The sequence below is a fragment of the Schistocerca cancellata genome, chromosome 9, assembly GCF_023864275.1.
Source record: "Schistocerca cancellata isolate TAMUIC-IGC-003103 chromosome 9, iqSchCanc2.1, whole genome shotgun sequence".
Taxonomy (NCBI): Eukaryota; Metazoa; Arthropoda; class Insecta; order Orthoptera; family Acrididae; genus Schistocerca; species Schistocerca cancellata.
In genome coordinates this window covers 167,868,693-168,157,050 of record NC_064634.1, presented here as the reverse complement: position 1 = coordinate 168,157,050, position 288,358 = coordinate 167,868,693, and the positions used below count along the sequence as shown (strand labels likewise).

Sequence of the window (288,358 nt, the reverse complement as noted above, 5' to 3'; positions counted from 1 at the left end):
CGGCATCCGGCGAACGGTCTGCCCGACGGCGGGCCCTAGCCATACGATTAAATAAATAAATAAATAAAAATGACAGACAAATCTGTAAGCTTTTAAAGCAAATAAAGCATTGTACTTCACAGATAGGTCACTTGGTAAAAATAAGTCCAATATATGATTGGTGCCATTCTGCAATGCGACGGATGTCCAGCGACTACAGCTAGGACCTACCATCAGATGGGGACAAGTTACGGCAACTTGAAAACGAGAGACAGGGAGAGAGAGTCAGATATACGTGCGTATTATAAATCCTATCTCTCGAAAATTTTTCTCCTTCATACCTCCTGTCACTGATCTCATATGTACTAACACTGCAGTACATGCGAGGTGCCTATTTCTTTCTACCGCCCAGAGTGGAATGCATAGGTTCTAATAAATGTTCACCAACCTGCAGCTTCTACAGTCGTTGTCCCCTGCGCAGAATACATCACATAGATCGTGAATCCGTTATCTTGAGGCTGTAAGAAACTCTTAGCGAGGAATTGATATTATGTGAATAATTAAACCTCCTAGTAGTTTCTTTATATGGGATGCCCTCGCTTTTTGTTGACAGAATACGAGAAACTGCACGATTACATTCCGCTTTAGAGTCACTTCTTCAACAAAATAATGAACTGCGTATTTTCGTAATAACTGTCACACTGTTCTCAACTATATCTCCACATAACCATACTTTACTAATAAAGTCTTAACTGATACAGACCGTGGCAGACAACATGTCTGTCCTCCAGCACTGCCAATTAGGCGCTATCCGAAGATCTCCGAAGTGCTTCGTCTACCTTTTCGTTTATCAGTTGTTTATTATTCTAAAAACTAAAACCAAACTGCTTCCGAACAGACCATGAAGGCCCAACGGTACCGACCGGCCATCGTGTCATCCTCAGGTCATAGGCGTCACTGGATGCGGATTTGGAGGGGCATGCGGTCAGCACACCGCTCACCCAGCCGTATGTCGATGTCCTATATATGCTGATTATTAATATTTGTCAAACAGTGAAATGATAGCACGCTATTGAGAGATGCTGTAACTTGAACTGCAAGTAAATACGTAATTTAGTTTGTCTAGTATTAATAACAGAAAACTATCACTTTGGTGAACATCTTCCGAATGCAGCAGCCAAACGCGGAGAAGGGCCTCAATTTAGGCTCTCTTGGCCACGATACCCGTACCGTACAAACCATCTGTCACCGGCACCTCACGCCACATTACTTCATCTTGCCGCTTCTGCCTTCTCAAATGGTCTAAGAAGAGCTTCTTGTACCTCAATATGATTGGTGCAGAGCCAGAAATATTACAAAGTCTTACATAATACACGTACTCGCTTTTCCCATATTCTATTATAACGCAGTATTTCAAACCAACGCACATTTCACGAATAAAAATTACTCTTTTTTAAAAAAGATTTTTTTAGAAACGAAAAGTGTAAGCACTGCTGTTAAGGTTAGTTGATATTTCTGTTTTTTACTCGGTTATTTGTGTAAAATAAAAAAACTGTTTTGAATAATACCGGTCACTCAGAACTAAAATACCGGTATCGGTTTTAACCGGTCGGTTTTTCCCATCCCTAATTTCAGCTTGGCGCCTCAAGTGCCGCTTCTGTCGTTTGGGCCATAACTGACCCTGGTCCTACACAATATGGAATCCACACGCTCAAGCAGTATTCCAGCACGTAATACAAATGTCCTATTAGAAGGTATTTCATGTACATATTTCAGGCCCCTGGAGTAGACAACATTCCATTTGAACTACTGATGGCCTCGGGAGAGCCAGTCATGACAAAACTCTACCATCTGGTGAGCACGATGTATGAGACAGGCGAAATACCCTCAGACTTCAAGAAGAATATAATAATTCCAATCCCAAAGAAAGCAGGTGTTGACAGATGTGAAAATTACCGAACTATCAGTTTAATAAGTCACAGCTGCAAAATACTAACGCGAATTCTTTACAGATGAATGGAAAAACTGGTAGAAGCCGACCTCGGGGAAGATCAGTTTGGATTCCGTAGAAATGTTGGAACACGTGAGGCAATACTGACCTTACGACTTATCTTAGAAGAAAGATTAAGAAAAGGCAAACCTACGTTTCTAGCATTTGTAGACTTAGAGAAAGCTTTTGACAATGTTGACTGGAATACTCTCTTTCAAATTCTAAAGGTGGCAGGGGTAAAATACAGGGAGCGAAAGGATATTTACAATTTGTACAGAAACCAGATGGCAGTTATAAGAGTCGAGGGACATGAAAGGGAAGCAGCGGTGGGGAAGGGAGTAAGACAGGGTTGTAGCCTCTCCCCGATGTTATTCAATCTGTATATTGAGCAAGCAGTAAAGGGAACAAAAGAAAAATTCGGAGTAGGTATTAAAATTCATGGAGAAGAAGTAAAAACTTTGAGGTTCGCCGATGACATTGTAATTCTGTCAGAGACAGCACAGGACTTGGAAGAGCAGTTGAACGGAATGGACAGTGTCTTGAAAGGAGGATATAAGATGAACATCAACAAAAGCAAAACGAGGATAATGGAATGTAGTCAAATTAAGTCGGGTGATGCTGAGGGAATTAGATTAGGAAATGAGACACTTAAAGTAGTAAAGGAGTTTTGCTATTTAGGGAGCAAAATAACCGATGATGGTCGAAGTAGAGAGGATATAAAATGTAGACTGGCAATGGCAAGGAAAGCGTTTCTCAAGAAGAGGAATTTGTTAACATCGAGTATAGATTTAAGTGTCAGGAAGTCGTTTCTGAAAGTATTTGTATGGAGTGTAGCCATGTATGGAAGTGAAACATGGACGATAACTAGTTTGGACAAGAAGAGAATAGAAGCTTTCGAAATGTGGTGCTACAGAAGAATGCTGAAGATAAGGTGGGTAGATCACGTAACTAATGAGGAGGTATTGAATAGGATTGGGGAGAAGAGAAGTTTGTGGCACAACTTGACTAGAAGAAGGGATCGGTTGGTAGGACATGTTTTGAGGCATCAAGGGATCACAAATTTAGCATTGGAGGGCAGTGTGGAGGGTAAAAATCGTAGAGGGAGACCAAGAGATGAATACACTAAGCAGATTCAAAAGGATGTAGGTTGCAGTAGATACTGGGAGATGAAGAAGCTTGCACAGGATAGAGTAGCATGGAGAGCTGCATCAAACCAGTCTCAGGACTGAAGACCACAACAACATTTCAGTTCTGTACAAGCAACCAAAGAAGGGAAGCGCCATTTGTTTTCCCACAGACGTACCGTTTCATTTCGTATTGGTTCGGACTACTGTTCGAGACATTTTCATGACAGGCAGTGGCGTAACTAAGGAATGGCTGCCGGAGCGCGTGCCCTGGGAGCCATAACTGTTTGGGAGCATTTTTCGTGCAGCGAAACAAATGAGGAAGGGCAAGGGAAAAGGAAAAGAGGGAAGTAGGCGGGGGAGAAAGAAGAAGAGGAAAAACTGAAGAAGGAAAAGAATTTTTGGGGAATCAAATGGGAAGGTGGGCTGTGTGTAAGAAAATCATGAGGAGATTAGGACCGGGTCCTGTCGAATAACGGTTCCATCAGGGCTACCTCTCTTTGCTAGGAGACGCTTGTTTCTTAGTTTTAGCTGCTAGGTGGAGCTAGAGAGCCACTCTTGTTCGTGGTAAGCATGCTAACGAAACGAAAGTGTGAAGAGCGTATTTAGGAAATATTGTTTTATTTGTTGCGGGTATCCATTTATAGACAATGAAACAATGGAAAAGGAATCGCGTTACTATTGCAAGCAAGGCGACTTAGGACTTAAGTGTTTTCCATGTTTTGATTTATGTAAGACAGTACAAGAGTTGTATTGTGAACCCTTTACCGCATCGTTACGTGGTATTGAACCAAAAAGGCTATGTAGTGACGAAGATCAAACAAAGAGAGTTATTTGACCAGGTTACCAGATGACACGGTCATCTCCAGGTAGGAATCGTTGGAAAGCTGGCAAAACTATTACTTCGATAGGAGAGTGTAAGTAAACAGCTTCCCATAACTACAGCCAGTTGCCAGTCTTTACATGACGCAGAAATCTTGTCAAGATCAGTTTCTCTGGAAAACACGCTGTCACAGATAACTGTGTCATCTGCAAAAGGTCTGAAGTACATATCTAAACATATATTTTACAGCAATAGTCGGTTCTGACACGTTCCTCTGAAGTACGCACGAACTAATTATTACTCACCATCCAGCCCAACGTGTTGCGTGAACTGAGTGTTGACACTGTAAATGCATGCGTCACCAGCATGCTAAGTTTCAAGAAACAGAAAAACGAACATTAGCTGTTGGCTAGTATACACACTGTCCTCCTCTTCTCCCCCCCCCCCCCCCTCCACTCCCCTCCTTCGGGCCAAGGACGTTACGCGGAAGCTGAGTGACCTAATACATACATAGAAGACTGGAGGTGACATAGACCCACTTGCGACAAGTCTGTCACGACATTATTCATCTACATCTACATCTACATTTATACTCCGCAAGCCACCCAACGGTATGTGGCGGAGGGCACTTTATGTGCCACTGTCATTACCTCCCTTTCCTGTTCCAGTCGCGTATGGTTCGTGGGAAGGACGACTGCCGGAAAGACTCCGTGCGCGCTCGAATCTCTCTAATTTTACATTCGTGATCTCCTCGGGAGGTATAAGTAGGGTGAAGCAATATATTCGATACCTCATCCAGAAACGCACCCTCTCGAAACCTGGGCAGCAAGCGACACCGCGATGCAGAGCGCCTCTCTTGCAGCCACTTGAGTTTGCTAAACATTTCCGTACCGCTATCACGCTTACCAAATAACCCTGTCACGAAACGCGCCGCTCTTCTTTGGATCTTCTCTATCTCCTCCGTCAACCCGATCTGGTACGGATCCCACACTGATGACCAATACTCAAGTATAGGTCGAACGAGTGTTTTGTAAGCCACCTCCTTTGTTGATGGACTACATTTTCTAAGGACTCTCCCAATGAATCTCAACCTGGTACCCGCCTTACCAACAATTAATTTTATATGATCATTCCACTTTAAATCGTTCCGCACGCATACTCCCAGATATTTTACAGAAGTAACTGCTACCAGTGTTTGTTCCGCTATCATATAATCATACAATAAAGGATCCTTCTTTCTACGTATTCGCAATACATTACATTTGTCTATGTTAAGGGTCAGTTGCCACTCCCTGCACCAAGTGCTATCCGCTGCAGATCTTCCTGCATTTCGCTACAATTTTCTAATGCTGCAACTTCTCTGTATACTACAGCATCACCCGCGAAAAGCCGCATGGAACTTCCGACACTATCTACTAGGTCATTTATATATATTGTGAAAAGTAATGGTCCCATAACACTCCCCTGTGGCACGCCAGAGGTTACTTTAACGTCTGTAGAAAAAGGAAGCTAGTTTACGCAGTTACGTTTTCAGACGGAATATAAATTCGGTAGGACAAACGTGAAGGAAATGGGTTGCGTTCTTTAAATTGCAGCCACCCTGGTATTGACGTCAAGTACACTATGTGATCCAAAGTATCCGGACACCTGGCTGAAAATGGCTTACAAGTTACTGGCGCCCTTCATCGGTAACACTGGAATTCAATATGGCGTTGACCCACCCTTAGCCTTGATGACAGCTTCCACTCTTGTAGGCATACGTTTAATCAGGTGCTGGAAGGTTTCTTGGGAAATGGCAGACCATTATTCAGGGAGTGCTGCACTTAGGAGAGGTATCGATGTTGGTCGGTGAGGCTGGCACGAAGTCGGCGTTCCAAACATCCCAAAGCTGTTCTATACGATTCAGGTCAGGACTCTGTGCAGGCCAGTCCATTACAGGGATGTTATTGTCGTGTAAACACTCCGCCACAGGCCGTGCTTTATGAACAGCTGCTCGATCGTCTTGAAAGATGCAATCGCCATCCTCGAATTGCTCTTCAGTAGTGGGGAGCAAGAAGGTGCTTAAAACATCAATGTAGGTCTGTGCGTGATAGTGCCACGCAAAACAAGGGGTGCAAGCCCCCTCCATGAAAAACACGACCACACCATAACACTACCGCCTCCGAATTTTACTGTTGTGGCACTACACACGCTGGCAGATGACGTTCACCGGGCATTCGCCATACCCATACCCTCCCATCGGATCACCGTATTGTGTACTGTGATTCGTCACTCCACACAACGTTTTTACACTGTTCAATCGTCCAATGTTTACGCTCCTTACACCAAGCGAGGCATCGTTTGGCATTTACCGGGGTGATATGTGGCTTATGAGCAGCCGCTCGACCATGATATCCAAGTTTTCTCACCTCCCGCCTGTCATACTACTTGCAGTGGATCCTGATTCAGTTTGGAACTTCTGTGTGATGGCCTGGATAGATGTCTGCCTATTACACATTACGACCCTCTTCAATTGTCGGCGGTCTCTGTCACTCAACAGAAGGGGTCAGCCTGCACGCTTTTGTGCTGCACGTGTCCCTTTACGTTTCCACTTCACTATTACATCGGAAACAGTGGGCCTATGGATGTATAGGAGTGTGGAAATCCCGTGTACAGACATATGATACAAGTGACGCCCAATCACCTGACCGCGTTCGAAATCCGTGAGTTCCGCAGAGCCCCCCATTCTGCTCTATCACGATGTCTAATGACTACTGAGGTCGCTGATGTGGAGTACCTGGCAGTAGGTGGCGCCACAATGCACCTAATATGAAAAACGTATGTTTTTTGGGTTTCCGGATACTTTTGATCACATAGTGTAATTATCTCAAACCTAAATCAGAATAGTTATAGTTGAGTCGACGATAAGTCGTTCCCTCACAGTTGCTGTCGACTGGGCGTGAGAGCTTCGCGGGCCTACCTCAACCAACAATACAACGCGGTTTTGTAAACGCCTCTACGGCAACACATCTGTGTTGTCACAGCTCTGGAGACGGCTACTGTTTTCGTCTGCAGCCGTTAGTGCTTCGCTGTTGAAAGCTGACAAAGGCGCTGCGAGTTGTCAGGTATCTTCTTACTCTGTCTCGACTGTAGACAGAGAATGGACACGTGCTCATTTCGAATACGACTGCGGAGTCCCGACGACTGGGCAACCTCACCCGTCATTAAACCCCTACCGCCGATTCTTTAAAGAATCGTACTCTCGTCTATAAAACAGCTTCAGACGTCTGAGTTAAATATCTGACGTTATACAAGGTTTGGAATTATATTTAACGTATGTTGGAAGTCGCTAAGTGCTCTCACTGCCAAACACAGAACGAGTGTAATTCATGTAAAAGCTGGTTTTCCGTGTGTCTCAAAGTTTATGATGTCACAGCTCCTGAACTATGACAGTACAATGATATAATTTCACAGGTATATACCGTGGTATACGTGGAAACTCTCTGCAAAATGTATTGCCGAATAGAGTTGGTAGGAAAGAAGTAATCAGTTGAAACGTCGTGCCTGATGTGACCGTTTTATTGCACGAGCAGGGAAAATGTAGTAATCGATAAACTTTTTTTCTTTCATCATTTTGAGGGGGAAGTGGGCCGGGTGTCAGCGCGAAAAAGTCTCATAAAGATTTGAAATTATGCGGCGTAAAGTTTATTGGAAGTCGCTAACTACTGTCATTCTCAAACAAGGGCTGAATATTGTTTGGATAATTTTCAGTTCCTACTGTCCTCCATTTCCTCCTTTCCTCCATCTTAACAAGCATTGTCTTTCTTATGCGGTCTTTCTTTTTGCTTTCGAACTTCCTCACCCCTACAACTTCTACTGCAGACTCCTTAAGGTTTTGTTCTACCCTCATCCATTTCTCATTTGCACTGTCTTCATTGGACCGTCTATCCCATTTTGGGATAGATGTGTTTTTCAACACAGCATCCTTACCTTCTTCCTTCAGTTTTTCTAGGTCGAATTTCTCTTTTGGTTTTTCTCTTCTCTCCCTTCAACCTTATTTGCTAGCCCACTACCACCAAATTGTGGTCTGAATCTATATCTGCACCAGAGTATGCTCTGGCAGTTTTTGTACCTATTCCAAATCATGATATAATCAGTTTGGTATCTGTCGCAACTCAACCTAGATATCCACGTAATATCATTGTCTTCTGTTATGTTCAAACAATGTGTTTCAAATCACAAGAGAATTTTCTCTGCAGAAATTAATCAGCGTTTCTCACCTGTCGTCCCTATTTCCCAATCCAAATCTGCCAACCACTTCCCCTTCTTTTCTCCCTCCTGCCACTGCATTCAAATATTCCACGTTGCTTTTAGTCAAATTTCGTTGTGCCCAGGTTCCAGCGCAGTATGTTAGTATCTGATTCACTAAAATTTTGTACATCATCGTTTTAGCTTTCCTGACGCGGCACTGGGATTTCAGATGTTTTCTGAGGCCATGGTGGCACTTGTTGGCAGATAATATGCATTTTTGGACTTCAAAGCTGACATTGTTCTTACAGTTTACTTCTGATCAAGTTAAGTGAAATCACGCACGACACAAAATTATGTAAACCAATTTCTCTGAATTAGGAGTCATTGAGATAATCTTTCCTAATTACAGTCATTTAGTTATCTCTTAATTTATCTACAGTTTATTCTTCTTGTAGCTCTTCAAACCCAGTAAAGCTTCTTTCATTGCTCTTGGCATGCTTGCTGTTATGTCAGTATCATCTGTATACACCAGCACTGTAACTGATTTGTACAGGATATTCCTCCTTGTATTGATGCTCATATCTCTTATAACCTTTTCGAAGGCTATATTAAACATAAGGCAGAATAACGAATCTCCCTTTCTTACTCCGTTTTTATGGTCACATAACTTGAAAACATATTATGTATCTTAATTTGACTCCTATTTTTTTTATAGTAGCTTTCACTAAGGCAGTCAATTTATTTGGAATCTCTAACTCTTCCATATGGCTCTGATCATACGCTGATCTAAATAGGTGATGTAAACGAATCCCAAATTCTTCACATTTTTCTAGAATTTGCTGTAGTGTGAAGATCTGATCATTCCATCTTCCTTGGCGAAATCCACATTGATAGTCACCAATAGTGTTTTCAACTTAATGTGCAAGTGTAGTAAAGATGATTGGTGGTTTACTTCGTTTCTTCAGCCAAAGTACATCATCAGTCAGTTACGCCGAGAAAGCCAGAGGGATCACAAAACTAAAGAGGATGCTGGGTAATATTTTATATGTGGTAGGTAACAGGCAGATTCCTCTTATATGGCTCAGTATATTCTTCCTAGACTTTCGTGAGCCACTTTTGTTAGCAGTGAACACACAGTGCATAGTGGGGCGATCACTCTGTTGTAGAAATAATTCAGAAACCAAGATCGCTTAAATACTGTTTACTGAATAACCGGTTTCAACACATTGAAAGTGCCATGATCGGATCTGAATGTAGATTAACATTTATAATCCATATGGATAAAACGATACATGAGGCAGACCAGCTGATGTAAAATTATTGTCTCAAAAAATAAAAAAAACTGTTCTCATGGTCATTCTTTTCCATAAAATATGTAAAACCGAAGTCTCAAGATAAAAGTATTTGGTACATGACCGCTACTCGACTAACAACGGTCGGCAATATACCCTGCTGTTGATGTAACAAACTAAACAGAACATTATATCTGAGTTATTGTAGTCTGCACAAAGCACAACATTACTACGCTGCAGTTGAAACATTTATAAGGCGAAAAAATGGCTTGATTAATTTTATAAGACAACGCTGGTGCAAATCCCAATGAAAAATAACATAGAAAATGCTGTGAATAGGAGAGAACCTACTTTTTGGATACAAATTGACCATTAACCTTAATGTTGCCACATAGAAAGGCAGGGGCAAATTCATGTCATCATGTCCTTCTTCTCTCTCCCTACTCCATCCACACTGCCCCCTCCTCTTTCCCCACTACCCTCTACATCCCCCCCCCCCTCCCGTCAGCCAGTCATAGTCCAGTATTTTATCAACCATTAAAACGAAACACCTGATCAGTATCCACCCCAGAGTCGCCAACTTACAATCATTTACAGAACCTACACAGCTTTGTCAGCAGAACACACACACACACACACAGAGCTTTGTCAGCACTTACATAACCCACACAGCTTCATCAGCATTTGCAGAGCCCACATAGCTTCATCAGCATTTGCAGAACTGACACAACTCCGTCAGAAGAACACACACACACATTTAGATTTCTCAAACACACCCTTGTATTTCACTGACCACTAAAACGAAACAGCCAATCACAACCCAGTATTTTACCAACCATCAAAACGTACCCCAGTGTTAGGCATCTTGTTCTCTATAACCCGCTTAGGAAAAACGAAAGTTTCATCTGCCTCTGACATTAAATGTCACAGTATTATTTTCACATCTAAACTGCCTGTAATATTTATCAAATTTTGTAATGGTATTGACAATATCGATGTAACTCAAAGTTTAAGATACACTTGACACCAAAAACACAACAGTTTGTAATGGTATTGACAATATCGATGTAACTCAAAGTTTAAGATACACTTGACACCAAAAACACAACAGTGGACTCTAAAATCAAGTGTCACAATGTTCTTTCCATGTCTAAATTGCATGTAATGTTTATCAAAATACGTAAAGATATGGGCATTTAGATCTTGGGGTTACTTGAGGCTGTGTTCCACTGGTGGTGCAAAAACGAATTTTCATTTGACCCACCATTATTTTATGGGGGATGAAGACGATGTATCATATTTTAGTATAACTGACATTGTTGAATGGCTTCCTAAAGTCTTGCAATCTGATGTTATGTTGCACTAGCGGTATGGAAACGAACTTTTGGAGGAGGCTGCGACGTTTAGCGATCGAAACTATGGTGGCTCGGCACTCTAAAACGTTTACATTATCAACCACTAAATAATACCAAGACCTATAGCGCATTTAGGTACCCATGTTACATTTTCTGTCAATTCAGCAGCGCAACCAACTGCAGTAAAAATTTCGTATGTTGGAGAGATGTTTAATGCAGTGCATCACTTAAAGTACATACACAAGCAGAGCTACGAAAAGCACCAAACACGATATGCCAGCAACATTTAACACTTGGGTCAACATAGTGGGAGCGCGGTTTGCTTCTGCCAAGACATCCTATATCCTCTTGGGAGTACTCAACGACTTAAATAATTATATACATTCTTGAGTGTACTGCTTTGGGTCCCAGAAATAGTAATATATTTGGACAAAGTTCCACACGAGTCATGTCTATACTACCTGAATGTTGAACTTCAGCTGTCTGATCATGCCAGCCATAGATACTCATATGTCTTTTCTTGCATAGCTACAATGTGCTGGTAGGAAAGCCACTAGAACACGAAAAGAAAATACTTTTCGATTCTGCTCCCACATCAGCCAATTACATCACATGTTGCATAAAGTTCAAAACAAGAAATCAGTTTGCAGTTCTTTGTCACGTACAGACGGATGGAAATTGGCAAACTACAAGATGGTAGACGATGCAAAGCAGTGAATCTGCAGACACGCCACAGTTCTGTACTCAGAGACAACACATGTCTAAGTCGTCTGTATTATTTATAAAAAATACATATAGATTTGTTCTGTGTCAAAACATGTCAACTGTGGTTCTGTGTTTGTATACAACTGATACAAAACGGAATGGACCCACAAATTACAAGTAACAATCTTATTTCCACATCTAAATTGTATTATTTGTCAGAAACTCGTCTTAGTTTTCAGGGCACATCATTTGTGGCGATTGGAGCCTCTCTTCTGCAGTAGTGGGATATGTACAGTGTTATTCACATCATTTGTGTGCCCCCAGTATAGCATTTGCATTGAGAGTCTAATGATGTGTTGTTTAGAGCTTGCCTTTACAGTGCTGTAATCTGCATGACACCAAGCACTGCACTTGTCTGTACCTAGTACTACAATTCTCCTAGCCAAGAACATTCGGGAATTTTAGTTTTGACTGTTATTTCTGTAAAGTAATGTTAGAATGGCATTCCTGGGTGGAAGATGGCAATTATTAACCCCATGATCTAGCGCAGTTTGCATATAGAACTTCAGGTTTACCACTTTAACAAACGAATAGTCGTTAAATGTAGTTATTTCATAAGACCTAAACTCCATAAATAGCTCTTCTTTTGCTAGGTGCACGGTGTCAAGACCATTACATTTAGATGCAATGTAACCATCCCTTTAAGCAGATCCAAATGGGAATGGAAGTTAGAAACAGATTTTTTCATGCGTCTTCTACGAGACAGTGTACATTCTTGGTTACATCATTTTCTGTTAGTACTCAATTGTATGGCGACTTTCTAGTGTTATTTACAGTACTTCCTGATGTCTTTTATCCCTCCCAGTTGTATCCAGAATTTGTCATATATTATGTTTAAATGAGTAAAGTGATCTGAAAGTCATGTTTGTACATCTGCAATGGATTGTTTGTTTCCCAATAGCAGATTATATTCTTCCCTCATGGCTAGTATTCTTGCCAAATAATCCAGTCTTTATTTTTTTACTTCGATCACTTCCATTTCTAATTTCTTTTTGGATATGTATAGTACATTAACTGTACTTAAAGGAATAATTTACGTAACAGAGAATGGTTTAAATTTGTTCAAAATATTTGTTTTCTTTTCCTTAAGATCTGCAGAACAACATTATTCATGGCAACCAGTCCCAATTTGGCAATATCTGTATTTGACAGTATAGTGGAGAACAGTGTCCTGGACTGAGAAAACGTTTCTCCATCTTTAAGACAAAACTTAACGTTGTCTTTGTTGGACTCTGTGTTAGCAATTTACACATAATTTACACGTAAATAATTAAAACTGTCTTAATGTTGCCTGTTATTTTTGTACAACAACATAGTCCTGATTGCCTGGAAGGTTTATATGTAAATCAGTCACCTTTCATATATTTATATCAGCAGTCTACAAGCTGCAGAAAACTGTTAAACACAACACAGTGACTATTCTGTAAGCTACCTGCTAGTTTACACCACAGAAGTAATTGGTGCAGAGTAAAGCAGAGCACATTGTAAATATTCTCTGTTGGCATTTAATACACTTATTTTTCCACAAGGTCGAACACATCAGTCATTCTTTAGTTTTATATCCTACCTTTCAGTATGGTTACACCATGGTCTTTAACCAAGGAAGACGTGAAAGTTTCTCATAGGCACATATCAGAGACACACTATAAAATCGATAAGATGGTTACCGATATCATTGTTCACTCCTGGACTTGTGATTTGACAAATAATTTCATTATACATCTTTATTCTACTATTGAAGCTCATTCATGTTAAGCTGTCTATTCCAAGTATATTGTTTTCACAATCACACTCTTATTTCCTTGGTAGTCCTCTTGAACACAGAAGTTACGGTTTGATGTTAGGTAATCACACATCTCAATTTTTTTTAAAAAATCCCAACAAAATCTTACGTTATATCCAGATACATAAGGAAATTGTTATCTACACAGAGTTGCTGCAGTATCCTCGCCAGCTCATCCTAAAGAATTTACACGTGGATGCTTGTTAAATACGACACACATTATAAGCCGTCCTTTCTCTAAATGTTTTTGAAGGTGCAATAGTGATTAGCTAATCCATCTGGAAGCAACCTGATGTATGTGCAGCTCACATCTTTGTATAATATGACAAATAAGACACTTGAAATACTTGAAGCCGGCCGGAGATGGCCGAGCGGTTCTAGGCGCTACAGTCTGGAACCGCGCCACCGCTACGGTCGCATGTTCGAATCCTGCCTCGGGCATGCATGTGTGCGATGTCCTTACGTTAGTTAGGTTTAAGTAGTTCCAAGTTCTAGGGGACTGATGACCTCAGAAGTTAAGTCCCATAGTGCTCAGAGCCATTTGAACCATTTTGAGCAATACTTGAAGTTTTCCTGGTGTACTGAATATTCTCTGAGGTTTCGGGATTGCAGCCGGATCATGTTGATTTCTTGCCACAATATTTCGGCTGGCCACTTTCCAGCCATTTTTTTTCCAGCCATTTTCAGGTGAGTGCCCCCATTGGACACTGCAAGGTCCCTGCGCCGGCTATACAACAAAAATTGGCGCTGAATCGCTGGGACCACAATTAACGCTGACAGATATTGTGAGGCTCTGAAAAAACTCAAACGGGCAATTCAGAACCGCAGAAGAGGAATGTTGAGCAAGGGCGTACACATTCTCCATGACAACGCTCATCCACACATCGCTCGGCAAACCGTTGCTCTCCTGCAATAGTTTCAATGGAACATAATCATCCACCCACCCTATAGTCCTGACTTGGCGCCCAGTGACTATCACCTGTTCCCTAGGTCAAAAGAACATTTGGCCGGAAAGCGATTCAGCTCCGACGACGAGGTGAAAGGAGAGGTTCATAACTTTCTGAACAGCATGGCAGCGAGCTGGTATGATATGGGCATACAAAAGCTGCCACAGCGTCTACAAAAATGCATCGACAGAAATGGTTATTATGTCGAAAAACAGCTAAATGTTCAAGCTGTAAACTGATGTAAACCATTGTAGAAATAAAAGGAGCTATGTGCTTATTAAAAAAATAGAAGACCTTACTTTTGGGATTACCCTCGTATCTGCGGCGCGCAGGCGAATGCGTAAAGGAGAAACTACATGTCCGCCTTCTGTCGGAATGCGCGCTCGCGCCACTAAAACCAGACGTTATATATTGCCAGACGTCTCATTATGAATAAACTGTTTCTCTCAGAAGAAATTAGATAGATCACCAGGTCCCAAGCCTTGTCCAATTGGAAGCCGCTGTCACGATTTATAAGACTTCGTGCTAGACATACACTCCTGGAAATTGAAATAAGAACACCGTGAATTCATTGTCCCAGGAAGGGGAAACTTTGTTGACACATTCCTGGGGTCAGATAAATCACATGATCACACTGACAGAACCACAGGCACATAGACACAGGCAACAGAGCATGCACAATGTCGGCACTAGTACAGTGTATATCCACCTTTCGCAGCAATGCAAGCTGCTATTCTCCCATGGAGACAATCGTAGAGATGCTGGATGTAGTCCTGTGGAACGGCTTGCCATGCCATTTCCACCTGGCGCCTCAGTTGGACCAGCGTTCGTGCTGGACGTGCAGACCGCGTGAGACGACGCTTCATCCAGTCCCAAACATGCTCAATGGGGGACAGATCCGGAGATCTTGCTGGCCAGGGTAGTTGACCTACACCTTCTAGAGCACGTTGGGTGGCACGGGATACATGCGGACGTGCATTGTCCTGTTGGAACAGCAAGTTCCCTTGCCGGTCTAGGAATGGTAGAACGATGGGTTCGATGACGGTTTGGATGTACCGTGCACTATTCAGTGTCCCCTCGACGATCACCAGTGGTGTACGGCCAGTGTAGGAGATCGCTCCCCACACCATGATGCCGGGTGTTGGCCCTGTGTGCCTCGGTCGTATGCAGTCCTGATTGTGGCGCTCACCTGCACGGCGCCAAACACGCATACGACCATCATTGGCACCAAGGCAGAAGCGACTCGCATCGCTGAAGACGACACGTCTCCATTCGTCCCTCCATTCACGCCTGTCGCGACACCACTGGAGGCGGGCTGCACGATGTTGGGGCGTGAGCGGAAGACGGCCTAACGGTGTGCGGGACCGTATCCCAGCTTCATGGAGACGGTTGCGAATGGTCCTCGCCGATACCCCAGGAGCAACAGTGTCCCTAATTTGCTGGGAAGTGGCGGTGCGGTCCCCTACGGCACTGCGTAGGATCCTACGGTCTTGGCGTGCATCCGTGCGTCGCTGCGGTCCGGTCCCAGGTCGACGGGCACGTGCACCTTTCGCCGACCACTGGCGACAACATCGATGTACTGTGGAGACCTCACGCCCCACGTGTTGAGCAATTCGGCGGTACGTCCACCCGGCCTCCCGCATGCCCACTATACGCCCTCGCTCAAAGTCCGTCAACTGCACATACGGTTCACGTCCACGCTGTCGCGGCATGCTACCAGTGTTAAAGACTGCGATGGAGCTCCGTATGCCACGGCAAACTGGCTGACACTGACGGCGGCGGTGCACAAATGCTGCGCAGCTAGCGCCATTCGATGGCCAACACCGCGGTTCCTGGTGTGTCCGCTGTGCCGTGCGTGTGATCATTGCTTGTACAGCCCTCTCGCAGTGTCCGGAGCAAGTATGGTGGGTCTGACACACCGGTGTCAATGTGTTCTTTTTTCCATTTCCAGGAGTGTATTTCCAAGATTCTTTCATTACTATCCCAGGAAGTTCTCGCTGAGGCCAAGATTTTTGTAGCAGAATAATTCATCGAGTGTCCTCTGGTAACACAACGCTTGGCTACTACCGACTTAGTGGACTGCGAAAGGCGAGTATGGCGCTCATGTTCAACTTACCTTTCATGTAGCGTGCGACTGGATGTTCCCTTAGGATCTTGCTTACTTTAGACGATAGGTTGCCGACATATGGAAGGAACGCCCTGGACTTGAACAGTTCCTTATCTTCTTGATGTTGTGGGTGGTCGCGTTTCTTCCTCCTTAGCGCTGTGCTGATCTGATTTGGAGAGTAACCATTATCTTTGAACATCAACTTTAGATGTTCTAGTTCCTTTGTAAGACTGTCTCCATCAGAAAGGACACGAGCCCGATGCACCAACGTATCCTCAATCACACTTCCCACATCAGTTGTGCTTATTATTAGTAGTAGTAGCGGTTTTGATGGATGCGGCTATGCCTAACTAGGAAATAGAGCGAGGAAAAAACGACATGAATATTTTCGAAAGTTGATACATAGAGTTACCATCCACGCCCTGCTGCACAAAAATGCACACGAAGAAACAGCAGCTTCTTACTAGGGAGTAAGCACCACAATGAGTATTCACAGGAGATATAACAGTCTTATTGCTGTTTACGGAAGCATCAGCATGCATCTGGCAGCATTCCTCTTGCACACAGAAGGCCTGGTCTGATGTTACGTAGTTTTGTTCAGCTGTAGGATAATGTGGCAATTTCGTCCTAACACCACATCTGTAGAGTACATCATCCTCACATTCTTAAAGCTGATATATGTGGCATCAGTCCACTCTCCTACAGAACACTACTGGAAATGGATTAAGTTTGACATTCCTTAATATTTAAGGAATAACATTGCTTGTGAGAACCAACCGTAATTCGGCCTATATTTGACTGAATGTGTGAGAACACAGCTCTAGGTTGGGATCTATATGTTTAATGTAGCGCCTGTATGTAATACTTAATCGCCGTTGTTGAAGTATGTGTTGCGAAAACCCACGTAGCCTATAGAGGGAGGGGTAGGGTTAAAACTGAATGCAGACAGAACATAATTTTTAAGCTTTTCTCGGTCTTGAGTGTGTGGGTCACCCAACCCACTTCCATTCCCCCCATTTCATGGCATTTTTTCTATAATTTATGTATTCTCAGTCAGTTTACGTAATTTTTCAAAGTTTTTGCGATTTTACGTATTTCGTCGTGTTTTTCTCAATTTCACGTATTCCCCATTAATTATTCGTAAGTATATCAGGTTTCCATCGAGTTTTATTGAATTTATATCATTTTTCATATTTTTTTCGATAGTTTTCCAATGTATATGGTCATATTGCTGGCATACCCATGCTCTGTTTAATTTTATACGATGGATATTTGCATGTCCCATATACAAGCCTACTAAAATTCCTAAGAATTCCTCTCTTCCCGATAATCTACATGCGTGCATTTTGGATAGGAAGATTATGAAAAGTATAGTAACACTCGTCTTGTAACTAGATGAGGCTCAACGAGTGGTGGAGATTGTAAACTCGGAAGTCTGGACACAATTCCGCATATTGCTGTGGCACATGAGAGAGCTTGTCTGCAGACTCATGTAGCGATGCACTTGATGGAAACTCAAAATTCTGGCACAGTTCTACATGTTCATTTGACTTCCACACTACTGTGTATGGATCTGCAACAGGGAGTTGATATGTGTACAGAGTTGCTTTATGCTGCTGCTCTGATATTTTCCCATATGTTCTTATTGCTTACCAAATGAGCTTCGCTACTTTTGTTTATACCTGCCTACTCTGATACGTACCCACAATCCTATCAGGACATCTACAAACTGTAGATTTCGGCTATTTTTTTATCCTAGTAATAAGTTATTCTTTAGTAGATAGTGTGCCACTGCCCTTAGGATCCTGGAATGAGAGAGTTTCCATTCTACATAGCTACATAGTGCGCATCCCTGATAGCATGATTTGTAGGCGAGCAGTTACGTTAGTTATGCATTCGAACCGCAAACGTCTGCCGCTGGCAGTTCTACACAATACATATAGAGACTATGCATGCATATTAGCAGTCGCAAAGTCTCGGTTTCAACCACTTGTACGTTATTTTCGACAGTGCTACAGCCCTGCAAATAGCGAAAAAATCTTTGCAAAACTATACCGAAGGGGATGCAAGCACATTTAAATTCATCCTGCTAAAGAGCATAACATCCTCGACACAAGTTATATTACTGATATTTCGTAACAATATTGTCTAGATTCTTAAGTAATAACAACAAACCAAAGCATCCTGCTGCGCCTATACACCTCCTTTTGTACTCTCTGAAGATCCACAATGACGGCACATTATCATCCCAATGCCACTATTTTGTGTGCTACATATCCGTTGGAAGGAGAGAGATAGTGTTTCGAGTGTTTCGTGAGTATTAGTCTTATGCACAAGATAGAACAGCACATTAGTCGGATGGTGTAGTATAGCACTGTACTCAAATGCACCCAGTCACACACAACCAAATATTCTACAGATGCAGTGCAATTGCTCTATTTTCTGTATGTCTGTGTCTGTGCGTGTGTCGTGGACAGTTCCAATAAAATCGACCCAGTCCTCTCGCTGGTGGTTCTACCTGTCCCAGTCGTACCCCACTGCAGACCATCCTCTAGACACTGTTCCGAATATAATGCATCTTAGATCCATCTTTGAATCCTGTCCCAGACATAGTGGATTGTGGACACACATCTAGACATCGTTCCACATATAATGCAGGATGGATCCACATCCTAACACCAACTCAGGTCTACCCTGGCTCATGGGATCTACCAGCAATACACGTATAGACATAGGCATACAGAAAATAGAGCAAATACACTGCAGCTATAGAATTTTTTGGTTATGGGTGACCAGGTTCATTCGAATATATGTATCTAACACTGCTGTGTTAAGCATTCTGCTCTTGACATAAGTTGAAAATGGAGTACTTAATTAACTTTTGTCAACACATTGTTGCATTGTTATTAACTGAAACTGCCTTTAGTTTTTTTGTCATCTTACCCCACCTAATCTTTCTACTGGAGTGTTGCCACTTAATTACCTGCAAAACCGGAATTTGCCTCTCCCGACAACGGTTTATTCTTTGAGGACACCATTATACCTGTATTCCTGAATGACTTTCTCGTAAGCCATTAATTTTCTGTCCTCTTTGGCTGCTTTAAGGCCATCACACTTCGAAGTTTCGTCTCTCTGTTAACTGTAGAGCTTTCAATGCCGTATATCTGCTCCCAGCAGAGTCTGCATTTCTATAACTTAAAACACTCATTATTCGTGGTGCATTCATGTTTGGAAAAAATAGAACACCTTGAACGAGTAGAGATAGGACGTTCATATTCACAGCAAGTGTACTTTGGTATGTTCTGCAGAAACGATTAACATTTGAACCATGTCAACATCGAAGTCGCGACGCAAAGGTACCTACCGGTAAAATGTGCCTGCACCTCTTGTCACTATAAACCGAAGATAATGGATCAGTGTGACTTTAGCAGACGTGCAGGATGCCTCGCAGAGGTATTCACGAAACATACTGTCAAATTTATCGAGTTTGAAAGAGGCCTCGTGATTGGCATGAGAGAAAGTGATGCATCCATCTGGACAACTGCTGCTCATGTGGGCCTAAATGTTTCGACAATGCAATGGGTTTGTGCAGAATGGTTCACGGAAGGCCGAAGAACACTGTGACATGGGACACGTCGCACCACCCAAACCACTCACCGAAAGATGGACAGAGTTGCGTCCTCCTCAGCTCTGGCAACCCGGTGGAACAGTGTAACACATTGTACACTATCAGTGTTGACAGTCCATCGCCATTTGTTACGGCATGGATTACATGTGCGTCGTCCACTTCTCCACCTACCTTTGACGATTGTGCAGAAACATGCGTTTATGGAACGTCATCACTGGGGACAGGAATGGTATCAGATAGCGTTTTTGGAGGAATACAGGTTCTGTTTGTTTGAAAATGATGGCCGCAGTTTCATTCGCCGCATAAAGGGGGAGCTGCATTGTACTGACTGTATTCACACGAGGCATACAGTGCCAAGTCAAGGCCTTATGGTGTGTTGGGTACAACCACAAATCACAGTTGGTTCGTGTCCAAGGCAATTTGATCAGTGTGACCTATGTGAATGACATCTTGTGACCTGTAGCCATACCCTTTCTCAGTGTGCAATTTGTGCTTTTACCAGTGGGAGGGATGTCTTAGGGGGTTAGTATAATTATATATGTTACTAGCTTGGACCGTGGCGTTACCCATGGTTAAACACTTATTTATAAATAGATGTTAATGTCGAAACTCACTATTCACGCATATGCACTATCAGAAAAGCCATCCCTTGTTATGTCTTTAAAAGTACATTATAGGTAAAACTTATTTACAAAATCATCTACATACAGGTATACGACGGGAATTCAAAAAGTAAAGGCACATTTGTGAAAAGCTGTACTTATTCTGATGATAGAAAACTGAAACATGCGTTATTTTTCTACGTAACGTCCCTGGACTTCAATGCAGTTTTCCCGACGTTTTACGAGTTATTTTTTTTATTTTCATCAGAAAATACGTTTTTCGATTGTATCTGTAATCAATTTTGCACCGCAGCAATGACGTCTTCTTCCCTGTAGTGCTTCCGTTAATGGTCCAAACATGTGAAAATTTGGAGCCAGGTATGTACTGTATGGTGGATGTTCCAGCACCTCGAATCTCAACTCCTTTATTGCGTCGGCTGTCCGTTTGGCAGAATGGGGGCGAGCGTTATCTTGCTGCAGGATGACACCTCTTCACAGTTTTCCACGACGTTTGGATCTGATTGCAGGTTTTAGTTTCGTATGCAACACATCACATCCACCATACAATACAGACCTGGCTCTAAAGCCTCTACGCTGGGGCGACGTCTTGCAACATTGTGGCATGCTACGGAAATGTGGTGTGCGTCGTCTTGTAGCATGCTACTACAACAGGCAACATCTTAAGGCGTATGTTGCATGCGGCAGGTTAATTTATACCAAAGCAACAGAGTTTGTGCCACACGTGTGTCGGTCTTGCAGTATAAAGGATGATAAAGTATCGCAGCGGCGGCCTACTTGGTACTTGCACATGCAGCTAACAACGGAAATGAAAACCAAAGGAAAAGAAAACGATGGTGGAAGAGAAGAGTATTTGAAGAAGGTCCACGAAATAGTATCCCAGGAACTAGAAGCAGACGATGGTGCGTTATTTAGTAATGTGTGCTTTCGTCCCAGGCGAGCTAGTCCGTGCCATACCGTCGCCAAAAGGTGGCCTAACGGTAAATGTTCGCACATGTACCTGGCCGGTCACCACCCTGTGTCAGGGCCCGGGGTGGGACTTTCAGCCCCCAGCTCACCCAACTCTGCTGTAAGACTGCTGCGGTATGACTGCCAGATTACTTCCCTCGCAAGCTCGCAAGTAAACGGATGACGCACCTTAGACGAAAGCAACAATGACAACATGAGAATGATGATTTAGTTCTAAATGTTTTGAAATGCTTAACTACTACATAACACTTTTTCAAAATTAATAAGCAAACATATTAATAGTATGAATAGTAAGACTGTATTAAAAACTTTCAGTGTTTGGCTCCACAAATTTAAATTATATGTAAAGTTTTACTTCAGTGCATGGGAAATAAACATCCCAGGTTGGGATGCATAAACTAAAACCAGAGGAGGGGATGGTCTGATGCAGAGGGGGGGGGGGAATCCCCCATCCCCCCCTGCAAATCGCACACTGCCCTTTCTACACAACATCCCAGACGCCACTTTTCAGAAAGACAATACATGACCACATGTTGATACGAGGGCTGTACAGAAAGTAAGTTACGATTGATCGCGAAATGAAAATCACAGTGAAAATCAGAAATATTTCATTTGTAACAGTTAGCTACACATTTCAGCTACTTCTCTACGTAGTCGCCGTTCTGACTCAGACATTCGTCGTAGCGTTGTACCAACTTTCCATTACCCTCATCATAGAAGGCAGCCGCCAGTGCTTTCCGCCAATTCTCTACCCTGGCCTAAAGCTCGTTGTCTATGCCAAAATGTTGTCTTCATAGCCAGCGGTTCGTTTGAGCAGAGATGAAACTCTGTGGGAGACAATTACGGGCTGTATTGTGGTTAACCAAACATTTTCAATTGAAACGATGCAGGAACATCTTCATTGCCCCTGCAGAATGAGGCTGAGAATTGTCTTGAAGAAGAAACCGCACGACAGTTATGTAATGTTGGTTGCATAGCTTCAGGGAAAAATTCTCACCAGGCCCTCGTACTTGGCGGGAGACACTATTTTCTATAACATCTTTACGCGCTCACTAAGAGCTCAGGAATGAATAGAGCGACATAATTCTACCTAGAGTCATACTAGAGACACTGCCCAACACATCTTTCCAAAGCTTTATCGGATTTTCATAGTTGTTTCCATTTCGCGGCCGATCGTAACTTACTTTCTGGACAGCCCTCGTACATGAACACATTCCTTCTTGGTGCCATAGGCTGTCAGACTTTTGGTCTGGCCCGCCAGATCACCAAACGAAAATTTATGGGGTATGGTGAAATGTCGGGTGCAGTGCTGTGACCCAATGCTAAACATCATAGATGAACTTCAGGACCAGGTAAATTCAGTGTGTATGGCTATACTGCAGGACGCCATTCTGGCGACAGGACACATGCTAAACCGAGGTGACTGAAATGCTAACCATTTCTGCAGAACATGTGCTGTGAAAATGAACGTCCTATCTCTAGTAGTTCAAGGTGTTCTGTTTTTTTTTTTTTCTAAACATGAGCGTAGTGGAAGTTTCATCGGTGAAACTGACGATCTCTCAGCATCTGTGTTTTGCAGCAGTGTAAGTCTCAGTTGTCTTCCACGATATTTTGACAATTTCTGTAGCTATTTTCGGCATGTGAGGTGTGCAGATTTCGTCGCTTTCTGTTTCAGCTCCAACAAAACTGTCTACTGGACACGCTGCATATCGCTCTCGCTGTTGTTTCCTTGCTGGCAACTTCTCTTCCTGCTTGTCGTAGGCCATCAGATTGACACAGGTATATGTAAGACCTTTCATTTCTTTGAAGTTTTAGTCTTAGAACATATTCCGAGCCCAAACATTACGAGGTATCTTGAACAGAATGACTACCACCGTGCCAGTCAGTGCGGATTCCGAAAATAGCGGTCATGCAAAAAAACCAGCTCGAACTCTTCACATATGACGTCCTGGAACACATGAATCCAGGAATCACACGGATTCAGTAACTATCGACAATCGAAAAGCATTTGACGCAGTACCACACCTATGCTTGTTAATGAAAGTACTATCACATGGTGTATCAAACGAGATATGCAACTGGATTGTGGATTTCTTGAAGGAGGTCGCAGCATTTTATATTAGCTTGAGAATTATCGACAGATGTAGGAGTAACTTCGTGTGTTCCTCAAGGAAGTGTATTTGGAAACTTGTTGTTCGTATTGTATATTAATAACCTGGCAGACAACAGTAAACTCAGACTTTTTACAGATGATGCAGTTATTGATAATGAAGTACCACTTGAAATGAAGCAGCACAAGTGCTTCGATCTTGATAAGATTGAAACTAGTGCACAGACTGGCAGCTTCCTTTTAAAAGTTCATAAATATAAAAGCGTGCACTTCATCGAACGCAAAAATATAACCAAGACGCAAGTGGAATCAGTCAACTGATACAAACATCTGGGTATAAAAGTTGGTTGGAAATCTTTTGATTTGACGCCACTTCGGAGACTTGCACGTCGATGGGGATGAAATGATGATGATTAGGACAACACAACACCCAGTCCCTGAGCGGAGAAAATCTCCGACCAAGCTGGGAATCGAACCCAGGCCTTAGGATTGACATTCTGTCTGCTCGGGGCGGACGTCGTAAGACATCCATTTAAGTTCGTTGTTGATCGGTTAACTCATTTTTTTTTATTACAGAGGGCACATGACCCTCTGACCAAACACGCTGAGCTACCGTGTCGGCTTCTGAGCTACCGCGCCGGCACCACTCAGTTACCGGGGGCGGACAGACTTCTACTGGGAAAATGAAAGCAATCTACAAAGGAGATGAAATGATAATTAAATGGACACCCTAGCTGCAAACAGGCGTTGATGTACTTCATTGGGGACATGTTGAAAATGTGTGCCCCGACCGGGACTCGAACCCGGGATCTCCTGCTTACATGCCAGAAGCTCTATCCATCTGAGCCACCGCGGGCACAGAGGATAGTGCGTCTACGCCTAATAGATGTTTGCCCATCAAACCGGGTTCGAGTCCCGGTCGGGGCACACATTTTCAACATGTCCCCAATGAAGTACATCAACGCCTGTTTGCAGCTAGGGTGTCCATTTAATAATCATTTCATTTCTAGCAAAGCTGCATGGTCATCCACGGTAACTGTTCTTTCGGGAACAGGTACTACCGTAATATATACAAAGGAGATTCTTTACGTAACACTCTTGCGGCCCATCCTGGAATATTTCTCAGGGATGTGGGATTTAAACCAAATAGATCTATTTGAATATTTAACTTTGACAAAGAAGGCGAGCACGAATGAACACAGGTTGTTCGACCTACGAATCCTGTTCAATTCGCGCGTAAGAGCGTGAAAATCCCGAGCTGGTTGGAGGGGCATGCCCATCGTGCTCCACACGTTCTCAGTTGGGGAGACATCGGGCGACCTTGCTGGCCAAGACAGGGTTCGGCAAGCTCTCGCCATGTGCGCGCTGGTATTATCTTGTTGAAATTCATGCCCAGGGTGGCTTGGCAGGAAGGGTAACAAAACGTGACGCAGAATATGGTCGACGTACCGCTATACTGTAAGGGTGTCGCTGCTGACAAGCAAAGGCGTCATGATATGAAAAGAAATGGCACCCCAGACTATCTCTCTTGGTTGTCGAGCCCTATAGCGGATGATAGGCTGATATCCCACCACTATCCGAGACTTCTGCATACACGTCTTCGGTCTCGAATCTCATTGCCTGGAGTAGAATTGTCTTCAACGAAGAGTCCCGCTTCGAAATGAGCCCCAGTAACCAGCGAAGACGTTTCTAGAAACACTCTGGACAGCAATGGGATACCAACCTGAATGTCGCCCGCCTTAGGGGCCACCAGCCAGGAGTGATGGTCTGGAGTGCCATTTCTTTTCATAGCAGGATCACTTTGGTTGTCATCCACGGCACCCTTACAGTACAGCAGTATGTCGACGATATTCCATGTCCGTTTTGTTTCCCTCCACGGTAAACTATACTGGACTCACAGTTTAATTAAATTTCGTCACCCCTACAGAGTGAAGCACTGCATTCGCTGCCGAGTCAAAGACAAGTTCTGGAAACAAATCCTAGGCTATAGTTAAACCGTTCTTTGTTATGTCTCTTCAGTCGAGACTGATAGTTCAAACAAGGTACAGCTTAAATAGCGTGAGAGATATAATGGAAGAACTGAAGCTGTGGGAACAACTAGTCAGTCATGCCTGAGTAATGAAAACGACAAATGCATTGTTTTTAAAAGCTATGCGTCGGGTTCAAAATTTTGTCTGTCACCTAGTTTTGATACATTAAGAAACAAAGGCATTTGATAATTCCAGTAAATATTGCATGATAATGCAGGCTTTGTCCATGAATTTCTCTGGTGAAATCGTATAGGATTTTTAACTGCGAAAGAGTGTCGTCCTGAAGCAACTTTTCGTCTACTTCCCATCATAGTCAGTGATGTTATAAAACCTTGTAAACATTGATATCATCCTCTTAACGTAACTATTCTCTTGTTAGTTACTAGTTTTAACACTTTGCCCTCACAAGGAAGTACTCCAAGTGATAAAGGTAATTACAAAGGCGATTATACACTCCTGGAAATGGAAAAAAGAACACATTGACACCGGTGTGCCAGACCCACCATACTTGCTCCGGACACTGCGAGAGGGCTGTACAAGCAATGATCACACGCACGGCACAGCGGACACACCAGGAACCGCGGTGTTGGCCGTCGAATGGCGCTAGCTGCGCAGCATTTGTGCACCGCCGCCGTCAGTGTCAGCCAGTTTGCCGTGGCATACGGAGCTCCATCGCAGTCTTTAACACTGGTAGCATGCCGCGACAGCGTGGACGTGAACCGTATGTGCAGTTGACGGACTTTGAGCGAGGGCGTATTGTGGGCATGCGGGAGGCCGGGTGGACGTACCGCCGAATTGCTCAACAAGTGGGGCGTGAGGTCTCCACAGTACATCGATGTTGTCGCCAGTGGTCGGCGGCAGATGCAAGTGCCCGTCGACCTGGGACCGGACCGCAGCGACGCACGGATGCACGCCAAGACCGTAGGATCCTACGCAGTGCCGTAGGGGACCGCACCGCCACTTCCCAGCAAATTAGGGACACTGTTGCTCCTGGGGTATCGGCGAGGACCATTCGCAACCGTCTCCATGAAGCTGGGCTACGGTCCCGCACACCGTTAGGCCGTCTTCCGCTCACGCCCAAACATCGTGCAGTCCGCCTCCAGTGGTGTCGCGACAGGCGTGAATGGAGGGACGAATGGAGACGTGTCGTCTTCAGCGATGAGAGTCGCTTCTGCCTTGGTGCCAATGATGGTCGTATGCGTGTTTGGCGCCGTGCAGGTGAGCGCCACAATCAGGACTGCATACGACCGAGGCACACAGGGCCAACACCCGGCATCATGGTGTGGGGAGCGATCTCCTACACTGGCCGTACACCACTGGTGATCGTCGAGGGGACACTGAATAGTGCACGGTACATCCAAACCGTCATCGAACCCATCGTTCTACCATTCCTAGACCGGCAAGGGAACTTGCTGTTCCAACAGGACAATGCACGTCCGCATGTATCCCGTGCCACCCAACGTGCTCTAGAAGGTGTAAGTCAACTACCCTGGCCAGCAAGATCTCCGGATCTGTCCCCCATTGAGCATGTTTGGGACTGGATGAAGCGTCGTCTCACGCGGTCTGCACGTCCAGCACGAACGCTGGTCCAACTGAGGCGCCAGGTGGAAATGGCATGGCAAGCCGTTCCACAGGACTACATCCAGCATCTCTACGATCGTCTCCATGGGAGAATAGCAGCCTGCATTGCCGCGAAAGGTGGATATACACTGTACTAGTGCCGACATTGTGCATGCTCTGTTGCCTGTGTCTATGTCCCTGTGGTTCTGTCAGTGTGATCATGTGATGTATCTGACCCCAGGAATGTGTCAATAAAGTTTCCCCTTCCTGGGACAATGAATTCACGGTGTTCTTATTTCAATTTCCAGGAGTGTATTAGCGCTATCATGAAATTTACCAGCGATACTCTTCAGGTTTCCTCTGATGCGTTCTGTCATTAGTCGTCCTCTCACGGGAAGGGAAAACACACGTGGACGCGGAGCTGGTGGCGTTATAGCGCGGAATTCCACGTTTCACTACAATGCGTAGCGTGATATAAAGAACCTGGCATTTCAGATTTTTTGCCTCGTGGAGAGGAATGTGGCCCCTAAGATGCAAAACCGTTTTACATCACAAGCAGAAAATAGTAACCCCCCCGGTGTATGGCGTTACACACCGAATTCGGTGGGTTTTCTTTCTCATAGAGTACTTAATATAAATATAAGCTGTTTCAAAGCATCAGCAGAGTGAGGATCTATCTTCGAAAATGCGTCGTTTTAGCTACGATTGGTTATAATAAAATGATAGGAATCTACGTATCGGTAAGTAAAGACTTTCTGTAGTTGATTTTTTAGTGTTATAACTTGACGTGCTACGAAAGTATGTTTTAATGCTATTGCCCAGTGATGATGGATCAAAAGCGCATCGTTTGGTACAATTAGTATATTAAATATCTAGTAATGACATTTGTAGACATAGTCTTTAGATAGTGTACGCTGCTTATGGAGATATGGTTATAATGTCATAGTTGTAGCGCAGTTGATACGTCGTGAGGTCGTACTGCAGGGAGAGGTAGCAGGTTTGCGTCCACCTCCTTACCATTTTTTTCACGTTTTGTCTTCTAAATGACTCTGAGTCTTTCTTATTCATTTAATAGACTATTATGTCAAAAGTCGGCTTTATTTATTATAAGTAATATAGTTGCTGCAGTTCTTGTTACAAAGGCCAATAACTAGCATGTTCGCCTAGTGCCCGGAAATCTTAAAGTGACTGTCTTTCTATATACGAGGGTTGATTGAAAAGTAATGCCTCCACATTCGTAACTCTTCAGCAGTTGGCAGCATTGGCATGTGGCAGGTACTGGCTTGTACCGTAGCTAGCCCCTTCTCTATAGCTCCAGTTGGCGGGAAGCCTTAGCATTGAATGGTTGTGTTGTTGCAGTGTTAAGTATGAAACCCTGTGCAGACGGTCGGTCAATGCGATTTAAGCAACATGCAGTCATTGAATTCTTGACAGCAGAAGATGTCGCCCCAAAGGAGATTCATCAGAGAACGAAAGCAGTTTATGGCGATTGTGTTGATGTGAGTACTGTGCGTCGCCGGGCAAGTAAGTTTAAAGATGTTGAGGCGGAAACATCTGACCTGTATGACAAACGATGTCCAGTGACAGCAGCCACCGAGTTTCACAAGCAAAATGTTGAGAGATTGATTCAGGACGATCGTAGTATCACTTAGAGAGAAATTACAAGCACAATCGGCATTTCACAAGAACATGTAGGTGACACTATTGCATTGCATGACATGTCACCTCAGAAGAACTTCAGAGACTGAATCTCACCACTGTATGGCATCCTCCATACAGTCCAGATTTAGCACCGTCTGACTTCCCTCTGTTCTCGTTAACGAAAGACGATCTGCGGGGACATCATTATGCTTATGATGAAGACGTTGAGAGAACTGTGAGACTGTTGTTGCGGAAATGTATCCAATTGGCTGGTGATTATGTGGGAAAGTGAATATTCGTTATTAAAGATCACATTCTAAGAATTATTTCTGCATTTGATGTATTAAAATATTCCCATCCAAACCCAGTTAACGAAGGTGGAGACATTACTTTTGATTCAGTCCTCGGATAGCTGGGTTTATGGTCTGGCTCAAGCTTATGTCTCGCCAGTAAATATCTTTTCCAATGATGGTGAGCAGCTTAGAAAAAAAATCCTCTCTTCCATTCGAATGAAATTACAAAATTAATCTCGATCTTTAAATCTACGTGATGAAGCACTTTATTTCAGAGTGTATGTGGTCAATGAAACAGCGAGAATAGTGATGTGTATTATGCATGTGCAGTCTGACATTAGAAACTATACCTTAATTATATTCAATTTAAAAACGAAAATGAAATTAAAATTCCACTGAGTTAATTAATGACTCCTACTAGGATGTATCTCAGATCGCTGTACAGCATTATGTAGTGTCCCTCACCAGCAGTAGCCACCAACGAGTCCAGAATTTTCTTTGCGATTTTCTCCACTCGTCTTCGACGGTTGCTGACAAGGTTAACGCACCTGTTTTACGTGCATGGTTTGCAAGCCAAATAAAGCCGACAACGGCCGCCAGAGACCGCTATGAGCGCAAATCACATTAACCAGCCCATCCCGTGTGGCGACGACGCTGCCTCTCGTGGGATCGTACGTCCCATCCGCGCCCATGTCAACGTTAACTGTCTCGTTTCGTACGAGGACGGCTTAACGCTCCTGGCGTTGGTTGTCTATAAACACAACCGATTACCATGTGTGTCCCTAGTTTTGACGCTTTCATTCCCGTAATAAATTTCGCATTCGTAATCTTTAATAACATAGCGGTATATTATCAAATATGGTTTCAGCCAGCTTTCTTTTCCTAACAGTATGTAAGTGTTATTACCATTCTTAATAGGATTAATTCCAGGACCTTGTCATGTAGTTAACAAATACCACATCAGCATGTTCACTTTCTGATTTACAAGGATGAACGTTATTATCTTTCTGTAATATGGTTGATCTGATCTCTCCTCTGATTAAGAATTCCTACGCAACCAAACAGGTCCTACAATTTTCTCCAAAAAGCAGCAGTCAAGAAATACGGAATTATTCTTCATCTTGAATGTATATTTTCTGCCATAATCTTTCCGTAGTTGCTATTAATTAAGGTTGTGTACCTCCCCACTATATTTGTTTCTGTATGAAATTTAGCCCAACTTTACCTCCCATTGTATAAAATTCTTCATTAGCGTGGCCATATTGTCCCTAGTTGCTTTATAATTCTTGAGGGTATTTTTTTCTGTCGTTGCAACTGAAGTAAAACAATTATCTGGCCATAATCAAAATATCCACCTACCTTGCATCTTGACAACATTGTTGCAGATTTCTCGAATGCACAACAGCAAATAGCAAGCAGGCAGCAGCTAAACTAGATTTCTGTTTCATATTCAAACCGTTCGATGTGGTAATGCGTAATGATAAGAGTGGGGTGAGGAGAGTAACTATTCCTATGAAATGATATTCCAAGACAACGATTTTAGAATGAAATATTTATTAAAAACGACAGTAATACCTCTCATATTCATCACACATAACATACGTCTGAATAGTACTATTCTTAACCAAGTGAATAATGATTTTAAAAGGGTACAATATTAACAGGGAATTTCTATAAAAATCAAACAGCTTAATTAATTAATATGTGGAAGTGGGGTTGCCTTTCTTTTAGCTTTGAGCAAGTTAACTAGCTGACAATAAACTCCTAGCTGCGCAATGCTGTAGTCTTACCTCAGACTGCTTCTCTTCAAAAGTAATGACATTATTTAAAATTTCGCCTTCCAGTGTATACTTCATATTCATCATGGCTGCCCCTTACAATAAATCTTCCTTCAACTAACAGATACAATAACAAGTCCACACAGCATTACTAAATACATCCATCACCTACCACACTTCAGCTAAGAATATGTCAGACTGCACAGATGCAAAGACTGTGCCATGACAGAACCAAAGATTGTTTAACAGTAACGTAATTTACTCTCTCTCTGACGAGTGCATCGATGACATACAAAAATCAAAATGACATTACCACCTTACAATTGTAAACACAAATAAAACTTGAACCTCAGATAGGTTCAAGAATTAAAAAACCTTTAAGTAAAATATTTATCTTCTGTAGGTATGTTTGTTTTCTACTGCTTGTAATTGATAGGTAGTTTTGGATGCAATGTGTATGCCGTATTATTTCTCCTATACCTGTATCAGCATTGAGGGTCATGCAGAGTGAATGTGGAGCAAGGGGATAGTGTAAGGTTGATCTGCATCTTTTTCAGTTACAGGGGTTGCATCCTTTGTAAACTAAATGCAAGAGGAAATAATGCAGAAATATTCTGATAGGTGTTTGGAAAATTCTCTAAAAGGCACAACTGCTATAACTTACGCTGCATGGGCTCTTTCCTTAGTCGTTGTGGTCTTCATTCTAAAGACTGGTTTAATACAGCTCTCTCCACTAGTCTGTCCTGCGTAAGTCTCTTCATCTTTGGACAGCTGCTGCAATCTACATCCATTTGAACTTGTTTACATCTAAATCTATTTGCAGTTTTTTGCAGTATTTATCCCTCTGCAGCCCCGCTTTCCTTCCCTTTCACCACTACTCACAGACAGGCACACACACACACACACACACACACACACACACACACACAATTCCCTGTTTAATCAAACGGACTATACCCTGATGCCTCAGTATGTGTTCCATCAATTGATCCCTTCTTTAACATTATATTGTCTTTTAATTAGACAAGAAATCAAAATACAGTCATTTTAGGTTAAATCGAATGAAGGAGCCTCAATCAGCTACACTGCCTGACAAAATAAATAAAGCACAATGAAGATGAGCAAGAAACAAAATGAAAAATCTTGGATTGAGAGGTATGTGCTTCAGTGATTACAAAATCAAGTCACATTTACAAAGAAATTAGTGCAACGAGCCAACTTATTAGTATGGCATTGCACCCTCTCTGACTAGAACCGTGTAGCATGGCTTCCGAAATGCTTACGGAATAACCTTCGAAACCAAGGCCGCTCGCTACTCTCGCCTAACGATCTGATCGGCAGAGTGGCCTAAAGATACAGAATAGGGCCCATGTCCTCGATACATGCACCGATTCCATTAGGAAGTGTCATGAAGCCGTTGTATGCTCTTCTATTCATATATTCACTCAGTTCTTAGCTATGGAATTCTTCCATGGGGAACAAACGCACAAAATATAAACACAGTTTTCAAGCTATGGAAAAGGTCCTTATGAATAATAACCAGAACAGTAGTAGAGTTCATTGTAAAGAATGTTCAGAGCCCTGGGGAATTGAAGCAGACGATGTGGGTACCTTTGCCAATCCATTGTATGTATTGAAAATAACATTGATTATTACTTCACAGATAGCTCTAGCCATGACCATGGACCAAAAACGTGACTGAACTTACATTTGCCAAGAAAGAGCAAATATAAAACTCAAATTTCTCAATGAGGTTAAAGGGATTATTAAAACAAACTTACATAAAAAGTCAGTTAAGAATACCTGTCAAGTAATACATTCTATACACTGAAGGATTACTTAGATAACACAAAGTATGGGTTTAGTAAAGAATATAGTACATATAAACAATAATAACAACGATAATAAAACACACAATATTTCACCTTAACACCTCGTACTATATATTTCCTTCTTTTTCTTTTTTCTGGAAAAATGTACAGAGCATCTTACTTGTTATAGGATGATGCTAACTCAGTTTTTCAGGCTAGCAAACTGGGGGTTACTGTACTCAAAATCGAAACCAGGCATCGTCGTTATGGTACTGACATTAGCTGGTTGAGTGTGTAATGTCATGAAACACTGTCTGCAGAGTGTGAAGTGACTGGGAGTGAGAAATGACTGAACAGTGCAGCACTAGCAATTTACATTATTAAATAACTTCTATGTGCAATAAACCAAATCAGATAGATGTAGATGTAGTACTATTTCAGGCAGACTGGCCTTGTATACGGAATCTTGATTCAGATTTTTTGTGGATTCCCTAGGTTACATTAGGCAAATATTGGTATGGTTCGTACTACAAAGCCACGTCAGAGTGCTTGTCCAATCCTTCTCAAACTAGACTAGACTAGACTATGTAGGTGCCTGAATACATGAATTACACAGTTTTTGTTGTTATTTTCGTAGTAATATAAAGTCATGTCCATTATCCTTGTAAAAGTGATTTATATATGAATGAAGCTACTATAGTACTGCTATTGCTATTACTATTACTACTACTAATGAGATGAAGTGGCTCACAGCTGCTGTAACTGTTCCTTGAAATCCCGGATTTTGGCACTGAGATGGAATTGACATCTCAGCTGGTCCGACACCAACCTCACTGGGGACAGAGGACAGATTTGTGGATGTTGCTAGCAATGGGAGTGCCTCAGTATTACACAGAGAGTTCATAGACACACGTGCCATGTGTGTACGAGCACACTCCTTTTGAAAAATGTCCCTGCGATACCGTCGCACGAGAGGTAGCTAATGAAGACCCAGGATGTCTGGGACGTACTGTTGTATCACCAGAGTTCCATCAGTAACTACCAGCTGTGATCTGATGTCATGCCCGATGGCTCTCCAGTGGCACGAGGGGTAACACTGCTGTGCTTTTCCAAAACATTGGAGGAATGGGCCTTCTCCCCAAGTCGCCATCATGCACCTCTGACGTTGATCGACTAGGGTAGTGCAGAACTGCGATTCATAGCTGAACAATGCGACGCTGTTCATCAGCAGTTCATGCTTTCCAGTCACAGCAGCACTTCAGATGCAGCCGTTTGTATTATGTTGTTAACTGCCACCTGTGTATGAGACATTAATTCCTTAGTCCGGCTCTTGCTAATCTCCCACCATTGGTGTCGGATGTAGGGCTGTTGATCTTTAAAAATAACGCGAATCCGATATATTGATATTTATAAAATGTCCTTACTAGACATGGATATATCGATACAGCATATCGATATGTCACCGGAAAAGATATCAACGCACCGGCCTATAAAAATATCGGCTGCACATAGTAAAAACACAGCCGGTTTTAGAGCTATATAATGGTTTAGTATAATAGTATTGGTTTTTGATTAGATTTTCTGTACATCAACAAGCTAGCAGCATGCTTATCCACCTTAGAGCAATAACTGAAAGGAAAATGAAGCAAGTTCACGCTTGACGATAACCACTTTGTAACAGTGGTAACTGCATGTAAGAAGCAGAATAAAAGGTGTCTGATGGGTCCGTCTTTCGGTTCCGTCACACATCTAAGTTGTCCACAACACTTCATGTCAACTACCTTTTTTTTTTTTTTTTTTTTTTTTTTTTTTTTTTTTTTTTTTTTTTTTTTTTTTTTTCCAGCAAACGCCAGTGACCCAGCAGTTGTAGTGTCAAGATTGCGTGGTGAAGTGAAACATTGCGGTTTCTGTTGGTAGCGTCGACCGCCGATTATGTCAGCATTTACCCTCACACGTTCCCGCTCACTGCACAGACCAAGCTTGTCATTTAGATTTTTGTTCATCATTTTCAGCAACAGTTTTTTTTTTTTTTTTTTTTTTTTTTTTTTTTTTTTTTTTTTTGTAACGCAACTGGTGTTCTGTATTTTCACATTGGAAAACTTGTTATACCATTCACACTTCCACCCCTCAGTGCAATCGGACTTCTTCTTTGTGCCATGTACACTTGCTTCACACAGTGAAAGAGAAGGACTAGACGTGACGAAAGCTCAAAAAGTAGTGAATCTCTTTCACACAGTGAAAATAAAGTAATATTCTATTACTAAGTTTCAATTGAACAATTTAAAATATTAACTGGAAATTACGAAAAAAATATAATATAAAATAAAAATATCGGCACTCGATCTTGACATTCCGATATCGATATACCGGCGAAAAAGATATCGCCGATAAATAACTATGTTTCCTGGAAAAATTATGTATCGATGTATCAGTATTTAATCAACAGCCCCAGTGGGATGATACCGAATGTTACAGGAAGTCCATTACTTGTTCTTGGGTAGCAGGCGCAGATGCAAAGTGGTTACAGTGTGCACAATGCAGCGATCATCCCGTGTCGTGATCAGACATGGTCGACTGGAATCCTGTTGACAAGAATGTCTGCTCTCACATTCCCGTGCAGCCCAACATTGAGTCACTGTCACTTCAGAATACCCCACAAATCTGGATATTGCACGATTCGACCAGCCGATAAAATGGATATCCACAATGAGGCCCCTTTCAAACTCTGTCTGGTGCTGATAATACTGTCTCACACGAGTTCACAGCATCCCCGTGCACTACACAGTGATCACTCAACATCTGACGCTGTTCTTGCTCCATATATACCCTACCAGGCTTGGTAACAACGCTTAACGCGAACAACACTAATGCACTGTCGTCGCCGGTCTACCTGTTACAGAGAATTGCAGCTCTTAATCAGTTACATATTCGCCGATGATATGTGCGTCACATATCTTGTGGGTTCTTCAGTTTATGTCATGAAGTATATTTTAAGAAGTGACGAGCAATTTTCTTATGCTTTTGTGAGTTTGTAGAGCACAAGAAAAATGATGTATTCCTACTAGGTAAACGAGGGAGAACGTTATGATGTCACCGAGCCCTTTTACAAGGAGTTTGCGGCTGTCCTTGTACGATGCGGAGCGAAACAGTTCACAGCAATTCGGTTGTAATTTGCGAGGACGCCTACTCAAAATCCCACGATTTGCAGCTTTCGTAGAGGTTCTAATACAACGAAGTGGAAAGGCATCACTGTTAACTTTCCAACATGCCAGTTTCTATGAAAAAATAGTTGAAGGTAAATTATTTCCATGATGCCTGAGAAATTAAACACAAATAAAGCACGGAACTCACTCTGCCGAACCATGTAACACTTACCTTTCGTTTCACTTCCACTAACAATTACAGTTAGTTTTACAGAGAGTACTCTTCAACTTTGGTCCCATACTTTACTTTCATTTGACGTTAATCTCATGCCTCAGCCATACAGAACTAATCTATAATGCAGATTGCTTACAGGACGTTTTGTGCGACCCATTCTTGAGTTCCGCGCGAGCATTTGGGATCTCCAACAGATCGAATTAAAGGAAGCCATTGAAGAAATTCAGAGATGTGCTGGTAATTTGTAACCGGTACGTTCGATCAACATGTGACTATTTCAGACATGCTATGTGAAATCAAATGGGAATTCCTGGAGGAAAAAAGACGTTCTTTTCGCAAGACAGTATTGAGAAAATTTAGAGTACCGACATTTGCCAACGATTTTGCTGCCATCGACTCACATCTCGCATAAAGACCGCGAAGACAAGACACAAAGAGTCAGGACTCTTAAGAAAGCATATAGACAGCCGTTTCACTTCCGCTCCATTTACGAGTGACAGGAAAGAGAATGATTAGTAGTAGTACGAGGTACCCTCCGCCATGCACCACATAGGGACTTGCAGAGTGTACATATAGATGTGGATGACCTACACCTTACCAGGAAAAAAATGATGGATTCTCTCTATTATCAAGAAAATAATAGCTTCCTCAGATACTTATAAGGTTTGTTGTGAGCTTTGATGGCTGTAGGAATAAGATTACAAACTGAAAAGTACTGGATTCTATTACCAATCCGTACTACGATTTATGTTCTGGCAGTTAACACAGCGTTCATCTCTGGCAATGTTTTATGTGTGTGAAAAACCCAAGCTCCACTGCATCTCTGACAATAATTTCCCTCTTATTGGCCGAGTGAACTGATTGTCAGGTCGTAGCACGCCAAATGTAGACCACTTCCAATGCAGTCAAACCAATCCTTTGACTTGCTTTGCCTTTGTTCAATACTAATTCGAGTCGGAAGGACAGATTTTTTTCTGGTAAGAAGTCGACATGGGGATTATGAAACCTTCGAATTTTAATTTCGTAAAATTTGCATCGTACAATCATCAGTCTTACTTAAAACTGTTACAATAATCACCTAGTCGTCTACATTGACCTGAATTTAAGAAATAATATCAATACAAAGCAATCTAGATTACTGCCCAAAAGTTATACTTCAGATACATTTAATATTGTGGATCAGCAGACTTCTTTAGACAGTATCAGCAGATCCTGACACATTGCTGTATCATAAATAACATAATTCCTTTGTCCCATCTTGCCATTTACAGATTTTCAGACCTTCCGATGCTTTCGGCGTTCCTTTCTAAATTACGCATTACGCTGGACCAAAACTCAGATCCGAATCTGTTGTCTCTTACGAGCATAGCGCAACCAATTGCACCATCCCAGCATGAACCACGGAAAGACTCAAACATCCATCTTTCAAACTCTGCAGATGTTCTCGCGCAAATCACTCCCTTTAGTAACCCCAAAACAGTCGTCTTGGATAATCGCCCCTAATCTTAGAGGATCATGCGAGAGCATATTCGCTTTTTGGTAAGACACTGGAGAGTGTCAGAATGTTGTTGGTAATGTAAATTTGACTCTAGGTTACAGTCTTTCCTCTGAATTAGATAGAGCTCTCTCCTTCTGGCACAATATACTTAAATTTCTGGTTGTTTTACACACCCCGCAGAACCAATGACGACAAAACTGTCCCGCCAGATATGCAGGATATTTGCGACATACCAAATGCTCTCAGACTTCAAGAAAAATGTAAAAATATCCCAACACCGAATTAGGCATGTGCTGGTAGGTATGAACATTACCAAACCATCGAATCAGTAGTCATGGTTGCAGAACGATAGCACAGGTTGGCTACAGAAGAATGGAGTGACTGTTAGAGTGTGACCTAGGAGAACATCTGTTAGGAATTTAGGGGCTCCTGAGAAATGTAGGAACACCCAAAGCAAGAGTGACCTGAGAGACCATCAGTTTAGAGGTTCCCGAGAAATGTAGGAACATCCAAAGCAAATGTGACTTACTTCATGTTGGATTAGAAGTACATTCTGTTCCAATGGAGATCCTCTAGAATGTAGAACATGTCAGAAAAACTAGAATACACAATAAATGTGTACCCAAAAAAACAAATGTGCTACTGCACTTTCCACATATCCCATGTAAAAAGGTCGTCATGGATGTGCGATAAATAAATAAATCTTAAACATCGTTTTATTTAAAAGATACATATTTCTTCACAAAATATGTAAATGTTCAATACACTGAGATGCATACAGATATGGTAATTCTTACGCTATTGTAGCCACGCTTCATCGAGTAGAATAATCATTTTACATAATTTATTTACAATGATCCCTTTACTGCACTGGATTTGTACAGAAATCAGATTAACCACTATTTGATGTTAGTAATAATATATCCATATCGATTGGTTCTACAAAAAACTTCATCAGTGGAGTACAAGTAGTTGGCCACCAATAAATTCCTTAGGCTTCTCTTAAACTGAATTTTATTAGTAGTTAAAGTTTATAAGGCCGCTGGTGAGTTATTGAAAATGTGTGTTCCTAAATAATGGACACCTTTCTGGACCAAATTAAGTGCAGAACGATAGCACAGGTTGGCTACAGAAGAATGGAGTGACTGTTAGAGTGTGACCTAGGAGAACATCTGTTAGGAATTTAGGGGCTCCTGAGAAATGTAGGAACACCCAAAGCAAGAGTGACCTGAGAGACCATCAGTTTAGAGGTTCCCGAGAAATGTAGGAACATCCAAAGCAAATGTGACTTACTTCATGTTGGATTAGAAGTACATTCTGTTCCAATGGAGATCCTCTAGAATGTAGAACATGTCAGAAAAACTAGAATACACAATAAATGTGTACCCAAAAAAACAAATGTGCTACTGCACTTTCCACATATCCCATGTAAAAAGGTCGTCATGGATGTGCGATAAATAAATAAATCTTAAACATCGTTTTATTTAAAAGATACATATTTCTTCACAAAATATGTAAATGTTCAATACACTGAGATGCATACAGATATGGTAATTCTTACGCTATTGTAGCCACGCTTCATCGAGTAGAATAATCATTTTACATAATTTATTTACAATGATCCCTTTACTGCACTGGATTTGTACAGAAATCAGATTAACCACTATTTGATGTTAGTAATAATATATCCATATCGATTGGTTCTACAAAAAACTTCATCAGTGGAGTACAAGTAGTTGGCCACCAATAAATTCCTTAGGCTTCTCTTAAACTGAATTTTATTAGTAGTTAAAGTTTATAAGGCCGCTGGTGAGTTATTGAAAATGTGTGTTCCTAAATAATGGACACCTTTCTGGACCAAATTAAGTGACTAAATATTTGTGAAGATTATTTTATTTCAAGTACTGATCCCATGAACTGAGTAGCTGGTTTGAAAAATAGGTATATTTTTAATGACAAATTTCGTTAAGGAAGTAATATATTTTGAAGTAGTGTGTACTGTAATTAGTATCTGTAGTTCCCAGAACACACCTCTCCTGGACGCTCTTGAGTTCATACCACAAATCATTTTTATTACACGCTTTTGCACCCAGAAAATTTTAACATGGCTCAATGAGTTATCCCAAAAAATAGTCCCATATGTCATGGAATGAAAGGAATCATATATCCCAGCTTTTTTTTGTATCACCTATATTTGATAAAATTCACACTGCAAACAGAAATATGTTAAGGCACTTCAGCAGTTATGTGATACACCTCTCCCAAATATATTTATTATCAAACTGTAACCGCAAGAATTTATTCTCGAGTCAGAAACAAACAGATTTACTCGTTTGTTCTTGTCTACAATCATTGGACGTATCTTCTGTTATGAAGCCCCATCTCTTCAGGTTGTCTCTGGATCGTCCAACTCCTGAACGTAATCTGTTTAAAGATTTCCACAGCAACCAGCTTTCATTGTATCCAGCTGGTAGTTCCTCAGCTTCTGGTATCCATCTGTGCAGGTGAAGCGTCGACCTCTTTCATAACTCCAGCCTTGCCTTCTCTGGTGAAATGGTGACTTTTCGGATGTCCTCAGGAAGCTATCACGCGAGCTCAGCCGTTGCTGTGGTGGATTATGTCCATGCAGTGAATGGGCATTGTTCTGTTCCACTTTCAGTCTCTCCTTGTTGGCAGCCACTGCTGTGCGTACCCATGGTGGCGCTATTCCAGCTAAGTAGTAGAGCTTTTCAGCTGGGGTAGGTCTTGAGCAACCTGTGCCCAACCTGCAGGTTTTGTTGAGAGCAATGTCTACCTTTCTAGAATGAGATGATTGTACCAGACTGGGGAAACATATTCGGCAGTAGAAAAGCACAGTGCAATTGCAGAAGAGCGAATAGTTTGTGGATATGAACCCCACTAAGCCCCCACTAGTTTGTGAATTAGGTTGTGCGTGGTGGAGGTTTTCATTTTGGTGTTCTTGCAGTGAGTTTTGAATGTCAAAGTTCTGTCAAGAGTGACTCCCAAGTACGTAGGGGCGCGATGATGCTGGAGTTGGATGCCTGACCATTCAATATATACCTCACTATTAGCTTCTCTGTTCCTTAAATGAAAGGCACACACTTGTGTCTTTGAAGGGTTTGGTCTGAGTTGGTTCTGATTGTAGTAGCTTGACAGTGTTCTAAGTGCAGTTCTCAGATTTCTTTCCACTGTTTCAAAGCATGAGCTCTGTGTAGCAAGGGCTAGGTCACATTTGACCATCATACTGGCGAATCCCAAGAGTTAAACACTGTCAACGTCTTCAAACTTTTTGCCATCATAATTTACACATATACTGGTGCAAAACCTGTTACAAGTTCCAAACTCCATGTAATTTATTCTAGTGCATGGTTTTGCAGTGATAAATAATGATAAAATTCTCTCACAGACCCAGATCAGCATGCCACCCATCTGGTCTGAGGGCCGAGCAGAAGCCGTCTCAGATGCTGAAAACCTACCGAAGGAACTGAGCACTTAGAGAAAATATTCAAGGAAGACAGCTACAGCAACCACCAGGTTTCGCAAGTCAGCTTTCCAAAGATTAGTAATTAGAACAACACTGAGGAGGACACAAAGAATCTTGAGATTTTGCCATTCTGTGGCTCAGTAACAGGAAAGATTAGCTAGCTTCTAAGAAGGCATAATATCGATTCTGTCTTCAGGGGCTCCACAAAAATTCGACAACTCATGAAGTCTGTGAAAGATGATGCAGGGCTCAGAACGACAGCAGTAGGTAAAATGTCGTGTGGGTATGGACACTTTTGTGTCAAACTGTGCATACTATTGAAGAGCACTGTGTAGAATACGAGAGAGGTTTTCACCTTCGGTACCATGAGAAATCAACAATAGCAGAGCAAGCTCTAGAAAATGGACATCATACTGCATTACACAAGACATATATTATTACAGGGATCACTAGTTTCTGGGAGAGCGTGATAAAAGAGACGATAGAAATAGAAATTCGTGACATCACCCTCAATAAAGACGGCAGTCTACAGCTAGGTAGAGCTTGGGACCTGGCCATTGGAAGTCTGAAATACGTGTACTGAGCTTGCAACAAAAACATTACCATGTATTGTGCTGTGGTGAGCCCCAGACACCACAGAAGCCAACACAGCTGTAGAAGGACTGCAGCAGCAATTATAAGATAATGGCCAAGGACTACTCAGCTAGTAGATTTCAAAGAACTTGATACAGCTGGAAGCTTGAGAGAATTTTATCTGTATGGATCACTGCCAAACCATGCATTTGTACACTTAGACACTGATTAGAAGTTGAAACGAGTTTTCCACTAGTATGTACATAAATTATGATGTTTAGTTCTTTGACTTACTGCTGGAAAGTCAATTCAACTGAGCAGAATGTACCACAGAATTGCTGAAGTGCCTTAACAAATCTCTGTCTCCTATGCGAATGTCATCAGACATTTACAAAAAAAGCTGGAATACTATGCTTCCTTTCATTCTACAATGTCATATGGGATTATTTTTGGTGTAACTCATTGAGTCAAGCTAAAGTTTTCTGGGTCCAAAAATGTCTAATAAAAATTATTTGTGATATGAACTCAAGAACATCCTACAGAGACCTGTTCAGGGAACTACAGATACTAACTACATACTACTTCCATATACATTTATTCCTCAACAAAATTTGTCATTAAAAATATATCTGTTTTTCAAACCAACAGCTCAGTTCATGGAATCAATACTAGAAATAAGAATAATATTCTCAAAGATTTAATGTCACTCCTTTGTTCAAGAAAGATGTCCATTATTCAGGAGTACACATTTTCAATAACTTGCTAGTAGCCTTAAAAAGTTTAACTACTAATAAAGCCCAGTTTAACAGGAGCCTAAAGAATTTATCAGTGCCCAACTTCTACTCCACTGATGAATTTTTGAGTAGAACCAATCTATCTGTACGAGTTACTAATAACATCAAATAATGCACTTTTTACAATAATCTGGACAGCCGGGGTGGTCGAGCAGTTTTAGGCGCTACAGTCTGGAACTGTGCGACAGCTACAGTCGCAGGTTTGAATCCTGCCTCGGGCATGGATGTGTGTGATGTCCTTGGGTTAGTTACATTTAAGTAGTTCTAAGTTCTAGGGGACTGATGACCTCAGAAGTTAAGTCCCATAGTGCTCAGAGCCATTTGAACCACAATAATCTGACTTCTTTACAAATTGAGAGCACTAATGTGATCATTGGGAATAAATGCTGTAAAATGATTGTTCTATTTGATGACGCTTGGCTACAATAGCCTAAGAATTATCATACCTGTATGGCTCTCAGGGTATTGAATGTTTAATGTTTTGTGACAAGTAATAATAGTCACACAAAACTATAAGGCTTACAAAGGCTTGCATTCTAATTCAGCAATGCTTAAAATTACCCACAGTTCACAAAGTATTACACACACAATATTGTTGTGAATGAGAGAAAGAATGATCCAAAGGATAAAATATTAGCAGTTTTTTAATCTAATCAGATTCCCATTGGCCAACCTGATGTGAACTGAAAGTTTATTGCATACCTTTATGCTTGAATAATGTACTCCTTTCTGTGCCCTGGTGAGAGTTTTATGCCTTTGTGAAGATAACCTTTGCTGCATGTATCATGATCATGAGGTGCTCTATTTATTTTGTAAATTGTATGATTCTTTTTATCAAAGTACATAAGTGCAAAAAATCCCAAGCAGTTTGAATAAATTTCTGGAAGATCGTCTTGGGCATACTCTACTCATAGTTCTGATGACTGGCTTGTGTTCCATAAAGACTTTATTTGCTTGCCACTGTTTTCCTTTGAATATGACACCATATGTTGTAAGTGAATGGAAATTCCAAGGCATGCAGCATCGGTTGTTTCCAAATCACTAGCAGATACAGTCAAGCAAGTGCAAAAACTGCCATATTCAGTCTTTTACTTAAATCAAGGATGTGAACTGGCCAGTTTTGGTTGTTATTAATAATTTGCATATTTGTGTCTACTTGTGACAGTACCCTCATCTAGGGACTCGTTAAGTATGTGATTGAGAACTTTAAATCTGCAGCAGTGCCTCAGTGCTCTGATATATTGCCCACTCCAGAGATTGGTTGATAGAACATATACTGACTGAGCAAGGATTTGTTAATGTGGCAATGAAATAAGGTGTGTATTGGGAGCATGAGGGAGGAGACAAAAATTGCAAAGGGAGACTAAGGGTTTACTACAGCAATGGAGTCAAGTAAATGTTGGTTGCATTAGTGACACAGAGATAAAGAGTCTTAGACAAGATAAACAAGCATGTATATAGTTATATGGTGTTTTGAACTGATGAATACAAATGATCATACTCATACATTGTGTGTCAAAAATTTAGTAAATTTTAAATAATTAAGACATGGAAAAATTACAACTTTTGCCAAGTATTGGAAGAACGCAGTTAATGTGTGACGACTACAATGCGTGATTGTGAAATCTCAGATTAACTGCCGCAGTGCCAATTCTCCTTATAAATTGTTCTGTACCTCTATAAAACATATGTAGCTGCTAAGCAGGCAGGTGACATTTCATCCTAGACCTGCATGAGGACTGGAACAAAAACAAACCTGTACAAGCACCCTTTTAAGGGAGGGGGGGGGGGAGGGTAGGAAGAAGATAGCACACAATGTTTGTGTCAAGTGTCACCATGCTATTTTCATGTTTAAAATGTCCATAAAAATATATAAAGGTTGTAACTTACAGTACTTTCAAGTCTAAAATATATGCCCAAGTGTAGGTCAAGTGTTATAGTGGTATCTGTATCACTAAGATATCTTTCAAAACACGTAAAGAGTGTTGGCATTTCGATCATAGGTTTACTCGTAATACAAAGATTGTACTATGAGCACCTGATGTTTCAGAAGTTTTTCATTAATGCTTCCCTTTACCATGTCTCATTTAGGGGCGGGGGGGGGGGTATAGAAGATAACGCATCAATCAATCAATCAATCAATATACTAGAAAAATATAGTTGATGTTATCCACTAGATCATATTGTTTTTTATTGCATTTGATCTATGCCTACTACAGGTTATCCATAAAAACGAACTTGTGAGGAAGACTGTGACATTTGCTGATTGTAACTAGGGTGTCAAGGCACTCTAAAAAGTTCACAGGATTTATTTCCTTTCCTCTACATAATAAACTGCTCAGTAATATCAGGATCTAATTGTAATGCTCCGAATATCACATGTAAACACAGAAAAAAGCTAAAGACTAATAAAATAACCAAGCACCATTTCAGGGAGAAAGTAAGTGTTTTTGAGGTGATCTTTATTGAGTTGTATCATATAATTACCTGTTTTCATTATATGCGAGGAGACTCTAATCTAAACAAGGCCACAATGATGGATAAGGTTCCATACACAGAGAAGAAAGTTTGATATGTTAGTAATATGATCTTTGCATCAAAATAGTATTATTTATCAAATAATTAAAGATTTCATGGAAGGCTGCAACATTTACAGCACATAGGTTGTTTATCATAATAGACAAGTGCAATTACAGATCTATGATTAAGCAATGAAATTCCATATTGCACCAAAGTATAATTCTTTCTCAAAATACATAAAATTACGAGTGCAAAACGCATGTTATGCAACTCTCGTAATTTAATTGTTGTATAAGACTTTTAAATAATACACACAGTTTGTTCACTGGCTCTACTGATGTAACTTACAGGTTAAAGTATGCATGCTGTAAAAATGATCCAATTATTGTCCTACACAGTACAGGACACATTAAAGTCTCAGTGTATCCAAATCTAAATTCTGTGTATTACTTATCAAAAACATGTAGCTTTCTTACTAGCATTACTAATATAATCTGCAGATTAATCAGCGAGCTTAGTTCAATCTTTGTATCTCCCATGAAATTTATCAAAGTATGTGAAGATTTGTTCTATAACATTACAAAACACACAAAAACTTTATTGCTGAACTAACCTATAGCTTAATATGAATCTACTGTCGAGAACAGTCTGATCTTTGTACAAAGTAAACGCAGTTATTCCCATGCCTGAATCTAACAAAAACTAGTCTTAGTTTAGTTAAAACCGATATCAAAGTCAGCCAAGCATTACAGTGTCCCCTTGCTATGATATTAACTTCATCTTGCAGTGTAAAAAGCTTTTCAGCTTCTGTTAAAACATTCTGTCATGCATTGGAAACTACATGCCACTTCGATGAAATAGCACATTGGAAAGTGGTAACACACGATCCTGAAGGTAAGAAACAAAGGTTGCTATGCCTTCAGCTATCCACTTTCAACTAATTTCCAAAGTCAGACAAATACACTCCTGGAAATTGAAATAAGAACACCGTGAATTCATTGTCCCAGGAAGGGGAAACTTTACTGACACATTCCTGGGGTCAGATACATCACATGATCACACTAACAGAACCACAGGCACATAGACACAGGCAACAGAGCATGCACAATGTCGGCACTAGTACAGTGTATATCCACCTTTCGCAGCAATGCAGGCTGCTATTCTCCCATGGAGACGATCGTAGAGATGCTGGATGTAGTCCTGTGGAACGGCTTGCCATGCCATTTCCACCTGGCGCCTCAGTTGGACCAGCGTTCGTGCTGGACGTGCAGACCGCGTAAGACGACGCTTCATCCAACCCAAACATGCTCAATGGGGGACAGATCCGGAGATCTTGCTGGCCAGGGTAGTTGACTTACACCTTCTAGAGCACGTTGGGTGGCACGGGATACATGCGGACGTGCATTGTCCTTTTGGAACAGCAAGTTTCCTTGCCGGTCTAGGAATGGTAGAACGATGGGTTTGATGACAGTTTGGATGTACCGTGCACTATTCAGTGTCCCCTCGACGATCACCAGTGGTGTACGGCCAGTGTAGGAGATCGCTCCCCACACCATGATGCTGGGTGTTGGCCCTGTGTGCCTCAGTCGTATGCAGTCCTGATTGTGGCGCTCACCTGCACGGCGCCAAACACGCATACGACCATCATTGGCACCAAGGCAGAAGCGACTCTCATCGCTGAAGACGACACGTCTCCATTCGTCCCTCCATTCACGCCTGTCGCGACACCACTGGAGGCGGGCTGCACGATGTTGGGGCGTGAGCGGAAGACGGCCTAACGGTGTGCGGGACCATAGCCCAGCTTCATGGAGACGGTTGCGAATGGTCCTCGCCGATACCCCAGGAGCAACAGTGTCCCTAATTTGCTGGGAAGTGGCGGTGCGGTCCCCTACGGCACTGCGTAGGATCCTACGGTCTTGGCGTGCATCCGTGCGTCGCTGCGGTCCGGTCCCAGGTCGACGGGCACGTGCACCTTCCGCCGACCACTGGCGACAACATCGATGTACTGTGGAGACCTCACGCCCCACGTGTTGAGCAATTCGGCGGTACGTCCACCCGGCCTCCCGCATGCCCACTATACGCCCTCGCTCAAAGTCCGTCAACTGCACATACGGTTCACGTCCACGCTGTCGCGGCATGCTACCAGTGTTAAAGACTGCGATGGAGCTCCGTATGCCACGGCAAACTGGCTGACACTGACGGCGGCGGTGCACAAATGCTGCGCAGCTAGCGCCATTCGACGGCCAACACCGCGGTTCCTGGTGTGTCAGCTGTGCCGTGCGTGTGATCATTGCTTGTACAGCCCTCTCGCAGTGTCCGGAGCAAGTATGGTGGGTCTGACACACCGGTGTCAATGTGTTCTTTTTTCCATTTCCAGGAGTGTAGTTGGATCTCATCATAATGTTCACATATTTGTGTTGCTATGGAAGTTGGAAACCATTGAATTCCCACCACATATGATTTATGGATGCAGAAAAAACCTCGCCGAGGGACACATATGGGTTCAGTTCCGAAATAAATGGATTGGACTACGTCATCTTATACACATCTTCCACATGGAACTATCGTCAGCTCCATACTCTTTGCACTACATAGTAACAAGCAGTAGAGAATTATTATTTTTCCCATTAAAATACTCCAGTACACAGATGATATTTGTATGTGTCGACCACTGGGATGGATCAGGTTGTGTGTGAGCTATCAAAGACGATGGCTGCACTGAATCAAACATTACATTGCTGTGGGTTACAGATTTCGCCAGAAAAATCGGTACTTGCCCTTTCATGGGCCAAACGATACTAAGATTCTTGAACAGTGTAAGGGTCTCTGGTCATAAAATACCACTAAAATTCAGGCTAGGTTTCTTGGTGTTCTCTTTGATTCTAGAATGAGTTTGGTTCCTCATATACAAACTGTCGTTAGTACATGCGAAAAAGCATTGAATCTTATCAGATTAGTGACAAGTGTACAGTGGGGGACTCACCCCAGCACTCTGTTCACTCTGTACCACACTTTGATACACTCCTATACAGACTACAGATGCACTGTCTTTCACAATGCTGCTGCCATGTACCTAGCATTGCCGGACAAACTACATTACAGAAGCATATGCATCTGCCTCCGAGCTATGCATTCTTCCCTCACTAATGCTCTTCTCCTGGAAGCATCAGAAACGCCTTTACATATTCACAGAACAATGCTGTGTGATCGCTATATCTTAGAGCAAATGGCAGACACTAAACATCCAATGATAATGAAGTGTGAATTGCTCTCTCTAATCGGGAATAACAGAAATGTGAGTAAACAGCAGTTTTATATCTACAGTCGCTATGAGCACTGGAAATATCTACAAAATAAAATAAACCGAAGTGAGGTCCTCCCAATTTTGCTATATGACTACCACAGCTCTCATCACAATATCCCTGTAGCAAACGTCGACCATTCCAGCAAAGTAAAAGGATACAGGCAGTTTTCACCTACATTATACCTGTCAGAGAAATGGGCAGGATGTCTTCAACTCTACACAGGTGGCTCAAAAATGAGGACAGATAATTACACTAGATGCGTTTTCTTCTGCCCAGAATCTGCAGAAGAAAGAAAGTTTCAAATACCAGGCGACGCTTCCATACTTCTACATGAAACTTCCGCTATTATAGAGGCAATCAAATATGCAAGATCCCTCAAAATACCCAAGGTAGTAATAATCACCTATTGCCAAAGGGTTCTGAAAGCAGTAACTTACAGGAACTGGAACAAAAGAACCAGTAAATACACACTTGACATAGTGGATCATTATCACCAATCTGAGAAGACTGGATAAATCATAGAATTTGTATGGGTCAGACATTCTGGTAATCAATACAATGATAAAGCCGATCGACTAGCGAGAGATGCGATTAGCAGTGAAAGACCTATTGACTTTAAACTCCCACACACAGAATATCTCCTAAAAGAAGAACAAGCGCTTCTCTTGTGGCAGGAAGAATGAATTGAAAGTTAACGAACGAGAGGTAAAAGCTATGCACATTTACAGGCATTCATATAAAGGCAGCCATGGTTTGCTTAATCCAAACATTCCAGGAAAATTATAACATCCATTGTGAGAAAGCGTCTAAATAATATCTTATTTCAGTGTAGACATTGTGAGAAAGGTAGAGTCAGCCTTTTAAAGGAGCCCTTAAGACTTGATCACTGCCAACCAGTTTGCACGATCCCAATTCTCAGAGGCACAACCAGTGAGACCTACGACACGATATCCAGATTTATAGCTAAAGAAGACATAAAAATTTAAACGGAATTTTGACCACTGAACTTAACTAAAGAAAAGAATTAACAACTAAGTGGCTAGATATCTATTGTGCTTTGTATTAAAAGTACAACAATCTCGATCTGAGGACATACTATATGAATGAATAAGACCATTTGTTACCTTGCAGCGTGTATGTTTATCAATACATTTAAATTGTGATGAATAAAAAATTTGTATGCTAAAAGCCAGTAAAATAAAATAAAAATATAAAAGATGTTGGCTTCTCTGGATAAAGATCGCTTACTAAAAAGTACACTAGTTCCTGTGGAATATTTACAGTGTGGCGTCAAAACATAACAAAATAATAAAATAAAGAATAATAAGGACCAAAAATACAATATCCACTCGCATAACACAAATGAAAGCGGCTAAAATAGGTTAACTTCCTATGCTAGCAACAGCGCGATAACTGTGCAACCTTGACCTTCACGTTTCCTTGCGCTCCGTTTACGGCCGGTATGTAATGAAACTCATTGTGGAATATTTTGTTATTTGTATTGTTCCGTGAGCGTGGATCGACCTTCTTTCTCTTACCTTCGCAGCCACATAACCGCACAGCTTAAGATTTATAATGAGTTTAAAATGACAAAAATTTTCTATCACATAATGTCTCTTAATTAAACTTGTCATCAATGTTGGCAGACCTGCAAATAGTTGCAGACGAAGTAGTGCGTGCGCGTGGGGTTGTGGCAACGTGTATTCACTGCACCACAACGACTGATTTGAGATTTGCATCCGCCGTACTTTCAGGATTTCTGCACTTTTGTAATTGTTGGTGTAAGATGGTTTATACAGAAGAATATATTAAATCGAAATTAATTAAAGAACTTGAAGCATCACATGTTGTAAGTAACATTCTTGTTCAAGAACACCAGTGTTAAAGCGTCCTGCCGGTGGAAGCTTCACGATTGAGACTCAAACACCTACAGAAATTTTCCAGCTTTGAAAATGACAGACAGAGTTAGTAGACGTGTTTGTTTGATTTTGGTCGTCTCTGTGGCGATCTTTTTACGATGGTGCGTCTCATTGTTTTCTTACTCAGGACAAAATAAACCCCCTATGTTCGGCGACTATGAAGCTCAAAGACATTGGATGGAAATCACTTTGAATCTGCCTACGAAAGAGTGGTACTTTAACACTTCCAACAATGACTTACAGTACTGGGGGCTTGACTATCCCCCACTGACAGCTTACCACAGCTTAATTTGCGGCTATGTAGCTCGATACATAAATCCGGAATTTGTGGCCCTGAAGGTCTCACGTGGTTACGAAAGCTATGAACACAAATTATTTATGAGAGCAACTGTAGTTGTAGCAGATCTCCTTGTGTATATACCTGCGCTGTGCTGTTATTTTTCAGACAAAAGCAGAGGCCAGATAAACAAATTTAACAAACCGAGCAGCCAGAAGGCAAGGCATGACACATATGTTGCTGAACTGTTTCTAGCACTAATTTATCCTGGTATTATACTTATTGACCATGGACACTTTCAATACAATGGAGTCTCTTTGGGATTTATGGTTGCAGCTGTTGCTGCATTGCTTCAAAGTAAACTGTTGGTTGCGGCAATGGCATTCTGTTTGGCATTGAATTACAAGCAAATGGAATTATACCATTCATTGCCTTTCTTCTGCTATATGTTAGGAGTTTGTTTATCGACAAAGAAAAAACTGCTAGCAGTAAAAAAATTACTGTGTATTGCAAGTGTTGTAATCCCAACTTTTATTTTGGTTTGGGTTCCATTTCTTAGTAATGTAGATGTGATCTTGCAAGTTCTTCGCCGTCTTTTCCCATTGTATCGTGGTGTTTTTGAAGACAAAGTAGCAAATGTGTGGTGTGCTTTAAACATTGTATACAAACTCCGGAATGTGGACCACCTAATTATGGCAAAAATTTGCCTCGTTTCCACTCTACTTGCTGTAACGCCTAGCTGCCTTGATCTTTTGCTACACCCAGAAAAAAATAAATTTTTGCTGGCACTAATTAATTCTTCACTTGCATTTTTCCTCTTTTCTTTCCATGTCCATGAAAAAAGCATCCTCCTCGCAGCCATTCCTGCTGTTCTGTATTTTCCAATTGAACCATTCCCAGTATTTTGGTTTCTTTTAGTGTCAAATTTCAGTATGTTGCCATTAATATTGAAAGATAATGTTCTTATACCATTTGTAGCATTAACAATATTCTATTTCATGTCCGTAATAGTTATTGTTGACATAGAATTTGGTTGTGATGGGATGAGGTTGAAATCTGACAGTGGACCTGTAGTATCAAAGAGTAATGTGAATCAGAAATCACAGACGAAAGTGAAATTGAAGAAACAGTTGTCAAATGAAAAATGGCTTAGTTATGCATTTATGGCTTCAATAATCGGTTGTGTTGTATTAACTGTCTGTAGCATATTTATAAAGCCACCCCAGAAGTACCCTGATTTATTTCCCCTTATTGTGTCTGTGTATTCATGTGCTCACTTCTTGCTCTTCTTTTTGTATTTCATGTATCGCCAAATATCACCAGACACCCATGTTTGTTTGAAATGTGATTAATCATTGAATTTTGTGATACCTATTCTAAAAAAATTACTTTACTGTTCACTGTTAAGGTTTTAGTAAAACTTGTTACACGGAATTTCTCGATTACGGTACATTCTGTGAGGGCAAAACAATCACCAATTCTTATTTGATCAGTTATTTAGTTTTTTTTAATCACAGTAATAAATTTTGAATATTGTAATAATTGATGGGTTTAACGTTTATGAACAGATAGGTGAAGCCCTGTGGAAAAAGACTATGAGAAACTTGCATTTGTTATTTCATGTGGATTGCTGGTAATAATTTACTTTTCTAAAGGACTTTTTCAGGAATAGAAAGTTGTCTGTAGTTTTATATTGATGTACAGTGTTCTGCAATTTGCCACTAGTGCAAATCACATGTTACCTTCTAGTTTGTAAGAGTAGTACATAAAAATCTTGTTTTATTTTGTCTTTTAATTTGAAACACCATTGAAGTGTGTTGATCTCAGTAGTTTAGGGCACTTTTGTAGCTGATGGGCAGATTTGTGTGTCAAAGTTAATTTTTGATATATATGCTGGACCAAAGCATTCTGTAACTAAAATTATTTTTATACTGCATTATTGTTGTGTACATACATAAAAGGCTGTACAATTATGTAAATAAGCCAAATGAATTAAATATTATTGTTATGGAAATTATGCAGTGTGACATTTTATTATAGCCTTTGCTTTTCCCCCTTTTAGTTAAGATATTAAGTGTTCAAAAAGTAACTCACTTCATTATATCTGACCTAAATGAGTAAAAAATTTTAAGTTTCTAGCTGCATAGTATATGGGGAGAGTAATCTGGCTTTGCAACAACCTCTGTGTACTAACTTAAAAACAAGAAAGGAAAGTAACAACTTTGAAGATTTCAGTGTAGGCTACAATAAATTTAACATGGCAGGAATTTATTGTGACCAAGGTACTGTACAGAGGACAGTCTTTGTGTACGTGGTAGCAAGAGTACGATATTTGTATCCAGCAATCAATTTAAAGCATGCATTAGTTTCTGGAAACTAAGGCAACCAGCTCAATATTTCGGAAAAATACGTTCATACATTATCTGATGCACTTTGTTAATTTCAAAGGCTGTCATTTATAACACAAATGTGAAACAATAGAAAGATTTCAAAGAATTAGTAGAAAGGCAAAATATTTGAGAATCAGAATGCATATATTTTTCATAATACATCAGTGATGTGTTTAAACTGTGAAAAGTTTCTGGCTTACAGAATTTTTAATTTCTGTGTCATAAATAATTTGTAGTTTTTATTTATTATTAGTGTGATTTTAACACTCCCATTAAGCAATCTAACATTTTGTTGTAATGGGTGAAACTTAAATTTAATTAACGTGCTGCATAGTCACCATGGGTTAGTTATAAAATGCAGAAACTATAACTAATCATGTTGTTGCAACTTACAGTGTGAAGTGTTGTCTGAAAGAATTCCAGGTATTGGGACTTTGTGAGTGCAAAAATTAAATTGGTGTGTGCCGTGAAGTAATCATTAAACATTTATAAACCTTTAGAAAGTTGTTACCACTACAATTATTTACTAGTAGTGTACTTACAAGAGGGTGGATGGGTGGAGGGGAAGTGTACAGTAGGAAGAGCTAATATGGCTTGTCACAGTTCAGCCAACAATCATTCTAGTGTTTAGTGCATACAGTTTGGAGCACATATTGATGATCGAGCAGTGATTATGTTGTTATGCATGTGATTTGATGCAAACAAACAATTGTATAGTATTCCACAAATATGATTTTTTGTGGAGTATCAGTAGTAAAAACACTTTCCCATGTGGAGCATATACCAACTTGTCATTTACCCAGAGATCAGCTGATCCATTTGATGTAGATTAAAGGGAAAGAAACGGGTTGCAGACTGATGACTTTATACTGTATTATGTGTCTGTGCTTTGGGAGTGCATGCTACTATTGCTTCTTAATGTGTTGCATGTAATTTAACAATTTGTGTCGGATTTAAGCTATGTTGCTTGGGAACTTCATCCCAGAATGTTAGATTTTGTAGGTAGTGCTCTTACTGACTGAGCTAATGAGACACAATTTACAACCCTTTCTCACTGCTGTTAAGTGCCTCTCCTACTTTTCAAGCTTCACAGAAGATCTCTTACATTGTTTCCTGAACTAACACTGGTGGAAGGAAGTATAATGCCTAGAAATGGCTGAGCTATGAGCCCGGGGGATTACTTCCAGAACTGAAAAGGAGTATTATTTGCCTTCTCACCAAATGAAACAGCCATGCATGTAGCTGATGCTTGCATTGGTTAAGCTATTGGAAAGCTCATATCACATTTAAGTGGAATTCCTTTTTTATTTTTTAGTAGTATAAAAATTTGAACTTTCCTATCTTGTTAATGTATAGCATTTGACAAGTGCTAAGTATTATTTATTTTATGTTATTAGCATTATATTCTTTCTTTCAAGGTATTAATTATTGTTGTTTCAGGAAGTTCATGATGAATCTGATGGTTGTGGTGCCAAATTTAGTGTTCTAATAGTGTCAGATAAATTTGAAGGGAAGCCTCTTCTTCAAAGGCACAGGTGTGTTTAAGTAAAAGGCTACCTGCTATCTGTTGTGCTGGATAGAAATTACTTGTACTAAATTATGTGTTGATCTAACTATCCTAAGCTCTTGTCTCTTTAATTTGCCCAGATGTTTGTACAAGATACAGTCTATGGGAATAAAAGACTATTAATATAATAACTCTGTTTGAAAAGTCTACTACTTGCGAGCAGTTTGTCAAAACTAAGTGAATTGCAAATTCATTAAGGAAGATACAAACTATTGCTTTGTTTTCTTTGTTGTTTGCATCTTATCGTTGTTGGGAAGTAGATGATTATAATGTTTGGCTTTTTCTTCAGGTTGGTCAATTCAGTACTTGAAGAGGAACTGAAAACAATACATGCTTTCTCACAGAAGACATTAACAGCAAAGCAGTGGCAGGAACAGAAATCTACATAATCTTTTTGTTCAATAGGTGTCATTATTGAACAATGTTGTAATTTACGTTTGTATTTAATGTAGGCTTATTTAAATAAATGGCGAGTTCATAGGTCATGCCCTGGTAGTTATCTGCCCAGCAACATCAGTCCTACTTTACATACCTTTGTCAAGCAGATGTAAAGGTTACCTGAGTGGAGCAGCTTTGTTGTGCACTTCAGTCGGGCAGTAATGGAGAATTCTACTCACAGACAGTTCAGTTATTCTGTCTCGGCTCCAGGGAAAGTGATTCTCTTTGGAGAACACTCAGTTGTATATGGGAAACCAGCTGTGGCAGCCACTTTAGGTGTGCGGACAAGAGCCTGTGTGCAAGAAATTTCTGAGTCGAAAGGCACTGTCAGACTGGAATTGCCACAGTTGGACGTCAATGTGACTTTTGATGGCCTGTTTGAAAAGATTGAGAGTATGGCTAGCCATCCAAACAGCATACTTCAAATTCCACCATATGAATTTTCCTGGCGATGTCCTGAAGGTGTTAATTTGAATCTCCTGAAGGAAACCATATCTTCACTTACTTCAGAATATAACTTGGTGCATTCAAATGAAGAGCAAGAGTACTCTGTAACAGCATTCCTAATGCTGTTTGTTGGGATGCTTCTGGGAGTAGACTTGGAGGGTCAGTTGACACGGTTTGGCGGCCTCCTCATCCGTGTGGAGTCTGATGTGCCGATGCGTGCAGGGCTTGGTAGTTCTGCAGCCTATGGTGTTTCTCTTTCTGGAGCATTGGTGGAATTCTTGCGAAACAGGTATTTTGCTATTGCAGCGTATTGTCTTTGCTTTCACATATTATTGTAGACATTCAAACTTTAGATTTTAATCTGCAACTGGATTTGTATATTGACAGTCTAGTTTGTTGCACAGAAAAGATATTTTTTATTCTTTATTTACAGAAAGTTAAAGTAAATGTTTTGCATGTGCAACTCTGTAAAACTTTTACAGATTTAACTATATTTTGAGTGTTTATAGTTTTTTTTACTGCTGTGCTGTAAAAGGAAAGTTTCTCTTAGCACTGATAAATGTATAATTTTCTCCCTAGCTTGTGTACTGAGTGGAAGTGATTCAGTCAGAGTTTACTTTTGCATTTTTCAAGCAGTGAGAGTAATGAAGATACTTAATAGTTTGAAACTTTGTGCTGGACTGACACACAGACATAGACTCTTGCCATTTTAATTTGCAGCAGCATAGAGTATTTTCTCTCTCTCTCTCCCTCCCTCTCCCCCTCTCTCCCTCTCCCCTTTCCCTCTCCCTCTCCCTCCCCCCCTCACCTCCCCCACTCCCCCACACGTGTGTGTGTGTGTGTGTGTGTGTGTGTGTGTGTGTGTGTGAGAGAGAGAGAGAGAGAGAGAGAGAGAGAGAGAGAGAGAGAGAGAGAGTGCGCACGTGTGTTTTATGTGTTTTCTTTTAGATTGTATAATTTAAATGATGACATTTAAGAACCAGCAATTTTGTTGTAAAAACTAGATATTTGCATTGTATATCGTGTTTGATAAACATCAACATCTAGAAACCTGATATTTCACTCTGTCAGCATTTTATTAGTCACTAGCACCCTAGTCTCATTAATAATAAAATGATAGATCAAACTTTTTAACTAATAAATGAACCAAATATTACTCTGTTGATGTAAATTAAACAAGAAGATCCAATCAAATTAGTTGCACACATATTTGGAGAAAACCGTTAAACAATACATGTGTCTGATAGGAATGATCGAAGCTTTGAGCTATGAGAGAAATTACAAGATGGAAAAAAATACTCTGATGCAGAAACACAGTAGTAACACAGAATCAAAAGGAAAACTACAGAGACTGGAGAAATGAAAATGTGGCCAACTTACATTAAGATAAGACTGATAGCCCATGTATATGCTGGGGAGACATTTCCCATCTTTGGAATTCTGAAACACCTGTTTCTTAAAAGTACACAAAGGAGCTGGATGTGAAATGGTTATTCCATTGAGGGGTATTGGCAGTGCAAGCAGTTTTACTGCAGCCACTCATTCTCAGGGAAGGCTTGTTAGCAATTGCACAGAGATACATATATGCCCTTATTCATGACTTTTGCGTTTTGCATCTAATTACTTATCTTTATAGTTTATTTCTAATCACCAATCTAATCAAAATACTTTTGGTTATTATAGTGTTAATTGTGAATCCCTCCTCTGCATTTGCAGATGGGGTGTTGAGCACCAATGAAATAGACATGCCTATAATACATTTTGTTAATGTTCATTTCAGTAAGTTTTACACTTCAGCCGATATACTTCTTAATATGTGGTTCCATTTAAGTGCAGTGCAGACAGCAAGATGACTGCTCCTGAAATTAATACTGCTGACAGCAGTTATTTGGGTCACAGTGCCTCACAACATATATTGGATGTAAATCTGTTCCCTTTCTGAAAAATAGTGTGTTAGTACTAGTATATATTTCTTGTTTTTATCACACAGGACCCAACAACTAGGTCGTACCAGTGGTAATATATCAAGACATGGCTACTGTCCATCGCAAGCTCCCCGTTCTCTTTCTGAAGAAATGAGTGTGGTGTCACAATGGGCTTTCATCAGTGAGGTAGTCATGCATGGAAAACCATCTGGATTGGATAATAGTGTCTGCACTTATGGCTCTGCTGTCCAGTTTTGCAAAGGAAAGAAGCCAGTATCAATTTTAATGCCCTCTGACTTGAAGGTATGGATTCTGATGACCCTATTTTAAATCACTGCTTTGTGATGTAAATTTTGTTGTGTATTATGATAATAAAAAATATTGGATCCTATATAGATAAGATAGTAAAGGGTTAATTGACAACAGATTACCTTTAAGAGAGATGAGCTGGTATAGAGTGGGACTATTCAAGTGGCAGCAAGTGTAAACCTACTATTGAAAATGCTGTACTCTAATTGGCAGTGTGTTCTGCTATGGACAGTTTATTTTACCTTTCATCACAATGGCTGCAGGTTTGTTGCTCCTGTTCTTCTGAGTACGTATCTGAACACAGTCATTTTGCCATGTAAGACTGCATAGCCATTGTGGTTGAATTCCTTGTAACTACTGTAGATTTAAATTTCCTTCACTGAGAAAGACCAAAAAATCAAACATTTAGCAATTAACCACTCATAACTTGATCTAAATTACGAAAGGTGATCTGTTCAGTCAGTCATTGCAGTATAGTCTAGTAATGATAGGCTAAAATAGTGACATTAATGAGTAACATAAGTTTCACGCAGTATCACATGCTTTCCAAAATTTTACAAAATCTTAAGGTCTGTGTACAAATGATTGATTATGAGTAAATTTGTTTCTCATTCAAGAGTGATATATGGGGAGGCATATGGTAGTTGCAGTTCAGTATATTTGTTAACATTTATGCCCAAAATTCAGTTTGCAGAATGTAGTCCCAATGTTCATTGTGAACATATTTCTACTGTTGTGTGTCAAGAGTTTATGGTTTGAGAATCATTGTCTTGCTAAAGAGGCAAGTCTGTAATAAGTTTTATTGATACTAATAATAAAACTGTAACACTATCATGTCTGCCTGTTTGAACATGCTAATCTCGAAAAACTACTAGACAAATTTGCATAGAGTTTTTACATGTAACTTATGTGAAGCTTGGGGAATCAAATAGGCTTTATTTTATCAAAATTAAATCATGGAAAAAATACCACATTTAAAGTTTTAGGATTCTGCTCAGCTTAGTAGTTCGGATGTTTAGTTTCGTGACATGAAATAAAAGTGTAGTACACCATAGAACTAATAGATGGCACTGTTAGTTTTGTAGTACACCAAAATACCATAGATGACACTATTAGTTTTTTCTTTACTTCAGTGGCAGAAGGTTTGACAGAATTTTATGTCAGTGACTGAATTGAGCACCACAATGTTACTTTTATGAATAAAAATTAACATTGAATTTACTTGGCTAAGCTATACGGATTTACTGATTCTGCTGTGTGCATTAAAAACTCAACGATACTGCTTTGCTTCTTTTGGTACAATTTATTTATGCACACAACAAAGAAAGTTTTGCATCACCTCAGTTGTGAGAGTTGTGGAACCTATACAGAAAATTGGAAGAGAGATCAACATAAACATCATTTCCACCCTTTTCACTGCTCATGAAAACCACTCATTGCATACCTCTAATACCCAGTAGCACGTCCTCTTGCATTGATGCGTGCCTGTATTCGTCATGGCACACTATCCACAAGTTCAAGGCATTGTTGGTCCATATTGTCCCGCTCGTCAATGGCGATGTGGCGTAGATCCCTCAGAATGGTTGGTGGGTCATGTCATCCATAATCAGCCCTTTTCAATCTATTCCAGGCCTGTTCGACAGGGCTCATGTCTGGAGAACATGCTGGCCACTGTAGTCAAGTGATGTTGTTATCTTGAAGGAAGTCGTTCACAAGATGTGCATGATGGGGGTCCGAATTGTCATCCATGAAGACAAATGCCTCACCAATATGCTGCCGATATGATTGCACTATCGATCGGATGATGGCATTCACGTATTGTACAGCCATTATGGCACCTTCCATGACTACCAGTAGCACATGTCGGCCCCACATAATGTCACCCCAAAACAGCAGGGAATTTCCACCTTGCTGCACTCACTGCCCAGTGAGTGTCTCTAAGCCGTTCAGCCTGACCGGGTTGCCTCCAAATACGTCTCCGACAATTGTCTGGTTTAATGCATATGCTATGCTCATTTGTGAAGAGAACGTGATGCCAATCCTGAGCGGTCCATTTGACATGTTTTTGTGCCCATATGTACCGCACTGCATGGTGTTGTGGTTGCAAAGATGGACCTCACCATGGACATGGGAGTGAAGTTGTGCATCATGCAGCCTATTGCGCACAGTTTGAGTTGTAACACAACATCCTGTGGCTGCAGGAAAAACATTATTCAACATGTCTCTCTGTGTCTCCTCCATGTCCGAACAACATCGCTTTGTTTCACTCTGAGACACATGGACATTTCCCTTGTTGAGAGCCCTCCCTGACACAAAGTAACAATGCAGACGCGATCGATCCATGGTATTGACTGTCTAGGTGTGGTTGAACAACAGATAACATGAGCCATGTACCTCCTTCCTGGTGGAATGACTGGAACTGATTGGCTGTCTAATAGGCGCTGCTCATCATGGATGTTTACATCTTTGGGCGGGTTTAGTGACATCTCCGAATAGTGAAAGGGACTGTGTCTGTGATGCAGTATCCACAGTCAGTGTCTATCTTCAGGAGTTCTGGGAACCGGGGTAATGCAAAACTTTTTTTTGATATGTGTATTTGACTTCTTGGCTGGGAAAAAAGACTTAATTGACAAAGTGATTCTATAAGGATGCCATTTTTACCAACTGAGGCACAGAACCCTAAAAAGTGACAGTATGCAAAGGCTCTTCTGTATAGCTCATTTTAAACTACAGAGAAAGAATTAAAAAAAAAAAAAAGAAAGAAAAAGAAAGGACATGAGCTTTTGGCGTGCATTCACACAGTATTTAAGACTGGTGTAGCCTTATCACAAACAGCTGAACACTGATTGTTGATAGTCATTGTTTGGGATAACCTTCAATTGGTATCATACCTGTAATTGTTGCATAAAATGGGGGATATGATTCTGAAACATACACTATCCAAGACATTTTTAAAATGCAGACATGGATTCTATCAAAACAGCAGAATGATAGAGGACTACAGTGGAGTTTGTATGTACTTCAACAACTGATTGCTTAGCAGAAGCAGTGTCACTTGGAGATCTGCAGAGAATTCCAGTAACAAGTTCAAAAAAATATAGCCTTCTATGATTGCCACTGATAATACACGTTGGTTTTATGCCTATGATCAGAAAGTATCTAGCATTTATTGTTATTTGTAGAACCCTGCTTCAGCTTGAGAAGAAAAAAAGAAAACTTGGGCAGATGACAAGCCACATTGAGTCCATGCTGATGTTGATCATCATGTCTTAGGTGTTTGAGGCAAGACTTGAGAATATATCGAGAGAAGAGCATATTTATACCTGGGCATTCTATATGACAATTTACATCTTCATGTAGTGGTCTTCGTGCAAGATATTTTGGCTGAAAACTGTTAATAGCTTTTTCCCAGCCATTATCTAACTACGCATAGCTTCCTGAAATGTCTTTCTCATCTCGCAGATGAAGATCAGGAAGAGCAGTTGAAGGTTTGATACAGTTCATCAGAAGAATGCTGAAGATTAGATGGATAGATCATGTAACTAATGAGGAGGTACTGAATAGAATTGGGGGAAGAGAAATTTGTGGCACAACTTGACTAAAAGAAGTGATTGATTGATGGGACATGTTCTTAGGCATCATGGGATCACTATGTTAGTATTGGAGGGTAAAAATTGTGGAGGGAGACCAAGAGATGAATACACTACGCAGATTTAGAAGGATTTAGGGTGCAGTAGTTACTTGGATGTGAAGCTTACACAGGATAGAATAGCATGGAGAGCTGCATCAAACCAGCCTCTAGACTGAAGACCACCACCACAACAACAACATAATTATGACATCAAAATGAACTAAAAGAGTGTTATATTATGTGTTATATCTTGTTTGATTGTCTGTCATCTGTTTCTTTTGACAGCGTAATTTGTTAAGCAAGGTGACACTCCTAGAAACTGTACATCTGGAAATTAATTTAATACGGTATCATTGCTGTTTGTTTCCAGTCCTTTCATGTGTTTACAGCTGCACAATATGTGACTAAATTGTAGACTAAAATTGTTTGTTGTGATCCAGTTGTAAATAAACGTATTCACTTATTTTCATTCCTTTGTGTAGTGCACTCTATTGGGGTTTGGGGCTAGAAAAGGGCCTCATATTTAATCGTGTTACAAATGCTAGCTAAACTATACCAGTGCATCATCATATCTGAGGTTATCCTGTATAAGTTAAGAAAGCCTGTATAAGTTAACGAGTTATTGATGCTAATTGATAAGTGTAACACACAAAAGCTTAGAATTTAACACAAGATACTGTCACAGTTTTGATGAGCAGGATGCGTACTCAGTTTCAAAAAGTGACTGCAAGTAGTGTTTGCCTAATTAAATAAATTGCAGTTCCATTTAATTTTGCATTCTTATGGTCACTATGCTCTTCTTACTAAGAGAATTAGATATACTGCATCAAAGACAAGCGATGAAATGGGTGAAGCTGTGCAAATTAGATGTGACAAAACACCTGCATTTTGTAAGAGTGTGTTCATTAGCTTGTAATGTTGATACAACAAGTCTACTAAACTGTTTCAGTTGTATGTTAATCATATACGTATTATGAGCATATTGTTGCAGCTTAGTTTTGAAGTTTATCATCTTACATTTTTAGGTTCTTCTCATTGATACTGGTGTTCCAAGAAATACTTTGCAACTTGTTGCTAGTGTTGCTGAAAAGCACAAGCGCCTAAACAGTGTTATCTCTTCAATTCTTGATGCTATGGGATCTGTTGCTGTTGAAGTTGTAGCAGTACTGAATGACATGTGCGCTGCTGGAGATATATTTTCTACTAGCATGTCATTATTGGAGGTAAGTATTTTTCCTTACATATGCAGGTAAAGAGCAGTTTGCAAGAATATCAAGAAATATTTTTCTGTTATTTTGTAGAATATAAAGACATGTTTTGTGCAACATAGCATTATTGACTTCTCCAGCAGAAGCACATATAGCAAGTTCAACTTTAACCAGGTTGTTGCACATCATAATAATTGTAAGCTTGTTGTACATTTACACTGAAGAAGTTAGCAACCAATGTACTTTCACATTTCATTGTCAAATTTGTATGTCAGTGTTAGCATCTAAAATAACCTTTACACTGTGATTTGGTGTGACTGCTGTATTTACCTTACATATATAATTTCTCTACTTATGGCCATTTGGCCTCTGTCTTTTTGAATTAATTTTTGGGACTGCATTTTGGTCTGTCATGCAGTCGATATAATTTTTATGTAGAGCAAAATGTATTGCAGTCTCTGACATAAGACGTGTCAGCTCATCGAATTTAGCAAGAGTAAAAACCCTCACCATAAATGAACCACTATTATGAGCCTGAAAAACTGTGATGGTTAAAACTCGGGCTTCTCTTTACAGACTGAAATTGCCAAGTAGTTATGTGGGTTTAGATTATGCATGATTTCCTTAACTCAGTGCAGACAGTCGTCAGGCGAGCCCCTTAAATGTACCGTGGCTGGTGCTTCACACATCCTTTTCTAAGAAACTGTCGTGTTGACAAGCCATAAAACTCAATATGTTGTTCTTTCCTGTAGCAGTAAGGCGACATCATGATGCACTGTAGAATTCTGAAGTGTAACGTGTTCTCTGTAGATGCTTTAAAACTCTTTGACTTGCTCAGTCTTAAATACTGCACATTTCAAAAAGATTCATCTGACTTCACAGAATTTTAATTTACATATGAGTGAAGAAATGAACTTGCAGTAAATTTTAGTTTATGTGTAGGACCATATGGAGTTTTTATTCTTGTAAGAACTGTCCAATTTTACAAGAGTATATCTTTTACGTCCATGCCATACAGCGTTGGGTATAGTTTACAATTACATTGTTAGATTTGTATGGGTTTTCCTGCTGACGAGACAGGTGGCACACTGGATAAGCCAAGTATTGGAGAGTGGTTTTGTGTGTTCTCTGAGAAACAATGTTCATGAAGAGAGAGAGAGAGAGAGAGAGAGAGAGAGAGAGAGAGAGAGAGAGAGTTTGATAGTTTTGGTTATGTGACTGTTCACTATTAGTTTGTAACCCAGAGAATAATTAACAGTTCTATGTGCAAGTTGGAAACATTTTTCCTACAAATTTTGGCAAGTCTGTCCTGGTCAACTGGAAGAATGATGATACCTCTTGCTGCCATATCTGTGACTTTTATGATGGAACATTTCTGAGGGCTGTTTTGCCTGCAGTGATGTAGTGATGTGTAATTGTGTTGATTTTAGGTCTGCAAGGAGGATCAACATTTTAATGACAATTAGCAGTAGCAGAGTTACACAAGGAGAAATTTTAAACATTGCAATGAAAGGAAAAATAACCGACAAAGAAGGGGAGAAACTCTAGAAATAGCAATATTAAGTGAAATTGAACAAGTTACGCTTGAAACCATTAAATCTCTAAATAAGTTAATTTTGGGAACAGTTCCAGCTGACAGAAGGAACTGGAAATGATTGAGAGAATTTCCTTATTTTACTTCCCAGTCGGTAGCTGGTGAACTTGAAGGTAAGACATCATTTATTGAAGCATCATTTTCAGAAGTGGAGTTGGGAGCAATCTGCTACATACAAAGGTCATCAGAAGTAGGTTCCACAGAGCTCCAAGATTTGCAACGATCGGGGAGACCATCCACAGCTGTCACACCTGACATTTTGCGGTGAGATGATGTAGTCATTTGCGAGGACAGATGCATTACGTTTTGGTAGTGGGCACTGCATCTGTCAACAAAGCAAGTGTAGCTGGAATTATCCGCCCTCTTGGATATTCAAAAGAGTGTGCAGGATGGGTCCCGCGGTGTCTAACGGTGGATCACAAATCATACAGAAAAAAACATTTGTCTTGATATGCTGCAACGTTTTGAAGCTGAGAGGAAGGCCTTCTTGGCCTGGATTGTACAGATGATGAAACCAGGATTCACCATTTTGAGCCCGAAACAAAATTACAGTCGATGGAATGGCACCATTCCAACTCCCCACAGAAGAAAAAATTCAAAGCAACTGCTTCTGCCGGTAAGGTGTGATTCTCATGGATGTGATGCCAAGAGGCAGTACCATTAATTTAGAAGCGTGTGCAACATATTGACAAAACTCGAACGCCTGCAACCCAGGAGATGTTTTGCTGCAACACGATATTGCTTAACCCCACACAAATTGAGGATTGCTGAACACATCGCAAAACAGGGTTGGACAGTGTTACCCCATCCATCCTGCAGCCCTGACCTGGCCCCTCAGACTTCCACTTCTTTGGGCTATTAAAGGATGCCATTCATATTTTGAGGATGATGATGATGATGGGGTGATTCACACAGTGAAGCACTGGCTCTGCCACCAGGATGAGGATTGGTACTGACAGGGCATACACGCCCTTTTTTCACACTGGAGGAAGGCCATAGAATGGGATGGATATTATGTAGAAAAATAGGGTGTGTACATAAAACACCATTCTTTTGTGTGTGTATTCTCATTATTTTCAGTGAAAAATAGTTGAAGAAAAAAAATGGGGTGCATTAATGTCTAGGCAACCCTCGTATTTTGTATAGATAGCAGGACAAAAAATGAAATGACTATCGAAATTTGTTATTATTTATCCAACATTGACAAACATGCGGTGAAAATTGATGATGACATAGAATGTGAAGAGAATGCTAATGATTATGAAGAGAGGATGCAATCTCTCAAAAAAAAGACGGAAGAAATTCCAATTTAGGAACAGGTGATAAAAGCAAAACAATTCTTACCACATTCACAAGATCAATGTAAATTTTCTCTGTCATTTTGTGATGTTGAGTGTTCTCTTACATCATTTATCAGTAGCGACAGATATACATGTAAAAAGTGGTTCATTGATTTCGAGGAAACAGCATTTTTAATGGGCTGGAGTCAACTGCAATAGCTTGTTTTAGCAAAAAAATCACTTGACAATATGGCTAATCCTTTTATTCAATGTGAGTAAGGCTTTACATTGTGGGCTGCACTGAAGAAAGCTTTGCAAGAACAAGTCGTCGTGAAAAATGGCGTGGAGATCCAACAACTGCTGTTTCAGTGATAGGAAAAATGGGAAGTCTTTCTTTAAAAATATTTTGTCATAATGAAAGAAATTGCCAGCCATGCTGATATTGATAATGACTTGCTGTTGCAGTATGTGATTGACAGAATAGATGATGATTGAGGTACGAAACTTCCAGATTCAGGCACAAAATTTCTACTTTGTAGTGCTAGAAGTGTGGAAGAGTTTAAGGAAAAAATGAAGCATTGCTAAAGAATTGTGAAATCATTGCCAAATAGAAATAACCAAAGTTACAGCAATGAAAATTTTGGAAATTCCAGTAAGAAAGATGCTAACGACTCTGGTAACAAGAACACTAAAAGCTCAGCTTGTGATCCAAACAGAAAAGTATTTCATTTGTGGTGCCAGTGCCCACAGGTCAACTGATTGCAACCACAAGAGCAAGGGAAATAGATGCTTCAATTGCAACAAGTTTGGTCAATCTCGTCTGAATGCATGAAGGAGAAGAATGATCAACAATTTACAGTATTTAACAAGCATTTTCTGAGCATTGCTGGTGGATTAAATAAAAATTTAGTTTCTACAGGGAATCATATAACTCTCTTGGCAAATGCCTTTTCGAGATTGATGTCTGAAATACTCCTCTGTGATACAGACAAGGGGGAGATTGAGTCAATAATTAAATCACTGAAGACTAAGGACTCTCATGGTTATGATGGAGTACCTATCAGAATATTAATGTACTGTACTGCACATGTTAGCCCTATATTTAGCCATATTTGTAATTTTTCCTTTAGGAATGGTCAGTTTTCTGAATGATTAAAGTACTCAGTAGTAAATCCACCTTATAAAAAGGGAGAAAGGGATAATGTAGATAATTTTAGACCTATTTCTATGCCATCAGTGTTTGCTAAAGTTATTGAAAAGGCTATGTATGTAAGGATAATTGATCATTTTATATGATTTGCTATCACATGTACAGTTTGGCTTTAGAAGTTGTTTAACAACTGAAAACGCTATATTCTCTTTTCTCTGTGAGGTACTGGATGGGTTAAACAAAAGGTTTCGAACGCTAGGCTATCTTTTGATTTAACTAAGGCATTTGTGTTGATCACAAAATATTGCTCCAGAAGTTGGACCATTACAGAATACAGGGAGTAGCTCACAATTGGTTCACCTCTTACTTTCGCAACAGACAGCAAAAGGTCATTAGGCAGTGCTGGGGCCAGTCTTGTTACTTATTTGTTTCAAATAGTGCAGTTCATGACATAAGTTCATGGCTTGTAGAAAATAAACTAATGCTAAATCACAGTAAGACTCAGTTTTTACAGTTTATAACACAGTTCAATAAAACCTGACATTTTAATTTCACGGATTGGGCATGTAATCTCGTGAAACTAAACAGTTCAAATTTGTAGGTGTTCAGATAGGTGGTAAACTGTTGTGGAAAGCCCAAGTTCAGGATTTTGTTCAAAGACTTAATGCTGCTATTTTTACTATTCGAATGATATCTGAAGTAAGTGATCGTTCAACATGAAAATTAATCTACTTTTCTTATTTTCATTCGCTTATGTCATATGGCACTGTATTTTGGGGTAATTCTTCCCATATTTTGGCTCAGAAACAGGCGGTTCGAGCAATAAGTGGTGTAAGTTCACGAACCTCTTGTCGTCCACTGTTCATGAGTCTACGTATTTTGACATTGGCCTCTCAGTATATATATTCCTTACTGTCATTTCTTGTTAACAGTATTAGCTTATTCCTAAGAATAAGCAGCTTCAACTCAGTTAATACTTGGCAGAAATCAAACCTGTATTTGGATCGGACTTCCTTAACTCTTGTGCAGAAAGGTGTGCAGTATACAGCTGCATCCATTTTCAATAAGCTACCCCAAGAATTCAAAAATCTTAGCAGTAATCCAAGAGCTTTCAAATCAAAACTGAAGAGTTTCCTCATGGGTCACTCCTATTCTGTCGAGGAGTTCCTAGGAAAATGAAGCTGATTCTTGTTGTATTGTTGATTGTGTTTACTTAAACTCATGGCTTGACTTTTTCGGGTTCATAAACATTTTCTTTTTATCTGTTATTGCTTTGATGTTGTAATTTCATGTACTGACACTTCCATGACCTTGGAGATTTGCTCCTCAATTTGGTCCTGTGGAACTTGACGTGTAAATAAAATAAATAAATAAACAAAATCAAAAGGTGACAATGAATGCAAACTGTGTTAAAAATAGTATTGACAATTGTAAACTTAAAAATGTACAAATAAGTAACTGAGAGATGAAGATGTTAATTGATTGTGGCCAGTCAACGTAGTTTGTTATGACAAGAGGTTTATGAGATTGAGTGTTCCAAGTTTCCAAGGTACAGGTGTAATATGATTTGGGCAAAACTTCATCTATCTGCAAGGGTGTTTTATGGGAATTGTTGAGATTGATGATATGAAAATTCAATCAGATGTTTAAGTTGTTTCTAGAGAGTAGGAATTTAGAAATGGTAATTGGGATGGAGTTACTATTAGAAAGCCATGGAAGTTGGGATGGAGTATTAGGAAGCCAGAAAGGGAAACTCATCTTATATCAATCCATATAGCAGACAAACCAGATTTAGATACTGAAAGCTGTGGTAGTAGTGAAACAAAGGAACATATAACTGATTTAGTAACTGATTACACCCCAACAGACAAAGCTTGTCACAATGAAGGTTATTGTGAGAAAAGAGCAACCAACATATACTAGGCCCAGAAGATTGTCACCAGAATGGAAAGAAATTGTTGACAACGAAGTCCACATGAGGCTTGATCAAGGAATAATATAACAAAGTTCATATGAATATACAAGGCCTGTCTAAAAAGTATCCAACCTTTGGCCAGAAAAAATTTTTCCAGTACCTGACTGGGTTGGGACCCTAATCCCCTTCAAAGTAGGCCCCTTGTGCTTTCACACACTTAACCCACTGATCCTTCCACAGCTGGAAACATCTGTGGAAGTCATCTTTTGGCAAGGTGCTCAGCTCTGTCATTCTGTTCCACTTTCTCTCTTCTCTACTCTCAAAATGGGACCCTTTCAGTGGCGTCTTCAATTTTGGAAACAACCAGAAGTTGCAAGGAGCCATGTCTGGAGAGTAGGGAGGTTGGCGAACAGCTGTAATTCCATGTTTGACCAAGAAATTTTGGGTCAACTGGGACGAATGTGCGGGGGCTTTGTCGCAATGCAGTTGCCAGTTTTTCGCCATCCACATGTCTGGTCTTTTGCACCAAACTGCATCACGGAGTTGCCGGAGAACATCTTGATAGTACTCCTTTGTCACTGTTTGTCCTTCCTGTGTGATTCGTGATGCACAATACCATGGACATCAAAGAAAACAGTCAGCATCACCTTTATTTTGCTTCGCACCTGCTGCACTTTCTTCTGCCTTGGAGACTCTGGGTGCTTCCATTGCGATGACTGTCTTTTTGTTTCTGGGTCTTATCCATACATCCATGACTCATCTCCAATTATCAAAGTGTTCAGAAACCCAGGATCAGTATTGGTGGTGCCCAGAAGGTCCTGTGCAACATTAGAATGGAGGTCTTTTTTTCCAGTGACAACAACTTAGGCACAAATTTTGCAGCTACTCAGTGCATGTTCAAATCATCATGCAAAATTGCATGTGCAGAATATTTACTCACTCCAACCTCTTGGGCCATCTCCTGCACGGTCAGACAACGATCTGCCATCACCAAATTTTGCACTCTCTCAACAACAGCTGCACTCCCAGCAGCCTGGAGCCTACCAGAATGATGGTCACTCTCCGCTGATGTGCGGCCATTTTTGAATTGGTTGAAACTCTCCTTAATTCATGTTACCCATCGTTTCTTCTCCAAACACCTGCTGAATCTTATGAATTGTTTCACTTTGAGAATTGCCAAGTTTTTGACAAAATTTGATGCTGTATCTTTACTCAACAAGTTCAGTCACCTTGAGAGAATCGGTAATCCGACAAACGCATTTTGTAGCATCTCACTCAGTGACCGACAGGCAGTGACTGATGCGCTGGAAGGCGGGGACCAAATTCACACATGCTCATAAAGGTCTCTTCCTTTACTGTGTACAGTTTACACCGCACTATCGTCTCTGCTTTGCACGGAAAATCAAAGGTCGGATACTTTTTAAACAGACCTTGTACTAGCTAGGTTGTAATTGTAAAAAAGAAAAATGAAGAGTGCAGTGACTACAGAAAATTAAACAAAATCACAGTGGAAGATCATTACCCATTGCCTCTCATAGATGATGCATTTGATTATCAAATCCACATGCAGTGTTTCACCATTTTATAAATACTTTTTTTGGATTGGCTCTAAGAGAACATTATGTTTGTTTGCATGGGCAGTGTTACAAGACCAACAAAGAGTGATGATGAGGCAAGCCAGTGAGGCTTAGTTTACTGTTAAAAAACTAAAGCAGAATACAACTTGGAAATTAATTTTTCAAAAAGCCAGTTCTTGAAAAGCACTGTAGAGTTTCTTTGATATGTTGCACAGTGTGGAAAAATCCGGCCTTCTGAAAAGACAGTAGCTGTTCAAAACTGTCGAGAACGAAAATCTGTTTCAGGAATTCAAAATTTTCCTAGGACTAACAGGATACTTTAGGAAGTTTATCTTAAATTACTCTACAATTGCCAAGCCTATGAGTGATATACTGAAGCATAATCAAAAATAGGTGTGAGAGGAAAGCAGAGGCAAGAATTTAAGACACTACGTGATGTCGTTTCATCAGATTCAGTTTTAAAAATCAACAACCCAAAATGCAAAACTGAACTACATCAAGATGCAGGCAAAGAATGTTTCAGAGCCATGTTATTAGAAAAATCTCCAGATGATGACAAGTTCCATCCAGTCTCATATATGAGTGAAAAAAAACACCACCGCCACAAGAGGAAAAATACAGAAGTTACAAGCTTGGAGTTGTGCCTATTGTCCATGCCACTCTGGGTGTATTTACTAGGAATATGTTTCAAAATTGAATGGACTGTGCTGGATTCCAAAAGATTATGTATGAGAAGGACCTGTCACCAAGAAGAGCAAAATAGGCTTTAGTCTTGGTAGAGCATACCTACACCATCAAACACAAATATGGCACTAGGATGAAGCATGTAGATGTATTATGTCATTGTGTAAATGTACTGTTTGGTTTTGCAGATAGTTTAATTGCTAGAATCAGGAAAGCTCAAGGAAGGATCATAATTTGGCAGCAATCAAGAGCATTGTCAAAGAACTTTCTTATGAAAAATTTTAAATGAGAGTTATAATTCTTTTAAAGTTCTGTGATGGAAGAGTTTTAGTATTATATGCATTGTTGTTGTTGTGGTGGTCTTCAGTCCAGAGACTGGTTTGATGCAGCTCTCCATGCTACTCTATCCTGTGGAAGCTTCTTCATCTCCCAGTAACAACTGCAACCTACATTCTTCTGAATCTACTTAGTGTATTCATCTCTTGGTCTCCCTCTACGATTTTTACCCTCCATGCTGCCCTCCAATACTAAACCGGTGATCCCTTGATGTCTCAGAATACGTCCTACCAACCGATCCTTTCTTCTGGTCAAGTTGTGCCACAAACTCCTCTTCTCCCCAATTCTATTCAATACCTCCTCATCAGTTATGTGATCTACCCATCTAATCTTCAGCATTCTTCTGTAGCACCACATTTCGAAAGCTTCTATTCTCTTCTTGTCTAAACTATTTATCGTCCACGTTTCACTTACATACATGGCTACACTCCATACAAATACTTTCAGAAACAACTTCCTGACACTTAAATCTATATTCTATGTTAACAAATTTCTCAACTTCAGAAACGCTTTCCTTGCCTTTGCCAGTCTACATTTTATATCCTCTCTACTTCGACCATCATCAGTTACTTTGCACCCCAAATAGCAAAACTCCTTTACTACTTTAAGTGTCTCATTTCCTAATCTAATACCCTCAGCATCACCCGACTTAATTAGACTACATTCCATTATCCTCGTTTTGCTTTTGTTGATGTTCATCTTATATCCTCCTTTCAAGACACTGTCCATTCCGTTCAACTGCTCTTCCAAGTCCTTTGCTGTCTCTGACAGAATTACAATGTCATCGGCGAACCTCAAAGTTTTTATTTCTTCTCCATGGATTTTAATTCCTACTCCAAATTTTCCTTTTGTTTCCTTTACTGCTTGCTCAATATACAGATTGAATAACATCGTGGAGAGGCTACAACCCTGTCTCACTCCCTTTCCAACCACTGCTTCCCTTTCGTGCCCCTCGACTCTTATAACTGCCATCTGGTTTCTGTACAAATTGTAAATAGCCGTTTGCTCCCTGTATTTTACCCCTGCCACCTTTAGAATTTGGAAGAGAGTATTCCAGTCAACATTGTCAAAAGCTTTCTCTAAGTCTACAAATGCTAGAAACTTAGGTTTGCCTTTCCTTAATCTTTCTTCTAAGATAAGTCGTAGGGTCAGTATTGCCTCACGTGTTCCAATATTTCTACAGAATCCAAACTGATCTTCCCCGAGGTCGGCTTCTACTAGTTTTTCCATTCGTCTGTAAAGAATTCGCGTTAGTATTTTGCAGCTGTGACTTATTAAACTGATAGTTCAGTAATTTTCACATCTGTCAACACCTGCTTTCTTTGGGATTGGAATTATTATATTCTTCTTGAAGTCTGAGGGTATTTCGCCTGTTTCATACATCTTGCTCACCAGATGGTAGAGTTTTGTCAGGACTGGCTCTCCCAAGGCCGTCAGTAGTTCTAATGGAATGTTGTCTACTCCTGGGGCCTTGTTTCGACTCAAGTCTTTCAGTGCTCTGTCAAACTCTTCACGCAGTATCATATCTCCCATTTCATCTTCATCTACATCCTCTTCCATTTCCATAATATTGTCCTGAAGTACACCACCCTTGTATAGGCCCTCTGTATACTCCTTCCACCTTTCTGCTTTCCCTTCTTTGCTTAGAACTGGGTTTCCATCTGAGCTCTTAATATTCATACAAGTGGTTCTCTTTTCTCCAAAGGTCTCTTCAATTTTCCTGTAGGCAGTATCTATCTTACCCGTAGTGAGATAAGCCTCTACATCCTTACATTTATCCTCTAGCCATCCCTGCTTAGCCATTTTGCACTTCCTGTCGATCTCATTTTTGAAATGTTTGTATTCCTTTTTGCCTGCTTCATTTACTCCATTTTTATATTTTCTCCTTTCATCAATTAAATTCAATATTTTGTCTGCATCCAAGGATTTCTACTAGCCCTCGTCTTTTTACCTACTTGATCCTCTGCTGCCTTCACTACTTCATCCCTCAAAGCTACCCATTCTTCTTCTACTGTATTTCTTTCCCCCATTCCTGCCAATTGTTCCCTTACGCTCTCCCTGAAACTCTGTACAACTTCTGGTTTAGTCAGTTTATCCAGATCCCATCTCCTTAAATTCCCACCTTTTTGCAGTTTCTTCAGTTTTAATCTACAGTTCATAAGCAACAGATTGTGGTCAGAGTCCACATCTGCCCCTGGAAAGTCTTACAATTTAAAACCTGGTTCCTAAATCTCTGTCTTACCGTTATATAATCTATCTGAAATCTGTCAGTATCTCCAGGCTTCTTCCATGTATACAACCTTCTTTTATGATTCTTTAACCAAGTGATAGCTATGATTAAGTTGTGCTCTGTGCAAAATTCTACCAGGCGGCTTCCTCTTTCATTTCTTACCCCCAATCCATATTCACTTACTATGTTTCCTTATCTCCCTTTTCGTACTACCGAATTCCAGTCACCCATGACTATTAAATTTTCTTCTCCCTTCACTATCTGAATAATTTCTTTTATGTTGTCATACATTTCTTCAATTTCTTCGTCATCTGCAGAGCTAGTTGGCATATAAACTTGTACTACTGTAGTAGGCATGGGCTTCGTGTCTATCTTGGCCACAATAATCCGTTCACTATGCTGTTTGTAGTAGCTTACCCGCATTCCTATTTTTTTATTCATTATTAAACCTACTCCTGCATTACCCCTATTTGACTTTGTATTTATAACCCTGACCAAAAGTCTTGTTCCTCCTGCCACCGAACTTCACTAATTCCCACTATATCTAACTTTAACCTATCCATTTCCCTTTTTAAATTTTCTAACCTACCTGTCCGATTAAGGGATCTGACATTCCACGCTCCGATCCGTAGAACGCCAGTTTTCTTTCTCCTGATAACGACATCCTCCTGAGTAGTCCCCGCCCGGAGATCCGAATGGGGGACTATTTTACCTCCGGAATATTTTACCCAAGATGACACTATCATCATTAACCATACAGTAAAGCTGCATGCCCTCGGGAAAAATTACTGCTGTAGTTTCCCCTTGCTTTCAACCGTTCGCAGTACCAGCACAGCAAGGCTGCTTTGGTTAGTGTTGCAAGGCCAGATCAGTCAATCATCCAGACTGTTGCACCTGCAACTACTGAAAAGGCTGCTGCCCATTTTCAGGAACCATACGTTTGTCTGGCCTCTCATCAGATACCCCTCCGTTGTGGTTGCACCTACGGTACGGCTATCTGTATCACTGAGGCATGCAAGCCTCCCCACCAACGGCAAGGTTCATGGTTCATTGGGGGGGCATATGCATTATGCAGTGTGAAATGGTTAAGCTTGCACATAACAAAGGACATACACAGTTAAAGGAACTGAAGAGGAAGTAAAATAAGATTATTATATACCAGATGTGACTGACAAGGTGAAAAAGAGTGATCTCCAGTTGTGTAAAATGTTTAATTGTGAATTAAAAATCAGGTAACAAGGAAAATTTATTTCATTCCTTATTCAAAGAAAGTGCACTATTATATATTTATCACATGGATTGTATTGGACCACTTCAGTCAATTCACATTCTGAGCATTATGGACACATACCAAGTTTGCTCGGTTATATACTGTAAACACTAAAAAATCAACAGATGCAATTAGTAAGATGGAATTACAGCAAGGTAATTTTTGGAATCTAAGTAATTACCGATAGAGGGCTTCCTTTACTTCTCAAAGATACAAGGAGTACTACTTTACAGAAGTAATTGAGCACATTTTAATAATGGCAGGGCTCCTTAGGACCAATGGACAGATTGAGAGAATTAGTTCTACTTAGGCTCTGATAATTGATAAGCTTAATGGGGATAATGCCAATGACTGGCATAAGGTGGTACATCTACATCTACATCCATACTCCGCAAGCCACCTGACGGTGTGTGGCGGAGGGTACCCTGAGTACCTCTATCAGTTCTCCCTTCTATTCCAGTCTCGTATTGTTCGTGGAAAGAAGGATTGTCGGTATGCTTCTGTGTGGGCTCTAATCTCTGTGATTTTATCCTCATGGTCTCTTCGCGAGATATACGTAGGAGGCAGCAATATACTGCTTGACTCTTCGGTGAAGGTATGTTCTTGAAACTTTAACAAAAACCCATGCCGAGCAACTGAGTGTCTTTCCTGCAGAGTCTTCCACTGGAGTTTATCTATCATCTCCATAATGCTTTCGCGATTACTAAATGATCCTGTAACAAAGCGCGCTGCTCTCCGTTGGATCTTCTCTATCTCTTCTATAACCCTATCTGGTACGGATCCCACACTGCTGAGCAGTATTCAAGCAGTAGGCGAACAAGCGTACTGTAACCTACTTCCTTTGTTTTCGGATTGCATTTCCTTAGGATTCTTCCAACGAATCTCAGTCTGGCATCTGCTTTACCGACGATCAACATTATATGATCATTCCATTTTAAATCACTCCTAATGCGTACTCCCAGATAATTTATGGTATTAACTGCTTCCAGTTGCTGACCTGCTATTTTGTAGCTAAATGATAAAGGATCTATCTTTCTGTGTATTCGCAGCACATTACACTTGTCTACATTGAGATTCAATTGCCATTCCCTGCACCTTGCGTCAATTCGCTGCAGACCCTCCTGCATTTCAGTACAATTTTCCATTGTTACAACCTCTCGATACACCACAGCATCATCTGCAAAAAGCCTCAGTGAACTTCCGATGTCATCCACAAGGTCATTTATGTATATTGTGAATAGCAACGGTCCTATGACACTCCCCTGCGGCACACCTGAAATCACTCTTACTTCGGAAGACTTCTCTCCATTGAGAATGACATGCTGCATTCTGTTATCTAGGAACTCTTCAATCCAATCACACAATTTGTCTGATAGTCCATATGCTCTTACTTTGTTCATTAAACGACTGTGGGGAACTGTATTGAACGCCTTGCGGAGGTCAAGAAACACGGCATCTACCTGTGAACCCGTGTCTATGGCCCTCTGAGTCTCGTGGACGAATAGCGAGAGCTGGGTTTCACACGACTGTCTTTTTTGAAACCCATGCTGATTCCTACAGAGTAGATTTCTAGTCTCCAGAAAAGTCATTATACTCGAACATAATACGTGTTCCAAAATTCTACAACTGATCGACGTTAGAGATATAGGTCTATAGTTCTGCACATCTATTCGACGTCCCTTCTTGAAAACGGGGTACCGTCAGTCCAAAGGGCCACAAATTCAACGTGCCACAGAAGCTTTGGGAAAACGCCATTTCAATTTTGATAGGAGTTAAGATGCACTCACAGACTGATCTTTACATCACAATATTATTTGAAGCGAAAATTATTAATTCATTTGAAGAAAGATGCAAAAAACTAAAGGAAACTGTAAGCTACAAATCAGCAAGTTGCGAGAAGAACACCACGCTATCTTCTACAGAGGCTGGAAGAAAGCCTTCAGGTACAAAGCTGATGACCTAGTGATAATAAAACGACCTGATGGCAATAAAACGAGCACACACTGGGCCAAAATTAAAGCTGAAGGTTAAAAATCTAGGTCCCTATTGAGTAACAAACATTAAAACAAATGATACCTATGGTGTGTGCTGAGAAGGTTGTAACCATTGAGGGTCTCAGGACTCCCTCCCTGTTCAATATTAGAGTTTGTAACTGTGAGAATAGTAAGTAGTTCTGCATGAAAGTCAAATGATCGAGGCATATACGATCAAAGTTTTCATTTACCTTTGACAAATCTCCAGTGTGTCCTTCACCAAAAGTGCAACAAACATCCAGGCGATAACTCACCCCACACTTTTACAAGCATGTCTGTGTTCAGCACTGATGCTGTGCTGCACTGGATTCAATCTTCTAACAGTTAAGTGTTGTCTTGGCCATTGAATGTTTATATAGTGTAAACAGTTGCCATATGTATTTTTTGGTCAGGTATATGAAACAATTTTGCTGTTGTAACTGATGGGGATAATGGTGGTGGTGGTGGTGGTGGTGGTGGTGGTGGTGGTGGTAACGGTAACCTGGAGTTGTTGTAGGGTGAGGCACATACACAGGGTCGTAAGAATTCTGAAAGACACATTTGGTGAGATCAGGTGACCTTGGAGGCCACTGTAGTGTGAAATCTGTGCACTCCGTATGGCTGCTTTGAGCTGTAGGAGGCACAGTGCTGTATTCTCAATGAAAATTGTGCCACACCTGTTGAAACAGACAATTCAAAATGTCTGTTATTGCTATGTTATTTCCTTGTTGATAGAGAGAGCTGCTCAGAATGACATCAAATTTAAACGGAATGTTATTGAAGAAGAACAAATTTTTAAGGGAACAAAAAATATTTAACGAAAATTTTCCCACTAAATTGTGCTGTAAGAGTCATAATGTAAATGGGTTCGGCTGTAAATGACAGATGAATCGCAATACAATGTCTATGTTGAAAGTTGTACATTAAACCAACCATGCTGTGTAATTTGCACTCGTGCACAAGTTTGGCATTCAACAGTTATGACACTGTTAGCCCACACACCTTGGCAAGGTTGTACCACATCGGATGGGAAAAATTGGGTTTAGATTGTCCTGAGACCAATAACCACAAAAAAGCTACAAATGAAATGGGCTTTTAATTGTTGTGAAACTGGCACAAGACGTGTTCGGTACTGCCACAAGTCAAAATTGAGAAACAAAATGTTATACAACAGATTGGAGTGTCTCAGGGGTCAAGTTCAGAATGTGTGCCTTCAAATCATCAGTAAACAGAGCACTGAACACAGCATCTTCCAGATAGCCCCGCAGCCAGAAGTCACAGAGATTAAGTTCAGTTTATCTGAAGAGTGAGGCTGTAGGGAAATGATGATTGATAATTCTAGCATTTTGAAAATGCCTCTGCAGTAGTTGCTTTGTTAACTGTGCAATATGTGGAGGAGTGCCATCTTTCAGAAAAATGATTCTACCCACACATCCAAGCTGTTGAGGGGTTGGAATGATGTTGGTAATGCAAAATACTCACATAGCAATTATGAGTGACATTGTAAGTAACAGGATCGCAGGATCTATCTCCTCAAAAAAATATTGTCGTACGATAAATAATGCCATCAACCTACACCAAATAATTACCATTGCAGAATGAAGCTGTAACGATTGATGTGGCACATATTATGCAGTTTTGTTGGTTACCATATCCTTGGAGATAGAAATAGGCTTCATCTGTCCACAGAATGTTCTGTTGCTGTTCATTGTCCACTTCCAAGAGAGCAATAAATTCTAGAGCAGACATTTGTCTTACTGGCAGGTCAGCATGAAGCAACTCCTGGACATGGGTAATTTTGTACGGATAACAATGCAGAATGTTTTGTAAAATTTTATTCGCTATTCTCATAGGCATGTTCATAGTTCCGGCAATTCTCTGTGCACTGCATGTTTGCACATCACCGCTTGATCCCTAATGACATCGAATCAAGTGCTTTCCTCCCTCTGCTACATTGCACTTCAAAAGAACATGTCTTCTTTAATTTTGTGGTTGTTTTCTCCAGACCCTTAGCAGACATCTGACCAACACCCTGTTTCATACCCTTGAATATCCAGAACTTCTGTAGGGCTACTGGTGCATGGTCACTCCTCTTGTGAAAAGAGCATTACCAGCAGTGCATTTTAAAAGGTGAAGAAGCTAGATAGATTAAGATGTACAGATATTCACCAGCAAAGTCAGGAAATAGAAAGCAGAGTATTTCTTTGGTAATTACTTTAATTAGACCTTGTTTCTGTGAAGTTCAGTGAAATTGACAATGACCCTAAGAATCTGAGTTCTGACTATTGGGATGTTACCCTGCATTCCACTGTTTCACATGGGATCAACAGGCATTGTTGTGCACTAGGGTATGTCCTGTACTGCTACTTTTCATGACGTTATCCTGTTCAACAAGTTTCCTCTGTTCTGCCCTCTCCAGCACAATTCATCATCATCATCTAACTCTGAGAGATTCTATATCTTCTTCCACATTGTCTGTCCACCACTTTCATGACCTTCCTCTCTGCCTTCTTCCAGTTGGTCTTCATGCAGAACCATTTTAGGTGTTTGTCCAGTATCCATTGTAGGGATCTACATCTACATCTACATTTACATCCATACTCCGCAAGCCACCTGACGGTGTGTGGCGGAGGGTACCTTCAGTACCTCTATCGGTTCTCCCTTCTATTCCAGTCTCGTATTGTTCGTGGAAAGAAGGATTGTCGGTATGCCTCTGTGTGGGCTCTAATCTCTCTGATTTTATCCTCGTGGTCTCTTCGCGAGATATACGTAGGAGGGAGCAATATACTGCTTGACTCTTCGGTGAAGGTATGTTCTCGAAACTTTGACAAAAGCCCGTACCGAGCTACTGAGCGTCTCTCCTGCAGAGTCTTCCACTGGAGTTTATCTATCATCTCCGTAATGCTTTCGCGATTACTAAATGATCCTGTAACAAAGCGCGCTGCTCTCTGTTGGATCTTCTCTATGTCTTGTATCAACCCTATCTGGTACGGATCCCACACTGCTGAGCAGTATTCAAGCAGTGGGCGAACAAGCGTACTGTAACCTACTTCCTTTGTTTTCGGATTGCATTTCCTTAGGATTCTTCCAATGAATCTGTCTGGCATCTGCTTTACCGACAATCAACATTATATGATCATTCCATTTTAAATCACTCCTAATGCGTACTCCCAGATAATTTATGGTATTAACTGCTTCCAGTTGCTGACCTGCTATTTTGTAGCTAAATGATAAAGGATCTATCTTTCTGTGTATTCGCAGCACATTACACTTGTCTACATTGAGATTCAGTTGCCATTCCCTGCACCATGCGTCAATTCGCTGCAGATCCTCCTGCATTTCAGTACAATTTTCCATTGTTACAACCTCTCGATACACCACAGCATCATCTGCAAAAAGCCTCAGTGAACTTCCGATGTCATCCACCAGGTCATTTATGTATATTGTGAATAGCAACGGTCCTATGACACTCCCCTGCGGTACACCTGAAATTACTCTTACTTCGGAAGACTTCTCTCCATTGAGAATAACATGCTGCGTCCTGTTATCTAGGAACTCCTCTATCCAATCACACAATTGGTCTGATAGTCCATATGCTCTTACTTTGTTCATTAAACGACTGTGGGGAACTGTATCGAACGCCTTGCGGAAGTCAAGAAACACGGCATCTACCTGTGAACCCGTGTCTATGGCCCTCTGAGTCTCGTGGACGAATAGCGCGAGCTGGGTTTCACATGACCGTCTTTTTCGAAACCCATGCTGATTCCTACAGAGTAGATTTCTAGTCTCCAGAAAAGTCATTATACTCGAACACAATACGTGTTCCAAAATTCTACAACTGATCGACGTTAGAGATATAGGTCTATAGTTCTGCACATCTGTTCGACGTCCCTTCTTGAAAACGGGGATGACCTGTGCCCTTTTCCAATCCTTTGGAACGCTACGCTCTTCTAGAGACCTACGGTACACCGCTGCAAGAAGGGGGGCAAGTTCCTTCGCGTACTCTGTGATGTGGTCAAGCCAGACTGTTCTCCTACTTTTTATTGTTCTTACAGTTTCAGCTCCTTGCATGAGGTGATCTAGCTCAGTGTTCATTCTAGATCTCCAAAAACCATTGTTATATTCGACTGTGCCATAGATCTTGCACAGAACACTGCATTCAAATATCCTGAGCTGCTTCTCATCAGTAGTCGTTATTGTCCATGTTTCAGATCCATGGGTTACAACTGGCCTGATCTTGATCTTATAAATTTGAAGTTTCAGTTGTGTATTTAATAACCTAGAGGCCAACAATTTCTTAAAAGTATGAAAGCATCTATAAGCACTTAGGGTGGTTAATGTTCTGCTAATGTTCAGAATTGAAACCAGCTGCGGGTAGTGTATTAAAGTTATTATTTTCCTTCCTGGTGAAGCTCACGTACTTGGTCTTCATTTCATTACGACTAAGGCCTCTAGGTAATGTGGCTTCTTTCAGCTCATATTATTCTCTCTACTGGAGCTCTTCTACTAATAATTGTTACATCAGGAACATATGCACATATCTAGGTTGATTTTATGCATATGTAACCATGTATTTGAAGATTTTTAATGCTTGCTCCGAGAGTCAGCTTAAAAAGCACTGTAGAGAGGGCATCCCCTTGCCTGACTCCTTTACTAATGCCAAACCATTTACTGAGTTCTCCATCCACTCACACTGCAGCCTTGTACCAGCCATTGTTTCTTGGATAAGTGTAACATATGTGATATACCAAGCAGTTGCAAATCATTGAGCATTTCTGTCCTATCAAGACTATCAAAGGCGTGCTTGGGTCTACATAGAGGTTATGAAGTTCAATATAATACTCAAATGCGTTTTCATGTATTTCCCTCAGCACAAATACCTGATCTGTTGTTGACCTTTTAGGCCAAAATCCACACTGACATTGTCCTAGAATCTCTTCCGCATATGAAACTAGCCTGTTGTAGGTAATGCCAGAGGGAATCATATAGGTTACATTCAGCAGGGCAATTCCATGGTAATTCAAACAAGAAGTCTTGTCTCCTTTCTTATGGATTGGTTGGATTACCCCTAAGATCAACCCTTCTGGGATTCTTTCCTGATTCCATATCAACTTCATAAGTTTGTGGATTCACTTATGAAGACCAGTTCCCCCATTTTTCAATAGTTCTGCAGTTTTTCCATCAGTTCCTGGTGCTTTGGAGTTTTTTTTAGATAATGCTCTACCTTCTCTAATGTCGGTTCATATATCTCTGGATCTGCAGCGTAACGGAGTGGCTGCACACTCCTGATATGATTGCCCTCCAAAATCCCCTTGAGTATTCTCTCCATCTATCCAGAAAGTCTTGTTTGTATGTCAGCAAATTTCCCTCTTTGTCCTTACATGCTGTCATCTTTGGTCTATGTTCTTGAGTTCGTTCTTTAATTTTCGTATGAAGTATTCTGTTCACATTCCTTGATAGTACTCTTCCATCTCCTCTGCCTTTCTCCTTATGGCTTCCTTTTTTGCTGATACATTCCCTTGTTGCTTCTATTCTCTTTTCATTATAAAATGCTTAATTTGATATAGTGTTTCACTGTAAGCACTTAAGTCTTGCTTCCTTTCTCTGTTCCACTGCCTGTCTACATTCATCATAGCAGTCTTCAGTTCTTAGTCTCGATGTTTCCCCGAGTATTTCATGTGCTGTTGTCAGAATGGCAATTTTGATTGAGTTCCATTCTTTGTCTATATTGTCTTAATAATCTTTTGTTTGTAACTCCTGTCTCGGTCCATTCTGATACTCTTGAACAATGGACCTATCTTTCAATTGTTCTATATTCCATTTCTTTACTCTGGTACTACTTCCTTTGGCAGCTACAGTAAGTTTCTGCCTCATTTTGCCTCCTGCTAGGTAACTGCCAGAATCTGATTTAGCTAGCTCCTCAAAAAGTGCACACATTTCCCTTGTCAGATGCTTGTGTCTTCGGTACCAGCTGTGGTCTATTTGATTTGCTTCATTTCTTTCTGGTGTTTTCCAGATCACTTTGTAGACATTTTTCCTCGGGAAATGGATACTCACTACCTTTAACTTGTTGGCAGCGGCAAATTGGGCAACCATCATATTGTTATTACTAGTTTTAACATGCAGATTTCCTTACTCTACAACATGCTTCTGAGTGTCTCTTCTTTGCAGAGTTTGGCATTATAGTCACCAAGGAGTGTTTTAGAGTCACATCTAGGTATTCTATCCGAAACTTCCTGTAGCTAATTGTAGAAATCTTCTGCCATGTCTTCATCTGATTCTTCTGTTGATGCATATACATTCATGAAGATCACATTGTGAAGTTTGTCTTTGACACGCAGAGGAAATATCAAGACAGTGCTTGACAAACTGCAGTACCTCGAATTGAGATATTGTATCCATCAACTATGAATGCAGCATTTCTCCAGTTACACCCGAACCTCACTAAAAATATATAGCTAAATGTGTGCTGCTTATAATTCAGTCCAATTATGCTACACTGAAATTCATTAGATGATGAAATGCAGCTCTTTTACAAGAAAACTGGACTTCTCGAAAAACCAAAAATTCTGACCAGAAATTTAAAAGGAACATTTAAAAGCTGGACCTGTCCGGAAAAAGTCAGACATTTGGCAACCCTAGGTCTTATTTCAGAAGGTGAAAAATCTAGACAGATTAATACATTCAGCAGCGAAGTCATGAGATAGAAAGCAAAGTATTACTTTAATAATTTCTGCAGTTAGAGCTGTTTTTGAAGTGCAGTTGAATTGACAATCGAATGATTGATCCTAAGAACCTACAGATGTGAAAATGGTTATCACACCAGTTGTGACTGTCAGGATGTTACACTGTACTCAGTTTTTTTCATGTGGGATCAACAGGCATTGTTGTATACTAGAATATATCCTGTGCCGAACCTCCATATTTTACCACGTTGTTAAGTGAAACAGATAACACAGACTTAAATCATGAAAAATGTTCCCTATTATCCTCCATAATATCGCAGTGTCATTTTTAATGTGACATGCAGAAAATACTATAGAGATGACATCTGGAGGTATTAGAGTACCCCTTGCCTTGCTACCTGTTTGACGAGCCCTTGTGATTGATTTATATCTAAAAAGGGAAGAACCATTAACACTTCCAAAAAACATTGCACATTATTTCTACCATAAGCTGCTGTCTTCAATCACTCTATCATTAAATTATATACACTGACATACAGTGCCTGACAGTAGTTTGGAAACTTGACTGTAGCAGGAAATTACAGCAAAGAGTGTATTTATTTCACTGAATTGGATGTGTTGGCATTTGTTTTACTGAACCTTGTGTGAAGTATAATAATAATTATAATATTGTTACATGGCCGGTCTTCATGAAGTGAAACAACTTTAAAAAATTAATTTCAGGAACTGGTCGACATAAATCAGTCGCTGTTGAAAGCTCTTGGAGTATCTCATCCTCGTCTTGATGAAGTTGTGCAGTTAGCTGCAACTGCTGGATTACATGCAAAGCTGACTGGTGCTGGTGGTGGAGGATATGCTTTTGTGTTTTTGTCACCATCAGTAGAAGACAACAGAGTTCAGCTGCTGAAAAGATTACTTGCACAGCATAATTTCCATTACACTGAAACTGGGATTGCAGGTCCAGGTGTTATGCTTCAGGAGGAGCAGGGCACTATTTGATATTGTTGCTGTAATATATTTATTTCTGTTACTTCAGACTGTCAAAATATTAAATGTGCTGTATGAATAGAAGCAAACCACTATAAATGTATCATCATTTATCATGTAAATTGGCACCAATCATGCTCATATATGGATTAATATTCAGAATGCTTGCAGTTGATGCAAGTGTTTCATCTAGTAGAAAATCCTCTGTAGATTATCAATTGGAGTCTATAATTTCTATTTATATACAATATTAGAAAGGAATAAAGAAGTTTGGAATGAGATTTTTTTGTGCTGACGTAAAATTTGCAGAGAAACGGGTGCTTTTCAAATACAGTAATTTATCTGCCCCTCTGATATAACTTATGTCTTATTTTCAAGCAGAATGTCATTTATTTAATTTTATTAAATTTTTTCCAGGTTTTTATGTTTGAGATAAATCCTAGAAAAATGCTCCTGGCAAAATAATCAATGGCAATTTTAATGATATTGATATTAATTTCATGCTAAAATGCTTGTGTATTTAATTCTTTGAATAACTTGATGTTTGCATCAAGCAGTTATTTCTTTGCCTTTGATGTGCATTCAGTTTTGTTGTGTTATTTACATAATTATGATGTACTGGGTATGTATGTGTTTATGTACTGGGCATGTATATGTTTGGCTTTTATCTATGAGCTCACCATTTGAGAATTGTTACATTTATGTTATTTGCAGTATCAGACAAAGAACAAAAAGAAAAATATTTAGCAATAGTTTGAAAAAATATTTTTATGTGCAAAGCTGAGTGCATGGAGCCAGCTAGAAATGACACTTATTTAGAAAACCTGTTTATGTATCTAATAATCGTGCTACATATAAACTGCATTTATTTTAATTGCATTTTTTCTTTTATACAGTGTACATTTTTTCCTTTAGAAAAGAACAAAATTTTGTGGTGTACTATGTTCTATACACAAATCATTAATGTTACTATGTGATGAAAAATGGTTTAATGTATTGTGCCAAATCTGTGTGTTTTTATTGCAGTGCTAGCAGTATGATGACAAGATCAATTACAGTTTTTTTAATGTAATATTATATGATTAATAGCATTCACAGGATGGCATTAAAAATCTAGCAGTATTTCAATATATTAAATAGAAGAATTGAAGTTTCTTGTAGTAGCATAAAATGCTTGAAGCAAGAATCCCTTCTATCAAATGTTTCCATTTCATTATTCCAGGCAAATTATAAATTTAACTGACATGATTAAAATAAATGACACAAAGTGAAGTACAAAATTTTATTTGTGCTGTGTATACATTTTACCAATAAACAGGACAGACAAGGAGAGAATAGAAGCTTCTGAATGTTGAAGATTAGATGGGCACATTAGGTAACTAATAAAGTGGTATTCAATAAGATTGCTTACATTCATGGAGTCATTGAGGGAGGTAGCAGACAATTTTATTATCAAAGCAGATGTTGAAATTGAAACTAGAGTCTGAGTGTACAGAATAAAATTCAACTTTCAGTTTTGAGTGCATACGTATCCCTATCCCTTTGATTATGTGCAAGTGGGTAATGGTCAGTCACATCATTAGTCTCGTGGAACTCTCTTCCCTGCTGTGGTAAATATTCTTCCCATCAACTTAATTATTTTAGTGTGTACCGTATTTACTCGAATCTAAGCCGCACTTTTTTTCCGGTTTTCGTAATCCAAAAAACCGCCTGCAGCTTAGAATAGAGTGCAAAGCAAGCGGAAGTTATGAAAAATGGTACGTGCCGCCACAACTAACTTCTGCCATCGAATATATGTAGCGCGACACAGGCATGCTTTGTAGGCACAAAGATAAATACTGGCGCCAAAACCTCTGCGTCAGTAAATAAATTTAAAAAAGAAGTGGAAGACGAGTTTCTTTTCTCCGCCGCGAGTTTCGACCACTGCATTTTCATACATTATCCTACGAAGTAAATACAAATTCCGTATTGTTCATCTTCGAATGTAGCACAATTTCAGTGTACTACGAAAATCTGACTGGCAAGACTGTTTGGGATGTTTGTCAATATGGCCAACTCCACGTTCTGAATTTTTTCCTATCTGTGAGAAGAGATGGTTGCTAATAGGAACCTGATGAAATTTGAATCACATACAGTATTCTCTTCACCATAAGAATAATACGAATATAAAAATTTTGCCATGTATTCTTTTGTGTTTGCTGCTATCTCATTTAAATCCTGTCTGCCTAATAAACTACGAAACTAGAGTGAGACAACAGCAAACGCGGAAGAATATACGTATTGTGTCATGTTTATATTCGTATTATTCTTATGCCTAGTAATGATACAGTCTGAAATGAAGCACAGCAAGTGACTAGATTCTTAAATCTAAGATGACTCTAATTTCTGTGCAGAATTTGATGTAATAAAGAAGCGGCCGCAAAGATTTTCAAACGGAGAAAAATTTTCGCCTAACTCTCGTTCAGAACATGTTCTATCATACGCAGTCTATTATTTGATTCTTGTTGATCATTATCAAAGAAAGCAGCAGTGTAAGTAACAACAAATAGCAGTCTCTTGCCATTGTTTCGCTAACGAGACGATTCCTCTCTTTTTTGTTTTAATTGTACGCGGCGGTAGCGCGCACAAAAGCAAGCCATGCCGCGAGCCGCGACAGGCCGTAAACACGCACTATCAGAATGCGACAAACAATGCATGACACAGTGCAGTAATGCATTTTCAGCTTAAGAGTGACGCAAACACCTATAACAAAGAAAACAGCACTTATCAGATCAAAGCAAAATAGGCAATCGATTCAAACCAGACGAAGCACGTGAAAAAGGAAGGGTACCCGTATAAATACGGACGGAGCGCCTGACGCATAGCAATGGCTACGTGGTAAAGCTTAACTGCTAAGCTTATGACTCGAACCAAACTACTGTAGCTGTATTGTCATTCATTCGACCTAAATTGTGTCTCATATTACAATGGACCAACTTTGTTTCGATTTGGAGGTGTGGCCTAAAACTTTTCTCTCCCCTTGAATTTCGAGTCTCAAATTTCAGGTGCGGCTTAGATTCGGGAAATTTTTTTTTTTCCTTGATTTAGAGTCTCATTTTTCAGGTGCGGCTTAGATTCGAGTGCGGCTTAGATTCGAGTAAATACGGTATGCGATAGACGTCCTTCTCACTTCCAATCCATCTTGATATCTAGCAGAGGCTTGCTAAACTTAATGGAGCAATTTATTGCTCATTTCATAAAACTTTTATATTTTCAAATTGCTCCATTTATCGTTCGACTCAAAGAACACTATCAATATCACTGTGGCCTGAAACCTATGAAACTTTCATTATTCAGTTGTGTGTTGTGTTACTAATTTTAATACAAAATTTAGCTAGATAATCTGATCCGTGGTCTAAACAATTGCCACTTCTTCCCAACTTTCCAAAATTTGTCCTCTGTCTTAAGGAATGAATTAAATGTTCCGAAAGCCAGGATTAGTTCTCATTAATGTGACCCAGACCTTGTGTCTCATAGTAATTTTATACTTAGCTGTTTATTTGTCCACAGATCTTTGGACAGTAATAGGCATGTCAGCTTAATATCACAATAATTCTAATAAAAACAATATTATGAAAAGGATAGAAGATTGCTATTCACCACATAGAGGAGGCACTGAGTCACAGATAGACATACTGAAAAGACATCAACATTTTAGCTTTCGGTCAAAAGGCCTGCGGAAATAAACTCACATACTTACAACTCCCACCACATGGCCACTGTCTCTGGTCCTGGCCGCTGTGGCCTGACTTCTAATTAAAAGTTTACAAACATAACTATTATAGTGATAGGAATTCAGACACCATCATTTTTATCTGTGTTGCAGTTCCAGCTGTAGGCTTTGTTCATGGTAGTAAGTAGAACTGTGTAACAGAAGCTGATTTAATTTTGAGCAATTAAGAGGGTCATCCACAAAGTAAGCTCTGTTTCTATCCGCGCCAGCACTATGATCGCAGTTCTGAGTATATGCGACAGTTACTCTGACTCAAGGAGAAGACATGTATGCCATTTTCAGATTGCTGCTGCTGCTGCTGCTGCTGTGTGCTTTGTAGTGCTTCTTTATGTCAGCTGTAATTGAAAATGCCGCCGCATGTGAAATCAGATCTGTGATTTGTTTTCTAAATGCAAAGAAAGTTAAACTAAAGGAAATTTATCAGCAAATCTGCGAGGTTTACGGACAAAATGCTATGAGTGATTCAGTGGTTAGAAGATGGGTCAGACTATTCAATGAAGGACATGATCAAGTGCACAACGAAGAACGAAGTGGATGCCTGTCTGTGGTTACTGATGAACTGGTTCACTGGGACATGTTTGATCATCCTTTGTACAGCCTGGACTTCGCTCCTAGCGACTTTCATCTCTTCTTACACCAAAAATCTGTCCTTGGTGGTCACCACTTCAACAATGATGAGCTGAAATAACATGTTACCACATGGTTGAATGAACAGGTGGCAACTTTCTATGAAGAAGGCATACAAAAACTTATGCCACGCTATGACAAGTGCCTACAAAATTTCAAAAGCTATGTAGAAAAGTAGATTTTTGTAGAATAAATATTTTTTCTGTATCTGTACACGTTTGTTGTATATAACCAAACGGAACTTACTTTGTGGACATACCTCGTATATTTGATTAATTGTTATTTTACCACTAATTTGGATGTGATTTGTTCGTGGAGGTGTCTAACCAATGAGTGTATATCTAGAAAACATAGTCAACCATAAGTTCTCAAGTGACATGAATATGATAGATGGGAGCTGTCATGGATTGATGTCCTCATCAAGGTAGTGCACAGAGGCCTGGCCTGTGAGCTGCAGGCGCACTTGACTGAAACCTTTTCTGATGAGGCGAGCCCATGACATCACTGCATGGGCTGAGCAGTCTGGCACGTAAGCAACAGTGTGCTATGGGTTCAGTATTCACACACAGAGATGTAGCCCTTAGACTGTGGCTGCACAGCTCTGCACTGAGTAAGCCCATTATGTTACCATGTGGGCCGAGTAGTGCTGTGCACAAGCACTGGTATGCTGCAGACTACGGGCTAATGTTAGCTTTGATGCTGCTGTGAGCTTTGGTCTATGAGTGATGAGTACAGCAGTGCTTAGTGGAGTGGTGAAACTTTTCCATTTGTTCCTTAACACAGAAAATGAGCACAAAACATTGTTTGTGGAGGAAGGAGAGCATGTTGAGAAAAAGGAAAGTAAAAGAAAAATTAATCAATCCAGAGTGCAAACTTCACATCCTAAAACAAATCTCGGAAGTTCAATTTGGACAGTATTTAAGCCTATAGAGCACGGCAATCTGAAAAACGTTAAACTTCATGTGCTGTTCACTGTTCAGTGAAATTTACACTCGTGCAGAATGGCCAAGTGTCACTTTGCACATTTCTCGCAGTGTGTGTGTGTGTGTGTGTGTGTGTGTGTGATAAACAAAGGTCTTGTGAGGATGACGAATGCTTTTCTAAACCTGCTCAAAAGATAATTGTCAATAAATGCATGGATGTATGTGCACAAGACGTAAGGTCATATGGAACTATTCAGACATTAATCAACACGTGCAACTAATGGAAAAGTATCCCTTGACTATGTAACAACACATTGCAGATAGTGCTAAGCCTAAGAGATGTTATTATGCATGAGGTAATTCCTTGTATATTAAAAGATGGATGCTCAGCCACTACGGACATGCGTAGATGTAGCACAAGAAGAAATCATTATCTGACATGTAGTCTCCTATTTTGCTGACTGAACTCAATGTGATACAATTTGAAGAGGATTGTCAAGGCTATTTATGCCACTTGGTATTCATGGCGCTGCTTGGAAGACAAGAAACCTTTTACGACTGATCAAGGTTCCAACATTGTTTTTGGCCTGCGTAATTATTCGTAGTTGAATTATTGTTGCCATATGCTAAATACAGAGGTATGAAATGCTTTTAACCCAGCATATATATGCATCAATTGTCCACAAGATCATTGTATTTTGACTTTGGGAGAAGAACTTGTCATTTATGCAAAGAAAAGTGGCCTTCTCAATATTGTTGGTAGATCATGGGAATAGTCCTGTGATACTCTCTGGAATATCTGGCTGATAATGTTAGAATAGGAGGAAAGACAGTATTTGACTGTGTGTGAAAAGCTTATGAAAGGCATGAATTGAAGGAATATATATTACGCTGATGAACAAACTACTTCCTCTTCTTACTGTACTGTAATTTTTATATGTTATCATTTAATTTGTAGCAAGTCTTTTAAAAGATTAGGATTTTTGCAGCCGTTCAGGGAGGCATCCGAGAAATTATAACTGGAGAATTCACATGCACTGCACCTTGTGTTGCCATGAAAGATGACACTATTACATTATTTGCCTTGGGCACCTCAGGACAGATGAGCCTCTGAAATAGGAGCTTTGTGTAGACATCTCAAATTCTACTCAGAGGTAAAGATAATTGAACAGAAGTGCCAAGAAGTAGCAACTTTTCGCTAACCATCATTTAAAAATGATATTTGAGGACGAGACATGAAGTCATGGCAGAGGTGAGACATACAGTCAATTTATTGCTACATCATTAGCTCCCCAAGTGGCCTTTTCTCAAGGGCACTGCAGACTCTCAATCAAAAACAAGGTCATTCACAGAATCGAGTATAGGCCTAATAGGCTCAGATTCGATATTCCCTTGTCTACAGAACAGCCGAATATGTGAGAAAATGTCATCAGATCACTCGATCGAATGTGTGAGTGACCCGAGTGGAGCTCTGAAATTCAATGAAATACTTCAAATAGCTTCAACAACAGGACATTGGGTTTTATTTTCAATAAACTTCCATATTCGGAATAGGCTCACATTATTGCTGATTTGCAAAATGGTATATTAGAAGATTTTTGTATTTTTCCAATCATGTAAAAGACATTTTGGTGAAAGAGGCATGTATGAGCCATGAAGAGAGAGTTCTTTCATCAAATTCCACAAAAGCACTACCAGCGAAAGTAAAGAAGTGTGCTTTGTGGGCAGATGTCAAAGGCAGTCTTACTCTGATAGACAAGCTGGAAAGATATTTCAATCAGAACTGCAAAATGGGAGAAAATGTGGCTTCTTACTGGAAAACGAGTGGGCAAAATTTTCCAACTCTTCAGAAGCTCACGAGGAAAAGGTTTTGTATACAAGCATCTAGCTCTGCATCTGAAAGAAATTTTAGTTGTGCTGGTTTCATTCTCAGTGCAAGATGGTCACTTTTGCAGCCTCTTTTTTATTAATGATAATTCTATCAGAGTGCAAGATGAGTGAAAAAACATACTAAAACTATTTTTGGATATTAAGTTTCATTCTCCATTGTTTGTAGTGGTGAAAAAGTTTTTGTTTACTGCACATTTTGTTATGTATGTTTGATTTACATCAGATTACTGAGCAGCAGGGCCAGTAATGGAAACTAACGTGAGTCGTCATCACACACTCAGTGGCCATTTAAAATATCTAACAAATGCAAGGCAACTGTGAATAAAAAAAAATTTTTGTGAGAGCAGGTGATGGTGGGACACGCATGCCGCATAGTAAAGTTTGACGTGTTGCTCGCGTGGGCTCAGTAGTCGGTATGTCTACCTAGAGTTCCTCGTGATGCAGCCTGCCCACTGTGGTGGGCTGCGGCAGGCTGAGGCAGCACAGAGCCATGAGCTGGCACTTCAGATGCTGCAGGTCGGGCCAGAGAATCCTGCGAGCTCAAGAGTGCTGCGCAGCAGGCCATTCTACACTACCCTGGTGCTCATGACCACACCAGGAGGGGACCTTCTGAATTATTTGCTGTATAAATGAGGACTGTAATGTATTTTGCCAGCTGGGGTGGCCGAGCAGTAGTAGGCACTACAGTCTGGAACCACGCGACCGCTACGGTCGCAGGTTCGCCTGTATGTGATGTTCTTAGGTTAGTTAGGTTTAAGTAGTTCTAAGTTGTAGGGGACTGATGACCTTAGTAGTTGAGTCCCATAGTGCTCAGAGCCATTTGAACCATTTGTAATGTATTTTCAAGGAATGGTGTATCACTTGCAGCCGTGTAACATATCAGAGGAAAAGATCATAACCAACATGGCCTGGAGACGAGAGTTACATTTTTCAGTGACAACTGGTTTGAAACCCAGTAGTGTTGTCAGTGAATGTAGGACAATCACAATCAATTTCTGAATGAACATTGTGGAGGGAACTGCTCGCAGTGATCACTTGACGTTTGATACCTTGCATAAGGCCATTGCTCACAGCAGCTCATAACACTACATTAAACTTAACAACACATAAACTGGACAGTAGCTGACTGGAGGCATGTAGTGTAGTCTGATTAGTCACAATTTTGCCAATTTTCAAATTATGTGTGAGATTTTTCACTGATGGTCCAGCGAGGTGTTTAACACGCAGACTGTGTAGGGGTAATCCAGGCTAGAGGTGGTTGTGTTACAGTGTGGGAGTATGTTCCATACATAGCTGGGACACATTTATTCAGATTACACTGTGCATGTTTCTGTTTAGAGATGGTAGTAGGGGCTGATAAAGTGATAACTTAACAAGAGCAAGGAAAAAAATAAAATGGTAGATGAAAAAACCTACCAGATAACGTATCATAAATAGCGTGACAGATGGTGAACCTAACATGAAAAATAGTTTAAAAACGTAAATAAATAAATGCAATTGAGAAAATAACAAATTGTGAGACGGAATTGAAAAGAATTGCAGAGTGACTTATAACCACTTTTTTTTTGGGGGGGGAAAGTTACTTGTCTCGCATTCTCATATGTCTCTTTTATCACGTTAACAACATTTTGTTTCCAAAATGCTGCAAATCCCGCTCACAAGTATGATAGAAAAGTGTGTTCATTTCCAAAGTGACATTATTACTTTGCTCTTTTATTTCCTACCTGACTTATTTCCAATGTCTGCTTGAAATCAGGTTAACTACAACACAGTCATGGCTATTTTACGTACTTGTACGTGTGCCCTATGGTGGTACACAGAATCGTGGCATATTTTGATAGTGTTATAACATCACCTGTTTTTTTTTGTGAGGAAAAAGAAATGTGACCCATGAGAATGGCGTAAAAACAAGAAAGCCCTTCAAGAAAGTGGTTATTAATATTTATGTAGGATGGGAAGCTGCGGGTGATTGGTAGTCTATCACAACTACACCATCTCATCACCCTGATGCAATCACCTGTGAAAAGCCTGAATAACCACCTTTTGCAGTGCAGATCACTGTGAGACATGGAGGAAGAGAGTCCGTGAGGTTCTGGAAGGTACCGATAGGAATATGGAGCCATGCCGGTGACATTTTTCAGTTGAAGATCTATGGCTTTTATAGACTGATATAGGTGAAACCACAGATTTTCAATTGGGTTTAAATCTGAGAAGTTTGGTGGCCAGGGGAGTATGGTAAACTCATCCTGATGCTCTTAGAACCACAAACACTGTAAGATGTAGCATTGTCCTGCTGGTGAATGTGATCACGCCAAGGATGATATCACCCAGGGAATGCCAAGAAAACATTCCCTACTCTGACCTGAGCCCTTCCGTTGATTGTTGCAGGGAGTTTGCTAGCAGACGTTTCCTACTGTACACACCACCAATATCTGTCAAATAAAGTGTAAAACATGATTCATCTGAAAAGGCCACCTGTCACCACTCAGCAAATGTCAAGTTGCAGTATTGGTGTGCAAATTCTAGCCATCGTCAATGATGAACAGCAGTCAGCTTGGGTGCGTGAACCAGACACCTGCTCTGGAGGCCGATATGCAACAATGTTCGCCGAATAGTCATTGGGGAGACATTGTTGATAGCCCCCTGGTTCATCTGCATGGTCAACTGCTCATCAGTTACATGTCTATTCACTCTTGCATATCTTTGCAACCATTGTTAACGTCTGTCCTACATGGCCCATGGTGCACCACACTTGGCTCGGAGCTGGTTTTGGATAGTGCCATTTTGTCATGCACAGTATACTTTAACCACAGTAGCACATGAACTGTTTACAAACTTAGCCATTTTGGAAATGCTTTCATCCTTGGTCCAAAAGCCAATGATCATGCCTATCTGGGAGTCAGGTAAATTGCTGTGTTTCTGCATTACGAAGACATCTGCACTGCCACCTGCCATCTGGGAGTGATTATTGCACATTGACATCGAACAAAGGTTGTAGTCGCATTAATGTGACTGGACCGAGTAATATGCATTTAGTTGCCACTTTGAAAACTGTTGCAAGGAAATGACCTGCAGTTCACAATTGCCAGGAGACTAAACTGGAGGACCAAGGTTCAAGATTTTGGAGATAATGCTGGAAGTAAGAAATTTTGGAATGTTTGGGCAGTTCAGTTTTGGAGGAAGAAGGAGATCCCCATTGGATTTGGATTTGATCTGTTTGAGGCAGGGTTCAATGCACTTTTTTTTTGTCAGTGTGGTAGGAGTGAGTGGTGAAGTAGAATTTCCAGTTGACGGAGATTTTGAGTTAGAACAATGTGACTGAATTCAAGTGTTGGACTGAAAGTTAGAGGTCAACAGAATGGACGTCTTCGGAGTAGGGAGATTAGATGAGAGGCTCACAATTAAATTGGGACTGGGAGTAGAAGGTGCTTAGATGTGATTGGGACTGGGTGAGAGGGGGGTTGGGAGTGGGTGAGACACGTGCTGGTAGTTGTAGGTTAAGAAAGAATACTACACTTCTTGATGAATTATTTCACAGGTGGTGAAGTTGTTGTCTGAGCCTACTGTTATGGTTTCTTTCTCAGAAGTAACAATAATAAAGAAAACCAGCAAGCACAATGATTTAGGAGTTGCAGTATTTGTTAAATAATGTATGCTGTGAGTGCAAAGTCTATGATTCTGTAACTGAAATACATTCTTGTTTAATAATTTGGCACTTTTCTGTATGCTGTACTGAGTTGCTGTCATTTTATCTTCGCCTGCAGTGACAAAGTAGCATTATACGATTTGCCATATAATGTTGTATAGCACCTGCAGGCTCTCTTGACTGTTGTAGTATTACTCTTCTGACACAATGACAAACGAGTCAACTTGTCTTCCAAAGTTATTCTTGGCCATAGTTGTCATATCTTATCCACCATATTAATATAACAACGAAAGCTAATCTATTAGTGACAATATAATGTGAATGGATAGATAAAAAATCTGGTTATCAAGCGGCGGCAGGGGAATACAGGCACAAAAAGTTTAACTTTGACAAGATTTTGGAACCAGTGGCTTCTTTTTCTGGCAGAGGGGTTGAAGGGAAGGAAGAGGGGCGAAGGAAAAGGACTGGGGATGTTGAGGGAAAGGGGTACAGATCAGAAAAGCCACCCAGAATCCCGGGTGAAGGGGAGACTTACTGAATGGGAAGAAAAGGAGACTGATTGTTGGAGACTGTACCAGACAAAATTTGAAAACCTGAGAGCTTAAAGGTGGAAGACAGTATAATATGAAAGACTGAGATTACTACTAAAACATCATGCACAGGTTAATAAGAGTGAAAAGGTAAGTGCCTGGTATGTAACAGAAGTGGGAGGGGGGATGGCAAAAATCAAAGATGTAGGAAACTAAAATGGAGTGACGAAAGGAGTAGTTACTGTGAAGAAATGCTGAGACAGACGAAAATGACATATATTAAGGCCAGGCGGGTGGCGAGAACCAAGCACGTGTTTTAGTGCTAGTTGCCACCTCTGGAGTTCTGGAAACTGGCATCGTGGGGAAGAATCCAGATGGTGCGTGTGGTGAAACAGGCACCGAGGACATGACTGTCATGTTGTACACAATGCTCTGCAACAGGATATTGTGGTTTGCCTGTATACATCGTCTGTCTATGCCCATTCTCCCTGATTGATAACTGGGTGGTAGTCATGCCGATGTTAAAGGCTGAACACTCTTTACATAACAGCTGGTAAATGACTTGTCGTTTCACAGGTGGCTCTCCATTTGATAGTACATTTGCCAGTCACAGGGCTGGAATAGGCGGTGGTAGGAGGCTGCATAGGGCAAGTCTTGCAGTGGGGATGATTACAGGGGTAGGAGCCATAGGGAAGGGAGATGGGTGCAGAAGGAGCATTGGGTCTGATAAGTATATTGCAGAGATTGGGAGGGCGATGAAAAGCTATTCGAGATGTGGTGGGCAAAACTCAGACAGAATGGATCTCATTTCAGGGCATGATTTAGCGGTTACGTAAACACTGCTCGGCCTTTTACACTGGCATGACTACCACCCAGTTGTTAATCAGTATGAATGGGCACAGGCACAGGCTGTGTACAGGCAACACACAATATCCTGTTGCAGAGCATACAACATGAGTCATGACCTCGGTGTCTGATTCACCACAAGTGCCATCTGGATTCTTCGCCCAGACACCAGTTTCTCATAACTTCACAGGTGGAAACTAGCACTACAACATGTCCTTGGTTCTCACCACCCACCTGTCTTAATTCCTTCTGTTTCAGCATTTCTTCACAGTAACTACTCCTTTCTTTACTCCATTTTAGTTTTCTACATCTTTCATTTTCTGACCTGCCTATTTTTCACCCCTGTTACATACCTTTGTTACATATAATGCACTTAGCTTTTCATTCTTATTAATTTTTGCATGATGGTTTAGTAGTAGTCTCTGTCTTGCATGTTACCCTGTCTTCCACCTTTAAGCTCTGGTTTTCAAATTTCATCCGCTGCAGTCCCCAATGATCAATCTTTCCTTCTCATGCCGTACAGTAAATTTCCCATGACTCAAGGTTCTGGGTGACTTTTCTGAACTGTACCCCTTTCCCTAAACCTCTCCAGTCCTTTTCCTTCACCCCTCTTCCTCCCACTTCAACTCTTCTGCCAGAAGTAGGAGCTACTGGCTCCGAAAGTTTGTGAAATAATAGATTTAGTAAGAGTTTTGACATTAATATATTTAAAATTAAATATCAGGGTAAACAAAAGTGTTCTAATGGTCAGGTACTACGCCACAACGATATTATTGCACTTGGCATCCCAAGGCCGTTGTTGGAAACTCATGGTGATTTTACAAGAAACAATTACTGTGATGACTAAGGAAAATGTATGGCACTGTGAATGATTTCCAGACAGTTGTACATATACTGTCAAGTTTTTCAGTGTGTCCTCCTGAAATATCATCATAAAAACTCGCAATAAGCTGACTGAAGTGCCCTCACTCCCACGTGCAATAATGTCATGATTGACTTATAAGACATTAATTACAAAATCAAAATACAGGGCTATTACAAATGATTGAAGCGATTTCACAAATTCACTGTAGCTCCATCCATTGACATATGGTCACGACACACTACAGATACGTAGGAAAACTCATAAAGTTTTGTTCGGCTGAAGCCGCACTTCAGGTTTCTGCCGCCAGAACACTCGAGAGCGCAGTGAGACAAAATGGCGACAGGAGCCGAGAAAGCGTATGTCGTGCTTGAAATGCACTCACATCAGTCAGTCATAACTGTACAACGACACTTCAGGACGAAGTTCAACAAAGATCCACCAACTGTTAACTCCATTCGGCGATGGTATGCGCAGTTTAAAGCTTCTGGATGCCTCTGTAAGGGGAAATCAACGGGTTGGCCTGCAGTGAGCGAAGAAACGGTTGAACGCGTGCGGGCAAGTTTCACGCGTAGCCCGCGGAAGTCGGCGAATAAAGCAAGCAGGGAGCTAAACGTACCACAGTCGACGGTTTGGAAAATCTTACGGAAAAGGCTAAAGCAGAAGCCTTACCGTTTACAATTGCTACAAGCCCTGACACCCGATGTCAAAGTCAAACGCTTTGAATTTTCGGCGCGGTTGCAACAGCTCATGGAAGAGGATGCGTTAAGTGCAAAACTTGTTTTCAGTGATGAAGCAACATTTTTTCTTAATGGTGAAGTGAACAGACACAATGTGCGAATCTGGGCGGTAGAGAATCCTCACGCATTCGTGCAGCAAATTCGCAATTCACCAAAAGTTAACGTGTCTTGTGCAATCTCACGGTCCCTTTTTCTTCTGCGAAAAAAACGTTACAGGACATGTGTATCTGGACATGCTGGAAAATTGGCTCATGCCACAACTGGAGACCGACAGCGCCGACTTCATCTTTCAACAGGATGGTGCACCACCGCACTTCCATCATGATGTTCGGCATTTCTTAAACAGAAGATTGGAAAACCGATGGATCGGTCGTGGTGGAGATCATGATCAGCAATTGATGTCATGGCCTCCACGCACTTCCGACTTAACCCCATGCGATTTCTTTCTGTGGGGTTATGTGAAAGATTCAGTGTTTAAACCTCCTCTACCAAGAAACGTGCCAGAACTGCGAGCTCGCATCAACAATGCTTTCGAACTCATTGATGGGGACATGCTGCACCGAGTGTGGGAGGAACTTGATTATCGGCTTGATGTCTGCCGAATCACTAAAGGAGCACATATCGAACATTTGTGAATGCCTAAAAAAACTTTTTGAGCTTTTGTATGTGTGTGCAAAGCATTGTGAAAATATCTCAAATAATAAAAGTTATTGTAGAGCTGTGAAATCGCTTCAATCATTTGTAATAACCCTGTATATATAAGCCATAACATTCACACAAGGTTTGTTTAGTTTCCTACAGAAGACATATGACAGTATGTAAATGCAACATAGTGTGATATCTGGTTTACGTGCAATACACCTCATGTTTTTATTACACAAAAGACAAGAAAAATAAAGAAATAATGTCTTTACGTGTAGGGCATATCAAAACAGAAGGTGATGTGGACTGTGGCTGCAGAAGAGCAAGAGACAGATATTATTGAGGCATTTTACAAGTACATTGGATATCTTTCTCTAGCTTTTATAAGGCGTGTCATACTACCTTGGAGAAAAATGTTTTTGAGTAGACTCATTGACTCATAAGCTAAAAGGTGCTGAATTTTAATTTGAGACAGGAACTATATGAGAATTCAGTATAAAATATTAAAACAATTGATAATAATAATAAAATGCCCTAAAATCTTCCTGTGTGTTCAATATATTATCCAGTTGTCATGTTCGAAGAATTTTCAGACAACTCTACCTGGATATTTTGATAGTATTTAATCCACTCTACTTTATATCAAGAACTGAAGAGTTCAGATATTCTGTTAACCCATTCAAAACAAAAATTATGGTTTTCTCTAAAAGTAAGATCCAAACAAATATTTCAGTAAAAGTTAATACAGTTGAATAAGTGCCCTCCTTCAAATGCAGAGACAGCATTTTAGATCAACAGTGTGATTCCAAATGAGACATAAAATTAACAATTCAACAGGTGAAGAAGCAATTCAACATGAGAAAATTCCTCATGAGGTCAGAACAGAGAACAAGAATGTTCTGTGCAACATTTTCTGTGTTCTGCTTGATGGATACACAACTTGGACCTTGGACCTAAGTACTGAAAAACAAACAGGAGCCCTTGAAAGGTATTTTTATCAATGTCACCTGAAGGCAGGGATATTTAAAATGTCGAGGTCCTTCACTGCATAAAAAAGCAAAAATAACATCTGCACCTTGTAAAAGGAAGAAAGACGCAACACTTGTGACATATGAGAGGCGAGACAAAAATTATTACAATTTACTACTGAAGGAATGATACAGGGCAAAAGACCATTGAAGACTGAGAAATATGTGGCTGAAAGACATTCAAATATGGTATAGTAGACCAAGAGAAGAAGCTTTTCATGCTGCACTGTTAAGATCAGAGCAAGTTCTGTGGACCACCAACTTTCGCTAAGAGACGGCATCTCGTGGAGAAAAAGGAGAATAATTTCATTTTTGAAAGCAATTTTATCTTTCATAATAGTTGATAACTAGCTGGTGAATGGAGTTAGATCTGATAGAAGTGCAAAATATGGACCTCATTTTGGACAATTAAATCATTGAATGATGACTACTTTGAGGTGAAGTGCAGGATAGCATGAATCAGTTAATTAACAGTAATAACTGAGGTCTCACTGATTGAATTATTTTGAATAATACAGTTACAATAACACACATTTCATTATGAATTGTCTTTTCCATTGTACAATATGGCAACCAATGGATTAATGGGTGATAAAAGGAAGTGTGAGGTGTAAAAATTGTGGAGACCAAGGCTCAAATATAATAAGCAAGTTCAAATGGGTGTAGGTTGTAGTAGTTATGCAGAGATGAAAGACACGTTAACAGACTAACTGGAAGACAACAACAAAACAATGACAACTCTAATTTTTGTAACTATTTAGACAATATACTGGTGTTAAGAATCGCAAAATGCTTGTTGATGACAGAACAGTTATCATTAATCACTTACCTCAACCAGTTTTTTATTGTGTGAAAACTAATGCAAAATAATAAGGAATTAAAATCAGTGATACCAATGTCAGAATTGTTTTCATGTGGAGTGCTGTAACCTAGTGTTTCTTGTCATTTTTGGCAATGAAGTGATTTCAGTATTGCTTTACAAGAAAGAGCAGTTAATCTTGAAACTTCTTAACAAATTGGCAGTTAGTTGTTATGTGGTCACCTTCAGGTGGCAGCAGTAATGTTTGAGATAGATCAGAAGTCTGGTGCCCGTCTTCAAATGCATAGGCACCATATTAGATAAACAGTGTGACTCCAAATGAGACATACAATTAAGAATTCAGCACGCCAAGAAACATATTAAACTAGCAGAAAGTTCCTGGAGATGCTGCAAGACTGAGAGCTTCAGACTAGATATCTCCAATAGCTTTAACTATTTGTAAACTGGACAAAAGCACTCAGATAACTGTAACAAGTTCAGACGTAGTTCCTCAGTTCAGGAAAGAATGTACAGCTAAGTGTAGAAACGATGGGTTTTAAACACCAAAAAATAAGTCTTACTGCTGTATAGAAGCAGTTGGTAGGGGATTGATCAGAAATGAGAGTGCAGGCAGCAGCGTGACATCAGCTATACAACTGAGACCTTGAAGGTAATATTCTGTGAAATTTGGTAATGCAGACATGCAAGAGTCACTAAAGAAGAGAGGAGCATTCCCGCATGGATGCCACTGAATTGCATCCTACACAATGTAGTTTACATCTGAATGCTTGTGGTAGGAAGCTACTTGGACTGCTGATTACTGGAAGCATCCAGTCTGGTCAAAGTAATATCTGTTCTATACCATAGTCTGTTCAAAAGTACCATACTTTAGGATCAACATTTCAACAGGAACACGTGGATGTGCAGAGAAGAGTTGCGATATTCTGATCAGAACAAATGTGCAATCTACATTTCATCCCCCAGTCAAACTATTTGATGTACAGAGACAAAACTGGCATCAGTTTCTTATGGAAGAGCTGCAGTATGTTCTCGTTTCAGTTTTATTTGCAGCAAATTTTTAAGATGATATAAGGATAGTTTTCAGAAATACATAATTTTGATTAAGTGTGATGTATGAAGCTGCACTTGTGCATGGAAACCTCAGCAGCCACCTGTTTAGTTTCCTTCCAGAAAACAGAGGACTAAGTTTATAATTAACCTGATACTACATTTTCTGATCAAACTTTCTACTCGTAACACAGAAAAAGACACTGTGCAACACAAAGAGTTACTTTTCCAAAACCCTATAATTCTATCCCACTGTGACTCAGAAGTTTGAAATTTGACTCAAAGGTGCCTACAACCTTTCTCTGTAGTGGTGCAAAAGCCTGGTGCCTTGCAATGTCACCCTCAGGCTCCGCAATGTTTCAGACAGCAAGGTGTCAACATGTGAAAAAGGAAGGCCAGAGCTCAGATGTTTCTACAAGGTGTAAGTTGGGTTAATGATGCCACATTGGCATCAAATTTCAACACAATTCTGTCCGATACCACTGTGGGCATATCACACAATGGGAGAGTAATCACATACTCCTTCTTTTGACGCCTCTATGATGGAGGTTAGAATCGCAAGCCCAACATGTTGAAATCACACAGTTTTCTTATGGGTGGCCAAGGAAACATTTCAGACATGCCACCACTCAGTATCGACATGAACAGGGCTCACGGGGTGGTAGAAAGGGCATCAATGAAACCACCTTAGGGTATTGATTCTCCACACTTTTCGCAGACGAAAACACTTTCCAGTGCAGAGAGCAGCAGGACAACATTCTTGATGACCTTTGATACTGTTGGCTCCCCTCTCCTGGACAATTCAACCCTTCTCTAAGGACATTTTCATTGGCCTGCAATGTCACTGAGCAAGACTGCACCCTTTTGGAGTGTAGCAAAACCACAAATTTTGCTCTAGTGTACAGGGTGCAACCACTAGGGTCTGTTCAAAACCATTGTAATATGATCTGTAGCTACAATGGGTGTTTATTCAATTTCAGCCCTCCTGTTTCACAACTGCCTGTGGTGTGATCACAGGTAATGCGACATTAACATATGCATGAATAAAACAGCAAAGGGTCTCTCTAAGATTGCCCTCCCATCTCACTACGAGGTGCATTCTAGTTCTAAGGCCTCCGTTTTTTTTTTTCTCCGGACTGGAAAGAGATAGAAACATGCGCATTGTTTTAAAATGGGGCCGCGTTCATTGTCAAGACGTCCCAGAGATGGCAGAACCGTATGGCAGATGGAATTTTACCGCCAGCGGCGAGAATGAGAACTGTTTTAAATACTTAAAATGGCGACGTTTTCCTTACTTGAACAGCGTGCAATCATTCGTTCTCTGAATTTGCGTGGTGTGAAACCAATTGAAATTCATCGACAGTTGAAGAAGACATGTGGTGATGGAGTTATGGATGTGTCGAAAGTGCGTTCGTGGGTGCGACAGTTTAATGAAGGCAGAAAATCATGTGACAACAAACTGAAACAACCTCGGGCTCACACAAGCTGGTCTGACGACACGATCGAGAAAGTGGAGAGAATTGTTTTGGGGGATCGCCGAATGACTTTTGAACAGATCGCCTCCAGAGTTGGCATTTCTGTGGGTTCTGTGCACACAATCCTGCATGACGACCTGAAAATGCGAAAAGTGTCATCCAGGTGGGTGCCACGAATGCTGACGGACGACCACACGGCTGCCCGTGTGGCATGTTGCCAAGCAATGTTGACGTGCAACGACAGCATGAATGGGACTGTCTTTTTGTCGGTTGTGACAATGGATGAGACGTGGATGCCATTTTTCAATCCAGAAACAAAGCGCCAGTCAGCTCAATGGAAGCGCACAGATTCACCGCCACCAAAAAAATTTCGGGTAACCGCCAGTGCTGAAAAAATGATGGTGTCCATGTTCTGGGACAGCGGGGGCGTAATCCTTACCCATTGCGTTCCAAAGGGCACTACGGTAACAGGTGCATCCTACGAAAATGTTTTGAAGAACAAATTCCTTCCTGCACTGCAACAAAAACGTCCGGGAAGGGCTGCGCGTGTACTGTTTCACCAAGACAATGCACCCGCACATCGAGCTAACGTTACGCAACAGTCTCTTCGTGATAACAACTTTGAAGTGATTCCTTATGCTCCCGACTCACCTGACTTGGCTCCTAGTGACTTTTGGCTTTTTCCAACAATGAGAGACACTCTCTGTGGCCACACATTCACCAGCCGTGCTGGTATTGCCTCAGCGATTTTCCAGTGGTCAAAACAGACTCCTAAAGAAGCCTTCGCCGCTGCCATGGAATCATGGCGTCAGCGTTGTGAAAAATGTGTACGTCTGCAGGGTGATTACGTCGAGAAGTAATGCCAGTTTCATCGATTTCGGGTGAGTAGTTAATTAGAAAAAAAATCGGAGGCCTTAGAACTTGAATGCACCTCGTAGTTTGGCAACAATCTCAGCACCACCTGTGCACCTTTGTTGAGCACTTTAAAAATGTACCTGTACAGAGACAGCCAATCATTGATTTGTAGGCCCTGGCGTGACAGGCAACTGTTTTAACTCCACAGAGCTGAGTGGAGCTACAGTTGAGCTGCCACCTGCATGTAAAATCGATGGGAACAGGACAGTCTTTGATATTTTGAAGGGAACAGTGATAAAACATAGGGAGGAAAAGGTTATTTACTAATTAACTATACGTTGTACAGAAACCAGATTGCAATTATAAGGAAGGATATGAAAGGAAAGCTGTAGTTGAGACAGAGTACAACAATGGAGAAATTTGAAAAAGAAATTAAAATTCAGGGAGAAGAAACAAAAAGTTTGTGGTTTGTGTATAACATTGTAATTCTGTCAGAGACAGCCAAGGACTGGAAAAGCAGTTCAGTGCAATAGGTAGAGCCTTGAAAAGAGCTTATACAGTGACCACCAGTAAAAATAAAACAAGGGTAGATGGTACGCACATCACAACATGCACTACCAATATGTTCCAAAACACAGCATGTAAAATGGGATTTTTCAGGGGTTTCTGCCACATGCTCTGTTGGAGCCAGAAGGTTGGGTCAAGTTTTTTTGGATACTCCTTGGGCTAAGGACCATTTGTATACCTGGCAGAAGGATTGTCTTTTTGCAACTATCCTACAGTAAAGGGCCAAAGTCTGAATATTACACACTTCCTCCAGCTTGGGCAAATGGAGCAAATTGGTTGGTTCTTTTTGCATTAGATGTGGTTTATGGTGTGCTTTAAGAGGCTTATGGAGGCCCAGTTTAATTCATGGCCATTTCCTGAGGAAGCCTGAGGAAAGTATTTTTCACTATCAGCAACGGATATCTAAATAACTAACTGCAGCAAATCGATTGAATTTGAACAGTATACTCTCTAGGCATTTATCTAGAAGTGCCATCTACTTATTTTCAAACATCTTTATCCATTACCAAGAAACACCCCAAAAGCTGGTTTTTTGGGTACCGAAACTGAGCTGTGGATTCCAAGAAAGTTACGTACAGAAAATGGCTGAAGTTTTTACCATATGTTCCTAAGATCCTTACATCGAACAACTTTAGAAATTTTGCTGATATTTTTACTCATTTCTGAGAAACAAAGGTTCAAATTACCCTACTTGCACATGTAAAATCTGGTGAAATGTGAAAATGCAGTTTATAAAGTGATGTAGCACAGAGAAATGTGGTGTTAGGTGTGTTTGTTATTCTCAGAAGGGTTCTGCAAACTCCATGTTGTAGTACTGAAGCACATGCAAAATTTTTGGTGTCCATAAAATTCGATCTGAGGTATAAAATTAGTTTTGTGTTATTTCCATTTCACATAAGCAAACTATCAACATTTAATTAATCCACAAATTTCTTTTTCATATGAGTGACATGCCCTGTAGCAACAAGGAAAAGAAGGGAACAATGAGAAAAATGCTCCTATCAGAGCCCAAAAGATACAAATATGATCCTGTTTAAAAGACACTGGCTGAAAAGTAGCAGCACTTAAAAATTCTCAGAAATTTTAGCATGGAAGCATATTTGCACTATTTTATGCTGAAAGAGGAGACAATTGCAGTGGAAAAGAGATGGAAAAGTAATGAACAATAGTAGATAGTAGTTATAGTATAGAAAGAGTGAAGGACACAATGGCAGTGTGAGAGAAAGAGAGGGGCACAGTGGCAGTGGAACATAGTTGTTAGTGACAGAACAATGACAAGAAAAGAGTGAAGGATACAGTGCCAGTGGGAGAGGAATAATGAGAAGAAGAATGTGTCTGTGACAATGACCCTGAGGAAGAGAGAGATAGTGACAATGAGAAGAGATAGAAGCAGTGGGCAGGAATGAATGAGGTACCAGTAATAAGAGAGAGGGGAAGGGGAAATAGTGACAGTGACAGGAGATAATAGTAGTAGGACAGAACATAGGAGACTGACTGAGACACTGACAGAGAGACACAAAGAGATAACACTGAGTTGGGCAGAATAAATGAGTGAGAATGGGCTAATGGGAGTTGATGGTATGAATGACTCTCAGCGATGGGCTAGCAAGTCTGAGTGGGTTACAGTTAGGAGAGCTTGTTGGAGTGACGGCTGAGTTGCATATTAGAGTGTGAATATGTTCATATGCCAAAATTTTTGGGAAGATATTTAAAGGTGCTAAGGAAGGCAGAATGAGGCAGCTGGTACCCCACTTTTGAGTCCTCTTTTTTTTTTTTTTAAATAGGCATACATTCATCTTTTTTGTGCTCCCAACAGGAGCATTTTTCCACTGGTGGTATGTGGGTTAGGAAATGAGACACTAAAAGTAATAGAGTTTTGCAATCTGAGCAACAAAGTAACCAATGATGGCCAAAGTAGAAAGGGTATAAAAGGCAGACTGGCCACCCTAAGAAAAGCATTTATGAAAAAAAAAGGAATTTGTTAACATCCAGCATAAATTTAAATGTTATGAAGTATTTCTTGAAGGTATTTGTCTGTAGCGTACCTTTATACGAAAGCAAAATGTGGTGATAAGTAGTTCAGACAACCAGCATTTGAAATGTTTGGCTATAGAAGAACGTTAGAGATATCTGGGGAAATTGAAAAACAAATGAGGTGGTACTGAATGGAATCGAGGAAATAGAAATTTATGAGACATGATCAGTTGATATGAGACATCATGAGGCAACAAAGAATTGTCAGTTTGGTAATGGAAGGCAATGTGAGTAGGGGAAGGAGGGGATGAAAATTCTGAAGGGAGGCAAAGACTCGATTACAGCAAGCAGGTTCAAACAGACATAGGTTACAGCAGCTATGTAGAGATGAAGAGGATTTCACATGATAGACTAGCACAGAGCGCTGCGTCAAACCAGTTTCGGCCTGAAGACCACAACAATGGAATTTTCACACGCTTCTGAAAGTGATTCTGCTGTGCCTCTTGTTTAGGTGATTGTAGCATTAAATCATCGATTGTAGTGTGACAACCTCTGCTCTGAGCAATTGGTGTATCACTTGCATTTGTTTGCTTTTCACAATGTTTATCGAAAATTATGCCATGTCTTTTGTCACAGCTCCATTTTCATAATGACCCTAAACTCGAAGCAGATGCAGACCTTTTGTATCACCTATAAAATTTAGTTCTTGTGGCATGACATATTTTGAAAGTGACCAACTCAGGTATATAGAAAATGGGTACTCTAGAGTCTAGTCCCACCCCCTCCCTTCTCTGTCTCCCTTTCCCCATGCCCATATGCTTTTCCCAGCTCTTCAGTTTCAGTTTTGTGTCTGGAAAACTGTGGTGTTTGGAGAGGTATTATATCCATAAGCTCCACATTTTAAAATTTATCTGTTACTTTAATGCTGAGGACAATCATCTCTTCCTCTCAGTTTGGCATGTTAGGTACCTTAACAACAACAACAGAATGGTTGGCAATATTCCCTAGACCAATTCTTGATGGTGCAGACATGTAAAGTGCAAACCATTTCTCTTGACTGACTTTGTACGGCTAATGTTTCACTGAGTAAAGGTTTACTAAGTAGCTTCTGACATTATTCAGTATCACACAACAAATAATAGTAATATTAGATAAAATATTAAACCATCAATAATGAAAACAAATAAAATCTCAGCATGGAGCAAACAGTTCCACAGGACAGCAAGCAGCCTGAAGCATTAGTCCAAGCTGCAATATTGTACTGATGAGAGTGAAGGTCTGGCAACCATGGGTGGTAGCTGCAATTACAAGTATCATGGTATTGTCAGAAAGCATGTTGTGCTTTCTTTGTGAACCTCACTGCACTACTTCCTTTGTAGCTGTCAATCTTAAAATAATGCTGAATGGACTATTGTTATCACTCAGTCATTTTAAGGCAAATTATTCTAGAAGAAATAGGTGCAGAATAAACATAATTATGCTTGAGGCAGCTGAAAACATAGCAAAATATTAAAGTGTGGACAAATCAGTACATCTGAAAGAATGCTCATTTCACATCTTACACCAAAATATAAGAAGGCTTACAAATAAAAAGTGTGAGCTTCTGAAATTACAAAAGAGGTATGAAATGACAAATGGAATATCAGCAGATGTGTTATGCTAGTTGAAACATACTTGGGGATTACTAAAATTTAACTGATCTATGGCGTGTAATATAGAACTACTGGACAACTAGTAAAACAAGAATGTAATCAGTGGCATTGTATGTGAAAAGCAGTGTTAAGTACTGGACCATAGACGCTAGGAAATAGTGTGTTAAAATAGCTCTTCAAAGGCTGTGGCAAATCAAACAATCTGCAAATACAGATGCTGGTAGTGCTTGCAGTTCACAAGCCACCAGCAGGAACTATCTTACATTTCATCAAGCATTTAAAGAGAATGTCAATAGGCTACACTGACTTAACTAGACTCTCACTAGCTTTGGTAACTCTAAACACTTTCTAAATCTCGCTACACATACAGATGTGAGATAGTAATCGCTACCCACCACCTTTTACACATTACAACAACAGAAATTCCTCTATGGAATAAAAAGAGTTGTCGAGGAGAAACTTTTCAGTTTATTTTCAAATTTTACATTTTCTGTCAGTGGGTAAATGATCAAAAATTTTGGTTGCAGTATTTTGCATTTCCTGTTTGTTCTAAATACAACCTTAATGTGGCATAATGAATGTCATTTTTTTCTTCTGGTCTTGTAACTAAGCACATTATTGTTTCTTTTGAACTGGATTAGTCAAAACTCCTTAATCAGAATGTCTCCAAGATGACTGTAGGGTAGCACAACATATTATTCTTACAGCACGTTTTTAAGCTATTTAGACTTTGTTTTGTAAGGATGAGTACCCAAGAACATTATTCCATATGACATTACTGAATGAAAATGGCTCTGAGCACTATGGGACTTAACTTCTGAGGTCATCAGTCACTGAATGAAAATATGTAAACACTGTCAGCTTACTGACTTCTCTCTCCTCAGAATAGACAATGATTCTAAGTGAAAATGCGGCTGAACTAAGTTGTTTCAGGAGTTCCAAACTGTGCTTTTTCCAGTTTAAATTCTCATCAATATGGACATCTAAGATTTTTGAAGTTTCCACTGTATTTATTATTTCTTCATCACGTGTTATGCTTATAATTGGTGTAGCAACTCCAGTTGTGCAGAACTCAATATTTTGCTTCTATTTTTAAATTGAGCAGGAGACTATCTGCAGAAAACCAGTCAATGATACATTTAAGAACATTGTTTACCATTTCTTCCATTGCCATATGTATGGTAGGATTGAAAAAATGACTAATTATATGAACTTACTTGGATGGAAGATTGTTTACATAAATGAAGAAAATTAGCAGACCTAAGATTGAGTCTTGTGGAGCCCCTTATGTAATCTCTCCTATCAAAATAATGTCTCTGAACTACACTGGCTGAGTTACTAACAAGGAGGGTCCCCAGTGGTGGGACTGACTTTTTGAAACCGTTTATATGGTCATGTAGGTTAAGATCCAAGGTATCACAAACAAGCCACTCACCCTGGTGGCCCAATATTTACCAGTAACCAACAAAAAAATTTCAGGAATTTGTGTGATCCACCACAGCTTTAAAATTAATACATTTAATCAGTTTGTTGCCGTAGTGTAATGGTTATTGTGCTGTCCTCACATGTGAAAGTTTAAGGGTTCGAATGTCGTCAGGTGCTTAGAATGTCTTTTTTTTTTTTTTTTCAGAATGATTTTGGTCACTATTCAATTAATTGGTTTCAACATATTTTTTTAATTTCTGTTCCTGTGTCACATGATTTTCATTAGCATATTAATAATGCTTTAGTTGCTCTCATTCCTTCTTCCTATCACTTTTTCCAATTGGAAATTTCATTATTTTTATTTATCTATTACAATATTTAAACATTTGAAAATGCTGATTCATCAGTTAAAAACAAAAGATGAAATAATATATACATATTGACTGTATGGTGGTGACAAAAACGTATTTTTCATTACAAGATGTGCAGTGTTTTGGTTGCCAATCATCATATAAACAAATAAAAAGTAAATTCTTATTGCACTGTGCACATGACAACGCAAATAAAAAATTAAACAAAAGAAGGGATTATAAGTAAAACAAAATTCTGGCAAACTGAGGAATAAACTTAATGAATGAAATAACATGGACAAAAATATGAGATGATAAAAGGGAAGAAATAAAAAAGAAATCAATAAATAACAATAATTAACTTCATATGCATAAATATTCCAAATGGAAAAAGAGTGGGAGGAAGAAAAAATGAGAGAAATTATATTTATTAAAGTGACGTAACAAAGGAACATAATTTAAAAAATCACATTTAAACAGTCAATTGAATAAAAATAATGATCAAAGCCACTTTGAAAGAGATTAAAAAATAAAAAAATACCGAAGCTCCTGATGACAATCAAACCCACAACCTTTGACATATGAGGACTGCACGATTATTGTCCTGCTGTGTCAACTTTCTGAAAAATGTTAATTAGAAAGCTATAGAGCATCACCACAAAATTCCAAACTTTTTTTTCATCCATTACTTGCAGGCGAGGGTCCCAGACTGAATGGCTGTAAGGTATGTTACCTTGTAACTTAACCTACATTACCATTTAAATGGTTTCAAAAAGTCAGTCCCACTTCTGGGGAGCTCTTCTTATAAGTATAACTTTCTGCATTCTTTTGCTAGATACAACATTATCTGTAACTTGTCTGTACCATCAATCCCATAAAACCTCAATTTATCTAGAGGAATACTGTGGTTCACATAATCAAATGCCTTAGATAGGTTGTGGAAAATACCAAGCAGCGTGCTGTTTCGACCTTTTGAAAAAATGGGATTCTACCAGATGTTCACATCGTTCCCACACGATATTTCGACGGCATAGCTTGCTGTCTTCTTCAGGTGCTACCCGAGAATGGTCCTTGGGTGGATCGAGTCCAGTATTTATGCCTGTAAGGTGATGGGCACTCACTAGTTGGTCTGTGCGATTGGGTGTTCCCTCTGCGGTCCGCACCCACCACACACGGCTCCCATGGCCCTCTCTGGTCACTGGTGTTCCCACTGCCATCCACACCCACCTCAGCCGCTCTTTGAGGTCACCGTTGTCATCTGTAGGGTCTGATGCTATGTATCCTGGCTGTTTCCTTGGTCTCCACTTCTATTTCTTGCTGGGAACTTCGTAATTGGTCCGCACAACGTCGAGTGTCTCGTTTGCAGTCTGCGCCTACTAGGCCCGTCTCCCATAGTCTCCTCTGTCGCTGGTGTTCCGAACACCATCTGCGCCCGACTTGGATGTCCTCTAAGGTTGTGGTCATCATCTCAGGAGTGTCAGGACAAATCTGTAGTGCCTGGTGCTCTGTCTCATGGCTGTTTTCTCGGTTCCCACTCCTGTTTCTGGTGAAATCTTGATATGTTTTGCGTTGAGCTTTCAGAAGTTCAAGAGTCAGATCCCAGACAGTGCTGAGCTGGTATCCAGTGTCACAGTTGATGATGGCACATTTGGACACAGTGTGTATCGCAGACTGACGCACACTGACTTATACCTGCAAGCCAACAGCTGCCAACATCCGGCACAGAAGAACGGAGTGCTCAAAACTCTAGTCCACAGAGCACATACTCCGTCAGACCCTGACAGTCTGGCAATGGAAATGGAACACTTACAGTCAGTGTTCAGCAAGAATAGATTCTCATCTAGAGACATCCAGAAGGCACTTCAACCTGCCAGTCAGTCACAGGATCCAGTAGAAGAACCAGAAGAGGCGAAGAGGGTGGTATACTTGCAAAATCCAGGACAGATCTCTGCTAAGATCAGCAGAATTCTCATGAAACATGACATCAAGAGCATATTTTGCCCACCCACTAAGATTGGGACAATGTTGGGGGATGTAAAGGATGACCTGGGGTTACGGAAGCCAGGCATTTAGAACATACCATCTGAGTGTGGGATGTCACACATCGGCCAGACCACCAGGACTGTGGACATCACAGGTAAGGAACACCAGAGGCACACCAGACTCAGACAGGCAACCAAATCAGCCATAGCAGAACGCTGTCTAGAGCTCGGTCACTCGATGAACTACAATGACGCCAAGATTGTCACACAAACCCCTAGATATTGGGACAGTGTCATAAAAGAGTCCATCAAGATCATGCAGAATCTCATCAACTGTGACACTGGATACCAGCTCAGCACTGTCTGGGATCCGGCTCTTGAACTTCTGAAAGCTCAGCACAAAACATATCAAGATTTCACCAGAAACAGGAGTGGGAACCGAGAAAACAGCCATGAGACAGAGCACCAGACACTACAGATTTGTCCTGACACTCCCGAGATGACGACCACAACCTTAGAGGACATCCAAGTCGGGCGCAGATGGTGTTCGGAACACCAGCGACAGAGGAGACTATGGGAGACGGGCCTAGTAGGCGCAGACTGCAAACGAGACACTCGACGTTGTGCGGACCAGTTACGAAGCTCCCAGCAAGAAATAGAAGTGGAGACCAAGGAAACAGCCAGGATACAGAGCACCAGCCATTACAGATGATGACCACAACCCCAGAGAGCAAACGCGGATGGCAGTGGGAACACCAGCAACCAGAGAGGGCCATGGGAGCCACGCCTGGCGGGTGTGGGCCACGGAGGGAACACCCGATGCGGTGAGGACCGATTAGGGAGTGCCCATCACCTTACAGGCACAAAGACTGGACTTGATCTGCCCAAGGACCATTCTCGGGTAGCACCTGAAGAAGACAGTGAGTTACGCCGTCAAAAAAGTTTGCGAGAATGACGTGAACATCCGGCAGAATCTCTTTTTTTTTTTTCAAAATGTCAACAGATTGCTGGGAAAGCCTAAAGAATTACAGTGTGCTGTTTTGTTATTTAATGCTTGTAGAATTTAGGGAGTGAACGAGCAAATGTCGTTTTCAGTAGAGCAACTCTTCTGAAATCTAAACTGATTTTGGGAGGATATTATTGTTGCTCAGACAAGATTCTATTCTAGAATACATCACCTTCTCCAAAATTTATGAAAATGACATCAGCAGCGAAACAGGTCAGCAGTTATTGAACTCTCCCTGATTACTTTTCTTATAAAATGCTTTAACAATGGCATATTTCAGTCTCTCTGGAAAAATTCTGTGAGTTAGTGATGCATTACATATTTAATATAAGATGAGCTTATTGTATGGAAACATATCTTTAGTACTCTATTGGAAACACCATCAAATCCAGATGAGCTTTTATTTTTGAGAGAATATATGATTTTTCTAATTTCAGGAGAAGTTGGTGATCCATTCACATGATTTAGTTTTATGAAAGCTGTTTTTTCAACATACTGCTGTGATTTTTTCCTTGAATTGTTTGTCCCTGCATTTTGTGCTATATTGAAGAAATGAATATTAAATATATTTGCTACCTGTGACTCATCATTTATAGCCCTACCATTCAATTCAATAGGAATGTTATTCTGTTCCATGACTGGTTGTCCTTTCTCTCATTTCACTACACTGCATACAGACATCTATTTGTGGAATTACTGATTTTTGACATTATGTGTATGTTCCTTGATATTTCTTAATAGCTTTTCTTAATAATTTTAAGCAGTTTTTCTTAAAGGGCAACTGTAACAGAATCTTTAATTGTTCTTGCAAACAAACATATTTCTCTTTCCCTTTCACAACATACTTTAGTCCCTTTAGTGATTATGATTTTTACATGGCTGTTTAATGTTCTTTGTGATTAGCTTATATGGAAAGCTATTTACAAATAGTGATGAATTCAGATCATGGAATAGATTAAATTTATGTCAGCATTTGTTTCATTATAAATTTCGTCCCAGGTCACCTCTTGTACACTATTCTTAAAAACATTAGTTCTGGGGTCATTAATTATTCTAACTGATTTAAATTGAGGAGTATTGATACTGTATGGTATTATCTTAATTACCTAGCTGTGCATTGTAATCAGAGAGAGCATTTGTCACTGGGTATACAGTTATTTTCTTGCTTTGAGCGTCACCAAAGAAAAAACATTATCAATTAGTACTCTGCTGTCTTGAACCATCCACATGCTGGAAAGCTAACTACTGAGATCACATTGTGAGATCCAAGTAAGGGTTCCATTAGGTTGGTTCACAAGTTCACAGCATTTTTGTTTTGCATGTTGGTGTTCTGGTTGCTATGGGTTCATTCATTGATTATCATTTTTTATCTGTAGTTCACTGTTGCTATTTTAGCTGAGTGGTGGGAGCAGCAAAGGAAGCCAGAAACATTTGTGCTGTTTATGAGGATAATGCCATTGGACAGAGCATAGCAAGAAAATGGTTTTCTCATTTTAAGAGAGACTGTTTCAAAATTAGTGATACCCTACATTCAAAAAGACCTTTGCGGTTTGATGAAGAGTGTTCAAACACATTACCCACAATGATCCACAATCAGTGTACTCAAGGATTGGCAAATATGATGAACTGTGATCATTCTGCCATCGTGCAACATTTGCATGCAGTGCAAAATCAGGTGTATGGGTACTGCATGCTCTAAGCCAAAATCACAAAAATCAGCATCTCTGCCTGCTCGTCATCAATTAACTTGCAAACAACACTGACCATTACTATCCTGTATTGATACTGGTGATGAGGTATGGTGTCTTTACACTGACATAAGGAAAAGAAAAGAATGTTTGACACCAAACAATGCAGCAACTCCCTGTAAAAAGACCTACACATATCAATAAAAGATAATGTTATGCACCAGGTGGAACAGCAATGGAGAGATGTGCTATGCATTGCTTCTCCGAGGTGTAACCACCACTGCTGATATTTATTGTCAACAAATGAGATGTCTTGCAGGTGCAATCCAAGTAAAACAACCAGAAGGACTGTGTTAAGTGAAGCTACTCCACAATAATGCCCACCTGCATTCTGCTAGACTCACTAAAACCACTATACAAGAGTTGGGTTGGGAAGTCGTTATGCGCCCATCTGACCTTGTGCCCTCAGATTTTCACCTTTCCCGCTCTCTATCGAACAAACTTCAAGAAACTTCCTTTATGGATGAAAGTGTGCTCCTAGCATGGTTCAATGAGTTCTTCGCCTCAAAACTACGTGATTTCTACAATAACCGAATTGAAAAATTATCCCAGCATCACAGACTGTTAGGAGAATATCTTGTTGATGACTAAAATCTCTGATGTGTGTATTTGTTGGGTTTATTAAACTCATGGAGAAATGCGATGAACTTATGCACCAACTCTAAAAGTAATAAAGAAACAGCTTACAAGAAAAATCATGGGAGCAGATCTACAAAGCAGATCTTTCTGGTAAAAAAATTAACTGTTTCTAAACATGTTTCTTCGGCATTAGTGCTGTTTCCTTTTAAACCAAACAAGGGTAATAATTAAAGAGAAGCATGGATACCGGAGGGATAATCTACAAGATTAAAGTATCTTGCATTAGGAAGGAAGAACCTTGTAGAATCTCCCAGTCTATAGTCAAATGTCATAAACATGTGAGTCAAAAATATAGTACGGCAAACAGACTGGAATTCTAAGAGAACTACTGTAACAGAAATGACACATTGAAATCAATGGGCACCAAATTCAATGATTACTTCCTCATAATTACAGATGTTAATGAACATCCATGTACAGATACATCAGATTTATTATCAGAAAACATTTTGCATCATGTGAAACCATTAGACTTAAAATATATTTCCTAAGGAGGTTATAAAAATCTTTATGTCACTAAAAATGATAATTATACTGTCTATGATAGTGATTTTTGGAAAGTATTAACATCCTTTGCTTATTTGATAGGGTCACTCTTGAAATATCTCTGTCATTAGTCAACGATTCAAAGGACATTTCCCTAGACAGACTGAAATATACAGAATTCACACCCATATACAAAAATGAAAACAACAAATCACCTCAAATTACAAATACATTTTACTCTTTCCAGTTATTTCTCTACAGACAAATCCATTTATAAGGTTACAAATAAATTACTATTGTAGCTAAACAACAAAAATATCTGATTTTGACAAAGTCTCTGATGTGTTTGCTAGTTTCATGTTCCATGGATCATTTGCGTGATTAATTGTAATGATGTGGAATGGCTCATTTTAAATTCACATTACACATTCATATGTAACTATGGCTACACTGTGTAAAACTAAAATTTACTTGGTAAAATAAAGTGATGTAGCATTAACGGCATCTCCCTTACATGAATGGTGTCTTACCTCCACTACAAAAAGAGGACTACAATGACAAACTGCACCATGTGACTGAAATAGCCACACAAAAGATAAATGTTTGAAGGTAAATCAAGACAAAAATTATTTGTTTTGTGTTCTGTGAGTAAATTGGTGTATAACACTCATTTCTGCCATTATTTTACTTGTGTTCCAGAAGGCCAACATGTATCAGTTTGTTGCACAACAGATGATCATGAAACACTGTAACACTAAAAGTGATGACCTTACAAAGTTTAGTGCATTTTGCATTACACGTAAAGTGGGTTGGGATTACTTTGAAAGAGAAAATAATTTTTGAGAGATCATACAAAACGTGAGCCACTGATGGCATTTCCGCAATCAGTTCATTCAAAACAACATCCATTGACAAGTTTTGGAACTAAATGGTGGTTAGGAACTAGTGAAGTGTCCAATAATAAATAAAACTAAGCTACAAAAAGGAGAAAAATTTATTCTTGTTGGTCAAGGCTGCTGACTGAAGGAGAGTAGAGATCAATGATTAATACATTAAATAAAAAACCACACATTTATGCAGAAATATTTATTTTTTCAGTTAAGTTTATCAATTTCTTAATCAGTCTAATACCATGAAAATAACAGTAAATCTTATTATAGTGAATAAATCCAGATATGTCAGCACCATGTATAATTGTTACAAGTCTTCCTCATAGTATTTAGCTGAAAGAAATTGCTTCAAGTTATGCTATGAAATTTGTAAATATGCAAATAGCTGTCTCTGACTCCCTACAAACAAATGTGCATGTGTGTTCTACACACACACACACACACACACACACACACACACACACACACACACACACTCACTCACTCACTCTTTTACCCAGAATTTTTTAGATGTATCCCTAAAGCCAGTTATAATATTGCTGCTATACAGTCCCGTCACATCGTTGCTAATATCTGTATTTCTTTACACAGTTGAAGCTCATAATAGCTGTTCAAAATAGAAATGAGACAGACATGTCTCTTAATTCATATAATGTTCTAGAGATAACTGTCATAATACTGTCTGACATGGTACTTTGAACAAGCTAAACAAAGGTGCAAATAATGAAACTTATAAGCGAGTGCAAAGTATACTCGCAACTGGAGGCCATTACAGTTTTCAGACCAAACAGTCCACCAAGCTATAACTAAGAGAGATCTAGTAACAATATTAGCAAAATTATTGCATTAGGACAGTCTCTAAAATAAAAAAAAATGTTTATCCATTTCAGATTAACACTTGAACATATAAGGCTAAAGACATAAGAGATGATCAGTTAACACTACATTCATATTAGAAACTGGAATGTTACAGATTTTCAGAAGACTTAACTTGCACATTCAAATAAGCTACACAGCCAGTTAAGGTGTTCATTACACATGAACAGTTTTCTGTTACTATCACAAAAAATATTGCTATTAAAGTACACAAAAATATTAAGGTTTATATAAAATTTCATTATTATTTAAAAGTTTGGAGCTAATATTAGTTCCTCATCAACAAAAATGTTATAATTATTAAGTCCCATAACAAAAATTTCTCTAAAACATGTAATTAAATAAATATTGATTTGATAGCCACGATATCACAATATGACAATGGTAACTAAGAGTATTATACAGTATTATAAAACTGTGCATAACATATGTATGAAAAACACAATATTTGTAACATAAGAACAATAAATTCTTAATAAAATAACATTCAGTAACATTGCTAGCTGCCAGCAGGAAGCAGATTAATGATTAAATAAAAAAATGTAAGTGTATTTGTAGCACAAGAATAACAAATTCAGATTAAAAATAAACTACTATTTACTTCTGTGACACTTCCAGCTGCCAACAGACAGCAGTCTGACAATAATGTGAAAATAAATGACAGAACAATGATTATGAGAAAAATATGAATGACAGTACCCAATTTTAAAGGACAGTTTGTCCCCACCTTCCCCCCAAGGGAAGTTTTGAAACTAGCATTGACAATAAAAATATAAAATAGGTTTATCATAAAACTGCACACTGATAAGACACTTACAGGGGGATGTTACTCATCTTTGGATGCAAAAACAGTTAATAGAAGTGCAATGGAAGAAAAATGTTAAAAATTTTTGTTTTGTTTGGAGAGGACAAGGGAAATAATTGGAACTATCAGGGTGAATGCTCCATTTAAATAATTATTTGAGCTCATTTAATAAAATAAGAAAATTTGAGCTCATTTAAAAATTGGGAAAAAGAGGAAATAATATTTAATCAGGGAGATATGTTGTGTTACCACAAACAATTCTGTTTTGACATCAATATTTTATATGTACTGTCCTGGAAAACTTGACATACACCTTTCCTATACAATAATAATCTCATTCAAAGTATTTAATACTTAATGAAAAGAAACAAATTTAAGTTTATAATTATAAATATTTTAAATATGAGCATTTGGTATCATTTCTATGCAAATAGAGTATTAAAGCTTTGACATTAATAAGCAACAAAATAGAATTATTAAAACCATAAGGGAAACCATATAGACTTTATCAACATAATAAAACAATTATCAGATAAAGGCATATAATCTGCTTGTCACAGGAGAATCTTGCATTTCAGACCAGCATGTCTTTCTACTAAATTGTCCAAAAAGACATATTCAACTCACTGCCCATCACAGGAAAATCTGTGTTACTGTGCATTAATTCAACATGTACCTTCAACAATGTTTCCAAAAAACTTAACATTCCTCTAACACATTTATACAAATCTTTCTTATCTTCTTAATATTTTTTATTTACGTTTCTTGTTAATTCATTTTGCCTTTTACTGAAATGTTTGTATTACTTTGCATTGTCTATTAGTCTACGTGATGGTACAGCTATCGTTTAGTCTTACTAACAAGCGAGCTTTACAGTTTCCAGTCTATGTCATTTTCATATTTTACTGAGTTACATAAAAATTTTCTGTGACTTCACCTTTTGGGGCCACCAGTCACAAATAAAATAATAAACACTTCCGAATATTGACCGTTGCTACTATTTTGACAATAACAGGAATGCATAGCTTATAACAAAAGATTACACACAAAAGCTACAGAGGAACTAAAAGCCACAAAAATACTGTTTGTTATAGCTAAAAATTAAAGAAACACTATGTGAGCTAGAGGGATAGATGTTACCAACTGTCACTGTTGGAACAGTAGGAGCAGAACTCTGTTCTAGTTACTTATATTTTGACAGTTGACACAATACTTCTGTTTCAGATAGTGTTTAAATACTGAAATGACAGATACATAGAAAATAGCCTTATGAAACACAATATAAATATTTTCTCCATAACTTAGGAGTTGATTGACACATTCTGCTGATAGCCTCCCATGACAACTTCAGCATGATCATTACTTCGGCCATCCACTGGAGTTGGGGCCTGTTCTACCATTTCAGCTTCATGCATCCAATCTTCAATTTCTGCACGGTACATTCGGCGTTGCAAAACTTCCCGGTTACGGGGACGACATCCTATGTAAGTTGCTGTCCCCTGAAGCAGAGATTAGTGATATGAATGATCATCCATTTCGAAATCTGTAACACATGACTGATATAAACTGCTTCTAGTTTAAGTTTATATCAAAAGGAAAACTCGCTGAGAAAACTGTAAACTTTCAAAAAGACACAACTGGCCAGTTCTTATTTTCTGGAGGCAAATTTACAGTACTGCCAACACAGATATTTAAAAGTGAAGCTTTAGGAATTATTATTTCCTATCCCAAGAAGAAAAGAGGGATAGATTTGAGAAGGTTGGAAAAGGGGGTAAGGTGACTCACATCCCAGGTTGAGAGAGATGACCTGTTGGGAGGAGGACAAGAGAAGAAAGAGTTTAAGAATGCTTAATTTACATCTATGAACAGAAGATAACAAATAGAGCACAGTTGTTATCAGACAGTAAAAACAACAGTAAGCTGGGAATATAGATATGTAACTTTAATATTCATTTACGAGTCTTGCCACACATTATAATAAAGACTTTATTCCTAGACTGAAATATTTTGCATAACATACCAATATATCACTGACAAAATCACCAACGTTTCCCATTAATAATAATAACAACAACAATAATTTTCTTTTCTTTTAATTGTACAAACATAATTCTTTTGTATTTGCAATGAATATTTGTATTCTTGCTATTAGTATCTTTCTTTGTAGTACATTTCATTCATTTTAACAGCAGTAATCTTACTTCTTTTATAATTCTGTATTACGATTGGTTTGGTTGTGTTATATAATTCTCTGAATTGGAGTTGATCTTTTTAACTCTACATATCTACTACAGCAAATTTCCCCAGTAATGTATATTAAATTATATATTATAATCTTTGTTTGCCCCTAGATGCCCCTCATTTTTTTTTACTGCTCCAGAATTTATATCTATGTAGGTCAAGAACTGGAGCACACTGAACCTAGCAAGACATCATATTCATCGTTTCCCCACTTCAAATTTAGTTGTATTTCTGTGGTATCATTTCTTAATGAGGTACTTTGTATTTTACTTTAAATATATGACTACATCCATGCAAGGGAAATGCTTTGAACAGCATAACATTTCAGTTTCACTAGTAGAGACCTATGCAGTTTGTGGCAAGATCAGACAAAATGCCAACAGGGAAACATTTCTTGTTCAGTAGAAGGAGAAGGGTCTAGAAATAGACATCGCTTGATTGTATCCCCTTTTATAAATGAGTATTACTGATGTAAATTTGTCTTAGAAAAAGCAACACATTATGAGCTCCAACAAATATTATTACAGCATAAAATTCAAAAATAAATGATCAGGCTGGAGCTGATAAAATCACTGGCTGAATAACAAAACTAACAACAACAACAACAACTACTACTACTACTACAACTACAACTACAACTACAACTACTACTACTACTACTACCACCAGTAGTAGTAGTAGTAGTAGTAGTAGTAGTAGTAGTAGTAGTATTAGTACAGGGTGTATACACAGACAAGGAAAAAAAATTCCCGGACTTCCTGGTTAAAAATACAGTTTCTCCTGGCTGAAAACACACTTTTTCCATGTGAAATGACAGTAGACTTTCCCTCGGAATCCAAAACTTATCAATCCCTTGAATGGTTATGTTTTTATACATGTTCATAGAATTTCCCGGTACTTTAAAAAATGAAACTCAGGGGAAAAAAAAAATCATGTTTTGGAAAGATCTTTGATGGGCAGCAACTGTATGCTACATATTTTCATATTATGAAAGTATAAATTCAAATTATGAAAGTATAAATTCAAATTCCGCCAAACACCGCAAGTTACCTTCTGAACCATTGAAATCAAGATTGCGATGCACTTTTGTATGCCAGTCATAGCTCATGTCACGTGATCTCGCCAGCTGATGACAATGGATTGCAGACCATAGGACACGTGATGTACTCAGCCAATAGCAACATCACTGTTAAGTAGCGCTAATACACAAACAGGAAAATTTAATGTTTTAAATTAATATACGTAGTGTTTTTACTAGAAAAGCAAAGCTTTCATATACTGCAAGAGAAGCTAAGCTTTCATATACAATGTAGATCTTTTTTGCGCGTGTTACACTTTAGGATATATCACACAAATTATTTTTTTTTTATTTTTTTTTTGGTTTTAGGGTGCACAACTACAGTGGGCATTAGCACCCAGACTAAATTATGAATGCACTGTGAGGCACAATGTTAAAACAGCAACTAAAGAGGACAATGCGATAAAAGGCACATTAACAGGCAAGGAATTAAAAGAAAAGAGGTCTGTCAAGTGGATAAAACGAAGAACGCGAGCAGCTGCTCCTGGGTCATCTGCTAAAATTTCATCCAGAGTACACGGCAGGCCAAGATCAATGCGCAGTGTATTAAATTCGGACAGGACGTTAAAATGTGGCGGACTGTCAGTAATTGTCCACATGGACAGAATGGCGCTGGCGCAGCCATCAGCAGATGGCAGTGGCTGAACTGGCAGTGTTCAATCCTTAACCGGGCCAAAACAGCCTCCTCCCGCCAAGAAGGGTGTGAAGAGGTCGTCCAAGCCGTGGGGAGAGGTTTCAAGGCCCGAAGCTTGTTTTCAGTAAGTGTAGACCAATCGGCATGCCACAGCGATAAAATGCGCTGACAAATGACCCTGCTAAAAGCAGATGAAGGCACACAACAAGAAGCTGTCCGAGGCTGGAGGACCGCAGCATTGGCCGCAGCACCTGCAGCTTTGTTCCCAGGGATACCAACATGGCCAGGAACCCACATAATGGTAACTAGAGAACCGTCGTCCGCCAGCTGCTGAAGAGAGCGTTGGATCTGGTGCACGAAAGGGTGAACCGGATACGGATCGCTGAGGCTCTGGATGGCGCTCAGGGAATCAGAGCAGATGACAGAAGCAGAATGTCGGTGGTGGCGGTGGATGTAAAGAAGAGCCTGATAGAGGGCAAATAGCTCAGCTGTGAAGACCGAACAATGGTCATGGAGCCAGTATTTGAAACTGTGTGCCCCAACAATAAAAGAACACCCGACACCGTCATTGGTCTTAGAGCCATCTGTATAAATGAAGATCGTAGTAATGAACTTCGAACAAAGTTCGACAAACCGCGAGCGGTATACCGAAGTTGGGGTAACCTCCTTTGGGAGTGAGCTGAGGTCAAGGTGAATGCGAACCTGAGCCTGGAGCCAAGGTGGCGTTTGGCTCTCGCCCACTCTAAAGGTTGCAGGGAGTGAAAAATCAAGGTGCTGAAGGAGGTGACGAAAGCAAACTCCACGGGGTAGCAGGGCAGATACATACAACCCATATTGACGGTCGAGAGAGTCATCAAAAAAGGAATGATAAGACGGGTGGTCGGGCATTGATAATAGCCGACAGGCATACCAACAAAGCAGTATATTGCGCCGGCAGGTTAGTGGCAATTCACCGGCTTCAGCATGAAGACTCTCGACAGGACTAGTATAGAACGCTACGATCGCAAGACGTAACCCCGATGTTGTATAGAGCTGAGGCGGCGTAAGATGGACGGCCATGCAGAGGAGTATACAAAGCTCCCATAATTCAGCTTTGAGTGGACGATTGACCGATATAGGCGAAGTAGGATGGTTCGATCCGCTCCCCATGACGTACCGCTGAGAACACGGAGGACATTTAGGGAACGGGTACAATAGGCAGCCAAATATGACATGTGGAGACCAGCTAAGTTTCCTGTCAAATGTAAGACCTAAAAATTTTGTTGTCTCTATGAATGGGAGAGCAATGGGACCAAGATGTAAGGACAGTAGGAGAAACTCTTTGTAGTGCTAGAAGTTAATACAGATCGTCTTCTTGGCAGAAAAACTGAAGCCATTGGCACCACTCCAGGAGTAAAGATGGTCAAGACAATGCTGAAGACAGCGCTCCAGGAAACATGTACGCTGCGCGCTGCAGTAGATGGTAAAATTGTCTACGAAAAGGGTGCCTGATACACCAGTTGGGAGGCAATCCATTATTGGATTGATCGCTATGGCGAAGAGAACGACGCTCAAAACTGAGCCCTGGGCACCCTATTCTCCTGGCGAAAGGCGTCGGACAGGACAGAACCCACACGTACCCTGAACCGTTCATCCATTAAAAATGCACGAATAAAAAGAGGGAGGCGTCTGCGAAGACCCCATGTCTGCATGGTGCGGAGAATGCCCGCCCACCAACAGGTGTCGTAAGCCTTCTCCAAATCAAAGAACACAGCCACTGTCTGGCGCTTCCGCAAAAAGTTATTCATAATGAAGGTCGACAAGGTAACCAGATGGTCAAGAACAGACCGTCGCCTACGAAATCCACATTGTACATTGGTAAGTAGGCGTTGAGATTGGAGCAGCCAAACCAAATGAGAGTTAACCATTCGTTCCATCACCTTACAGACACAGCTGGTAAGGGAAATGGGTCGATAACTGAAAGGCAAGTGCTTGTCCTTCCCCGGCTTAGGAATCGGGACAATAGATTCATGCCAGCATGTGGCAACATGACCCTCAATCCAGATGCGATTATAAGTACGAAGAAGAAAACCTTTACCCACAGGAGAAAGGTTCTTCAGCATCTGAATATGAATATGAATAGAATCAGGCCCAGGAGTGGAGGACCGTGACCAGGCAAGTGCACTTTCGAGTTCCCGCATGGTGAATGGGGCATTATAACTTTCATGATTCGAGGAGCGGAAGTTAGGTGGCCTTGCCTCCTCTGCCTGTTTTCGGGGGAGGAAGGCAGGGTGGTAAGGAGCGGAGCTCGAAACCTCTGCGAAAAGTTGGCCGAAGGCATTGGAGACATCCTCAGAGGCCACAAGGACGTCATTCGCAACCGTCAAGCCAGAAACTGGTGAGTGGACCTTAGTGCCAGATAGCCGGCGCACGCTACCCCAGACAACAGAAGGAGTAAAACTGTTGAAGGAGCTTGTGAAACCAGCCCAGCTGGCTTTCTTGCTTTCTTTAAGAACACGACGGCACTGCACACGTAATCGTTTATAATTAATATAATTCGCCAATGTAGGGTGGCGTTTAAAGGTGCGTAAAGCATGTTGACGAGCACGTAAAGCGTCTCTACATGCTGCGGTCCACCAGGGGACCGGTATGCGATGTGGAGAAGAAGTAGTATGAGGGATGGAATAGTCAGCAGCAGTGAGAATGACTTCCGTGAGGTATGCGACCTGACTATTGCAGCTTGCGAAGTTTTGATCCTGAAATGTCGGCCTGGAAGAGAAGAGCACCCAGTCTGCTTTGGAGATGTTCCAACTAGTTGAGCATGGAGATGGGGTATGATGCAGGAGATGGATAACACAAGGAAAGTGGTTGCTCGAATACATATCAGAAAGAGTGTACCACTCAAACCGACGTGCAAGTTGGGTAGTACATATAGAGAGGTCTAAATGGGAATAGGTGCGAGTTGTGTTCAAAAGAAAAGTAGGGGCGCCAGTATTGAGGCAGACAGGATTGAGGTGGATGAAAAGGTCCGCTAACAGGGAGCCTCTCGGGCAGGATGCTGGAGAGCCCCAAAGGGGATGGTGGGCATTGAAGTCTCCAGTCAATGGTGCAGGTAGCTGAGCAATAATTTGCGTCATGTCTGCCCTAATAATGGCAGAAGACGATGGAGTGTAAATGGTACAAATGGAAAATGTGAAAGTGGGGAGAGTATTTCGGACAGCAACTGCCTGAAGATCAGTGTGCAATGTGATGGGGTCGTAGTAGATATCATCCCGGCCCAGCAACATAACCCCTCCATGAGCCAGAATATCTGCCACAGGGGGTATGTCAAAACGCACAGAGGCATAGTGTGTCAAGTCAATTCGATCGCATGGGCGTAGCTTCGTTTCCTGGAGAGCTACTACGAGCGGGCAGTGCAAACGTAGCAACAACTTTAAGTCCTCTCGGTTGGAGCGACTGCCGTGAATATTCCAATGAAGAAGTGCCATCGTGAGAAGAAAAAGAAAAAGGAGAAGCAAGGTGGGGTCACCTCGAAGGCCGCCGAGGGCCTGGCTTCGAGCGAGCACTGGTGCCGCTATCAATACGCGGAGAGTCATCGTCCATTTTTTTCAATAGGTTCGTCGGCCACCATGTTAAGATGGCTGGGAGGGGGAGCTTCCTCCGATGGTGAACGGCCAGATGTTCGGCTACCAGCGGTGCGGCCAGGTGAAATGGATGACGGCCTGGGGCGGCAACCGCTGGGTGGCGCAGGAGAAGAAACGCGCCGTGGTGGAGAAGGAGAACTTTGCTTCCTATGAGCCTTCTTGGAAGGTCGTTAAGTCGAAGTACTGGTTGATGGCTGGGAGTTCGAGGTACGTAGGAAGTCTTCATGGGATGGTTCCTTCTTGAAGGCCCGTGCATCTGACTTCTGGGTCTTAGTCTTGGCAGAAGCTGATGAAGGTGCTTGTGTCTTAGGGGACATGGGAGGAAGAGGAGACATTGACTGGACGATCTTAGCACTGGCCACACGGACGACCATAGCGCTAAAGGTCAGATCGCATGTCTGTGTTGACATCTCCCTGGTAGGCCGAGGAGAGGCGAGGACAGTACTGTACTTCCCTGCTGGGAGCAGCGTGGGCTTCCTACTAGCAAATAGCTTGCGAGCAGCTGAGGTGGACACTTTCTCTTTGACCCGAATTTCCTGTATACAGCGTTCATCCTTGTAGATGGGACAGTCGCGGGAGGACACTGCATGGTCACCCTGACAGTTCACGCAACGAGATGGAGGTGGACAGTCACCCTCATGGGCGTCCCTGCCACAAGTGACGCATTTAGCCACATTAGAACAAGACTGGCGGGTGTGATTAAAATGCTGACACTGGTAGCAGCACGGAGGTGTCGGGACATAGGGGCGAACAGAAATAACCTCATAGCCCGCTTTGATGCATGACGGCAGCTGAACACTATCAAAGGTCAAGAAAAGTGCCCGGGATGGTACAAGGTCATTGTCAACCTTTTTCATAACCCTATGGACAGCCATCACATCCTGCTCAGCGAGGAAAGACTGAATCTCCTCGTCAGTCAATCCGTCGAGTGATCTAGTATATACCACACCATGCGACGAATTCAAAGTGCGGTGAGCCTCCACCCAGGCAGGAAACGTGTACAGGAGTGTGGCCCGAAGGAGTTTTTGTGCTGGAAAGGCGCTCTCAGTTTCCAACAACAAGGTACTGTTACACATCCTGGTACAAGACTTGACAGGTCCGGCTATGGCATCTACGCCCTTCTGAATAACGAAAGGGTTGACAGATGAAAAATCCTTTCCGTCCTCAGATCTAGAAACTACGAGGAACTTTGGGGCAGGCGGTAGTACTTTTGTCACTGGTGGCTGGTCAAGTTTCCGTTTTTGTGCAGAAGTCGAGAGAGGAGAAGAAGAAGAGAAATCCACTGCGGAGGAATCCCCCATGATTGCCAGCATCTCCGATGGTGCGCTCCTTCCTTGTGGGGACCCTCTCAGAGGGCGCTTCCGCCTTAGGTGAATGTTTACACCTCAGGTCACACCTCCCGAGAAACGGATGGAGGGACCAATCGGCATGGTTGAAAGGTGTCAGCTCAGGCAATCACCCCTCCCTGGGCCTTGCCTTTACCGGGGGGGTACGTGCATGCCTTACTTGTCTACCCAGGGCGGGGAATTACACGTTACCCCGTCACCGGCTACGCGTGCGAATGCATGGGTCGGCCTTCAGGCACGTAAAGGGAGGAAAAAAAAAGGGGGGGGAGGAGAAGGCGGGGAAGAGAAGGCGGGGAAGAGAAGGCGGGGAAGAGAAGGCGGGGAAGAGAAGGCGGGGAAGAGAAGGCGGGGAAGAGAAGGCGGGGAAGAGAAGGCGGGGAAGAGAAGGCGGGGAAGAGAAGGCGGGGAAGAGAAGGCGGGGAAGAGAAGGCGGGGAAGAGAAGGCGGGGAAGAGAAGGCAAGGCAAAATGTAAGGAAGACAGTGAGAGAGCGAGAAGGACAAAGAAAGGAAACAAACAAAGGAAGGAAGAAACCAGAATACGCGAAAAACCGAAATGACCACAAATGTAATTCGTTGAACCATCTGTCTCCAGATGCAGGTGCAAACTACCCCCTTGAGGGGGAGGGACTCCTTTTAGACACCTCTTACGACAGGCAGGAATACCTCGGACCTATTCTTACCCCGGACCCGCAGGGGGATCACACAAATGTGGCAGCAAAATCTTTAGCAGAGTCCAGTGACTTGTCCTCGAAGTTTTCCAAGTATAAATTTGCTCATAATAACTGATCTTCTGGGCTCTAAATTCCTCTAAATGGCTTATCACCAAAGAGCTGATTTTCAAATGAGAGTCAAATGCTCTGAGCTTTAAGAATTTCATCTATATTCTAGCACATAGCCCAACTTGCATAAAAATAAATTTACTTTTAAAGTAACGCTTTTGAAACCTCCATTCGCAATATTTTCCCGCGACATGTTAGAAACAGATTCGTTCCAGTAGTTGCCAGAGTGTGCCACATAACAAGCGCCATCATACTTGCATAGCTATGACGACACAGAAGCCTGTATGTTTGTAAGTGTAAAAAATTAAAACATCTCACATTATGTGATAAAAGAAACAAGACATCAGAGGATACTCCAAAAGCATCGGAATTTCATGAACCATACTAAAATGTACACGCTCAATTTGCATACTTAAAGTGCACATTCGTACGTCCAGATTCCGAATGAAATAGGCCTCGACTCGAAGTTTTACAGTTTGGTTTTTGGGATGGAAATTTTCTTGGAGTACCAGCACTGTATTGTCTCATGTCTGATTCTTTATTCTGGCATAATGGCATATGTGCTAGAAAATGAAAACATGCACTTGAAAGGCAGCCAAAGTGCAGTGCCACGCCTCTTCACACAGCATTCTTCTATCACACTTCACTGTATCTCACTCAGTGGAATTGAAACATGTATATTTTGTAATGGATGCCATCAAACTGTATTCAGGATGGAAATTAAAATGTCTTGTGGTGCATCTCCTGCTCCCAGTCTGCCAGTTTGACCTCCTGCACCTCTTAAAAAGAAAAACCTCGCAATTAATAGTTGATGGGATTATTTGTAATTGGGAGAACAAGAGCTCAGAAAATTTACACTCTTTATTGACTATTAGGCAAAAACTCTCTCTCTTGCCTGACATAAAACTAAATATAGGACACTTAAAACCAGTAAAGACAAGAGACAAGCAAGACAGTACACTTTTTTTCAATCCTTAGCTCCTAGCATTTTTTTCTCTCTAATCTTGCTACAGTTTTACATGGTGCGCTTTCCTTTCTGCGAACGAATCTATTACCTCAACAAAGTTCACTGAACATTTTGCTAGATGAAAAATCGAAATGTGGTTGTCTAATACTGTAAAATCTGTTAATATATATAGTAGCCAAGACTGGTGTGGTTTCTCAAACTGATTACGTTTATTTTGTCACTGTCTGCTAGATAAAACAAAATAGGCTTTCTAATATTGCAGCAATTGTAACAAACATCAAATAAACCAGGCTGTTTTGGCACAAATGGTCATTTTTATAACATGGCAGAATATAATTAATGAAGTACCAATATCAAATGCCTATTAGACCTACTATAGGCAAAAAGCTTTATGTTAGTTTCACATTTCATTCATGCACTCCAGTTTTTGAAGCACGAGACCGAAACGTAGTAGTACGAAATTTTTATATATATTTGGAATCATCATGCTCTTCCATAATTTGTGTGATGTCCCTGTTTCTTCTCCTTCCTCATCCTAACAAACAATCTTGTTATCACTAATTCCAAACTATTCTTGCCCCTGTCAAAACTTATTCACCAGTTAACTTCACTAACCCTGCCAGAATCACCAGTTTAGTTATAGCGCGATTATTCTCGAGTTAGGCATTCTTACATTATTTGTTTATTTGTAAATTGCGTTTTCCGTGCTACTTCCAGAATAGAACTTAAGCAACTGCTAACTGGGGACTGTGCAACTGTCCCTTACTAGCGTAGCGATCAGACCACAAATTTTCTGTCAAAATTTCATTTTCTTGGATACATCGAGGAGATAATATGTAATTGTTCTTACCTGTTATTTCAGTTGGTCGTTTATTTCCACTCTGGTAGTCTGAATCTATGGATTCTGCTAGTAATAACAACACTGGTCATTCACAAACCCAATCAACCACATAATCAGACAGCGATCGGCATTCGCCCGTTTGGCTTTACTCCATCCCCTTTTGCCTGCAGGAAAGTTTATTTCTAGATACGACGAGGATTCCCAACATAGACATCACGTATACTGTGCACGCATTCAGAACTCAACTTATGATTCATTCAGAAATCGGCTTAGAATGTATTCAAAAACCAACAGGGACGCGTTTCAAAATCATATGAGTAATCAACAGACCAACGTGCAATGGATGCTAAACACTTTGTGAAATAATGTTTTTTCCCTCAAGAATATAAAATATTTTGCCACACAACCAACCTATCATTTGTCCCCCCTCCCCCCTGAAACATTAGATTCCTTTCCATGGTCTTTTACTTATATTGCTCTTGTCAAATCTAATAATATACCTCTGCAGCTGAATGGTAGAGTTTGTGCTTTTCATGTCATAGCCCTGGGTTCAATTACTGGCGATACCACCAACTTAAACTAATACCCCCCCCCCCCCCCCAAAAAAAAAAATCACTGAAAAGATGTCAGATACAAATATTTGTGCGAAGCTGTGAGCACCACGAAAAAATGTTACAGTAAATACGGGTGTGCGAACAAGCTATTTGTGAGGTGCTTGTGAATGTGTGGTTACGAGCCACAACAGACATCAGTATTAAATATCTATCCTATTTTATACAAATGTAAACTTTACAAAGTCCCTACCTAATTGGGTTCAAAATTCACCTATGGGCTACTGTCTACATCTACATCTACACCTTCACGACTGTCTGCAATTCACACTTAAATGCCTAGCAGAGATTTCATTCAACCACCTTCAGACTACTTCCCTACTGTTCCACCCTCTACCAACCCATGGGAAAAATGAATGCCTAATCTTTTGATAAGCATAGTGCGGCCAATCTCGACTGTTCTGCCAATAAAACACAGGCTTTGGTTTGCCTTCCCCACAACATTATCTATGTGATCATTCCAGTTTAAGTTGTTCATAATTGTAATTCCTAAATATTTAATTGAACTGCCAGCCTTTAGATTTGTGTGATTTATCATATAACCAAAATGTAATAGCTTTCCTTTAGTACTTGTATGGATAATCTTACACTTTTTCTTATTTAGAGTCAACTGTCACTTTTCATCCCACACAGATGTCATGTCTACATCATTTTGCAGTTAGTTTTGATCTTCTGATGGTAAATGACACAACGATCTCAAAACAATCTAAGGGGACTGCTCAGACTGTCTTCAAAGTCGTTCATAATAATTAGGCACAGCAGAGAACCTATAACACTTCCTTGGGGAACACTAGATATCAATACCGTTTTACTCAATGACTTTCTGTTTATTTCCATGAATTATGATCTTTCTGACAGAAAATCACAAATCTAGTTGCACAACTGAGATAATACTCCATAGGTACAACATTTTATTAGAAATCTCTTGTGAATAACAGTTTTAGACGCCTTCTAGAAATCTCTAAATATTGAATCAATTTGAGATTCTCTGTCAATAGCACTCGTACTTTTTGTGAATAAAAGAGCTAGTTGTTTTTCACAGTGTTTTCTGAATCTGTGCTGACTATGCATCAATAGACCATTTTCTTTGGGGTAGTTCATAATGTCTGAACACAGTACCATTCTACTGAAAACTGATATCAGTGATACCAATCTGTAATTCATCAGATTACTCGTATTTCATTTCTTGAGTAGTGGTGTGACCTGTAAAACTTTCCAGTCTTTAGGTATGGATTTTTCCTCAACCAAACAGTTGTATATGTTGCTGTGTATGGAGCTATAGCATCAGCATACTCTGGAAAGAACCTATTTGGCATACAATTGGACTGAAAGACTTGACTTTATTAAGTGATACACTGAGGATATCTTCTTCTAAGTTACTAATGATGACAGTTGTTCTTGATTCGAATTCTGTAATATTTACTTCACCTTCTTTATTAAGGAATTTTGGAAAACTGCGCTTAGTAATCCTGCTTTTTGGCACTGCCACCGGAAATATTACCATTAGCACTGCACAGTGAAGGTATTGTGTCTTGCACTGGTGTAATTTACATATGACCAGAATTTTCTTGGATTTTCTGCCAGATTTCAAGATAGAGTTTTGTTGTGAAACCTTTTAAAAGCAGCTTCCATTGAAGTCCATGCTAAGTTTTGAGCTTCAGTAAAATATTGCCGATCGTGGAGGCCTTGCATTCTTTTAAATTTGGCATGCTTTTTTCAATGTGTTTGCAACAGTGTTCTAACCTGTTTTGTATACCATGGGGAATCAGTACCATCTTTTATTAATTTATTTGGTACCAGTCTCTCAATTGCTGCCAATAATATTTCTTTGAATATAAGCCAAATCTGGTCCACACTTATGTAGTTAGTTTGGAAGGAGTGGGGACTGTCTCTTGGGGAGGCATCACACAAATTTTTATCTGATTTTTCTAAACGGATATATTTTCTATTTATTTTTGGTCGATTTGGAGTTACCTTATGCAATGTCTGAAAGAAACTGCATAAATACTGAGTAAATATGAGATCTAGCAAAGATTTCAAAGAGGTGCATAGATTGACGACTTGCTTAAATGTTCACAAATGTAAAAATTGAGCACTTCACGAAACGAAAAACTGTAGTAACCTATGACTATAATATCTATGAATCATAGTTGGAATCAGTCAACTTCAAATACTTGGATGTAACACTTTGTAGGCATATGAAATGGAATATCGCATAGGCTCTGTTGGGGATACAGCACGTGGTAAACTTTGGTTTATTGGTAGAATACTGGGTAAATACTATCAGTATACAAAAGAGAAAGCTTACAAATCACTTGTATGACCCATTACAGAATATTGCTCAAGTGTGTTAGACCCATAGCAAATAGGACTAGCAAGGGATATTAAACATATACAGAGAAGGGCAGCATGAATGATCACAGGTTTGTCTGACCACAGGGAGTCACAGAGATGTTGAAGAAACTGAATTGGTAGCCTCTTGAAGATAGACATTATTCTGAGAAAGCTTACTTGCAAAATTTCAAGAACCAGCTTTCCATTCTGCAGCAAACATCTATTAAATGCAGAAAGGGGGGAACTGCAGTGGAAATGACCACTGAACAGCCCTTTCATGTTGATGGCAGGTACATATAATCTGTGGCCAGAAGCTTGACTACAGTCCACCACCAGCAATGGAGGGTGAAGCTTTGACAATGTCAGCCATTCGCACTGGTATAACATCAGAAAAATCATGAAACAAGCGTTGGCAGAAGAACCCAAGACAAAAGCCACAGGCAGTTTGTCAACAAGTGGCCACAATGGCCATAACAATTTTGATGATAAAGTCGGTGGTGGCTTGTAACCAATCACATAGTCGCAGTTATCTCATAAATGGTTTGCTGGCGGATGACAGTTTGTTGGAACTTTTTTGCTTCTATTATTGTGTATTTTTGTGTGTATCAGTTTTTGTTAGTTATGATTCACACTGTATAGTAATTTTGCAATTGGGTGCCTTTGACATATCAATTTGGTGCCCGCTTGTGTCGCTTGAGCCTTAAACTGGCCCTGCTGTGTCATAAATAACCACTAGCTTAAAATTAGTTTCAATCTGTGTGAGCCAATTTCAAACTGGAAACACTTATATTCACATTTTTCAACATAGTCACGGCTGTTATTTGCATTCATTATCATTTGCTACAATTTACTGTTCCTATAGCACTAGGCAAACTGAGTTACAATAATATGTTATCCTCTCACCTCCTTAGAGCTGAACGGGCAGAAATTTGACCACTTCAGGATAAGAGTGCATTCATAATTTGTTGTCAACCTCAAAAATAAACAATGCTGTTGAGAAGTAGCTGCTTTAGTGACATTGTTGAACCTTGTGTTCCATTTATTACATCACATTTGTTCTGTGTGAACATACCTATGTTAGAATTAATTTGTTTCCTGTAGAAATGTATTCTATTGCAAAGTATTTACCCATTTTTAAAGTCATTTCAGTTCCGACTACATTTAAATTCAAGCATGGTACATGTTCATAATAACAAAGGTATGCAGGGTGCAATCCCATGCTTGGCAGTGGTGGTGGACTGTAGTCAAGCTTCTGGCCACAGATTATATGTACCTGCCATCAACATGAAAGGGATGTTCAGTGGTCATTTCCACTGCAGTTCCCCCCTTGCTGCATGTAATAGATGTTTGCTGCAGCAAGACCAAATTTGCTACTCATTCACCACCCGTATTTGGCTGCCCTGATGACCAGAAGCATGAAATTTGAATCGGGACTTCTGGTAACATGAACCTGGTTCACTGCCAGGCTACTTGGAGCACTGCCAGTTCTATTATATTACTTTATTATTGACTGACAAAAAAAAAAAATCTTCCATTTTTATTTTTATTTTGCACAAAACGGAATCTGATGTTCTACAGACTCAGCTAAATGTGTTCCTACTTACTACTTTGTGTTGTGCACAGCATTATTTAAATTGCACTGTAACTATGTTGCTCATATTCTGATTTATTTTTCTCGAATCCATAATATTTAGTGATGTAAATGATAACAATATTCATGTTTGCTATGTATAAAACAGAATCTAGTTTCGTCGCTTGATGTTCTGTGCACCCTTGTACACTTGTTCTAGCTTATGAATCCATGTGTGTACCACATCAGGTCGACCAACACCTGCAACCAGTTGGCTGAATCGTAGCCTCTCACACTGAAGATACTAACTACTCCCTTTCTTCATCGACTCTTTGTTGTCCCCACTCCTTTAGTTCCTGGATTTCTACTAGTTACTGTTGATGCCACCTCCCTATATTCCAACATCCCTCATGCCTGCTACTATCAAACACTACATCTCCCTATGTACTTCAGACTCCAAACCCAGTACCTCATTCCTCACACACAGTACCAATTATATCCTCACACAACTACTTCTCTTTTGAGTAGAAGGTAGATAAACAAATTTGTGGCACAGTGATTGGCACACACAGGGCATTTTCCTACGCGAAACTTTTCACAGGCCATCTTGAGGAGAGCTTCCTAGGCTCCCAAAAGCCCAAACCTCTTGTCTGGTACAGGTTCATTTTGATACTGTAATTACCTGGTCATCTTCATTCCTCTACAACTTCAACACCTCTCCCAACTGTTTCACCTGGTTCTCCTCAACCCAACATGCCACCTTCCTGAACATTTACCTTCACTTCTCTGATGGCACCATCCCCACCTCTGTCCATAATAAACCCATTAACCATCAACAGTACCTATAGTGTGTTTGTGTGGTGGGAGGCACATGCATCTAGTTATATTCTAGCTCAACAAAGGATTTATTCCGAAAGTTAGTAAGTACACTTTCTCTTTTGTTTGTGCCTGTTGACGACTCAATGTACTGCTATTTGGTGCATTGTCTCCTTTACTCCTAAACTTGTTACATTCTGCCAAGACTTTCCTTACTACATAATAATCAACATCTACCAGTAATGGTGAGCTGCACATCCTTTCAGTGCTGAGATGCCGTAACATTAAGTGAACACAGAACCAGTTTTCTGTTACCTGTCCTTTACTCTGCTCCATTGCTACTAACATTTGACACTTTAGAGCATGTTACAGCCTTGATTTCCATAACGCACCCCCCCCCCCCCCAAAAAAAAAGAAAGCAAACTGGTGCTCCAGTCCTTAATTTCACACAAGTACTAACTGATCAGCCAGAACATTATCCTACCCACGTTTGCCACAGATAGCAGCGACAAAATGTCGTGGCATGGATGCAATGAGGCCTTGGTAGGTTGATGGAGGTAGCTGGCACCACATCTGCACACAAGTCACCCAATTCCATAAATTTTGGGGAGGGGCAGGATGGAGGGTGGGGGCAGAGGCAATGAGCTCTGACACCACAATCAATCCCTTCCCAGACGTGTCCCATCGGGTTCAGATCTGGTGACTTGGAGGCCCAGCACATCAATTTAAACTTGCCACTGTGTTCCTCGAACCACTCCTGGCTTTATGACATGATGCATTATCTCGCTGAAAAATTCCACTGCCGTTGGGAACCATGATCGTCTTGAAGGGGTGTACATGGTCTGCAACCGTACTCCTGGCCCATCATGGTACATTGCACGAGCTCCACTGGATCCATGGATATAATTGTGAATGTTTCCCAGAGTGTAAGGGAGCTGCTGCCAGCTCATTTCCATCCCACAATACTGGTGCCAAGGAACAGTTGCCCTGGAAGATGACAGATTTGCACCATCCCATCAACATAATGAAGAAGGTATTATGATTCATCAGAGCATGCAACACTCAGCCACTGTGCCAACATGCAGTGCCAATTGTCATGTGCTCATTTCAGTCTTAGTTGCCAATGTCATGGTGTTAACAATAGCACATGTATGGATCATCAGCTGCGGACACTCATCATTAGGAGTGTTCGGTGCACTGCCCAGCATTAGTTTGATGATAGTTTCACAACAGTTCACTGCCTGTCCTATTTTACCAGTCTGACCAACCTATGACATATGACATCTCTAATGAGGGCTGTCTACATAACCCCAAGACATCCGGACATGGTTTCACTTTGGTTTCACCACATGTTGAAGACACTCACAATTGCACTCCTCGAACACACGACAAGTCGTACAGTTTCCAAATTACTCGTGCTGAGCCTCTGGGCCATCACAATCTGTCCTTGGTCAAACTCAGATAGTTCGTGTGCCTCCCTCATTCTACACATGGACGCGCACTCACTGACATTACATGCACCGAGCTTGTGTCTGACTAGCAGCAGGCTATTATCACCCAGATGGGTTTATATTGATAGTAGGTCAGTGGTCGTATGTTCTGGCTGATAAGCGTCTATCTTTCCACTGAAATATTTTTTCTGTTTACAGGATGATCTATCCTTTTGCAAAATATGAACTTTTGCAGTGTGGACAGAATACCATGCTGCCAAGGGCATTTGGTCACAGTGTTCCTGGAGGCATGCAGCTGATGACAAAGCCAACCTGCAAACCATGCCACATGTTATGTCTACATGAGGCAAGGTTCTCATAATGACTTGTTGATACAGCATTGTGCCAACTAGCAGTGCATGCTTTTGCCACCAGACAGCCTAACAAATTGACACTGGAACATTATTTATATGTTCCATTCGTGCCGTTAGGTAATTTGCAGTCAGATTCCATAACTCGATGGTTTCCATGCTGCTGGAGGCTCAAGCATCTGCTGGACAGCTGTCGTCGTCGTCATCATCATCAGCCCATCACTCATGCACCAAAATCTGGAGTTTCAGATGCCTTGCCATCCCATGTCTGCTCTTTCGCCAAGTGCTGCAGACAACACCAAATAGCAGTACCCAAGCCATGTGGGGTGTCACCGCCAGCCACTGTCTCAGCACTACCGCTGTTTCAGCACAGTGTATCACGACCACTCGCAAATATGCTGCTGCTCCACCTCACTCTTCGCTTACACACTGCAAGCTCTATCAAGCGCATATGCTGTGATGTGAAGGACTGGTATCCTAGCCTCAGCTGACTGCTGGTGCTACCCAGCACCTTATGAGTAGGCTTATGTAACCTACAGAGGTGGCTGCTGCCAGTATGAAGACATAGGTTGGTGCCAAGCTGCACCCAACAGAGAAAGGCACACATCTGTAATGTCATTAGCTCTTTGTGTACAGCTGACGTAATATTTGGTGCTTATGGGAAATAAGAATGTGATGGATGAAATATTACATCATGCCAGTTACAATGATTTTCCATGCTGTCCGTTTTTATGGCTCTTCGAAACTGTGAAATCTGCAGGCTTTGTACTTACTACTGTGACTACCAGATGGCAGTAAATGTATCTTTTTTCGGTTTTTGAAAGCTTTGTTATCTTCTCTTGCTTTGGTGATGGTGTTATGTGATGTTTAAGTTCTCTCTGTTTTTTGTGCTTTTGCATTCAAAATGTGCAATGAAGAGGAGCAATTTTTGGAAAAAACTGTTAAAAAGTACTTGATAAGTCTACAGGTGATAAAAACAAAGTATCTGATGATGATTCAGATTACATCATCTGAAAAGAGTAATAATTGTAGACTTTTTTTGAAGACAAGTTGTTGCATACATTTATCGTATTGTTTTCACTGATTGTTTTGTTATGAAGGATTCTCTTGAATGTACATCAGAAAATGAAGCTGAGCTTATAAGCCCAGTGAATGTAATGCTGAACTGTGTATATCTTCTCGTTTCAATTTGGATCACACAGTACTCCAATATGAATGTTAAATTATGCTTTGGTCATGTGTTTTGTGTGCCTTTTTACATATAAATTGGTTGTAAAAGAAATTTACACAGAACTATAACATGTTTACATACGTATTTGGATATTAAGATTTGTATTAACAGAATCTTCTGTCGGTTCTTGGTAGAACAGCATTATAATAATAAATGAAAAGCACCAGTTTGCTTTTGTTCTACAATATTATTTTTATTGCTAACCGGTTTTCGGCTTACAAGGCCATCTTCAGACATTTACTGAGTGTTATCACCAAAGAAGTTAAATGTTAGCAGACAACATTGGAAGAGAAGTAACACATCTAGAGTGAAGTAGAAACATACAGTGAGTAACATCTTTGCAATGAAATAGTAAAAACTGAACAGTACATAAATAACAATGGAGTTGACAGGAAAACCTATAGCACAAAATAGGAATAGCATGCCTACATAACAGTTTCTGTTAATAAACAAAACTAATGAAATAAGATAAAATTAGTACTAGACAAGGCTGCATCAAGAGGTATGAAACATGGAGAGTGATACACATACAATTAAAAAAGAAAAGAGAGTTGTCAATGTAAATACAGAATGCACGAGGAACTTAAGCAATATCAGTAAGATAAACAGAAATTAGTAAATGCAGGAAAAATTGAGGTGTTTGAGGGAACCTACAGTTTGAGAGTGTGGTGGCACTGCATTTTGACATTAACATTATAATCAAAGCAGTGGCTGTATACCAGTTTACATTAAATAACTGAGCAAAGTAAAATATGAACAGTATTTGATGAGACAACTACAAGGGGAGTTAAACATGGACATTAATACAAGTACAAGTTAAAAGCAAACACTTAACTATTGAAACTACAGCATATGTGGAATACAAAGACAACTGCAACAAATAAAACAACTTAATGACTACAGGAAAATGGGAATATGTAGGAAGAGAGAGTGTGGGAAGTAATGAACAACAAAGATGATTATATGAAGTTTAGGAGAGGGGAAGTGTTGAGTTGTGTCTGGTCATTTAGGATGAGATCTGGACTGTGAGCAAGATGTTTGTTAATTTCCAGGGCTTCCAGCAGGTTGATTTTATGGCCTTTGTTTGCTAAGTGGGACACTGGCTGGTAGTTGTGACCCTCACTCAGTACATGCTCAGCAAATGCAGAGTCTGAATTCTGCAACCTCCAGCTGCGTTCATGTTCAGCCAGCCTAGTTGGTATGTCTCTGCCTGACTGACCAATGTAAAATTTGTCACAATCAGAACATGTGATTTTGTATACCCCACTGTTGGCTAATAACTGGATCTTGTCTTTGCTATTAAAAAGTTCAACTGTTCAAAGACAATGTTAAATATGCAATCATTTCATACAAAAGCATATTCTCTGAATTTGAAGTAAAACTGTTAACTAATATGAACCCAGTGCCTCCTAGAATGTACGGGCTTCCTAAACTGCATAAACAAGATGTTCCTATTCGTTCAGTTGTATCATCATTCAGTGCTCCATCTTACAAACTAGCCAGTAAACTTTATGTCCTAATTAAGAGCAAGACTAAATTCAAACCAAAGCATGGTATTTCAAACTCTGTGGACCTAGTAAACAAGTTAAAAGGTATATCTGTCTCACACAGTGATAAATTAGTATCCTTTGATGTCAGCAGTTTGTTTTCTAACATACCAGTAGTAGAATGTATTGACATTCTGACAGAGCTGAAGCACAAGTCTAATGTCAATCCTGTGGAATTGAATGACTTGAGACTAGCCACACAGACCTGCCTTGCACATAACTATTTCCAGTTCCAAGGCACTCTTTATAAACAATTAGATGGCTTAGCTATGGGTTCCCCTCTTAGTCCACTGTTGGCTGAAATATTTATGGACCATTTTGAACAAAATTTTCTAAAAACAGAACCCTTGAGTGCAAACATCAAATACTGGTTTAGATATGTAGATGATGTCCTGTGTATGTGGACTGGTACTACAAGACAACTCAACACATTCTTGAAAAACCTAAACAGTCAACATAAAAATATCCAGTTCACTATGGAAATTGGCAACAAATCCATAAACTTCTTAGATCTCACCATTGACATCAGTAAACACACACATTGTTTCAAAATTTACAGAAAAACAACAACTACAGACACAGTAATACCTTCTTGCTCACAACACCCCATAACTCACAAACATGCAGCTTTCCACTCAATGGTACACCGTCTCATATCTATCCCCATGTCCAGAGATGATTTTAAAGCAGAGTTAGATACAATAAAATTTATTGTCTCAGCCAATGGCTACAATCCAGTTCTTATTGACCACATCTTGCACAGGAAACAAAAACGGAAAATTATACCCCTCCTCTATGCCCCACCTGCTTCCCCATCCACTGTCTGGAAGAAATGGTGTACTCTACCATTTCTAGGTCAGGTATCACAGACTGTAGCCAAAGCACTGAAATCCTGCAAGTATAGGGTTTCCTACTATGTCAGGAACACTACAGCCCAGTGTGTTTTTAACAGCAAAGACAAGATCCAGTTATTAGCCAACAGTGGGGTATACAAAATCACATGTTCTGATTGTGACAAATTTTACATTGGTCAGTCAGGCAGAGACATACCAACTAGGCTGGCTGAACATGAACGCAGCTGGAGGTTGCAGAATTCAGACTCTGCATTTGCTGAGCATGTACTGAGTGAGGGTCACAACTACCAGCCAGTGTCCCACTTAGCAAACAAAGGCCATAAAATCAACCTGCTGGAAGCCCTGGAAATTAACAAACATCTTGCTCACAGTCCAGATCTCATCCTAAATGACCAGACACAACTCAACACTTCCCCTCTCCTAAACTTCATATAATCATCTTTGTTGTTCATTACTTCCCACACTCTCTCTTCCTACATATTCCCATTTTCCTGTAGTCATTAAGTTGTTTTATTTGTTGCAGTTGTCTTTGTATTCCACATATGCTGTAGTTTCAATAGTTAAGTGTTTGCTTTTAACTTGTACTTGTATTAATGTCCATGTTTAACTCCCCTTGTAGTTGTCTCATCAAATACTGTTCATATTTTACTTTGCTCAGTTATTTAATGTAAACTGGTATACAGCCACTGCTTTGATTATAATGTTAATGTCAAAATGCAGTGCCACCACACTCTCAAACTGTAGGTTCCCTCAAACACCTCAATTTTTCCTGCATTTACTAATTTCTGTTTATCTTACTGATATTGCTTAAGTTCCTCGTGCATTCTGTATTTACATTGACAACTCTCTCTTCTTTTTTAATTGTATGTGTATCACTCTCCATGTTTCATACCTCTTGATGCAGCCTTGTCTAGTACTAATTTTATCTTATTTCATTAGTTTTGTTTATTAACAGAAACTGTTATGTAGGCATGCTATTCCTATTTTGTGCTATAGGTTTTCCTGTCAACTCCATTGTTATTTATGTACTGTTCAGTTTTTACTATTTCATTGCAAAGATGTTACTCACTGTATGTTTCTACTTCACTCTAGATGTGTTACTTCTCTTCCAATGTTGTCTGCTAACATTTAACTTCTTTGGTGATAACACTCAGTAAATGTCTGAAGATGGCCTTGTAAGCCGAAAACCGGTTAGCAATAAAAATAATATTGTAGAACAAAAGCAAACTGGTGCTTTTCATTTATTATTAAGATTTGTTTTCAACTATTTTTTTGTGATGATTACTACTAAATTGAAGTTTCATCTATGTATTCAGATTTCACACTAGCAATACTAAAAGGAGTGGCTATAAATTAGAATGTCCAGTAATGTTTTCAAATTCCATCTACATAATTGTACACAGAGTTATAACTTCCAAAAAAAAAGGCAGCCACAGGTATTGGCAGCCACCTACGAGACCAGCACTCCAAGTGTTAACAAAAATTATGGGCTATTTTCAGGTAATGTGTATTTCCTTTGCTCTCAATTTATTCTTCAGTCAGAATAAAGAAATTATGTTTTGAAAGTTGAGTAAATTTAATTTTCTTGAGTATGACTGTGTGGATTTTATGCGAGTGAATATACATACATACCAATTATTAGAAATTCACAGATCCTAATTATAGTTGACATCAGAGCACATAACTATTTCACAATATAAAATGTTTTTCTTAGTTTTAAAATGAGATTTTTTGAATATATTTCTTTGCGAGGTCTCAAAAAACTTTCAATTTCCTGGCATGCACTTTACCCCTATATTACAAGGCCTGCCCATGAAGTGTAAATGAAATATATTTTCACCTAATAAACATAGTTCAAAAAGCAATAATATGCATCTTCCTATATTTGAAGTTCACTGCAAAATTACAGAAACATTTCGGTTTCCAGGAATGTGTTTTACCATAAGACTACGAAGCCCACCCATAAAATATAAATGAAAAATACTGTAATCTAATATGTTATTTTGAAAGGCAAGAATATGGCCTTACATGCGCTATTTTCCCCAGAGTTGAAATTCTGTGCCAGGTCATTTGATTTGCTCTGTCATTCTCTGCTTCCATATCATAACACAGGCCTCGCACTTCTCATAATTTTGGTGTTCTGTGTTAATGCCACTTATCCTAACCCAACTTTCTGAAATTGGCAAATTAAATCTGTGTGTGACCTCAACTACCAGAACTTCATCTATGAATGTAAGGTAACCTCTACATTAGGCAACATAAAAATGCTGACCTGAGCAAGCAAACCTTTATTTATGCATGTAGGATGACCCCGTATTTTTCAAATCATAAATTTGGGAAAAAACCTTGTCTTATAGTCAGGTAAATACATTATTTGCATTATATTGTGCTGGTATATTAAACAATAAAGCTGTCCGCAACCAGGACACCAAGGTGTTTTGTAAGGTATAACGTTATTAGAGGTAGCATATCCTTGCCTTCTCTTGAAATTTGAACTGACTTATCCAGCCAGTTACAGAGAAACATTTAATTTAACAGGCACTCTGAATCATGGTGCAATTCAACACTTTTCATGTACGACAATCACCACCAGAGGTGGAAGAAGCAATAAGTGCTAAAACAATCCTAAGATCCATAGAGATCAAACCTCAGGCTTCTGTACTGATAATCTGGCATGTATCAATCACTGGAGCTGATTTATTAAGAACAAAATCTTGTCTTAAGAATTATCAAAATTGAGGAACAAAAAATTTAGAAATTGCAGAAGAAAATAAAAATGGATTTCAGTACCTAGTTATTTCATATTTGGCTGGTTAAGATCATCAATGTGTAACCTTAACAATACTTAACAAATTCATTTTACTTACATCTACAACTAGATCTGCACGCAACTTTTCTAGTAGCTGGAAATCTTGAACCCACATCTGAAGTTCTTCCCATTTCACATCGACCTCTTCATGTAGCATTTTCTCCTCTGAAAGATTTAACAATTCCAATTACGAAACAACAATTTCCTACTATAGAATAACATAAATTCATCTCTAACTTTTCACAATCAATAAAGTATCAAACATAAACCCTAATCATTAACTAGCAAGTTAACAAATGAAACAACTTTAAATATGTTATTATACTCCATAGTTACAAGATTATTTTATGTTTAGTTATCATCCTCCATCTTTGAAACCATAAATGGTGAGATGACAAAAGTCATGGGACAGTGATTTGCACATGTACAACAGATGGGGGCATTATCACATACACGAGGTATTAAAGGGCAGTGCACTGAAAGAGCTGTCATTTGTACTCAGATGATGCATGTGACAAGGTTTTCGACATGATTATGGCCACATCATGGGAATCAATGGACTCTTGGCATGGAATAGTAAGTGGAGCTAGATGCATGGAATATTTCATTTTGAAAATCGTTAGGGTATTCTGTATTCCAAGATCCACAGTGTCAACAGTGTGGCGAGAATACCAACATTCAGGCACTACAATGCAGTAGCTGTGAGCCTTCACTTAACATCCGAGAACAGTGGGGTTTGCATATAGTTGTCAGTGCTAACAGACAAACAGCACTTTGTGAAATAATCGCAGAAAGCAATGTAGGATGTATGACCAATGTATCCATTACAACAGTGCAGCAAACTCCAGCATTAATGGGCTAGGACAGCATGATGTCACCTCCTCTGGGCTCATGCCCATAGCAGTTCAACCCTACATGACTGCAAAACTGTGGCCTGGTCAGATGTGTCCCAGTTTCAGTTGGTAAGAGCTGATTGTAGGGTTTGAGTGTGGTGCAGACCCCATGAAGCCACAGACCCCGGTTATCAAGAAGGCATTGTACAAGTTGGTGGTGGCTCCATAATGGTGCAGGCTGTTCCCATGGAATGGACGGGATCCTCTGGTGAAACTGAATAAATCACTGACTGGAAATGGTCATGTTCAGCTCCTTTGAGACCATTTGCAGCCATTTAAGGACTTCATGTTCCCAAAAAACAATGGATTTTTTATGAATGACAAGTCACCAGGTCACCAAGCCACAATTGTTCACAACTGGTATGAGGCACATTCTGGACAATTTAAGAGAATGATTTAGGCACCCAGATCACCTGACATCCCATAGAACATTTTTGGGACATAATTGAGAAGTCTGATGATGCACAAAATCCTGCACCAGCAACACTTTTGCAATTATGGATGGCTATTGAGGCAGCATGGGTCACACACACACACACACACACACACACACACACACACACACACACACACCACACACACCACACACAGGTGAGAGGGATGGGGGAGGGAGAGAAAAGAGCAGATATGCAAACGTATTCTAATAAGTAAAAGTCTGAAGGTGCAACGTTAACAATCAGCACATATCTGAGTGACGACGGTGAACAATGAATGGTGGTCTATTATTTATCTTCAAACCAGGATTTTCAGTCACCATACAATACAAAGCACAATAATTAATCTTCAAAGCAAAAAAACAATAAAATAAAAATCAAGTACACATCAGTAACTGAGCACCTCACAAAGAACATATGCCACTACCAGTGTGTTGACTCACAATAAACTTATGCTAATTTTATGCTGAAGATGACTGCACATGTGGGCCCAGCTCTTTTTGATTTAAGCAAGTAAATACCAGTTAGACAAACAGTAGCTCTGTCTTATGTGAATGTGAAACTCTTCAAAATTTTTCAATAAAACTAACAATATTAACATCTTGCATTTTCATTCTTCATTTGTACTTATTTATTTCTCAATATAGTCACCCTGGCAATGAACACAGTTCTCCCAACAGCAGATCAGTTTGTTGATACCATCAGCATAGAATGTTTGATTTTTTTGATGGAACCACAACCTCACCTCTGCTTGTACCACTTCATCACTATCAAAGTAAAGTCCACAAATATGTTCTTTAAATTCTGGAAACAGATGGAAACTGGATAGGGTTAAGTCAGGAATGTACGGGTGATGATTGATGACTGCAAACCGAAGGCATCAGGTTGTTGCAGATGCAAATGTCGCAGTGCTCATTTGTTGTCTAGCACTACCCATGCTGAAAGACAGGGTGTGGACAAACTCATCAAATTCAAAACTTGATTACAGCATGCTGTTTCTCACAAACTAACATATTTATGTTACAAACCACCATATTACGTGCTACAACTGGGCTGCAAATATGTAGACATGAAAAATGAAGATGTAGAATATTAACAAAATTTTTTATTTAAAAAGAGTTCTCAGGTAAAAAATTTGGAAGGATACATTGCTGCATGCCTTCAAATATATGGGCATGCTGAAAAGTTATGGCTCCGAATTTTTATTCTGTTCTTGACATCAGCTGAGATATTACAGGTCATGCATATCACTCGGGTAATTTCCCCACTTCACTGATGCAAGTTGCAACCCTCTGCTGATGTAGGGCTCTGAATTTTAGCATGAAACAAGGCAGTGCATAAATTAAGTATGTAGGTGTGTGAGAAACAGTGTGATGTAAGAGAGTTTAAAATTTAAATGATTAATGGAAAATCTCATATAAAGATGTGAAACAAATACTAACAAAGAGATAGAGGGGCTGGCCAGTACTTACCTCAGCTCAGTACAGCCGATAGATACACATAAAACAGTTTAAAATTTAAAAGTTTTTTCATGAACCACCCTCTCCTTCAGCATGCAAATGTCAGACTACACAAGCACTACAAGAAAATCAATAATCCCCCATGGTTTCACTGTCATCGATCATACCCCCACACAGTTCCAACTTGTCCCCATCAATTTCCAACTGTTTCCAAAACTTAAAGAATACCCTCAAGGACTTCATGTCAATAGCGATGAAGCGATGCAAGCAGAGGAGAGACTGTGGCTCTATCAACAAAGTCGAACATACTATAGTGACATTATCAACAAACTGGCATTGGGAGCCACGTGTTCATTACAAGGGTGACAATGCTGAGAAATAAAAATGCAGATATGAAGAATAAAGGTGCAGAATGTTAATAACATTTCTTTCATTTAAAAAGTTTTAAGAGTTTTCACATTAAAAATTTTGGAGGCATAACTTTTCAGCATGCCTTCATACGAGTAACCTTTTTCAACAAACTGACAAAAATACAACATGTATAGTGAATAACATTGCATTTTAAAGATATCTTACAGAATATCCACAATGCTGCTGTTTATACTCGATAAGTGATGATAATTTCTAGAGTGCGCACACACACACACACACACACACACACACACACACACACACACACACACACACAGTGTGATCAAATCTTTAATGAAACTGCCTGGTGGGCATTTGTTTGCTCCACTGGCAGTCAGCCAGTGATGCTGCTGGTGCTGAGTATATTTCCCCATGTATGGGTAGAATTTTAGCACAAGTAGCACATGTTTGCTATGCGACAGAATACAGTGTATAGAGTGAAAGTGTTTCAAGTGAAATGACAAATACAAGTATTCTATTAATCAAAGACTATTCATGTATGATTCGTACATGTGTACAGAATCAGAATATGCTGTAAAGAGATCCTTTCAAGAGGAATTTCCTGATGTTCAAGTTCTTAATCGGAGCACAATTCATCACTTTATAAATAAATAATAATGAACAGGAAGTTTTCTTGGTGTGAAACACAGACAACCATGTACAGTATCAACATAACTCTCAGTAACATTGAGCATGCTCTAGAAATGTCTAGAAAATCAGTTAGACATTTTTCTCAGTAAATGGGAATTTCTTATGGTTGTATTCAAATAGCTACAAAGTTATTGAAGTTACAGACCTGTAAAATAACTGCCATGCATGCACTTAAACCAAGTGACCCTGCAAAAAGGTTGTGGTTTTGTGAATGGATTTTGGACAGGGTTCATGACAAAGAAATAGACCCTCATTTAACTTTTTGGACATATCATAGTTCCACTTCAGTGGCTATGTTAATTTACTAAGTAAACATTACTGGAGTTTTGAAAAGCCTAACCTAACACAATGCACAAGGCACCCCTGCATGATCAAATATAGGAATGTGGTGCACTACTAGGAAACAATTAGTGGTGAGATATTTGGAAAACATTTTGCAGCTCTTTCAGCCAGTTAACTGAGACATAACATGCTTCTGGACCTTCCAGTAGGTCTCAACGTTGGCACACGCAAATCAGCTTCTCATTATAGAAAATTCATGATGTGTTTCAAGATAGGATTAACACTAACAACTTATGGCCTCCTCATTCCCCAATTTAACCTCCAGCAATTTTCAATTTTTATCTTGAGGGGGGGAGGGCATTAAAAGAGGGAGTGTACAAATCAAATCCACACTCTTTAAATAAACTTAAAACTAACATTTGTCAAGAAATTGGAGCCATTTTCTGAGGAAACTGCAAAATGTAATGAACAACTTCCTAAGTAGGTATCTTAAATGCTGCCCTTGCCGGCCAGCCGCCTGCCACAAAGGGGGTTGCGTTAACAACTGATCACCCTACATAAAGCAGAGTGTATGTGTGTATGTTCGAATCCTCTCCCAAACCCCTTGATAATTTTCAATCAAATTTGACACAGAAACAGCAGGCCGCATAAGTAACTGCACTGTGGTGTTTTATAGCATCCTATTTCCAATAGGAGCTAAGAATGAGCAAAACTTTGTTTTTACTGGCCCCTGGCACATAGGCCGCCCTGCATGACAGGCATGTTGTGTGGGAACAGTGTCAGCCTGCTATATCGACCTTCCATGCAGGGCAGCCTATGTGTCAGGGGAAAGAATCTGTTTCTAGACTCCAACATGTAGCTTGCTCTGCATGACAGGCATGTTGTGGGAATACAACAGGCTGCTTTATTGATCTGTATGCACAGGCTACATGCACTGATCAGTATGACAGGTGACAGGTCAAGGTGGATAGAGGAGAGGATGCACAGAGCAAGGGGAGGGGGAAATTGACAGAGAGAGGGGAGGAGGGGAAGATGCATGTAGCAGGTGGAAGGTGTAGAGTAGTGATGGGTAGGTGGAAAAGGAAGACGGGGAGGTGGAGGTGGAAGGTGAGAGAGAGACAGGAGGATATGGTCAGAGGAAGGGGGTGGAGAAAATGGACAAAGAAAAGAGGAGGAGGAGATGAAGACACAGAAAGTGGGGAGGAGGAGAGAGACAGATAAAGATGAAAGGATGAAGGAGACAGACAGAGAGGAGGAAGAGGTGAACACAGAGAGGAGGAAGAGGTGAACACAGAGAGGAGGAGGAGGAGGAGGAGGAGGAGGAGGACGAGGAGGAATGTTCGATATATGTGTCGAAAGCATGCGCGGGCAAAGCTGCGGGGCAATGGCTAGAGCGCACATAAATATCAGTATTTTTTCCTGGAAAACACTATATTTAAGTCAAATGGTTGATGTCATTTAGTAAATTGTACTGCATATTATTAAATAAACTGTTTTCACCGTTTTTGCATGTCTGTCTACTGGTTCATGGCTCTTACTTCAACAAGTAATGGTGTGCATACTATTTTTATTCTCATATTGACTTTCGTGAAATTAAAAGCTAGTTGCAAATATGAGAATCATGTACAGTTTTATACCTTCACGTTTTGTTGTTTGTCGCTTGTACTGAATACGGAAACGGAATGCTTCAAGAACAGATGCCACAACTATTGTGAGGACAATCATTGTTGACAGGTAAAACAGCATGAAGTAGATGCGGCTCCATGGTGATGCAACTGATGCATATCCATTCATTAAAATAAACCAATTATTAACCACAGTCAACTCAAAAAGTGTGACTGAACTTTTCATCAGGTTTTCAAAGGTGTTGAGGTAATAGTACCCCAGTGCAGTGCTTCCATTGGCACTGTACTTGTAGAAGTCTTCCACTGTAGTATTCCTGTAAGAATATCATGCTGCATTTCAGTGACTAACCTTCTATGAAATTAAATACAGATGCTTAAGCTATAATTTTGCTGATGACATGCACGACAGTGCCTCACTTATTGCAAACTTCTCAACTTACACACAGCAATTCCGCATATCGTATCCAGCGAAGAGCTCCATTCCAATTATGGCAAAGAAGTAATATAGCACAAGCATGACTATGGCAGTAGAACACATCAGGGGCGTTAAAAGTACGAGCGTGCCAAAAACGTCACGATAACGTTTCTTCAGTTTAAAAAGTCGCAGCAGTCTTAATGGGCGGATGAAAATCAAAACTACCATCCATGGGAACATGGTCAGAAGTGTAACTGCACATAGTGTAGCCAGAGTAACAGAAAAATCAAATGAATTCCATCCAGAGCTGAAATACTGGGACACACCTAGCCCCAGGATCTTTAACAGTGCCTCTATTAATCCCACTGGAAAAAATAAATAGATATCAATATTCATTTCTTTGGCGCAAAACAATGTTACAAACTGTTTAGTTAACAAACTTTAAATATGTTTGGTCATTAAACAAATGGCAGCAATGAATGTCATTTAAACTTCCAGATGTTGAAAAAATTATGAGACAAGACTGTCAGTTAGTGCATACTGGGGTGAATATTTTACACTGTCAACAGACACTCAAGAAAGTACGTGCACTATTCTTGCTTTCAGAACAGTTAGTTCCTCCATAGAGGAGTCCTCTCTCCTCCCTTAGGATGTAACTAACAGTTCAGAAACTTAGGACATTATGTGTACTTTTGTATGTGTATATTGACAGTATTTGATATTTCCTTCCTGAAGGTAAGTCATGGGCAGGAACTCTGACTTTTAATTTATTTAGTTTCCTTGAGTGTATTTTCCTTTTGATACAAAACTTTCAGTTTTTTCTTTGGCATGTAATATTTTTAAATATGCATCTTTCTCACATTTATTTATGAACACTTTACACTCCTAAAGTTTGACCGAAAAAGAATCAAACGGAAACACATAATAACACATGAAATTCTTTCAGAAAAAATGAATTAGGAATTGATGTTTTAATATAAACTTACAGCTTACAAACAGTATCGTATCCCAAGAAGCAGCAAAGGCACATGCTGATTCTTCCAAATCAGTAGTTAGCTCAGCGATACGTATTGCCATGGAAATACCGTTACAAATAATCAAGCCATCTGGAAAGGAACTTCAGCTGTTTAGACAGTTAGTAAAAGATAAGAATCAGATGAATTTAGAAATCATTATAAAATAGTAACATAAATTAATACCAGCAATGTGATCACAAAGTTTGAACTTAAAATCAAATAATGATGGTTAGATAATGTACAGTGAATACAGTGTCCTCTTTCATAAATTTGTAGTGTTGTAGTGTTGTGGTGGTGGTGGTGGTGGTGGTGGTGGTGGTAATGGTGGTAATCAGTTCAAAGACTAATTACAGGGATATAACCACACACTTAATAACATGGAACAATTTTTAGCTTTTAGAATTTCCTAAAATTTGAATAAGAATGGGGAATAGAAAGATTCTGTATATGAGAAAATAACAAGATCCAGACTGGGAGATATTTTCAATAATGAGCTGTTGGCAGGCAGCAAATGAAGCATGATAGATTGATTCTGTGCAAATACATGGTTATTCTAAACGATGGAATCATTTTCAAAAATTCATATGTATTCAAGTACATATCCAAAATGAACAAGCTTTATACCAATGAAAAGAAGAACTTTCAAAGTTTTTGGCAGGCAGCGGCGGGCAGCAGGGTGGTGATGGTTTCAGAAGTGGACAGTAGAATTCACATGGAAACAGGGCCATCACTCCATTTCACTGTCAGTTGTGGGTGAGATGGCAGCTGTGAAAGTGTGGAACTGCGTTCTTGAGTTAGTAAAAAGTGAGTCACAAACTGCAGTGCAGCAGGCATTTTGTACCAAATTAGGTGTTCAACCACCAACTTCATTTTCCAACAGGATGGAGCTCCACCCCACTGACACCGTGATGTACAAGGCTTTTTGAATGACTCCCTTCCTGAGCACTGGATCGCTTGCACTATTTCTTACGGGGTTATGTGAGGGAAGCTATTTACGTCCCACCTCTACCAATTACACTGCTGTTACTGAGTATACGGCACCAGTTATCTGGTTCTGCATATCATTCAGATACATTTTCGCATGTGTGAGACGACTTCAGCTACCGTATCAATGTTTGCCATGCAGCCAATGGTGGCCACATTGAACGTTTATAACATTTATCATATTTCTAATTATTAAAAATAATTAATTACAAATTATTACATTTAATAAATTGATATCAAACATTATGAAAAAAAGACTTTCAAACTTCCTCTTTTCATTGGTATAAAGCTTGTTCATTTTTAATTGGTACTTGAATAAATACGAAGTTTTGAAAATGGGTCCATTATTTAGAATAACCCTGTATAAAGAAATAATATGGTGTGTACTGCAAACATAAGCAGAGATGATTGAAGCTCAATGTTATGTGAATTGAAGAAACAATATGGTACCTCTTGCAGATGAAAGCAGAGACATAGGACAGGAGCCACTGTTGCGAAAATGCCTGGATGCTGCTTTTCAATCCGATTTTATGACCAATATTTTATTTCAAAAGTGTTTCTTAGAAACTGACAGCACAGAAGAAAGAAATTATTTAACATGTTGAAAGGCATAACAGCAGAAAATATTATGCAGAAAAACTGCTGAAGTTGAGAAAGGTACAGAGAAAAACCAAATGCAGATATTTAAGGAACAAAACGATTAAAATGCAAGGCCATATTGAACACAAAGATTATTAAAAAGGCGTATTTTTGATGTAGGTATAGATTTAAGAATCTAAAAATTCATATTTGCTACAAAGAGACAAGAAATAAATTGCATGAGACATAACCACCTGAAAATTTACAATGGTCATAGCAGTTCATTAATCAATTAATTAATTCGTTTATTCACACATTGTATTTGTTGTGATCCATGCCTCTCACAACGATGGAGGTGTGTGTATCTTACAATTCCTTACTGCCAAACAATAGTCTATGTGGATCTAACAAAGAAATCATAAAATCAACTCTTAGTTATTGAAGGGAATGAATTATCTGTTAACTCTGGCAAGTATGATTTTTTTTTTTTTTTACTCTGAGGGCACCTAAGGATAATGACATCTACACTTAGTGGATATTGCATCTACCAGGATTGCGCGGCAATGTAATACTGCTTGTTGTGTTGCTATAGAAGCTCCTTGGGCTGCAGTGTTCTGATATGGAAGAGCACGAAACTACTTGGCATCTACCATCGTCGAAAATGTTAAAGAAGAAAAATGGAACGGCGCGGAAATGCAGAGGTGGTTCAATGTTTGGATCAAGAGGAAAGACAACTGGTTGCTGTTTGGTGATATTTAGTGAAGACCAATGAAAAATATATTTTGAATGGTTATCTGAGATAAAGGAATTGTGTATTAAACAAATGAATTAGGTAAAAATGGCAGTATTCATTATGTGTTTACTATACACTGAACAGCCAAAACATTATGACCACTGCCCACCGCGTCACGGATGCTGCCTGTCAGCATTGTGGGAATGTGACGCTGCAACAGAAGTTTGTAAGTGCAACAGGCATGAACAAGGGATCACCCTAGCAAAGATATGGACTGCAAATGGGGAAATCCATTAGATAAGCAATTTTGACAAAGGGCAGGTTATTATTACACAGAGCCTGTGAACGATTATCTCAAACAGCAAAGCTGGTCAAATGTTAATGTGCTACTGTCATGAGCATCTAGGCAAAGAGGTGGAAGGACAGTGAATCTACCATTACGCACTAAATGGTCGGACATCCACATCTCTTCACAGAATGTAGGGTTCGGAGGCTTGCCACCTCTATGAAGTTGGATAGGCATCCCCTTCATTGTACTTTCTTGAACATGGAGCTCCGCAGCAGACCATCCCTAAGTGTTTACATGATGACCCAGCAATGCCATCTATTACACTTGCATTGGGTGTGGGATCTTCGGGATTCAACCATCCATCAACGGAAATGTGTCAGCTTTTCACGTGAAACACATTTGTACCACACTAGGTCGATGGTGATCTCCACAAACACCATCATCGAGGTGAATGGCGGCTCGAAACGCGCAGCTCACAACAGACACAGGCTGATGAGAACAGTATTAGGCTATGAGAGACATTCTCCTGTGCTTGCATAGGACCTGTGGTAGTAATCAAAGACAGGCTGACAGTTGCATACCATCTGCATCCCTTCACACTTGATGTCTTGTCCGACGATGATGTCTTGGAGCCAGAACTATGCTACAGTGATTTGAGGAGCATTATAGTGAACTCATGTTGATGTCTCAGTGACCAAATTTGCCTAACTTAAGCCCTATGGAACCTATCTCTGTCACTATCAGGCACTATCCTCACGTACAGAAATCAGCAGCCCATTACTGATGTGAATTACATGACCTCTGCATAGATATCTAAAGCCACATACCTCCACAAACCTACCTAGAAACTGTCGGATCCCTGATACGCAGAATTAGTTATGGATTTCATTGCAACTGAGAGCTACAGGAAATGAAGTTCATGTTTGTGCTCTTTAAAATTGTGGCAAACTGCAATTTACGTGAATAAATACCTACTATTATATATAAAAATCAGACAAGTTTGAGTAAGACTTGTGCTCTGAGAGTTCCATACAAACTTGATTATGTACATAGATGATAATTTTCATGTGGCTGAATGGCATGGTGCAAGTCTTTCCACTGGATGCAACTTCAGTCACTTGCGTGTCCATAACCAACCAAAGTTATACAACTGGGGAACCTGAACCACACACTGAGAAGCAAAGGCTAGGTTAAAACAACACTGAAGTATCCATGGTCCAACTGAGATTTGATCAAATGACCTCACTTTCCAGGGATGCACTTAGCCATTAGACCACCAAGCCCAACATCTACTTACTCGTAGATCATTCGTCTTAAGCAGTAGTCTTCAAACTTTCTTGCTCAAAAGGGCAATACTTACATTGTGGGGTGGCACCTCGGGCTGCATATGCACCGATCTCATTAATAATTGGTAACTTACATAAATCAATATACAAGGGCTATCCACAAAGTACATTATGTTTTGGAATTAAAAATAAATAAAGTATTGGAATTTTTTTTATTATATACAGATGAAAGCCACACTTAAATACTACTTTTCTACATAGTTGCCATATGAATTAAGGCACTTATCATAGCGATGGACGAGCTTGGAAATTCCTTCATCGTAAAATTCGTCCGCCTGCGCCTTCAACCACGTGGTTACCTCTTCTTGAAGCTGTGCGTTGTCATCAAAATGCTGCGTAGCCAACCACTTTTTCATTGCTGGGAATAAGTGGAAGTCGCTTGGTGCCAGGTCGGGACTGTACGGCAGATGAGGAAACAACTCCCACTTAAAAGATTCGTGAACTTCACGAGTGGCATTTGCCGTGTGGGCCCGGACGTTGTTGTGAATCAGCAAGATCTTTGAGCCCCACTTCCCCCTTCGCTTGTTTTGTATTGCTCTTCTGAGGTTGTGCAGAGTTTGGCAATACCTTTGAGAGTTTATTGTAGTGCTTCTTTCCAGGAAATCCACAAAAATCACACCTTTTCTGTCCCAAAAGAGGTAACCACTTGGTTGAAGGCACAGGCGGCAGAATTTTACGATGAAGGAATTTCCAAGCTCGTCCATCGCTACGATAAGTGCCCTAATTTAAATGGCAACTATATAGAAAAGTAGTATTTAAGTGTGGCTTTCATCTGCATATAATAAAAAAAATTTCCAATACTTTATTTATTTTTAATTCCAAAACGTAATGTACTTTGTGGATAGCCCTCTTATTATGAGTCCCCAATACACTAGTTACAGTACATGTGCTATAAGCTGGCTGCTGACACCCAGGTACTGATTTTTAAAACTGCCAATATTTGAAACACTTCTTGTAGACTGTTTTCTGTTTCAGACTGCTGCCACATTCAGTGAGCCCAGAGTTGTGACACTGTAATTTCATGGTGAAGTTTTCTTGTGTTGTCTATATGCATGAATAAATGAGTGATTAATTAGTAGCAGTAACTGCATTTATAGGTAAATGCGTTACGCAATATGACACATGATCACAAATGTTTTGAATGTTATTTTTCTACTAATGACTGCATTCTATTTGACTGGTGCATGCATTTGTGCTGTTTTTCAGTAAGTTTAATAAATAGAACAGATACACAAAACAGATACTTTAGTCATCAATAGTACATTCTCCTTCACTATTTACAACAGTTGCTGATGCTGGGGTAACTTTCTGATTCCACGATTTTAGGAATCATGTGGCTTTGAGGCAAAGAAACCACAGCTTTGTTTGGAGTGCTTTTTTATCTGGAATATAACTTTCTTCAATGCTGCTCAACAGAGCAGAAAAGCTGAAAATCTGAGAGCATAAGATCAAGTTGAAAAGGTGGTGCAGAATGACTTCCCAACCCAAGACTGGTATAGCTTTTGTTGTCAGTCTAGCAGAATGTGGGCAGGCATTATATGGAATAGCATCACTTCACGCAGTCTTCCAGGTCACTGTTCTTAAATTGTGTCTGCAAGACATCTCAACAGTCGACTATAAATGTCAGCGTCGATTATAACACTTTGGAGAAGCAATTTGTAGTTCACCAAACCTTTGCTGTTCCATCAGATGCATAAAATTATCTTTTGTGGATGTGCACATTTCTTTTTATGGGGAGTTGCTGCTTTTCTTGGGGACAGTCATTCCTTTCTTTTCCTTATGTTAGCATAAAGACATCATTTCTTGTCACCAGTAATGATACAGGATAGAAATAGTCAGTGCTGTTCACGAGCCACCTAAAGATGACCAGGCAGAGATGCACGTATTGCCACCCACTAATTTGTGTGTTTTTGGTTTAGAGCATATGGTATACATACATCTTATTTTTTGGACCTTCCACATTACATGCAAATGTCACACGGTGGTGGAACAATCACAGCTCATCACATTTGCCAGTTCTCAAGTACAATGATTTGGGTCATTGTGGATTAATGTGTATAAACGGTCTTCATCAAACCCTGAATGTCTTCCTGAATGTGAAGAGTCACTAATGTCAAAATGATCCCCCTTAAAATGAGAAAACCATTTTCTTGCTGTGCTCTGTCCAATGGAATTATCCCCATACATGGAGCAAATATTTCTAGCTGCTTCTTCTGGTGACAACTCTCTGCTGAACTCAAATACAAGAGTATGTGAGAAATGTTCAGATTTCTCTATTTGGTACTCCTTTTTCTAGCACCTATGGCTCAACTCACTACCTCCAAATGACAAAATGACATTATGGAAACTTGAATAGTAACAGTGAACTACAAGTAAAAAATTGTGATCAATAAACATACTCATAACAACTGGAATATCAACACACAAAACAAAAATGCTACAAATGTATGCACCAACCTAATATTATAACAGTGTTAATTTAATTTCATATTCCTTATTAAAATATGTAATACATTTGAAGATGACCATCTGCACAATGCACCTCCATGATTCATGTTACTTGACTTTGAAAGTAATATCATAGCAGCTGATCGGTAGAAGCTACACAAGCTCATAAGGATTCCTTTTTTTATATTTTCTGGCTTTCAGAATGTGCCTATCCAGCCATATCAACACAGTTTGTTTTGACAATACATGGTAGAAATTATTTTAAGTTGTGTCCTGGTATGACATAATACAGGATTAACAAATGACTGATTCGACATAAAACAAGAGTTACAGTCCGAGTCTATGAAAACAAGTAAACAAGACAAAAATAGGACACAGGATACACAATGGTAGCATACTATAAAAACCCACTGGTAACAAAATAAGAAATGATAAATCATCATTGGTACACATACACCCATGAGTTGTGAACATTGGAAGACAAATGAGAAAACTTACCCCTCTCACATCCTCTAACCCCACAGTGGCCGTGCTGCTTACCCCTCTGCCCCCGAGGTAAGCAGTCTACGTTGCTCATGGTCAAATTCATTAACAACAGTTTAAACTAAGCACATCTTAAAATATTACTATCTCTGTAATTATTTTTGTTCACTACTGAGCAGGAAATCTATACTCTTAAGAAGCTCTAAACATTAAATGATGTTTATGGATAGGGCTTTTAGTTGCTAGATGCATAACATTATAAAATATGGCTGAGAACCACCAGCCGCATAAATGCTCGAGACAGGCCGCATGCAGCCTATGGGCTGCAGTTTGATGGCCATTGTTCCATAGGTTTTGATGAGAGGCTTTATCATATCAAAATATGGCTGTATCTTTTGATTGCATTGACTTAGAAGCTTAAACCTTTTTACACCACAAAGAAACTTTAGACCTTAGTACCCGACATAAGTTTGAGCTTGATACCTCCGCCCATTCCTGAGAAAAGGGGACATTCACAGTCAGTAGACAGACGAACAACTAAGTTATTCTATAAGGGTTTCATTTCAACCAATTGAGGTATGGAATCCTAAAAAAGGCAGCAATGCATCTTCCATAACTCCCGTCATGAAGAAGAGCCCTCAGGGATGCGGAACAAGTCAAGTTACACAATAAAAGTCAGAAGCAACCACTGTTGCCTAGTTCTATAAAGTATACTAGTGACAAATATAGCTAGTACTAATCTACTCAAACTGTAACATGTACACTATATAATACCATCTAATCAAAGCAAGGAGCCAACTATAAATGTAATTTACAACAAAAGGTGAACAAACAATATCATTTTACACAAAAGATGGCAAAGCTATTTTCAATACATTACCAAGAGCAAAGAAATATGAGTAAATATCTGTTAAATAAAACTCACAGATAATATGTTCAAAATATTTCCACAGAACTAAGTCGTGTATGAGTTGACATAAGTTCTGTAATGGTGCCCAGCTTGTGTGAAACCAAGGAGCCTGCGAAAATTGTGGCTCCCAACACAATAGAACAGCATCATACACAGAGTAGAACTCTTCTAACGACAGTGTGCCACTCCCTGAGGAGTTCAGGTACTTAAACATGAGAACTACATCTCGAACCGCTGAAAAAATTAAAAGATTTTCATAGATACATAAAATACAAACCATTCAACATCCTAATAACTGATCATACGGAAAGAAATGTGTAATCACATACAAGCCTTATATCTTTGAATCTGAGTAGAAATAAGTACCCTTCTCTACACAATGTGAATTTAGTTATTTAGAACAGATATAAGAATAGTTCAATACAGAGAAAATGTATAAAATTGTGAAAAATGTTACAACACAACAAAAATTCAGTGCACTCTGGAGGAGAAAAAAATAAATTTCCTCCAATACAGTATTTTCCATTGAAAGTAAAAAACATTCATTGAAACAGAATGGGCATGACATCCTCAGCTTGAACTGAAAGACTGCAAAATATGGATAAGAAATGAACTATTAAATTTTCGTGTGGGACCACCTTCATCTCACTGTTTCAGTTATGAAACAAATGTCAGTGTGCATTTATGTAATGAGTACACTTCAATATATATTTTATTACGTACACATATTATAGCCTCACCTCTCTGCATTTCAAATCACCATTTCATTCAACAGTAACACAAGAGCTTCACATCAATCAGATCATACAGATATGTACAACTGGGCATTCTGCTTACAGTAATCTTCTACTAAATTCTTATCCTTTCTCCACTTTATTTACAATAAATATGCCAAAAGTCATCCAGTACTTTAATTTTTTGTGCATAATTTGATATAAAGCACAAATAATGCCAGGCATGCGGTGACAAAAATACACAAAGAATAGAACAGTGAGAATGTGGGGCCGAGAGGAAAACACAAAGTTGGTTAGCTGTGTAACATCCCATTTCACAGCAAATTTGACTCTGTGTGTGTGTGTGTGTGTGTGTGTGTGTGTGTGTGTGTGTGTGTGGTTTTTTTTTTTTTTTTTTTTTTACGAAAATCTGGGATATGAGGTTCCAATTCTTGTTGTTTACATGTATCTATACTGTTCAAGGCTTACTTTATACCACTACAGGCTATTTTTATTCATATGAATCTTTGCACTCCTTATGATTTGTGATACCGTTTACTTATTAACTAAATATTAAATATGTTTGAGTTATAAACCAAGTTTAATAAATTAATTATATAATAATTACAATAAGTATTGATCTTATAAAAGCATAATGTTAGCCATTGCTGCCATGGAGGCCTGAAGGGGTAAGTTCAACCTTGTAATAGATAAGTTTTCCTTCCTTAGAGTGCATGTTAAGTTTTTTTGGAGTACAGTTTGTCTTGCTGATCACACACACACAAACACAAACAGACAGACAGACAGACAGACAGACAAAGAGAGAGAGAGAGAGAGAGAGAGAGAGAGAGAGAGAGAGAGGAGTCGGTGCTAACACACTGACTACTCTCATCATACAGATCAAAGTGGACCACACTGAGGTAAATGTCACTATCCAATGGGCAGATTACCATCAACAGTGCCACTTATGTTCTCACTTTGATTCCAATGTTAGCCACTAGAAAACATTTAAAAATATCTACAGTAAAATTGAGAATAGCACAAAAATTGTCAAAAGTAACAAGGTCTCCAGTCACCTCAACTGAAAAGAAGGTGCCAGCTTCACAACAAAGATACCTGACATTTTAAAAACAAGACCTAAAACCATGATGTACTGGTTTAGAGGCACCAAAGATGGCCTGTAATGACTACAAATTACAACTAAAAATGACCTCAAAAAGCCACCTCTGTATATAGATGGCAACCAACATGATTAACTATGACAAGCAATTACAATATAATAAATAAAAAGCACCAGTTTATAATGTTGTTCTACCAACAACTGATGGAAGATTCTATTAACAATTACAATATATTAAAATTACTTTTGATTTACAGTTCACAATGGCAAGAGAGCAGTATGACAACTGCCATACAGCATGCTACAAGCTACATGCTCATATATTTGACTCGTATTTAGATAGGCCAAACAAATGTGTACATACTGCATCTCTCCACTAGGTCAATGGTGGAGATAACAGTAGCGGAGGCAACAGCAGTCATGACTGTGGTTCTTATGTCAGTATTGTATTAAAATGCTTGAAAGTGAATAACAGCAATGGGATGGATTTTCTGGTATTAACAGGAAATGTCATAAGGCAAAAATTAACTCTACTTGCAAATGGAGAAAAATATTATTAGAGGCAGTATATATTATACCATCCACAGTTAGACATGACACTATAGATTGTGAATATGTTTACATATTGTAACATATGATGATAAATGAATATTTTGTAGAGGAAACTTTTCCAGTGTAAATATCTATGCCCCTGAATGAGATCTTCACTCTGCAGTGGAGTGTGTGCTGATATGAAACTTCCTGGCAGACTAAAACCGTGTGTCGGACCAACACTCGAACACAGGACCTTTGCCTTTCATGGGCAAGTGCTCTACCATTTGAGCTACCCAAGCACAACTTACGAGGCATCCTCACAGCTTCAATTCTGCTAGTATCTCGTCTCCTACCTTCCAAACTTCACAGAAAGGCAAAGGTCCCGAGTTCGAGTCTCGGCCCAGCACACAGTTTTAATCTGCCAGGAAGTTTCATCTATGCCCTGCTGTACCTGCAGATGCCACATAAAAATATAATCAACACAATTAAGTACCCTAATTGGTATATGCTAATATTCATATGCATTATAACCTTATTGACATTAGAACTGTGTGCTTTTCTTGGCCAATGGTCTACTACGAGCTACATGGTTATGTCTTCACAAACCAACTGAACAATTTAATATGTCACTGCTCCTACCACTTTTCAAAATGCCTAAGGGTTTCTTCTTCATACTGTACAGACAACGAACCCCAAGCATGCCTAAGAGTTTCTTTTTCGTACTATGTATAGATAGAACCCCCAAGAGGAAGGGTACAGTGTAGAGTAACTCATCTACAGAATTGCACTGGAATTAAACTTTTTACAGGTAAGCATTCCCTCTAATGAACATTGTTGTTGTGATCTTCAGTCCAAAGACTGGTTTGATACAGCACTCCACTCCATGCTGACCTATCTGCCCAAGCCTCATCATCTCTGCATAATTACTGCGACCTACATCCGCACAAACATTTTTTACAATAGTTGAGCCTTGATCTCCCTCTAAAAAATTTACACTGCACTTCCCTCCCTTACCAAACTGATTATACTTTGATGCCTCAGGATGTATCCTATGAAGTTGTGCTACAATGCAGTTTTTCTTTCCAATCTGATTCAGTGCCTACTACTAGTTATTCAATACACCCATCTAATAAATGGCATTCTTCTTTAGCACCACATTTCAAAAGCTTCTTTTCTTGTCTTTAGTGCTTATCATCCATGAACCACTTCTAAACACTTAAATTTATATTACAGTTGCATTTTTTTTTCCTCCTATCACGGGCATGTATTTTATATCCCCTCTACTTTGGCCAAATAGTCTTCTTATAAATATTAAAAGTGTTACCTGATCAGGGCCTTGAGCTCATGGATGATGGAAAGATGAAAATTTCTCAATATAGTGGTGGAAGACTGGGTATTTCAGGTATAAAACACATTTTTAAATACAGACCCATTTTTAGATCAGAGCATTTTTACAGTAAGTGTATTCCATGCCTGAAATGCGATTCTCTAGCATATGTGAAATATCTATCTACAGCAGCCATGACCTTTTTAATTGGAATCAAAACATTTTTCAAATACAAATTTCTTTAGATGTAAAAACTAAGGAAGTCAGTCGAAGACACATCTGGCAAACAGAGTGGACATAACGAAACTTCATTTTCCGAATCTCTTAGTACTCTCATTAACAAAGCACTTTAGTGATGAAAAGCATTTTCCTGAAAACTATGTTTTCCCTGCTGAACAGGAATCCTAGATGCTTCTTGCATATTTCTTTTCATCCACAAGACTTATATAGTATTTTCCAGTTATTATTTTATCCTAGACAAATTAATCAATAAAAAGAATTCCTGTTGCATCTCACAACTAAATGCCACAAGCTTTCCAGCCAATGATACTAACTCAAACTTCTGAAGTGGAGGACCATTTGTTTCTACCCATTGCTTTGACTGCTGTTACATTTTCAATATGAAGTGGTGGATTCGTATTTCATCTACAGTAATAAACTGGTACACAAAATAAGATGAATTATTTTGACAATGGCCCAAATGTTGCTGTGAACTTTGTTTTTGCATTTGCACTTGGTACACATTCTGTACAAAACTTCTTCATACATAAAATGTACCTTATTCCTTTTTTGTGAAACACTTATGATGCCAGCTAGCTCATACAGTTTTAACTGTGAATCACCCACCACCTTACTGAGCAGTTTATCCATGTTTTCGTCAGAGTTTTGTGATGTGTTTCAAATGGATCATTTCATGAGAAGTATGCTCAACTTTTGAAGCCACCAATCCATTCTTTTAACTACTGAACATGAAAGGGATAGCTACATCATAAACCTTCAACAACTTCTGGTGAATTTCTATAGGAAATAAATGAGCCAAAGCAAACAATTTTATGAATGTATGCACAGTACAGCAGTTTATACATCTGAACAAATTATAATCTAACTACTTTAAAACAGCCTTTTAAACAAAAGTACACTGCAGCTCACATTCATGTTTGACTTAAACATTATTGTGTAATGTGTACTAACACATGAAAAAGAATGTCATCATTCACAAACAACAGTAACAATAATAATAATATAATTCTGTGTGGCTCAACAGCTCGGTGCAAGGCTTTCAATTATGGCTGTGTCTTTTGACTTGCCTTCATATTAGCTATTTTGGTGAACACTAATTTCAAAGCCATACAAGGAAGGTTTGCAGAACAACTTAAAACCTCCACTTGTTAGTGCCCATCTTTTATTTTGCCAAATTATGATGAAACTATTCTCCATCATACATCACCCTATCTTTCTCTCAAAGATGCCAGTGTTAACTGTATGGCAGAGCTGCTGTGGGGTTTGGAAAAGCAGGAAGTAAGTGCACACAGTGAAGAACAACATATAACAAAGAAAACTCTGAAAGTCCAGAGCAAAGAAACATGAAGAACTATACGTACGATTACAAATGTATTTTTGTTAGGATGCTGTTAAGTTAATGTACAAGTGCATTAAATTTCTTAACACGTTGCCTTTAGCAGCCCAAAGCAGTGCTTTAAATGTTTTCCCAAACTACAGCAATACACAGAAATGTTACAACAAATGGTGGCAAAAGCATTAGGGATAACATATTCATGCATCTTGCACATGCAGCAGAATTACAGAAAGACCTAAAAAGGAGTAATTTCTCACTCTTTTTGGGAGCGTAGTAGCGCATGAGTCCCTCAAATTGTCTGAATCTCATACGATGAGGGTTCTGCTTAGCGACCAGCAGGCGGAATGCATGCTGGCAAGCCTTGCGCTTGTGTAACAGCAACTTGCGGAACTTCTCCCGTTCAACACGAGTAAATGTTTCGTAAACCACAGCAAGCATCTGTGTATGGCATTGAACATGTGTCTTTATTTAGAAGTTAGGAGCTTATTACATAACATTAACTCCAATTGCCATACTAATTTCAATGCCTTATCACGAAAGGTAAAAGACAAACAGGCTACATAACAAAAAGGATCAAGTCATTGGACATTATAATTCATCAATAAATAGTGAAATATACAAATTCTTTAAACTTGTTATATTTAGCTTTAACTTATTCTCATTTGCATGCCAAAAAATTCATCAAAAGAATAAAGAATGTATCTCCTCTTTCTAATGGTGTATAGTGTATTTAAGCTCAGTTATAATAACCAGAGTCGCACAGTAAATTGTCCACAATGAATGAAAAGAAATGGACTGCAAAATGTGTGCTAAACACTCATGCTTTAACAAAAACAGATTAAATATTTTTCTGTTTTCCACTGCACAATGATTTTATTAGCACTTTATTTACATACAAGTATCATTCCAGCAGTTTGTTGTTTTCAAGTAATTGTTTTTGTGTGGTGCAACTTCGTTCTTGGAGTGTCTGTTGACATTGTTTCTCAGCTTCCATGCTGCTGAGGCTTGTCAGAACTTAATATATCGTGTGCACATGTTCATTTGCTCTTATTCTCGTTTGACAGTATGGTCCACTCCAATGATACATGTACACTGGACTGGAGTGGACTGACCTGTCAAACAAACATTAGTGCAAATAAAAAGGTGCACACAATACAGAAGGCTCTGACAAGCCTCAACAGCACAGAAACTGAGAAACAACCTCAACAGGCTCTCCATGACCCTATATTAGGTAAAATAAAGATTAATTGAAAACTGCAAACTGACAAAACGAGACTCATCATGTGTAAATAACAAGCTAATAAAATCATTGTGCTGCATAAAACAGGAAAATACTGAATATTTTACTCACTGACCTAATGCATGCTGTGGGCCTATCTCAAAAGAAGCCTTAAAACAGAAACAAACACACACACACACACACACACACACACACACACACACACACACACACAACACTCACACAATCTTTTGAATTTAATTGAGAATAAATGGTGTTCATTCCAAAAGAGAATCATGCAAGATAATTACGGATGTATGTATCACAACTAATGGTATACTAACCAAATTCATCAACACATAGAGCACTATGCATAGGTATGAGATGAAGAAAATGCAGAACATCATGGATCTGGAGTATGCTGGCATCATCACATCTGGAAAACTAATACAAAGATTTAACTGTACAAATTTTGATATATTTGTTAAATTATGACTACTTTTGTCTATGCTGAAGATTTCAAAATTTCCACTGTTCTTATGTTAGTATATGGTTGCTGCCTACACATATTTCTACAAGACAATTATCTTAAGGTACTTCGTTAGATCACATACTAGCTTCTAACGCACAAGCACTATCACTTTCCGACAGGTGGTGGTCTATAATATGAGTATATTAATTTCTGCACCAAATACAGTTGGTTAACACAGAAAAATGAGGATAAAATTGCAACAAAGCTCAGTTGCATAACAAAATGCCTTACTAGCTGGAACACACTACTGTCTACAGTAATCAGTTTCCAACTATGGAAAATCCAAAATGGAATGGAATGATATTATGAAAAGGAAAGTTGCTACTCACCATACAGTGGAGATGCTAAGTCACAGATAGGCACAACAAAAAGCTTTTCGCCATTAAGGCCTTCAACAACAACTGACGTGCACGCACACACACACACACACACACACACACACACGGGACTGCAGTCTCAAGCAACTGAAACCACTCTGCGAGCAGCAGCACCAGTGCATGATGGGAGTGGCGACTGGGTGGGGGTAAGGAGGAGGCTGGGGTGGGGAGGGTGTGGGTACTATGGTGGGGGTGGCAGACAGTGAAGTGCTGCGGGTTACATGCAGGGAAGGGGAGAGATGGGCAGGGGGGGAGGGGGAAAAGTAGCGGAAAAGGAGATAAATAAAAAGACTAGGTGCTGCGGTGGAATGACGACTGTGTAGTGCTGGAATGGGAACAGGGAAGGGGCTGGATGGGTGAGGACAGTGACTAACAAAGATTGAGGCCACGAGGATTACGAGAACATAGGATGTATTGCAGGGTAAGTTATCACTTGCAAAATTCAGAAAAGCTGGTGTTGGTGGGAAGGATCCATATGGTACAGATTGTGAAGCAAGATTGAAATGAAGGATGTCGTTTTTGGCAGCGAGTTCAGCAACAGGCTGGGCCATTTGTTTCTTGACTGTGGTTTGTTGGTGGCCATTCATGCAGACAGACAGCGTGTTGGTTTTCATGCCCACATAGAATGCAGCACAGTGGTTGTAGCTTAGCTTGTACATCACATGACTGGTTTCACACGTAGCCCTGCCTTTGATGGGATAGGTGATGTTCATTACCAGAATGGAGTAGGTGGTGATGGAAGGGTGCACGGGACAGGTATTGCATCTAGGTCTACTGTGTATGTTGGGTGGACAGCAGAATACCACTGTGGGAGGGGTGGAAAGGATAGTGGGCAGGGCATTTCTCATTTCAGGGCACGACGAGAGATAGTCAAAACCTGGCAGAGAATTTAACTGAGTTACGAGGTAAATGCTCCTCTGTGGTCAGATGATGGGACTTTGGGAGGTGATGGGAGAATGGAAAGATAAGGCACAGGAGATTTGTTTTTGTATAAGATTGGGAGGATAATTACTGCCTGTGAAGGCTTCAGTCAGACCCTTGGTATATTTTGGAAGGGATCACTTGTCACTGCAGATGCGACGACCATGGGTGGCTAGGATGTACAAAAGGGACTTCTTGGTATGGAATGGGTGGCAGCTGTCGAATTGGAGGTATTGCTCGTGGTTAGTATGTTTGATGTGGATGGAGGTACTGATGCAGCCTTCTTCGAGGTGGAGGTCAACATCCAGGAAGGTGACTTGTTGGATTGATCTGGACCAGGTAAAGCAAATGGGGAGACGTTGTTGAGGTTCTGGAGGATTGTGAATAGGGTGTCCTCATCCTTGATCCAGATCACAAAGATGTCATCAATGAATCTGTACCAGGTGAGGGTTTAGGATTTCAGGTTTTTAGGAAGGATTTCTCTAGATGGTCTATGATAGGTTTGCATAGGATAGTGCCACGCAGGTGCCCATAGCAGTACCTCGGATTTGTTTGTAGGTAATTCCTTAGAAGGAGAAGTAATTGTGGGTGAGGATATAGTCGGTCATGGCGTCTAGGATGAAGGTGGTTGTTTTGGAATCTGTCACACATTGGGAAAGGTAGTGTTCAATAGCAGTAACGCCATGGGCATTACAGATGTTAGTGTACAGGGTGGTGCCACCAGTAGTGATGAGCAGGGCACCGTGTGGTAAAGGGATGGGCACTGTGGAGAGTTGGTGGAGGAAATGGTTGGTATCTTTTATATAGGAGGGTATGTTCTGAGTAGTAGGTTTAAGGTGCTTGTCTACAGAGCTGGGATTCTCTCAGTGGGGGGAACAGTAATTGGCCACTATGGGGCATCTGGGATGTTTAGGTTTATGAACTTAAGGAAACATGTAGAAAGTTGGGGTGCAGCGAGTGGTAGGAGTAAGTAGAGAGATGGACTCCAAGGAGATGCTCTGGGTTGGACTTTAAGGATTTAAGTAGTGACTGGAGATCCTGCTGGATTTCTGGAATGGGGTCACTGTGGCAATGTTTGTAGGTGGAAGTATCTGATAGCTGGCGGAGTCATTCTGCCAGGTAATCCTTGTGGTTCAAAACAACAGTAGTGGAGCATTTGTCCGCAGGTCGGGATCAGTTTTTAGATGATGGACTGTGGTTCTTTTTGCAGATGTAAGGTCAGACTGCATGTTGAGGGATTTGGAGAATGTTGCTGAGGCGAGGTTTGAGGTAAAGAAATTCTGGAAAGTTAGCAGGGGGTGATCTGGGGCAGTGGGGGTGAATCACAGTTGGATTGATGATTGAACTGAGTTAGGCACAGTTCAATATTGATCTCTGGTTGAGTCAGATTGATAGGGCTGGAGGCGAAAAAGTGTTTCCACTGTAGGGACCAAGAGAAGGATGGAAGGTCTTTAACAAGTCTTGCACAACTGAATTTGGGAGTGGGGCAAAAGGTGAGGCCTTTGGAAAGGACTGATATTTCCAATTGATCACTCTCCCTGCATCAATCTCCCGTATTTTCGTGTGCTATTTCCTGCACCTTTCCAGTGCCATATAATCTTATATCTCATCCCACGAACCCCTCCCCACCCCCTACTCTTTCTCCGGTCTATCCCAGTTCACACCCAATAATACCACCTCATCCAGTCACATCTGCTGTCCCCCTTCTCTACACTTATCCACCCTCAGACCTGCTACCCACAGTAGTATATATTTTTTTATATTTATTCTTTACTTTGATCCTTGGGTCTACTCGCCAATTTTAGTGAGTTTTTGCGTTTTGCTATTGTTGAATCCAGCTTTCTTCTTGTTTCTCCCTTTTGCTTCCTTTTCATGAATTTACACACGTATTTGCGTGTATTTTTGCAAAATTTTTCGGATATAATTCAACGTTATTAATGTGATTTTTCACATTTTTCCCACCACCATGGATCCTTGCTCCTTCCATCTGCATCAATACAGAAAAGTTTCCATATCCCTAGCCAGATCTCAGTCCCACCTACTGTTCCTGCGCTGTTTCTTGGGTCATGAAATCCCCCCAAATGGTCTTAGCATCAAATTACCCATCTCTAGTTGCCACCCCTCCTTCCACAGTGACCTCCACCTGTTGAGATTCCACCAATCCTTAGCCCTCACCAACATACTACAGCAAAACCACATCAACCAAGCCCAAATCTCCTTACAGTATCTTCTCCCCATCTGCAAAATTCTCCTGCTAAGCAATCCCAAATGTCTGGAAACCATAACATTCATTGAAATTCTTGCCCTGCAGGAGCTTGAGTGACATGCATGATGCCACCTCCAAAAGCTCTCCATTCAGCTCACTTCCCACTCCCGCCTTGGAGTGCCACTGCCCACCACATCTACAACAACCTCCAAACCTTCTCCATGTCCCCTCATAGCTGACAAACCGTGTCTCACAGACCTTCTACACTTACCCCACCCTCCAAAACTCCCTCCCACCACCACACAAAATCCAGAACCCAAGCAGACCTGTAACACAGTCATGAACCTTTCCTCCAGAATCCTTAGCCCCATGAAATGTCACTCCTTTCCAAAGGGCTCACCTTTTACTCCACTCCAAAATTCAATCATGCAGGCTTTCTCTCCTTCTCCCAGTCCCTACACTGGAAACATTTTTTCCACCTCCAACCCTACCAATCTGACTCAACCAAAGACCAATACTGAACCCTGCCTAACTCAGTTCAATCCACCATCCAACCGTAGTCCACACACACTGCCCACAAATCATCCCCTGTTAACTTTCCAGAATTTCTTAACCTCAAACCTCACCTACATCACATCACCATCATTCCCCAAAACCCTCAATATGCAAACTAACCTTACATCTGCAGAAAGAACCACAGTCCACCATCTAGAAACTGATCCCGACTTTATAATCCTACCTGTGGACAAAGGCTCCACCACTGTTTTGAGCCACAAGGTTTACCTGACAGAAGGACTCTGCTAGCTGTCAGATACTTCCACCTACAAACCTTGCCACAGTGGCCCCATTCCAGAAATCCAACAGGATCTCCAGTCGCTACTCAAATCCTTAGGCCCATCACAGAACCTCTCCCCGGAGTCCACCTCTGTGCTCACCCCCACCACTCCTCACACTCCTATCTTCGACATGCTTCCTAAAGCCCATAAACCTAGCCACCCCGGATGCGCCATTGGGGCCGGTTACTGTGCCCCCACTGAGAGAATCTCTGCTCTCTTAGACCAACACCTTCAACATATTACCTGGAACCTACCCTCCAATATAATAGGTACTGTCCCTTTACCCCACGGTGCCCTGCTTGTCACTATTGATGCCACCCCCCTTACACTAAAATTCCTTATGCCCATTGCTTTACCACTATTTAACACCACCTTTCCCAACACTCGATGGATTCCAAACCAACAACCTCCTTCCTAGTCGCCATGACCAACTATATCCATACCCACAATTACTTTTCCTTAGAAAGAATTACCTACAAACAAATCTGGGATTGGGTATGGGTACCTGCACGACACCATCCTATGCCAACCTATTCATGGGCCATCTAGAGGAATCCTTCCTAAAAACCCAAAATCCTAACCCCCCACCCCCCAGATTCACTGATGACATCTTTGTGATCTGGATCAAGGGTGAGGGCACCCTATCCACATTCCTCCAGAACCTCAACAAATTCTCCCCCATTTGCTTCACCTGATCCTACTCAGCCCAACAAGTCACCTTCCTAGATGTTGATCTCCACTTCAAAGATGGCTACATCAGTACCTTTGTCCATATTAAACCTACTAACCATGAGCAATTCCTCCACTTCGAAAGCTGCTACCTGTTCCATACCAAGAAGTCCCTTACTTGCAGCCTAGCCACCCATGGTCGTCGCATCTGCAGTGACGAGTGGTCCCTCTCAGAATATACCGAAGGTCTCGATGAAACCTTCACAGACCGTAATTATCCTCCCAACCTTGTACAAAACTGAATCTCCCATGCCTTATCTTTCTAGTCTCCCACCACCTCCCAAAGTCCCACTGTCCAGCCACAAAGGAACGTTCCCCTCTTAACTCAGTATCACCAAGGACTGGAGCAACTGAATTACATTCTCTGCCATCGTTTTGACTACTTCTCGTCATGCCCTGAAATGAGAAATGTCCTGCCCACTGTCCTGTTCTTCCCACCCCCCCCCCTCCCCTCACACTCACACAGTGGTATTCTGCCATCCACCAAATCTACACAATATACTCATCCATCCTTACACAACCTCTGCTCCCAACCCCTTACCTAATGGCTCATATCCCTGTAGTAGACCTAGATACAAGACCTGTCCCATACACCCTCCCACGACCTCCTACTCCAGGCCGGTCATGAACAAGTCATGTGACCTACAAGCTAAGCTAAAACCATTGTCCTGGTGGACATGTCAACAAACAAGCTGTCTGCCCACATGAATGGCCACCAACAAACTATTGCCAAGAAATAAATGGACCAGCCTGCTGTGGCTGAACAAGCTGCCAGACACGACATCCTTCATTTCCATGATTGCTTCATAACCTGTGCAATATGGATCCTTCCTACCAACACCAACTTTCCCGAATTGTGCAGGTTGGAACTTTCCCTGCAATACATCCTATGTTCCTGTAATCCTCCTTGTTTCAACCTCCATTAGTCACTGTCGTCACCCATCCAGCCCCATTCCTGTTCTCATTCCAGCACTACACAGCGCTCATTCCACCATTGCACTCAGTCTTTCTCCTTTTCCGCTACTTCCTCTCCCCCTTCCCCCCCCCCCCCCTCTCACCTGCCCTCCCTCTAACCTGCAGCACTTCACTGTCGCCACCCTCACCATACTATCCCCCCTCCTTACCTCCACCCAGTTGCCACTCCCATTATGTACTGGTACTGCTGCTTGCAGTGTGGTTTCAGTTGCATTTATTTGTGTGTGTGTGTGTGTGTGTGTGTGTGTGTGTGTGTGTGTGTGTCTACACACACACACACACACACACACACACACACACACACACACACACACACAGGGTGAGTCAGAAGTCCTTCAACCCCTGCATAAGTTGGAAGATTAAAGGGAAAATTGAAATGTGATGATGGGAACATAGGTTTGACTTGGAGCCGCAACTTTTGGAGTGTATGTCACTCATGGCCGCCACCTTGAAACCCGCCATTTTGGATTCAAGTCTTTTTTTTATGGGAAGAGGGTGTATAACATCAAATAACACTCTCTTGAGCTCTGGAATTGAGTGGTGTAATTTGTTTTTGTCTATCTTGTACAGTTTAGAAGTTATTAATGTTCAAAGTTACCTTGATACCAACTCGTGTCTCTCTTTGTTCCAGGTGATCTAAAATGGGTCTGACACATGAACAGAAGATCGAAATCATACTTATATCAGGAGAACGCAGCTGCCAAACAATTGCAGCTGACTAAAACAGAAGGTACCCAGACAGAGAACCGGTATTGCACAGCACGGTGGTTCACGTGATCACCACATTCCGGGAGATGGGATCTGTTCATGATAGGACATGTAGTGGGTGACCACGGACTGCCACCAATGCGAAAACTGCAACTGCGGTTGTTGTGTCGTTTGTGAAAAGTCCTAAATGAAGTACCCATTGTGTGGCCCTAGCATGTGGAATAAGCCAAACCTCCGTTGACCGGATATTGCACACCAATAAGTGGCATTCTTAAAAGCAGCAGATGCAACGTCAACTTAACGAGGATGACCCTGATCGTTGGTTGGAATTCTGCCAGTGGGCTACTGAACAACACGAACTGGATCCTTCGTTTGCCAAGGGCATACCGTTCAGGAATGAGGCGTATTTAACTTTGATGGGGAGGTTAATCAACTTAATTGTCGATACTGGAGCAATGCAAATCCGAACTGGGTTGCCCCATTTCGAGAACATAGTCCAGCGAAGGTGATGGTGTGGTGTGGCATATGGGACACCCGCATCGTTGGGCCATTTTTCATTTACAACACCTTAACTGCACAACAGTATCTGATGCTGCTGCAGGACCTTGTGTTCCCTTCCACACTGAAGATGACGGCATTTTCCCGTCTTATTTTCAGCATGATGGAGCCCCTCCACACTTTGGCATTGGTGTCCGTTAATGGTTGGAGGAACAACTGCCAGGGAAGTGGACTGGTTGCCGTGGTCCCGTGGAGTGGCCGCCTAGATCCCCTGACTTAATACCCCTTGATTTTTATCTATGGGGACATCTTAACCAGATAGTGTATGCTGAAAGCATCAGTGAATTGAGACACCTCAGGGAACGCATACAACATGCCTGTGACCAAATTGCAGGAGGCACTCTCCTCCGTGTGTAGTCAGAGTTGTTGCGGCGACTACAGTTGTGCATTGTGCAGGATGGACAACACGTAGAACACGTGTTGTAGCAGTCAGTATGAAGGTAATTTCCCAACTTTGAACATTAATAACCTCTAAACTGTACTAGATAGATAAAAACAAATTACACCACTCAATTCCAGAGCTCAAGCGAGTGTCATTTGATGTGTCGTACACCCCCCCTTCCCATTTAAAAAAAAGAAAAAAAAGACTTCAATCCAAAATGGTGGATTTCAAGATGGCGGCCATGATTGACGTTCACTCCAAAAGTTGCGGCCCCACATCAAACCTATGTTCCCATCATCACATTTCAATTTTCCCTTTAATCTTCCAACTTATGAAGGTGTCCAAGGACTTTTGATTCACCCTGTGTGTGTGTGTGTGTGTGTGTGTGTGTGTGTGTGTGTGTGTGTGTGTTTTGTTGATGAAGGCTTTAATGGCCAAAAGCTTTTTTTTGTGCCTATCTGCGACTCAGAATCTCTGCTATATAGTGAGTAGCAACTTTCCTTTTCATAATATTTTAATCAGTTTCCACTTGCACATTAATAAGTAATGACCCATATACAGAGCAGGGAAAAAGTTCTCTATGCATTTGACAGTGATTTATAAACTATATGTATTAACAAGGACAGTAAAACATGAAGAATAACCAGAATGCCAAAAATGACTGAGCACCACTGCTGCATGGTGATAGTAATCAGTTATCAACTGTTAGCATTTCATTGTTGATTTTCCTTTTCTACACCTTAGGTCTTCCTGATGCGGGATTCTGCATCATTTCCTCACTACTTACCCCCAAAGTAAAGCAAAATTTCACTCATAAAGAAATCTTACATAAAATAAATAAATCATCATTTGTAACATAGCAACATATTTGTTAGTATCTGAGTGCCTAACATAAAGTTTTATAATCATTAAGTTGCTGGTTCGAACCTCACTCTTTATAACATTTATTTAAATTCCATATTTATTAATGCATATCAATGTTAATTAGAATATACTGAAACATAATTGTTAATAAAGATAAATTTAACAATATGGCATATCACAAGCCTATGTCATATTTTTATCTATTTTCACATGGTTGGTTGGTTGTTTGGGGGAAGGAGACCAGACAGCGAGGTCATCGGTCTCATCGGATTAGAGAAGGACGGGGAAGGAAGACGGCCGTGCCCTTTGATAGGAACCATCCCGGCATTTGCCTCGAGCGATTTAGGGAAATAACGGAAAACCGAAATCAGGATGGCCGTATTTCCACATGACCTCCCCCCATGAACCATGGACCTTGCCGTTGGTGGGGAGGCTTGCGTGCCTCAGCGATACAGATAGCCGTACCGTAGGTACAACCACAACGGAGGGGTATCTGTTGAGAGGCCAGACAAACGTGTGGTTCCTGAAGAGGGGCAGCAGCCTTTTCAGCAGTTGCAGGGGCAACAGTCTGGATGATTGACTGATCTGGCCTTGTAACAATAACCAAAACAGCCTTGCTGTGCTGGTACTGCGAACGGCTGAAAGCAAGGGGAAACTACGGCCGTAATTTTTCCCGATGGCATGCAGCTTTACTGTATGATTAAATGATGATGGCGCCCTCTTGGGTAAAATATTCCGGAGGTAAAATAGTCCCCCATTCGGATCTCCGGGCGGGGACTACTCAAGAGGATGTCGTTATCAGGAGAAAGGAAACTGGCATTCTAGGGATCGGAGCGTGGAATGTCAGATCACTTAATCGGACAGGTAGGTTAGAAAATTTAAAAAGGGAAATGGGTAGGTTAAAGTTAGATATAGTGGGAATTAGTGAAGTTCGGTGGCAGGAGGAACTAGACTTCTGGTCAGGTGACTACAGGGTGATAAACACAAAATCAAATAGGGGTAACGCAGGAGTAGGTTTAATAATGAATAGGAAAATAGGAATGCGGGTAAGCTACTACAAACAGCATAGTGAACGCATTATTGTGGCCAAGATAGATACGAAGCCTACACCTACTACAGTAGTGTGTGTGTGTGTGTGTGTGTGTGTGTGTGTTTGAAGCTTACGGGCGCTAAACAGCATGGTCATCAGCGCCCAAACGCATAAAAACAGGAACACATGCAGTGAAGGGACTAAGACAAACAGCGAACAAGGAGAACGGCTAAAAGACACAGACCTGACGCAGTTCCAAATCCTCACATACAGAGGCAAAACAAGAGGAGAAGGAACACACTAAAATGGAAAGGAAACACAAGGAAAAGATAACAGAAACCGAAGGGAAACAAGGAGGTAATCGTGACTGGCTGACCTCGTACCTAAAACCTGGGTGAGCCAGTCACCCAGCAGCACATTATAACCCTCTCCCTAAAATCCGAGGCAACAAATTGGACAGGACACAAAACCGTAAGACCTTAACTACAGTCATTGCGTCATCTTGTAAAATACAGGGCAAATCCGGTGGCAAAGAAACCACCGCCCTCTGGTCATAGAATAAAAGACAGTCAAGTAAAACGTGGCGGACAGTAATCTGGACGCCACAAGAACTGCAGATTGGGGGGTCCTCCCGCCGGAGTAAAAAACCATGCGTTAAGGGACTGTGCCCGATGCGGAGGCGAGTGAGGAGAACCTCATCCCGCCTGCATGACTGGTAGGACGTACGCCATGGCCGCATGGTAGCCTTGAACAGACGCAGCTTATTTTCACCGACTGCCAGCCACTCCTCTTCCCACTGACGCATAACGCGAAAACGCAGGAGGGAAGTAGCGGCATGGAGGGGGACGGCACATCCAACAACGTGAGGGAGGGAACAGGCATCTTTGGCAGCCACATCCGCCAGTTCGTTTCCCCTAATACCCACGTGCCCTGGCACCCAGCAGAAGGAAACCTCCTTCCCTTGCCGTTGCAGGTGGAGGAGGGCATCATGGATGTTCTGGACGACCGTATCCGCTGGGTACAAGTGTTGCATGGTCTGAAGGGCACTCAGGGAGTCAGAACAGATGAGGAACTTAAGACTGGGAACACACCTCATCTGCTCCAATGCTCGCAAGATCGCAAACAATTCGGCATCAAAGATGGTAACCGCCGCAGGAAGCCGTACCTTGACGACTCGATCAGGGAAAACAACAGCACAACCAACAGAGTCCCCCTGTTTAGAGCCATCCGTAAATACTGGTACATGGTCGGGATGCTGGTTTAAAATATCATAAAATAAGGAGATAAAAACAAACGCAGGAGTGCAGCTCCTACGGTACTCCGACAAGTCTAAAAGGACGCTGGGCCTCTGGAGCAACCAGGGAGGCAGGCGAGTAAAACCTTGTCGTTGGGGGGCCACACGCTCCACACCAAGGGACTCAAGCAAATGCTTGGCACGAATCCCAAATGTGAGGCAACCACGACAACTTGGAATCAAAAGTGAGGCCCAGGAACCGCACAGTGTCGCTAAAAGGAAGAATGGTGCCCCTCAGACGCAATTCAGGGGAGGTAAAAAGATGTCGAGAACGATTAAAATGAACACATACACATTTGTCTGCAGAAAAGGTAAAACCCGTCTGCGCAGTCCATGCCTCTAATCGCTGTATCGTAAGCTGCAACTGCCGACTAGCAGTGACAAGACTGGAGGAAGAACAGAAAACAGCAAAATCGTCCACAAACAAGGAGCATTGGACAGGACTCCGGATAGTGGACGCGATACTGTTAATGGCGACGGCAAAGAGGGTGACACTTAAAACGCTTCCCTGAGGAACACCATTCTCCTGCACATACAAATCAGACAGCACATTACCAACCCTATAACGAAAGAGGCGTTGGGAAAGAAAGGACTGAATGAAGATGGGGAGACGGCCACGAAAGCCCCACTCATGGAGTTGATTGAGGATATGGCGGCGCCAAGTAGTGTCATACGCCTTATGAATGTCAAAGAAGACACCAAGACAATGCTGGTTAAGTAGGAAGGCCTGCTGGATGGCCACCTCCAGCAGGGTCAAGTTGTCTACAGTCGAACGACATCTCCGAAAGCCACACTGAGAGGGGCTAAGGAGCTGCCTGGTCTCGAGCAGCCAAACCAGGCGACGGTTGACCATGCGTTCCAATGTCTTCCCGACACAGCTCGTCAAAGCAATACTTCGATAACTGCTGGGATGCGTGCGGTCCTTCCCCGGTTTGAGGAGAGGAATCAAAATCGCCTCCCTCCACGAGTCAGGGTATGTGCCGGATAACCATATCATATTAAAACAATGCAGGAGAACTTCCTTGGATGGCAGCAACAAGTGCTGCAGCATGCTGTACCGGATTTGATCATGACCAGGCGCAGTATCATGAGCCACAGACAGCGCCGAATCCAGTTCTCACATTGTGAAGGGGCAGTTGTAGGGTTCAGAATTTGGAGACCGGAAGTCCAAGTGACCCCTCTCGATGGCAGTTCGGTAGCGGCAGAAATCTGGACCACAGTTAATAGTGGCGGTAGATTCCGCAAAATGCATGGCCATTGTCTGGGCAATGTCTCTTGGCGCCATGAGGAGACATCCCTGATGCAGCAATGCCGTGACAGGTAGTTGGCTGCGTTTCCCGGAAATCCTCCTGATGGCTTCCCATACTTTCGTAGAATTAGTGGAGCGGGAGATGGAGTTCAAGAACACTTGCCATGACCGTCGTTTGCTCTCTTTAATCACTCGCCGCGCTTTGGCCCTTGCCACCCGAAAGGCCGCAAGATTGTCAGCTGAGGGACGGCACTTGAAGCAGCGCAGAGCTGCACAGCGGGCTCGGATGGCGGAGCGGCACTCAGTGGTCCACCAGGGGACAGGACGCCTCTTGGGATTACCGGATGATCGTGGAATGGACAATTCAGCAGCATGGGAGATCACGGCTGTAACATGGTCTACCCATTCGTGGTCGCTGTCACGGTGTTCCAAAACAGCCAGTTGGCTGAAAAATGTCCAGTCAGCTCTGCAGAGGTGCCACCGAGGCGGCACTGATAATGCCACAGCCTCATCCAGGAGGCGAATCCAAAGGGGGAAGTGGTCACTAGAATGGAGGTCAGCAACAACCTCCCACAGAGCAGAAACCGCGAGTGCTGGAGAGCAAAAGGAAAGGTCAATAGCCGATGACGACCCGGAAGCAGTACAGAAATGAGTGGGAGCACCAGAGTTGAGGATGCACAGTTCTGCAGACATCATGAGGCTTTCCAGAATGCGACCCCTGGGGCAAGTAGTCAGAGAGCCCCATAAGACATTATGAGCATTGAAGTCCCCCAGCAGAAGAAATGGGCGGGGGAGTTGGCTAATAAGGTCTGTGAGAGCCTCAGAGTCTATCACATCCTGAGATGGTAAGTAGACTGAACAGACTGTGAGCCTCCGACCCACAAGAAGGTCAACTGCAACTGCTTGCAAGTCTGTAACGAGAGGGAGCTCAGATGAGGGGTGCATGTCACGAACAAAAACCGCAACACCACCCTTTGCCCCGTCAGATCATCTTTCCGATATACGGCATAGCCCCGTAAAGAAGGAGCATCAGTGGCCCGAAAATGTGTCTCTTGGAGACATAAGCACAAAGGGCACTCTCGTACAAGGAGTTGTAATTCGGCCACATGCGTCCTGAACCCATTCAGGTTCCACTGTAATATGGGAGCCAGTGATTAGGGTGGCTGAACTGTCACACTTCCTCTGTGCTTCGGAGGAGAGCCCGTACCCACCGGAGATTTATTCCTGGGGCGAGAAGATTGCCCCCCGGTCGGCATCAATGTCCATCAGCTCCGATGACGACCCACGGGAGATGTCAGACAGTACGATGGCCACGTCATCGGACCGACCCTGACTAGTCTCCTCAGGTAGCAAAACCTTCACCTTCGGCGTCTTTGTCTTGGGAGGGCTTAGAATGCAGAGCCTTGTCTACAGGAGGAGCTTTACTCGCCTGGGCAGAAGGCGCCATAGGGGGAGAGGCAGGAAGTACCCCAATGTCAGCAACCACAGCCTTGTCCGACGTTGCAGGGAGAGCCGCAGGTTGCAAAACAACCGCAGCAGCACAAGTGCACTGGCAAATGCAGGTATTAGTGCTAACACTAGCAACCTCCGTTTGTGTAGCAACAGTGGCCATTGGTACCGGTTTCTTCAGAGCGGAAGCGAAAGATGTTGTAAACACAGGAGGTTGCATGGCCTTAAAGAGCTTCTTGGCCTCACCATAGGGGATGCGCTTAGATGTTTTAATCTCCTGTATTTTCCATTCTTCGAGATAGATGGGGCAGACCCGGCTCCAGACAGGGTGACTCCCAGAGCAATTCACGCACTTCACAGGCGATGAACAATCGGCTCCTTCATGGGCAGGCTGACCACATTTACCACAAGTGGCTACCCCATTGCACCCCAACGTAGTATGCCCAAAGCGCTGACATTTAAAACAGCGCATTGGGTTGGGGAAATATGGCCTTACTGGCAAACGTAAGAACCCCGGTTTAACATACTCTGGGAGTCTCGGGCAACTGAACGTGAGAATAAACGAGTCAGATTTGACTAGGTTCCCATCGACTCGTTTCATAATATGCTGCACGTCAACAATACCGTCATCAGCCCATTCAGATTTTAACTCATCTGTGGGGATATCCACCAAGTCCCTACATGTCACAACACCCTTACTATAGTTCAGAGTGGAGTGGAGCTCGGCCTCGATAGCGTACTCTCCGAGACAGGTTGCTTTCTAAGAGAAGCGACTTGACGGGAACTAGAAGTCTCAACTAACAGAGTCCCACTGCGAAGTCGCTTCACAGATTTAAGTGTTTCTGCAATCCCCTCAAGACCATTGTGGATGTAAAAGGGAGAAACCCTCTCAAAGCTACCCTCCTTCCGTTTAATAATCAAAAACACATTCTGATTATCAGCATGTGCTCTGTTACGACAGTCTGATAAATCTCGATCAACACCAGGCGCTGGAGGACTCGCAGCACGAAGTCGCTTCTTCGATGGGGTGTGTTTTCCTACCAGTGGCCCACCCAAGCCACTGGCAGGGGGAAATGTAGAGGTCGAAGGGTCCATTGTGGTCCCACGAGCAGCTAGGGAACTAAAGGTCCGCTCAGACAGAGCCCCACGTGCCTGAGTAAGCCTGATACAACTGGGGTGCGGCAGGTGCCCCAGAGGTTGCCCGCTTGCGACTGTTCCACCCCAACAGCCATGCATCTCAGGCGCGGAGCACACTGGAAGATTGAGGGGTTTTTATAGAGGTTGTCCTTCCTCGCAATCCAGGCGGTCAAGCCAAGATTACCATTCCCCGCAGCACACAACATTCCACCGCCGTGCCATACAGTGGTCGCTGAAGCATGTCCGGGGGTTATGGTGACAGGAAAGTGGCGGCGCCGACCAGTCCCCAGCTCAGGACCCCGGGGTCGCCAAGCCCGTACGCAGCAAATGAATGCTGAGCCCCTGGGGGGACTACAGTAGTACAAGTTTATATGCCAACTAGCTCTGCTGATGACGAAGAAATTGAAGAAATGTATGACGACATAAAAGAAATTATTCAGATAGTGATGGGTGATGAAAATTTAATAGTCATGGGTGACTGGAATTCGGTAGTAGGAAAAGGGAGAGAAGGAAACGTAGTAGATGAATATGGATTGGGGCTAAGAAATGAAAGAGGAAGCCGCCTGGTGGAATTTTGCGCAGAGCACAACTTAACCATAGCTAACACTTGGTTTAAGAATCATGATAGAAGGTTGTATACATGGAAGAACCCTGGAGATACTGACAGATTTCAGATAGATTATATAATGGTAAGACAGAGATTTAGGAACCAGGTTTTAAATTGTAAGACATTTCCAGGGGCAGATGTGGACTCTGACCACAATCTGTTGCTTATGAACTGTAGATTAAAACTGAAGAAACTGCAAAAAGGTGGGAATTTAAGGAGATGGGATCTGGATAAACTGACTAAACCAGAAGTTGTACAGAGTTTCAGGGAAAGCGTAAGGGAACAATTGACAGGGATGGGGGAAAGAAATACAGTAGAAGAAGAATGGGTAGCTTTGAGGGATGAAGTAGTGAAGGCAGCAGAGGATCAAGTAGGTAAAAAGACGAGGGCTAGTAGAAATCCTTGGGTAACAGAAGAAATATTGAATTTAATTGATGAAAGGAGAAAATATAAAAATGCAGTAAATTGAGCAGGCAAAAAGGAATACAAACGTTTCAAAAATGAGATCAACAGGAAGTGCAAAATGGCTAAGCAGGGATGGCTAGAGGACAAATGTAAGGATGTAGAGGCTTATCTCACAGGGGGTACGATAGATACTGCCTACAGGAAAATTAAAGAGACCTTTGGAGATAAGAGAACCACTTGTATGAACATCAAGAGCTCAGATGGAAACCCAGTTCTAAGCAAAGAAGGGAAAGCAGAAAGGTGGAAGGAGTATATAGAGGATCTATACAAGGGCGATGTACTTGAGGACAATATTATGGAAATGGAAGAGGATGTAGATGAAGATGAAATGGGAGATACGATACTACGTGAAGAGTTTGACAGAGCACTGAAAGACCTGAGTCGAAACAAGGCCCCCGGAGTAGACAACATTCCATTGGAACTACTGACGGCCTTGGGAGAGCCAGTCCTGACAAAACTCTACCATCTGGTGAGCAAGATGTATGAAACAGGCGAAATACCCTCAGACTTCAAGAAGAATATAATTATTCCAATCCCAAAGAAAGCAGGTGTTGACAGATGTGAAAATTACCGAACAATCAGTTTAATAAGCCACAGCTGCAAATTACTAACACGAATTCTTTACAGAAGAATGGAAAAACTAGTAGAAGCCGACCTCGGGGAAGATCAGTTTGGATTCCGTAGAAATACTGGAACGCGTGAGGCAATACTGACCTTACGACTTATCTTAGAAGAAAGAATAAGGAAAGGCAAACTTACGTTTCTAGCATTTGTAGACTTAGAGAAAGCTTTTGACAATGTCGACTGGAATACTCTCTTTCAAATTCTGGAGGTGGCAGGGGTAAAATACAGGGAGCAAAAGGCTATTTACAATTTGTACAGAAACCAGATGGCAGTTATAAGAGTCGAGGGACATGAAAGGGAAGCATTGGTTGGGAAGGGAGTAAGACAGGGTTGTAGCCTCTCCCCGATGTTATTCAATCTGTATATTGAGCAAGCAGTACAGGAAACAAAAGAAAAATTCGGAGTAGGTATTAAAATCCATGGAGAAGAAATAAAAACTTTGAGGTTCGCCGATGACATTGTAATTCTGTCAGAGACAGCAAAGGACTTGGAAGAGCAGTTGAACGGAATGGACAGTGTCTTGAAAGGAGGATATAAGATGAACATCAACAAAAGCAAAACGAGGATAATGGAATGTAGTCGGATTAAGTCGGGTGATGCTGAGGGAATTAGATTAGGAAATGAGTCACTTAAAGTAGTAAAGGAGTTTTGCTATTTGGGGAGCAAAATAACTGATGATGGTCGAAGTAGAGAGGATATAAAATGTAGACTGGCAATGGCAAGGAAAATGTTTCTGAAGAAGAGAAATTTGTTAACATCGAGTATAGATTTAAGTGTCAGGAAGTCATTTCTGAAAGTATTTGTATGGAGTGTAGCCATGTATGGAAGTTAAACATGGACGATAAATAGTTTGAACAAGAAGAGAATAGAAGCTTTCGAAATGTGGTGCTACAGAAGAATGCTGAAGATTAGATGGGTATATCACATAACTAACGAGGAAGTATTGAATAGGATTGGGGAGAAGAGAAGTTTGTGGCACAACTTGACCAGAAGAAGGGATCGGTTGGTAGGACATGTTCTGAGGCATCAAGGGATCACCAATTTAGCATTGGAGGGCAGCGTGGAGGGTAAAAATCGTAGAGAGAGACCAAGAGATGAATACACTAAGCAGATTCAGAAGGATGTAGGTTGCAGTAGGTACTGGGAGATGAAGAAGCTTGCACAGGATAGAGTAGCATGGAGAGCTGCATCAAACCAGTCTCAGGACTGAAGACCACAACAACAACAATGACCAGTAGTTAATAATGAAAATATATTAATTTTTTTAAACAGTTATGGCTCAATATTTGTTAATTATCAACTAAAATGTAGAATAAAAGATCTGGAACTTAAAGTAGCACTATCTAATATTAAAAGAATCAAACGGTTCACACAGAAAAGGGCTAATCATGTGTTATTGCAGTCAGGAAGTATTGTAACATCTATTGGTTTCTGAAAATTTATGCCCTGGCTCAATCAATACTGTTAAAGATTCTCTTCCATCACGATATCCATGAAACATGGATGAATGAGACAAGATATAAGCAAGGAGCATTCCAGATGATTGAAATAGTTCTGCACTAGTTTTAGTAAATCCGAGTACACTGACATTCACTACCCAATGAGTTATCAATCACGTCATAAGTCCCTTCCAAAACAAAACTATCTATTATAGGGATGCTTTTGGATTATAAGCCACTGAGTACCAACCTTGGTGTGTTCTTTTTTTACCTGTACTGTAACACCCTACCTAATCTCACTGAGTTGTCTACACAGTATAGCTTCTTTTCTCAAAAGCAAAGCACTTGTGAGATATGAGAAGACTAAAGCTTGTAGATTTGCAACATCTACACTTTTTGACTGACTGTACACATTTGACTAAAATACAGGCATCTCACACATTCTTAAATTTACTGTTAAAATCTGCATTTCTTAACTGCTCAGACATTCTTTTCCTGCCAAGTAAACATGAAGTTTGAAGACAAGCTGCTACTTTTCAATAATTATGCACACGAAGTGGAAAATACTATGATGGAAACAAATATCTGCATTTTTTTTTTCCTCAAGAAAATTATATCACAGCAATCTATGAAACACAGAGAAAGCTGTCTCCCCCCCCCCCCCCCCTGCTTTCCATCAGCGTCCACACTAAATCTGGCCTAGTAGCTCTATTGATATTGTCTATAAAACAAAAATAATCTTGACTGACTTCATAGCGATTACGTGCCACCAGTTATCATTATTCAGCAGTCAACAGCCTATGCCTAAATTATGAAGGGTACTTTTTTTTTCATCAAATAAGGCAATTAACAAAAAAAAATATTCATTGAAAAGCACACTTTGCACAATATGATTGTTGTAGCACACATTAATGCTAGTTTACTTAATATTCATTAACCTTGTAACAGATACCAGAATTGTATACCAAAGTCCAGTTTTACATGATCATTTTGTAGTCACTGGTTTCATATGAATTTAGTACAAAATCTCAAAAAATTTATTTCAGAGACTTTAATGCAACAGAGTTAATGAATTGGAAAATCTTGGTTTTATACATTTCATTTGCTTTAAACTATTTTACATGAGGTATTACAAATTATTTACTTACTTGGCTGTTGTCAGAAGGACAAACATGCTAACAAAACTGTCCTGCAATGTTGAAAAGTGCTGATCACGAGGATCATCAGAAAACAAGAAATATCCAAGCAGTGCATATGTTGTAACAAAGAACAATAGTAGGCCAAGCATATCAAGGATTGGCGGCAATGACTGCAGGATTTGACGTATGAATCGGCGTACACCACCGCAGTGACGAGTATCAACAAGAAAGATTGGTCGTAGGGCACGCGTGACTCGAAAATGTGATGACTGGCGTACAAGTACTGTCACTGCTTCAACAAACATGATACCCAAAGTCACACACTGGAAAACAAAAGAAAATATATGTCAGTGCTTGTGTACCAAAGTGTGAAATGACTGTTAGGAGTTTGTTAATAATATACTAAAGTGAGTGTATCCCATTACTCACCTGTAGTAGAATGAAGGACTAAGGGAAGGAAGGAAGAATGGAAGGAAGATTGGGGTTTAATTTTACATTGACACTGATGCCATCAGATAAAGATCACAAGCTCGGATTGTTTCAAGGATAGGGAAGGAAATCAGCTGTGTTGTTTCAAGGGGAAACATCCCAACATTTGCCTGGAGCAACTCCGGGAAGTCAGAGAAAACATGAATCTGGATGATTGGATAAGATTCTGAACTGGTGTCATCCAATGTGCTAACCAAGGCACCATTTTGCTTGGTCAGAGGAATGGTGGATTGTGCTCAGGAACTTAAGTTTAATATAATCTTGCTAAGTTTTGAAACCTGCCTGCCCCCCCCCCCCTCCCTCCCCCACTCTCTCTCTCTCTCTCTCTCTCTCTCTCTAACACACACACACACACACACACACACACACACACACACACACACACACACTTTAAAGCCCCACAAAAATGTGGTGTACATATACAACCTTGTCATGTGCTATACAGAGCCTTAACTTCTAACACGTTTGAAAAATCATTCAAAAATTTATTTATATTAATGAAGATGTAATCAAGGAGAATTATTTTTAATTATTATTAAAATCATTTTAATGTTTACCAGAGCTGTTTCATGACAGATTGTGGTTAAAAAAAAATCATATTGCATACTTCCCTCTTTTTGTACACAAAGCTGCTAACTGACAGATTCCCTATAAAGCTATATTTGTTTGCACTGTCAATTTTTATTTTGAAAATATTATTTATTTTGTCAATGATTTATGAAAAAGATGCAGACCAATTAAAATTAAAAACTGATGCAAATACATTTAAGCTGCAAACAATACATAAGAAGCAAGAACAACAGCAATAAAATTGTTAATATGACACTGGAAAGTCTTGGGTGTAATACAATCAACTGTCTACATAAATGAGATTGAAATTGTTGCTGCACTTTCAGTAAATTTCCTTCCAACTGGCTACATCGTCCCAGCACTACAGTGCTCTCTCTCTCTCTCTCTCTCTCTCTCTCTCTCTCTCTCTCTCTCTCTCTCTCTTGTATCAGTTCCAAGGAAGGACATTTTTAAAAATCCTAGTAACTATTTAAATCTTCTTTTACGAGTTTTTGACTACTCAAACAATGGAAAATCCAGGTAGGAATATTAACAATGAAGGAAAAGATAGATTGGTACTTATCGTAAAGAAGACACGTCAAGTTGCAGACAGGCATGATTAAAAGTGCCTGTGTGTGTGTGTGTGTGTGTGTGTGTGTGTGTGTGTGTGTGTGTGAGGTCAAATTTTCCTTCTCCTTATGCCCTTGAGGAACATGCATGAGGCCATTCAGAACAGTTTGTTAGTTTCTGTACAGTCTCTTCTTCACCACTCATGCAAGTCATATCTGTGTCTTTCGATATACACTACTTGCAGATCTGCACTTTTGTACTAGCCACACTAGTGTGCTAGCAATTCAGAGCTTTAAAAGTGGTCCAGCTTTGATCAAAATGAGTAAGTAGATTGTCAGCAGCATTAATGTTCTTGTTAAAGTATCACAATTTGATGTCAATTATGTCATTTTAGTTCCTTCAGAGCTAGTTTTGTTTCTAACAGTAGTTGCTAGAAGACTATGTAAGTTACTGATGTCCACGAAGTGGATGTTAAGCATTGTTATGGATTTATGGACCTCATGGCCTATCTCTGTTGCAAGTTCCTCTTTCATTGAGACCAAGACTACACTATGCGATCAAAGTATCCAGACACCTATTAGTGAACATTAATATGGGGTGTGCCCACCCTTCACCTTCAAGATAGCTTCAACGCTGCTGGGGACACTTTCAATAAGATCTCTGAATAGCAGCCCACTCTTCCTCAAGCACTGAAGCAAGGGAAGGTAGTGATTTTTATTGCTGGGATCTGGAGTGAAGTCAATGTTCTAACTGATCCCAAAGGTGTTCCATTCAGTTTACATCAGGACTCTGAGTAGGCCAATCCTTTTCAGGAATGTTGCTGACCCCAAAGCATTGCCTAACATATGCTCCTTTTGGACAGAGTGTACTGTCATGGTGCTACGAACTATCATTGTCTCCCAACTGTTCCTCTAATGTATGCACCACACAAACCTATAAAATTTGTTCATATCCTTCCAAGTCGAGAATTTTCTTCAGTGCAATAAGGAGATGACACCCTAACCATGAAAAACACCCCTATTCCACAACACTACCTCCTCCGTACTTTATTGTTTACACTGCACATGATGGCATGTAATATTCTACAGGCATTCATCAAACCCAAAACCTTTTGTCAGATTGTCACAGGGTATAGTGGGATTCATCACTCCAAATCACTTGTTTACAATCATCCACTGTCCAGTGCCATTGCTCTTTACAATGCCCCAAGCATCACTTAACAGCGACTACAGAAATGAGTGACTTACTGGGAGATATTTGACCATTGCACCCCACTCATTTTAATTCCTTGCACACAGTCATGGTGTTAGATGGACTGATGATAGTGCTTTGAAACTCTTGAGTGATTTCTTCCACTAATTTCATGCAATTTTTTACAACCACCCTCTACAAGACTTGATGATCCCTGTCCATCAGTATGTGAGATCTGACTGGTATTGGATTAGCTGTGGTTGTTCCTTTGGATTTCCATTTCACAATCACACTGCCAACAGTCAACTTGGGCATCTTTAGGAGGATTAATCAGGTGGTATCCAATGTCTAGATCACATTAGAATTAACAGAGCTCTTTTGACCGACTCAATGCATCTCTGTTGCCAACACAATATTCCCTGCTTCATTTTATATTAATGGGTTCACTTCTCATGACACGTATCAGTAAATTCCATAGTACACAGAAGTCTCTGGATACTTTTGATCAGATAGTGTATACTGAATAGAATGTATAAATCATCTGTAAAGGCAGGTTCTCTTATACAGTGATAATGGGATTTGTCTCATTCAATGGGGCAACGACTTCCTTCACAGAGGCAGAACAGCAGAATAGACTGATATATTCTCTATTTGAGAAGCAGAACGCAAGAACACTTGCATCCAAGATTCTAGGGCTTGCTCTGTACAATATTGTGTCAAAAACTTTGGGAATAACTTTTTGTGTCAGATGAATACCATTCCATATTTAATTCAGTCTCCTGTTGGCTTGTCTCTTCTGAATACAGAAGGCATACACTTGAGAGTTTAATGAGTTGGGCTTTGGATATTCATCCTCATAGTACTTAGAGAAGATTTCTAGATCAGCTGTAGGTGTCTCAACATCTTCAAAATGTATCTCTTGGGTAGCTAAGGTCTGGTTTCTTTGTAGTTGAGGTCAACTATGGTTGACCTGGAATTTACTGAAAAATAGTCTATTTTCTAAAACCATGTTTGCAATCTTCATAAACTACAAGGAGGTACTGAAAAGTAATGCCTCCAAATTTTTTATGCGAAAGCTCTTCAAGCTTTTTAAATGAAACAAACTTCATTGACATTCTACATCTCTATTCTTCATGATGTTGATGTTTGGTTTGTAGGGCACTAACTGTGCAGTCATCAGCGCCCATACAAAGTCCCAATTTTTTTGGTCCAGTTTTTTGTACAGTCAAATCTAGTCACTGTCACAAATGATGATGATGAAATGAGGACAACACAAACACCCAGTTCCCAGGAAGAGAAAATCCCCAACCTGGCCGGCAACTGAACCCAGGACCCCGTGATCCAGAGGCAGCAACACTAGCCACTAGAACACGAGCTGCGGACTCTATTTTTCATGTCTACATATTCAAATTTATTTTTCAACATGAAGACCCTAGCGACGAACACATTTCTTCCAATAAGAGACCAGTTTGTTGATACTGTCACTGTAGAATGTTTGACTTCATTGATGGAGCCACCATCTCACTTCTCCACTTCATCACTATCAAATTGAAGTCCTCAAAGGTGATCTTCAAGTTTTTGGAAACAGATGAAAATTGGATGGGCCAAGTTGTGGTTGTATGGAGGATGATCAATGGCAGTGAACCCATGGCTATCAGATTGTTGCACATTACTGATGTAGATACAATCATCACCCTACACAGCTTACATTCTTCTACGGATTTCAATTGGAGGCCCATTTTTTGCAGTTAAAAAATTGATCTCATGCACCAACAGTTGTGTACACATTCCAATATTACATGTTACAATTTGGAGCACTGTAGTGGCAGTGGTTTCCAACCTGCATCAGTAAAGCGGAAAAGTCAACTGAGTAATCTGCACAACATCTAATACCTCAATACCGAGAACAAAGTAAATGATTCAGAGACATTACTTTTCGCATCGCCCATACAGTAGTCTTTACTCATCTTGTATAGTTTCACACAGAAAACCCTATGACTGAGTTATGTGCCACTGAGAGGTCTGCAAAGGCAACTCGTTCCACTTTCCCTAGTTCAAGGCAATTTTTGATGAGTTGAAGCAAGTTAAACACTTATCAAGAACATGGCTTATAAGGTGAAAGACCATGTATTTGGAAATTAGGATATTATTGGTAGTGGGCATTAATTTGTTCATTGGTATCATTCACAAATCTTAGAATGCAGTAACTACACTCCTGGGAATGGAAAAAAGAACACATTGACACCGGTGTGTCAGACTCACCATACTTGCTCCGGACACTGCGAGAGGGCTGTACAAGCAATGATCAGACGCACGGCACAGCGGACACACCAGGAAGCGCGGTGTTGGCCTTCGAATGGCGCTAGCTGCGCAGCATTTGTGCACCGCCGCCGTCAGTGTCAGCCAGTTTGCCATGGCATACGGAGCTCCATCGCAGTCTTTAACACTGGTAGCATGCCGCGGCAGCGTGGACGTGAACCGTATGTGCAGTTGACGGACTTTGAGCGAGGGCGTACAGTGGGCATGCGGGAGGCCGGGTGGACGTACCGCCGAATTGCTCAACACGTGGGGCGTGAGGTCTCCACAGTACATCGATGTTGTCGCCAGTGGTCGGCGGAAGGTGCACGTGCCCGTCGACCTGGGACCGGACCGCAGCGACGCACGGATGCACGCCAAGATGCACGCCGGATGCACTGCGTAGGATCCTACGCAGTGCCGTAGGGGACCGCACCGCCACTTCCCAGCAAATTAGGGACACTGTTGCTCCTGGGGTATCGGCGAGGACCATTCGCAACCATCTCCATGAAGCTGGGCTACGGTCCCGCACACCGTTAGGCCGTCTTCCGCTCACTCCCCAACATCTTGCAGCCCGCCTCCAGTGGTGTCGCGACAGGCGTGAATGGAGGGACGAATGGAGACGTGTCGTCTTCAGCGATGAGAGTCACTTCTGCCTTGGTGCCAATGATGGTCGTATGCGTGTTTGGCGCCGTGCAGGTGAGCGCCACAATCAGGACTGCATACGACCGAGGCACACAGGGCCAACACCCGGCATCATGGCATGGGGAGCGATCTCCTACACTGGCCGTACACCACTGGTGATCGTCGAGGGGACACTGAATAGTGCACGGTATATCCAAACCGTCATCGAACCCATCGTTCTACCATTCCTAGACCGGCAAGGGAACTTGCTGTTCCAACAGGACAATGCACGTCCGCATGTATCCCGTGCCACCCAACGTGCTCTAGAAGGTGTAAGTCAACTACCCTGGCCAGCAAGATCTCCGGATCTGTCCCCCATTGAGCATGTTTGGGACTGGATGAAGCGTCGTCTCACGCAGTCTGCACGTCCAGCATGAACGCTGGTCCAAGTGAGGCGCCAGGTGGAAATGGCATGGCAAGCCGTTCCACAGGACTACATCCAGCATCTCTACGATCATCTCCATGGGAGAATAGCAGCCTGCATTGCTGCGAAAGGTGGATATACACTGTACTAGTGCCGACATTGTGTATGCTCTGTTGCCTGTGTCTATGTGCCTGTGGTTCTGTCAGTGTGATCATGTGATGTATCTGACCCCAGGAATGTGTCAATAAAGTTTCCCCTTCCTGGGACAATGAATTCACGGTGTTCTTATTTCAATTTCCAGGAGTGTATCATAGTTTCCTCATCATTTATGGTATATTGGATTATTTTATGCTGATCTTTTCCAATGTGGAATCAAAATACTGTTCCATGGCCAAAAAATCTTTGTTAAAACTGTGACTTTTGCATTTCGCAAGCAACTGACCCACCCTCATAGCTGCACTTCTCTCTCCTTCCTTCTAAACTTTACAGAAGTTCTCCTGCAGACCTCTTGTACTTGCAAAAGTATAAAATTAAAAAGAAAGAAAATGGGTAGTACTTACTTTTAGTATGTAAAATTTAAAATGTTATTAATAGAAACATACAGAAGTAAACACAACTGTCTTAACTTCTGAAAATGTTAGTTCCTTCCTTGCTTTTGGAAATGTTAGTTCCTTCTCAGAAAAGAAAGGAATATAGATTGGGAAGATTAGAATGAGGGGTCTACAAGTTAAGTCTTGTATCTGTGCTTGTCCACTGCTCAATGATGAATGGTTATTTTAGCAACAGTTACCTGCAGACATGTGTCAACAATGAATGTTTTGGGATTATCCGACAATGCAATGCTGCACCTATAGACCAGTGAAGTCTTTAACATGGCAGAGAAATGAGCCTTAAGAAAATTGCCAACTGCTGTTGCCACTAACAATGTGAGAAAATAGAAAAAACGAAATCTGACAAACTAATAGGGCCTGCATTGGAATAAGGGCTTCATACAAAGAATGTTCTCATTACTAAAGCATTCAAATGTACTAAAAACTTTAAAATGTAGGAGTACAGTGAGAAATTGGGGAATTAGAAGAGGTATGTAAATGTAAATGTGGAACGCAAACAATGGAAACTGTAGGATGGAATGTAACAACATTATGAAAAGAATAGTTGCTACTCACCATATGGCACAGATGCTGAGTCACAGATGGGCACTACAAAAAGGCTGTCAGTGAGTTTTCAGCCAACAAGGCCTTCTCTCTCTCTCTCTCTCTCTCTCTCTCTCTCTCTCTCTCTCTCTCTCTCTCTCACACACACACACACACACACACACACACACACACACACACACACACACACACAATCACAGTCGTTGGCAGCTGTTTCCATGACAGATCACCACCTTGCGTCTGTCATCACACCACTGCAGCAAGCCTAGGGTGGTGAATTGCAGACATCCTGACCTATTGCAGCCACTCAACCCCCAGAAGTGGTATCAGAAATGGTTGCTGCAATGTTGACAGCTATCATATTTGGATAAAAGTGGTTTCTGATACCACCGGAAATAGTGCAGGAAGTTCTGGCTGCTACGGACAGCTGGATCTCTGACTTCATAGCCAACTCCAGCTCACAGCTTCAACAATGCAATGTGGTGAGTGGTGTTACTATCTTTGTCTTCCCTGTTCATGCACAAGGGGAAAGGCTGGGAAAACTGATTGTTATAGGAACTTGAAGGTGTAATTTGTGAGGTTTGAAGAACCTGCCGATCTTTCCCAGTTCTGAGGAAATACTAGGGAAGATTAGTCTGGTATATGGCTAGTGAGGTGCATGCAGTACAATCTTTGGGTCACAGTACGCCCTGTGCACAGTCAGCAGCAGTTAAGTGTCACACATGCTGACATGTTCATTTTGCTGACCAATGTACAGAATTGAGATTGCTTATGATAAGATGAAACATTACAAGCAGTGTGTTGTCTGTATTGTCGTTGTCTCTGGCTTGTCTCTATAGCTTTATTTCTGTCAATAAAGGCTCCAAAATGTCAGAGTCAGATACACAATGTGTTTCCTCACAAGAAGTGATTCAATATTTGGGAGATCTAACACATATTTTGCATATCTTGAAGGCAAGTAACTTGTATATTAGCTGCTATGGTAAAGGGTAGGGCTTCATCCAGTGTAACCATTCCTTCGTTAGACCTGGTTGGCTGATTGGGTGTAGAAGAGACCAAACTACGCAGTCGTTAGTCCCTCCGACCTTAGATTAACTAAAACCGATAAAATCCCACATTAGGAGAGGCAACTTCAATGTTCCTAAAATGGGAAACTAAGGGAAGGAAGAAGGAAAAGGGTGGAAGAAAATGTGAGGGAAAGAAAGTAACTAATGACAGGGGCAGGAAGGAAGAAGCACAGAAGACAAGAGAGACGTTCAAGACATAACAGACCCCGTAAAGAAAGAAGTGGGAAGGCAGAGGACCGGAGTGAACCACCAAGCCCAGTTGAGGCCAATTCAATCACGGAGAAGGGGGGAGCAAGAGGGCCTGCCATCCCCTCCACTTGCCAATAAGGTGGAAGGTCCCTCCCTTAAATAAAGCGATAAAAACCCCCATCATGAATAAAACATAAAACTAGATCCACTGCTGAGGCATTGTCAGCCAACATTGATCCACAAAGACAGAGAGGGGGGGGGGGGGGGGGTCCCTCACGATGGAGAAGATAGCCGTGAGTCAAAAAAGTATGGCCGATGTGGAGCCGGCAGAGGACTTACGAGAGGCCCATAAGGAGAACCACCATGGAGTTGTAGAATCCTCAATTGCCCTGAGCTTGTTCGGCGAAGAAAGAGTGCTCCATTCTGCATCCCAAAGGTCCAAAACCTGATGACGTAATGCCGAGCGAAGGTCTAGTTCCAGAATGCCAATAGCAAGAGATGGCCTGGTAGTAGCTAATTTAGCCAGTCAATTGGCAAGTTCATTGTCAGGAATCCCAACATGGCCTGGAGTCCAAATGAAAACCACCAAGCATCCACATTGAGAGAGGAGAGAAAGGGAGTCCTGGATAGTGATGACCAACGGGTGGCGAGGGAAGCACTGGCCGACAGCGTGCAAACCGCTCAATGAGTCACTACAGATAGTGAAGGATAGTCCTGGGCAGGAGCGAATATGGTCCAGTGCGCGCAAGACGGCTACCAATTCTGCAGTAAAAACACTACAGCCATCTGGCAAGAGTCGAAGTTCCATGCACTGCGCATAGGTGTAAGCAAAACCAGTATGGCCAGCAACCACGGAGCCATCAGTATAGATCACTTCTGAACCCTGAAAAGAACTGAGGAGAACTGGTGGCGAAGAGCCATCGGAGGGACAGAATCCTTTGAATCGACTGAGAGATCAAGACAGAGTTGCAGCCGAGAGACACACCATGGAGGGGTACATGCGTGAGCAGAGAAAAGAGGTGGTGAAAGCAATTGCTGGAGCTCAGAAAAGAGGGACTGAATGCAGACAGCCATGGTAAGCCCACATCATAGCCGCTGTTGCAGCAGGGGGACCTCCATGTCTGGATAAAGGAGACCATAATTAGGGTGCTTTGGGGTGTAGTGAATGCAGAGCATGTAAGATATCAGCTGTTGCTGGTGCAAAACTCGCAGTGATGGAATCCCTGCCTCTGCGAGAAGACTAAGTACGGGGCTAGTCCCGAAGGCACCAGTCGCAAGTCAGACGCCACAGTGGTGGATGGGGTCTAGTATCTGCAGTGTCAAAGGTGACACAGAACCATAGACAGGACTTCCATAGTCTATACGAGACTTGACCAATGCTTGATACAATCGCAGGAGAACGGTCTGCACCCCAGGTGGTATTGCGCAGACACTTATGAACAGTGAGATGGGACCAGCATGTTCTCTTCAGCTGGCGAAGATGAGGGAGCCATGTCAACCGGGCATTGAAGACCAGACTCAAGAAGCAATGGGTGTCCACCACCTCGAGGGGCTGGCCATCGAGGAACAGTTCTGGATGGGGATGGACTGTACGGCGACGGCAGAAATGCATGACACATGTCTTGACCGCCGAAAACTGAACACCATGAGAGAGATCCTATGAGTGGGCCCGACAGATTGCCCCCTGTAGACGGTGTTCTGCAGCGCCCATTATGGAGGAGGCGAGGTTGATACAAAAATCATCAGCATACAAAGAGGGGGACACCATCAGCCCAACAGCTGTCACCAGACCATTAAAGGCTATGAGAAAGAGAGGGACGCTCAGCACAAAACCCTGTGAAACCCCATTTTCTTGCCAATGGGGAGAGCAGTAGGAGCAGCTAACTTGGACCTGAAAAGAGCAACAAGAAAGGAAGTTATGGATAAAAACGGGCAGAGTGCCATGAAGGCCCCATTCGTGAAGGGTGATGAGCATGTGGTGGCGTCAGGTGGTGTTATAGGCTTTATGCAGATCAAAGAAGACTGTAAGGAGGTGTTGCCGATGGGCAAAAGCCAACCGGATAGCAGACACCAGGTGGACCAAGTTATCCACCGTAGAGTGGCCACAGCAAAAACCACTTTGAGCCAATGACAAAAGGTCGTGGGATTCAAGGATCCAAAACAGCCGCCGACTCACCATGTGTTCAAGGAGCTTGCAGAGGGTGTTAGTAAGGCTAATTGGACGGTAGCTATCCAGCTGAAGAGGAGGCTTCCCGAGCTTCAACACTGGAACAACAATGCTTTCCTGCCACTGGGTAGGAAATACTCCCTCACCCCATAGACAGTTGAAGAGGGTCAGTATACAATGGTGGCCAGCCACCGATAAGTGCTGGAGTATTTGGTTATGTATCTGATCCGGTCCAGGAGATGTGTCAGGATAAAGGGCGAGGGCGCTGCCTAATTCCCACTCGCTGAATGGGGCATTATATGGTTCTGAGCAGTGAGAAACAAAAGGCAAAGGCAGTCATTCTGAACACTCTTTCAGGAGAAGGAAAGTGGGCGGATACTGAGCCGATGCTGAAGCTGGAGCAAAGTGTTGAGCAAAATTTTCTGCCACAAAGTCCGGATTGGCAAGGACAACACCATGCACAGAAATTACTGCAATCCTAGTGGGAGGACGGTGGCCAAAAATTCGCCGGAGTTTCACCCAGACTTGTGAAGAGGGGGTGAGGGGTCCTATGGCAGCTACGTATCGTTCCCAGCAAATCCATTTCTGAAATTTGATTAGGTAGCGGGCCCGGCGCAGAGTAGTTTAAAGACCAGAAGAAGAGCAGTAGAAGGGTGCTGCTTGAAGTGTTGAAGAGCACGGCGGTGGTCTTTTATGGCTGCAGCAATTTCTGGAGTCCACCAAGGGACCACCTTCTGGTGGGGACAACCTGAAGAAGGGATTGCTGAAACAGCTGCTGAAAGGATGGAGGCAGTCAAGGTCTGCGTAGATTCATCAACACTGTCATGTGGCAATGAAGGGGGAATGGGAGCACAGGAGAAGGCACCCCAATCAGCCTTAGATATGGCCCACCTGGGAAGGTGACAGACACTGAAGGAAGATCAAAACAATCGGGTAATGGTCACTGTCACGTATCATGGATGCCCCACTGAATGGAGGGAAGAAGGCTGGGACTGCAGATGGAGAGGTCAACGGTAGAGAAAGTGCCACGCGCCACACTAAAGTGTGTGGGAGCGCCTGTGTTTCGTGAACATAGGTCAAGCCATGCCAGAACAGCTTCAACTGTCCTGCCCAGGGCAGTAGTCGTATGACTACCCCAAAGAGTGTGGTGGGCATTAAAGTCCCCTAATAGCAGGAAGGGAGAAGACAGTTTTCGAAGAAGGGTGGTGAGGGCATGGGATGTGGACAGCCTGTCAGGTGGGAGGTAAAGATTACAGATCATGATTCGAGGGGCCAGATGGACCCTGACAGCAATGGCTTCCAGAGTGGTTTGGAGAGGAACCCATTTACTAACAATGTCCTTGCGGACCAAGATGCAAACACCACCAGAAGCCCGCAAGGGGCCAATTCGGTTCCGACAGAAAGCGTGGAACCCACGAAGGGTGGGTGAGTAAGTATTGACAAAATGGGTCTCCTGGAGTGCAATAAAAGCAGCAGAGTAGAAGGAAAGAAGTGGCTGCAACTCTGGAAGGTGACGCAAATACCCATTACAATTCCACTGGAGGATTCTCAAGCCGGAGTCCAAATGACCGGAGTCGGTCATACCACCGAGTCGCTATCCGTCACTGATAAGGATGGTGTAATATCCATATACGTGGGTCAGACTCTGTTGGTTCATTGACTGTAGGGGGGGAAGGCTGCACCTCAGATGGTACCAGAGAGGCCTTGCCCTTGTTCCTGACATTTCTCCTTCTTCTCTTGGGAAGGAAGAGAATGGCAGATTTCAGTGAGGGCAGGCACGGAATTACACCGGGCAATTTTGGCGCCCACTGGCCGCAGATCATGCTGCCGATGTGGAGCAATAGATCACCTTTCAGCGGGGTGCTGGGAAGAGGAGTCCTGGAAGGGAGCTCCAGTACTGGCAGCCACCGAAAGAGGGGAGCACTTCTCTGGCGGGAGAGGGGGAGCGGCAACCGAAGGGGTGGGTATGGCTACTGAGGGGGAGGGGGAGTGGGGGTAGGAGGAGGAGGCTGAAGGCATGAGGCAAATAGGGTGGGGCTGGGAAGAGGAGGGGGTAGGAGGGGGAATGAACGTAATTGAAACAAAAGGAGAGGTCATAAACATGGGACGGAGCCAGTCATATTTTTGACGAGCCTCAGTGTAGGTGAGCCGATCTAAGGTTTTGTACTCTTGAATCCTTCTTTCTTTCACAAACACAATGTAGGCGAGTGTGGAGAATGCTGTCCATTACAATTTATACACATTGGCGGGGGAGCACAGGCACTCTCCTCATGGAGGGGGCAACCACAGTCACCACAGAGGGGATCACTGGTGCAGCGGGAAGACGTGTCCAAATCTTAAGCATTTAAAACATCTCATCGGTGGTGGAATATAAGGTTTTACATCACACCGATACACCATTACCTTGACCTTCTCTGGGAGGACATCCCCCTCGAACGCCAGGACAAAGGCTCCCGTAGTGATGTGATTGTTTGGAGGGCCTCACTACACACTGCGGATAAAATGAACCACTCGCCACTCAAGGTTTGCATGGAGCTCCTCATTAGTTTGCAGAAGATCTCGGTGAAAAATAATGCCCTATACTGAGTTCAAAGATTGGTGGGGCGTGACGGAGACTGGGACATCACCGAGACGGTCACAAGCACACAGGACATCAGATTGGGCAGCAGAAGATGTCTTGATGAGCAAAGCACCGGACCGCATTTTACTCATCGATTCAACTTTGCCATACTTATCTTCAATTATCTCCATGAAAAACAAAGGCTTGGTCGTGGCCAAACTACCACCATCTGTCCTGGTACAAACCAGGTACCACGGGAAAGGTTTCAACCCAAGCAGGAGAACTTGCCCCTCCTCCCAGGGGGTGGCCATAAATTATCTGGGAGTACACATTAGGAATGATTTAAAATGGAATGATCATATAAAGTTAATCGTCGGTAAAGCAGATGCCAGACTGATATTCATTGGAAGAATCCTAAGGAAATGCAATCCGAAAACAAAGGAAGTAGGTTACAGTATGCTTGTTCGGCCACTACTTGAATACTGCTCAGCAGTGTGGGATCCGTACCAGACAGGGTTGATAGAAGAGACAGAGAAGATCCAACGGAGAGCAGTGCGCTTTGTTACAGGATCATTTAGTAATCGCGAAAGCGTTACGGAGATGATAGATAAACTCCAGTGGAAGACTCTGCAGGAGAGATGCTAAGTAGCTCGGTATGAGCTTTTGTTGAAGTTTCGAGAACATACCTTCACCAAAGAGTCAAGCAGTATATTGCTCCCTCCTACGTATATCTCGCGAAGAGACCACGAGGATAAAATCAGAGAGATTAGAGCCCACGCAGAAGCATACCGGCAATCCTTCTTTCCATGAACAATATGAGACTGGAATAGAAGGGAGAACCAATAGAGGTACTTAAGGTACCCTCTGCCACACACCGTCAGGTGGCTTGCGGAATATGGATGTGGATGTAGATGTAGATGTACGGGAAGGCCGAAGGATCAGAAGGAGGAGTGTCACGTCTGCTACCACTCTTAGAGACAGCCACAGAATGGCCAGGATGGTGAAGCTTTTGTTGCTTCATGCGCAAGGCATAGGCATTCACCCTAGTACCACCCACTCTGATCAGGGTCTCGCCCGTGGGTACCATCCAGCCACAGCAAGGGCCGTCTGGCACAGTGGCCATTGCCGGGAGTTCTGGTGCCCCAAACCGATGAGCATCAACTCCTGGGCATATACGAGGCATTAACAGCTCAGGTACTAGTAGTGTGATCCCTGTGGTTTCAGGGGGCTCAGCCAAGTGGGTACGTAACAGCCTCACCACACGGACTGGCTACCGTGGTGGTGACCTAGCAGGAGGGGGGCCAGGGTGCATTGGGAGAGGAAGAGGGAAGGGGGAAGGGGGAGGAGGAGGGGGAGAGGAACCTGTACCATGGAAGCTACGTAGGGAGTTAATCCCCAAATGGCTCACACTGAATGGAAAATTTTGGAAATGGAGATCAAACACCAAGGGGAACAAAAACGCCGAAAAGGAAATGGAAACAGCAAACTAAACAATAGCACAGACCAAAACACAGCCAGGAGGATAGCCAGGTCGACATAAAGAGGCGAAAAGAGGGGGGGCAGGGACAAAGCAGCACGGATAGGGAGGGAGAGGAACAGGGATGGTAAGGCAGCCTTCAAAGGAAAGTAAATGAGACTGCAATAGCTCGGGGCCCCGTGCACACCACACACGTACCCACAAAAGGACTGTGGGCCCCCTAGAGGGCGTTCGTTAGACCTGGCTGCTGCCATTCTGATTACTCTTTTTCCAGGCTAGACAACATAGGATTTGTTATGTGTTCACATGTGACTCAGAAGCAACTGCACGATGAACAAATGATCTTGTTGCATTAACAGGTCAAGCAAAGGCATACATGATGTATCATGAGGACTTGAGGAAAGTGTGTACACTCCAGTAGCATAAGAGGGGCTTGTGCAGCATTATAAGAAACAGAATAGTATTATGTTCTTTTGTGAGCGGCTGAGTGCAGTGTTTCGACACTTTCCAAAGGGGATTTCCATTGGATATGTCAAGGATGGTGTACACAGAAAACCCCAAGGACCTGCCTGTCGCTAACAGGGTAGCTAAAGATCTAGAAATAAATGTTGTGACAGGCTACAAGATTATTCTCTGTAGATGTGAAGTGTTATACATATGGTTACACATATCACATTCAGAAGCAGTGTCACCGGCCACAATGTAAAAAGTGTTGAGTAGTTTGGCACTGATAACAGGAGAGTAGAAGTAAAATGTGGTATTGGAAAGGGTGAAGTAATAGGTCGTTAAACACCGACGGGAACTCCAAATCTGCTGGATGACATTCCCAGCATGTTTCAATACTACAACAACATTCGCAGAGTGGCAATTTTGCTTACTGGTGTAATAGATGGTACAGGACATAAGTTGTTATTGAACACAGCAGCCCACATGTCTTTGGTGAGTCTGAACCTCTTGGGTAAGAGCAGGCTGAAACATCCATGTTAACGGTTAGGTGGTGTAGAAAATAGCAATGTGGCATCATTTGTTTCAGTGATACCAAGTTTGCAAGCTGGAGCAAAAATGTTCTGAGAGGGTCTGGCAGTTTTGTCCCATGTAGGTGAAGGGTACCACTGGGTCTGTAAAACTCCTGTAGGCTACCCTAGACTATCATAATTAACTGTATACTATGATAGTTTTCCTAGTAGACTTTGACAGTTAAGATCCCACCAGCATTACTTGTTCATTAGGTGTGTTGCATATCTGTTTGGTGTACCTCAATTCAATCCCTTTGTTTACGTATGTGATCAATGTCTTACTAGATTCCCCTAAAAACACAAAGCATTGAACCATCTAGGAACTGGGTGAGGCTCCGTAACCTATGGAACATTTGTATGCGACCAGCGTTCTTCAGTATGCACCATTGCTCAGAAATGTCGGAATTGTATAATACAAGTGTTATCAAAAACAAAACAGAAGCCATGTTGTAAGTACTGCCAAATCATATAGCATAATTCAGCAGCTACTCATCTAAAGGATCACTTTCAGGATTGCAGACTCCCTCCACAGTCTATTAGGTTGGTGCACATGTTTGTAGCATCTTTGTTTTGCCTGTTGGTATTCCAGTTGCATTGGGTTTATTTATTGACTGTCATTTTTTATTGGTCTTTCACTGTTGCTATTTGAGTTTAAGTATTATCATTTTGTCAGTTGGAGATAGTGAGTGGAAATGTGGATGCTAGAAAATGTAGTACTGAGTGGAGAAATCTGAACATTTCCAACACATCCTTCTGTTTGAGTTCAATAGGACAGTGACAGCAGTGGAGGCAGCCAGAAACATTTGTGCTGTCTATGGGGATAAAACCGTTGGACTGGCATGGCAAGAAAATGGTTTTCTCATTTTAAGGAGGATTGTTCCGACAGTAATGACTCTCCACACTCAGGAAGACCTTCCCGGTTTAATGAATATCATTTAAACACATTAATCCACAATAACCCATGCCAGTGTACTCAAGAACTGGTAAATGTGATGAACTGTGATCATTCCATCATTGTGGGACATTTGCACGCAATGAAGAAGGTTCAAAAGTCCGGTGTATGGGTGCCACATGCTCTAAGCTAAAACCATAAAAATCAGCAGGTGGCCATATATGCATCACTGCTCGCTCATTGTCGTCAATTGCCTTGTGAACAATGCCAACCATTCCAATTCAATATCATTACTGGTGACAAGGAATGGTGTCTTTATGCTAATATAGGAAAAGAAAGGAATGATTGAGTCCAAACAACACAGCAACTCCCTGTACAAAGACTTGCGCACTTCCACAAAAAACAGTGTTACGCACCTGGTGGAACAGCGACGGTGTGGTTTACTACAAATTGTTTCCCTGAGGTGAAATCATCACTGCTGACATTTACTGTCAACAACTGAGATGTCTTTCACACACAATCTAAGACGAACAACTAGAAAGACTGCATATAGTGATGCTACTCCATGACAAGGCCCACCAACATTCTGCTAGACTGACAAAATACACTATATAAATGAGTTGGGTTGGGAAGTCATTCTGCACCCACATTATTCACCTGAGCTTGCGCCCTCAGATTTTCACCTTTTCTGCTTCCTATCGAACAACCTTCAAGGAACTTCATTTCCAGATGAAAATATGCTCAAAACATACATCAATGAGTGCTTTGCCTCAAAATCATGTGATTTCTACAGTCGTGGAATCCACACATTACACCAGCAATGACAGGCTGTTGTATATAGTGAAGGAGAATATACACTCTTGGAAATTGAAATAAGAACACCGTGAATTCATTGTCCCAGGAAGGGGAAACTTTATTGACACATTCCTGGGGTCAGATACATCACATGATCACACTGACAGAACCACAGGCACATAGACACAGGCAACAGAGCATGCACAATGTAGGCACTAGTACAGTGTATATCCACCTTTCGCAGCAATGCAGGCTGCTATTCTCCCATGGAGACGATCGTAGAGATGCTGGATGTAGTCCTGTGGAACGGCTTGCCATGCCATTTCCACCTGGCGCCTCAGTTGGACCAGCGTTCGTGCTGGACGTGCAGACCGCATGAGACGACGCTTCATCCAGTCCCAAACATGCTCAATGGGGGACAGATCCGGAGATCTTGCTGGCCAGGGTAGTTGACTTACACCTTCTAGAGCACGTTGGGTGGCACGGGATACATGCGGACGTGCACTGTCCTGTTGGAACAGCAAGTTCCCTTGCCGGTCTAGGAATGGTAGAACGATGGGTTCGATGACGGTTTGGATGTACCATGCACTATTCAGTGTCCCCTCAACGATCACCAGTGGTGTACGGCCAGTGTAGGAGATCGCTCCCCACACCATGATGCCGGGTGTTGGCCCTGTGTGCCTCGGTCGTATGCAGTCCTGATTGTGGCGCTCACCTGCACGGCGCCAAACACGCATACGACCATCATTGGCACCAAGGCAGAAGTGACTCTCATCGCTGAAGACGACACGTCTCCATTCGTCCCTCCATTCACGCCTGTCGCGACACCACTGGAGGCGGGCTGCACGATGTTGGGGCGTGAGCGGAAGACGGCCTAACGGTGTGCGGGACCGTAGCCCAGCTTCATGGAGACGGTTGCGAATGGTCCTCGCCGATACCCCAGGAGCAACAGTGTCCCTAATTTGCTGGGAAGTGGTGGTGCGGTCCCCTACGGCACTGCGTAGGATCCTACGGTCTTGGCGTGCATCCGTGCGTCGCTGCGGTCCGGTCCCAGGTCGACGGGCACGTGCACCTTCCGCCGACCACTGGCGACAATATCTATGTACTGTGGAGACCTCACGCCCCACGTGTTGAACAATTCGGCGGTACGTCCACCCGGCCTCCCGCATGCCCACTATACGCCCTCGCTCAAAGTCCGTCAACTGCACATACGGTTCACGTCCACGCTGTCGCGGCATGCTACCAGTGTTAAAGACTGCGATGGAGCTCCGTATTCCATGGCAAACTGGCTGACACTGACGGCGGCGGTGCACAAATGCTACGCAGCTAGAGCCATTCGACGGCCAACACCGCGCTTCCTGGTGTGTCCGCTGTGCCGTGCGTCTGATCATTGCTTGTACAGCCCTCTCGCAGTGTCCGGAGCAAGTATGGTGGGTCTGACACACCGGTGTCAATGTGTTCTTTTTTCCATTTCCAGGAGTGTATTATTGGTAACTAAAGTCTCTGTTATGTGTATGTGTTGTGTTTATTAAAATTATGGAAAAATGCTACAAACTTTTGCACCTTGTGCACCAACTCACTATCAAAACGTGTGGCTCAGGAATCTTTTCAGAGATCAGGGAAAATTATGAGGATCACTTCCGAAACAACTAATAAAATGTTTATGTCTACTATGTCTGAGACCTCACGTAATGAGCAATCTAAGTCTCTCAAATGCTACATCATCTGTTAGATTAGGAACTCCTACAACAATTTCTGACAGTGACACAAATGAAGTCATCACTTGGGCTGTTTGTGCTTCAGGGGCCTCATTACCAATGCTAGAGACCCAACACTGGCAGAAAGATTTCAGTTAATTTGTCCTTGTTGCAAGTCATCTAACCACCATTCTATAGGTAGAACACAGCTCAATGCTGAATATCAACACCTTCATGCTGTTGTCAGTGATGAGATAAAAATGGTCAATTGCTTTAATTTCAGATGGAAGGACTGATGTGTCCAGATACCAAATGATTAATTTCATTGTCACCACACCAGTATTAGTTTTCTTCAAGAGCATTTTTCCTAGTAAGTGTGTAGGAAAGCACAATTTATCACCTCAAGCCTTGTCACAGTATTCAAGAGAGATGAGACGAAAAGTTCATAGCTGTGAGCAGCAACAGTGCAAGAAATATGGCGGTTGCCTGGAGAATAACGGAAGAAAAGTATGTGCATATACATGTGTAATGAGCTGTTCATAGCATCACATCTCCTCATCAAAGATATTGTGGTTGCATCTGTACCAGGAGCTATTCCAGCTTGGTAAAAAAAATAAAAAATAAAATTAAAAAAAAATTAGTCAAAGCATTCAAATTCACTCATGTTCCTCTCGCTCTGTAGGAAATGAAGCAGAAAGAAAAATCTGGGAATCTGGTTGCAACTTTGAAACTTCCCTTGCCGACTTGCTGGCTGGAGCTTTAGTAAGTTTTGAGAGTCTGATAAAGAACAAAGAGGCTATTCTAAAAGATACTGTTTCCCCTATAGTTACTTTTGATGACACAATAAGAAGTGTGAAGTGCTGTGTTCAAGGAGGACACAGTGGAGAAACTTGAACAAGCAAGTCACTTACTTTTTCCAGTGTGTACTGCCATCACCCAACTTGAAGTCACAAAATGCCATGTTGTCAGACGTGCATCATCACTTTACTATAATTGCAGTAGATGTGGACCTTCTAAAAAACAATAGCTCAATGCTATGTATTACATCTGCAATTACAAACAGAATAAAATCCACCTGCAAGCTTATCAATGCCATGACAGTATAAAGATGCTAGTCTGAATGCTGAATATGAAAGCACTGTGATTCATCAGTTCTTTGTGTCAACTGTTAGGATATGAAAGACGATGTATGCTAGCTAATGTTCCTGAATTTTGATGATTATGATTGGTTTGAGGTTCTCAACTGTGTGGTTATCAGCACCCGTATAAATTCCCAACCTTTGCTTATGGAAAACCTAAATCAAGATGGCTGGGCGTGGAATTGAACCATCGTCCTACCGAATGCGAGTCCAGTGTGCTAACCACTGATCCACCTCGCTCGTCCGATACATCAGGTTCACTGTCATCTATCATGCTCCATTCCAACTTGGCCCCATCTGAGTTTCATCTGTTTCCAAAACTTACATAACACCTATGAGTACTTCACTTGAATAGTGATGAAGCGATGAAAGCAAATGTGAGATTGTTGCTCCATCAACAAAGGCAAACATCCGACAGCGATAGTATCAACCAACTGGTTTCTCAGTGGGAGAAATGTGTTCATCACCTGGGTGACTATTTTGAGAAATAAATACGTAGACATGAAGAATAAAGATGTAGAATGTTAATAACTTTTTTCTTAAAGTTGTGTAGTTCTGATTATGCGAAAAGTTGTTGGCTCACAGTTTCTCTATTACAAATTAATTTATGTTTCTTTCCATATCAATGCTACCAACACTTCCATTTACTATGTCATTTATGTACTATGCAATTGATCTTTTGCAGCATACCATGGAACTCAATGGGACAGTGTTGCTACTGCGGGAAACTGTTTCCTATTATGTCCTCTCGCGAAGTTCCTATGTATGAAGGTTGAACAAATTAAACTGTGTACGAAGTCATCAAGACTCAGTTCACGTGAGAAAGTGCCACAGGGTGCAGGGAAAGTAGTTTGGGTGAGCACAGGTACAGAGCTACCAACCAATATTTTATGTCTGGTAGAGCCCTTACAGGATAATGGATATTAGATGCACCATGTTGTATGCATACAAGTAGTATATGGTGAACATGTGCTTCCTGTCAGTATGTATAATTTTGGCACTGATGAAGTGACTCTGCCGAAAGGACTGTTAGTTACCAATTTGGATATTCTAGATGAGAACGATTTAGACAGATCAAGTGTGGACCTTCGCCATAAGCAAACCATTCGTGTAGCTGCATTACGTATAAAAGTAGAACATTTGGAACAGGAAGATAGCATAGCCACTGAGAAGCTCTTAGTAGTGTTCAAGGACTTATTCAATTCTCTTGAGCCTTGCCCACTACACCCATACCACACAATAGGATTCCAACTGAAGATGAATCACCTGTGTACCAGAAATCGTACTGAGTATCCCATCGCTTACAGCCAATAATGGAAGAGTTTGTTATCCAGCAGCTGAATGATGGTGCAACAGGAGAAAGTACTAGCCTCTAAGAGAATCACTGGTTGTTATCATACCACATCAGATGGTACAAAGAAGTGCAGTTTCTGTTGTATTACCACTGCTTGGATACTAGAACAGCTACAAATGCATATACAATACCAAATATTATGGAGACTCTGAATAGCACGGGCCAGCACGAATACTTTTCCACAATGAAACTGATAAGTTGTTACCATCAATTAAAAGAACTGCCAATTAAAAGTAGTCCCACAGGACTGGTCAAAGACTGCTTTTAAAGTCCCATAGGGCCATCCCCTGGGACAATTATCACTATCAGTGAATGCTTTTTGGTATAAAGAGTGCACTGGTCACATTTCCATTATTGCTGGATGGAGTGTTATGAGGTTTCTGTATTTTATGGACTACAAAAGACAGTTTTTTCTTGGTTTAAGTGCCTCCAGAATTCAGGTGCGCCATACTCTGAATTAATATAAAAATGTCCATTATTTGATTTAAAATTCCCACCAGTCTTATGAATGGCAATATATTCAATACCAAGGGAAACCTATCTCCATCTGGCAACACTAGATTCAACTGACAGCAGCAATGGACCGAAACAAAAAACTTGAGTTGCGGGGATTCGTAACCTTGCTAACACCGTCTCCCTTCTGCACTGCTATCACAAGCCCAGAACACTGTCTAGCCAATGACGTGTCATTGCAGTCTACGGTGCTAGTGAACTTCAATTGAAAGTGATTTGTGTTACTGGTAACAGTACAATATTTTTGTTAGTGGCTAGTTTTGTAATGGAAAAATAAAAGGTATATATATGATATAAAACTTCCTGGCAGATTAAAACTGTGTGCCCGACTGAGACTCGAACTCGGGACCTTTGCCTTTTGCGGGCAAGTGCTCTACCATCTGAGCTACCGAAGCACGACTCACGCCCGGTACTCACAGCTTTACTTCTGCCAGTATCTCGTCTCCTACCTTCCAATATATATGATGTTGGTTATAAATTGAAAGTAATAGCATATGCAGAAGAACATGGAAACAGAGGAGCTGAGTGGCATCTCGCCCCTCCACCAACAGAAAAAAACATTCAGGGTTGGCGAGCTACTAAAGAAGAACTGAAAAAAATTAGGAAGACTAAACATGCAAAATGAGGACTGAATGCAAAATGGACACAACTAGAAGATGACGTATTGAAATGGATTCAAAATGGCATTGGAATTAATACAAAAAGGATTCAAATACATGCTTGGAAGCTAGCATTAGAATGGAACTTTACAGAATTTAAGGGCAGAGTTAGTTGGTGCTATAGGTTTATACAGCATCAGGGACTTCGTATGCAAACCAAAACCAAAATATCCCAGAAAATAGCACAAGACTATGAAGAAAAATATTATCTTTCCATCACTTTATTATTCAACATCGAAAGAAAATCAGTGTGGAGCTATGCCAAATAGTGAATATGGACAAAACTCGTCTTACCTCTGATGTGCTGAGTAACAAACTGTTGCTATGAAAGGATTCTAAAATTGGAACTATAAAAACAAGTGGACATGAAAAAATGCACTACACTGTTGTCCTTTCACGTTGTGCTGACATTACAAAACTTAATCCAATGATCATTTTAAAGTGCACAATAATGTCAAAAACACCTTAAATACCGTCATGCATTGTTGTTCACGTACTTTATAAAGGTTGGATGGACGAGGCTGGTATGAAATCATGGATTAACAGTGTGTGGTACAGATGGAAAGGTGCTTTGTTGAAGAAGAGTTCTCCTCTTGTGCTAGATCAGTTTAGTAGCCATTTGAAAAATTCTGTGAAAGAGAAATTGAGACACAGGAATACGGAACTTGCCATTTTTTGAGGAGGACTTACTTCACATTTGCAACCTCTTGATGTCTCGATAAATAAACCATTTAAAGTCTACATGAGAGAGGAATGGAACAAATGGACGATAGATGAAATCCAGCATGAACTCACACCGAAGGGAGCTTTTAAAATGACCTACAAACAAGTGTGTCAGTGGGTAAAACAGTTGTGGTCTAGAGAGAGTGTAGATTTTATTGTTAAATCTTTCAAGAAGTGTGGCATAAGTAATGCTCTCAATGGAAGTGAAAGTCATCTTGTATATGAAGAAGACAATGATGACAACAAGGAAAACGGGGAGGGGGAGGGGGAGGGGGAGAAGAAGAAGAAGAAGAAGAAAATTCAGATGATGATTTTCAGGGATTTTAAAGGTCAGTTTGGATTTATAAACTAAGAATTTTTTGTCTGACTTTGCAATATAACAATAAAAATAGTAAAAATGTTATTTTTTAAAAAAAACTGGTTAAAAATTAAGATGTGTCTTATAGTCCAAAAAATACGGTAAAGCTGCGTCAGTGCATGGTGTGCTTGGTGGACATCATTGTATTTTCAGAGGATATGAAGGAAGACGCACAACTGAAAGAAGTTTTTAAGATGTTGTATTCTGCATGCCTGACTTTGGATATCAACAAGTACCATTCTGAATTTGAGAAGTGCACTACCTGGAACACATAATTAGTCAGGATGGTCTAAAAATGGATCTGAGTATGATATATGCACTGCGTTGTATCCCCAACACCATAAACAAATAAAGAGCTACTGTCATTCTTTCGATTAGCTAATTACAATTGGAAATTCATAATGGGATTTGTGGATATTGTAAGACCACTGGCACAATTATTAAAAAAGGGAATACAGTTCCAATGGATGGCAGCATGTCAAGTCAATTCGAAAAATTGAAGGAGGCACTTACAACTAGTCCAGTGTTTGTGTTTCCAGATTACGAGGAGGAGTTCACCCTGTTATGTGATGCTTCCAATCATGTGCTAGCATGTGTTCTAAGCCAGGAAGTGCAGGGTAAATACTACCCAGTAGTTTATGCATCACAAGGGATGACAACTGAAAAGGCTGAGAGAAATTACTTGACCACTGAAAAGGATGTGTTAAGTTCAGTATACAGTGTCACATATTTCAGACGCTATCTATACAGCATGAAAGTCAACGTATTAACAGATCACATAATATAAAATGGTTGCTTAGTTTGAAGCAGGCTGACTCGATGGACATTGAAGCTAACTGAATTTGTTTTTGAAAGGATTCACAGACCAGGTAAGAAACACGATAACACAGGTGGACCGAGAAGGATGATGTAATACGAGCAGAACTTGGTCATAGCCTTGCTGAATGGCAGAAGGTGCAAATTGCTGATGCAGACAGAAAGCTATGCAAAACACAGCTACAGTTCACCGTGCACAATGGATTATTGTGTAGGAGAACAAGGCTGAGCCATGCATCATATTGCCTGATGCACTGTGAAAGGAAGTGTTAAAAGAAGCACCGGGTCATGTATTGTATGGACATGATGGATGCAGGATAATGAATTGCAAAGAGGGTGAGTGTTGTTAGTGGAGGGCACAGAACCAGCATGTAGACCAGTATGTCAGGAATTGTGTACAATGTGCAACTTAAGTCAACATCAAGTGCTGCTTCAGAGGTTACCAGAGGAAACCAAATAATCCGAGGTGATTGGAATGGAAATCTTAGACTCATTTAGCCATACAATAGTAGAGAACCACCACTTTCTGACTATTATAGATCATTTTTCATGATATGTTGCAATGATCACCACCCTGAATAAGCAAGCGAGCACAGTAGTGCATGCAATGGTGAATAATTGGTTGTTGAAGTTTGGCATCCCTGAGATGATAATCAAGGCACCAACTTCATGTCAGATCTAATGAAACAGATGTGTCACCTGTTGCATATTAGTAAACTAAGAACTAGCCCATTGATAATAGGAGAACTGAATGCGTTCATGGAACAATTGGTAAGGTACTGAGCTACTACATCAATAGTTGCCATAATTATGGAGGTGGTTACTTACCATATGTCCTGGCAACAAATAATTAAAAAATGCATGCCGGTGTTGATCTCTCGCCATATGAGGTGGTGTACTGAATGAAAATGCCATCACCACTTGAGATTATTAAACCAAAGATACGAAAAATGGCAAAACTGCTCAGAACTTCAGTAGAACATCTAAGGATGTGAGGAAGCAGTCCAGAAGGGGAGCACTAGATCTCTTGAACATCGAGGGAAAAGTGGGGTGGCATGGTGGAAAATTGGCAGAATATCAGGCTGGGGATGGGTGCTGTTAACTAACCCATCTATTCCAAAAAATGAGACAAAAAAGTTTATCACACAGTATCAGGGGCTGTACCAAGTTGTGGAAATGAGAATGCTAGAAAATGTTAAACTGCAATTGCCAATGCAGACAACTATAATCCATTTGGGCTGCATTCATCCCTCCTAAGTGCTCCAGGTGCCTTACTGCAGGTACCAGTGAGACTACCTGGGACGAAGGTACAGGCCAAAATGAGACGTATGGATACAGAAACTCTTGTGCAGACAGCACATGAAACGCCATATGCTGTGAGATCACAAAAACAGATATGTAGTCTACTGTGTGTATTTTGAGGGTGTTCATTGCCATGATTAATTACACAGAAAGCAAGGGATCCATAGGAAACATTGCAAAAGGTTGTGTGTTCTTTGTGTAACTGTTGTTGTTTTGTTATATTAGTTTCATGTATTTTATTACAATAGGCATGACATGGAGTTTATTTTATAAGGAATTAAATAAGACAAAGGTTTGTTGATATAATGGAAGGATTTATGTCATTCATAATGGCATTACAACTAGAACGAACATGGGCAAGATGAATAACGATCTGAATGTGATACGAACATGGCTAGATCAGTTAGATACTAGGGCAGCTGTGGCAAGACATCAAAGGCCATTAGCTGACAAAATAGGTGATGCAGGAGACCACACAACATGTGGTGCATGAGCAGTTGAGCCCTATACTGTTACCTCTAGAACAATTCCTGTCAGGCCTACAGAAGGTCCAGAAGGAACTGACAATTGAACTAGAACATACAGAGCTTGCCATTATTTTATCAAGTTGCAACACTCATAGGACCCAACTCCTTGATGCTCGTACAATTTCTGGTAACAAGTATCCCCCCCCCCCCCGTATTACTGTTTCACAGTCCACACCTAACGCAATGAAGAGGGGAGCTCTGGGGAAGCACATACACAAGAACACAAGGGAAAGATATGATTATGTCAGATGAACTACGTCATCGTCAGTGAGAGAGAAAGAGAGTGAGGGGGGGAGAGGAGAGAGGGGGAGGGGGGAGGGGGTGCGGGGGAGGGGAAGAGGGGGTGTGGGGGAGGGGGTGTGGGGGAGGGGGTGTGGGGGAGGGGGTGTGGGGGAGGGGGTGTGGGGGAGGGGGTGTGGGGGAGGGGGTGTGGGGGAGGGGGTGTGGGGGAGGGGGTGTGGGGGAGGGGGTGTGGGGGAGGGGGAGAGGAGAAGAGGGGGAGGGGTGTGGGGGAGGGGGAGAGAGGGCAGAGAGGGAGAGAGGGAGGGAGAGAGAGAGAGAGAGAGAGAGAGAGAGAGAGAGAGGAGGGGGGGTCACAATATGCCTGAGCTGAGTGGTTCAGTCCATCACAAAGGTATGTGAGAGAGAATCATTTTTAGGAAAAGCAGAACATAAGGATCCTCACTAAGGTGCCCTAAAGGCTACCTTGGAGGAGTAAACTGGATACTTGTGGATAATGAAGAAAAAGTGAGGCACAGGAAATTGGAAGAAGGCAAAAGAAATAAAAATGCACATCATCTTAATGGCTGAAAACTATAACTGCGTGAATCTTTTTTTTTTTTTTTGGGCCTATCACGACTCACCATCTCCGCTATATGGTGAGTAGCAACTTTCCTTCTCTGGTACTGCAACATCTACTTCTATATCTCCTGCTGTACATCCATCTACATCATCTGAATAATCAGATTAAGCTTCATCAAGTTCAAATGAAACTGATGTTGCTAACAGTGAGTTTTTAGAATGTGCATCTGAGAGATCATTGGATGGCTCTGGGACTTAACTACTGAGGTCATCAGTCCCCTAGAACTCAGAACTACTTAAACCTAACTAACCTAAGGACATCACACACATCCATGCCCGAGGCAGGATTCGAACATGCGACCGTAGCAGTCACGCGGTTCCAAACTGACGTGCTTAGAACCGCGCGGGCACACCGGCCGGCAGATCATTGGAGAATGCTGCAAAGCAAGGTACCAAAGATTTTATTACTGAAAAATTAGCAACTGCCTTGGATAGATGTCAGCTGATTGTAAATGATTATGTACATATTCTTCAGGCAACAGCAGAGGCACTTGATCACAATAGTGAGGAGCTCTGTATTAACAGTATTTTTCTTCACAGAATCAGACAGAAGAAGCGAACTGTCTGAAACATTGAAATCAGCTTTCGAGAATGATAACCCTGCTTTTCTTAATGCTCACTGAGATGATAAACTGTTACCACAATTAAATGTCAGAGACCCACAAGAATGATGACAATCACTGCACACCTCATCATATATCAAGTGCACGTTTTCTATATGTACAACAGTAATACTTTTCATGTAAACAATTCACTAGTTGCATTTACGTTTTTTTCCTCATGTTTTGCTGGAGATCTGAAGATTGTCATCACTGACAAACTAGTAGTCTAATGACCTAACAATTTTGTGAGCACAGACAGAAATAAAAGATTTATTCTACACTTTCTGGGTTGCTATTCTATTTGTGACCATGCTGCAGCTTGTGGAAACACCGTTACATTAGTGGACAGTGAATACTCCACTGACATTCCAAAATCACAGAATGCTTTTGATAACGAGCAAGCGAATGCTGTTTGGAATGCTTTAACATACTGGTGTACTGAAGACGATGTACAAATTCTCTGCAGTGATACAACTGTCTTCAAATACTGGCTGTCTTAATGGAGCATGCATCTTACTTGAACACAAATTTAAGAGATAGTAGTTGTACTTCCATATAGCCATCCCGTATATGAACTTTTAAAAAAAATTTAATTTGAATGAAAAAGTTTATTCCAGTGTAAAGTACATGGTGTAATGAGCAGTCGTCGTCGTTGTGCTGTTCAGTCTAAAGACTGGTTTGATGCAGCTCTCCATGCTACTTAACATGGGCAAACCTCTTCATCTCCAAATGACTAGTGCAACATATATTTTTCTGAATCTGCTTGCTGTATTCATCCTTTGGTCTTCCTCTATGATTTTTACTCCCTACACTTGCCTTTTGGTGATTCTGCTATGCCTTAACTGTGTCCTATTAACTGATCCTTTCTTCTAATCAGGTTGTGCCACAAATTTCTTTTCTCTTGAACTCTATTTGGTAATTCCTCATTAGTTATGTGGTCTATGCAGTCCTCACATACCTGTTTTTCAACATTTGAGAGAAAAATGGGAAAGTAACAATGTCAGTAATTTTCACACTGACAAAAAGATTGTGGATTTGGTTCTTGATGAGTCAGGAATCAAGATGTTAGACTTTTAAGAAAGTGATATAGATAAAGCAACAGTGGGGCGTGATTACTGTGATGTGAGCTCAACAAACTCTGTGTAATATTGGGGGGGGGGGGGGGGGGGGGGATGAAGCCTTTGGTAAAAAAAAAAAAAAAAAAAGAGGTAAAAATATAGCCTCTTGGAACAATTCATCAACCAAAATGAACAGCAAGAGCAATTTATTGCTTAAAAATGTTTCTGGTTAAGATTACCACTTGAACTACCTCTTGAAAATGAAAATGTACTGAGATAGTCTAACCTTTCACTGTTTCTGTCAAACTGTGGCTTCAGAGTAGTAGAGAGGTAGAAGCTCATCTGGTTATCTGCTTCTTATAAGAACTGAAATCACGTGCAAGGATAGAGCATATGATCTCATGGTATTTGTTAGAACTGCTGTCTCTTTCTTATTGCTCTATGATGAAGAAGTAGATGTACAAACCAAAACCAAAATAGTAGCAAATTTGACAGAGAGAATCTACAAATGAAAGATATGTATTCTGTGCTGAACAGGATGGATCATTATATGGTAAGCTTAATGTTTTTCTGATTACCATTTATTATTGGTTTTAATTCATTAATTTACACCCCTGGAAATGGAAAAAAGAACACATTGACACCGGTGTGTCAGACCCACCATACTTGCTCCGGACACTGCGAGAGGGCTGTACAAGCAATGATCACACGCACGGCACAGCGGACACACCAGAAACCGCGGTGTTGGCCGTCGAATGGCGCTAGCTGCGCAGCATTTGTGCACCGCCGCCGTCAGTGTCAGCCAGTTTGCCGTGGCATACGGAGCTCCATCGCAGTCTTTAACACTGGTAGCATGCTGCGACAGCGTGGACGTGAACCGTATGTGCAGTTGCCGGACTTTGAGCAAGGGCGTATAGTGGGCATGCGGGAGGCCGGGTGGACGTACCGCCGAATTGCTCAACACGTGGGGCGTGAGGTCTCCACAGTACATCGATGTTGTCGCCAGTGATCGGCGGAAGGCGCACGTGCCCGTCGACCTGGGACCGGACCGCAGCGACGCACGGATGCACGCCAAGACCGTAGGATCCTACGCAGTGCCGTAGGGGACCGCACCGCCACTTCCCAGCAAATTAGGGACACTGTTGCTCCTGGGGTATCGGCGAGTACCATTCGCAACCGTCTCCATGAAGCTGGGCTACGGTCCCGCACACCGTTAGGCCGTCTTCCGCTCACTCCCCAACATCGTGCAGCCCGCCTCCAGTGGTGTCGCGACAGGCGTGAATGGAGGGACGAATGGAGATGTGTCGTCTTCAGCGATGAGAGTCGCTTCTGCCTTGGTGCCAATGATGGTCGTATGCGTGTTTGGCGCCGTGCAGGTGAGCGCCACAATCAGGACTGCATACGACCGAGGCACACAGGGCCAACACCCGGCATCATGGTGTGGGGAGCGATCTCCTACACTGGCCGTACACCACTGGTGATCGTCGAGGGGACACTGAATAGTGCACGGTACATCCAAACCGTCATCGAACTTATCGTTCTACTATTCCTAGACCGGCAAGGGAACTAGCTGTTCCAACAGGACAATGCACGTCCGCATGTATCCCGTGCCACCCAACGTGCTCTAGAAGGTGTAAGTCAAGTACCCTGGCCAGCAAGATCTCCGGATCTGTCACCCATTGAGCATGTTTGGGACTGGATGAAGCGTCGTCTCACGCGGTCTGCACGTCCAGCACGAACGCTGGTCCAAGTGAGGCGCCAGGTGGAAATGGCATGGCAAACCGTTCCACAGGACTACATCCAGCATCTCTACGATCGTCTCCATGGGAGAATAGCAGCCTGCATTGCTGCGAAAGGTGGATATACACTGTACTAGTGCCGACATTGTGCATGCTCTATTGCCTGTGTCTATGTGCCTGTGGTTCTGTCAGTGTGATCATGTGATGTATCTGACCCCAGGAATGTGTCAATAAAGTTTCCCCTTCCTGGGACAATGAATTCACGGTGTTCTTATTTCAATTTCCAGGAGTGTATATCTCATAATGCAGTCTCATCCGCATTTCAGAGAAAAAAAAAAATTGCTCAAATTCATGTCAAGCAAGAGCTGAGATCTGTTCTCCTGCCTGAAGATTGTGGAGGTTTGTTTTAACAAAAATGCCATTCAAAATTGACCAGCAGCACTTCATATGTAGACACACAAAGGATATCCTGGCACCACATCCTAACTTATAAAATGCCGGCGTGCATTGAATACACTCCACGTACAAACCCAAAATAGTTATCTTACATTGTTTGAGCAAAGCCAACCTAAAGGAGCATGACAGAGTGAGTTGCTGATAAATGTCACACCTAGTGACATCTCCCACTACCATTACTGGTACCACTTTTGTGAATGACACAATCAGGCCCTTGTTGTACCAGATGGATAAACCATTGGAGATGCTTTTGGTCCAGAACCTGACCTACCTAAATGACACCTCAGAACTTCACATCCTCCATTCACTGGGGAAACTAATAGCAACACAAAGGGGACACATTACTGTGGAGCAGATGCTTCAGCATGTATGGCAATACAGTAATGAACAAACAGTAAAGACATGACATTGAATGTCTTTATTTCTCGTACTATTGTGGTTCTGACTCTGTGTAATCTGTATCTACTTAAGGAAGAGAATAGCCCAGAGTATCAGTTGCCAACTGACTGAGTTAATATTAGGAAATGACAATAAATTTAATAAGCAGCCAGTAAACATTTTGGTTGATGCTGGGTTAGAATAAGGGAAACTGGAGTAAACTGTACAAACATATCAAATTACAAAGTGTGTTGTTAAGAATTTTTTTGAGAAATATAGACACTCAGCCTCAGTTATCGCTGACTGCCAGTCACGAGGAGAGGTCTACGCAAGTCTTTGAGCCAAGAAGAGCCAGCACCCTACCACTGCCAGACACTGTCTTCGCTAGCTGCAGGATACTGCCTTTGCATAGTCTGGATGCTGCTGACTGTGTCTTCTCACCAGTGGGTCACCCATTGGGTGAGGTCATCTGCCGCCAGTTGCCTCATTGGTGGAGTGGGGTTTCGGCCTGGGTAATTCAGCTGCTCAGCCATCACCATCTGAGTTGGAAATCACTATTGCTGTTCATCACCCTGCGCATGCATACAGACGCCACTCCACCCCATTCCTGGATCAGCACTACAGCAAATGTGCAGAGGGCATTATATTGTAGGCTGGTGGCATTGCCTGAGGGAAGACGTCATGCACCGCCCATCCACCAGGCCACAGCTGAGGGCAGCCTATGTTATGCAGGGCATTGGCCACCTTCTTAGTACTGTTGTCACTGCTGTAACTTGTTATGAAGTAGAGGGATTTTTCCAACCATTACTGCTTCCATGAGGGATCATCGTTTGACACCAGCCACCACGCCACTGCAGCCACACCCAAGTTGGTGAACTGAAGACACCCTGACCTATTGTAGCCAGCCTCACCATCCACAGTAGCAGTCACTCACCTCAGTTGCCACAAATCAGTCTACAAACGAAACTGCATGCAAAACAGTTGTCTGACTCATCCTAGAATATTGTTCCAATGTGTAAGACCAATACCAAATAGGACTATCATGAGACACTGAACGGATACAACGAAGGGCAGCACAAATAATGGCAGGTTGTCTGACCCTTGAGAGAGTGTCACAAAGATGCTAAAAGAACTGGCAGATGCTTGAAGATGAAAAACTGTGCCATGAAAACCAACACAAAACGTTTTTTGAACAAACTTCAAGTGATCAGTCTAGGACTATATTATAACCTCCTATGAACTGTTTCCAAAGGAGTCACAAAGATAAGACTAGACCAATTACAGCACAGACTGAGGCCTTTATTCAATCATTCTTCCTGGAACGGCTAAGGCAGAACAAACCCTCTGCCATGCACTTCATAGTGGTTTGCAGAGTACATGTAGTTGTAGAAATAAAATTATGCTACAAGAGCTGACTAATAATCATCCTAAACAGCATTACACAGTACTCTCTTTTTGCTTAACCCATTACGGACCAAGCATTAAAATAATAATAAATTTTTTTTTGAAAATAATGTTTATATGATATAATTTTACACTAATATAGACATAAATATACAAAAATGAAATATACAGGTCTTAATAAAAGTACAGCAAAATACGTTTATGCAATTTTGGGATTATAAGGACTCTTATTTCGGTCTCCTATGAAATTTTTGAAACGAATTTGAAAGGAGATGCACATTACATTTTTTGCATTTGTCAATTATTGTACTTTTCTCCTCTATTATTATGTGGCCTACATCATCATAGCGTATTTCTTTCGGAAGACAGGTATCTTGTAAATCAAAATCATCCATATATTGATTGTACTGAGCTATTATCCTGGGTTGGAGCAGAAAAATACTTTTCTTTCCGACTATACGTTTTTGCATTCGCTAAATGCTGGATGGTGCTGTCATTGGTAACTACTGTCACAGTGGAATTGTCATTCCACTTTACCATCATGACTTCAGCTTTACCATCAAAGATAAAGTCAAACACACTCTTGCCTTTTTCTTCTGCTCGAGGTGGATTCGATAGGGCACTTTGCAGTGCGTTTCTCCTGAATAGCACCAGTGGCAATAAATCTCTTTTGTTTTAAATTACAAAAAAAGAATAAGAGGAAAAGAAATTATAAAAATATATGAAATGACTAGATGGGTCTTCAACAACTGAAAGCAAATTCATAACTACTCTTTTACCCAAAGAAAATTCAGATGTTCCACATCTTGCCATCTTCCCAACATAAGGAATGAATTTGTACAAGTAGCCAACTGAACTGCATAAACACCACAATTTGAAGCCAAATCTGCAAGTTTTCCTTTGATCTTACAGGAAGGTCTCCCAAAATAAGGGACAATTCCTTTCTCAATAGACAATTTAAATGAAAATATTTCAAACTGAAAATATTTTTCAGTGATTATATCAAAAATTGGTCTCACTTTAGAAAACTTGTCATTTTTATCCAGTTTGTCATTATCATACAAATGGATGTTTTGTTTGATTGACAAGAATTTATTATTAATGGGTTAAATTCAGTAAATAAATAGTTTCTTTGGTATAGTTCCATTACCAGCAAATACAATTGCTTAAACAATCCTGTTGGAAGGAAGAACTTCCTATTCTGCGCTCACAGATAGCATACTGTGCCTAGTAAATGTCCACCGTGGCGCTTGAGGGGGGCCACAGCACAGTTGTGATACCTGAGGATGGGCTTATGAGAGTCCAAAACAGTTTGTGATAATAAAAGAAATTAACAACTGAAGTGGTATTTTCAACCTCTGGTACAATCGCTTAAGATAACTGTACATCAACATAAGGATGCCCATTCAACCTGTTCTTACTAGTACAATCTCCCCCCCCCCCCCAAAACAAATGTCCCACTGTTATGCAAGACTTTTTCAGGACACTCAAATGTCCCACTTTTTATTTCCCTCCGCTTCTGTAATTTACACTATAGGATATTCCATTTGCAGTTAATTACTGTGCATTGTGCAAATCAAACTTAGCTGCTGACATGGTGGAAAGTCTGACACTGTGAATCACATTAAGCTGAAGAAATGTCGCATGAGTTATCAAACACTAATGCACCTCTTGATTAAATACATAAAAGTGAAAAATATAATGACAGAACAGCAGAATAACTGTAAACAGTTATTTTGAATCATTCGAATCGATGATACAAATACTATGACCAGCAAATTTTGTCATCACAATTTGTTTGCCCCTTTTTTCTTTATCTGTCCCAGGTTGTTTTTTATTTTTTTAAAATATTGACACCCTAATCTACATCTACAGTTGTACTCCACAAGCCACTGTGAAGTGCATGGCAGAGGGATTAGTAAGAGTATGAACAAAAAGCTTTCATCCAGGTGTTTGCTGTGTGTAAATTTCTGGCACATTCAGCTAATGCTTGTGCCTTGAATGGTCAAGTTTGGGTCACTGATTTGTATACTTACACCATCAGCTAACCAAGTAGGATGCAGAAATTATTTCTTTTCTGTTATTTAATAGATTTAAAGCCTTAAGTAATAGTCAGATGATCTTTATTTCTTCAGGCAAAATTAGTAGTTCTATGGGGAAAAAGGTGACTTAATATGGTCCAGTTTGCATTTAAAAACAATTTTCTGTATCAGTGGCAAGGAAATTAACCAAGGAGGTGGCAACTTGAAAAATAAATTATAAATGCCAAGGACTGATGTAACATAAAAAGTAGAAAATACACCAAGACTTAAAATTTAGCAGTTGTTGAAATCTCAAATATAACATCCACCTTTTGACCAGTGCTAATGGGCATGTTTCCTTCTTACTACCAATATATTACTGCCGTGGCTTAGTAATCAAGTGCCCAGTTTACCTTAAATGTTGTCGCAAGGAACCAAATAATTAATATAATGAGTAGTGAAACAAAGCATGCAGTTACAAGTCAATGACACTTCTCACAAGGCCACAATATTTACCTTTATCATGGTTCTTTTGTGTTTAAGTATTGTTCTCCATCCAATCCAACGGAGTTTCAGCAGGAGCTCAACTCCAATGATTATTAAAGCAAGTAACTCAATAGATCCATGAACTCCAACTGGAAGCTAATAAGAATATTACAGTTTTGGGAAAAATGGCATTAATGATTATTCATAAGGAGCTCAAACTGAGAGACAATAAATGCTCACCCTAAATACTGATGCCGCTGGCTCTTCAACAAATGCAAGAGCTAATAGTACTAGAGACATTATCATATCAAGCCCGTAATACCATCGGTTGTGAACTAAAAGATATGCCGGTAAAGCTTCAGGATTACATGGATGAGAATCAAATTTTTCATTGTTTTCACCTTCCTGTAACAGGAATTGGTATGACACACTACACTGTAAAAAATGATGTGAAGTAAGTCTATTGACTTTTTGATACCTCCAAAAATATTGCAGCTTCGTGGAAATTCATTTCCCAGTGCTGTTCTACACCTAATGCTGATTCGACTGATCGGTTGCTTATCTCAACAGAGCTTTCTGAGACGTCCCTGTTTAGGCTTGATGTGCTTCCTATCTCGTTGGGAAAATCTTCAATTGCTTGGGAAAATCCATTTTCTGCAAATATAGAGCGAAACTTAATGAAGACAGATGTCAATATAACAAGAAAGTAAATCTTCATTTCCTGGGCTCTAATCTCATTTCGTATTGGTCTCTTAAAATTTCCTTTCAATAATTTTTTTTTTTACCATGAAGAGTACGAGTAAATCAATGATACGGAGAAAAAAATTAAAAAAAAAAAAATATTCAAAATTGTATGTCTACTGACAAGTAGTTCTGTCATCCTTTATGACAGTTTCAGTTATAAACTACGAAATGCGATTACACTCTATAAAGTCGAATACTTCAAAAAGAACAATTATTATTTTCTTACTGATGTTTTCTGTCGAGTAAGTACCACGAACATTTTCGTTGTCATTGTCAAATTTTGTATATCCATCAGCTGTTGGACTGACACCCTTACCGGAAGCCATTTATAGTGGTAAGAGTGGTATTGCATGTCACCAACCTATCCGAGCGAAAACGCTTTTCGTACTATAATTGTAATTGATTAAATATTTATGCTGTTGTAAAGCTGTTTAGTTAATAGTGTAATCCGTAACTGATAAAATTCAAAACATATATTTTTGGTTTGTCAATGTGTTAAAGTAATTGCCGAAAATATTCGAAAAGTATAATATCTTTCATTACAAGATCTTTGTAGCCAGGAGGTAGATGATAGAGGGCGCAAGTGTTCTTGTTGTTCGTGGCTACGGCGTGAGTTTCTTACAATTAGTCATAGGTTATAGAAATCCAAGCAATCTTTGTTTATTGGAGTGCAGGTAGTTATTGTAAGTGTTAAACAGTAATCCTCAAGAATTGATTTATGGTTTCATGGCAGTAGTTTCGCGCTACTTTTATTAGCGTCTCCATATTTCTTCCAAGCGTGCTTATGGTGTGGGCAGAGGTTGAAGTAGTCTGAGAGATTTTTCTTTGGAAAAGTGATTGTTCCACGTGTATAAAACTATGCGAATTCCACAGTTTTACGTGTGATTGGTTGCGAATTGTGTATTTTACTCTTGTTTGCTATCAGTAGATATTGTAAAGCCGATCGTAGGCAGCATGGTGTCCGTGTATTAGCCGTAGTTACTCATTGTGAATACTCCTTGCGAATAATTGAACTAGCTGTTTGTTTCCGATAAATATACGTATGTAGCCTGAGGTTTCTGTAACTGCCTTGAATATAGTTAGTAGTTTGCGCGATGCACCTAGAAAACTGCTGTCTCGCAGCCGGTGTTTGCTATGGTTATAAGACTTTGCCAGTATTATGTTAAAGACTAGGGATGATAGAATACCTACATTGGAAATAAAGATTGAGTATTCATAGGAATATGAAATTTCATGTTTGTTTTAGTGAAGCGCCGTTCAAATGGCAGATACCAAACCCAAATCACCATCGTCGGCTGCGAAGCCTTCGCGAGCAGCGAAATCTGCTGCAACTGCTAGTAAAGACGAGAAGAAGAGGGGGAAACCCAGGAATTATGACCTAGGAAACGGCGTTTACCGCTTCAGCAGGGCGAGAATGTATCACAAGAAAGCTCTTTACAAGTTTGTTGGAAAGAAGAACGAGAAAAAGGTAACGAAATAGAATGTGGTTGATGTAATCTAAAAGTTGTTCACGTGTTTTAACTCACAGTTACGGAACAAGTTTCAAATAATCAGATTTCCGTCTGCAATGTTTTTCATTGCAGTGATTGGGATAAAGTCATTCTGTTGTTGATCTGTACTGTTGATTTGTACTGTTTGTTGCCGACGTGTTACCCACAATTTTAGTTTAACCAGTAGCTATGGACGTATGTAGCTTTTTCTGTGGTGTACATATGTAAAGGTGTTCTATTGCAATGCCAAACATGTTTTATTTCTGTTGACACTTCTTATCCCGCATGCACATATTACACAATGTTCAGAGCATAGGAATATCCAAGAGTGCAGGTGTGTAGGGGGAAAATTGTGTATTCCATAGAGTTTGAATTGCTAATTTTGCCTAATGTCTAGAAGCCAGTGATATAAATCAATGTTTGTAGCATCCACCCAAATGGTTTTATGGACTTCATCTGTGTGTTTTCACTAACTTTTGTAACATTTCAGTGGTAGTCTGAATGCAATCTGTTCACTATTGTGTGTGCCTTGTTCAGAGGTTTGCTGTTGAAGAGTGTGTTCACACAGTAATGATTTACATTGTTAAGTTGTTTCAAAACAAAATTATAATGGTACAAAACTTACGAAAGGTTGAGAAAATATGATTATGTGCACCCATCTAGTTTGTGTTGTGGTGACACTGATCTGTAGCATAGCCAGTGGTTTTAAGTTGAAAGCTTATAATTTGGATGTGAGGTGACAGTCAGTGAACATGAATGGCAAGTAAAAGTTGTGATATCAGAGTGATTTGCTGTGCAGCATAATTTAATGTTCACGCCATTTCTTCATAAAAACAAACTGCAATATAAGTTCGGAAAATTTATATCAGATAGTGGACAAGTATCTTAGTGAGTATTTTAATACATGTAATGTTCACAAATTGTACATTAACTACGAAGAATGAATCCACCACAAAGCTTTTAGTGGGGTATGTCTTGATGAAGAAAAGACTATATCTGCATCGACGGAAGCGTCCGATCCCACCTGTCGGCTTTGACCCGTGACGTAAGGCTGTTGTGTGTGGCGTCGCGATGGCGCGGAGTTTAGTTTGTGGGAGTGGCGTGTTTGTAGAGGTTGTTTTGATGTGATTGGTGATGCTCTTTGGTGATGTGTTGTGTGTTAGGTGATGTTTTTGGTTTAGTTTGTGTGTGGTGTGTTTATAGGTGGCATATTGTTGTGGCCGGTGGTTCTCTCTGGTGGTGTGTTTATGGGTAGCGTGTTATGTGGCATATGGGGTTCACTTTTGTGGTAGAATTGCACATAGGTGGTATCGGTGGTGACTGTGCATTCAGCGGAATATTTTTCAGTGAGTTAATGCTTTTGGTTTTGTTATGTCAGTGTTGTTTTTTTTTTTCTCCTCGTGTGTGAATTTTGGTAAATTGCCTTATTTCCTTGGTAGGCATGGGTATGACTGACAAGGTCAACAGTTTTTGGTTGTCGGCGATGATGGGGGCAGTGCATTGTCTCTAATAAAATTTCTTCAGCTATTCGGCCTGATGGCTGCAGTCGTGAAGTGTTCAGTGTGTTGTGAAGAAATGAGGCTTACTAAAGTTCCGGCGTTTCTGACACGGGGCAGCTATATGTGGAGATGTCATAAGGATAACAGGTCAAGGGAAGTGTTCAATTGCAATTTTGATTTTCTAGGTTTTGGTTTTTTTTTTTTTTTGTAGGATGAAGTGTGGTGTGGAGAAAGTTTTGAGATTTTTAGTGTGGTATCGGTTGTTTCTGTTGACCTATATAGGTCAAGGGAAGTGATAGATTCCAGTGGATTTTGTGTTTAGTGGAATTTGGAAAGGTTGTGTGGTCTTATTTTAGTGTTTTGTCATTTGGTGTAGTGGTGTGTGTGTATATGTAGTTTGTCCCCACCCAAAAACCCCCAATTTCCCATGCTTGTCCTGTTAGTTTGATTAGGTTTTTTGTGGAAGGTGTGTGTGTGTGTGTGTGTGTGTGTGTGTGTGTGTGTGTGTGTGTGTGTGTGTGTGTGTGTGTGTGTGTGTGTTGGTTTCTCGATGTATTTTTGTGGTTGTCGTCATGTTTACATAACGACATCATAGGCGCCATATTGGAGTCAAAGTGGATGGTCATTTCTGCCATATTTGTGATGTCTTGGGCCAAAGCAGACGGGTGGAATCGGACGCTTCCGTATTTCCCTCTATCTGGTCATAAGTAAGATAAAATCCAAAATGGTGCCTTTTATTTTAAAGGGGATATCACTTTCAAGGCAGTTGACCACTTAAAGTACTTAAGCCATGTGCACATTGAGCTTAAACATTCTGTGTCTCCTTAATGTTGAAATTGTGTGGTAGTGTTGGTGCAGATCGAAGAAAAGTGTTCCGGGCCAGCTACTGATGTCACCACTGCTTGACATGAGTGTACATTTATATAGTGCATTATGTCGTCGGTTGTATAGAGTTGTTAGGGTTTTTGTTTTTCCTTGTTGTGTGCGGATTTTCCAGGCAAAAAAAAGCTGCTTCAGGAATACATGAAGCAAGAAGTGCAAGAATAGCTATAAAACAAGTCTACTATGCAGAGAACTACTGCTACATTTGGTAGAATACTGACTGCATAGAATAGAAAATAAGGTCCTTTGTTGTAGTTTGATTTGAAATGTGATAAATACTCATGGCACTGGAATGACTCCCTTTACCAAAACACTTAAGACTAACAACATTTCTGGTTGTAATTGCTTTCCCGAAGTTTGTCGTTTTTAAAGAAGTTGTGGTACCATATTTGCCAGAAATTCAATATCATTAGTTTATATTTTAGTGAAATAACAAACTAAAGCTTTTTCGTACCTCATTCCCATATGTAACAAGTTTTTCCCATCAGTTCTTGTGTAATATGTTTTCGCTCTCAAACTATGACTGTATTCAAATTGCCAAGTCATTCCATGTCAAATCAACATAGGTGCTACCTTGACCTTGTTTGATTTTCATAAAGTTTAGTGTGGTCTTTGTTCATGACAAAAGAATGAAAATTACCAAATTGCAGAATTTTAGTGCAAGTAAGAAAAGAGTAATGGCCACTTGAAGTTCTAAAAATGTGCAGAAAATTTGACAAACAATGCTGACAGAAACGTCTGTGACTTCTGCTCTCATAAAGATATAAAGGTGAACCAGGTTATTGTGGAAAGATCTCGACAGTTTAATGAATGCAGTTTTGTCAACTTCACCTTTGCTTTTGGATATCTACATGTTACTTTCGGCACTGATTGAAAAAATTATATTTGCTTCTTCATGTTAACTATACAACACAGTAAAAAATTGGAATTGCAATTGGATTAGGACACAAATTAATATGTACATCAATGTGTTGCATTAATGGAAAATTGTATTCAAACTCAAACAGTGGCACAAAGCTCTGGAAAACTTTATTTAAAAAAATTTTCACATCAGCATTTGTAAGAATGTCCTTGTCCAAAGTTAGATGATGTCAGGTTTCCCAGCACATACAAATGAAGGCCCATGAGGATTTAGATGCTAATTGAAACATTATTGGTATCTTCTTTATCATTCAGAACATACCCAAACCACCAGTGACCTTCTTATGTACATGCAGCAAACACTGTGATACCACCGAGGTATGAGTGTATTGTGATGGCCAGTGGAAAAAACAGTGTGACTTCGGGGTACCTGCGATGTGTGAATTTGTGCAAATTGTTCTTACGTGAAGAGCTGTAGATGCACTGCAGACTGGTATGGGCAGCAAGTATCTCGATTATAACAGCAGCACCATCACATGGTCCTTCATCATGTAATGGTACAAAGAAATGCCGCTATGCAGAGACATTGAAATCAGCCTGATGAAAAGTTATGTTGGCAAAATTCTTATACTGGGCTGCAGCACCATATGAGTAGTAGTACATGGAGAGATCTATGGAAACTGGATCTCGTGAAGCTAACCAAGTGACGCTGAAAAAGATGCACACACAGTATATCATGTTTAAGGCATTCTGATATACCAAAGGAAATGTGATAAATTGTGTGGTTTTTTGGATGACTATAATAAACGACAAATGGATGAATGGTGGCCTGACTATGAAGGAATGCAACAGGAACTTTCCTAACTTGTCTGCTAAGTTTCCCAAGAAGTCATCCACAGATGATATATGTCTGGATAGTCGTTATATCTGTAGGCCTACACATCTACAGTTTGTCTTATTTCATCAAATCCATTTTCATAAAACAACTCTTGCAGTTGTCGCGATAGAAAGTGTACCTGGGCAGTTTTCGCACGTGTAAATGCAGCATTTTGGCTATGCAGGATTTCAAATTATCTGAGCTAGACAGTGTATGTAGGTGCTAAGTTAAGTCTGCATTACTTGTAAACTCTTTCAATCTGGAATCTTCCAACTTAAGCTCCATGTGTTGGTGAATGCTGCACATACATGTGTGCTCCCCCACCCTTCCCCCCCCCCCCCCCCCACACACACACACACACACACACACACACACACACACACACACACACACACACACACACACACACACACACACACGCGCGCGCGCTACTCTCACTACCCCCTTCCCTCGGACCCCTTTTTTCACTGGGTTCTCACCAAGAGACACGGAACAATCATTTAATGCATCTGAAGCAATTACTGGGGCTACAGGCACAGATGTCTGCAAATCTATGCAGGTTTGTGGTTTTCACTTATTTCAGTGTAGTTGGGTCGGCTGCAGACCCTTGTCCCTAAGTTAGTTTCTTTTTTCTACATGTATCACATATTTTGTAGTCTGTCTTTGACACCGATCATTATCAACCATCCACATATACACTTTGCATAGATTTTTCTTGTATCGGTTGTTCACCTTCCCTGAATTTATTATAGCAATACATGATCTTATCAAGCGAGGTATCACAGTGGTTAACACGCTGGACTCGCATTTGGGAGGACGTCTGTTCAAACAGGTGTCTGGCCATCCTAATTTCGGTTTGTCTGTGATTTCTCTAAAGTGTTTCGGGTAAATGCTGCGATGGTTCCTTTGAAAGGGCATGGCCTACTTCCTTCCCCATTCTTTCCTAACCCAATGGGACCAATGACCGTGCTGTTTGGTCCCCCTCCTCCAAATTAACCAACCAACTAATACATGGTCTTCTCAAACTCCATCTTCAAGGCAGATTTGTATAATTTCTACATACACCTCTTGCAGCAATTATCTGTTCACGTGTAGCAGCCACACTGTCAGCCGATAATTGATAGCTTGATATTGGTCTCCTTAAATTGTTACTGTATAGTGCATTGTTATACAGCACTTGTTTAACAATAAACAGACTTTTCAGTGATTTGTGTCATATTATTGGAGTCTGAATATATTTTATTTTGCATTAATGTGACACATTCTGTACATGTCAATTTATATCTCCTAATCCCATTGTCATCCCATCTTCATTTTGTACTATGTTGTATTGTATAACATGAAGAAGCATTTTTTTCTTTTTTTTTTTTTTTTTCTTTTTTTTTTTACATGTGATGTGTTTTGAGATATATCGTCGGTCAGAGGTCAAGGTCACTGACTTTATTGTATACATTGTTTGAATGTGAAAAAATTGCATATAATTGAAAAGCTTGTTTCCAACCCTTCCCAAAATTACCTGGTTCACTGTTCTGTTTCATTAGGACAAGCTACAGCAATTTTTGTCAGCAGTGTTTGTTATACTTTCCACCTACCTTTAGAAGTTTGTGGCTGTAACTCTTGTCTTAGGCTAAAATTCTGTAATTGGGTAGATTTCATTCTCTTGTCATGTGCAATGAAAACACCAAATATTACGAAAATCAAAAGAGGATCAGTTTGCCACCTGTGTTGATTTGGCATGGAATGACTCAAGTCGATTTCATACCACTAATTCGAGTTATCAACCATTGGAAACTATTATACAGACTCTCCATCACAATAATATTACAGTTTTAAAATGAATTATGAAATTCTTTGATATACACAACCTTCTTTGTAAAACACTGAGTGATGTGATAAATAAACAAAAAAGAACAAATGATGCCACCTTTCATTTTGTGTGTGTGAACCTTTTAGTATGAATAATGCAACAGTACAGACTAAAGTATCCTCATTGCTTGACGTGGTGTGGCAGACAATACAAAAATGGTACAAGAAACAGTGTTGCAGACAATGTGAATACACTGAGAGATGTTTGCTGGCAGTGTGGACAGAAACACACACAGTCAGAAGCAGATGCAAAACACTGCAGGAAACAATGTTTCCAACTGAAAACTGTTTCCAGTGACAATGTGGATGTGACTTAATTGTGATAATGAACTGCCTACAATACTGTTCACTGGAAAAGTAGATGGGGTGAGAGGGAGACACACATGTACTAAGTAGTGAGAGAAAATCAAAGATGATTAAGCTAGGATGAACATTGAACTCCACATGGCGAGTTAACACATTGAACAGAAACACATAGAGAGCATATGTATGGTTGACAAAGGCCTTGTGGCATATAAACAAGTTAAGTGTTTCAGTTTGTAATGAAAACAGTAATTTAGCAGGAATTTTGGTGTAGTTTGTGGTTGTTATGTTTTGGAGAACAGATGGTGGAAGAGTCAGTGCCTAATGGATGGTGGTGAAATTACAGTATATAACCCCACTTTTACGTTCCCAGAATTAACTTTTTCCTACTATTTAGAACATTTTTTATCGCTCCCATCAAATTTCTTAGTCCACAACACAAGCGATTTTGTGTCGACATATCTATAATTCTCCCATGTTTTACGCTTTATGAAAAAATGTTTGTGGAAAAAACTGTCGTAAAATGTTGCTGGTATGATGTTTGCCATCAAGTAGTGTTAACAAACATTTTGGTTAAGTTTCTTGCCATCAGGGTGCTGTAGTTAGTGGATTTAAACCAGTAAACATGTAAGAGTTGGAACAATTTTTGCTGTATCTCCTGCTGCTGCCAAACTCTGCTCTGCATGGTGGCTGATAGGAGTAACTAGATTTGTATGAATAAAGGTATCATGACCAGTCACAATTTCCAAACTGTCTGTACAGCACATGTGCAGTTTTGTGATTGTTGTAATTATCATCACACTTCTGTCAAGCTGTTTTTCACCTTTGGGCCACTTTTTACGCTAGTCGACACCTTCATTCAGTTTGCGTTGCTCAGACGTTTTTTGTTTCAATACAGCGTGAATTATGTATAGTCTCATGCTCAGCAAAACTTGTTTTAAGGATTTATTCTTGTCGTTAAGTGCAATATTTACGTATGTATTTTTTGTGATACAAAAAAAAGTGTGATAGTTTGTGCTCGCGCGTGTGTATGCAGTTCTCTACATAACTGAGGACGCACAGTACTTGATAACTTCAAAAATCAGACTACAGTTTGAGACTCAGAACAACATGTGTGCAAACACACAAAATACTTAAGTATTTTCACTTGATATTGAGAAAAAATTCTCGACACGCAGTGCGCGAAGCATGATAAACATGTAACTGCTGCAGTTTTTCATTATTTAAATAATGAATTACAGCTGCAGGCATTCCAAAAACATCGATAATGATGTATGAAATTGAGTCATACGTTTCTGCTTCCCACTTATCAGTCCCCATTACATCAGTGGTTTTTATTAGATGATAAACCTTTATTAGATAATAAACAAGTCCCTGACATGAGTGTTTTGATATATTTACGTTGCCCCTGGCTGCCTCATGTGAAGGATTATTTTGGCTGTTGATGGTTGTCTGGCTTCCATTACTATTTTACATTGCACAATCATTCAAAGATACGTATCAGGATTTGCTACGTAGCTGTGCATCATGTGCTTTATTTAATGTCTCAATTGAAATTACTCTGCCATATTTACAAATGGTTACACTTAAAGCAAGCAGTGCCTATAGTGTAAATAACCAGCATGATGAAACATTTTCATTGTCTTGATATCAGTAGTTACATAAAATGTAGTTTGAAATCGGTTCCTGTTTGTCAATCTTACGGCTGCCATGTACTGACCTAACATGCCACAAAATGATAGTATGGTAATGATGAAGTTTACTAACGCAGACTAGTCGTGAACTTGAAAAAATTTTCAGAAAAATGCAAATAAATTACTCGGTTTTCACTGTTTTGGTGTCTAATCTGGACAGTCGTGAAACTAACAATGAGTACATTTGGGAAACTGAACTTGGGTATTAGTCCAAGTGGAAGGAAAGTTGGTAGCTATATTTGAGGACATGGTACTGTATTCAATGTTTCCGTACTAATCATCGGCTTTGCTACATTATGGTCTTGACAAAGCAACTAATCATCAGTGATCAGTGTATCCAGTCTGACAGATTGAGATCATGCAGTCTTGTGTATCAGTGTTGGTGTACATACAATTGCAGAATGTGCAATATATGAACAGTGTCAGTCCAATTTTGTTTACTTTTCCGACTGTCAAAGTAGCACCCAACCTGGACCTTGGGCTACATGACAGACCATTCTGTTGCCACAAGCTTCAGTAAGGAAAAAAGTGCTGATGACCACATAACCTATCTACTTACCCCGTTGGTCAAAGTAGCATAGCCAGCTCGACAATAGATTGAAAGGTGATAAGTTTACTTGTGATTTGATGTCCGTCTAATTTGATAAGCAGTTGCTTGACACGTTATTTCAACTGTAAAGTATTCCTTCATGGACCTGTTCACAATTAGAGGTTACCTAGGCTGCTAAGTACAATGAATTGCACTTTTGGCTTGTGCTGTAGGATTGTTTATCTTACACGTACTATGAAATTTTCTGTTTCGCCTCTGCTTTTGTCATATTGGTGATTGCACATCAAAATACCAAGAGTATTGGCAGCTAAGTCAAGTTGTATCAAATGTTGTCTGTATTTAGGTTTATATCGCCTCAAGGGTTTTCAGATAATGCTAAGTTGGATGTTCCTTTTTGAGCCATCAAGAAATGTGTACTGCATATTCAGAAAAGTGAATGTGCCTACACTTATAATTAATCTGTGATTTAATTTGATATTCAGGTAGTGAGCATATCTGTTGAATCCAATGTAAAAATACTTAAAACTCTTCAGATTATGGCCAGCCGCTGTGGCTGAGTGGTTCTAGGTGCTACAGTCTGGAATAGCGTGACCGCTACGGTCGCAGGTTCGAATGCTGCCTCGGGCATGGATGTGAGAGATGTCCTTAGGTTAGTTAGGTTTAAGTAGTTCAAAGTTCTAGGGGACTGATAACCTCAGATGTTAAGTCCCATAGTGCTCAGAGGCATTTGAACCATTTCTTCAGGTTATAAAAAATATTGGTAGTGCTAAAGTTTGAAAGCTGGAGGAAAGGCTAAGCACTGTATATGTATATAAATACATAACTGGACATTTTGTTAGTGATTACTAAATAACAATATGATTTCTGTTACTAAGAAACAAAATACTTTAAGAATAGGTGCTATGTTCTTTAACCTTGGAACACTGAAGGGGTGAAATGTTACATTGTTACTAAACCATTGTAAATTTACTACTCCATATTTTCTTGAAAAGAAGTAATAATTTATAGTTAGTGTACTAGTTAATTACAATTATAGGCTCCAGAGTATGACACAAAATAAGTACTAAATGTCCTGTTTTAAACCCTATACTGACAACACAAGTTGGTCGGAATCCGTGAATTGGTACCAGAGTCTATTGTAAATATCACAAGGGTTTAGTAATCAAGGGTTAAACAAAGACGATTGGAGAAAATGAAATTTATGGCACAGCTTGACTAAAGGAGGGATTGGTTGGTAGGACACACCTCAGGGGAATTATTAGTTTGTTAATGGAGGGCAGTGTGGCAACTAAAAATTGGAGAGAAAGGCGAAGGTTTGAATATAGTGAGCAGGTTCAAAAATATACAAAGGTGGTTTGAAAAGTTCTTGGAATGGAATATAAAAAAATCTTACATTATTGAAACTGTTTATTTTTAAATGTAGTGTCCTTGTAGATCAATGCACTTTGTTCGACGATGTTCCACTGCCTAGATTCCATCTTGAAAATGAGCAGATTTTTTCATTTCTAATTCTTTAGTTAAAATATATCTAAAAAGAAAGATGATGAGACTTACCAAACAAAAGTGCTGGCAGGTCGATACACACAAACATACACACAAAATTCAAGCTTTCGCAACAAACGGTTGCTTCGTCAGGAAAGAGGGAAGGAGAGGGAAAGACGAAAGGATGTGGGTTTTAAGGGAGAGGGTAAGGAGTCATTCCAATCCCGGGAGCGGAAAGACTTACCTTAGGGGGAAAAAAGGACAGGTATATGCTCGCGCGCGCGCACACACACACACACACACACACACACACACACACACACACACACACACACACACATCCATCCGCATATACACAGACACAAGCAGACATTTGTAAAGGCAACGAGTTTCTTTCCCTCTCCTTCCCTCTTTCCTGACGAAGAAACCGTTTCTTGTGAAAGCTTGAATTTTGTGTGTTTATCGACCTGCCAGCGCTTTTGTTTGGTACGTCTCATCTTTCTTGTTAGATATATTTTTCCCACGTGGAATGTTTCCCTCTATTATATTCATATCTTTAGTTAAAATGTCATATACCCTGAGCAATGTCATGCACTTCCAATCTGTGATCCTCCATGACCATTTTGTACGCTTTTGTGATGATTTCTGGAATAGTGACACATCTTGGCCGAGCATTGTGCATATCATCTAAGCCAGGGGCGGGCAGGAATCGTGCATGTGTGCGGTGCACTTGCTCGTGTGCAGTTCCAACAGGTGTTCTGCATGCACACAGGGGCAAGCTGGCCACCTGCTCCTCCCCCTTCCCCTCCATACAGTCTCTCCGCTTCTTTCTCTGTAATGCGTTTTGTTTCCTAGCTTGCTTTATTGAATGAAGGAATAATGTTACTAGGAGTGCTTGAAAGAAATCATGGTTTGAAATAGTGCCTATTACCTACGATACGTTTTGTTTAATGATCACAGGTGAAGTTTACGTTTAATGTCTGGAAGACATTTAACAAATTAGCTGATTTTTCTCCTTGCAAACTTGTGTTCAATGCATTAATGTGTCCGGTAATGTCCACTAAAAATGCAAGGTGGGCAACCCACTCTGGATCTTCTAACTTGGGATCGTACCTTCCTTTGTCTTTTAAAAACTGATTTACTTGTATTCTAAGCTCAGAAAATCTTTGAAGCACATTACCGTGGCTAAGCCAGCGGCCTTCACTGTGGTATGGTATGTCACTGTACTCTTCCCCAATTTCAGCTAAAAATGTGCGAAACTGTCTAAGTGTTAGCCCATGGGATCTCAAATAATTAACTGCCCCAATAACCACTTGCATGACGTCCCCCAGTTTTGCTGCTTTTGCACAGAGTACTCCTTGGTGCAAAACGCAGTGGATGCTGTACAATGATTCTTCTGTACGCTGTAGCTTTTTTCTTAGTAATCCAACAAATCCCATTTGTTCCCCTTTCATTGCAGGTGCTCCGTCTGTTGTCACTGACATCAAACGTTCTCAGTTTAAGCCAGCTGAATCAACAGCTTCTTCAACAACTTTTAGGATGTCTGTGCCGGTGGTCGCGCTTTTTAAAGATATCATATCTACAAAATCCTGTGTTATGTGCAGAGCAGTGTTCACATTAGACATAAATCACTAATTGTGTGATGTCTGAAATATCTGTGGACTCAAGTGCGATTGAAAATGAAATTAAACTTCTGCACTGCGCTCCTTAATTGACAGTAAACGTCACCTGCCATGGCACTTATACGACGACTTACAGTCCGCCGAGAAAGAGTGATAGCTCGAAACTGATATGCATTCAGTGGGCAAAGTAAATCAAAATGGTTCAAATGGCTCTGAGCACTATGGGACTTAACATCTGCGATCATCAGTTTCTTAGAACTCAGAACTACTTAAACCTAAGGACATCACACACATCCATGCCCAAGGCAGGATTCGAATCTGCGACCATAGCGGTCGTGCGGTTCCAGATTGAAGCGCCTAGAACCGCTTGGCCACATTTGCCGGCAAAGTAAATCAGCAGTGTCATTGATGCAATTCTTTATAAACTCACCTTCCGCGAATGGATTTCCAGCTCTCGCTATATTAAGCGCAATCTTATAACTTGAACGTACCACTGGGCTATCATTGTTGTCGTTCTGAAAAACTGTAAACTGTGCTCCATAAAATGTTAAATCAGTTAGATGAGAGACATGACGAAAGAAAGTCTCGGATCTCTTGTGACAACAGCAACTTGTGTCAGATCGCTCTTCTTAAGCTCAGTCAATTTCCCCATCCGCTCAGAATCCGACAATAATTTATACTCGTCCTTGTGAAATTTCTTATAGTGGTGTTCAATACTAAACTTCCGCTGATGAGTGAGAATTCTGCCACATATTAAACATTTCGAATTTTCACGTTTTTGCACAAAGAAAAAACGATTCTCCCATTCCTTTTTAAAAGAGAGCAGATCTCCAATTCTCCGTTTCCTTGATTCACTCTGCATTTTCCGGTTCTTGAAATACAACATTCACTATGTAGTGGTCGCTTCGCATCAACGTCCGCAGCTTAGCCTGGTACTACACTGCTGCAACCTGTCGCTTTCGCCCCGGTCGGCGATTGCACGCGAGCAGCACACATGCAGCGCTGTGCGCTCATGAGCTGCGTGCAACATTTGAACGCCCCTGATCTAAGCTCTCATGACCAAATTTAAATTCATTTGTCCACTTGGCAACAGTTGAATATGAATGAGAAGAGTTCCCCAATGTATTCTGGAAATCGCCATGAATGTTCTTTGCTTTCATACCTTTTTTTACGAAGTACTTAGTCATTGCTAGAATTCCCCCTGCCCCCTCCCCATCTTCTCATATCACTGCTCGGAAACAACAGCAGAGCCATGTCACCGCCACAGCTCTCTTGCAAGAGCACTGACGTGGCATGTGTTCATGGGCAACAGTGCAATAAATTTCACACAAACAACTTGTTGCGCTAGCACTGGTCGTGATGATTTCGAGAACTTCTCAAACCACCCTCGTATTTGGAAGAATTTGTTAAGATACATACCAGTGAAACAAAGCAAAGATAAGAAAATATTTTGGGACACTTCCTTTAGATTTTGTGCTAGAAATGGAACATGTTGCACTCAGCTAAGGACATTCTTTATGCTCATTGTGTGTGAGGTGACAGCAAAATCCCTCGGAATCAAAGAAAAAACAGGATTCTATCTTCTCTCCTGAGAATGAAATTACAGAAGTTTGGTCATTTTTCTAAAGTTGTATCATCTCTGAAGATTCAGGGCACAAAAGAAAATTTCCTATGAGAAAGTTGCGACAGACAGTTCCTGTTACAAAATAGCAGCCTGAAACAATTATTTGTGTCAGCTTAGTTATCAGCAGCACATGTGACAAGATTCATAAAAAACATAAGCTGTTGCAAAGTGTGTAATTGAAATCAGTCAGCCAAAACCAAGACAGAAAAAATTAAACTCATTTCACTTGTTCAGGTTATATGCCCAATAAAAGAAGGTACAAAACCAGTTGGTGTCCATAGGTAACCTATGGTAAAAGTAATATTCAATTGCCGTCACAAATGATATTGCTCAAAGTTGCTGCTTTCGTCTCATCCTGCAGTGTTGCTGTCAGGTACTGGTTAGTCTGCCATCTCAATCTACTAATTGTATGTGTTTGTTTTTGCTTTGTCCCGTCTACTCGTTCTGCTTTACGTACAGGTATGAATGCACTGCCTAATGACAGTAGAAAATTTAATAGTGATAACTCTTATAATGTACTTTCTTCTTCATTTTCTGTGGAGTGAAGGGATATTGCCATATAAAGAGTTAAAGGGGACAGTAGTCCTGTGATTTATCTGGAGAAAACTTGGGTTTCAGAAAACCATACAAATATATTTGGCACAACTCCAAGGGGTAGGCTGAAATGATCTACAGACACTTTTGTATAGCATACATCAATGTTTTATAAGTGATATGGTACAGTGTCATCTTTGGCATTTAAGACTTTCTCAACTTGTAGCAAATTTATCAGTGACGACATTTTTGCTTGCCCAGGTGAAACAATTTCACTTATTTTATTTTGTTTGTGTGGAATACATTTGTTTTCACAATAATATATATTATTTACTTTGAGAATGTTCACATATTTCTTCAGTCCAAATATGTTAGTGATGCTGTGTGTCTGCAGTAGAAGTAAAACATTTTTCTTAGCACTTCCTTGTAATGTTAGTTTTTCTTTTTTCGTAATAAATGGCAACAGTTTTCTTTTGGAAAGGGCTGCATACACTGGATTTGAGGAAATGTATTTTTTGTTGCTATTTGCCTTCTAATGATGCAAGTTAAGAAGTTAAAATTGAATATTGGTCCAGAGATACACTTTTGAACAAACCAGTTTTCAACGAAATTATCTCCCAAGACAGTTTTGTGTACTTCTGAGAATGTTACACTTCAGTGATAACTTTGTGAGTACTGGAGACGACAGTCTATTTAAAATTAGGACAATTGTTGACAAAGGTTGTAAGACATTCCTTAGTTCATTTCGCCCACATCACAAGCTTTGTATAGATGAGTCTCTTGTTGTTCAAAAGATGATTATCTTTTAAGAAATTTATTCCAACCAAGTGAAGCAGATTTGGAATAAAGACATTTGTACTGTGTGACTGTCAGTGTGGCTATATTTTGGATTTTATTGTATAAACAGGTTGAAAAACAGAAATTGGATTCCACGATTTGGGAAAAAGTGGCGACATAGTGGCAACTCTTACGAGACTGTATGTGGAACAGGGTCATATTCTACGTGTCAGTAATTGGTACTCTCACCCAGACCTGTTCCTCTGGCTTTATAACCATGGAACAGCCGCATGTGGCACTGTTCGTAAGAATAGGTGCAACATGCCAAAACTGCATAATACTTAAATTGCACAGTGCATAGATACATGCTCCTGCACAAATCTTCTGTAAGCACTGCTCAGCAGCAATGCTGTGCATGCTGCTGCGTCGTGTTGGGACTGTTTGTGAGGGTGGGGCACAGCTGTGCTTATACTAGTCACAACAAAACTAGTGATATGTGAGCCCAGTTGTGGATAACAGCTAGTTTTACACTGAAAACAGATCACATTTTTTGGAATGTTTATTAACTTAAGAAATCCTTAACTGGCAATGCTGTAAGACAGTGAGATGACCTTGATGTGCCAATTTTTATCGCCACTGTAATAAACTCTGGTGGCATTTACACTGAAGTTCAGCAGAAAGGGGAATTGTTTACCGGTACTCGGAGTTATCACAACTACAGTACTGTTTGATGAAAATGGTGAATGTAGTCTATTGTACCTTGGAAAATAAGACCTGGTTTCGTGAAAAACACACACACAAACACACACACACACACACACACACACAAACACACACACACACACACACACACACACCTGAAGGATCTGATTGTGACTGTGCTAGAGAGATTGTGTCCATATTGCTTTATTTTGTTCAGATTTTCAAAATATCCACAAATGTTCTCAAAACCTTACTTTTTTGACAAAATTTGGATGGTCTTGTGGCTAGTCAATTTAATTGCACAAAATGGACTTGATTTTTAACAAACTGCAAAGGGAATTTAAAGTATGTCATTGTGGTGGATTTTTCTGAAAACATACTTATTATTAACGATTCAATGCAAGGATATCTATTGGGTGAATGGTAAAGTAGCATTTAATCTGCGTTGAAAAGAATTCCTTAGCACATGGTTAGTTACTATATAACAAAATAGTACATTTATGTTTGCCACAGGTCTATTATAAATTAAAATAAAAAATGTTAAGATTGAAAAAAAAAACTGCTTTGGTGATTGAGCTGCAACATACATAAAGTCCAAAAAATATTTGGCAATCTTGAGTCAGAAAAATATTTTGGGAATGAAGCGAAGTGATATTTCTTTGCTGCAATCCATGGAGGAAAGCCTGTGTGATCATTGCCTTGCAAATGAAAGCAAGTCTGCCGAGGCCAGATGACAAATCAGATTCTGATAGCAGAGTACCTGAAGATATTATTTCAGGATGCAAGTCAAGCACAAGTGTTGGCAGTGGTGGACACAATCTGTTTTGGGGAAACAATGAAAATGGTGATTGCTTGATAAAGTTTATGCACCCTTCCATATCTTAAAATAAGTGTGTACTTGCTTTTTGTAAATCTAATTTTACTTGGCTAATCCATGGTGTTGTTGATTTGACTTTTTCTATGTAAGTGAGAATTCTGTGAGTCGTGTGGGGGGAAGTCTAGTGACATGTCCATAAAATTTTAATCTTCGCCTTCTTATGTCTGCTGCCAGGTTTGATATAGTTTCTGTGGTTCTTCTTGATTGTATCCGGTATCCTTTTTCTGTTAATTTTGGACCTAAAATCTTTCTCATAATTTTGCGTTCTTCTTTTAGTATTTTTTCTAAGTCACATTTTGTGTGGAGTGTGAGCGTTTCACTAGCATATAGTGCTGCTGGCTTAATTACTGCGCAGTAGTGTCTGATTTTTGTGTTAGAGGAGATGCATTTTTTATTGTATATTTCATGTGTCATACCATATGCTCTCTTCATTTTCTGTTGTCTGATCTTCTGTGCAACTTTCTCTACTCCGGTTGGCTCCAAAATTTCACCTAGGTATTTAAAATGTTTTACTCTATTTATTTTTCCATATTTTTGAAGGAGAGGGAAAGACAAAAGGATTTGGGTTTTAAGGGAGAGGGTAAGGAGTCATTCCAATCCCGGGAGCGGAAAGACTTACCTTAGGGGGGAAAAAGGACAGGTATACACTCGCGCACACACACACATATCCATCCTTGGTATATGAGGATGGATATGTGTGTGTGTGTGCGAGTGTATACCTGTCCTTTTTTCCCCCTAAGGTAAGTCTTTCCGCTCCCGGGATTGGAATGACTCCTTACCCTCTCCCTTAAAACCCAAATCCTTTTGTCTTTCCCTCTCCTTCCCTCTTTCCTGACGAGGCAACCATTGGTTGCGAAAGCTAGATTTTGTGTTTATGTTTGTGTTTGTTTGTGTGTCTATCGACCTGCCAGCGCTTTTGTTTGGTAAGTCTCATCATCTTTCTTTTTAAATATATTTTTCCCACGTGGAATGTTTCCCTCTATTATATTCATATATATTTCCTGACGAGGCAACCATTGGTTGCGAAAGCTAGATTTTGTGTGTATGTTTGTGTTTGTTTGTGTGTCTATCGACCTGCCAGCGATTTTGTTGGGTAAGTCTCATCATCTTTCTTTATATATATATATATATATATATATTGTGTGTGTGTGTGTGTGTGTGTGTGTGCGCGCGCGTGTGTGTGTGTGTCTGTAGGTGAAGATGACTGAAAAGTAGAGGCAGTGTACATCCATTTACAAGTAGTTTAATGGACACATTCAACATTTTGTCAATTGCAAAATGTTCTGTTGTCGTACTGATTTACAAAAGCTGCAAGTGATGTTGATCCCAACTTAACTGTAACTATTTAAGATTTTGACAGGATTTACTTAAGAACTCTTTAATACCCAATGAATGAGAATAGTCTTTGCAAATTTTAAGCTGATGAAGCCAATTTAATCATTTCAGGAGGTTCGATCTGGATAAAGAATTGGAAACTGTTATTAATTAAAAAATATATTTCTAGGAATCGAACTATGGGAAATCCAGGAAGGAATAATGTCAAGTCTGGCCTTGCCAGCCAGCCAGTGGTCATATGGGAGGTGTGTGTGTGCGTGTGTGTTGCTGAAAGTTTACTTGTTTAGCAGTGTTTTGTAAAGAAATGATAGAAAAGCACAGGTCACAGCTGTCGTAATGGAGTATTATGAAGTGGGGGAGGGTAGTGTGAACAGTGATGGATGTTCCAGCAGTAATTCAACTCAAATCACCAAGCCAGGCCTATACATGATTGTTAATTGTTTTGTTTAAAACTGTTTTATATAAAATTTGTGAATGCAGACTTCAGATTAGTAAGTGGTGCTTTTGTACTCTAAAAGGAATTCAGTTTTTTTATAGTGCGCCACTAATATTATATTTATATGGATACATCTACATTTACAAGCATACTTCGCAATCCACCATACGGTGTGTGGCGGAGGGTACCTCGTACCACAACTAGCATCTTCTCTCCCTGTTCCACTGCCAAACAGAACGAGGGAAAAATGACTGCCTATATGCCTCTGTACGAGCCCTAATCTCTCTTATCTTCGTGGTCTTTCTGCGAAATGTAAGTTGACGGCAGTAAAATTGTGATGAAATAAAGATGAGGGTTGTTAACCAAACATCCAAATATTATTTGAATATTTAGCACAGAATTGTATCTGAATAAATTTGGTAACCACAAATCCCACAGAATAATTTATGGCCTAAAACAAAAAACTAATTTGCAGATCTTTATTCAAAACACTTAACAAAATATGTATTTTATTACTAGAAAATAAACAAACATAATTGAGATGGGTAGTAAGTATGCTCTGTAGGTCATAAGTCACATTTTTCATATGGGCTTAAACTTCCATTCCTTTTATCATGATAACTTTGCATTTCAGGTTAAACCCAAGAAGCCAACGCATGTTGAGAAGCCGATAGGTGGTGAGAAGAATGGTGGTAAGCGTATTGTGTTAATCAAGAAGAGGAGGAATTTCTACCCAACAGCAGACAGGTAACATTAAAGTATTGTGATGATTTGCTGTAACTATTTATTTTTCACAGATGTCTTAAAATGCTTTTGAATTATGTTGATAGTGTAAATCAATGATGTATACATTGCGTTTGAATTTCCATGATATTATATGTTCGTCACTACCACTGAGATAACAAAAAAGTATGTAATACCTTTTAGTTTCAAAGGACATTTCTAATTGATTTTTATCCTCTCGATTTGCAGGATTAAGAAGCGACCAAGCAAAAAACTGTTCAAGCAGCATAAGCGCTATACACGCAAATCCCTAACACCAGGGACCATTTGCATTCTTTTGGCTGGGCCTCACAAGGGAAAGCGTGTGGTGTTGTTGAAGGTCTTGAAGAGCGGTCTGCTGCTTGTCAATGGTAAATTATGCCACTAAACATCCTTTATATGTTAAAAGTATTTGAGCATAGAAATATTGGTTTGTGATAAAATTGAGGTTTTGAGGAACCCTATAATTACAAACAGTTTGCATTTCTTCGCATCTTGCCCACTTAAAAGTGTGGTAAAGACGGGCAGCCATGTTAACGATGCCGTGAACTGCAGTGTCCAGTGAAACAAATTATTGGTGTATTTTGAAATACTTAAGTGACTATTGAACTTGTGTAATAATAGGCATTCTAACTTAAGTTGTTGTTTTTATTAGATTTTTATGCCAGATAACATTTAAGATACATGTGTGAAAATTTCAGGGCCTTTTAAAATTAATGGCTGTCCATTGAGACGAGTAAGCCAGAACTATGTTATTGCTACCAGCACAAAGCTTGACTTTTCTGGTGTGCAGTTGCCTGAACATATAAACGATGAATACTTCAAGCGTAACCGACAGAAAAGAGCAAAGAAAGAAGAAGGTGACCTTTTTGCCACTAAGAAGCCTGTGAGTATCAGTTCATATGTAGTTAGCATTTGTTATTCTCTAAACAAAAGTTTGTTCGCATTTTTATGTATCAAGTAATAATCTTCCATATGTTGTTTTCTATTATTCTAAACTGATCAGACACAAAAGTATTGCATTTACCAATTTAATTACTTGATCAAACACCAAATTCTTTCATCCAAATGCAGTTTTAATCTGTGTGGTGTGTTTTGTAAACTGCTCAAAAAGCTGTACACCCCTGTGTCTCTCCGGACATGTTTGGACACGGGTACAATCAGTGATGATTAAAGAATAAGCATTATAAAACATAATACTAACTAGTTTCAAATAAAAAATAAAACAGCCAAAATAATTAGTCCATTCGGGAATGCAAATCAGTGGGATTAAAATTGGTTGCTGAAAACTCAGTTCTTTATGTTATAAGAATTTGGTTCCTCCCTGTCATGCGTCCACAAGGTGTTAGACATGTTTGCCATTCAAGTCTGCCCTACTATTTGAACACCTTCATGAGATTGTGTGAAGATTGTTTCTGTGATGATGTGGCCAGTGATCATAAGGATCTAACCTTACTTCCTTTGGAGGTAACGATGATCCCTTATATCTCATCCTGTTTCTCTATTGGATCTGTGCTAGCTGGTCTACCTCGTTTTTTTGCTCCAGGGCCAATCTGGCAGAGAGTTTGAGCCAACTCGGTTCTAAATTTCTTCTGATTCATTGGCATGTTTGCTTCTGTTTTCTCCATTAGTACCCTTCTGTACAGAATCCACGAATTTATTACAATTATATCAATCAGATGGAAAAACAAACATAAATACCAGTGTTTGGATCTAATCTTTATGACATCCTCCAATGTTGCTAGCCAACAAATCTACATTTCCTATATGTGAGTTGTAAACAGAAACAACAGCTGGACACTGCACCATTCTGTGCTCTCTCTTCTTTCTGTCAAATCTTGTCACTTCAGATTTTGGCAGCTCACCAACAAATGTAGACAGGAAACAGACAATATTATTATCTTTATACAAAACAGAGGAAATGTACACATTGTCAATAGTAGCGATATATTCTTCAGAATAGCCACATACTTCTTTTTTCAGTTCCTTTTCATTTTGACATTTGCAATTTGGTATCCTATTCCTTTGTATTGTTCCTACACTCTGGATCCCAAGTTTGAAAAGGTATACAACTGGATCCATAGAGGTATAATATCTGTCAAAGTAGATCTTGTAATTCTTATACCTTGGAACTTCCCTTATGAGGTGAATCACAACATTTCCAGATGCTCCAATATCTGGTTCATTATCTAACCTGAATTATTGATTATTTTCTTGCCCACTGTAGATTTCAATTTTGTGTGCAAACCCCATATCCCCACACAAAACAAATAGTTTATACCCCCATTTATGTGGTTTGTCTTTCATATAAACCTTCATGTGTTGCCTTGCTTTGGTTGTGCAAATTTGTTCATCAACTGACAAATGCTCACTCATTGGAATCAAGACATTTTTTTCACATGTTCAATTATAGGTCTGATTTTGTACAATTTGTCATGATCTTGACTCTCAGGGTCTGGCCACTTTTTATTGTCATTGAAATGCAAAGTGGCAATCAGACTCTCAAAGTATGTCTGAGACATTGTCTGTTTTACTACCTCACCACCAATATCATCATTCCAGAGATCACGAACAGCAGTAGGTGGAGCCAAAGAACTAATAATACATATGCCTATAAGTTTATGAATGTCATGAACATTGCAATTAAATGGTTTGTTTGGATTTTTTGTATGCTGTAAAGATTAGTTTCATCAATTTTTGCCATTAATTCATCATTAAAAAATATTTAAAAAACTTATATGGCGTGGACAACTCTAACACTGACTGCGGCAGTGAGGACTTTCCTGTGAATATAAATTTATCATTTCCAAATGAAGCACTTTGTTTTCTCCAGATGATTCGATTTTTCTGAACCTTTTGGTGTTTTTCAGAAGCTTGTGGTACCTGTGCATCAGCAACAGCTTCATTCTCATCATCCTTCAAACAATAATATTTGGATTATGTGTATTAACTACAGTAGCCTCAGGCTCGCTATCACTATCTGCAGATTCCAGATCATTTACGTTTATTGTCGGGTCTTCATCTGAATCGTCAAAATCTAATTCATCTTCACTGCCAGAAGGGCATTCTAGGGCCATGAATTTTTCATACGTCATCACTTTACCTCGTCCATTGTCGAAATACTACACATATCTATGACCAGAAATACAAGATGAACGGAGCAGAATACTCTCCAAAGTTTGTAGAAGCACTACAATTTTTTTGCATTAAAGTGTTCTTCCATTCAACTACTAACAATCACCACCGAAAGAGAGCAATGTCTACCTGACTTACAATGCTACTCACAGCAACACACATTGTCGCGCCATACACTCAGAAGCGCATTCTAGTGACAGAATGTTATCAGTTATCGTCATAATACAACATAGCACATCAGCAAAGCAGTTTCAAGCATTAGTTAAGTATTTTGTGTCTCAGTAGTGGTTGAAGGTTAGAACAATGTTTCTGTTGTATACATAATCTCCTGAGGATGAACGACAGTCACTAAAAGGATAAAAACAATTTCACGGTAAATGGTGACAGCTAAACAGTTGCAGAATAAAGATTTATTGAAATCCTTGACCATTGTTTCGGTATATATAAATATACCTTCATCAGAAGCAAAATACACTAAAATCACATGCTGCAGTGGAGATGCATAAAACAATCGTGCCAAAGATGTCGTCAGTAGTTAAAATTGAAACATCACCTCCACCTGTATAGCATAATTATATAGAGATGGTCGATGCGAACATGACATACTGTCGAATGCCGTGTTTGTATCGACCATCTCTCTCTAATTATGCTGTACAGGTGGAGGTGATATTTTAATTTTAACTACTGATGACGCCTTTGGCAGGATTGTTTTATGCATCTCCACTGCAGCATGTGATTTTAGTGTATTTTTGCTTCTGATGAAGGTATACTTAGTTATACGGAAACTGTGGTTAAGAATTTCAATGAACATTTATTCTGCAGCTGTTTGGCTGTTATCATTTACTGTGAAGATTTTCAACAGTTGCTGCTTCAGTAATGTTTAAAATTTAGGGATAAAAAAATCTTGTAATTTAGCACAAGTTTTACGCAACTGATTTAGGAAAATGAAAATAGTTGGTTGTGAAGAATGTTCGGCCATATTTTAAATGATGTAAGTAAAGTATCTAATAAAATATCAGTTTGCAGTTCAGGAGTTTGTCTAGAGATGTTGCATGTTAAAATAAGTGTTCAATGTACACTACCATTGAAAGGACAATAAATGTTTAAAAGATGCTAATATGGTGTTCCATGATCCATTGAGTAAAGTCAGTACATGAGTGTTATAAATTAAGTTGAGATATGTCGTGTCTTGGATATTGTATGAGGCAGTTTTGCTGTATGAGTTGTTCACTGTCTGGTATTATCATCATCCTTTTCATGTTTCAGCAATACAAACCATCAGAACAGCGGAAGACTGACCAGAAGTTGGTTGATAAACTGGTCAACGGTGCTATTCGGAAACATCCAGATAAGAGACATCTGTTCGCATATCTGTCTGCTATGTTTGGCCTACGAAGCAGCCAGTACCCACACAGGCTTCAGTTCTAAATTTGTATTATGAAAATATATGATTGAAATAAACATATTAATCATAAATAAGTTTTGTTTATACCAGATTACAACTGACCCAATGTGGCCTGGTTTTTATAATTTAATGTTAAAAATTCTCTTAATTACATTTATAGTGGAGACTTTACTGATACTACATAAAGCTGACATTAAATGTCTTTTGACATTTTATGTGAGAAACATAAATATTTCATTGCTATTATTGGACCCTTTCTTTTACTGGGGTCATTGCTAATTTGCTCAGTTCTGTGCTAGTAGTGTTAACTTAATTATAGTGTTATATGTAGGATGCTGTCAATACCCAAAAATCTATCTATAGCCTGTTCGGAATTACTACAGCGGCAACAGGGTGTGTGGATTTGGGTGTCTGTGTGATTGTGCATGTGTGAACATGGAGACTTTTTCTATAGGAAAGCAAGAATTTGGAAGCTATTGTGAATACCGTTTTCTTTTACATGTGACTGTGCCCTACACATCAGTCTGCTACAGGTGAATGGTTGGTATTTCTAAGAATATATGACAAACATCTTTTACATTGTAATATGGGCCACAGAGAGTATTTTTTGAAGTCATGTGAACTTCCTCCGAAAGCTAATGCAATTATTTGAAGAGTGGAAATGGAAAATATTCTGAGTGCCTTCTCTTTTTTCTTTCTTTCTCCCCCCCCCCCCCCCCCCCCCAAAAAAAAAAAAAAAAGACGTTCCAAGTGCCATTGTGCTCACAGTACCGTGTTCCACGTCCCTAGGTTTGATACATGTGCCAAACCAGGAGTCTTTCAAGTGAATTAGTAGATGGCACATGGCCTTGTGCAAATCTGTGCTGCCCTTTGTTGGAGTTCAAAAATTTAAAATATCCTAGGAGTTGTTTTTGTTGACTTCAGTTCTACAAATTAAAAACTCAGTGCCGTATTTCTGTACTTGTATTATTCTATATGAAATGTAGTACCTCAGTATTTTTCTGCTATTTCGTCAAAAACTGATTTTTTAAACTGTGTCCATGTGTAAAATATTCATGCTCGTGCAAGGAAGAAAACAGCTACCAGTGTCTGTAAATTATTAAATTTATTTACACAAATAGTGCCATTACCTCTTTTGAAGCAAAAGGTTCGTCTACAGATGGTTGTTCATTTGTATTAGATTTTACTATTATTTTTGTTGTTATCATTGCTGTTGTTTGTTAGTTATTCGTAAATTCGTTCTTTTTTTTGGGGGGGGGGGGGGGCAGCAACACCTAATATAAACATTAACAATCACTGTTTGCCAATTTTGAGTTCTAACATGCTTTTCATGCAGTGCACTGATACAGTTTGCTAGAGTCAAAGATTTCATAAAGGTCAATTCACACAAGACATCAACAGAACAGCACGTGAAGTCATTGTCAAATGATGGTGTGTTCTCTAAATGGGATTTCAGTACCAAAGAGTGGAAGTGAGGTTACAGAATCCATCTGTGATGTAAAACCCAGGAAATTGCCCAAATTTAATCCTCATACCACTGAAAAGAATGAAGTTAGTATTAGTGTCAGTAGTGTTGAGAAACAGCTGAAATCATAAAAACTGAACAAAGCTCCATGCCCCTATGGAATCCCTGACAGATTCTATACTGAATTTGTGGCGGAGTTAGCCCCCTCTTCTCATTACAATCTATCGTAGATCTCTCGAACAAAAAATCCGTGTTTAGTTCCTGGAAAAAGGCACATCACACCTGTCTACAAGAAGGGCAGTAGAAGTGATCCACAAAACTACCATCCAATATCCTTGAAATAGATTTTTTTGTAGAATCTTGGAACATAATCTGAGTTTAAATGTAATGAGGTATCTTAAACAGAATGCACTCAGTGCCAACCAGCATCGTTTTCAAAAACTCTCCCTTTTCCCACACGATTACCTGAGAGCTTTGGATCAAGGCAGTAAGGTAGATGCTGTGTTTCTTGAATTCTGAAAAAATTTTCAACTCAGTACCGCACATATGCTCACTGTCAAAAGCACGCTCATATGGGGAATAAAGTGAAATTTGTGGCAGGATTGAGGACTTTTTGAAAGGGAGGACACCGCATGTTATTTTGGATGGATAATCAGTCAGATGTTGAAGTAACTTCAGGTGTGCTCAAAGGAAGTGTGTTGGGACCCTTGCTGTTCATGTTGTATATTAATGACCTTGCAGAAAATATTAATAGTAAAATCGGGCTGTTTTGCTGGCTGATGCAGTCATCTACACTGTATTACCAGAGATATGCATAAATATTCAGTCAGATCTTGATAGGTTTTCAATGTGGTACAGACATTGGCAACTTCCTCAATGTTCAGAAATGTAAAATTGTGAACTTCACAAAATGAAAAAATGGAGTATCCTATAACAATAATATCAATGACACTGTTGGAATCGGTCAACTCTTACAAATACCTGGTTGTAACATTTTCTGGGGATATGAATTGGAGTGATAACATAGGTTCAGTCATGGGTAAAGCAGGTGATAGACTTTAGTTTATTGGTAGAATACTGGGGGAGTGCAATCAGTCTACAAAAGATATAGCTTATAAGTCCCATGTGACCCATCCTGGAATATTGCTCAAGTGTTTGTATCAGATAGGACTAACGGGATATTGAACTTATACAGAGAACAGTGGCATGAATGGTAACAGGTTAGTTTAATCCATGCTAGAGTGTCACAGAGATACTGAAGGAACTGAAGTGGAAGACTCTTGAAGATAGATGTAAACTATCCCGAGAAAGTCTGTTAAAGTTTCAAGAGCTGGCTTTAAATGATTACTCTAGCGATATACTACAGTCCCTATGTATTGCTCACTCAGATATTGTTAGGATAAGATTTGAATAGAGGCATTCGATCAGTTATTCTTGCTGGGCTCCGTACATGAATGGAACAGGAAGAAACGCTAATAACTGGTACAATGGGATGTGCCCTCTGCAGTGTGTAGATGTAGATTCAGACTGTGTAGCCAGACTTACTACAGTAGCAATGATACAGTTCAGTAGTGGCCAAAGCATAATTTAGAGTGGATGTTCTTGATAAAGTTGTGTGTTAAATGCTGGGAAGTGAGAAAATGGGTAAAGGGGTGTCCAAAATTTTGTTGTAAAATTATGAAGCAATGGTTTATACAGCAATCAGTGTGTTAAACTGAACTCGTTGAAGTGGCTTCAGTAGATAATTTTGAAAGTTGCATATGTGCTATAACGTACACTATAAAAAATACATGTAAGTCATAGGTTGTGTGATGACTATTTTAATGACTCATTTTGATTTATACATCATTAAATTAATCTGAAAAATTCTGTAAAAAGCTACAAATAATACATAGTGTGTAATAGTAGTTAACTACTATAGAGTCGTGTATCTTATGGATAAGACAAAGTGAAACAATCATTGTGGTTGCACTGTTCAAGGAGACAACTTGACCACCAGGCAGGTGTGCTCGTGAGTATTAATACTTGCATGCAATTATTCTAGTCCCATAAAAAAACAGATAAAAGTTGCAGATTACATATAATTACAAAACAAATGTTAATGTCTGAAAACGAACATCCAGCTATGCTCATCTATAAAAATACTTTTGATTTGACTAATCTCTTTGTTTTTACATAGTACGCGATGGGTGGTTCAAATACGAATTTTTTTTGTGGTTATTGTGTTTTGTCATCTATATGTGATTACCCTATTGGTCTATCTAAACTAGCTATGGTTTCATCATCCGTTGACTGTGTAGAAGCAGAAGAGAAAGTTAACAGAAGATGAGCTAAACTGTGCATTTCAATAGATGAAATACGAGACTGAAGAAAATGAGGTAGATTGGCAGGGTTGATTGTACTTCGTAGTCTAATAATTTTGTTTCGTGTGGTATATTTCGAAGCAGGACTCGATACACAATCACACATCACAAATGAAACTAGTATCTTTCCTAATTTTTTGCTTCGTGCACACAATGCATCTGAATTGTTATTTTCGCCCTCAGTACGAACGTGGGAAATGGCATTGCAGTTACCGAAGGGATGACACACTTACTGACGGTTTGCTGATGGCTGGTTTAGTCTTTTCTTTGAAATACATTTCCAAAATTTCTCTTTTGAGGTAAAGGTGGAATTGACCCATTGACCAATTTGTTGCAGTTTTAAGTTTGTATATTACGTACGCATTTAAGACAGACATCCAAAATATGAGAAAACCAGTTCTTGTACCATTTAATGATTTTTTGAATAGATTCTATCGAACTTAGTATCGTACCCGCTCTGTCCATGGCTCCCATTCACTCACTGTAGTCAAGAACACACTTCGGTTTCTGGACTTGCTTCCTGGTTTTGTCGTCCATTTTTTTGCTATCAACTCACTCTGCTGTCTTGCAGGTGGTTAGCATCCACGCTTTGCTCTTATCACACCACTTCACTGCCAATAAAATGCCAGATCACCTGCACTGCATCTCTCTTGCCTTAGTGTGCGTCCATTTTCGGCATATCACACCTGTTTTTGCGGACAGTGCCACAAGCATTTGTACCTCTGTCATGCAACCATGTAAAGAATGCAAGACTCGAGTACCAATTATCCACAACATAGTATGCCCTTTCTGAAGATACAGTTGTAGAAGCATGGCCACTATAACCCCCAAGTTCCCCAGACCGTATTCTTTGTCACTGGTGGCTCCTGTATAAACAGGGAAACCGAGAATGTAGCTTGTGTTGGAATCACATAATACAAGCAACTTTATTACAAATCTACTTTTCTTGGAACAAATGTATTACTCGAAGAATAATCTTCCTTTGAACACAAGCAAACTTTCGTCTACATAATTTTTAATGTGGGGAAAACACACTTCCAATAGCCTGATGTATTTTATCAACAAAGGGTCTTACTTTGAAAAGTTGATCGTCCCCAGTATCCGTTATGTTGTTGGCAAAATGAAGTATACTAAGAATCAAATGAAATCAGTCTCTTGACATCACTACTCCGAAAATAGGCATTGTTAGCAAAGAATCTCTTGACCAATACTTATGTAGTGACAGCTTCTTTAGGTGGGCGTAAGGAGGCATAATGTGAGGAAACAATAAAATTCATCACATCTATATCTTCCCATGTAGTCATACGAGAAAGAATGGGATGTTTTTCCATAGAGTAATAGAAAAACTTATTGCTTTCTCGTACAATAAATTCCACAAATGATGGTGACATAAGTGAAAACAATTCAGGGTTGAACATCCTGTGTCTGAATCACAAGTAAGTCCTGCATTCATGCCACTGAAAGGATGCACTACTGGGTGGAATTTGTTTTGTGACCAATATGCAGTGCGTGGATGCTTCACCGTATTTATTGATAGTTCACATTCACTATTACTTTAATCGTTGTCGGAAGATGATTCCGAAATGACACACTTTGGGCTTTCGCGTGTAATATCTGCTGAGGTTGACGGGTGAGGTGATGTATGTCTTCATTCAGAGCAAGCATCTTAATCTGACAATGATGTGACAAATCCTCAATATCACTTTTGGTAAGTATGTTCAGCAACGCCTGCTCAGACATGGGAGGTCGTTTCGCGATCCTAAACAGTTGAACATTGTTAATTGTGCGTAACATGCAGAGTATCGCACAGATCGATAAATGCTCAGTTAATGATTCCAAAATGACACACTTTGGGCTTTCGCATGTAATATCTGCTGAGGTTGACGGTTGAGGTGATGTAGGTCTTCATTCAGAGCAAGCATCTTCATCTGACAATGATGTGACAAATCCTCAATACCACTTTTGGTAAGTATGTTCAGCAACTCCTGCTCAGTCATGAGAGGTCGTTTCGCGATCCTAAACAGTTGAACATTGTTAATTGTGCGTAACATGCAGAGTATCGCACAGATCGATAAATGCTCAGTTACTGTCTATAAGTCATTCACAGGACGTACAGTTAGCAGGAAGTGATGAGACAATGCTACACTGCCTGTTAACAAACAACTGCTATCAGTGGCCGTCACGTGACTGGCCTCGTAGTGGGGGCACACTGCCATTCATCCGTCTTATGACGGGCCTTGTAGCCAGCACACATTGCTGTTGGCCCATCATATGACAGGCCTCGTAGCAAGGGCATGTTCTCTTTGGTCCATCATATGATGGGTCCCGTGCTTAATGAGTTAAAAATCAGAATAACAGACCTATTACATGCAAAATCAGTTTCATGTTGTAGAGGAGGTAAGCCAATAAGATTGCCATGTAAAGGTTTGTTGGCCAATATATAGGTTGGCTAAGTGAACAAGCTTTAAATTACTAAACAAGTCATTGGTGCAAAAATAGTGTTAAGTGGAAGGAATTACAGCATACAATAGCAATGACATACAGTCAACACAACTAAAAAAAAAAAACCCGGACCACTCAGATGGGGGGGGGGGGGGGGGGGGGGGGAGTTGACAAAGAACAGATATAAAATAAACCCTAAAGCTAGTAATATATGTAGGAAAATTCCAGAAATGACAATTTCCTGTACAGAAGGTAGCCCCGCAGGAAAAAAACTGTTGGGTTAAATAATTATATAGAAATAGTTTGTAACACTGGTCATTAATGTAAACTAACAGCATTAAGTGGAAGGAATTAAACCACACAATAGCAACCATGTAAACTGAATATGTAATCATGAATGTGCCAGCGACCATCCAGACAAGGAAAAATGAGGCTGGACAGTGGGCAAGGGGGAGGCAGTGAGATCTGTTGGGAAGGAAGCTGGAAAATGGCAGATATAAATAAAAAAAGATAGTAACATTCCGTAGTCTGACCATACTTTCATGTCCACAAAGTAACCCCATAGGATAAAAACTATTGTGTTAAGTAGTTACATAACTATAGAACAATGTTAGCATCATAGGTGACATTGGTCGTTAGTGTAAAAGAACATTAGGATGGAAAGAATTGTTAATCAGTCAAGTATCATTCAGGTGAGTAAGCTAAGGGTGGAGAGGGAAACAGTTGGGTCTGTTGGGAAGAAAGCTGACAAATGATAAATTTAATGTACATTCTAGAGACAGCAACGTATAGGGAGAATTTCAGAAATGTGACCGTAATTCCCTGTGTTGAAAGTAACCTAATAGAATAAAGACCAGTATCTCGTTACAATTGTGTACTGTCACTCCTTCCATCACAATCTTACACCAATAACCAGCTTTGTATACGAAGTCCGCATTATACTATTCTTGTGTAATTATTTAACCCATTGGTCTTTATCTTAAAAGTCTACTTTCTGTACAAGGAATCATGATCTTGTTTGTGGAATTCTACCTATGTATGTTACTATCTAAAACATCTGCTCATTTGTCAACTTACTGGCATATCCCACAGTCTGCCCCCCCCCCCCCCCCCTGCCCACTCTCCAGCCTCAGCTTCTCTCAGGTGGATGATCCCTGGCAGAATTTATGATTATATGTTCACTTTATATCATTGCTGTTGTATGCTGTAATTCCTTCCACTTTAATGTTGTTAGTTTACGTTAATGACCAATATTCAAACTACATTCCCCATTTCTATGTAGTTATAAAACCCAACAGTTTCCTTCTGTACATGAAATTATGGTCATTTTTCTGGAATTTCCCTTAAATTAAGGGTGATTCAAAGAGAGAGAACAAGATTTCAGTTCTTTATTACTGACCAATTGTGAAAGATTCACACACACATTACTCTTTCAGTGACATGTTAGGTTTCAAAGTTTTATGTTTGCACAGCCATATACCATACACTCCACATGAGCGCAGGGTGTATACGTGGACAAGGGAAAAAAATTCCCGGATTTTTCCCGGTTAAAAATACACTTTCTCCCGGATGAAAACACACTTTTTCCGTGTTATTAAGTGACAGGTTTTTTTATTTTTTGCATCAATAAGTACGCTGTATATTTTTGTATCACGAAAGTATAAATTCGAATCCCACCAAACACCGCATGTTACTTTCCGAACCATGTAATCGAGATTACGATACGCTTTTGTAAGCGAGTCATTGCTCATGTCACGTGATCCCGCCAGCCGATGACAGCGGATATTCAGAGCGTAGGACACGTGATGTAGTCCGCTAATAGCAATATCACTGTTAAGTAGCGCGGATACACAAACAGGAAAAGTTAATGTTTTAAATTAATATACATAGTGTTGCTACAAGAAAAGCAAAGCTTTCACGTACAACATTGGTCTCTAAGGTTAATAAGCTGCAACAGAAGCTAATCTTTCACATATAATGTTGATTTTTCTTGTCCGTGTTACACTTTAAGATACATCACACAAATGTGCCAGTAAAATTTTTAGCCGAGTCCAGTGACTTGTTCTCAAAGTTTTCCACAAATAAATTAGCTACCGCAGAGGAGCGAGAGCTTCCCGTAGCACTACATCAATTTACTCATAATAACGACACGATTGTCTGATCTGGGCTCTAAATACTTCTAATCGCTCGTCATCAAACGCTCTGTGATTTAAGGAATTCATCGCACATTGTCACACATAGTTCCACTTGCGAAAGAGTAAATTTGCTTTGAAAGTAACGTTTTTCAAACCGCCATTCGCAATATTTTCCCGCGACCTGTTAGAAATAGGTTCGTTTCAGCAGTCGTCAGAGAGCGCCAGGTAAGAGGCGCCACCGCGCTTTGGCAGCTACGATGACGCAGGAAGCCCGTATGTTCGTATGTGTAAAACATTAAAAGATCTTACGTTATGTCATAAAAGAAAAGAGGCCGAAATATCGGTGTCTAATGCTGCGTAAGTTGTTAATACAAATACTACCCATGACTGGTGTGGTGTCTCAAATCTGATTACGTTTATTTTGTCGCTGTCTGCTAGATAAAACAAAATAGGTCTTTCTAACACTGCAGAAATTGTAACACATACCAAATAAACGAGACTGTTTTTGCACAAATGGTCATTTTTATAACACGACAGAATATAATTCACGAAGACCAACATAAAATGCCTATTAGGCCTACTACAAGCAAATAGTTTAATGTTAGAAAATAGTTTCACATTTCATTCATACGCCCCAGTTTCTCGAGCATGAGATCGAAAAGTAGTAGTACGAGATTTTTACTTAAATTTGGAATCGTCATATTCTTCCCTAATTGGTGTGATGTCCCCGTTCCTCGTCCTAACAAACAATCTCGTCATGACTAACTCTGGAACTATTCCTGCCTTTGTCAAAATTTAGTCGCTGGTTAACTTCACTAACCCTGCCAGAATCACCGGTTTAGTTATCCCTGATTATTCTCCGGTTAGGCGTTATGATGTTCGTACAAACCACTTTCCGCCCTACTTCCAGAATAGAAGTTAATCGGCTGCTAGAAGGGGGCTGTACACCTGGCCCTTACAAGTGGAGCGATCTGGCGAAAAATTTTCTGACAAAATTTCATTTTCTTGGATACACCGAGGAGATAATACGTAATCTTTCTTACCTGTTATTCCTGTTAGTCGTTTATTTCCACTCTGGTAGTCTGACTCTATGGATCTCGCTAGTAATTATAGCACAGCTGATCATTCCAAGCCCAATCAACCAGATAATCAGACAGCGGTTGGCGTTCACTCGTTCGGCTTTACTCCGCTCAGCTCGTATAACCCGGTCCCCTTTTGCTTGCAAGAAAGTTTATTTATAGATGCGACGAGGATTCCCCTGACAGACATCACGTACACTAGGCACGCATTCAAAATTTAACTTATGATTCATTCAGAAATCAACTTACAGAGTGCGTTCAAAAACCAAGAGGGATGCGTTTCAAAATCATGAGTAATCGGTAGACCAACGTGCGCTGGATGCTAGGCTCTTTGTGAAACATGATTTTTTTCTTCTCAAGAATATGAATTTGGCGCCCCCTCCACCCCCGTAATTGTCATTCGGGTCAGATACATCGGTTTGCCCCGCCACTCAACTGCGCATGCGCATGAGCCCGCTCGTAACTCCTATAACGAATCTAGTTAAACCGTTGTGACGTCACTCTCATCGGAGACATTTTGTTGTTATAAAGCATTGCATAGTCTTCCTAACACCTTTAACACATTTTGTTGTTGGCAAACGTTTGTATGAGCACTGTGTTTTGTTGTTGTATATGGCACATTTCCTTTGCAATTTACGTTTTATTTTCATATTTTTTTCTCGTTCACGTTTTATTGTTTTAGTATTATTCTGCTGTAGCGGGATAGAGTAATATCCTTTGTTAGAGCATCGATTCTTACCAGTCAATATTGCAAAAATTTAACTGAAAGCTAAAATAATGAAAAATTCCCGGAATTCTAAAAAATTCCCGGGTTTTTCCCGGTTTTCTCCCGGATGAAAAAATTCCCGGGTTTTTCCCGGATCTCCCGGTTGTCCCGGGTCGTATACACCCTGGAGCGCCATGTGTTGATCGAGAAACATCAAAATGGTGTTCCATTTCGTTCCAAACATGAATCAACAGATCCCTGTTTATTGAATTGACAGCTTCAAGAGTTCGATTTATCAGATTTTGAGAAATGTAGCTGTCATATGTGGGGAAAATGTTCTGTCTTTTACGCACCCCTACAGAAAAAAAATAAGAGGTGTGAGATCTGATGACCTGGTAGGCAAAGAACAGTGAACAAGATCTTGCTGTTCACCTCTTCCGATCCAACATTGTTGGATGGTGGTGTTAGTATGCCTCACTTAAAGGTGAAAGTGAAGTGGGGGTGCTGTCATGCATAAAAATGAAATCTTTTGGAATCTTCATGAAGTTGAGGAAACAATCAGTGAGAAGTGTCAGAGGGGTGCAAACTCTCATCAGGTGGAGTGGACTATTAGTTGCCTCAGGATGTGGGACCGCCAGTGTGAACTGGCCAAGGGAAAGGACACTTGCTATGAATGTGTTGTTTTTTACAGCTTTCCATGTCTTCATTCTGATAATTTGTGAGTGATAGGGAATTCAACACATTGACAAGGTGGAGCATGTGCAAGAACGGAGGTGACAGTTGAGTCGACTGGACACAAGACATCCATTTGTAGCTGACAATGTGCAGTCTGGCAGATGATTGAACATTGTCTACAATGATGCCTGTATGTGGTTTTCCATTTGAGTGTGAAAAATATGGGCAGTGAAAAATATCTTAAAGGCTGTCGAACAGTAATTTGATTTGCCAGAAGAAGAAAATAAGTTAGCCAACCAGGTGTATGGCCATGCCCAGGGAAAGAACTCTGGAAAGCATAAAAATATCATGTTGGAAGTTGCTTGTGAGGAAGGGAAAGAAGGCACTTGTCATAAAGAGACACAAGGGCACAATTCCTGAAGAGAATAAAGAGAGGGGACAGCTTCTGAGCCTTGCCTGCCACGCTGCCAACACGGGATATTCAGCTCCACCTGCCGATATCAGTCTGAGCATCAGCAAGTAAAATTCACTACAGCTGTCATCCAAATCTGTCTGCCAATCCTGTTTTGTCTTATCGCAACCATGATTTAAAACCCTGGTAATGACCCTGAGAATCCTGTCATTGACAATGAAGAAATTATTACTTCCATTTCAGACATAATAGTTAGTTTTTAGAACAGTGATCCAAAAGCACTCCTGCTACAAAAATTAATGTTTGTGACTAATCTTAATGTTTTGGTGGCTGGTGCACCCAATCTTTTTATATAATTTGCAAATGTCACATTCATATACAATTTTAAGTACTGTAAAAATTCAGCCACAAGTTCCTTGCCTCTGTCGTGTCTTAATTGTTGTAACACCATGCCCCGTATTTTGAGTTTCATTTGAAAATTGTCTAAGTGAATCATATGCTTCAGATTTGTGTTCCAGAAAGAAAATTTGACAGAATTTACTGAAATTGTCTCTGACAAGTTGACTGCCATGAGTGATTTTTATACATGAAAAAAAAATCACAGAACAACCATCTATCAGAGGAGAATAATTATCATTGGTGTAATACTACACAATAAGATATCAGAGGAAATAAAATATGCTACTCATCCAATATTTAAAGCTAAACAAAAGGTATTTCTAATAAAGCACTGTTTCTAATGTCAGAGAATTTCTGAATACGTAACAAAATTAATTGTAGTAGGTACCTATTTTTAATTTGCCTACTATTTTGCTAATACTATGTATTATTGTAACTTATCTTTAACCTGTCCAATATCAATTTATGCTGTATGATAAAACTGGACCAATAAAAAATCAAATCAAAACAGATCAGATACTGCAGAGGCTCATGCGTGACACTGTGTGCCACACCCTTCACTCTGTTTAGTACAGTGTACCATGTGGTTTGTTGATGATATATACACTGGGGATGAATGTGACCTCTAAATGCGATCCTGGACTGGTGAGGTGTTATTAATTTAGCCTTGGTTGCAGTTGAGGTTTATCAAAGCTCTACTTGTAGTAGGATTCTTGCAATCCATGCCAATTACCATTACAAAGGTAATCAAAATTGTCACTGCTTGCTATCAACTGTGTCCACAAACTCATCTTCATCAGAAAAAAACTGTTATTACTGGATCACTGGCATAGAAATCTGATTGTTCCAACATCCTCAGTTATTCTTCATCAGTGAAACCAGTCGTTTTTCGATGTCAACAATGTCGTGACATCTCATTTGCGATGGTACTGGGTCCATTAGAGCGAAACCCATTTATGCTTGTAGTAAATGATACAGCAAATCTCACTTAGAAGTCAACTTTATAATGGATATAGAGTGACGATAAAGCTTTGTGAGAATAAACAATAAAAAGTCTGTAGATGAAACTACAAAAAGCTTAGTAAGAGGTGTGCCTGTTTTCCAGTACACCAGCGTCAGCTCAGTCAGGAAGTACAAATTAATGGACAGTACTGCTCTATGTACTAGGCCTATACTAATCACACTGGAGCATGTGGCCAGTGGCGGGCACAGGATGTCTGTCAGGCACGAACCTCTGCTGTGTCTGCTGCCAGCCTCATGGCAGTCAAAATGTTAAATATAGAATGTACAGTAACAAAAATGTATGGCCAAACTTTCAAGAAACATCCCTCATATGTGGAGGTAGAAAAGATTTTATATACTAGACATGGGTACGAAAAGGTTTATTTCAATGTTAGGGCTGTGTTTCTACTACTCTTCAACATATTACGCATGGGAACCACACATGAAATCACCACAGTATTCAGGTCACGGGAAACATTCGGTTCTGCTCATCTGCTTTGATCCATGAAATAAATGTGTTGTGTTTTTGAGTCTGACTGTTTTTTATAGATGCTATCTTGTACTTAGTGGCACACTCTTGTGGTGGACGTTCATGTTTGAAGATGTTTGTGTTATGTATAGTATTTGATCATCTGACTTTTTGTAATCATTCTGTCGTCGTCGGAAGAGTGTGCTGTGTAGCCAGTGATTTAAGTTGATTTATTGTTTTGCGGGACTTGTGTGTTCGCGCTTGTGTTAGATATGATTATTGTTGTTTGTTTTTTGTGGACCAAAATGTAACTGTTTCCTTGTCTTTTGTTAGAGATGGATACAACAAAAAAAATTTCACTCTGAATTGCGGTGGTCAATGATGTGATACAGGGTGTTTAAGTATGAAACTGGAATACCCCTATAGATGGTGCTAGCTGTCAGTGTAGGGCCCGTGAGATCGTCTCTGCAGCGCCATCTGCTTCCTGTAACGACTGATGACGAATGTCAATACACAGTAACACAAGTTCCATAAATAGGTATCTGTTTCAAACCTGTAAACATGTCGAGTTTTGTGCCTACCAACTACGATTTGTGAACGGCATTGGTTTTCTGCTATCATTTGAAGAAAACTGCTGCACAATTGTATCAAATGCTTATCAAGGCAATCAGTGAACATGCTCTTGGGAAAACACAGTGTTTCGAGTGGTTCCAAAAATACAAAAGTGGTGATTTTTAAGTGAGAAACGACAAGCATGGGAAACCACCTAAAACGTTCGAAGACAGCGAATTGCAGGCCTTATTGTATGAAGACGATACTCAGACTTAACAGGAATGCATGGAACAATTGAATGTGATGCAGAAAGCCATTTCTCTTTGGTTGAAAGTTATAGGGAAGGTGCAGAAAGTGGAAAAATGGGTTCCGCATGAACTGAACTAAAGACAGAAAGCGAATCGAAAGATCACTTGTGATATTCTGCTCGCCAGATACAAAAGAAAGTCATTTCTCCAGCGAATACTGACAGGTGATGAGAAATGGAATGTTGATATTGCCCTATGGAGGATTTTGTTTGGTTTTTGCTGGTTGTATATATGAGTATGCATGGTGGGGACGAGGTTGGCCAGCCTAGTTCTATTCATCGATGGCTATGGTTGGATGCAATTTTTTGTTTTATTTGGCTTTAATGGATCGTATATGGCTTGTTTGTTTTGGCATATAGTATTTAGTTTGTATTTTAATTCCTCAAATGACTATGGGGATTTTGGTGTTTCAATTTGTATGTGAGGTTGTTGCATCATTGGTTTCATCCGAGCTATTTAGGTGAAGGGAATTTTACGATGCCACATTTTGGAGTTGGGTATGGTGGCTTTTTGGTGCCAAGGGCTTCATTTGAGCTATATAGGTCAAGTGAAATCTAAGATTCATGTGGTTTTCGTGTTTGTAACATTATGTTGCATGTTGAGGTTTTTTATTTTGTTTATAATATTTGTCTGTGATGGTCAAATTTTTCATACACCCTGTGGTTGTCCCATTAGTTTCATTTTATTGCTGGAGTGAAATATTCCTGTCCCTTTTTTGTTTTTGTTCACATGTGTATGTAGTGATTTTATAGTCACCATGTATATGCTACATGTAAGGATGTCTGCTATCCCGATGACATCACAGGTCAAAGCAGACAGCTGGAAATGACACTTCTGTAATGCCCAGTATGGACCACTTTTTGTAAATGAAATTTTCAAAACGCTGTCAGTTAGCAAGGATACATGCGTCAATCTGCCCTCACACTGAATCCATGATGCAATGTATCCCTGAAGAACTGTGTACTGTACCACAGCTCTGTAATCTGTGTTTATCAAATGCCCCCACAAATTAAAATTTAATTGGTTTAGATCCGGAGGGTGTGGAGTCAAAGGAATTGGCCCATTTCTACCAAACCAATAATCATGGAATCTCTTATACAGAAGCCTATGAACATTTTTCAAATGAGGAGCAACTCCATTATGCATGAAGTACGTTTTGTTGCACTTGTAAAGATACATGTTCTTGAAATACAGATAAGAGTATTCTCTAAGAATGCATGGTGAGTTTTTACCATTTGGCCTAGGTGGATGAACAAGAGGCCTATCAATCATGAATGATGCCAGCCCAAACATTGACAGAAAATATTTGTTGATATCTAAATGAACAATTTTGAGAGGATTCTCGATAGCCCATCAAGCTAGTTGTGAAAATTTACAATCTGATCATGTTGAAATGAAGCCTCATCCATGAACAACACGTTTGCACTAAAGTGATGGTTGACACATTGTTGAATGAACCATTCACAGAAGTATATCCATGCAGGAAAATCAGCTACTGATTTTACAGGTTGTGCATGGTATGGTTACAGCTGGTCCTTGTGTAGCTCTCTCCTGATGGTCACATGTCAATCAGTGTTACTTGTTGCAGATAGTTGACGTATGATAATGTTAGGGTACTTGTCAACTACATGGAAGTGCTTCCTCCTCCAGTTGAGGTGCCTTCATCCTTCATGACCACTCAGTCGTCGCATGCTCCTTAAGACAATGATAAGTTGGTTCAAACGTACTGTTGTCACAGCGTTGTTCTGAAAATCTCTCCCTGTATAAATGTAGCATGCCATGGCCATTACCATCTACTAATACATAGAGCAAATGGGCAGCTGCCAGCATCGCATTTGGGTCAAGTTCCATCGTACTGTAATGGAAATCAAGTCCATGATGAATACTAAACAGTTGATGTTAAATGCTTGCTCAGTCTGTGATGAACACTAATCAGTCGATGTGTGCTTGATAATATAGACCAATTAAAATTACTTGGCAGTTGACGTCTGTCACTTGCTGCTACATCGGCTGCCGGCTACTGCTCGGTTGTAGGTGACACGCAAACACGGCTAGTCACTTCACAAATGCTATTAAGGTGTAAAGCGAGGCAATGTTGGAACTAGCCACCTTGAGGTGTGTTGAAAACGTGAGATGCTCTGTTGACAGCTGATTTGATGTGTCCAATGACTGAACTGCTATAGACGACGCGTTTTGTAGCCCTGAATTTAAACTCGCGTCTTATGTTAACCATATCCTTGTGACATGCAATGTGTCCGAGAAAATGGTGGTCAACAGTCTGTGGCAGAACTAAAATCACGATCGCTTTTTTCGTGGCGATTAAAGCTAACCTCTATGAGCAAACACAAGACAGAAAAAAATCTGTCTCAGCGCTAAAAACATTTAGTAATATCTCGCTATTAATGGTTACATGAAACTATCCTCACACTGGCTACCACAGCTGCTGCATTACCAATCAGTGAGCAGGCCTTGGCACTTGGTTGCGTATTTTAGTTGACACAGGCAGATTCCAAACGAAAAACAATGATAGGAAGAAAAATAAGAGCAAATAAAAATGTCAGTATGATGATGAAAATGATGCAATAAAGAATTAGATATAAAAATTACATTTAAAACAATTAATCGAATAAAAATAATAATCATACACTATTGATTGGATTTTGAATTTAAAAATAATTTCACTAAATTTGACAAGATTCAAACCTACAACCTTCTACGAGTCAGATTTATATGCTAACTATTGCACTACACCACTATATTGTGGGTAATGGTTATATTCATGCCTGCGATGACTGAGTTGCAACGACAAATTGCAACCTTCAATAATTCGACTTCCCGAAATGTCGTGTGAAGTGTATCTAATGTAAGCCAATCTCCATGATTTTGATAACTGTGTATTGTAATATTAGTAATTTTCGCCTCACAAACATCAATATACGCTCAATAGTAAACGCCTGATGGGGTAAAGTTATCGAAGAATTGTAAAGTAAAAGAAATGAACCATCGCATAGCAGCGACAGAATCTATTATTCTTTATCTTTGCCGTTCTTGCGCGGTGCCAGTAAATCTCTATGTACATGTATCGATTAATGGTGTAAAAAAGAATTCTGTTGTTTCAAGACAAAGGAGGTTTTCGGCGCCTCACCTTTTACTGTTTGTATTTCATGAGAGGCGGACACGGACTTGCTGCGTTCCGCAACTGTATTTTATATTCTATGTGAAAGTATTGAGTGAATATGCTAATTGTTATTTTTTCCAATCAGAAAACATGTAGTTTCTTGTAACTGATATCGAACAGACAGCGTCAAGAGGACATTTTGACTGTTATGTATAAAGTATCTAACCACAATGCTCATCTATTGTAATTTAATATGAAAAGGTACGTAGCATTAAAAAACGTGTGTTAAAGATAAGTGTGCTTATTTTCGTAAATTAACCTTGATAATTCCATCTCCTTATTTAGTCGAATGGTAATTAATTTGTGTTACTTCATCATCAGAAATTACGATCACGCTGATGGGCCGAACGCAGCATGAGGCAGAAGGAACATTATCGTTTTCCTATTATTTCTGAACCAACTCCTTTTTTTTGTGTAGTGTTGCATTTCTTTTAATGTCTATAAATCTTCTGGTCCCTTAGTGTTGATCCGGGCATGACTACATGGCGACTATAAAAATACACAGAAATGATAATGTTTCTTCCGAACGATCTCAAATATATATATCAATATGCTGCTCTTATTCAGGTATTTAATGCTCAACGTATGTTATTATAATAGTGTAATCAATCCCTGATTCTGTTGCCAAGTGGCCCACCAAAATATTCACATTTTTCGACATTAAAAAAAAAAAAAAAAAATAAAATAAAATAACAATTTTTTTTCCTTTTCGTCCCCCAAGAGCAACGCTACACTTGGCGCCCGAACACGGACTCGATCAAAAAAAAATCATTTCATGTATGTGTTTAAACATTTTTCAGTGCTTGTTCTAATAATTGTTTCATTTTTTCATGTGGATGCAATTCAACCGAGAAAGAGAAGTGGGAAAACCTTTTAATTAATTCAGAAGAACGATTGATGAAATTACCAAAAAACGCGAGTATCCAGCCGTATCATCATCAAGACAGCCATAGTAAGTCAAATTTTTATACGCAGTAGCCAAGCTTTCGTAGTGACGTAGCGTCTTTCGAGTTGATCAGAACGTAAACCTGTCTTTCCTTGCCTTGAAACAGCTTTATTTCAATTTGTCCATAGTCCATTCTTATGTAGTTAAATTCAGTGAAAGTGTATCATTGTTGTCAATGCATAAAAAAATTACGATATGGCGGATAACTACGCTCAAAAACTGGTAAAACGTGTGATATTTCATTTGTTTGTAATTAGTAGGAACCATCTTGTCTTCTTGGCGTAAATGAACGTCAGTTGTTACCCAGAGTTAAAATTTCATCTTAGGTCCCAGTAAGCCATAGCACTACGTCACAGACAAACGACTGACGGCAGTGACAAACAATATCTGTAGCATTTTGACGTTTGACAAATAATTCATGAACATGGCTGACGGTAAACAGCGGACACAAACAAAACCAGACGACAGCGGTGATGCGAATGGACCTCATTATCCATTACGATCACGCGCGATAGGTACACGAGCGGAGGCAGAAACAGCCTCGACCGAAGTTTTAGAAGCTGGTCCTAGTGTGCAAACTATTCCCGCTTTTGAAAAAAATGACTTGGCTGCAATGATCGAAGCAATAATGGAACGCAAGTTCGAAAGTCAAAGACAGAGAGAGGCGCAAAGACAGGAACGTGAAAAGCAGGAAAAATTAGATGAAAAGGCCCGCGAAGAAAAAGAGAATGCCGAAAGACGGCATAATAAAAATCAGGTCCTTACAAATCTGTGCAACTCAGTAAAAGCAGACATAAATTCAGTAAAAACAGAAATAAATTCGGTAAAAACAGAAATAAATTCGGTAAAAACAGACATAAATTCGGTAAAAACAGACATAAATTCAGTAAAAACAGATCTGCAAACGGAGATAAATGACCTAAATACACGGTTAAATTCGGTAAAGGCCGAACTAAAGGCAGACATAACAGCTGATTTAAATACCCTGTTGGGTAATGTCCAAAGCCAAATCAGTAGTCAGATCACGACCATGAGGCTAGAAATTGACACACAAGTAGAGTCAAAAATAGACGATATTTCAAAACGGTTAGATGAAAAAATCGAAGCAGCCAAGGGAGAAATAAATTCAAAAGTGATGGAATATCAAAAACAAGCTGCGACCTTAAAAGAAGATTATACTGCAATCTCTGATGAGGTCAAAGGAGTTAAAACCGCAGTTGACACGATCGAGAATATTGTTGATGATCTTTCCAAACAGATCGAGACTCTTAATGTAGAGGATCAAATAAAGAATACTGTTAAGGCACATGCTGAAGCATTGTCTGACCACTACCAAGAGTGGATTAAAAACAAAGACGGATTCACAGAAAACAAGGTCAAGAACGAACTCAGGGAAACTGTCAAAAACGTGACCTTTGAAATATTGGCGGCCCCTGGAGAAACAGGAGACACGGTGATGTCAGAATTAGGCCAGATAAGACGAACGTTAGCTCAAGATTTACCTAAATGGCGTCAACAGATAGTTGATGAAGTTCGTACACTAAAATGTCAAGTTGAAAATTCCCCACCTCCCGTGTCAGGAGACTGGAATAATTCACCACGAAGTAATGAACAACAGCAGGTACATTACCGTTCACCATTTGATAACGCTCAAACTCATAGTTCTATAGAAGCACAAGGTAACCAGAGTACCAGCCCACCCACTTTCGTCAGTTTGATGCAGGAGGAAAGCGTGATCAAACGTCGTATTTTTCCGACCTTTCACCCACAGAAAAAAGAAATTCATCCTATAGTGTTCCTCCGAAATTTTTCAGGAATTTTCCCGAATAGCTGGAGTGACCGCCAGCGAATTCAATTCGTTAGTGGATTTATCGTAGGCGATGCTGCCTTATGGGGAACCGAAATGGTCGACTCTTGTAAGAGTTACAAAGAATTTGAACAGATGTTTTTAGCTAAATTCTGGAGTTCTGGTGTGCAGCAGCGCCTGAGAAAAGAGGTTTACAACGCCGAAGTGTTTAACAGTAAGCGCGGTAGTTTGAGAAGGTATTTTGAAAAGTATTTAGCGAAAATCAAGTTCTGGGATTCGCCGGTCACCGCCAAAAACGTTATTATGATTCTAAAAACTAAGCTACCTATTGCGATCAGAGAAAAGTTAGTAAACGTGTCTGAGGACGATACGGACACTTTCCTATCTGTGTTAGACTCGTTAGATCTGATTTACGAGGACGCTAGAGTTGATGTTGGCAACGCTCAGTTCAGTGCAGGCGGCCAGCACAATACAGAATATGCAGACAACAATGGTGGCCAAGCGAAAGCGCGTCCCAGCGACAGCCAGTACCAACCCCACAACGGTTTCAAAAATAAACACACTACGTACTCCAACAGCAAATACAAAAATAAGTACAATAACGGCCAGAGATACAATCCAATATATAATTCGTCACCACCTCAGTACGAAAATGCACATTATAACACACAGCCCCAGCAATATGGAAACACGCAACCAATCAACGGTAATTATCAAAACGATCAGTCTTACGATTCAAATCGTCAGTGGAAAAGAAATAAATGGCATAATCAAGGTGGAGACCAACGTACACCTTTCAGTAACGGTTACAATCAACACAAGCCACAGCAAAATACCTTTCAGCCACAAAATATACACTTCACGCAACAAGCGAACGGACCTTTGGGAAGTCTGAAGCCTAAACGCCCGCATAATACGCAAATTTATTACGCGCAAGCGAATACGCCAGGACAACAAGATCCATTTCCAACCGAGTTCGTACCACAAAACCAACACCAGTTCCAGACGGAAGAAACTCTAAGAAATATAAATCAGCAGGAAAGTAAGCGTCGAGCAGAAAATTAAAAGCAGCACCTTTGAGCCTCCTAGAGGATGCTGCAGGTTTGAATGGGGGCACCCTGTCCCTTAGTCCACACGAAATTAAAGCAATTAGGTATGACAAAGAGACAAACTTACGGGATGATCTAGTAGCAGACACTGAGACGAAAGACAATGATGACGTATGGGACGAACAAGTTCAAGCTTCCATAAGAGTATCAATTGCCAACATACCAGTAACAACTATTACAGATACAGGAGCTAATATAAATGTCTTATCTTTATGTTTATTTAAGCAAATATCCTCTGTATGCAAAGTTTTATCACTTCCAATTCAAGGTTGCACCGTATCGGGAGCAATTGGTCCACTAACACAACGTGTAAATCTTCAGACTCAGCTTCAAATCCAGATAGAGTCTATTTCAGTAACGTGCATTTTTCTTATTGTTAAAAACCTATCAGTGCCATGTATCCTGAGTATGGAATTCTTGAGGCAAACGAAAGCTAAAATTGACGTCGAGTGTGGAATCTGTACTCTAGTAGCGAGCCAGCAACAAGTAACTGTAAATTTGTTAAGAAGTAAGGTGAAGACAAACTTTGGGGTGCTTCAAATAGCTGTACGGCCATGGACTAAAAGACAACAGTACAGTCAGACAGAAGACGTGACAGATCCTGAAAGTGTTAATGACGATGAGTATAAAGATCTAATTCCCGGTCAGAATGAATTATACGGTAAAGCTAGTGAGTCCACTAAATTATCCAAACAACAGAAGATGAGCTTTACAATTTGTTAACAGATTACGTTCAAGTATTTTCTAAGAAACCTGGACTAATAAAAGGCTTTGAATATCGAATGGATGTCCTGCCCCATTCAACCTACTGTAGAACAAGCTATTCCATTCCATATGCGAGACGAGAAGCTGTCAAGTGCGAGATCAGGAAAATGTTACGCTGGAATGTGATAGAAGTATCTCATTCACCTTATTCGAGTCCTTTATTGTCTGTACTAAAATCAGATGGTAGCGTAAGGCTAGTCTTAGATGCAAGATTATCTCATATCATTGACAACGTACGCTAACCTCCGAAAAAAGGCATTTGATAAGAAGGTAAACAGAGTTATAGATTTCAAAGAACGAGAAAAGGTATTAGTCAGGACTCACTTTAAACCATCCCTGTTGTTAAAGAAGAATCGTAAGTGGCAACACATTTATGAAGGTCCCTTTGTGATAATGAGGAAACCACACATTGGTAGCTATTTGTTATCTGACCCTGCCACGAATAAAATCAAAGGATTGTTCCACCATCATGATTTAAGAAAATTTTATAACGCCAGGAATTAAGTTAATTTAAGCTGTAAGAAAATTCTAAGGTATTGGAGATCAGGATTAACCAATGAGTAACAAGAATGGAACTGAACTGACTACGGACGTTAACCGGTGCTAAAAGGAAACCTTATGTATTAAAACAACGCATCTGGAAAATAAAATACAGAATAAGTTGTAGACAAGTATTTACATGAATAATCTTTATGTAAACAGGAGGACATGTCCTAGAGGCGATTTTCAATTTTAGTTATAAGTTAGTATGTAAGAAAAATGATGTACTCGAGAGGTATTAATTAGCCCCGAGGTACCACAATGAGGAAAGAGGAAGGAGCGAATAATGCACTTCTCTCGCTAAATAGTAATTTGAAAATGATGATTATATGTGCTTAGTATTAGTAAGTGAAATTTAATCGAGGACAAGTTAATGACCTTTTTTAAAAGGAAATACTTAAACGTCCAGACAAAAGAGGAAAGTTGTGAGAAAAGATTCGATTCCATGAGGTTATTCCCTATTTTCAAATGTGACGTAAATAAGGCACCACCTGTTAGCGCAAAACAGTCGGTAGATTTAACTTGTAAGTTCCAGCACAGTGCTGTGCCAGCGATGAAATAACATCTCTTTGAAGTAAACAGATACCTAGGATTAAGCATGAACAAATTGATGACGCAGTGCAATTGTTCTAAAAAGGCCTGGCGTTAACCTTAAGTAAAAGCGTGATGGAATAAAAAGGAAGTTTATTATATAACGCAAAGTAAGATGAGTCCAGACTATAAACAAGCTGAGTAAAAGAACATATGAGTAACATGATTTATTATGCCAACTTCACGGTACTATTGAGCGTTAGCGATACTGCAAATTCACAAGCTAGCAGCAAATAGAATAAGAATCTCGCCCAAGCTTCACAGGTCGCGACAGCAGCAAACAACAACACTCTAGTGAGAGGCTTATATATATACAAATGATAATAAATACCCAAATGCGTAATGCATAAACTTGACTTAGTCTAAGAAATGAGCAAAGAGTAGTAAGCAAGCTGCAGCAAGATACATATTATATATAAATGCTTAAAGTGATAGATTTTATTTTAAGTGCGCACTGCAATATTTATTGTTTTCTCTGTGATTATTGAATCCCTTTCCTAAGTGCAAATCCTTTAGGATCCTTGATCCTATCCACTCCTCAGGATCAACTTGTAAAGATGCACGTGTGCTTAGGAAGTGAGGCACTACATATAAAAATGAGTAGGTTCGCGACGCGCATATTGCTTTTGTAATGCGCAATGTAAATTAAATTTTCGACCTGGTTGAGGAGTAATTTAAATTCTGTCGACGATCTGCGAGTAGGCCCGCTTTGCCCACTTTTCTTTTACGACTGTTTGTATTTCTACACGAAATCCCGAGGCGTAATTGCTATTTTCAAATCTGTCCTCGAACTTTCTTTAAAGACAAGCACATACGAGAGAAACTTTGACATTAATGAAGCTCCCCTCACAAGTCACTAAATAAGACGAGCAATTTAAAAAAAAATGTATTGGGCCTACAAAATGAATAAGCAAGCGTGATAAAGATTACTATGAATGAAATTAATTTGTAAAGGAGATTGGAATGGATTTGGTCAAAGAAAAAGGACTTATAATAGCATACCTGTGACCGTAGGCATAAATAAATAAAAAAAAACACTAATTAAGAAACAATTGTTTTTATTCAAAGTGGTCAATTATATTATTTCTCGATTTAAATGAACTCTTGTAAATATTAGTATGTAAATCAACTTGTAAACACCGTGTGATGTTATGAAGTGAGAATTTCTTTTAATACATCGTTCACGCAGACGCTCACCACAGTGCAAGTGAAGTTTTAAAGTTCGACGATTTTCAGTGGCAGTATTCTACTGCACCATATGTGTAAAAAAAAAAATTCATTGATGTGTCCAGTGTGTAATAATCAGTGTCATTCCACACATGCAATTGCAGCAGTAGCTACCACTTACCTGTGAATCCGTAACTGGATAGTGGACAGGAAGTGGTGTGAGGCAGTTTCGGTGGCAGAAGCTCCCTCCAGCAATCTAAAAAGCACAAAGCCACGATCCGCCGAACAAAAGCGACGCACGGCACCTCAAGCGCGAAATCAACGCTCTGCAAGAAAGCTCCGGTCACGTGCGCGCGCACAGACTGAATTTCAAGATTGCTCGCAACAGTGGAGGCGGACAGCCACGACGTGACGAAATAATGTAAACGTTCAACCGCCAACACAGTTGCTGTGCGCTACATTCTGTAGCAAAAATATTCACACCCAGTACTGAAAACATTTTGTATGTATCATAAACCTTCCGAGAGACTCTAAGATAGAGAAGTTAACGTAATTATTATAATGACTGATTGTACACAGAGACAAGTCACAAGGTCACCTCTGAACACTGTTGAAATGTAAACTTTAACGAGAGGTCACGATACGAATGAAAATAAGCACACGAAAATACGTCAAAGGATCCTATCCTCCTATATCCCATCCCATATGTATATAAAATTAGTTTTGTAAGCTATTCTAAAATAAGATATTTTATCTGTTTCATATGTGAAATAATTCGGAGAGCCACACTCGAGCCCTGAAAGTGAAAGATATGGACTTCCTTGTCGAAGCCATCACCAGTGGCCGCTCTGCAATCCAAGTCTATCATAAATAGTGTATGTGCGACGAAAATAAATGTATAATTAAGTGCGACAATGGACAAGGGAGTCAATCGACAAGACGATGACAATATAATGAATACAGTCAAAACAGAAAGTTGTGTACCAGTTGTGATAGTCAAATTACTTTTGCAACGTTGAAAAATGAAGTGTGACACTATTTCCTTATAAAGTTTGTAAATATGTGTACTTATAGCCTTAATTTTAAGAACCATCAAGAAAGACTGAATCCATGCAAACACTGATTGACACACAGAACAAATTCACAATGATCCATCGTCAGTAATTACAAATTGAAGCGTTAATCCTTTTATTATGAAATGAATGTGAAATTAAATTTTTAATAACCTGTATGTTACACCCGAAAATTACAAATATTCCAATGGGCATGAGGATGAAAGTAATACCTTCGGTATTCCTTCCCTCCTCATGGGAGGCAGTGTAATATTAGTAATTTTCGCCTCACAAACATCAATATACGCTCAATAGTAAACGCCTGATGGCCTAAAGTTATCGAAGAATTGTAAAGTAAAAGAAATGAACCATCGCATAGCAGCGACAGAATCTATTATTCTTTATCTTTGCCGTTCTTGCGCGGTGCCAGTAAATCTCTACGTACATGTATCGATTAATGGTGTAAAAAAGAATTCTGTTGTTTCAAGACAAAGGAGGTTTTCGGCGCCTCACCTTTTACTGTTTGTATTTCATGAGAGGCGGACGCGGACTTGCTGCATTCCGCAACTGTATTTTATATTCTATGTGAAAGTATTGAGTGAATATGCTAATTGTTATTTTTTCCAATCAGAAAACATGTAGTTTCTTGTAACTGATATCGAACAGACAGCGTCAAGAGGACATTTTGACTGTTATGTATAAAGTATCTAACCACAATGGTCATCTATTGTAATTTAATATGAAAAGGTACGTAGCATTAAAAAACGTGTGTTAAAGATAAGTGTGCTTATTTTCGTAAATTAACCTTGATAATTCCATCTCCTTATTTAGTCGAATGGTAATTAATTTGTGTTACTTCATCATCAGAAATTACGATCACGCTGATGGGCCGAACGCAGCATGAGGCAGAAGGAACATTATCGTTTTCCTATTATTTCTGAACCAACTCCTTTTTTTGTGTAGTGTTGCATTTCTTTTAAAGAATATAAATCTTCTGGTCCCTTAGTGGTGATCCAGGTATGACTACATCGCGACTATAAAAATGCACAGAAATGATAATGTTTCTTCCGAACGATCTCAAATATATATATCAATATGCTGCTCTTATTCAGGTATTTAATGCTCAATGTATGTTATTATAATAGTGTAATCAATCCCTGATTCTGTTGCCAAGTGGCCCACCAAAATATTCACATTTTTCGACATTTTTCAAAAAAAAAATAAAATAAAATAAAATAACAATTTTTTTCCCTTTTCGTCCCCCAAGAGCAACGCTACAGTATGTCATGTTGAATCACGTCTTGTGTGGAGGTATCCAGTAGTGTTTGTTAGTGCTGTATATGAAACATAGCTATATTTCATTAGCATCGTTGTGTGTGAGTGTGTGTGTGTGTGTGTGTGTGTGTTGTCTTTTATGTGGGTATAATGTCTGCAGAAATAAAACTGGCAGACCCATGATTCAGGACCCAAACACATCAAGAAAAGATGCTGGACAAGGAACTGGAACTTAACTGACCAATTGCTGTGACAGTTTGGCAATGGCTAATGGTTCGGGCATGATGTTGAGCACTTTGATTGGAGGAAACCAGCAATGCTTGAAGTATCAACTTTCAAGTAATTTTAATTGGACTATAGAAGAGCATTGGTTTTTCATATATCAACAAAAACAGTGAAGTGAGTCACATCACCTTCTTTCCATTATAACAAAGAGCCCTGATGATGAACCTAAAAATTACAACTTACTGTACATTCCAACTAAATCTAACAAAGATTACATTTCATGTAAGTAAATATTTCATGTAATACTGGTAAGTTCTGTGTCTTTGTTTTCTTCATTATTAATGTAATTATGAAGAGAAGTAGAAAATAAACTTTAACATAGAAATAACATGTTTGCAGGCCCATGTCCATGTAACAAATTTTATTCCTCTATGTTTCCTGCAAGTCTGGCCATGCCTTTGTGTTACCCCCTGTATAGATATCGAGCACATCTTTATGACTTTGTATGCATTGGTCCATTAACATCTGCTTGGATTGATTCGCCAATTGTTGGCTACTTTACCCGTTGTTTTAAGGGTACTTTACACATCTCTTCTGATGCACAACCATAATAAAAATCAGCTTCTCAGCCTTCTATATTGAAGCTAAGTTTCTTGATGATGTTCTTCATGTTGTAATGGGACATCCTCCTCTAACACTATCTTTTTCTATAGAAATAACCGATACCATGTATACTATGGATTCTTGTATAGGTAAACATTATCATGGTTGTTTAACTAAAACAATTTCATATGATTTTGTATACGCTGTATTATATTTCTGGCTAAAATGTATAAAAAGAAATTAATTTGTTACACTCTGTATGTACAGTTAAAATTAATCTCCTTTTAGAAATGTTTGAAATGACGAAATTTCTGGTATACTTAAAATTCATATTATTAACTGCATAATCTAACGCTAATTATTAACTGTATTTCTGGATTCATTTATAAAATAATGTTATATATTGGTGATGATTCTTCTTTTGTCAAGAAAGTTTGTAAACTCTTTGGAATATTGTGAGTACTGCAGAATGTAAGTAGTGGTGGGCATGCCTCTGATGGAAACAACAATGTAATAGATGATTGTATGAAAAGGAAGATGTGAAGTCAATTTGATATAGAAGAATGGGATAAAATAAAAGAAAATCATAGCAACAGATAGTTCTTTATCAGTTATTTGGTCATTAGGAATCCACAATGTTAAATCAAAATTTCAGCTGCAAGAACATATCCCTAGATACAATAACTGGAGCTAACAACAAGAAGAGAGAATGAAGATAAGTAAAAACGTTTTTCTTTGGTATCTCTTAGAACCCTTGAAGCTTTTGAAAGTACTGAAGACACTGAGAAAAAATTAATAGTGATGTGTGGGACGGTAAGATTAATGTGTTGCTTATTTTAATGATTGAAACGTTTGTGATGCACTTGCAATGTTTCACAGAGTGTTACTCAGTTTAGCTGATTTCTCATTTCTGGCCTCGCAGCATGCATATTCCCAGCCCGTTTTCCATGTAGCTTATGACACTGATGCTGCTGGCTGTTTCCCACATCCTAACACATGTATAGTCAAATGTTATATTGTAGCTGTTACACGCAGCTTTTCTGGTCGAAAACCAACCAGAAATTGCATCAGGAATATATAAAACATTTTCCATTCTTGCATCATACCATTCATTGATGGTCTAATTTCGATATGATCTTTTCCCTGAGCCAATGCAAGCGTTCTAGTGCTGAGTTTTCCCAATTGAGCCATTTCAGGAATATCAAATTCACTGTACAAAACAAAGTATTGTTTATTTAGAGTGATATGCCTTCTAACACCGCTGTCACAGTACCATTTATTTGCATCAGTATAGTTTCTAGCAGATGCATCAATTATGCATGAAATAATAGAGCATTTCTGCTTACATTCTTTTCTCACTGCATATTAGTGGTATCGTGTGTTTTCTATGGACACTCCACTGGTCAGTGACCTAGTTTTTTACGTTACTTATGTCAAGATTTTTGCTTTGGCCGCTCTTTTGTTTCCTTTTTCATTCTTTAGAGATGATAAATACAGTTGATTTCATTGTATTTTGTTCATGCAATTACTGGCATAAAGTTTTAAATGAGTAATTTCAAACGTTGGTTTTCCCACGGTATTGTATCCCACAAACCTTTAAATTACCAATAAGATCGATCATTTAATATTTTTTCGAGCAAAAAAATGGTTCAAATGGCTCTGAGCACTATGGGACTCAACATCTTAGGTCATAAGTCCCCTAGAACTTAGAACAACTTAAACTTAACTAACCTAAGGACATCACACACACCCATGACCGAGGCAGGATTCGAACCTGCGACCGTAGCAGTCCCGCGGTTCCGGACTGCAGCGCCAGAACCACTAGACCACCGCGGCCGGCTTTTTCGAGCAAAATATTCTCTTCACGCTTTGTTAATTCATTATTACCTACAAATAACTTTTGCAGCTTAGTTACACGTGCGCTAATATCTTATGTTTTGTCGTTTGTGACCCAAAAAAATGTTTCAATTAACATGCTGCGCCATCCTATTACTGTTCTGCATATGGTGACTTTTGTCTACTTGTCTGTTCCTTTGGCACGACACGTTCGCACATACTGTTACTGTCATAGTGTCCATATGAACGCATCACTAGAGATAGGTACCATATCCATTTTTCCCAGTCCTCCATCCCTTAAGGTTTATCAATATTCGCTCTATAATCGTTATTCGTAGCTGTATTCTCATACAAGATTCCTGTTACCATATGACTTGTTTCAACAACAAAAATTTCTGTCAGCACGCATAGTACATAATTTTGTTGTGGCCTGGACACACAACCTGTAGCAAAATTATTAACATCGACCAACACAGCTTTCTTTATGATTGGTTTATTCACAGGATAACAAACATATTACAAAGAATCCTTATGAAATTCAAGGGTATTTCAAAAAACCACGGAATGACAGTTTACCTTGAACCCTTACACATGCTTTCTTTCATTACAACACAGTTTAAAATATCGACACTTATTTGCAAGCGAAAATAAATATATAAATACAAATACTTGAAAGAATGCTTATAAAGTGCCTTTGTACCTCATCCATTGTGTTTTTGTTTCTAGATGCCAAATAATGTCAAAAACTGATTTTCTTATTGAACAGAGCTGACTCACTTTTAGAAAGGTTATTTAGTGACAATTGCGTTATGTTACTTATGCATAACATATACGTTTTTACTGTCATGGTATTGAAAGCGCTACATCGTTTTTCACTTTCAGATGTCTCGCCTCTCTTATGGAATAAAATTCAGGGAAAAAATACCCAAATCATCATGGATTCGTTCCAGTTTTCAGGAAAACAAAGCGAAACAATAAAATAAAGTCTAAGAAGACACAGAAGCACAAAATTCACTACTAAAACAAGAGTAGCGCGGTAAGAATAACTAGCAGATTACGACACTGTCTCCTCTCTCCACCACCAACTTTCAATGTCAGAACTTTCTTCCTAAGAAACATTGACTTTGATGTCCAGTTCTATAGAGCCTTGTGTGAATGCTACCATATGATATACACTGTCAAATGTTTTTATGTTCAGTTTCAGCAGATGAAATCTACCTCAGCTGACCAAAACATTCAGCAATGTTTCTAAATCTATATGTGCATACATATTTTGCACTACTACCAGTCTTTTCTTTCCTGTTACACTCGATAACAGAGCAAGGGAAAAGTAACTATCTACAGGGTGTGGCACTTAAAACTGTTGTGGGAAATATATGGGAAACTACACATCATATCACAAAAATGGTTGCGGTAACATTTGTTTGTTTCGAAGGGGGACTTCCAACGACACTATAGTGGACTGCCCCCCCCCCCCCGTCCTGTCCCACCTCCAAGAGGTGGGAGCGGTGTCAACTTTGAAATCTTCAATAGGAACCCCATTTTTTTATTGCGAATTAGGATTCTACAGGGAAAAATGGGAAAAATACGTAACTTTTTATGGAACAATTTTGTCGTTGAATGATAGATAGCGCTATAATTGACACAAGTCAAAATGGGTTACAATGCATTGAAACACGATTGGTGTATCAAGAAATTACTGAACAGATTAAGATGCCAGGAGGGTCGAAGGGCGGCATTCTTCCATTCTGTATTGCAACAATAGTGTTTTATAGAAAAACCGACGTGACTCTCTAGACATTAACACATCACAGTGTCCACATTATTTGTGTAATTACATTCACAGATGGCGCCGAAGTGGAAAGTGGATGGGACAGATCACTGTTTTGTTTATCAATTTGATAGAAACTACATTTAATATTACCTAGGTATAATGACGTGGATGCAGTACTGCTTTGTACCCTTCAGGGTGCTTTTTTAATTTGAGTCCCCTTGCCTCTCGACATTGGGGGTGCTTATTTTAGGCGAGTTCCCTGCCTCTCACCATCGGGGTGCTTCTCTTAGGTGCATCCGTTTGATTCTCACAAATCTTCAAGTTTTATCGAAGCAAATACTCGAAATGGTGCCCATTTGCCTATTTATAAAAGACTGTCCTATGTCTGTACCTCTTCCCTAATTTTTGTGTATTCAGTGACAAATCGCTTCAGCATACTTGCATGGGTTGTTGATTCATGCATGTAACATTTCTCTTTTAGTGTTCATCACAAAAAAAATCTCGCGGCGTTAAATCGGATAAACGTGCAGGACACTCACGAGGTCCTTCTCATACAGTCCACTGACCAGGATAGTCTCGATTCCGAACCGCATGAGGTATTCATGGTGTTGAAACCATATAGTCATTCTTCCAATAGTAATGACAAAATATTGCCTAAAAATCACTGTACATTCTAACATTCACATTTATGCCAATTAGCCAGGTACCTAACACAACATACCAAACATTAACACTGCAGGGGTGTTGAAGCTCGACATGCCTTAACCAGTGGGGATTTCTCCACTGCTCAACAATGCATGTTATGCCAATTTTCATTACCACGATTCGTGAACGTTGCTTTATAAGAGAAAAGTACCTGTGAATGAAAATCATAGTCAGCTAGTTGTTGCATCCAACTGTTCAAGCAGCTTTGAAAGTAGATATGGGTAGTATTAGTATACATGCAGTAGGCACAGAACACGTAATCATGAAACTCTTGTACCTCATGGAATTTGCTGAGAACTAGTTTGTGGATATGCAGCAGTTACAGCTATAACATCCACTGTAGCATTTTCATTCTTAACAGTCCATGGTCGGATTCTTTGTGTGTGTTGACCATTTCCAGATGCAGGAAACAGGTGGATAATACTGCAAAATATTGTTGCAGAAGAAACATTCCTCTCAGGGAACGGTTTGCATACCGTCGACGAGCTTCTTCTACATGTCCATTTGACATAAAATATGAAGCAATGATATCTATCCTCTCTGCATTCGTCAACATAGTTTCACATGTAGGAAAAGGTGTTTGCGGCTCGAATGTTTGTAGCAAAGTGAAGCACGTCTGCTTTGCGCCACTGTTTACTTGTCCATCGTTTATGGTATGGCCACAGTCATGTTCAACACAATGGAACTACATCTGTGCATCCAGAGGTATTGCACCTACAGCGAGAGTCTGCCTGAGGACTGTGACGCATGTTCTTCTTTCATGCATCACAGATTGTTATTTCCGTGGTATAAAATGTATCACAGACAACAGTTCACATGTATTGAACATTCCCCTACTACTTTTCAATGGTTTTTAACGAGTTTTGGTTTTGTTCATTATAGCACCATTCATCACGCTAAGATAAAAGTGTTTCATATAAAAGTTACATATTTTTTCTAAAGAATTCGAATCAGTAATAAAAATTGAGGGTCCCTACTGAAGATTTCAAAGTTGTCCCTCCTCCCACGCCATTGGTGTGGGGTGGGGGGTCGAGTTTAGTGTCATTACATGTCCTCTTTCTAAATAAACAACTTCCATTACAACCTTCTTTTCATTCGGGTTGTGGTGTACCGGATACTTCCACAAGCAATTTTAACCATCCCACCCTGTATATTCCTCCATACGAGCCTTAATTTCTCTTGTTTTTGTCGTCCTTACGCGAAGTGTCTGTTGGCGGCAATAGAATCGTTCTGCAGTCAGCTTCAAATAGCATTTATCTAAATTTTCTCAATAGTGTTTCATGAAAACATCGTCTTCCCCTGTAGGGATTGCAATTTGAGTCAACAAAGCATCTCCGTAACACTTGCTTATTGATCAGACCTATCAGTAACAAATATAGCAGCCTGTATCAGAACTGCGTCGATGTCTTCCTTTAATCCAACCTTATGGTCTCCCACATATTCGAGCAGTACTCATGAATGTGTTGTACTAGTGTTCCATACACGATCTCCTTAAATGTATGCTGGCGTATCCAGCATCTAAACAGTAATCAAGGGGAGAATAAATAAATAAATCAATCAAACAAATGAATTATACTTTTCTAAAATTCTCCCAATAAACTGAAGTCGACCAATTGCCTTCCCTACTACTGTCCTTACAACTTGTGCCTAGACAAGGAGATTCCGACCTTAGGCCACATTGGAAGAAGACAAGTATTTTTGGGTGACACAAAATATACTTAGCACTAACTGCAGGAAGCAAACAGTATGGACCACAGAGAGATTAGCATCATATGGATGGATTTCAGATTGAAAACATATGGGTTATCATGTCGTTACACAAAAGGAATTTTATGGTTTCTTTTTTCACCAATTATTTTATAGATGCTCACTTCTTGGGCCGCACTGATACTTGCTTTGGGCTGTAGGTGGCCCTTGGGCATGGTTTGGACACGAGTGGTGTACTATCTGGGGTGCAACTGCGGCTCCAGAGCTGATCTCTCATGGAAAGAGCTGAAGCTGCATGAGGCACAAGACGGGAAATATGCAGTGTTTAGTGAACAGCTGCCTGATGCCTAGTGGTCCATGTAGTCTACTGAGTGTCTATCGACTGTGTAGTTTCTGTTGTCGTAATGTGAAAGTTTCGAGATGTTGTGAAGGTGTGAAGAGTTTTACAATTTGATCTAGGGCAGTACTAGCAGAAATACGATAAATCAAGAAAATAAATGCACATGTTCAAAGTGTGGAAGAAGCTATAACAAGAAGCAGTATATTGCTCCCTCCTACGTATATCTCGCGAAGAGACCATGAGGATAAAATCAGAGAGATTAGAGCCCACACAGAGGCATACCGACAATCCTTCTTTCCACGAACAATACGAGACTGGAATAGAAGGGAGAACCGATAGAGGTACTGAAGGTATCCTCCGCCACACACCGTCAGGTGGCTTGCGGAGTATGGATGTAGATGTAGATGTAGAATCTGTGGAAACACATATTACAGGCTCATCCAGGAAAGCTAAGTTATGTCGCTCAACGATTAAAATGAAAAAGTTTTATAAATATTTGTATAGTTTATGTGGGAAATAATTCACTGATGAATGCAATTTAATGTGTCATGCATTGGAGAATATTCGTATAAAAATGAAATGTTCATTGTGCGATATTTCACTCCTTTCAAAGAAATGCTACTATGATCACTCGTCAGTGAAGCATGTTGTTTCAATCGTGTCAGAAGAGACTGAATTTGCATCTTTCCAGAAATTTGGTGACTGGAAGAAGCAGATTGAGAGAAACACTTTGTCACTTAACATCAAAAAGATTGCATGTATCGTACTACGGACAACGTAACTCGGTATTCCCTTCTGTATCACTGTTCAGGGCAATAATGGTCTGAAAGTAAGGCCACACCCCACATGAAAATCCAAGTAACCGAAGGTGCAGATGGTAGTTACAAAGTGTGATACGTGATTACTCAAATGTTATTACACATTTAGGTTCGACAGAAAAAGAAAGAAACACAGTAGCTGTTGACATCGTAAACAGAATTCCATTCCCTGCAATACTCGACAAATTAAAAGATTTCTTTTTACTTCAAACTAGACCGTATGAATCTGCTGCCTAAAAAAGTTTTATACGACATTGAGTAGTGTAGCGATTTATGCCACAAGACATAAGGAAGATGGCACCATTTTGGAGGCTTGGGTAAACGAAATCAAAGCTAGTGCTAACCCTGTGTATTGTTCTGTGAACAAGAAGATACAAGCATCCAACGTCATCCATTCTAGAGAAGCTAAGACTTTGTCCAAACATTATTCTAAAATTACCAAGTGCTTGGCATTCTGTTACAGAATCAACAGTGGTATCAATGCAAACATGTATATTGAAAGAATGTACCAAACAATATATATATATATATTTGCATGGTAAAAGTGTGAAGTGTCTAGACAGATCCATTCATGTATTAAGGAGCTTCATTGGGACTAATGACATGACATGATCATTGTTCTGACAGATGGAAAACATACAAGCAGACTCCAGAATATTCATACAAAGTACGACTTAAGTGCAGAGATGATTCATGAATGCATAGTTGAAGAAGGGAAATACTGGCTTGTACTATTCGCTTCTGAGGTTTTTGTTCAGAAAAATTTGCGTGATTGCATACTGCAAACTTATTTGTGTTGAATGTCAACCTTGCACACTGCAGTTTACATGATTGTACGTAGATTCCAGAAGCAGATAGAACATTCATAAACATATTCATTCTCTCTGGCTATACTAAATAAGGCAGCCATCCAGTTCAGCAAATGTCAATGACTTTTAAGATTTAATGATGACATCCTCTAGGGCACATTACATATTTATGAAGAAGAGGAATCAGTAAGTGAAAAAGAAAGTATACTGGACGAACCTAACAGAGAAAATATTGAGCCTTCAGATTTAAATCAGCAGAAGAAGAAAATGAAGAGAAAATTTGCAGATCTGGTTGACACAATATCTTCTCTAAAGCAACTCTAGGTTTTAAAATACCAGACATCAAACCTGAAAGCTACATTAGCTGCAGTCAACTCCAATACAGATCATCGAAGTATTTGTCCCTGCAGTGCTTCATTGACAAGGGAACAAGGCATACAGCTTCACTGACAGTTGTTCTCTACAAAGAAGAGGAGAAAAATAGTGCACCATGTACAGCTGAGGCGCAAGACTTTACTTTTCTCTTTTACAAGACAGGTAATACACTGGCTTTTACACAATGAAACTTTGACTTATGTAATTATTTTCTTTGTAACATTGTTCACATCTTAATTATGCTGTAGCTACCAAGCTCCAATCAGTGAAAAACTTTAAGTAATGCAATGGTGTGTTGTTCTTGCTTTCTTAAAAGTTTTGTTTTCTGCTTTTCTCATGATTAACACGGTAAAAAGTGGCCTCAGGCAGCTCGAGTGCGATTTTGGGCTCAGTTGCAATAATCAGCAGAGAATGTGGTTTATTTACACAGTAAATAAAAGCTCTCTTTTTCACAGTTGCATTTAATTTCATAGTGTTTATATACATTTACAACGATATTACAATGTAGAGGTAGATTGTAAAGATCAGGTGCCTTCGTGGTGTGCGTCGCATAAATATCACTGCTGTCTGGCCAGAGCTTGGCTCGCTTTGTATATGTGGAATCGCTGCAGCACTGTAGGTTCTAGATTCAAGTGTCGTTATGTGCTCCTTCCATTTCATATCGCTTTGTAACGTTATGTTTAGCTACTTAATACTTATGTAACTGTGTCTAGCTGCACATTAATAATGTTACATTAAAACATTATGGAATTGTTGTTCCTATTCCTCTGCATTACCTTACATTTTCATACATTTAGGTCAAGATACCATTCATCACACCAACTAGAAATTTTATGTAAGTCAACTTGCACCCTCCTTTAGTCACTCAACGATGACACCTGCCCACACAGCATAGTGTCATCAGCAAACAGTCGCAGGTAGCCGCACCCCCTGTGCATAAGGTTTAAGCTAGTGAGATAGTGATACGCACATATACAGATGGTGGTAGTATCACGTAGACAAGGTGTAAAAGGGAAATGCATTGGCGGGGCTCTCATTTGTACTCAGACAATTCAAGTGAGAACGTTTCCAACGTAATTATGGCAGCACAACGGGAATGAGCGCAGCCGGAACGGAAGTTGAAGCTAGATGCATGGGACATTCCACTTCGGATATCGTTAGGCAGTTCAGTATTTTGAGATCCACAGTGTCAAGTGTGTGCTGAGAATACCAAATTTCTAGCATTACCTATCACCACAGACAATGGCCTTCACTTAACGACCGAGAGCAGCAATGTACATATCGAGTACTCAGTGTTAATACACAATCAACACTGCTCAAAATAACCACAGAAATCAATGTGGGACGTTTGACGAACGTATCCGTTAGGATAGTGCGGCGAAATTTGGCGTTAGTGGGCTACGGCAGAGGAAGACCAAAGTGAGTGCCTTTGGTAACAGCATGATATCGCCTGCAGTGACTCTCCTAGGCACGTGACATTGTAGGTTGGACCGTAGACGACAGGAAAATCATGACCTGGTCAGATGAGTCCCCATTTCAACTGGTATGAGCTGATGGTATGGTTCAAACGCGGCGCAAACCCCATGAATCCATGGACACATGTTGTCAACAAGACGCTGTACAAGCTGGTGGTGGCTCTATAATGGTGTGGGCTGTGTATACATGGAATGAACGGGTCCTGTGGTCCAATTGAACCAATCATTGACTATTAATGGTTAAGTTCCGCTATTGGAGACCATTTGCAACCAATCATGGACATGATGATTCCAAACAATGATGAAATTTTTATGGATAACAATGCGCCATCTCATGGGGCTACAGTTGTTCATGAACATTGTGGACAATTCGAGCGAATGATTTGGCCACTCACATCGCCAAAAATGAATCCTGTCGAATATTTATGGGACATAACCCTGTCGTCAGTTCATGTAGAAAATGTTGCAGTGGCAGCATTTGCGCAATTGTAGACGGCTATAGAGGCAGCATGGCTCAATATTTCTGCAGGGGACTTCCACCTGCTTGTTGACTCCATACCACGTCGAATTGTTGCCCTAGACTGGGCAAAAGGACGTCCAATGTAACATTAGGGACTATCACCTGACGTTTGTCACCTCAAGGTGAGTCTGAAGTTAAGCAACCCTAATTCAAATAAATAGTGTGATGGAAAATTGACTATATAACCTGCAGGAATGTTTATGTTAGCAATGGATGACCTTGTGGGACACGAATAGCATGTGGTATCAAAGCAGTTTTTGATGTCAGTGTCGAGTTAGACAGACTTGCATTTTTCCCTGACTGGACGTGTGTTTGTTCTTGAAAATCGAAGTTCTTCAAATCGCAGTCTTTCTTAAAATCTGAAATGACTTTAGGATAGCTTTATCTGAAATAAGGGTAACTAACAAATCAACAAGTTCACACATGGTCGCCAGTTTCACGAAAACTGCTAATGTGATTGAATGTGAGCTTTTCAGTAGATCTTTGATATTAAGTGATGCCCCATTCGCAAATATCCGCGCATGCTTGCTGCGATCGCTAAGCAGCTGGACACGAAAATTGTGCCAGCGAATTGCAATCTCTTACAGGAATGTTTGTAGAGCTACAAAGAAGTTGCAATTCCGGCTGTAATTCATTTACATTTTGCTTGAACTTCGAGATCAAGTAGAGAAAAAGGACTTCATTACTGCCAATGGTTTTTGCGTTTTATTGTCAACAATGTTTGGGTGTTGGGTTATGTATCCTACTCTGATGAAGAATGTTTTCATCCAAGTGACCATGTAAAGAGCCAGAACGACCGATATTGGAGTTCAGAAAAGCGTCGCTTTTCCATGAGACCCCTGTACAGAAGCCTGGAACTTGGTGTGCAGTTTCGCGCAAAAGAATTGCAGGCTTGCTTTCTTTACTCAGAAACGGTGACAGCTGATCGTTAGCAGGTCATAATCGTGCAATTCATAGAGTTGTTAGAGGCTGATGAACGACACTGCTAGTTGCAGCAAGATGGTGGAACAATGCAATGACGAGTTCTTGGGGAACTCGTCATTTCAAGTTATCCATGGCTGCCTGGATCTTCAGATTTATCTCCCCCCGACTCCCTTTTCTGGTGACATCCAAAGGATAGCATCTATAAGAACAACACTAACACAATCGGATAGGGTTTGGCAAACACGAAGACAAGCAGTAGAAACTCTTGTTGTGTGCAGGAGACATTATCCTGATGAAATATAAGCCCAGAATGGCTTGCCATGCAGAGCAGCAAACTGCCGCGGAGAATATCATCGACTTACCACTGTGCTGTAAGAATGCCAAGGATGACAACCAAAGGGGTTGAATGAAATAGCATCCTAGATTATCACTCCAAGATGTTTGTCCATAGAAGAGAATAGAATAGAATAATTTTTATTGTCATTAGGCCATTAAGCTAATATACAAAGTCATACATATAATAAAATATAATTAATGTTGCAATAGAATAAAGGTTTGTTATTACAGTTACAATTGATGAAATCCTACAAAGTCATACTTATAACACAATATAATTCCTATTGCAAAAGAGCAATAGATTTGTTATAGCAGTATAATATTACAATTGACAAGGTCATACATATAATACAATATAATTCATGTTGCAAAAGAACAATAGGTTTGTTATTACATGGTTATATTACAATTGGTAAAATCCTACAAAGGCATACTTATATTACTATAGAATTCCTGTAATGGTGGGTGACAGTCAGTTTGGTATCCTGACGTTGCTCAGGACGTATCCAGACATGTCTTCACTAATCATTGGGTCTCAGTTCGACAATTCTATCCCAATCAATAAGATTTCCAGCTACAATGACCAGCAAAGACGCGCATGGAGACACAGCACCCTTAAAGCACAATGGTATGTCGATGATATTCTGTATTCTGGTTTGTATACACTTCATGGCGAGCCATCCTGGCCTTACGTTTCATTAAGTTAGTGCCCACTTACCCGTTTGGGGCGTTGTGGACAGGGCCCTCCAACCAGCTCGGGATGTTGACGATCTAACGCGCCAGTTGGATAGAATATGGCATGATATCCATCAGAAGGACATTCAAAAATGTCAAGTCAAATAACTGGTTGCATAAGAGCCAGATTGTCTCAACACATTATCGACTTGCTCGGGTTGTGAAGTGCTTTCTCTTGAAAGAAACATCTAGTTTTTTCTGAAGTTATAATCATTTGTTTGTCTGTACATGTACATCACATCTACGGATTTCCACCCTCTACATGTAATTCCTTATAGTGCGTCGTTGTTTTTTTTTTGTCTTAGAATGTATACTGTGAGTTTATACATTATAAGTAGATTAATAAACATTTGAATTTTTTGAATTTCGGGTTGTGTAACTTCTGGCTAGCCCTGTATATAGCCTGGGACACTCCTGATGTACCCAAGTCTGTGATGAACACTCGCCATTGAGATCAACATATTGGGTTCTATTACTTATGAAGTCTCTGAGCTTATCACATATCTGGTAACCAAATAGATATGCTTGGGCTCTCGTTAAGTGTGCAGTGGGCCATCTAGGCGTATGGAATCAGCCTGTTTCCTTTCATTGATAGTACACATGTTGTCACATAAGAATATGGCAAGCTGAGTTTTGCATAAGCGATGCTCTCTAAATCCATCTCTGTCTCACGGAAATTTATTATATTCAGACTCATAATATGTTCAATAACTATGCAGCAAACAAATGTTATGGATATTCGCCAATAATTCTTTTACACTTCTTATACGCAGGAGTCACCTGCTTTTCCACTCCCTTTCTTTTGGTACGAACATGTATATTCTCTGAGTACAGCCCAAAACAGTTTTTTGTACTCCACTATGATGCTTTTAATAGTGGGTAATCCTCTTACAAACTACTACGAAAATAGAACAGTTGTGCAGCCCAAAAGAGTTATTTACGTGCAGGTTGAAAGGACCCTACACATGCACCAATTTATAGCTCAACCAAACAACTGTGAGGCGACCTTCACATGTCCCAATTAAAAACACGCAGAGCTCACAATGGGACACCGTAACTATCACTGGCTACATGTGTTTGTTATGTTTGATGAGATTAATATTCTCGAGGTGCTGCTTGGTACAACAAAGATGAGTGAACCTGGATTTGGCTTGAGTTTTGGAAGTGAAAAGGTGACAGAGAGCTTTGGGAAAAGAAACAGCTTCCTGAAGGGAAAAAGGTTCATTCATGATTCATTACTCAAGGAGCTAGGATCCAACAATTTTCGAAATTATTTAAGAATAACTGTGAACCCTTCTGCAACTAAAAAGATTATATTTGATGTTAACAAATTGTGCTTTTTCTGAACCATTTTCTAGCCATTTCCAGTCTGCATTTAGATTCTCTTTCTGTCTCCTTCGGCCATTGTCAGCTGTTTTGCTGCCCAAATAACAGAATTAATCGACTTCATTATTAATCTAATTCCCTATATCCTTGGCTGATTGAAATGAGAAACATTCCATTATTGTTATTTTAACCTTTTTTTCAAGAGATTACAGTATCCATTTTGTTGAACTGTTCTTTCAAGTCCTTGGCGTCTCTGACAGAATTGCAATGTTATCAGTAAACATCAAAGTTTCTATTTTCTCTCCATTAACAGTAGTCCCTTTTCAAAATTTCCCTGTGGTTTCCTTTACTGCTTGGTTAATGTACAGGTTGAATAATGTAGGAGATCAGCTACAACTCTGTCTCACTCCCTTCCAATTACTGTCTTCCTATCACATCCTTCGATTCTCATGACTGATATCTGCACAAGTTGTAGATAAGATTTCGCTCCCTGTATTTTATCCATCTTGCCTTCAGAATTTCAAAGAGTGTATTCCAGTCATCATCGTTACAAGCTTTCTCTAAATATACAAATGCAATTAATGTAGCTTTGTCTTCTTTCAGTCTGTTTTCTAAGAACCAAAACTGTGAAACCTGAACTGTTTTTTCCTGAGGTCAGCTTCTACAAGTTTTTTCATTCTTCTGAAAATAATTTGTGTTATTATGTTGGAACCATGATTCATTAACGTGATGGGTTGGCAATATTTACATTTATCAGTTTGAAACTTCTTTGGAATTCCATTTACTAAACACTTCTTCAAATCTGAGGGTGTGTTACCTATCTCATATATCTTACAAACCCAGTGCAGTAGTTCAGCTATTGTTAATTCTCTCAAGGACTGCAATAATTCTGAGGGCATGATGTCTTCTCCAGGTGTCTTGTTCTGATGTCTGGCTTTCAGTACTTTGTCTAAATCTTCTTGCAGTATCATGTGTAAATCTTATTTTCATTTACTTCCTCTTCCCTTTCAGTGGTATTGTCACTAAGTTTGCTTACCTTGTGTAGCCCTTCTACACATACCTTCCACCTTTGAGTCTTTCCTTCTTTGATTAGTACTGGCTTGCTATTTAAGCTCTTGGTATTTGTACAACTGCTTCCCTTCCCTTCAAAAACCTTTTTACTTTTCCTATATGTGAAGTCTGTATTTCCCATTTTCATGCAAGCATCTGCAGCTTTCCATTTCTCCTCTAGCTCTTCCTGCTTTGTCATTTTGTGTTTTCTATCCACCTATTTTTTTGTTTCTGTATTCTTTTTGCGTGTTTTGTTTGTTGAATTTTTATATTTTCTTGTTCCATCAGATTCAGTGTTTGTGTTGTTGTCTTTTTGCCTGTCTGATTCTCTGCTGCATCCACTTTAACAGGTCCCTAAGCAACCCATTCATCCTCTATTGTTTCCTTTCCTTGTTTCAGTCAGTAGTTCTGTAATATCCCTTTGAAACCCTCTTCCCACCCTGTAACCTTCATTAAATAACTCTGCTACCTGTCTGCTGTTTCCTCAGTTTAATCTGCATTTCATAACCAATAAATCGCGATAATAGTACACAACTGCCCCTAGTAATGGACTGCAGTTTAAAATATGGTTCTGAAATCCCTATTTTGCTATTAAATCTATGTGAGACCATCCAGTGTCTCCACGTCTCTTCCATGTATGCAACCTTTGGCAATCTGTATTGCTGTCGAATGCATACTATCACTTCATGGTGATGGCCATGATTCATGTCATGTGGGGTGAAGGAATTAGGTTATCTGTTCCAAACTGACAGTTCTAGCTGAGTGTCCATAGGTGGTTGTCCAATAGTGTATTCAGTCATGTGGACAACTAAATTTGCCACTATTTATATATCTATGGACACTTATGAAAACCAAATGTCCTTCTCTCTGTTTTTCATGTTGACTGACATTGATAATTTGTCATATCATGTAGGACTGATCCAAAAATAATTTATGAATTTTTTTTGGGGGAATATGATTCCGATTTCAGTCAGTAAAAC

At 40.3% G+C, this 288,358-nt stretch overlaps 5 protein-coding genes across 7 annotated transcripts; 4 read left to right on the top strand and 1 right to left on the bottom strand.

The window, feature by feature from the left end:
• The first annotated feature begins 50,038 nt into the window (after positions 1-50,038).
• Positions 50,039-54,965, top strand: LOC126100246 (bolA-like protein 2). The gene is made up of 3 exons (XM_049910828.1): positions 50,039-50,236; positions 54,414-54,508; positions 54,830-54,965. The coding sequence occupies exons 1-3, from the start codon at positions 50,174-50,176 to the stop codon at positions 54,927-54,929; spliced, it is 258 nt and encodes an 85-aa protein (XP_049766785.1). The 5' UTR covers positions 50,039-50,173; the 3' UTR covers positions 54,930-54,965.
• On the top strand, positions 50,231-52,559 carry LOC126100244 (probable dolichyl pyrophosphate Man9GlcNAc2 alpha-1,3-glucosyltransferase). The gene has a single exon (XM_049910826.1). It carries the CDS (start codon positions 50,340-50,342, stop codon positions 51,933-51,935), a length of 1,596 nt encoding a protein of 531 aa, XP_049766783.1. The 5' UTR covers positions 50,231-50,339; the 3' UTR covers positions 51,936-52,559.
• A 171-nt stretch (positions 54,966-55,136) lies between the features above and the next one.
• On the top strand, positions 55,137-85,093 carry LOC126100245 (mevalonate kinase). The gene is made up of 4 exons (XM_049910827.1): positions 55,137-55,714; positions 57,416-57,653; positions 62,316-62,513; positions 83,956-85,093. Exons 1-4 carry the CDS (start codon positions 55,140-55,142, stop codon positions 84,229-84,231), a joined length of 1,287 nt encoding a protein of 428 aa, XP_049766784.1. The 5' UTR covers positions 55,137-55,139; the 3' UTR covers positions 84,232-85,093.
• Positions 85,094-115,795: 30,702 nt separating this feature from the next.
• LOC126100425 (two pore channel protein 1-like) lies at positions 115,796-221,016 on the bottom strand. The gene is made up of 13 exons (XM_049911029.1): positions 220,897-221,016; positions 220,405-220,580; positions 220,167-220,331; positions 219,957-220,082; positions 184,384-184,697; positions 165,198-165,297; positions 163,892-164,072; positions 158,380-158,598; positions 150,563-150,682; positions 149,602-149,941; positions 149,174-149,475; positions 143,464-143,570; positions 115,796-119,821 (listed from the first exon to the last, which is right to left on the bottom strand). Exons 1-13 carry the CDS (start codon positions 220,994-220,996, stop codon positions 119,624-119,626), a joined length of 2,448 nt encoding a protein of 815 aa, XP_049766986.1. The 5' UTR covers positions 220,997-221,016; the 3' UTR covers positions 115,796-119,623.
• Positions 221,017-221,150: 134 nt separating this feature from the next.
• On the top strand, positions 221,151-245,457 carry LOC126100776 (60S ribosomal protein L6). 3 transcript variants are annotated; one of them, XM_049911398.1, is made up of 6 exons: positions 221,151-221,279; positions 221,917-222,138; positions 240,716-240,828; positions 241,054-241,214; positions 241,545-241,729; positions 245,245-245,457. In XM_049911398.1, the coding sequence occupies exons 2-6, from the start codon at positions 221,932-221,934 to the stop codon at positions 245,404-245,406; spliced, it is 828 nt and encodes a 275-aa protein (XP_049767355.1). In that variant the 5' UTR covers positions 221,151-221,279; positions 221,917-221,931; the 3' UTR covers positions 245,407-245,457. The 3 variants fall into 3 exon arrangements, with proteins under 3 accessions (XP_049767355.1, XP_049767354.1, XP_049767353.1); XM_049911397.1 differs by having other exon boundaries at positions 221,219-221,353; XM_049911396.1 differs by having other exon boundaries at positions 221,256-221,344.
• The last annotated feature ends 42,901 nt before the right edge of the window (positions 245,458-288,358 follow it).

Bases quoted from the DNA above. Each gene is read 5' to 3' on its own strand.
- LOC126100245 (XM_049910827.1), top strand. From the start codon at position 55,140: ATGGAGAATTCTACTCACAGACAGTTCAGTTATTCTGTCTCGGCTCCA. The intron at 55,715-57,415 runs GTATTTTGCTAT...TTTATCACACAG, and splicing joins GTGGAATTCTTGCGAAACAG to GACCCAACAACTAGGTCGTA. The intron at 57,654-62,315 runs GTATGGATTCTG...TTACATTTTTAG, and splicing joins TAATGCCCTCTGACTTGAAG to GTTCTTCTCATTGATACTGG.
- LOC126100776 (XM_049911398.1), top strand. From the start codon at position 221,932: ATGGCAGATACCAAACCCAAATCACCATCGTCGGCTGCGAAGCCTTCG. The intron at 241,215-241,544 runs GTAAATTATGCC...TGAAAATTTCAG, and splicing joins CGGTCTGCTGCTTGTCAATG to GGCCTTTTAAAATTAATGGC. The intron at 241,730-245,244 runs GTGAGTATCAGT...TTCATGTTTCAG, and splicing joins TTTTTGCCACTAAGAAGCCT to CAATACAAACCATCAGAACA.
- LOC126100425 (XM_049911029.1), bottom strand. From the start codon at position 220,996: ATGGCTTCCGGTAAGGGTGTCAGTCCAACAGCTGATGGATATACAAAA. The intron at 184,698-219,956 runs GTAAATATTGTG...TTTGTTTTCCAG, and splicing joins ACAAAAGAACCATGATAAAG to TGTGTGACTTTGGGTATCAT. The intron at 143,571-149,173 runs GTATAAAACTGT...TAAATCTTTCAG, and splicing joins ACAAACAACAAAACGTGAAG to AGGAGAAAATGCTACATGAA.
- LOC126100246 (XM_049910828.1), top strand. From the start codon at position 50,174: ATGGTTTATACAGAAGAATATATTAAATCGAAATTAATTAAAGAACTT. The intron at 50,237-54,413 runs GTAAGTAACATT...TTGTTGTTTCAG, and splicing joins AACTTGAAGCATCACATGTT to GAAGTTCATGATGAATCTGA. The intron at 54,509-54,829 runs GTGTGTTTAAGT...CTTTTTCTTCAG, and splicing joins CCTCTTCTTCAAAGGCACAG to GTTGGTCAATTCAGTACTTG.
- LOC126100244 (XM_049910826.1), top strand. From the start codon at position 50,340: ATGACAGACAGAGTTAGTAGACGTGTTTGTTTGATTTTGGTCGTCTCT.